The following is a 288,358-nucleotide window of genomic DNA, read 5'->3' on the forward strand; positions in this document are numbered from 1 at the left end:
ATTCAATTAATTGTTGATCCAAAGACTGATCCATAAAATCTTCTTCAACAAAATCTTCATTAAGAATCTCCTCATATGTAATCTCGAAGGAAAGATTGATGTTTTCTTGCTCCCCTTCCATTTTTTTGCTGTAAATTGCATAAAAAATAACGATATCAGTAGAGTTAGGGCACTGTTGGGTTTAAGTTCAGACAGGTAGTTCTGATTTTTTAAAAGTGAAGTTAACTTTGGGCAGTGTATGGTAACAGGCAGGAAGTAGAAATATAAAAAAGTTCCTGTGAAGAAGCGTAAGTAAATTCATAATTATAGCAGAGAAGCCTAAGTCAATCCATAAATATAACAGAGGAGCCTATCTCTATGTATAACTATAGCAGAGGGACAGTAAATAACTATCAGAAAACGTTTTTACAAATTAACTTAAAGTGCCCCTTACAAATTATCAACTTACTTTACAGAGAGGTGAAGAAGACAAAATGCGAAAATCCTTTCAAGATGTACCTCAGGTAGTTGTAGTCAAAATGGCCGTGTTTCCCTCTCATTTTTCATTTATATTCATGTACATAACCAATCAAATGTCAGGGGGAAAAAGTAGAAAATGAAAGTACCATTTTAATTGGTTGTAAATTCTAACACTTCAGATGTGTTTTTGTCATGTAATTTACCTCAGGATATTTAGACAATGCTACAGCTGAAATGGCTCAATGGAATTCCACCAAATTTGGGAAAATGGTAGGGATTGGTATGTAGTAGGGCCTATTCTATATTTGGTGAAAGTGTCTCCAGTGGTTTTTATGTAAATGAACTTTTAAAAAATTTTGGGAGCGCTTCCCGGTGCGCGCCCCGGTACGCGCACCGGCAGCGCAACGGGAGTCCTCCATCTTGTGTTTCGGTAGATTTGAGACACAAGATGGAGGACAAACCACGTTGGGAATGGGTAAAAGGGGGCACGGTAGACACTCCCTGACCCCCTAGGTTTTCTGAGGGGGGCTTAGGAGGCCCATATAGGCCGGAAAAAAACAAATGTAATTTTCGCGGGGGGAGCGCCCGGTACGCGCACCGGGAAGCGTACCGGGGAGCGTACTTTGGTGAAAAACAGTGAAAAAAGTTAGAGTAAAATAATCATTTTGAGCGATCAGAGGTAGGGTAGCTCTGAAAAGAGCTTTTGGGTTCTGTGGCTGATTTAGGTACCTACAAGTAGGTTCCAATGCACAATCTTATATTCAGGAGGAATATTCTATTCCCCTCATCTGAGAAGTGCACACCATCTCTTCTGTATATATCTTGCATGTTGTAACGCAAGTTGTTGTTGTATATTGAACCCATTCCATAGTCTCTCATGTAAGCAGAAACAGATTTATTCACATGTTTCCGTGCTTTCTCAAATTGTGGACAAAATTGGTTGGACCACTTCCATTTCTGTCTTTGGCATATATTGGAATATACCAAGGCAGTTTGAGGAAAAAGTGCCATCAATTGCTCAAAGGTGTCCTTTAAAAGCATTTCCAGACCTACCCCAGTCAAAGTGCCTAAGTCATTGACAACACAGTGCAGAATTATGAGGTTAGGGTGTGGCAGATGCAAAAAGGTTTTCACCAATTGTATCAATTGATGACATCTCAATCCTCTTTGGCCAATCCATTTTATGTCTACATGTGGTAAGTCAAGGTTGTGAACATTTCTGGTAGCTGCATACCTTTCAGCCCAGTGGATGTAGCTATGTCCAATAATCCAGACAGAATACATGGTAAGAGGAGGTTCTAGTGCAGTCAGATGAAGTGTGGGAATGAAGTGGCAGTTGGAACAGTATGAGTTTGCAAAAAAAACAAACTGTGGAGTTTCAGTGCTCTTCAATCACAAGCAATGATTGGTGGATTCAGGTAGTTGAAAACTGGAAGTTAGGGTGCATGGTTCTGTTCTGTGAAAGAAGCAATTTGAATGGTTAAGAAAAAGTCATTTAAAGAAAGATTGCAGCGGATAAGCTGGTGTATTGAGAGGTCAAACATCCTTGCTTAGTTAATTTGCAATATTGTAGAATAAACTTTTAACCCTGAGAGCTCAGTGAGGAGGGAGTTGCTATGGTAACAGGTAGAAAAGGCTGAGGGGGGAAGGGTGTTGGTTTGAAAATAGAGAGGGAAGAGTTTTGATTGGTTACCATGTGCAATATGTGTGTAGAATTAGAGGTTCTCTGTGCCATTCATGGTTGCAGAGCCTGGAGTACATACCTTTTGCTCTGCTAAAGAAATATTGGTGGTGTGTCTGACACTGTTCTCAATCTCCTAAAGCATTTGTAAAGGTGAGTAATGATTCATTTAATATACATAGAGACTTGTATACTCTATGGAGAAGATTTGGAAGAAAATTGTGGTTTTTTAATGTTGCTTTGTGTCATGCTTTTTGATAATGCTTGGTAAAAAGTTTTTACTGCATAGAGGAATTGTATTTTGTAAAATTGTGAAGTTTCAGTAGTGACATGGAATTCTTGTACATAGGACCTGTGCTGTGTTTCTTAAATGTGATGTCAAAAACGATTTTGGGGAAAATGAATGGCTTTTACATTTTTGAGAAGCAATAAAGAGTGTCTGCATGCTTAAAGAAAAACATGTGACCCTTTCACAATGATGTTACCTGTGTTAACTCAGAGTAGGAAGCACATTGAGTTTCTTTGCTGTTGGTTTGTGTCATTTTGTTTGATAATGGTTGAATGTCAGTAGTGAAATTGAATGCTTGTACATAGGACCTGTGCTGTGTTTCTTAAATGTGATGTCAAAAACGATTTTGGGGAAAATGAATGGCTTTTACATTTTTGAGTAGTAATAAATAGTGTCTGCATGCTTAAAGAAATAAATGTGACCTTTTCCAATGATGTTACGTGTGTTAACTCAGTGTAGGAAGCACATTGAGTTTGTTTGCATAGAGGAATTGTATTTTGTAAAATTGTGAAGTTTCAGTAGCGACATGGAATGCTTGTACATAGGACCTGCGCTGTGTTTCTTAAATGTGATGTCAAAAACGATTTTGTGAAAAATGAATGGCTTTTATATTTTTGAGAAGGAATAAAGAGTGTCTCCATGCTTAAAGAAATAAATTTGCCCCTTTCACAATGATGTCACCTGTGTTACCTCAGATGAGGTGAGGCATGTCCAGAGGTACAGAGGAGGTGAGGCCTTTGTTCAAGACTGTAGTAGGAGAGAGGGCTTTCCTGGGGAGCATAGGTGGTGAGGCTTGTGTCTAAGAGTGCAGTGAACAAGGCTTCATGAAGCCTATCCCCGACTGCACTCTTAGACACAGGCGTCAATTTGACTCTCATTTTCATTTCAAATATCTTTATTCGGCACTTCAAAGAGTACCATAAACGAGCATAAAATATCAACATACATTCATTATAAAAACGTTGTTTATAAAAACACAAGTTTAAAAAGACAAGTTAAAAAAGAGGTATAAAATATCCCAAAATATCCTAAAAGTGGGGCGACCTTTTCATTAGTGGGGTTTTACTGACGTCTAGGGCTAGAATTTACAGGTTATTAAATGTCCATCGCTTCCCGTGTGTTCCTTATTCTCATTGTCATCTTAATGAAGCTTATTATACATAATAAAGTGTGGGGATCTGAAGCTTCTTGCAGAAAAAGTAGCGCTGCTTTCGCCTGTCCCAGTTTCTTTTTTTTTCAAGATCCCAACTAAAAACTTACGCCTAGGGACTGAATAAAAGGGACAAAGTAAAACAAATTAAGGGTATCCTGCGGAGACCTAGTGTCGCAGCCGCAGGTACCCTTCAACTACACTGATTTTGTAAAGCCCGAGGAAACGGCAAGTAGGTGATGTAGGAGATTTAGTCTGAAGCGAGTCATGTAAAATCTTTCCTGCGCATTATACATCACCGCCAAGTATGGTTCCATTCTGCATGATTTTTTCAGCAAACAATGCGCCATGACAGACAGTTTCCCCTTTTCCTTACGGGCCCTTTTCGCGGATGACCAGTCAGAATACAGTTTTTTAACCTGAGTCTTATTCTGGTTAGTCATGGACTTAGGGTCCGAAAAGTAATTCTAGCAGCCTATTGTTTCCAAGGAGTCTTTTACATACTTTAACCACGGGATCTGTCCCCCTCTGTCCCGGCTCATGCAGTCTTTAATAAGTTGTCGGCTCAAATTTGCCTCTGGGTTCATCCAAATTTTGATCCAAGCCAGAAGCGGTCTGATCTTTATTCTTCAATGTAAGATTCCCCCAATTCATTATGTGTGATATACGAGGATGTACTCTGGGGAACCTTTAAAAGCCTTTTGAAGAACTTATTTTCCTCTGTTTGGATCTGGCACACGTGGTTCGTCTTAAAGCCCCATACTTCCGCCCCATAAGCTACTTTGGAGCAAACAATAGATCGGTACAGGTTGAGAATCTGCTCCGGAGACCATCTTCCAAGTCTCCTCCCATAGGCCATTATGGCACCCGTTGATGCCACCAGTTTAGCTGCGTTTTTTTCGATGAGACCTCTGAAATCCAATTTCTCATCGAAAGAGACTCCTAGGTAGGAAAATGACTTCACCCTTCCCAGCTTATGGGATCCTATCTTGTGTACAAAGGTCCTTTTGGAACTTGTGCCAATTGACATGACATACGATTTTTCCAAGTTTGCTGCATGGTCCAGTGAGTTTATGAAGTTTACAAAACCATCAATCAGTTTTTGAAGTCCCAGTGAGGTGCGGGCCAGCAACACGGCGTTGTCCACGTATAAGAGGACAGGTACCGGGCGCGGCCCTATTTGGGGGCAGTCCACGCTCAACTTCACTAGCTCTTTATCCAAGTTGTTAATGTATAGTGAAAAAAGGAATGGGGCTAATATGCAGCCTCTTTACAATGATGTTACCTGTGTTAACTTAGTGTAGGAAGCACATTGAGTTTGTTTGCATAGAGGAATTGTATTTTGTAAAATAGTGAGGTTTCAGTAATGACATGGAAACTTGTACATAGGACCTGTGCTGTGCTGTGTTTCTTAAATGTGAAGTCAAAAACGATTTTGGGGAAAATGAATGGCTTTTACATTTTTGAGATGGAATAAATAGTGTTTGCATGCTGAAAGAAATAAATTTGACCTTTTCAGAATGATGTTACCTGTGTTAACTCAGTGTAGGAAGCACATTGAGTTTTGTTGCATAGAGGAAATGTATTTTGTAAAATTGTGAAGTTTTATTAGTGACATGGAATGCTTGTACATAGGTGCTGTGCTGTGTTTCCTAAATGTGATGTCAAAAACGATTTTGGGGAAAATTAATGACTTTTAGATTTTTGAGAAGGAATAAATAGTGTTTGCATGATTAAATACATATATTTCATCCTTTCACAATAATGTCACCTGTGTTACCTGAGATTAGGAAGTAGATTGTGCAGATGACGTGAGGAATGTCCATAGGGACAGAGGAGGTGAGGACTGTGTTCAAGACTGTAGTGGGAGAGAGGCCTTTTCTGCAGAGCGTAGGTGGTGAGGCCTGTGTCTAAGAGTGCAGTGGACTAGGCTTTACGAAGCCTGTCCCCCACTGCACTCCTCGACACAGGTCTCACCTTCTTTGTACCCGTGGACAGACCTCTCTTCCACTACGCTCTTCAATACAGGCCTCACCTCTTCTGAACCCCTAGACAATCCTCACCTCATCTGCAACCCTGAATAGACTTTAACTAATCTGTATCCTTAGACAGGCCTCAGCTTATTTACACCCTTGGACATGCGTCACCTCATCTGCACCCAGTTACCATCAAATATACTCAATACATTAAGGCCTGTCACAGATGAGGTAAGGCTTGTCCAAGGGTGAGAGGAGGTCAGTCCTCTCCACTGTACTCATGGACACTGAATGCTTATACATAGGACCTGCAGTGTGTGTCTAAAATGTTATTTAAAAATCGATTTTGGTGCAAATGAATGAGTTTTAGATTTTTGAGAAGGAAAAAATAGTGTCTGCATGATTAAATTCATATATTTCATCCTTTCACAATAATGTCACCTGTGTTACTTCAGATTAGGAAGTAGATTGTGCAGATGAGATGAGGCATGTCCAGAGGGACAGAGGAGGTGAGGCCTATGTTCAAGACTTTAGTGGGAGAGAGGCCTTTCCTGGGAAGCATAGGTGGTGAAGCCTGTGTGTAAGAGTGTAGTGGACTAGACTTCATGAAGCCTATCCCCTACTGTACTCTTAGACACAGGTCTCATCTTCTTTGTACCTGTGGACAGAGCTCTTTTCCACTACACTCTTCAATACAGGCCTCACCTCGTCTGCACCCCTGGAGAATCCTCACCTGATCTGTAACCCTGAATAGACCGTTTGCTTTTTGTCATTGCTTTGTTGTTTGGTAATAGTGGTCTATAATGTGCTATTTTTTTCTTTAACACAGATTGAAATCAAGATTTCAAGAGTAAGGAAAGATGCCCTCAAGGCAAAGGAGAAGAAAACATGATAACCGCAAAAAAAACAAAAACAGCAACGGAATTACAGCACTCTTCCACAACAAATACTTCAAAAACCAGGAACAAAGCTCCTGGTAAGACAACTAAGTCTTTCTTACGGAACATATGTAGATCAAAAAAAAATGTTGGACAGCATGTAGAAAAAGAGAATGAGAGAGTATATTTGAAAAGGAAGGAGAGACCCTAAAAAAATCTTACAACTGGAGCAGGAGAGAATAATATGTATAGGAATAGAAGGCAGAATCAGTTTAGAGACATTCGTAAACGAATGTTTCGCAATAGGGTGGTTTTAAATTTGTTAAAAAACATTAGGAAAGGTAAACAGAGAGCTGCTTTTTATAAGAAAAAGAAAAGTGTAGAGAAGATTGTTGATCAGGCTTTTGAAGTTAAGAAAAAATTATTTATTTTAATAATCAATAGAATTAGGACACTTAACAAGACAATTGATGTTTTCAAATCAAACAGTAGATGGAAAAGAGTAATTAATCTGACTAATTTTTGTAAAGTTTTTTCAGGAGAATGGATGCACAGTTCAAGTTGTGAGCCATTTTTTAATGAGGAGAGTTACTTCCAGGAGAATGATTTAGTGCATGCAGTTGACACCAGTGGTCGAGCATATGAGGTGAAAGACGGTTGTCCGATTGAAAAAGAGAAACTTGTGCCTAGAGAACCAGAAGAGGTGTTAACTGATGAAGTTTTAGGGAGACGTACTAAGGGTCCAGTGTACACTTGGAAGTGTAGTAGTATTTGTAGTGTGCGACAGGAATCAATTGATTTGTTTTGTAATTTCTTACGAACATATAGTAAGAAAAGTCTAAAGCAGAAAATGAAGTTGTTGCAAAACTTAGATCCTTGCAGAGTGAGAGAAACACAGGTTTGCAAGGGCATTCACTGGCTTGTCTTTCTAGAAAAGTCTGTCAGAGTGTTTTTCATCATTTTAGGATGTTAGCAGTGCATCATACCAAAATGAGGAAATTAGTGAGAATGTTGTATTATGCAAAAAGTCCAGCACTTAAGATTAAACAATTAAACAGTGCTCTTTTGCATGGAACTGAATTAGATGTGAAGAAGATTTGTGAAGAAATTGAGATTTGTAATTTTGGTGAAAAAGAGGACAGTGTAGAAATTGAGACAGAAATTCAAGGTAATGTGGAAGACAATGTACAGATTTCAAGTACAGAAAAGTTTGACCAGGAAATTACCAGGTTTAAGGTGAAATCAAGTGAAAGGCCTAATTTTACTTGTGTGTGTTGTCGACGAACTCATTATAAGCATCAAACTAGATTAGTTGATTTATACGTAAAAAGTGAAAAGATAAATAATTATGAGTGGAAGGATTTTGCAACTTATTTGTGGGTGGAGAATTGTTTTGATTTGAGTTCTGATCAGCGTATTTGTAAATATTGTTTTGATAAATTAAATCAAAACAGAATGCCTTCTAGAGCTGTTCATAATAATCTGGAGTTGGTAGACATTCCTCCTGAATTGATGGATTTAAATACATATGAGTCTATTTTGATTCAATCTGTCCATCCTTTTCAGGCTATTGTTCGCATGGAACCTAAGATAGGGAAATTGCCTCCTTCAGATTTACAGAGAGGATTAAAGGGAAGAGTTGTTTATTTGCCTCTAGATTTCAAGAAAAATATTGATACCATTGGTGTAGAGAAAGTGGAAGAGGAACCTCTGGTTATTCTAGTTAATGGGGTTCCGACAAAGAGTAAGAAAATCTGGCAAGATTTAGTGGATGTTAGGAAAGTCAAAAAGGCAACGTTGTATTTGGTAAAAAACAATGAGTACTACAAACATGTATGTGTTGAAGCAGAGGAAACAGCTGCAGATGAAGACAGTGATTGTTCAGCCGGCCAAATTGAAAAAGTTGATGTGTCTAGAAGTGAAGAAATATATGAACATTATACTGTTCATCCTTTGCATTCCAAAGAAGTGATGGGGAATGCAATTGACTTGTTTCAAATGAAAGCAGCAAAGGGAAGTCCCATTAGTGTATGGGAAGAAAGTTTGGAAGCTCGTTGTTTTCCACATTTATTTCCAACAGGTCGAGGTGGACGATATGACGATCGACCACTTCAAATTCCTTCATCTGAATATCGAACTGTAAGATTATATGCTGAAGATCCAAGGTTTCGTCAATGCATTCCTTATTTGTTTCATCTACTGTATGAAAGTGACTTGTCTGGGCTTTCTTATGCAGTAAACCATATACTGAAAAGTGGAGCACATCTGCAAAATGTTTCGGCGAGGGACTTTATGGAGAAAGTGAATCTGCAAGATAATATTTTGGAATCTCATTTAATCAATCTCATTGCATGTCAGCGTGGTACAAACGAGTATTGGTACCGTCGTCATGGGGAATTGAAATGTATGCTAAGAAACTTAGGAACTCCTACATGGTTCCTCACTCTTAGCTGTGCCGAGTATGCATGGGACGACTTACTTCAATTTCTACGAGAGGCAAATACAAATATACAAAATATAGAATTCAAAACACCTGAAGAACTGTGTTCTTTGGATCCAGTGAATGTATGCAGATATTTTAATCATAGATTTGAAGCTATGATGTCTTTTATTACCAACCAAAAAAATCCTCCCCTTGGAGAGGTTTTGGATTTCTTTTGGAGAAAGGAGTATCAAGCGAGAGGTGCTCCTCATATACATATGTTGTTGTGGATTAAAGATGCACCCAAATTTGGAACAGATTTGGATGAGACAGTGATGAGCTTCATTGACGAGTATTCAACATGTGCTGTTCCGAAAACTACCGAAGAAAACAGTTTAAGGCAACGAGTTTTACGCTTTCAATCCCATCGTTGTGGAAAGTACTGTCGTCGAAAATTCAGAAACAAGGACAAGTTCTACACAAAATGTCGTTTCGGCTTTCCACGACCAGTGATTTCTAAAGGAAGAGTCAATAATTTGATGTCTTCTCTACGACATACTGTGACGAGGAAATCACCCAAAAATACATACAATTTAAAAAGAAACGAAGAGTCCAAGTACATCAACGACTACAACCCAGTGATTTTATCCATGTGGAATGCTAACATGGATATTCAATTCGTTGCTGACAACTCTATTGCTGTGGCTCGATATGTGACGTCTTACATCACAAAAAAGAAAAGACAGAACTGAAGGAAATGTGGGAGGACATTTCACATGAAAAGAGTCTAAGCAAGAAATTATACAGTTACAGTCTGAAGATGTTGTCGCATCGAGAAATTGGAGCATATGAATGTTCTGATCGATTGTCATCAGCAAGTCTCTATGCCAAATCTAGAACCATCATTTGGATAAGTCTAGGTCTTGCTGCAACACGAAACCGAGTTTTGAAATCTGTACAAGAGATAGAGTATTTGGCGGAGAAAGAACCAGAAAGTACAGATATTTTGAAGACAAACATGTTGGATACATACTATCCAAATAGAAGTCCTCACCTTAAGAACGCTTGTCTCTATGAAGTTCTTCAAAGCTATATTTATAAGAGAAACATCAGAGAAGATATCAATAATGGAATATATGCTGTCATTGAATGTGAAGGATGTCTAGTGAAACAGAGAAAAGGTCATTTGATTAATCATCGAAAATCCAGACAAAAGAGAATTTTACTATTTGGCTCTTTTGCAACTCTTTAAACCATGGCGTACAGAAGAGGAACTACTTGGAGATTTTCTCTGTTATGAAGACTCTTTTAATGCAACGAAGGATACCATAGAATGTCCTGTTTTTCCAAATTATTTGCAAATGTTGAATGAAGAAATAGAGCAAGAAGCAACAATTGCTGCAGAGATTGCGAGAGACAGTTCTCAAGACAGTCAGAGTTCTGCTTCATTGAGTCAGGATCCACTAGGAGGACCAATTATCCAAAATGGAGCTGCCACTGCCATGGATGAGGTGGAAAGAGCTATGGAGCAAGCTCAAGAGGATGTAATTAATTTAGAAGATTTGGTGAAACAATTAAACCTTGAGCAGAAACAGATATATGACGAAGTCACAGAACAGGTTGAACATGGATTGAGTCATGAGAAGAAAGAGTTCTCATGTACATCATTTAAGCCTGTCCGACTGTATGTGAGTGGAGAAGCGGGAACTGGAAAAAGTTTTCTGATTAAAGCAATTGCAACTTATCTGCAGAAAAGGACTGAATCACCGCTGTCTTGTGTTGTTACCGCTCCAACTGGGCTGGCAGCACATAATATTAAAGGGATTACTTTACATCGTTTACTGATGCTGCCAGTGGAGCATGATAACAAATTGCAATACCACAAGCTATCTGGAGATGAGTGTTCTGAAGTTTCCAGAGTTCTGAAGAAAATGAAACTTCTTATCATTGATGAAGTAAGCATGGTCTCAAATCTAATGCTTGCTTTTGTGCATTTGAGAATGCAAGAAATTCTTATAACAGACTATGATGTCTTATTTGGAGGAAACCACATTATTGTTTTTGGAGATCTACTGCAGTTGACTCCAGTGAAAGGTCAACCAGTGTTTAAAATGGTCACGCATGAAGATACCAGGAAGTGCCTACGAAGCATTGGAAACGTTAATATATGGTTAAATTTCAAATATGCAGGACTACTCCAAAATATGTGGCAGGCAAAGGATGAAGATTATAAAAATATACTACAAGATGTAAGAATCGGAAAAATAAGTCAGCGTGGGAAAGAAGCTTTACATGGACGATTAATTTCAAACTTGTACCCAAATGAAAACATTCTTCCAGAGAATATTTTTAAGAAAATTAACGAGAAGAAATCTGGCATATGTGTGATGCCTACTCTGAAAGAATGTTCCATGTTCAACAACAAAATGTTAAAGTTAGAAAATGAAGCGATAGTGAAACTGGAAGCTATAGATAAAATAGAGCATATGGGAGCAACAATTATTTTGTCAGAAAATTTGAAATCAAAATTGGATTCATTAGCGAAGACTATATCTAAAACTGCTGGTTTTGAAAAGACTCTGAATGTGTGTTTAAATTGTCGTATCATTTTGAGAAGGAATTTAAATGTTGAAAGAGGTCTGGTAAATGGAGCAATGGGTCATGTTGTTGGTTTTGTGAATTACAAAAATAGAGATGGAATTGAAATTTTAAAAATTAAATTTGATGGCATTGACGAAATAGAACAAATTTGTCGTTGTCCAGCTAGATTTTTGCTTGTGAAAGACTTATATGTTCGCCGAAAACAGTTTCCTGTTTGTTTGGCATATGCAGTGACAATTCATAAATCTCAAGGAGTAGATAGTGCTTTGGTGAACATTGGAAGTTCTGTGTTTAAAGAGGGTATGGCATATGTGGCATTATCACGAGTCAGAACTTTATCAGGATTGTACTTGATTGAGTGTGATGAAACAAAGATTTGTGCTGATCTAGATTGTGTTAAAGAATACAATAGGTTAAGAAGAGAGGGTTAAGAAGAGAGTATGCTCCACATTTGCCTCAATATCCTCTGTTTGAAAAACGTGTGGTAGGCAGAAAAAGAAGAAATGAGAATAATTGCAGTGAGGTACTAGCAAAAAGACAAAAAGTAGATGAAACTGTAATTGTAAGGAGAAAGACAAAGTATTCTGTTGAAGATGTTGTTGGATTTCAGTTTGAAAACAGTTCTGGTGTCAACTGCTATGCTAATGTAGTAGTTAATGTTGTTTTTTATCTTCAAAATTTACAAGAACAGATTGTTGAAAATCGGGATCAAACATTCTGCTGTTTATTGAATTCTGTGTTTGAGAAATGTAGCAGTGATAGAGCAAAAATAGAAAGTGTTTCAGAAATTAGAAATCTTCTAGACATATGTTCTGGTCAAAATCAATTTTCACAGATAATTCAGCAGGATTGTCAGGAATTTTTTATGTATATGTTTGATGTATTGGAAGATGAAGGAGTAGATATAAAAAATCTTTTTAACGTTTCTTATCAATGGCAGCATGACTGTGATAACTGTACTTCATCAAGTAGTACTAGAATAGACACTGAAAGATTTATATATTTGTGTTTACCAGACTGCAAATCAGTGCCTTTTAATAATCTCGTTAAGGCAGCTGATCACAATATGGTGTGTACCCAATGTAAGTCTGCAATGCTGTCCACATTATTTCTACAAAGTTATGGTCACTATGTCATTTTAATGTTCCAACGATGTAGACCTGATGGAACGAAATTGACAACTTCTATTAAAAATTTTGTGGCTTCTCAGTTATCAATTTCAGGAAGAACGTTTGCAACTGTACTATTATTTATCATGACGGTCCTTCAACAACATCAGGGCATTACACATGCTATTTAAAAAGTTGTAAAGGTTGGACCCTTTGTAATGACACTCATTTGACTTTAAAACAACGTTTGCCTTTTGACTTAAAAAATTCATATCTAGTGTTTTTACAACCAAAAATTAAGTAAAGGTAATTGGCCTATGAAGACGGGAGCAGTTAATAAAGGTTAGTTTGCTGTTTAAAATTATATTCTGAGTAAAAGTGATCAAGATAATATAAAAAATTGAGTTGTCATATAGGTACTGTAAGTGGATCTCATAGTAAGTGATATCAGTATTATAGGAAAAGATGAACATGAGTGAGTCAGAGATAAAATTACGAAAATTTAAATATTGTGAAAATGTTGTTTGAGTCTTTCTTTCAGAACGTCGGAAAAACGGTAATTTTAGAGTTTGTTTTAAGTAATTTGAAAATATACTGATACATCTGACACTATTTGGCCTTAAGGAATGGTGAAGGAATGAGTAAAGAGGCATGACTGAAAAAAGGAGTATATGAAAATAATGAAAATATTTCAGATGTTCTTGGAGCTTTTCTTCTAGAAAGTCGATGAAATGGATTTTTTAGTGAACAGCAGAGTACTTTTCAACGAGAAAAGGATCTTCATGATATACTATTTGGCCTAAAGGAAAAGTAAGTGAATCAAAGATTAGTGTACATTTGTCATTTGTCAGTATCTAAGGGTTTTTTAAAACACAATCTTTTAGATTGTGGTTTTTTTTCCCGCTGTCATATGATGAGTAATTTGAACTCACTGTTTTAAGTGAAATTCAATATATTCTGAGAACAGCAAAAATAAACTATGTAACATGTTGTACAAGTTATTCTATACTTTGGATTGTGTAAATTAAATTGTATTCCCATTGTCTGACACTTACTTTCCTTTTTCTATCCTATTTCAGCTCTTTTTACTCACTTATAATGTCTTTCTCTCACTCTCTGTAACCCCCGTTCCTTTACTCAACTTCTTTCACAACCCCTCATTCTGATTTCAACTGTCTGCATCCCCTCTCTCTCTTGCATAACTTTTCAGCTTTCAGTCTCTCTGCTTTACTTCCCTTTTCCGTATTTTCCTCCTTTGCTCTTTTAGTAATTCCTCTTTACTCACTCAGCAGTATTGTCGCACTCTATCACTATAAATCACCCACTCTCCCTCGCTTATCTTTGTTTGCTCCTTTCTTTTGACCTCTTCTCTCTATTTTTCGTTCACTACCTCTATGTCCTCAGTGCCTCACTCTCCTTGTGTTATGTTCACTTGTGTTTATCTACCTTCTATCATTTCTTTTATAACAACTTCACTGCTCCTCTCTCATTGTTCTTCATCCCATTTCTTTTAGTCTGGTTCCATTACTATCCCTCATTTCCTTTCTTTCAATGTCCTTCTCTTTACTTTCATCACCAAATTATTTTCTCTCAGTACCACTGTTTTAGTCGTCTTGTCCTCTGTTTCCTTTTTTTGCTCCCTTACTCATTTCCTTTGCTTACTCATTGTACTCCACCTCACTCAGTTTTTCTCTTAGTGTGTCTGTCTACTAACTTCCTCACTCCATTTACCTCAATCATTGTATATTATCCTCTCTCCCTTCATCCCTTCACTCTATGACAGTTCTTCACTTACTCTCAGTTATCTTCTATTCCTCATTCTTCTAAATGCATCCTTTAGATTCTTTTCCGTCTCTGTCATTATCTTTTTACTTACTACTGTTTCCTGACTTAGTTTTGCTAACTCACATTGTTTTAGTATCTTTCTTACCTACAGTTCATTTCTCTGTTCTTCTCTTCCTCCCTGTCAGTGAATCTATATGCCTTACTTTTACTAATTTGCTCTCCTTCTATTTCTTTTTCTCTCTTTTTGTCCTTCTACCTTACTTTATTTCCCTTTCTATGTCCTTCACTCTTACTTTATTTCTAAATACACTGTTATGCTTTTTAACCTCTTCATTTGTATCTTTTAATTTAAAATACTTATTTTACTAATTATAACTTATTTTTTCTTCTCTCTTTCACAGATACAAAGTGTAGTAGAAAATGTAATTGAAGTTACATTTATTATATGGTAAGTGTGACTAAAAAAATGTAGTTTGTCATCACCCTTTGCTTTAAGCTCACTAATATTTTCTCAACCAACCTCACTCCTGTTTCTTTACTCTGCTTCCCTCACTTATTCTTATTCTCCATGTTTACTCCAATTTCCCTATTTCCCCTCTCATATTCAACTTCTTTCAGTCCCTATTCTTTACTTCACTTACCCTCTGTTCCCTTCCTTTGCTTCTTCACTCATTCTGTTTTTCTTAATTATTTACCTTACTCCTACACACACACCTCATCCCCCTCCCAACACATACACACACCTCTAACATACACCCCACACACACACCACACACACACCTCATACACACAAAAAATCCCCTCCACACACTCCTCACACACACACACATTCCATACACACACATACATCCCACACATATACACCCCACACCCATACACCCCTCACACATATTTCACACACCCTCACCTCCACCCACACCGAAACACCCCACACACCCACACCCACAGACACACCTTACACACCCACACCCCGACCTACACACGCTGACTCCCTATAAGTCACACACACTGCATTACTTACCTTTCTTTGCTGTTTCACTCAAACCCATTCAGGCACTGTTTCCTTTACTCTCTTTGTCCTTTCTCTTTGTCACTCCCCATGTCTTATCCTAATTCAATTTTTCACCCTCTTTCACCCCTCTTTACTTACACTAACTGGTCTTTTCTCACCGTCCTTCACCGTTCTTCATTTATCCCGGTTCCGCCACTACCCTTCATTCTCCATTTTTTACTGTCCTTTCTTTTTCTTTCAACACCCACTCACATTCTCCCACTATCTCTACTTTAGTCTTCTTCCTCTCTCTTCCTTTCTTTCGCTCCTTTAGTCATTTTACTTTTCTCACTTTCACCCTATTACACCTTCTCTGTTTTTTACTATGTAATAAACAATCCCTCTGTGTTTCTCCCTGTAGCTTTCTTTCTTTTAACATTACTCTCTTTGTGTTCTTCCCTCATGCTAACTCCTTCATTAATTTTTTTTATTTTTTGGGGGGGCGCGCCCCGGTACGCGTACCCTAAGGAAAAAAAATTAACAGAGATTCTTTAAAAATATAGGTTTATTTTTATAAATTAAAGGTAGTTCTAAAAAGAACAGGTTTTGTCTTTTTTTGAACATTTTGTACTTTTTTTGGCTTTTCTGAACACTTTTATATTTTTTTTGTATTTTTTATGGGGAGAAACAAAAAAAGGGAATTGAAAATGGCTCAACTGGAGCAAAAAACAAAAAACGGAAAAAATTAGGGTTTTTTGGGGCAATTGTGGTGGTCACCAGCAAGGACGATGAGCTTTACGCCCTTTTTTACCGTAGGAGATGAGCTTACCACAATAAATACATGTAATTCGGTAATCCTCAAATCGTTTTTGAATGCAAGGCATCGTCTCCGTTGTCTCTGGTCCCAATGGAGTGGGTTGGTTTCTTTTGGAGGTGGTCCTTGAAGATTGGGGGAGGTTACTGGCCAGTTCCCTCATCTCTGCATGAGAATAGTTGTTCGGATGGTTGCGGGTCATGTGTCTAATCATGGTATTATTACCAAAAGAATACTTCTTGTTAGGGTTGCCCCTTGAAAGTTCCATGCCACAGATTAGGCAAGTCACCTTGGCCGCATTGACTTTTTTCTTGCCCTCTGGGATAGAAAAAAACTCCCATACAATGTGTGGCCTTGGCTGGTATGGGGTATTGTCTTCATGCAGCCATCTTCTCCCCTCCTCCTCCTCCTCTTCCTCCTCTTCCTCTTCTTGACCACCAATGTAATCTTGTAGTGGTCCTCTTGGTGGTGGTGGTGGTGGTGGTGGTGGTGCAGATGCTCCAGCTGCTGCTGCTACTGTAGCCATTTTAAAGTACACAATATTTCTCTCAGTTGTTGAAACAGGTCTTCCTCAGTCAAAGGGCAAAGTCAGAATAAGGAAAAAAGGTGGGGGCTTTCATCATTGGGAAAACAAAACTGTTCTGGACCAATGAAAAGTGTTATTTTCAAGTCACATGATCCGGGCTTTTATCATTTGGAAACCAAAGCTGATCTGCACCAATAAAAAGTGTTATTTTCAGATCACATGACCCGACGCGCTTACGCTACGCGCCCCAGGGCGCGCCCGTAGTCGCGCCCCGGGGCGCACCCGGGGGCGCATAGCGTAAACGTGTCAGGAGGTTTCGCGATCGTATGGGCTCGCGTGCTTCCGGGTGCGCTCACGCAGTGCGTCATATGACGCATCAGGCGGCTACGCGAAACGGCACGATGTTGTTTTCGTTCGCGGCAATAGCGCTAATGGGACGCTCCCCGGTACGCACCCCGGGGAGCGCCGTAACACTGCGCTTACCCGTGCGTTCACCGGTACGCGCCCCGGGAGCGCCCCGGGGCAAAAAAAATAAAAAAAAAAAATTACATAATTATACAATATAAAATTCGTTATAAAAAATATTACTTTTCATACCTATAGAGATTTGCTATTAAAAAAACATTGAAATTCACTGAAAAAACCATAGGTTTCACACCAGTAATAGTTAGGAATTAGCATTTAAAAAACCTATTAAATTCACTGAAAAAACCATAGGTTTCACACCAGTTATAGTTAGCTGGAAATTTTACTGGCATAAAACCAATGAAATTCCCACGTTATAGTTAGTTGGACTCACTATAACTTGCGCGTGCAATGCACTGCTGATGACGTCACATATTACATCACTCATGACATGGTCAGTGACATCACTCATGACATCACTGATGACACCATCCTTGTGACAGAGTGACAGACCTCCTTTCACTGTAATGTAACCCTTGAAACACATATTCAAAAATAGAAACTAACATTTTCAAAAAAATTGAGATACCCATACCATTTACAACAACCAATTCAATAATTCCATCATCTATATACACATCCACTCATTCACCAACAGTTCTATATAGTCACTCATACATATACTCACTCATCATATGTAGTGATACACCTATACATCCTGTTACACACCGACAGTCATCCAAAAGTTACTCACACACATACTCACACATGCAAATAAACTATTGAACATCCATTTATTTGCATATACAGCTATACACACACTACCACTTTACTTCTAAGGAAACTTACACATACTTACTCTTTTAAACAATCACTTATAGAAACACATACTAATTTAAATAGGAACTCTTACAATCTCTTACTCTCAGATATACTCACTTATATACATCAATATTCACATACACTAGAGTAAAACATATGTAGTTACTGATAAAGAAACTAGTGAGACACTCATTCACTCAGTAACACACACATATACACAGTCATCCACCCATAAAGTCCTGCACATATGCTGTCTTCAAAACACATACAAAGAGAGAGTCAGTCATTCATGCATCTATGTGCTAAGTAATACCTCCACCAAACCATACAAACACTCATACTGATACTAAGAAAACATCTAATAACCTACTCACCAACCCATGCAGCCACTTATACAGAAAGTGAAACACTAATCCTTATATTTAAATATTTAAACATTACTCACTAATATATGTATTGCCTAAGATACACTTAATAAGCCAGTTAGCCAATCAATTTTTTTTTTTAAAACATCTAAACACTTATTTAAACATGTATTCTTCCATCAACTTTTACATATACATATATAACACATATTTATTTCTCGGAAAGACACACATTCACTGGATGGTGTCATCAGTGATGTCATGAGTGATGTCACTGACCATGTCATGAGTGATGTAATATGTGACGTCATCAGCAGTGCATTGCACGCGCAAGTTATAGTGAGTCCAACTAACTATAACGTGGGAATTTCATTGGTTTTATGCCAGTAAAATTTCCAGCTAACTATAACTGGTGTGAAACCTATGGTTTTTTCAGTGAATTTAATAGGTTTTTTAAAATTCTAATTCCTAACTATAACTGGTGTGAAACCTATGGTTTTTTTCAGTGAATATATATATATATATATATATATATATGAATAAATAATAATATAAATATTTGGAATGAATAATAATATATATTTAGAATAAATATTATATATGTGTGTATATATATATATATTTCTAATGATGTAAAAACAAAAACTCAAGCCCAACAACTGCAATGTGAGGGAGGGATAATGTTAGCCTCCATGTCTTTAATGAGATTCAGATTCTCTTGCCATTTAATTTTGAGAATCGGTATTTAATAACAAGACCGGAGGCCACCTTTATGCATTTCCGTAGCCCTTCAAAACCACATCCGTCATGTGTTCAATGGGCTTTCAATAATGTTTAGCCAATGTGGAAGCAATGGACCAATCAGCCGTTCTCATAATGTCCTCTTATCTACCACCCTTCCAAAGGGCTAGATTAGCCACAGCACCTCTCATAGAATTTGCACGAAATGTTTGCAAATCAACGTCAGCTTGCTGCATAGTATGTTTCACCCACCTAGCAACCGTTGCTGTGGCTTGAAAGGGTTTTACAGAAGAAATCAGCAATTGTATAACACCATCAGGTCAAAATTAATTGCTTTGATTTTTATATTTATAGAGGGCAACTTATGCCCAGAGGCGGCTTCAAAAGGGGTTGGGGATGGACTGGGCATCTGAACCAATCAAACACTCACACCCAGTCAACAGATCTGGGTTTAATCCATCACCGTTCTTTAGCCCACTCTGCCACCCCATTTCAGACATGGCCATATGCAAATCAGTCTGACGATGTGCCTCATGGTAACAGTCCAGCCCGAACTGCCAAGCCATGCCTTCCCTGGACCGGAAACAAGCTTCCTTGGACCGGTTTCTGGCATTTCAGCAGTCTTCAGCCAGGCTTGCTTGAATCCAGTGGCAAAGTGAGCAAGGGACTATGGCAATCAAAGCGGTACAAAAGGGGGTGGTGATGGACGGAGCATCTGAACCAATCAAACACTCACACCCAGTCAACAGATCTGGTTTTAATCCATCACCGTTCTTTAGCCCACTCTGACACCCCAGTTCAGACATGGCCATATGCAAATCAGCCTCATGGGAACAGTCCAGCCCGAACTGCCAAGCCATGCCTTCCCTGGACTGGAAACAAGCTTCCTAGGACCGGTTTCTGGCATTTCAGCCGTCTTCAGCCAGGCTTGCTTGAATCCAGTGGCAAAGTGAGCAAGGGACTCACGTCTGAGCATACCCTGCCAACTTATGGTGAACAATGCGGTACAAAAGGGGGTGGTGCTCCCCCTTGTGCTCCTTCCCACTGACATAATTTCTATCGCCCGCCTCTCACTGACCTCCCCCTGCCTGCCCCTTTTAGGCTTCATCGAGTGGACATACTGAACCGAACAAGTGCCCTCATTAATTTTCCATCATCCTTTGCCTTTCCCGCCAGAAAGGGGATCCGCTTCTGTGCCACTACCTACCCATAAGTTTTAACTTTCTTTACGCTGCCTTCTATCCTCACATCTTCCTCTCCCACCTATTACTTGCCTCCTCCTGCCTCTCTCGTCCAGGAATTCAATTGGACCTACAAAGTGGATTGTGCGTCCTCAACCCTGCCACATAACACGAACCACTATTGCCCTCAAACCAGAACGGGGCTCCTCATCTGAGCCTTCACCCTCCTGTAAGTACTTTGTTTCAAATGCCCTTCACCTCCTATAATTTTTCTCCCACTCCTCCCTGATTTCCCATCTCCCCCTTACTCCCTAGACTTCCGATCTTGGACCTATATGAGCCCCTTCGACTCTAGCTGGGTTCCCTTCCATCACGAAACCCTAGCGGTTCCTATCCGCATTACCAACACCAGAGACTGCCCAATATCTAGTTGAACTACCTTGCTATTAGGTAAATTGGGTTCCCCGCCCTTTTTTTCTCCCTCTCCTTCCAATTCCCTTCTTACCTTTCCTCCCGCCCCCCCCTTTTTTCTTCTCCCGACCTTCTCGCTCTATCATTCCCCATCTACCCCTTACTTTACCCACACCTCTCCCCTCCCCCTCCCCCTCCTCCTTCCCTTCCTCACTCACATCTCTGTTGTTGAATTTACATGATGTGACCTACCCCTCAACCCGAAGTCAGAAGTACATAGTTAGGCAAGCTCTACGACAGAGGCCTAAAGCAACTTAGTGCCAAATCAGAGAAGGGGGGACATGTAACCCTCAGACAAAGAAGAAAATCCAGATCGATCCCACAAATAGGCAGCAACACCACAATGGTCTCTGGAGATCAGCCCCAGATAAAACATGTGTGCCGCAGTGACGTGCATTCTCAAAAACACCATTAAGTCAGATGCCACAAAGTTAGGAACACACAGTCAATCAGAACACAGTATGCACATTAAACGCAGTGATCACACGCTCTTCATGCCAGACATATGGACATGTATCCACTGGCCCTGCAGTACATTCACAAAAGAACTAGGGCTACCGGCGCTTCTCATCAAAACCCCGATTTATGGCCCTTTGACTAGACCCAAACTTCTGCTGCCTAAAGAATGCATACTTTGTTTTATTGTACTTCATGTAAAGTATAAAATGACAGCCGAAACCAATGTGCTTCGAGACAGTCTTCAGAGCCCGACTCTGTTTCCTGATCTCCCAGCCGCTGCATTTAATTAAACAAGTGTTCGTGTTTTGCCAAACACAATACAGAAACAGTTCTCTTTCTCTTGTCTTTCGATTTTTCAAAGGTAAATTCAAATTTGAGCAACAGACTGGTCAAATGCGGTACATTTGCAAACCATTACTTTAAGCCAGTAAGGCATATGGCAAATAAGGTACTGAAGGGCTTTCAGCATGCATAATAGTAGCCTCCGGTTTTGAAATGAAATGGTGATTCTGCAAGAGAATCAAGATTTCATCAAAGACACGGAGGCTTACATTATCCCACCCGCCTCTACCCTTGGGGAAAAAAACAAAGAAAGAACTGAAGGGTTGTAGGTGGTTAGAAGGAAATTGTTTTATAGAAATGGGAACAAATACTTTGATAGCTTTAATCAATGTTTTTCATTTAAAGCGTTATAGAATATGAGGATAGAGTACATTATTTTGCTGTTTATTTTTTAGAGACGCAATAAGAAAGGATGAGGTGAAGCTTCGCTGAAGAAGAGCTCTTGGAACAAGAGTTTCTCAGATGAAGGAAGTTGTTTGCTGCATTTAAAGAGAACAAATGTTCTGTGAAGTGACTATTTATGAACTACTGTGATCTGATTCTAGTTTGGAATTGTTTGGTTTGAAGATTTTTTAAAGGTGCTGAAGGAGTGGCAATTAAAATGTTGAAGCACTTCCTAAAGGTGAAAGATACAAGCAAGTAGTCAAGAGTACAATGGTGAAATTACCTCAGGTATCCAAAGAGATTTTGAATAGAATAATAGTGGCATGCTTCAACATCGGTGCCTATCCACACCCTGGTATGATGATACCACCAAGGCTGACTCGACTAAAAACTGGAGTTCTTCAATGAAGTATCATACTGGATGGAAGCAGGGATTCACTGTTAAAAATACCTCCTGGTGTACCCAAAGGAAATTCCTTTTATTCTAGTGAACCGAGGGAATGAATATAAACAGTGTTTTTTAAGGGACTTAGTGCCCCAAAAGAAAATTTAATACACTAACATGTTTCGTCCCTCGACCTCAAGTAGACTTTAATAGTAGTTCCTATCCTTCGTCCCTATTCTTTCCCAGCCTAGTTGCCATTGTGTGTTTATAAAGTACCCTTTGCCACACATTTAGAATGATATTACAAGTCACCAAGGTGTTCCATGATAATGTAGAGGAACGAAGTCAAAGGTGGAGTTCCTTAATAAGGTTGTGGAACTGCAAAGTGAATTACAATATCCTTATATTACATGATCGCACAATCACCTTTCACCACAAACCACTTAAATCCTTGGTACTTAGGTTTTTCATATAAAAGAGAGAGGTTTTGCAAACATGAAGAACAAAAATAGAATTTCTGGTCCAAAATTAAACACATCAAAAAAGCTGTGAGATATTTATTGCAAGGAGATATTAGAATCAGTTTATAACATGTCAGTTCAAAAACAAAGGGTGCAGTAGCTCAGAATGTGTAGAACCATCTAAAAGACTCTAACTTTTCTATATTTACACAAGTAGTGAGAAAAATTAACTTGTTGCCATAAATAGCTCTTGTCAGTTTGTCACTGTACAGCTAGAAAAACAGAGCAGAAGAAAGAAAAGCCAAGTTTCCTTTTCCTTCCATATACTGCTTTAATTATGCTCCATGGCCTGACCTGCCTTACCCTCAGCCAATGGTTTTGGTAGCGCACATTGTTAAATCAAAATAAGTTATTACAGTTGACTTCTGATGTAATTTCATTTTAATCGGCAACTGTGTGCGTCACAAGTCACTGATTATAAAGAAATGAAAAACAGGTTTTTATACAGGAATTTCAGAATCCCATGTATTATAAAAGGAATAAAAGACCCCTACTGTACATTAAAAGAATTTCGCAAATCACAGAGGATTTCATTGACGAAACACGAAACAAAGGATTGAATAATTGTCCTTATAATCTATGCCATCCAACATTAAAACTTTGGGCATCTTCTCTTTTTTTAATAAAGAGTTATTTTAGTTGAAAATAATCAAACTAATTGTTGAATCTGAACTGAATGAACAAGCACATCAGTTGTTACTTCTGCAGTTCAATGTAATGCATTGTCAAAGCTACATTTGTGCTTCAGAAAGTGTGATAAACATACAAACGATCCATGTTCCTCTGTACTGAACTCGAACAGTGCAACAATGAGTTTACCATGAGATGTTAATGAGAGTTGATTTTTGGGATAGAAGAAAGGGGTATGAGAAGCTAGTTTTCTTTTATTTATATATTTAAAAAGGGAATATGTGTGCACATCTTAGTGCATTTCTCCTAAGGACTACAGAAGCCCGTTAGTTCTGTCTTCCCATGGCAGTGCTGAATCAGTTTTAGAAAAATAAGCAATACTAAAAAATCTGTTTAAATAGTATAAAAAAGCATACAAAACTTTTATAGAAACATAAGAATATAACACATAGAAAATACCTGTATATGTACTTTAGACATAAATATGATTACATTGCCTGGAGGTTTGAAATCTCCATTCTAAGATGGCTTTGAAGATATACAAAGCCTGCATTGTATGCACGCTTGATGCCTAGTCCTTTCCCCAACTCAGTGGCGGCTCCTCTGCTATGGCGAAGGAGCGTCGCCTTACTGCTTGTAAGCAGTGCAAATAATGGAAACAGAAAGTGAGAATAACTTTGAGTTATCATCATTTTATTTTTCTGTGCTGCTATGCAGGTGGGCGGGGCTGCTCTGCTCTCGGAGCAGGGCAGGGGGGAGTGGTTTTCCCACTCCTAAGTGCACATGACTGTTTGGCCAGCTAACCAATGACTGTTGGTACTGCTCTCCAAAAGAAGGAACAACAGGGGCTAAATGAGAGGAACATTTGGAGCCCTGGGAACAGTGCTGGCAAAGAAGCATATTGCCATCCACTGGCTGCTAAATGCACACCCACTCAGGCATAACAGATGAGAACGAGGTTTGATGGAATGGGCAGCGGTAGAAGAGATTCACATGAGCAAAATAAAAAGGGATATGAAGCTTGAAAAGAATAATACATTACAGAAAAACAGACTTACTAAAATGTAAAGCAAGGTGACACAGAAGGGTAGACAACTAGCGCCAAGCAAGGTATACCATGGAACAGAAAGGGACATTTTATGTGGTTCCACTCCAAAGCGACAGTGAAAAAAGAGTTAATAGTAACGAAGAGAAGGATATTCCTCCAAGTAACAGTTAAACAAAAGAAGCGCAGACAATTGACATCTGCACACAACTCATTTCAACAACATATATTTAGTAGTGGAAACGGTATGACTGAGCAGATTTCTCCATACATAAATGTATTTACCGTGAATATAATACACAAGTTTGCTAATGGAGAAGCTATGCAAATGACAACATTGTAACAATTAACTATGTTTAATGAAATGTGGACCTTAACTTTTCTGTCAACAGAGCCCCTTGTTTGGCTTGGTCTATGGAACACGTCCCGCGATGGCCTGACAGAACAGTGGCAATCGGAGAGTGGAATTACATTGCCTGCCCTATTCAAGGGGAATGGTAGAATGTATTTATTTCTGAACGTTACTGCCAGGAAAACTCACAATGGGCCTAAGACTGGAAGCCCCCAGATGACATGACTGACTCTATCTCAATCGGTTGATGATATTTTCAGCAATATTTTATTCTAGCTGTGGCTAATAATGCCAAAGGCTTACTGCCCACCCCCACCACAAATATGTATCAGCGACATTATTAATGTACATAAAAGGAAACCACAACTGGAGACCAATAAATTACCTCTTTTGGACTCATTTGTAAGGAAGACTATTTTTTTAACAATTTTTATTTGTTTTTAAAGTGCAATTTGTATTGTTCTTAAGCCAAGACAAAATGTCTTATCAACATTTTTCAGCGTTTCCACCCACCACAGTACCTGAGGTCGGCCACCACAATCCTAACCACCTTTCACCCTACCAGATACAGAACATTTTGCAGAAGATGCCTTACCCAGCACAGATCAGAGATGAAGATCTGTTCCACTAACATCAAAAACTCATCTGCACAACTGCCTGCATCCTCTGCAAGTCAAACACCTACAGCCAGCATTGCTAATAACTAGCAGTGAGGCTGTAGCAGGCCCCTCACTAGCAAGATTCATCCCTTTCTGTAACCCACACAAGAGAGTGTAGTTAAAACATTCCTTCATGCACTTGAAGTAACATTCACTGAGAAATACCATCAGCCATGTCAGCCTGCATACCGACATCTTGAACCCATTTTTTTGTTTGAATATCTTTATTAAGTTTTCCATTTATGGTTACAATACCAAGCAATAGATTGAGGAGAATAAAGATAAACATCCTTCCCAGTCACAGCTACTATCATACACAGCAGTAATATTATGCATTACAGTTTGCTTACATTACAGCCAGTGATGTGTAAAGGAGGAACAAGAATACATGAATCAAATAACAGTTCCTCGCTGTACTTGTTGCCGAAGAGTGTTTCCCATCTCCACAGAGCAATAGGTCATCGATGGGATAGAAGATGGCGCCTGGGAACTGAGTCAACGGTACCTGCCACATTGTCATGGCCCTTCATGTGTATCCAGTATGTGCCCAATGGGGTGTCAAAGGGGTAGGTTGTCGCTTGGACCTATTACATATGTAGTGTGTTTCACATGTGGGTGTCATCTGGAACCCATCGTCCTTCATAATTGGCAGTCCCGCTGTCCTCTTGCCACGTCCAGAAGACCCACTACTCAGAGCAGCCCCGCAAGCGTGGGAGCGGGCATTGTCAACCATTTAAGGAACTAACTTATTACTGTCAACGCGGTGGCTTACAAACAGTTTAACTATCGTGTCCTGTAATGGGCTCATTGGGACACATCCAACTTGGTCAACTAGTAGGGAGAACAAATGTACAAATTAAATAATGAAGGGGGTCAAGAATATTAAAAGAGGGGAAAGAAAATAAGAGCATTAATCTGGGGAAGGTCTTAATGGGTGAGTGGGCAGGTAGTGTGTTCATGCGTGTCCACGGACGTACGTTATTGCTCCTAGGTGTGGGGGTGGGTTTATTTTACCGTCAGTGTGGTCATGGCAGAGTATCAGCAGTCGGCTGCGCATGTAGGGGGCGGGTCAGTCCCATCCGTTACGTGTATGCAATTAGTGTCTCGTGTCGTGTGCGTGACATGCTACTACCCTCTGGGGTCAGATCACTTTTCCTGGGTGCGCTACCCACCCCTCGTCTGTTATTCCTAAGTCGCCTAGCAAAGCCGGCGCCTATGTGATGCCCTGTTCAAGACTCGCCTGGTGAAAGGTCTTTAAGATGTCATCCCAAGGCTGCGCCATTGGAATGGCCCTCAGTCTCGCTGTCTCCTCCCTGTGAAGGGTTGTACTTTCCGCTGCCGCCCAATTATTAAAGGAGGTGCACCAGTGTTGTATGTGCGGTGGGTCCCTGCTCTTCCAATGCTTGGTAATAAGTCTCTTGGCGGGGACCAGTCCTAGATCCCAGAACCTGGTGTGAACTTTAGTAGGCTTTGTTCTTTTAAATAAGCCAAGTAAGCATGCCTCCCATGTGTGTGGTAGTTCCACACCAGCCCCCTTCGTCAACAGCGTTGTTATGTTGTGCCAATACGACTGCAGTCTGGGACAGGTCCAAAGCATGTGCAGGATGTCCGCATTTGTCAGTAAGCAGCGCGGGCATGCGGACGTGTCTGTTGCGAAATATTGGTTAATTTTGTCCGGTGACAAATACGCTCTATGTATGATATAGAATTGGATGATCTTGAAACACGAGTTACGCGGAATACTAGTGGGTCCCTCCAATATTCTTTCCCACTCCTTGTCTGTCCATTCTCTGCCTCGATCCACTGCCCATTTGTTTCGCAGTGAGTGGAGGGTGCAAGCCGTATGCGACAATAGTGCTTGTGCCAGCCAATGGATCACAGTTACAATCCCTCCATCTCTGGAAGTGCCCAGCAGGGGGAGTGCCGGGGCATAGGGCGTCACCGCTCACGTGAGTCGCAAGCTGCGTGTATAGCACTTGTGAGCTACTGCTAAATGTATTTGTGTCGGGCGAGGTGTTTTGGCTAGGGGATGAAACAATGTGAGGACCTGCGTGTGGGTCAGGGTTGAGGTGTCGGAGGTCGTGTCAGTTAGGCATTTCCCACTGAGCCATCCAACCACCCACTGTAGTTGTGCTGCCAAGTAGTAGAGTTCCTGGTTGGGCACCGCCAGTCCCCCCGCTGCCACCGGTGTGTAAAGTTTTATTAACGCTACTCGGGGCCTGCCGGCGTTCCACATGAAAGCTCTGACCATAGTTTCCAGTTCTCGAAAGATCGGATTTGGGACGTACACCGGTATGTTGGAATAGTAATATAATAGCCTCGGCAGCACAATCCTTTTTGTTAGGGTTATCCGGCCGGGGACGTTGAGGGGGAGCGTTTTCCAAAAGGCCATTTGTGCCTGCAGGGAAGAGATGGCCCTGATTAGGTTACCCACTAACACATCCGTGGTGGTTCGGTAGATATGAATACCTAAATAGCAAAACGTGGTGGTGTGCAAGTCCAGCTGCACTCCGCCTAGTTGCACTTCGCATGCATGCATATCTGGGCTGAAGGCGTACACCCCGGATTTACCCCAGTTAACTTTTAGCCCTGAAAGTGTTGCAAAGGTGCATAGGGTGTCCGTTGGCGTTTGTGGCACTTGCATGAGGTCTTTGATATATAATAGCAGGTCGTCTGCATACAAAGAGACAGCGTGAATGCCGTCCACCAATGGGATGCCCCAAGCCTCACTCTGCCCCCGCAACAGTTCCGCCAGCGGCTACATTGCCAATAAAAAGAGCAGCGGCGACAGGGGGCAAGCCTGCCTCGTGCCTCTCCGAACTCTAATGGCTGCAGATAATAGGCCACCGGTGCGGACCCGCACTGTGGGTCTCTGATACAGCAAGTTGACCATGTCTATGAAGGCATCTCCCAGCTCGAACTTCTGCAGCACCGCCCTAAGGTAAGGCCACTCCACTGAGTCAAAAGCCTTTTCTAAGTCAAGCACTAAACACCCCGATCTTAGCCATTGTCTCACCGCGTACTCCTGCACTCTGAATAATCGGCGGATATTGTGTGAGGTACTTCGTGTGAGTACAAAACCGTTCTGGTCGGTATGTACTAGCGTGGGCATTAAAGGGGCTAGCCTCTGCGCCAGGGTAGACGCCAACATTTTGTAGTCAGTGTTTAGAAGTGCAAGAGGCCGGTACGAGCCCAATTGTTTTCCATCTCTACCTGGTTTTAGGAGGGAGATGAGGGTGGCCTCATTGAGCGTTGCTGGAAGAGAGGAGTCTTCCATTGCCGATTCATACATCCGGATCAACTCTGGGATCAGCAGATCCAAGTAGGCTTTGTAGAACTCCGCTGGCAGTCCATCTGGCCCAGGGGACCTGCCGTTGGATAGCGCAGCTATAACCACACGAATCTCCTCGGGTGCTAAGGGTGCTGCCAGGTCTCCGCGTTGGGCATCTCGTAGTGCCGGCAGCGGTATGTTCGTGAGATATTCGACAGTGTCCGGAAGGGGAGTTTGCAGTTGGGAGCGATATAGTGCATTATAATGAGCGGTGAAAGCCTCGTGTATCTCGCTTTGCGTGTAGAGCATGTCCCCCCTACCATCCTGTATCGCCGTTATCGGTATTGTTCGGTCTTCTCTGCTGATCAGCCAGGCCAATAACTTGCCAGGCTTGTCACCTGTACTGTGAGTGCAGGCTGAGTGCGCCGCATAGTTGAGGCAACGTAGCCTGTCCAACAATCGCTCGCATTCCGCCGGGCTTCCAGCACGCCCTCCTCTCTGCTCCCAGCCGTCGCCTGCTCTTTGCGTATGAGGTCTACCTCTATCTTCGTCAAATCTATTTCTAGCTGCCTCCGTATGTTAACTTGCGTGCCCAGGCAGTGGCCCCTGACCACAACTTTAAATGCGTCCCATTCTATTTGGGGGGTGGACGCTGTGTCCGTGTTGAGCTCAAAGTAATGAACTATTTGTGCAAATAATGAATCGAGGAATGGGGAGTCAAGGAGCAAATTTGGTTGTAGTCTCCAGGTGGGATGGGAGGATGTGTGTGTGCCCATGCCAGGTCCAGTACATGTGGGTTGTGATCTGAGTGTGTGCGGCCCATATAGTAGGCATCAGTGACGTGCGGGAGCAAGTCGTTAGTCAACATGTATCTATCCAGTCGTACGTGCAAGTCGTTGGCGCCTGAATAGAATGAATATATCCTGACATTGGGGTCGCGACACCGCAATGCGTCACTTAGGTCCCATTGTGTGGCCCAGGTCATGAGGGCTTTCATGGCTCCCAACACAGGTGTACCCGGCAGTGGTGGAAAGGAGCGGTCCAGCGTGGCGTCCAAGACGCAATTATAATCTCCACCCAGCATCCAGGGGAGGCCATGCCAAGGGGATAAGACGGTGGAAAGTTGTGCAAGAAACTCCTGCTGGTCAGTGTTAGGGGCGTATACCGATGCCAGCACCACCTGTCGCCCATCTAGCCTCCCTCTCACCACAACAAATCTACCTTCCTTGCCAATGTGGGAGTGCTCCACCACGAAGGGAGTACCTCATCTCACCCATATCAGTGCGCCGCGGGCGTAGGAGGAGTAACCTGTGGCGTAAAGCTGTCCACGCCATCTACGGCGTAACGTGTGGACCTCTTTTTCATTTAAGTGGGTCTCCTGCAGGAGCGCAATTTGAATTCGGTGTCTCTTCAAGTAAGAATAAAGTTGATATCTGCGCGAGGGCGTATGCATGCCACGCGCGTTCCATGTACAGAGTTTAATAGCTGCCATTACGTTTGTTCTGGTGTTCCCCGCCCTACCCTCCCCGACAGCGCCATGTCAAGTGCAAAAGTGTTACCGCCCAGGTGTCCCCACATTTGTACATTAAAGACACAATCATGATTACCTGCAATGTAAGGATTAGGACACAACAAAATAACAATCGATCCAAATAGCTCAAATAAACCTGAATGACAATCATGGAGAATAATACAAAAAGGTCAGCTGCAAAACGTGCAGACGTCCAAACACTCTATCGAGAAAGTCAACATTAAATTCTTGGGGGGTTGCTGCTTGTCGAGCAAGGTTGGAGTGTCTTAACCAATGAGTAGATGATGGTGTACTTTCTCCCTCCCGGGGGAGTGAGAATCGAGCACTGCCGGCCCTGCAGTGTGACATATGGTGTTGTTTACAGCACGGCTGCCAGCATACATTCCACTCCCAATGTGTGGTAGCCGTTAACATAAGCGATACAGTTCTGGCAGGTCTATAGGGTCAAAGGATTCGCCAGCCAGATCTCGCCAGCCAGAGCAGTTACCTGTCCTTGTCCGCCTTACCTCCCACTGGTAGCCAAGCAGTCGGGATCAGTACTCACTGCGTCTCCCGGTTGGTGGCCCTGTGTCCCAGGGGTGGCATCTCCTCGTGGGGACCCGGCGTCCCCTGTAAGCAGGAGCTTGACACGGCTGGGTGTTGCAACTCTCCCGCTCGGTGCCCCAGGCAGGCACAGAGAGGAGGGAAGGAGGAGGCGATCGGTTCGGTCTCTCAGCCGAACAGGTCTGCCGTTTGCGGCGTGATATCCGGTGGTTCTGAGGAAAGCTGAGAGTCTGTCAGTCCATAAATCACCTGATCATCACTGGGCATGGCCCGAGGGCTGGTGGTCGGGATCGAGTGGGGGGTTTGCCAGTGGCTAAGTTCCGCAACCATACGAAGGGCGTCCTGCTGCTCCTGATGCATCACGTCCTCAGGTGGGCGGGCACCCGCCTGCACTGGGCTCGCAGGGACCGGCCCGACATCTTCAACCTATACCCCTGTTTCTGAAAATTGTACTCTGAGGTGTACAAAAGCAGGGTGCAGAAATTGAAAATATCATAAACAGATAAATACATGGTTCAAATGTGAAAATCGATGTAATGGCAGTATTGGTTAATAGCACTGGTTATTCAACCTTATTCAAAAGTTGTCGCATGTTATGGGAAGAGGCATGTAGGTTCACTTAAACCAAATTGTGCATAAGATCACCATTAGATAGACATTTTCATGAACCCAAATCAAGCATAAAGGTTTTCTTTCTACATTTCAAAAGGAAAGGTATAGTTAACATTCTCTGAAAACTAAGGCTCGTCAAATTTGTACATCTAAGGGAAAAACAAAAGAAAGCCCCAATTTCAATGCACGGCCGAAAAGGTAGTGCTCGCCATTTGATATGTTTTTGAATCTACTCCTGTGAAACCAACATGTGATAATACATTTTCAGCCGAATGGACAGTATGCAATTGAGTAGTTAACCACTGTGATTTTTGCTGATACATGTTTTTCAAATAGATACCTACGCTCCACTTTCTAACATTCTATCAAAGCACCTGAGTGTGTGCTGGTGGAAATTAATGTTACATTTATGCGCCATTTCTTGAAAATACTGATTCATATAGTAGACCATCCTGATTCAAGTCTCCATTCTAATCATATAACTCGGTGGAAAGAATAAATCCTTCATCGAGTGAAGTGTGAATACTTCCTCTGGTCCCCACTGCCCTACAGCTCTTTGCTGCCATGTAGCTAGGTTCACGCTCTTTTACCTGGTATTCACAAACATATTCCAAGGGGCGACAAAGTTTGGTCTGTGATGGGACTGAGAGCCACATTGATGGCAGCAAGTTGGCCGTTGGGGCAGGGGGACACAAAGCGGGATGACAAGGTTGTGGCAAAGTGGGTGCAGGGGAAGCGCAGCATATAAATCTAGTGTCTGAATTGTACAATGTGAAACCAAAAGCTTGGGATTAATCCTGGCTTCTCCAATTAACCAAATTGTGTGATCTAGGCAATTGTTTTATTACACTTTATCTCTTTTTTCTTCATTATCACATACATGGCTTCAGGATGTGCTATAAAACCTTCTGTGTTTGATCTAATAAATTATAATGTTTATGTATAATAGAAACCCAGGCCACCCAAAAAGTTCGCATAACAACCGACTTGCCTCTTAGTTCGCCATTGGCATTGTTGTCAGGGTGGGGGGAAGAATAAATGTTTCTAAATCATGGTTGAATATTATCACTAAAAAAAAATACTTCTCAACGCACTGATATAATCCGATGTACCAAGGTGACATGGTTCTGCATGTCAATGAAATACACTTTTTCAGTTTTGAAAAGATTTTTATCACACTTTTACACTTTTACTGCAAGATGTCATTAAGAATGATGAAGGTATTTCTGAAATGTAGCTGTGCAGGACACCCTAGTTACTTCCTTTCTTTAACTTCAATTAACCTTTAAATAAATTCTTGTCCACTTCTTTAGTATTTTGTTGTTTGTTAATGTTGAGTCAAGCAAACAACAGCCCAAAGCTGCTGTTGACAAGGGAGACACATGTAAAGGTCAGGATGGCTGCATGCGCCCCCAGGCTGTACTCTCAGTATCACTGCTCTAGTACCACCGCATGCATGCATACAACAAATGTTGTTGAAATCTTCTTGAAGAATACAGCCTGCTCCCTATGCATGCACCATCTGAGGAGCGCGACAATTGTGTGAAACCCGCATTGATAGTAAACACCTATATACATACATAAATACATACATACTACGACAACATCCTAGAGTGATGTCAGTCAACATACCAAAAACTTTCGCAGGTTCTGTTTTGTAATACATGAAATGTGTTTGATAAGCAAGGTCCAAGTCCTCTGTTTAAATGTTCCAGTAGGAAAACAAATCATATATTTTAAGACAGAAAGATTCATCTCTTGAAAAAAGAACACATTTTAGCTTGTAATCCTTTTTTCAAATGAAACATGCATGACAAACTCGAGACAAATACAACCGAGCTCAATAAATGATGTATACAAGACACTGTTTAGCACACCACATTGTTTAGAAAACAGGTGCACATTACAATGAGCCGATTCACAAAAAGTTTTTTAACACCCAAGTTCAACTGAGATGTGCAAATACAGTGGATGGCGATTGGGAATTTTAATCTTTGATAATTACTTTTATCTTTGATATATACCTTCTTTGAAGCTGTGTATTTTAAAAAAATTGTGAGTTTTAATTAACTGTACAATAAAGTTACTCTTACTCTTAACTGAGATGTGCAAATAGTGCCTGAGTCGACGCGAATGTCAGATGCTTTATTGAATCAGGATGAACGGGCATTTCTACCCACAGATAAATACAACCACATGGCATGTGCACAGAGTGCAGATCCCACCAGTCCTGAGTGCAGGCCCATGCTAGTGAACACTGGTGATCAAAGAACAGTAAACACGGATGGTCAAGAGAAAGGTAATGAAAACGTACAAAGCTTAACTTTGTGATTCAACGCAGACCTATACAATGGTTTTTCACACCCACATGCATGCCTACACTTAAGTGACAACGAAGACTGGAGTAAGTTTACAAATTATGTGGTCGATTAGGATGGCGGACGGACTTACGTCAGTCCGCCACCCCCGAAGTGGAGGGACCGACCGCAGGGGCAGCGGCGGTCCCTCCGTAGCAATTAGGATGTGACCGCCACCCTGGCGGTCACATCCTGTATATTTTATATTGCGGCGGGTGCTGCTTTGAGCAGCACCCGCCGCAATGTAAAATATGCATGTTTAACTTTGGCATGCACAACTTGGCAGGCACTGTGTGGTGCCTGCCACCTTGTGCATGCCAAAGCAGGGGGGTACCATAGGTACCCCCATGTGCACCCCCCATCCCCCAACACCCTGGGGGCTCGCAACGGGCCCCCAAACACAAAAGACCACATGCTTTTCCACAGCGGAAAAGCCGCCGTGGTAAAGCATGTTTCCACCTGCATCATAATATGGCTGGAGGTGTCTTGCAGACACAGCCACCATATTTGGGTACACACACTGCGGATCAGCGGCGGACGGACTTGCCGTCCGCCGCTGATCCCACCGCCATCCTAATGTGGCTGGTGGTGTTTTCGCAGTCCAAGGCGGTGAATCCGCATCCTCCAGGCAGGCGGTGGCTTCCGCCGACCCGGACGATGTGGATTCACCACCATCCTAATCGGCCCCAAAGTTAATTTAGCAAGATTGGCTGATAGTTTTTTAATTTCTTTGTGTGAAATACAAGTAGGGCCACTGGAATTGTGTGATGCCCCTTCTGGGGCGATTTTCCCATAATTGTGGATTTCCTGCAGTTGCTACAAAATCCACCATCTCTGCAAAATTTGCAGATTTTAACAAAATTGTTTTTCCAGTTCAAACAGATCAAAATGTACATAAGTTACAAAAAAGGAACTACGGCTGGTGCTACACAGTGGTGGAGCCTTTGCTATGGTTAACTGGCCAGCTTATAGTAGCTCTGGTCAGGGGTCAAACTGGTACTAATGAGTTGAAGGTATTCCCCCAGACATCATTTAATGTGTATCAAAATGAAAAAAGAAAGTATTATGTGAAAGAATGTGCTGCATTACGCTACATAATTTGCCTTTTCTTGCTAGATGATTTTTGACATTTTTGCATAATGTGGTCCTCCGTTGTCGCATAATTCCAGTGGTACTGAATATAAGCAAACAATTCGCAAAGTTGCTACCAATAGTTCCATAATGATGCTACCATATTGCATCACGTAAAGCAATATTTTTTACTTGCAGTGTCTATTTTACATTCCAACATCACACGGATAGATTCACACAAATGCAGGCAATTATTAAATTTCTGTCCTCGTGAATTGTTCCTTAAGCACATCAATACATGTCAAATCAGAGTTTGGGGTGGAAGAGATCTTCCAACTAGAGACATTTTCCAAGTGGATGAAAAACAGAAAATAAGTGTTTGAATCTGAACCATAAACTAGAATATTCTCTGCTGGGTGAAAATAATTGAGTTTACAGTTAGGGATCTATACAGAAATGTAAAATGTTCCTAGTTGTAGTTGTACAAACACTTTGGATTTTTTGTGAGTCCTAAATAAAATACCAACAAAAATTCAGGGCTCATTACTTGACTTATAAAGCAATTTTGTTTTGTGAATCAATCCCCGTATGTTTCAAAGAAGAAGAGTGTATCTTGGAAGTTTATAGAGCCAATCTACTTTCAGTTCATTACAGTATCCCTGTCGAGCTGAAGTTTCAAGTTTTTTTAGCTATCAGAATACAGGAATAATGCAATCCAAAAAATACCCAAGTGGAGGAGTAAATCATTATAAATGGGCATACATGCATGTGGAAAAAACCATGAAATATACCAAGTAGAAAATAAATCATTTCATTAATAAAAGTGTTTAATACATGATGTAAATACACCATACACAAACTTACTACATCGTAATTCAAGAATGCTGGAGCTATACATGCACAACCTAAAATACAAGTTAATCACCAGAGTTATTAGGTACCATCTGGCTAGTTTTTTGGTTTTTTTCTCAAGCACTTAAACTGCTTCCGAGATACATTTTAAAACTCTAACAAAGGGACCTTCTAAACCTAATTCCAGAGCATCAGTTAGGACGCAAATTTTGTATTCTTTCAATAACAATTACTCAAAAGCCAGAGGCTTGGGCATATTGTAATGATTTGAATAAAATACTCTACGCAATTGTGCAAAGCCTGCATTTAATGTTAATATTCCTACTACCCCCCTAGGCCGACACAACTTACTTAGGCTAATTTTCTAAAATCTTACCTTCATAAGGGCACTGTGTCTCAAAGGATTTATACAGTTCAACAAATATGGAGGAGTTGACATGCCAAAAGATTCCTAAAACTGCTCCAGATTCAAGTTGATCTCGTGTCTTTACATATTTTCTATAACTCTAAAGACACACGTCCCCTCCCCTTGAGCTTTAAATGCTCACTGGCATCAGTAGCCATAGGTATTGCCGTCTGTAGCACTCAAGGAGTTGTAAAATGCCTGTTTTAGAGGAACCTTGATATTAAAAAGTACTTTCGTAATTAAAAAGGTAAGTGTTTTAGGAGAGCTAATTCTTAATGTGCTGGTGTGCATTATTTAAGCTTTATCGCCACAGTTCCCCCTCGTTATCCACTGAGGAGTAGTGGGTCTAATACAGAAGAATCTGCACAAATGAATACTTTCTATTTTATAAAGCACTGTTGAAGATGCGTTATCAAAAGCCAAGCCGCAATTCAGTAAAATAGGCTCAACCTCAGCTTCGTAGACCTTCGGCATAGTAAACACAGAAATCCTACCATATTGAGTGTTTACATGAGAGGCTCATGAACAAATCCTCTTAGTGCAACCCTTCTTATCAGTGAGTGAGCTTTGCAGGTTAATCTTTCATCAAATATAATGTCAAGATTATTACACTGATGTTGTTTCTAATTGTACCCATTCTGCAAACCAGGGGTAACAAACAAGTGATTTGCTACAATTCAAAACTTGGCCTTTGCGTTATAAATGACCAAAAATGTTTATTTTATTTTGTTAGACCTTACAAAAGTGGTCACTTATCTTTCCACCCTAATAGGTGCTGGGGTCGTTCGCAGAAGCTAACAGTGACTTGCCTCTGAGGTGGACTATGAGAGGAGGCTCCAGGGAGCATCTGCAAGGAAGTCTTATACTGGGGAAGCAAAAGCAGGTGCAGTTATTAAGCTGCTGTTACCTCTGCCAACCAAAGGTTTATTAACCGGTAACAGTGACGTTCACTATCAAATCTGAAAACTAACTCCTGCTTATTATTCCCTTTCAGATGTGGCCTTTTTCAGACTTAGCGCTGGCAACAAGCACACGTTTTTCACGATACATACTCATCAATGGCTTTTGTGACTCGATCGTGAGATCAGGCCGCCTCCCTGCACTTTTCTGTCATAATTTTATTGTGCACCGAGCAGACACCTGACAAACATAACGCCCTGGATTCACGCAGAGGCATAGCCAATGTCGAATGTGTCAGGGTAGTTAGTATAAAAGAAAGCTAGTGGTGCTAAATATGGTTCTGAATACTTCTAGCTGCTTGAAAACCAAAAGTGTGTACAGTTATTACACAAGATCAGATCATGCGCTGCTCTGGTCATAGCACCTGTCTAGCTAATTAAGTACACTGTGTCCAGTCCTGGACAAGTGCATTCTGGGGGTTGTAGTCTTGTTTTGCTCCCAGCAAGAGATTTAGGCTAGCGCTCCTGCGATCAATGATCTGTAGGTGAAAAGTTCTGGAGTGAGTAGGTCACCCTAAGTGCTGTGTCTAGCACAGTGCCTGAAATGGAAGAATAGAAGTGCAGGCACTCTGTATGTTATGTTATGTTATGTTAATAGAATTTACTATAGCGCACGTCTCACCCGGGGGCATCTCGGCGCTGTACCAGAGTACTTGCTTGTGTACCTGCTTGTTTCTGAGAAATGCCGGTTCTCTCTAATTAAAATTAAAGTATTACGTTTCCCTTGAGAAGTGCAGGTACTCTCCTTCTCAAAATAAATAATAAACTACACAGCCGAGCGGATTAGAAGGCTTCTGCGTGACTCTGGAATGTATACACTTTGTGTCATGTACCGAGAGCTAATGCACAGGAGAAGAAAGATGCATGCCAAGTGACAGTCTGCCAATGTGCTGGGGAACAAGAGAGGTACGGGAGAAGAGAAATAAAGTGGCATGAAACGGGAAGGATGAATGAAAGGACTGGAGGATGAAGGGGCGAGAAATTACGGATATTGTAGGCAATAAGAGACATAATGGGGCTTTGCGGGGGGTGGCCGACCGGCCCCCCCTCCCCCCCCGGGATTTTGTGGCCCCGGGAGGAAGGGTGGGGGGAAGTAATTGACGGGGCACAGGAAGGGCTCGAAGCTGGCTGGCAAGGATGAAAGAAGAGATTTTGTAAAGAAGGACGAAAAAAAGAGAGACAGAAAAAGTAAATGGAATAAACAAGGAACAAGAGCAGGGGAACGGGAGCCATGCAAAACATGTAGTCCGAGCATTTAAGAGAGTGACATGAGAGAAAAATTTGAGAAATTGAAGAACTAAAAAATTAATTTTTAAAGCGTTCTTTTACCACAGAGGGTGCGTCCAGCGCTAGAGACGGAGAGGAGGAGGAAGGAACTGGTAGGTGATTTAAAGAAAATGATGAAACACAAGATCATTGGAAAGAGGAATTAGAGCAGCACAAATTCAATTTCAAATGACAGTAGTTAAAAACAAAAATATGCCATTTAGTGTGTGACCATTAGTCTATTAATTTAAAACGGCGACATTGCACTTAGTAACATAGTGCTCGGAGGCACTGAAGTCACTTACCTCCGCTCTTCTGTGAGGCATTCCCTTTTCACAGCTTTCATCGGTCATCATTTTGAGAGACATCCAAGAAAACTTTGTGGCGAGGCCTCTGGGTTGGGAAGAGCGCAAAACCCCTTCCGAAGCATGTGCTTTGGGGACGCAGCCTGGCTGGGCACTGGTGAGCTGCGCGCTCCCGGGCAGTGCCACCTCCTCCCCCCTCCCCCCCCCTCCCCAGAAAGGCGGATTACACCTTGTGTTTAGGAACGTGAAGTGTCTCTGTAGCCAGCCCACGGCCTCCCCTTACTACGGGGTTTGGTAAATAGTTACCTTGGACAACTGGGTCTTAGCGCCCTCCAGCTCCACTTCAAAGGGCCAGTGTGCTTTCATGGCACCTTTATTATCACACAAGGCTTTAAAATATTCGATTGATTAAAAAAGGGATGGAAGAGCCTGAAGAGATGTATTAATAAATGGATGTATGAATGCTTCTTCCCTGAATAATACATTTCACAGTGTATTTTCTAATTGCATTTGATCTGTTTACTCTTTTATTGTCTAAACGAAATATGCGTAGGTCCCTTTACAAAGCGGTGTATAGTACCTAGTTGTTCATAAATGAACAAATAGTATGATTTACCAGAGCAATTTCACGTTTCTAATCCATATAATGTGACTCAACAGAGGTAGATTGATGTAGTCATGGAGTGCTTAATTTGAGCCGGTGGGGGCCACCCCCCCCGCACTCCTTTTGGGGGACCGGCACTTATTTTTCCTCTTCATACATTTCCAGAGAACAAGGGAGAGAAAAGCACACAATGCAGAAAGATGGAAGAAGAGAAAAACGGATAAACTGCCACAAAATAAGAAAGCAGGAGCCCAAAGGAGTGCGATAAAGGGATAGGGAGTGCCTGGCAGTAGAATAAAGAGTATATCCAGATAATAGGAGTCAAGAGGGACATAAAGGACTAGGTCGCCCTCCACTCAGTCAAGCACTAATCACAAATTGACCCAGCCCTAAAGGCAAATAATTAATATAGAACTGTAAACAGCTATAGATTGTCAAATGATCGTTCTAATCATACCTCTAATTATAGAGATTATTACTCTGTTTCAGTCTATTGCCATAAATAAAAGGAAGCCCGTCTCTGATAAACAAGTAACCAGACAACACAGTACAGACATCCACTAGAAGGACAACAATTGAAAAAAGTGTGAATGGCTAGATGACACCTCACGGGCGCACCACCAATGGGACCCCTGGTTGGTACTCACCAGGATGGCCCTGTTCTCATCATCGGTGTCAAATAGCTTAACGTAAACGTGTCCAAAAACCCAAAGGAAAGAGGAAGACAGTGAATGGTGCAGTGTACGCAAAACTTATATGTGACAAGGACTAACAACGTTCAACATATAACACACAAAATACTGCGCAACAAGATACAACAACCTTTTTACTCATATTTTCTTGTTGCTTACAGTAAACATGTAATATTAAAAGGAGGGGTACGAATACTACCTATCGATCCGTACTCAGCTCACAGCCGACATGTTTCATTGCCTTAGGTATTTTATCAGGCAATTTCTTCAGGGCAGACGAAAATTAGGGTGCCACTGCCAGCGATACTGTGCTTTAAATGCTGTAAATCAAAAATAAACATATATATATATATATATGTTAAAGACTGCCGGTGGCTTTACTGCGAAGTTAACACTACATTGTATCCATGCATTGCACCCAGTAATAGACAATAATGCTGATTACCTGGGAGGCACCTTTAGCTTTCATACCGTTACCAATATGGCTATATAAAAATCCTGGACCCACTTCCAAACGGTAAGTATGGTCTTGCCTCCCTTCTATTTTCATCTAACGGAAACAAATGAAGAGAGGAGAGGGCGCCATACGGGCGCACGTTAGAGTCAGCCATTCTAATCTCACCGTATCAAAGTTCTATTGTCCGGGAACAGCGCGTTTACCAGTGGAGGGACTTCATTCGGCGTCTTCTCAGCACCGGAGCGCCGAGTGAATGCCGCGCGGTCTATTTACCTTTACCGGCGTAAATGCCGGTTGGCTCTGATTGGGCCGGACTGTCATGTGTGCAGCTCACTTCTGATTGGTCCCAAAAATCACATGGCTATTCTAGCCATCGAGTGCGGACTTCTACTCATATTTACACTTCGTATTCTATTTACATTTAATTTACAGGCCATCAATGGTTGTGTTTTCTATGTCGGAAGGGGCATGATTAAAATCAAACGTGCTCCTAACGACAAAGGGCATGTACAACACGTGACGGGCATTCCATTGAAAAAAGCGGGCGCCATCTTGGAACGGTACTGCTTAACATTAGTAGGTTATGGCTGTACACAGTGTGGATGTAAACATAATGTCCCTTGATTATAACATATTAATTGTCAACCACCAAGCTCCTTGTATATTTCTCAGTGAGCCGCTGTTTCCATGAGGTGAGCCAAATCATTAAGAGCTATAACCCCTCATGTCAGTTCCAGCTGTTAGTATCTGGTGTGATAGTTTACGCGAACACCTTACAGCATCTGGAATAAGGTAGAGCGTAAACTAGATATTTTCAATATTTTCAATATAATATGTGTGCCTTCGGACTTTAGTTTGTTGAGCCACGGAACAACTATATCATCGTAACTTATTCCATTCCAGTAATTCATTTAGTCCTTGCTGTTCGCTAGATTCCTGGAATATCCAGCGTGCTTCTTTAGTTGCCAGGCGCTTTTCCATAGACTGTGCCTCGCCCACCACTCTTTCCAGAACCACCCAAGTAAAGGAGTGTTTATTGCGATGACAATGTTGCACTAACTTTGTAGTCAGTCTGCCCTGTCGTATCGTACTTAGGTGCTCTTGGATCCGGAGCTTGATTTTACGTTTCGTTAGGCCGATGTACTCAAGGCCGCACTCACAACTCAATCTATAGACTACATTCGTAGTGTTACAATTGCTGAAATGGTTCAGCGTCCAAATCTTTCCGGATTTTAGCAAAATGGTGTTGCATTTGCTCGTAAGATGGCACACCGAACAATTTCCACAGGGATAATGGCCATTTGGTACCGTCGTTGTTTCTAACGTTTTTTTCTCTATCATCCTGGTATGGACCAATTTGTCCTTTAGATTGGGGGCCCTTCGGAAAGCAAAACGGGGTGGCGGCATCTTGTGATCTTGCGTACTCAGGATCGGCCAATGTTTTCTGATAGCTTGTCGAATCTTCGAGGCCAGCGGGTCAAAGGTCATGACCACTGGTAGACACTCTGATTTTTCTTTTCTGTGTGATTCTAAGAGTGCTGTCCTAGGTGTATTCAAAGCCCTTTTATTCGCTTGACGAATTACTTTACATGGATAGTTCTGGGCTTGTAACCTGCTACTTAGATCTTTGGCTTGTTCCTTATAGACCTCAGTCGTAGAGCAATTCCTCCTATACCTCATGAATTGGCCCACTGGGAGATTGTCCCTGAGTGCCCTAGGGTGATAAGATTGATAAGCCAGTAGCGAGTTTCTATCTGTGGGTTTTTGGTGCACACTAGTAGCAAACTTTCCTTCAGAAGCCTCGATATCCAAATCAAGGTACACTGCACTTGTGTGATGGTATTTCCACGTGAAACGCAGACTCCTGTCCTGCGTGTTTAGCCAGTTGAGAAACTGGAGGAGAGAATCTTCTTCTCCTGACCAGATGAGGAGCACGTCATCGATATAACGTCTCCACAGACGTAGATGGTCTTTGAAAGGATTGTTGTCTGATTCGATGACGTGCTCCTCAAACTGCCCCACATAAATACATGCCACACTCGGTGCCATCGTAGCCCCCATTGATGTTCCCGTCACTTGGAGGAAGAGCTCGTTTTTGTAGCCAAAGAAATTTCGTGTAAGGGCCAATTCCACACATTGTAAGATAAAACTCTGTGGCGCATCATAAAACCATTCTTGCTTTCTGAGCGCTTTGGCTGTTGCTACTAGGGCCGCTTCTTGAGGGATACACGAGTATAACGACTCGATGTCTATAGTAACGATATACTCAGTAGCTGGGTTGTAAGTCATGGAGTCTAGGACATTTAAAATATCCGTAGTGTCTTTGACGTAAGAGGCTTGGGTTATTACCGATTCGCGTAGATAGTAGTCTGCGAATTGGGACAAGGGTTCCAGAATTGACTGGATACCCGACACAATCGGCCTGCCAGGGGGAGGCCTGGCAGGCTTATGTATTTTTGGGAGGATATAAAAGGCCGGAGTCCTCGGGTTGGTGTTAATGAGGAACTCCGCCTCTTTTGCACTTATCCATTTCTTTTCCTTCGCGTTGGCGACAAGTTTTGTAATAATATCCTTCAATTCAGGAGTAGGGTCTCTAGCGAGAGGTTGGTAATTAGTTCTGACATCTAGGAGTCTCCGTACCTCCGCTTCGTAGTCGGACGTATTTAAAATCACGATTGCGCCGCCCTTGTCCGCGCTCTTGATGGTTATCTTGTCGTTATTCTGGAGGGATTTAATGGAGTCCCAATTTTCTTTCGTCATGTTTTTGAAACCCATAGATTTGTTCTTGTTTTCTATGTCTCTAATCTCTTCCAAGACTTTAGCTTCAAACACTGCGGTTTCTGGGCCGAGCGTTGCATTAGGGGGGCAGAAAGTGGAGGGTTTTCTTAAGTTGGAATTAAAACCTCTGTTTTCTTCAATTGGTTGCTTACAAAAGAATTTTTTACGTTTAATTCTGCGCATTGTCTCGTGGAACTCGGTTCGGCATTTGAAAGCATCGTGGTTAGGTGTGGGCACAAAGCCTAATCCTTTATTTAGGACCTTCTCTTCCTCGGTAGTCAGATGGTAATCAGATAGATTCACTACGATGCTCTTCATAGTGGTTTCTTCCCTCTGCTCCGCGTCATTCGTGGTGAGGAGGTTTGCCATTGTTGTTGTTGTTGAGGTCGATTGCCCCGACCTCTCCCTCTCCCTTGCTGTTGTTGGAATCCCGGGCCTTTGTTGGATGCTTGGCCCTGTTCTAAAAAATTCCTCAATAGGGTGTTTAAATCGGTGTTCACTGGTGCAGATTGGTTGAATCTCACTCTGCTGGTACTCGGGCCTGGTTCAGGTTCCTCTTCACTTGACGTATTCGCAAACGACCAGTTGGTAGGTGTTCTTTTCTGCTGTTGGTACCTACTTCCCTTACCACTTCTGCTGCCACCAGTATGTGGTTGTTGTTCTTGGGCTGACTGGTAATATGAGTCGTTGGTATATGGGAAAGCCCACTCGTGTGTGTAGCGTTGGAGGTTACGTTGCAGGCCTCTGATTTTCTGTGTCACCATATATTGTTTATATTCCTCCAGATCTGTTTTGATCTTCTCTAGGTGTTCCTTGGCATCAACAAAGCTACTATCACGATTTCTAGTTTCCTCTAATTCAGCAATTTCTTTCAGGACTTCTTCACTTAGGCGTTGCGCTGTACTAATTATGAGAATCAACCAGTCTCTGGTACACTTATTGGCGATATAACTCCAGTCACATCGGAATTGTTTATCGTCCAAAAAGATACGCGGTTCGATTCTAACTATGAGGCTGGCAGGGGAAGCTCCTGCTTGGTAATATTCTGACATAAGAGCTCCATGTAAGGCAATCCTTATGTGCTTCTTTTTTAGGTTACTCAGTTTCTCCCATTCTTCCCTTACTTTATTAGACCCTGCCAAGGGATTGTCGCTAAAAAGGGAGGGACCTGATAGGATGGCTGCTATTTGTGCGTCTGAAAAAGCCAGGCAATTTTTATCCATTACAGACAATAGGTGCAATGCAAAAACGGCAGTATTTAATGATATACCAGCAAGGTTAAAGGTTAAAAGTTAAAAATCAGAGAACACAAGTGAGGCTATTTATAGAGACTCTCACGGCTAAACTGCCGTACTCAATATATCCAGATAATAGGAGTCAAGAGGGACATAAAGGACTAGGTCGCCCTCCACTCAGTCAAGCACTAATCACAAATTGACCCAGCCCTAAAGGCAAATAATTAATATAGAACTGTAAACAGCTATAGATTGTCAAATGATCGTTCTAATCATACCTCTAATTATAGAGATTATTACTCTGTTTCAGTCTATTGCCATAAATAAAAGGAAGCCCGTCTCTGATAAACAAGTAACCAGACAACACAGTACAGACATCCACTAGAAGGACAACAATTGAAAAAAGTGTGAATGGCTAGATGACACCTCACGGGAGCACCACCAATGGGACCCCTGGTTGGTACTCACCAGGATGGCCCTGTTCTCATCATCGGTGTCAAATAGCTTAACGTAAACGTAATAGATGGCAATAGACTGAAACAGAGTAATAATCTCTATAATTAGAGGTATGATTAGAACGATCATTTGACAATCTATAGCTGTTTACAGTTCTATATTAATTATTTGCCTTTAGGGCTGGGTCAATTTGAAACCCTTGTCCCAATTCGCAGACTACTATCTACGCGAATCGGTAATAACCCAAGCCTCTTACGTCAAAGACACTACGGATATTTTAAATGTCCTAGACTTACAACCCAGCTACTGAGTATATCGTTACTATAGACATCGAGTCGTTATACTCGTGTATCCCTCAAGAAGCGGCCCTAGTAGCAACAGCCAAAGCGCTCAGAAAGCAAGAATGGTTTTATGATGCGCCACAGAGTTTTATCTTACAATGTGTGGAATTGGCCCTTACACGAAATTTCTTTGGCTACAAAAACGAGCTCTTCCTCCAAGTGACGGGACCATCAATGGGGGCTACGATGGCACCGAGTGTGGCATGTATTTATGTGGGGCAGTTTGAGGAGCACGTCATCGAATCAGACAACAATCCTTTCAAAGACCATCTACGTCTGTGGAGACGTTATATCGATGACGTGCTCATCTGGTCAGGAGAAGAAGATTCTCTCCTCCAGTTTCTCAACTGGCTAAACACGCAGGACAGGAGTCTGCGTTTCACGTGGAAATACCATCACACAAGTGCAGTGTACCTTGATTTGGATATCGAGGCTTCTGAAGGAAAGTTTGCTACTAGTGTGCACCAAAAACCCACAGATAGAAACTCGCTACTGGCTTATCAATCTTATCACCCTAGGGCACTCAGGGACAATCTCCCAGTGGGCCAATTCATGAGGTATAGGAGGAATTGCTCTACGACTGAGGTCTATAAGGAACAAGCCAAAGATCTAAGTAGCAGGTTACAAGCCCGGAACTATCCATGTAAAGTAATTCGTCAAGCGAATAAAAGGGCTTTGAATACACCTAGGACAGCACTCTTAGAATCACACAGAAAAGAAAAATCAGAGTGTCTACCAGTGGTCATGACCTTTGACCCGCTGGCCTCGAAGATTCGACAAGCTATCAGAAAACATTGGCCGATCCTGAGTACGCAAGATCACAAGATGCCGCCACCCCGTTTTGCTTTCCGAAGGGCCCCCAATCTAAAGGACAAATTGGTCCATACCAGGATGATAGAGAAAAAACCGTTAGAAACAACGACGGTACCAAATGGCCATTATCCCTGTGGAAATTGTTCGGTGTGCCATCTTACGAGCAAATGCAACACCATTTTGCTAAAATCCGGAAAGATTTGGACGCTGAACCATTTCAGCAATTGTAACACTACGAATGTAGTCTATAGATTGAGTTGTGAGTGCGTCCTTGAGTACATCGGCCTAACGACACGTAAAATCAAGCTCCGGATCCAAGAGCACCTAAGTACGATACGACAGGGCAGACTGACTACAAAGTTAGTGCAACATTGTCATCGCAATAAACACTCCTTTACTTGGGTGGTTCTGGAAAGAGTGGTGGGCGAGGCACAGTCTATGGAAAAGCGCCTGGCAACTAAAGAAGCACGCTGGATATTCCAGGAATCTAGCGAACAGCAAGGACTAAATGAATTACTGGAATGGAATAAGTTACGATGATATAGTTGTTCCGTGGCTCAACAAACTAAAGTCCGAAGGCACACATATTATATTGAAAATATTGAAAATATCTAGTTTACGCTCTACCTTATTCCAGATGCTGTAAGGTGTTCGCGTAAACTATCACACCAGATACTAACAGCTGGAACTGACATGAGGGGTTATAGCTCTTAATGATTTGGCTCACCTCATGGAAACAGCGGCTCACTGAGAAATATACAATGAGCTTGGTGGTTGACAATTAATATGTTATAATCAAGGGACATTATGTTTACATCCACACTGTGTACAGCCATAACCTACTAATGTTAAGCAGTACCGTTCCAAGATGGCGCCCGCTTTTTTCAATGGAATGCCCGTCACGTGTTGTACATGCCCTTTGTCGTTAGGAGCACGTTTGATTTTAATCATGCCCCTTCCGACATAGAAAACACAACCATTGATGGCCTGTAAATTAAATGTAAATAGAATACGAAGTGTAAATATGAGTAGAAGTCCGCACTCGATGGCTAGAATAGCCATGTGATTTTTGGGACCAATCAGAAGTGAGCTGCACACATGACAGTCCGGCCCAATCAGAGCCAACCGGCATTTACGCCGGTAAAGGTAAATAGACCGCGCGGCATTCACTCGGCGCTCCGGTGCTGAGAAGACGCCGAATGAAGTCCCTCCACTGGTAAACGCGCTGTTCCCGGACAATAGAACTTTGATACGGTGAGATTAGAATGGCTGACTCTAACGTGCGCCCGTATGGCGCCCTCCCCTCTCTTCATTTTTTTCCGTTAGATGAAAATAGAAGGGAGGCAAGACCATACTTACCGTTTGGAAGTGGGTCCAGGATTTTTATATAGCCATATTGGTAACGGTATGAAAGCTAAAGGTGCCTCCCAGGTAATCAGCATTATTGTCTATTACTGGGTGCAATGCATGGATACAATGTAGTGTTAACTTCGCAGTAAAGCCACCGGCAGTCTTTAACATATATATATATATATGTTTATTTTTGATTTACAGCATTTAAAGCACAGTATCGCTGGCAGTGGCACCCTAATTTTCGTCTGCCCTGAAGAAATTGCCTGATAAAATACCTAAGGCAATGAAACATGTCGGCTGGGTACGGATCGATAGGTAGTATTCGTACCCCTCCTTTTAATATTACATGTTTACTGTAAGCAACAAGAAAATATGAGTAAAAAGGTTGTTGTATCTTGTTGCGCAGTATTTTGTGTGTTATATGTTGAACGTTGTTAGCCCTTGTCACATATAAGTTTTGCGTACACTGCACCATTCACTGTCTTCCTCTTTCCTTTGGGTTTTTGGACACGTTTACGTTAAGCTATTTGACACCGATGATGAGAACAGGGCCATCCTGGTGAGTACCAACCAGGGGTCCCATTGGTGGTGCGCCCGTGAGGTGTCATCTAGCCATTCACACTTTTTTCAATTGTTGTCCTTCTAGTGGATGTCTGTACTGTGTTGTCTGGTTACTTGTTTATCAGAGACGGGCTTCCTTTTATTTATGGCAATAGACTGAAACAGAGTAATAATCTCTATAATTAGAGGTATGATTAGAACGATCATTTGACAATCTATAGCTGTTTACAGTTCTATATTAATTATTTGCCTTTAGGGCTGGGTCAATTTGTGATTAGAGTAGAATAAAGAGACCTGGGGTGGATTCAAGGCTAGATAGATTTGGTATTCGGTGCGTTGACATTTAACGACGCTGGCCGCGGGCTTCTTTTTTAAGTTCAGAAAAATATTTATTGGGAAAAGGAATGAAATAGCATACAATATATAAGAGCAATAAAAATATTAAGAAGTATACAATCTGTATCGGTTGGGGTAAAAGTTATACAAAGGGTAAAAACAAAAAGCAAATTAGGCTGGTGAGACATTCAGAATATCAATAGCATAAATATTGTATAGTAAAGAGAAAAAGGAAAAAAAGAAAGTTAAGAATGCATGAAATATGATAACAACGGAGAATATAGGTTTAACTGTATAATAACATAGAGGAAGTCATGGAGGTTTAGCTACTTCTTGTTGCAGAGGTGTAATAGAAGGGGCGCGTCTAGCACTGGTGTCAATGAATGATATAACCGGTTCCAATAAATCTAAACATTTGGAAGCTAAATGTTGGGGATAAACAAATGTAGTGTTCAATCTATGATTATAACAGACAGCATACCACCATGCTTGATATGAAATTTTGGTAAAATCTTTCCAATTTTTGGTTATTTGCTGAAATGGAACTGCAAGTAGTAGATCAATTATTTTTATGTGCATAGTATCGGGTTTCCAAATGGGAGATAAGCTGCCCAAAAATACATACAAAATAGAAAAGGGATGATTAGAATGAAAAATTGAATTTATTTGGGACCACACCCTTGTCCAAAAGTTCCAAACAAATTTGCAATCAAAAAGCATGTGAAGTAGATCAGCATGCGGTGACGAGCAAGACCAACAATTGTGGGAAATGGTGGAACAATATGTATGAAGGGTAGAAGGAGTAAATAAGAGTCTGTTATATATAAAAAAGAGTGTCTGTGTCGTATTGGCAGCTCTAGATGATTTACAAAGCCTAAGCCATATTTTGTCCCATAATTCCACATTCCAAGAAATATCTAAATCTGTCTCCCAGGACAGCTCTGTTTTAGTTTTAGCTCTTGGATTCAAAGGATAGTGCAACAATTTGTATATCATAGAAGCTTTAGAAGTACGAAGTAACAAAGAACGTAAATTATCTGCATGAGTAGGGAAAGGAGAGATATCAGAGGGGGAAGATACATATTGTGAGAAGGCAGATTCAATGGCACATGTCAAAAGAGAATATTTAGAACCCAAAGGAGATAGGTCTATGAAAACGTGGTTAAGGCTAGACCCTTTATTAAGCATACAACATGAAAATTGCCTCAACCACTCTTACTTGAACGAAAAAACTTTTTCAGGTTAGAAAAATATTTATTACATCCCAACCAGGCATGCTTATTCAATGCCAATTATTTTTACATTTTAGAAGTATATTTTAACATCAATAGACAAAGATAAGGACTGTACATTCAATTTATATACAAATGATTTGATACACATAGAAACAAAACAGTGTCAAAATAATATTTGAACATCCAACATCCTACAAAAAAATTAATACATAACAAAAAACAAATATCACATACATATAGAATCAATGAATGAAAAAATCAAAAGAATGGGGAATAGAGAACAACTGAATGACTCAAAATTGATAATATCTGAACTGGCCAAGCCTATTATTGTTTATTGATAATGCTCTATTCCACCAAAGCTGCTGCCACGTTTCGAGGCCCGGACAAGTGTCCCTGGGCTCTCATCAGGGCTTTTATTCTTTGTGTCTGAAAGATGCAAAGAAAAAAGCGTTTCACCATTTTGTTGAAATGAAAGTCTCAACTTTAAAATGCATTCACTAGTAACATGTACATAAGGAGAGTCTACATACCAAGCTCTTTTTCTGGGAAGGAGAAGGCTACACAGTGGTATCGATACATTGATGACGTCTGGCTCCTGTGGCAGGGGAGCCAGACCAAATTAATGGGATTCCATAGTTGGCTCAATGCAAGACACAGAGATATCCAATTTTCCATCGAGCATAGTACTAATCGCATGACATTCCTTGACGTAGAGCTCATATGTGGCCAAGGTCAATTAAAACATCTTTGTTCAAAAAGCCCACCGACAGGAACACAATTTTACATCACAAAAGCACTCACCCGAGAAATCTCAAATCCAATTTGCCTTATGGCCAACTACTTAGGATCAGAAGAGATTGCTCTGACATCCAAGACTATGACAAACATGCACACAATTTTTGCTCTGCCATGCAAGAAAGAGGCTACCCAAAAAAGCTCCTCAAACACTCTTTGAAAAGAGCTAGATATACGCCTCGGGAATGCCTACTTCAGGTTAAGAAACGTACACCGTTAGACAAACTTGTATGCACGTGCTATCGTCCCTGAAATAGATGGAGTAAAATCTAAACCCAGATACTTAATGGAATGAGGGCTCCACGAAAAACCTGAAACATTAAAGTCAGCACTGAAAGTATACTTTGTCAAGGGCAGAATTTCACATTTGTCTTTGTTTAATTTATAACCAGAAACTGATGCAAAAGCCTCCACCTCCTCCATAAAAGCAGGTAAAGAACTTTGGGGTTGTGATAAGAATATGAGTACGTCATCAGCATACACTGCCATTTTAATGCTAGTCTCTTAGAAGGTGAAGCCATGTGTTTTGTCTAATTCTAAGCAAAAAGGGTTCCAGGGCAATATTAAAGAGAAATGGAGACAAAGGACACCCCTGTCTAACTCCTCTTGCAAGATGAAAGTAGGAAGAGATCCGTCCATTTGCAGTAACAGCAGCTCTCGGGTTAGAATATAGGATAGAAATTAAAGCGATAATTTTAGAGCCGAAACCAAACCATTTGAGTGTATGAAACAGATAGGGCCATTCGACCCTGTCGAATGCCTTTTCTGCATCCAGAGGTATGGCAGCCAAAGGGTGAGAAATGTGAGAGACTTTGGAAAGGATATCAAAAAATAAACGAGTATTATCCGTAATAAGCCTTTCCTTGACAAAACCTGATTGCTCAGTACCTAACAATTCGGGTAGTTGAGACTCTAAACATAGCGCCAAGGCTTTCAAAAAGATTTTATAATCGACGTTGACCAGAGAAATTGTCCTATAATTTTTACAATACTGAGAGTCCTTACCATCTTTAGGAATTAGGCAAATGAGAGCGTCAGAAAAGGAACCAACAGAATTTCCAGATTGCAAGAAGGTTAGTATAAGGGAATGTAATTTGGGAATCAAGAGGGACGCAAAATGAAGAAAAAATTATACTGTAACACCATCTGGTCCTGGAGCCTTATCCCTCTTAAGAGTTGTTAGAGCAGTGTTAAGTTCTTTTTGGGTGATATCAGATTCTAAAGAAGAAAAGTCAGGATGAGAATCAGGTGAAAGGTGGAGTTGGAAGAGGAAATGAGATATAGTGAGATCAGACGACAGAGTTTCAGAGGTATATAATGTTGTGTAAAATTGAAGGAATTCCTGTAAAATCTCTTCATCTTTAAATTTCCATGAATTATCGGAACCAAATACAGATTCTATATTGAGCTTGTTTTGTTTGCTCTTCAGATAATTAGCCAATAACTTCCCGGCTTTGTTTTGACCACTGTAAAATTTTGCACTCGACTTTAATAGATAATTGGATGCATTATTAGTGGTATCTCGGTTAAATTGAAATTTGATCTTCAAAAGTTCAGATAAGCAGTCTTTTGACTTAGAAGAGTAATAGGAATGCTCCAAAACCTTGATTTTGGTGAGTAGAGCATTAGTTTTTTGTCGTGCTGTTTTGCGTCTGTTGGAAACAAAACAAATGATGAAGTCTCTAGCTGTTGCTTTAAATGCATCCCAAACTGTGGGGAAAGAGACATCATCTGTCTGATTAATATTGAAATACTCTTTAAAGAAGGAAGTAAAAGAAGAGGTAAAAGCACTATCCAAAAGGAGAGCATTGTTGAAACGCCTTTTACGGGGCAAATCAGGTTTTTGCAAACATCTAGGGCCCGATGTAGGTAATTAGTATTTACCGATTCGTAAATACCGAATTTAACCGATTCGGTATTTACAAATTGGTAAATGCTATGTAGGTATATTTACCGAATTTTTTACTGAATCTGTAACATTCGGTAATTACAGAATCGGTATTTACCGATTCGGTAATTGCCATTGATTCCTATGGGCCATGAGGCCCATAGGAACCAATGGCAATTACCGAATCGGTAAATACCGATTCTGTAAAATTACCGAATTTACAAGGGGGACAGGGTGTCACTTTGACACCCTGTTGCACCCCTGATTCAGGATTGTGTGCCATGCCCCAGGTGTACATGCACAGATGTGCATGTACACAGAAATTCGTTATTTACCATGCAATAGTATTACATGGTAAATAACGAATTCTTAGGGGCCTGTGGCACTGTTTCCAGTGCCACCTACGTATGGATTGACCCATTTGGTAAATATACCGATTCGGTATTTTACAGAATCGGTAAATTTACCGAATCGGTAAATTTACCGATTCTGTAAAATATTGGCCCCCTACATGTCAATCACCAAATACCGGTCGGTAACGGCCGAATTCGGCCGTTACCGACCGGTATTTGGTGACCTACATCTGGCCCCTAGACATATGGTGACAGGGGCATGATCTGAAATCAGAATAGAGCCAATGTCACCCGCCAGTAGTGATTGAGTAATATTGTGAGAGACAAAAATATAATCTAAACGTGACTGTGTGTGATGTGTTGGAGAGTAAAAGGAATATTCTCTTAGCTCAGAATTACAAAGTCTCCAAGCGTCAATGAGTTTATGATGTTTGATAGTGTTTACAAATGACTTATGAGATCTATGAGGTACAAAGGGGGATAAGGAGTTGCGGTCTAAAAAAGGGATCAAAAATGTAATTGCAATCGCCTGTGAGAATAAAATTATCAGCGTAACAATGAATGATTTGTTGGGTCAATGAGGTCCAAAAGGAGGGGTCTCCAGTTGTAGGGGCATAAATATTTAGTAGAGAAACTGGTATGTTATCCAACATAAAATTAACATATACCCATCTACCTGCTTGATCAATAAAGTGTGACAAAATTTTAATAGATATAGATTTGCGAAAAAGGACAGCGACCCCATTACGCTTACCGTCCCCAGGGGGGAAAAGGATTTCTCCAACCCAACCTTTTTTGAGTTTCATAGATTCATCATTTGTTAAATGAGACTCTTGAATGCATGCAATGTCTGCGTCTAATCTAGCTAGGTGTGACAGTACCCTCTGTCTTTTAATGGGGGAATGCAAACCTCTGACATTCCATGAAACAATCTTTAAAGGCATAGAACATATTTACAGCAAATTGAATGAATCCAATAAAAAGAACATCTTAGGTCAATTGGGAAACAATGTACAACCAACCATCTGTATATAGATTGAGAAATGAAAGTAAGAAAAAAGAGAAAGAGGAGAAAAGAAGAAAGCAAGAAAATAGATTCTGGGAAGAAAGAAGAGGGAATGATGAATTGAGTAGAAAAGAGGATACATTAATCAAGAAAGGAAAGGCAGAGGAATGAAGAAAGATGACAGAAAAAAGAAAAAAAACAATAAGAGAAGAAACTTACGTAAGATCCAGAACATACGAAAGGTGGAGGGGTGTAGGGCCACACGGAACAACAGCAAGTCCAGGAACCACAAGGGAGGGTGGGAGGGAGAACAGAACGAATGAGCCACAAAATGAAGGGAAGGGATAAGATGTGAATACAACCTGGTAGGACAAAAAGACAATACAAAATAAATATTACGTGCAAAAGTAATTCAAAGATAAGCAAAGAGATCAATCATTTCAAAAAGCATATAAAACATTGTTCATGACATGGAGCACAAGCATCTAAGTCAAAGTCTATGGCGGGGCAGTTTCCATGGTATCAGCATGCTGAGTATATAAAAAACTTTTTAGCTTGAGAGGATCTTCGTAAGTGGTGTTTCTATTGTTAATGGTGACTTTGAACAGGCAGGGGTGAAAAAGACCATATCTTGCCCCTATTGAACGTAGTTACGGTCTCAAAGACAGGAACTCTTTATGCCGGTCAGCGGTCGGTTTAGCATAGTCTTGAGAAAAAAACAAAGAATTGCCTGACCATGTAATGCGGGACATTGCTCTGGCTGCTGATAGGATCTTTAGCAAGTAAGTATACTCAAGGAAATACAAGATTACTCCTCTTGGCTTATGTGCCGGTAAAGAGGTGGTTGAACGAGGTGGTGGTCCCAAGCGATGTGCTCTTTGAATGTTCAAAGTAGTGCCCTCAGGTAACTTAAGCAGAGTTGGGAGAAACATTGTGAAGAAAGTAGATGGGTCTGACCCTTCCGTACCTTCAGGAAGGCCATAAATACAGAGGTTATTTCTTCTGTTTCTATTTTCCAAATTCTCGACCTGCTTATGAAGTGTAGAAACTTGTGAAGAAATGGAATCCACTTTGTAAGTTGAAGAGGACAGAGAGTTAAAATTCTGCTCCAAAACTGAGACTCGTTGGTCTATATTTGTCAGAAAGCAGTTGAAGTGTAGATTCAGTTTCCTCTATAAACGGCCGTTAGGCTCTAATTTCTTCCAGTATTAAGTCCATTGTCACTGAAAGAGACTGCTTAGATGGGGAAGGAGGATCCTTTTTCAGTCTCTTCGTGGAAGCTTTGGTGACCACAGAGCTGTGCATACTATGAGATGTTGAGGCATCTTTGGTTGAGGAAACGTCTGAGTGCTCCATGTATAGACAGTTGTGGCAAGAGCTAGTACGTATCTGAAATCTGCAGTGCGTAGGCAGAGGTGATGAGGAAGTTTTAGATAATCGGCCCATAAACCTGAGACAGATATCTCATCAATACACAATAGCAAGAATTACACAATGAGAAATAAAAAGGTCATAACCTAAGCATTAAGAAATAATGAGTCTAAACAAATGAATAAACCAGTATGCCAGAAGAAGGAAACATTCAGTAAGACATCAATATAAGAAGTACGTAAGAACCATTTCATGAGCAATACATGTAATCAAGTTTTGAATATTAATATCATGCAGTAAAAGTCCAGAGAAGTCCAGGCAAGCAGGTTTATTGAGTGGAGAATGACAACCACAAGTGTAAATTGATGCTGCGCAATATCAACCTCCTCAGAAAAAGGGAGGAAAGTCACCAGGTAATGTTGCTCAACAAAGGAAGTAGATAAATTTCATAGAGCAAAAAAGAGATGAGCAATTAAAGTCGTCATGTAAATAAAGAGCCTGTAATGGCAGAGTTCAAAATGGCGGACATTTGATGAGGAGAAATAGTTCAAAATGCAAGCATAATAGTGAAAAGACCGACCAGTAAAGGGACGCCATGAAGATACCTGAAGTGGTTTGGATTCCGCTGGAGGTGTTTTCAATATAGAAGCTGGAAGTGGCAGTGAAATGTCGCTAGGAGAGAAGCTCCGTCCGCGACTCAGGAGAAAAGAAAATGGCGGCTGCAACTCGTCAGAGCCGCGCCACGACTTATAATGCTACAAAACTCTTCACTGCAATGAAAAGAATCACCAAAAAGACGTCCGCTAAGGCACTATGGTCTCCTGCATCGTTTCCATCCGCTTAGAGGCTGTATGCGGGCATGCAAGCGTATCTCATTGCGTTTCTGGCTCCGCCGCCAACGGAGGGTCACACAGGAGCAGCCATCGCCGTCGGGCGCAAACCACACCCTCAACCGCGGGCTTCTAAGTAGAGCTTGGGCACTGGCATTCATTCTTTTACAAATAAAAGGCTGCAGCCATGTATTATTGCACTAGCAGGATGTAATATTACATGGAAGTTAATCTGTTCCAAGGTGAGGAGCACAGGTGCACCTAGCTGGGACTACCCTGCAAAGTAGGTGAACACCCACACACTTGAGAGGTTGTGGCTATTCACAAACCTTTGCAGGGCACATTCTCACTCCAGATACATTTGTAAAATTATGTCAGTCAAGGGCAAGAGTAATGCCTTTCAAGGGTGGCACTGAGAAAAGTACAACCTTGAAACTTTGTAAGGTATAGAGGAGCGGATTTTGATTTGGTAAAAAGGGGACCCCTACTTGAAAACAATAAATCTTGCTAGCTGGAGGGAAAGGTACTAAAAGGGGTAAAGAGAGAGGCTAGACACAAGATATATGATAGTTATCCACAAAATTATGTCAGGCTTAAATCATAACTGGGACTAATAAATAGAAAAATCAGAGTGCATTTATGATAAAAATGTACACATGACTGGAGAAGATTGTTTTTCTTATTATTTCATATTTTTTCTCTCCTTTTTTCCCTTTCTTTTATTTTTTGATATTTTCAATAATCATTATTTCACATATATAGTGTAATTAATACAAAGTCACTAATATATACAAAACATATATATCAACATAAGCACATATGTACAAAAGACATACATTAGATTATAACAGAAGTGACAACTGACACTACTATACAATTTTCTTTTTGAATGTGAGAAAGAGTTGATACACTGGCGAACAATTTAGAGGCTGCGGTCGATGAAAACACGGCGCACATTTCGGCGTGTAAGCCTTCGTCAGGGGAACCGTCTCAACTTTCTCTATAACAAAGTGTAAAATAGACACAATAGAAAATATACAATAGTACTCTGAGCCTGAGACAATGGTCTTGATATAAGTGTGAGCAATACATGCTTCATAAGTATGATATCTGTGCCAATGTTAGCAGAAGAACACACAACTATCTAAACTGATACAAGGTATAAGTAAGTGTTGGAGCACACAGTGCTAGACGTAGTGTGGTTATAATGTGTTGCTACAACCCAAAGAAAAGGAAAGAAGATATAAACCTTATGTCTCCATGAAAAAGATGAGATTACCCGTGTGAAGTGATGATACACAAAAGAGACACATTGAGGGGAAGTGCTTTGGATTTCTACTGTGGATTAGTAGAAGGGGTCCTTATTAAAATGACTATCTTTTATGGTTGAACAACTATATACATAGAGTGTCTCAATGTTGTTAGTAATTCAAAAATGCCACCATAAAGGTGGTGTGTAAACCCATATTCCATAACAGGAACACTGGTCATCGATTTTATGAATCTTTAAATGTGAGGTCACCACACGGGATCTGTCCTTCTATAAGAATGCATAAGAAAGAAGAGGGATTCTAGTTGTTCCGTCATGTGATCAAGGCCGTGCGACGTCTGAAACGCGTCATGGCAGACCAGCTTGGTGGCAGAATAAACCACTTAGAAGCACAAATTGGGTCCACAATCGTTTTTTTCTGAAGGAAACGTACAACGAGGAATCGCAAAAAAAAATGTATATATATATATATATATATATATATATATATATATATATATATATATATATATATATATATATATATATATATATATATATATATATATATATATATATATATTACCTACTGGCGATAGCCAGTAGGTAGATATAGTTAGGATTTTTTACCTATGGGATTTTTGAAAATTCTATGTCGAATAACTTTGGCGTTTGAGGACAGAATTGGCTGAAATGTTCAGGAAAATGGAACATTTTGTTTCTGAGCAGCCCCTGAAAATTTGGGGGGGTTTCGTCAAGGGGGGGCCGAGAAAAAAGGGGGGTCCCAAAACGTGCTTTTCCCATGCAATTTTCAATAGGGCGGTTGGCCTCACTTTTAGCCCGAACGGCTGAATGGATTTACACCAAACTTGGCAAAATTGTAGGGACTGGTAGCCCGATGTGCCTTTGCTATGTCTCAAGATATAGGCTCCAGTGGTTTTTACGAAAATTAACTTTGAAAAACATATATTGGGCTACATTGGGCTATATATATGTTGGAGCCCAAATGTAGCCCAATGTAGCCCAATGTAGCCCAAAGATGGCCACCAGAGACAAAAAAAACAAATGTAGCCCAAATATCAGCCAGATGTAGCCCAACTATAGCCCAATGACAGAATGTCCCAGAGTGTTCTAAAGAATAACTAGAGTGCTAACAGTCCTACTTATTACAAAGGTATGGCACACCTGAAGCCATCTTGATTGGAATAAAGTGGTAACTCTTAAAACATTTAATTTAAAAAGGAACAAAATGAGGGGGTTCATTTTGCCATAGAAAGTATGATTAGCGAATATATGACGAAATCCCGCATACCATCAGTCCGCAAAAAAAATCCTGCATGTACTATTAGGCCGTAAATTAAAATAACGAAAACCTTTAGAACGAATATGCCTTTAGCATACACTAAACAACTAAACTACCCTAAACCCTAAAACACTACTCCCAGCATGACCCTACACTACACAAACAGTACAACACTACCCTAAACCCTAAAGCACTACCCCCAGCATGACCTTACACTACACAAACACTACAACACTACCCTAAACCCTAAAACACTACCCCCAGCATGACCCTACACTACGCAAACACTACAACACTACCCAAAACCCTAAAACACTACACCCCAGCATGACCCTACACTACGCAAACACTACAACACTACCCTAAACCCTAAAACACTACCCCCAGCATGACCCTACACTACACAAACACTACAACACAACCCTAAACCCTAAAACACTACACCCCAGCATGACCCTACACTACGCAAACACTACAACACTACCCTAAACCCTAAAACACTACCCCCAGCATGACCCTACACTACGCAAACACTACAACACTACGCAAAACCCTAAAACACTACACCCCAGCATGACCCTACACTACGCAAACCCTACAACACTACCCTAAACCCTAAAACACTACCCCCAGCATGACCCTACACTACACAAACACTACAACACTACCCTAAACCCTAAAACACTACCCCCAGCATGACCCTACACTACGCAAACACTACAACACTACCCTAAACCCTAAAACACTACCCCCAGCATGACCCTACACTACGCAAACACTACAACACTACCCTAAACCCTAAAACACTATCCCCAGCATGACCCTACACTACGCAAACACTACAACACTACCCAAAACCCTAAAACACTACACCCCAGCATGACCCTACACTACGCAAACACTACAACACTACCCTAAACCCTAAAACACTACCCCCAGCATGACCCTACACTACGCAAACACTACAACACTACCCTAAACCCTAAAACACTACCCCCAGCATGACCCTACACTACGCAAACACTACAACACTACCCTAAACCCTAAAACACAACCCCCAGCATGACCCTACACTACGCAAACACTACAACACTACCCTAAACCCTAAAACACTACCCCCAGCATGACCCTACACTACGCAAACACTACCACACTACCCTAAACCCTAAAACACTACACCCCAGCATGACCCTACACTACGCAAACACTACAACACTACCCTAAACCCTAAAACACTACCCCCAGCATGACCCTACACTACGCAAACACTACAACACTACCCTAAACCCTAAAACACTACACCCAGCATGACCCTACACTACGCAAACACTACAACACTACCCTAAACCCTAAAACACTACCCCCCAGCATGACCCTACACTACGCAAACACTACAACACTACCCAAAACCCTAAATCACTACCCCCAGCATGACCCTACACTACGCAAACACTACAACACTACCCTACACCCTAAAACACTACCCCCAGCATGACCCTACACTACGCAAACACTACAACACTACCCTAAACCCTAAAACACTAGCCCCAGCATGACCCTACACTACGCAAACACTACAACACAACCCTAAACCCTAAAACACTACCCCCAGCATGACCCTACACTAAACAACCACCACAACTCTACACTACACTAACACAACACTACACTACACAACACTACACTACACAATCACTAACCCACGAAAAAATTAACACAAACCCACTTACCTCTCTCGTCATCGTGGTTTTCACAACGCAAATGCATTTACCATACATGCCTTTAAAACGTAATTCTTTGTAAAGGCATGCGCGATAAATGCACATGCGTTTTGAAAAAATGCGGGATAATGGTATGCGAGGTCAATGACCTTGCGGGATAATGGTATGCGGACTGAAAGTCTGCGGGATAAAAAATGCGGGAAAATGGCTGCAAACCATGATTAGCAGCAGACTTCCCTGGTGAGCACTAGCTTTACTACAGTGATCTAATGAGCAACTAGAGTGCTAACATTCAGAATTTATGGCAAATGTGTGACACATCTGAATGCCTTCTTGATAGAACCAAAGTAAACAAGCATTGAAAATGCAATAGATCTCGCCCTCGTTTAAGTTAAAGCCATTCTGTTTGTAATGAGGTGGCTTTTTAGCTTTGCTTTTATTAGTGTTTTTAAAACTTTCATGTAAATAACATGCATATGTATGCATATATGTATATGTATGCATGCATTTATATTTATATAGATATGCAGATTATATATGTTTATATATGTATATTACCTACTGGCGATAGCCAGTGGGTATATATAGTTAGGATTTTTTCTCTATGGGATTTCTGAAAATTCTATGTCTAATAACTTTGGCGTTTGTGGACGGAATTGGCTGAAATGTTCAGGAAAATGGCACATTTTGTTTCTGAGCAGCCCCTGAAAATTTGGGGGGGTTTCGTCAAGGGGGGGCCGAGAAAAAAGGGGGGTCCCAAAACGCGTTTTTCACATTCATTTTTCCATAGGGCGGTTGGACTTTTAGCTCGAACGGCTGAATAGATTTACATGAAACTTGGCAAAATTGTAGATATGGTTTGCCCGACGTGCCTTTGCTATGTCTCAATATATGTGCTCCAGTGGATTTTGAGAAATTAACGTTTAAAAAAATATATATATCTGTGACAGCGCTCCGGTTAGCGCCCCGGTTCGCGTACCTGACGCGTAACGGAACTTCGCGAAGCGAAGCTGATTGGCTCTCCGGTGTCTGTCAACATTCTAAACAGTCCGGAGCGGCCGCCATCTTGTCTCTCGGTAGGATCGAGAGACAAGATGTGGTGAAAAACGAAAGGGGAAATGAAGGAAAGGGGGCAAGGTAGACCCCTCCTGACCCCCTAGGATTGATGAGGGGGATATTAAAGTGCCCCGCGGGGCAAAAAAAAATAAAAAAAATTTTTTTGCGATTTTACGGCGTAGAAGCGCGTCCCGGTACGCGAACCGGGCAGCTTACCGGGCAGCTAACCAGGCAGCTAACCGGCAGCGTAGCTGTCAACATTGTAAACAGTTTGGAGCGGCCGCCATCTTGTCTCTCGGTAGGTTCGAGAGACAAGATGTGGTGAAAAAAGAAGGGGGAAATGAAGGAAAGGGGGCAAGGTAAACCCCTCCTGACCCCCTAGGATTGATGAGGGGGATATTAAAGTCCCCCGCGATTTTTCGCGGTAGAGGCGCTTCCCGGTACGCGAACCGGGCCGCTAACCGGCAGCGTAACGGGAGTCCGCCATCTTGTGTTTTTGGAGCGTCCGGTTCGCGTACCGGGTAGCGTCCCGGTAAGCGTAACAAGGGGAAGAAAACCAAGAGAAACAGTAAAAAAAAATGAAGGGAATAGATTTCCAGCAAACTTGGCAAAATTGTAGGGACTGTTTGTTTGATGTGCCTTTGCAAGGCCTCAAGATATGTGCACGTGTGGATTTTGTCTAATTAAGGTTAAAAAAATATATATATCTGTAAGCGTGCTCCGGCACGCTTACGTTACGGGTTTTGTTTGCGCTGCAGAGCCGATACGTCACGGTTATGCGACGCGTCATGAGGCGTCTCACGTGGCTACGTGATACGTCACGTAATAAAGAATATATTTTACAGCTATAGATATTAGCTTTTAAAAAACCAATGAAATTCACTGAAAAAACCATAGGTTATAGACCATATATAGTTAGGAATTTGCATTTACAAAACCTTGAAAATTCACTGAAAAAACCATAGGTTAGAGACCATATATAGTTAGCTGGACATTTTATTGACATAAAACCAATGAAATTCCATATATAGTTAGTTGCACTAACTATATATCGCGCACCCGCAATCCACTGCTGATGATGTCACATATTACATCATTCATGACATGGTCAGTGACATCACTGATGACATCACTGATGACATCTCAAATGACATCACTGATGACATCACTGATGACATCTCAAACAATATTTTTAGCAAAAAAAATTTTTAAAAAAAATAAAAATCGCGAGGTGCACGCACTTTGCACGCACCCTTGAGGCAGAAGTGAATCAAAAACAAAAGTGGATAACGTGAAAAGAGGGCAGGGTAGAGACTCCCTAACCCCCTAGGCCTTCTCAGGGGGTCCCTGAAGGACAAAAAAACATTTTTTTTTAAAAAGAATTGCGAGGTGCGCGCACGTTGCACGCACCCTTGAGGCAGAAGTGAATCAAAAACAAAAGTGGATAACGTGAAAAGAGGGCAGGGTAGAGACTCCCTAACCCCCTAGGCCTTCTCAGGGGGTCCCCGAAGGACCCCGAAGGTAAAAAAAAACTAATTAAATCTCGAGGTGCCCGCACTTTGTGCGCACGTCGGGAAAAAAATACAAAAAAAATACAGTTAAATAACAAGTTTGAGTGTTTAGATGTTGGTTGGCTCTAAAAAGAGCCATTGTGTTCATTGAGTTTTTTTTGTACCTACAAGTAAGTATCGATGCAGATTCTAAAGTTCAAGAGGAAGACTCTGTTTCCCTCATCTGTGAAATGTACACCGTCTCCTCTATAAATGCCTTGCATGTTGTAACGCAAGTTGTTGTGGTATATAGAACCCATACCATAGTCTCTGAGGAAAGCAGAAACAGACTTATTCACATGTTTCCCTGCTTTCTCAATCTGTGGACAATATTGGTTGGACCAGTTCCATTTTTGCCTAGAATATACAAAGGCAGTTTGTGGAAAAAGTGACATCAATTGCCCAAAGGTGTCCTTTAAAAGCATTTCCAGACCTACCCCAGTCAAAGTACCTAGGTCATTGCCACCACAGTGCACAATTATGAGGTCAGGGTGTGGGAGATGCAAAAAGGATTTTACCAATGGCATCAATTGGTGACATCTCAATCCTCTCTGGCCAATCCACATAATATCCACATTTGGTAAATCAAGATTAAGAAAGCATCTATTTGCTGCATAGCTTTCACTCCAGAAAATATAGCTGTGTCCTACAATCCACACTCTAAGCATCTTGAAGGGAGATGTGGTTGTATTCAGATGGGCTCTGGAAATGAAATGGCAGTTTGAAAAGTAGGAGTTTAGAAACAAATGTGGATGAGATTCAGTGTACTTGTAAAAAAAGAAATGATTTGGTGGTTTCTGAAAATTCAACATTGAAAACTAGTGTGCATGCTACTGTTTTTTAAAAGGAGAAATGCTAATGGTTGAGAAAAAGTCATTGAAAGGAACATTGCACAGGATAAGCTGGTGTATTGAAAAGTCACACCCTTGCTGGTTTGGTTTGCAGATGAACTTTTTATCTGTGTGTTCAGTTAGGTGTTCTATGGAGTGTTACCATGGTAACAGGCAGAGAGAGCAGTGGGGGAAGGTTGAATATTATGTGTGATTAAAAGTGTTGCAATGTAGAACCAATTAAAATGTTAGTTTGGTTTTGAATTTGTGTGGGAAAAAAATTCATTGGTTATCTACAAGAATATGTGTATAAAATGAGAGGGTAGCTATGTCATTCTATGATTCCAGTAACTGGTGCACAATTCAGAGATTCTGCTTAAGAAAATCTGGTGTGTGATTGACACTGTTCTAAAACTACAAAAGCGTTTTTAAAGGTGAGTTGTTAATTTGTAAGGGGATCTATGTTGTGCACTTTAAGTTAATAAGAAAAATGTGTTCTAATGTGGAATCAGGAGTTTATTTGCATAGAGTCTGATTCTGAATTTGTCTGCTTTGGGAAAAATATTGTGATAGTTGCATTTGTATGTTAATGTGTTTGAGGAGATTTTTTTGCAGTACAGTGCTGTTGTTAAAAATGTAGAGTGTGTACATGAAGTGGTCTAACCACATACACCATGACCCCTTATACTGCTTGACCACTACTGCACTGCTCTAAACCCTGAAACACCACTCCCAGCAAGACTCTCTTTCACTTTAGTAATCATTTTACTGAATTGCAAGGCATACTGTCATGTGTCTAAGATCACAGTGTGAGTCAGTCTTCATTTTACAAAAGTGTGGCAGAACAATTTGCTTAGTTGATGTGTTTAAAAATATGGGAATACATGTACTCATGGAGTGAGTCAGGCCTGAGGACATTTAGTGCTACAAAGTCCTATCCAGCATGTGTGTCAGGCCTCTTAATGCTCAAATCGTCTCCATGCTGTGTAATAAAGATCCTGGGTGTGCTGTAGAAATTGCATAGCAACTGTCTCTGTAGCATGTAGTAATCATTTAAGTGAATTCTCATTCCTACATTCTGTGTTTCACCTTGACCCACTACACTGCCTGAACACCACTGCAGTGTCCTAAACCCTGAAACAGCACTCCCAGCAAGACTCTCTTTCACTGTAATAATCATTTTACTGAATTGCAAGGCATACTGTCATGTGGCTAAGATCACAGTGTGAGTTAGTCTTCATTTCACAAAATTGTGGCAGAATAATTTGCTTAGTTGATGTGTTTAAAAATATGGGAATACATGTACTTATGGAGTGAGTCAGGCCTTAGGATATTTAGTGCTACAAAGTCCTATGTAGCATGTGTGCCAGACCTCTGAATGCCCAAATAGTCTCCATGCTGTGTAATAAAGATCCTGGGTGTGCTGTAGAAATTGCATAGCAACTGTCTCTGTAGCATGTAGTAATCATTTCAGTGAATTCTCATTTCTAAATTCTCAGTCTCACCTTGACCCTCTACACTGCCTGAACACCACTGCACTGTCCTAAACCCTGAAACAGCACTCTCAGCAAGACTCTCTTTCACTGTAGCAATCATTTTCCTGAATTGCAAGGCATACTGTCATGTGTCTAAGATCACAGTGTGAGTCAGTCTTCATTTCACAAAATTGTGGCAGAATAATTTGCTTAGTTGATGTGTTTAAAAATATGGGAATACATGTACTCATGGAGTGAGTCAGGCCTTAGGACATTTAGTCCAACAAAGTCCTATGCAGCATGTGTGTCAGGCCTTTGAATGTCCAAATAGTCTCCATGCTGTGTAATAAAGATCCTGGGTGTGTTGTAGAAATTGCATAGCAACTCTCTCTGTAGCATGTAGTAATCATTTCACGGAATTCTAATTTCTACAATCTCAGTCTCACCTTGACCCTCTACACTGCCTGAACACCACTGCACTGTCCTAAACCCTGAAACACCATCCCTAGCAACACATGCTAAACTCTTTCAACACTAATGCACTGCTCTAAACCCTGAAACAGTACTCCCATCAAGACCCCCTTTCACGGTAGTAATCATTTTACTGAATTGCAAGAGATACTGTCATGTGTCTTAGATCACAGTGTGAGTCAGTATTAATTTCAGGAAATTGTGGCAGAATAATTTGCTTAATTGATGTGTTTAAAAATATGGGAATACATGTACTCATGAAGTGAGTCAGGCTTTACGACATGTAGTGCTACAAAATCCTATGCAGCATGTGTGTCAGGCCTCTTATTGATTGTCTTTTTTTTGCCTTCTGTTATATGATGAGTACTATTTAATTTTTTTTAAATGAATACTAACTCACAGTGTGATCTTAGACTCATGACTGTTTCAGGGTTTAGAGCAGTGCTGTAGTGTTGAAAGAGTTTAGCAGGTTTTGCTAGGGATGGTGTTTCAGGGTTTAGGACAGTGCAGTGGTAAACACCCTAAATATCGATTCCAAAATATAGACTGCCCAAAATATCGAATCAAAAATATAGACTGCACAGAATATCGAATTATCAAAATATAGTCAGTCAGAATATCGAATTTGGAGTATGAAATATCAAATTCCATAATATCTAATTTAAAATATCTATTCCCATAATATCGAATTTAAAATATATATTCCCATAATATCGAATTTTTTTAGTGTTATGTATTGTAGTATATGTATTAAAATTATGTATTAATTTTGTAATGTATGTTTATTTTTTTAAAGTTATGAATGTTATGTAATTACATTTTTGCGTAATTGGAACTTGGGAAGATTTACTTCAATTTCTTCGAGAGGCAAATGCAAACATAGAAAATATAGAATACAAGATACCTGGAGAACTGTGCTCTTTGGATCCAGTTAATGTATGCAGGTATTTCAATCATAGATGTGAAGCTATGATGTCTTTTATCACAAACAAAAAAAATCCTCCTCTTGGAGAGGTTCTTTTGGAGAAAGGAGTATCAAACAAGAGGTGCTCCTCACATACATATGCTGCTATGGATCAAAGATGCCCCAAAATTTGGATCAGATTCAGATGACACAGTGATGAGTTTTATTGAACAATATTCTACATGTGCTGTACCAAAAAGTACAGAACAAAATAATTTAAGACATCAAGTCTTACGGTTTCAAACCCATCGTGGAAAATACTGTCGTCTAAAGTATAAATCTATGGATAAATTCTACACAAAATGTCGATTTGCATTTCCACGTCCAGTATTATCAAAAGGAAGAGTGAACAATTTTATGTCATCTTTGCAACATACTGTCACAAGAAAATCACCGAAAAATACCTACAACTTAAGAAGAAATGAAGAGTCAAAATACATAAGTGACTATAACCCAGTCATTTTGTCCATGTGAAATGCTAACATAGATATTCAATATGTTGCAGACAACTCCATTGCTGTGGCTCGATATGTAACGTCTTATATTACTAAATCTGAAAAGACGGAACTAAAGAAAATGTGGGAAGAAATTTCTCATGAAAAGAGCCTAAGTAAGAAATTGTACAGCTACAGTTTGAAGATGTTGTCTCATCGAGAAATCGCAGCGTATGAATGTTCAGATCGCTTATCATCTGCAAGTCTATACTCCAAATCTAGAACAATCATTTGGATGAGTTTAGGTGTTGGAAGAACACGAAACCGAGTTTTGAAATCTGTAGAAGAAATTGAGTATTTAGCAGAGAGAGAACCAGACAGTACAGATATTTTGAAGACAAATATGTTGGATACATACTATCCAAAATAGAAGTAATCATCTTGAGAACGTTTGTCTCTATGAAGTACTGCAAAGCTATACTTTTAAGAGGAATATTACAGAAGATATCAATAAAGGAGTATATGCTGTGATTGGATCCGAAAGTTATTTAGTGAAACAAGGTAAAGGACATTTGATTAATCACCGAAAGCTGAGTTTCGAAACTCCTGATAAAAGGGAACTTTACTATTTAGCTCTTTTGCAACTCTTTAAGCCATGGCGTACAGAACTGGAACTACTTGGAGATTTTGACAGTTATGAAGATTCATTCAACGCAACTAAAAATACTATAGAATATCCTGTTTTTACTAATTAACTGAAAATGTTGAACGACGAAATATAGCAAGAGGCTACAATTGCAGCAGAGATTGCTAGAGACAGTTCTCAAGACAGTAAAAGTTCTGCTTCGTTGAGTCAGGATCCACTAGGAGAACCAATTATTCAAAATGAAGCAGCAACAGCTATGGATGAGGTGGAAACAGCAATGCAACAAGCTCAAGAGGATGTAATAAACTTAGAAGAATTGGAAAAACAACTAAATGTTGAGCAAAAACAAATATACGATCAAGTAACAGAACAGATTGAGCATGGTTTATATCATGGGAAAAAAGAGTGCTTATGTACGTAATTTAAACCTGTCCGACTGTACGTGAGTGGAGAAGCAGGAACTGGAAAAAAAATTCTAATTAAAGGAATTGCAAGTTATCTACATAAAAGAACTGAGTCGTCACTCTCTTGTGTTGTTACTGCTTCAACTGGGTTGGCAGCACATAACATTAAAGCGATTACTTTACATCGTTTATTAATGCTGCCAGTAGAGCATGAAAATAAATTAGAATACCACAAGCTATCTGGAGAAGCTTGTTGTGAAGTTTCTAGAGTCTTTAAAAAAATGAAACTTCTCATTATTGATGAGGTAAGCATGGTATCAAATTTAATGCTTGCCTTTGTGCATTTAAGAATGCAACAAATCCTTAAAACAGAGTATGATGTGTTATTTGGAGTCAAACACATCATAGTTTTTGGAGATCTACTACAACTAACTCCTGTGAAAGGACAGCCAGTATTTAAAACAGTTACACATGAAGACACCAGAAGGTGCCTGGGAAGCATTGGAAACGTTAATATTTGGTCATATGTTGAATATTCAGAACTCATTACAAATATGCGACAGGCAAAGGACGCTGATTATAAAAGTATTCTTGAAGATATAAGAATTGGAAAAGTGAGTGAACACGGCAAAGAAGCTTTACAGGCACGATTACTTACAAATTTGTTTCCAAACGAAAATATTCTTCCAGAAAATATATATAGAAAAATTGCAGAAAAGAAATCAGTGATATGCTTGATGCCAAATCTGCAAGAATGTTCAATATTCAATGAAAAAATGTTAGTTAGAAAATCAAGAAATTATAAAACTGGAAGCTATTGATAGACTAGAGCATGAAGGAGCTACTATTATTTTGTCAGAAAAGCTGAAGTCAAAATTGGATTCTTTAGAGAAATCAATATCTAAAACTGCTGGTTTAGAAAAGAATCTATATGCATGTATAAATTGTCGGATAATTTTATGACGTAATTTACATGTGGAAAGAGGTTTAGCAAATGGAGCAGTGGGTAATGTTGTTGATTTTGTTAATTACCCAAATAGAGATGACATTGAAATTTTGAAAATCAAATATGATGAAATTGAAGAAGTACAACAATTGAGTCGTTGTTCAGCTCGATTTTTGCTTGTAAAAGATTTATATGTCCACCGAAAACAGTTTCCTGTTTGTTTGGCATATGCGGTGACTATTCATAAATCTCAAGGTTTAAGTGTAGATTGTGCTTTGGTGAATATTGGAAGTACTGTGTTTAAAGAGGGTATTGCATATGTTGCTTTATCTCGAGTCAGAACTTTATCTGGATTATACCTGATTGATTTTGATGACACAAAGATTAGTGCAGATGTAAATTGTGTAAAAGAGTATAATAGGTTAAGAAGAGAACATGCTCCCAATTTACCTCAATATCCAGTATTTGAAAAGCATGTGGTAAGTCGAAAAAGAAGATATGAGAAAAATTGTAGCGAGGTTGAAGAGAAAAGAAAAAAACTAGATGAACCAGTGATAGTAACCAAAAAAGAAAAAGGATTTTATTGAAGAGGTTCTTGGTTTTCAGTTTGAAAACAGTTCTGTTGTCAACTGCTATGTTAATGTAGTGGTTAATGTTGTTTTTTTTCTTGAAACTTTACTACAACAAATTGTTGAAAATCGGGACAAAAGATTTTGTTGTTTGTTGAATTCTGTATTTGAGAAATGTAGTAGTGATAAAACTAAAATAGAATATGTTTCTGATATTCGAAATGTTTTAGACATATGTTCTGGTTTAAATCAATTTTCACAGAATATTCAGCAAGATTGTCAGGAATTTCTAATGTATATGCTTGTTGTATTGCAAGATGAAGGTATAGATATTGAAAATCTTTTTTTTTTTTTTTTTTTTTTTTTTAATCCTCATTTGCGTGCATGACTCCAATCTATCAAAGCTAAGAGCTGCCACAGAGCAAAATATTAGGTAGTGTTTGTGTGCTGTCTCAGCGTATAGCTGGCCGGAAATTTATTGGGGAGGGGGGAGACCAATTCCCAGCAACACAATCCACAGGCCATACGAGATCTTGCTTAGGGCTGTTAGATGGTAGATAGTGCCCAAGATACCGAGACCCCTATGGCGCCATGGCGATTTGCCATGGATGCAAGGGTAGGCAATGCACGCATTAATCATAGGGCCTGGGGAAAAAAAAAAACCCAGGCTCATCACTACTACCCTAGCATAGTCCAGAAAGCTCTCCTACTAGGATTCCCTTCCCTGGCCAGGTCAAGTTTGGAAATCTGAAGAAGCGATGACTGCCATGCATGCATAGTGGGCGGTTGAGCATCTTTCCAATGCCTGCATATCTCCCTACATGCCGCCAGGATGGAGTAAAATAGCAGATTAGAAACAGCATTACGGGCTTTACTTCTCAGGCCGAAGATGACAAGAACAAGGTCTATGGAGATGTGTTCCCCTAAAGACAGGGATAGCTTGTTACCAATTGAGTCCCAGAATGTAGAAATGTTTGGACATTCATAAAACATGTGGATGTCAGATGCGGCGGCGAACCCGCACCTTGGGCATAAGACCGGGCCCGTTTGAGAAAACTTTGTCAGCCTCTGTGGGGAATAGTATGCCCTATGTATTGTAAAAAGATGGTTCCTGCGGAGCCACGCAGGTTTAACTAGGTCCCAAAGTGCTACACAAGAGGCTGACCAAAGTTCCTCCACGTCTATGCCTGGCATTGAGTCGGCCCATAATGATGTCGGTAGACAAAAGTTACTATCCATTTCCTCGATGATCTTAGTGTACCAAAGTGATATTTCTTTCTTTGCCGTGGGGCTATCCAACAGGCATGACACCAATTCACTATTACCGCCTATAGGTAAACTGCTAAACCGGGTTGACTGCTCTTTATATGTCTGAGTCCAACTTGAGATCTGGATGTATTTGAATCTCGACAGACTTGGCCCGACTTTGTTAGTTAAGTAGTCCCATGGAAGCAGAGATCCATCCATAAACAGGTCTTCCCAAGTGCTTATTCCGGCTTCTCTTAGTGGCTGTGTAAGTGCATCTGTTGTCCATGCAGGGGGAGCGGGTAGGTCCCATATAGGAGCCTTCCCTGAGTAATACCCCACTTTGATTGCTTGCCTCGCTTCGTACCACGTAGATGCAAACCCCTGTAAAACTTTCAATTTTATTTTTTTAAAGAATTTGGGGTCTCCAAATTTAAACAAAAAACCAACCTGTCCTACTCCTTCACAGTCCAATAAGGTAGAGAACATACGGCCCAATCCTGTCGCTGCTGGTGTTTTAAGTAGCATGCGTGTATGCGAGAGCTGGAACGCCCATGCGTAGACCTGAAGATCAGGTCCAGCTAGTCCTCCCTTCTCTCTGCGACGTCTTATTTTTTTCTAAGAAATTCTTGGACTCTTGTCATTCCAAATAAAACTAGTAATCGTGCTCTGTAGCTTTGAAATTAAGTTAGAATCAAAAGAAAGTGGAATAGAGTTAAACAAAAAAGAGATCTTTGGCAAAATACACATCTTCACCAAATTAACCTTGCCTAGAATGGTAAGCGGCAGGTGTGACCAGTCTCTCATAAGTTTTCGGCACCCTGCTGCTGTTTTGGCAAAGTTTAATGAAGCTATTGAGTTAATGTCTTTAACTATATTTATCCCCAGGTAACGTAATAAAGGTTTTGATGTTTCATTATTAACAGTTGAATTGATGTTCCAGGACATTGACTCTGTCTTAGAGGCATTTACCTCGTAGCTAGAAATTTTTCCAAATTTGAGAGCCAAGTCAATGATCTCTGGATATGCTTCGTCAAAGTTTGTCGTGAAAAACATAATATCGTCAGCATAAAGTGCCACCTTTTTATCCCAGCCACCAAAGGAAAAGGATTTGATAAGTGTGCTGTCTCTTAAGATTTAAGCGAAGGGTTCAATGTATACACCGAAAAGAAGGGGAGACAGGGGACAACCCTGCCTGGTTCCTCTAGTTACCCTAAATGGCTCCGTTAGGCCCCCATTTATCAGAATTGAAGCAGAAGGACTTCGATATAGCAGGGTTATCGCTCTTCGGAATCTATCCCCAACATTAAACTTTCTCAAGGCCTCCGACAGGTACAACCAGTTCACCCTGTCGAAGGCCTTGGTAGCATCCAACGTGAGGACAGACAGAGGCAAAGCCTCTTTTATAGCTACATCTATGGAACCTATTAGTTCGTAAGTAAGCTCGCATAACTGTCTCCCTTTTATAAAGCCTTTTTGATTGGAATATATTATATCAGGTGCTACCTGGCCAAGCCGTTTGGCCAGTATTGTGGCAAAGATTTTATAATCGGCGTTTAAGATGGAGATAGGCCAATATGAGCCACACTCCACGGGAGGTTTTCCTGGCTTCAAAATAAGAGTTATGGAGGCATTATCCCAGGATGCAGGTGGCAATGCACCATCCCTCAAGATTTGATTAAATAAGGTTGCTAAAATTGGGGACACCTCTGCTATCAATTTTTTATATATTTCGCTTGGTAGACCATCAGTGCCTGCCGCCTTTCCCCCTTTTAATCCCCTTATAGCCTTCTCTACTTCAGCAATACTTATTTCCTCTTCCAGGAAGCGACTCTGTTCTAGCGTTAAAGATGGTAGGGAGATATCTTCTAACCAACTCATGATGTCATTATGACTGACATTTTGGTCTTCATGATATATAGATTGAAAGAATGATTTAAAGGTTTCTCTGATTTCTACATCACTGGAAAAGGTGCCCCTCTCTGATGTAACGGAGGCTATGTTGTTTCGGACCCGATCTGATTTAATTTTCCAGGCCAGTAGTTTCCCTGCCCCTTCTCCATACTGGAAATGAGAGAGTTTGCTTGCCTCCCATCTCTGTAAAACACGCTTCTCTAGGATTGATAATAGGCAGTTCTTTAATCTATCCATCTCTGCAAGTTTTAAAATTAAGTCATGGTTATCTACTACCCCATCATTGTCAATGTCAGTCTGAACAGTTGAGATGTTATTCTCAATAGAAGTTACTTCATCCATATACTGCCTTCTTCTATAGGCCACCCTGTTCTTCACGATGCCTCTTAATGTGCACTTAAATGCGTCCCATACAGTGCCTGCTGGGGCTGAGCCCATGTTAGTGATGAAGAAATCACGTGCTTCTGATTGAAGAAATTCTATATCCTCTGTTGATGTGAGTAGTGATCTATCAAAGGACCACAATCTTGTAGGAGGCATTGCGCCCAATTTTAATTCAAGCTTCATTGCGGAATGATCAGAAAGGTGTGACGGGATATAGTTTACTGAGATAATATCATCAACCAGAACTCTACTGGTAAGTATAAAATCTATTCTAGACCTATGTCTATACTTGAAATTTCTAAATGAAAAATCCTGCCTCTGGCCCTCCCTAAGTCTCCAAATATCGACATACCCATATTGGTTCATTAAACCTATAAGACAATTTCTAGATTTAGAAGTAATTTTCTGTCTGCTATTAGGAGATTTATCCAATAGTGGGTTCAGAGTAATGTTGAAATCCCCCGATATGATCACTGGGTCTGGGAATCTCAGCAGATGTTGAAATAGGGATTCCAATGCTGAAGGGTCATCAACATTAGGTCCGTAGTAGCCTACTAATGTTAATTTCATTCCTCCTATCTCTATTGCTGCAATGGCCCATCTTCCTCCAGAGTCTACTTTCTGCTGTATTATTTTAAGACTGATGGATTTCTTGAAGAGAATAGAAACCCCCCGCGTATTTAGTGTTTGTGATGTTGAGATCGAGGATTCTATCCACCTATTCCTTTTAACTAACTCGAGCATTTTGCTTTCTATTAAGTGTGTCTCCTGGAGGATAATGATCCCGGCATCGGCGTCTCGGAGATATTGCATGATTTTATTTGCACAAGGCCTGGTACGGAGACCGTTAACGTTCCAGGATAACATCTTAAGCCTACTCATAGTGCTGAGAGTATAGGTTACTTTGTGAGACTGTCAATTTATGTGTATTTATATTGTTTTGCCAGCATTGAATAAAAACATTTATAGTCAAGAACTTACAGAAATAAAACGATTGGAGCTCATTCAGGAGTGTATATTTTTCCTATTTTTCTTGCGCCCCTCCACCCCCCTCGTGTCCTCCAAACCCCCCCCCCCCTCCCCTGGGAAACCCTTGTACTCACTAACCGGAAGTTTCCGGAAGTAAGTGCCCCTAGCTCTTCCCCGACCCACCTCATGTGCCTCTTAACCTTACGCAATATCTCGCCTTTCAAATATTATTGCATGGTTTGCAAGTGTATATTTTATTCTGAGTACATATATTTGTTTTATTTATTTATTTATTTATATTTATTTTTATTTTATTTATTTTTTTCCCTTATTTTCCCGGTTCCTTGTCACTCATGTTATATTCCCTCATTAGCAGATTGTATTGTTATATCCTCTTCTTATCTTCCTCTGGCAAAGAACTTTTTTTATTAGTTTATTTATTTTTTTTGCCCCATATTATAAGTGTTTAAGTGTTTGAATTATGTGCATATATTTTATTGTGATTAGTCCTTTTTTTTTTTTTTTTCTTCTCTTTTCATTTTTTTTTTTTTTCTAAGCCTGAGCCCATAAGAGTAGTCTACAAAGCAGGAGATTGCAACTAGAAAGAGGCTTTGATAGGTTGAAGAGTTGAAGAGTTAAGTGTAATTTGCAACTACTCTACTCTGCTCAGCTTGCCCCCCTCTCTTTCCTGCTGCCTAAAGACAATAAAAGTTCATCTGCGGCCTGCACTGATCTAATGTTGTACATTTTATTATCCAGCATTATCTTAAGGGATGCGGGGAAACCCATCTGTACAGTTGCACCCATTTTACGAAAGGCATCCATTCTTCGGCCTAGCTCCCACTGTTTGTCTAGGGTAAATCTGGACAAATCTGAGCGAATCTGGAAGTTAAAGCCTTTGCATGTTAATGATTTTTGCTTTAACGCTATGTTTAGGATATGCTCCTTCAAGGAATATGTATGGAAATTGACGAGAATTTTCCTGGGTTTGACCCGCTGTGGGCTGCGCCTGAATGGATCTCTATGGATACGTTGAATGTCAGTCGCTAACTCTTCATTGGAATGCGTGAGATTCAGAGATTCTTTTAGTAAGGCGATAATGTAGCTCTTGATGTCAGTGCCTTCACTGCCTTCAGGAACATTCAAGATGCGTATATTACTTCGTCTTGCATTGTTTTCTAAAACCTCCATTCTCTCCGATAAGGCCTGATCTTCCTTTTTTAATTTCGAGATGTCGTCCTGGGTGCCCTCGGCCCGCATAGAGATTTGTCCCACCGTTTCCTCCAAGGCTTGGGTTCTCACCGACAGGCTACCTATTCTTTCATCCAGAGACTCGCAAAAGCTCCTTATTTCTCTCTGATTGGAGGCTGACTCAGCAAAACCTTGCTTAATCTCCGCCGATAGTGCTGCAAACATCTGTTGTAGCGAGGCTACTGAGATTGGTGCTGAGTTAGAACCTAAGGCGCCATTTACTTCCTGACAGGGGACAAGATTATCGCCCTCAGAATAAGAGGCAGGTTTAGTGATCAAAGGGGGTTCAGAAAATATCCCAACTTCAAAGTTGTCTTCTATATTGTCCGAGATGTTTATACTGAGAGGATGATTGCAGCTGTCTTCTGAAACTAAGGATGGAATTGCTTCCTCTACTCTCAGCACGGTGTCTTCCATGACTAGACCTGCTAGGTTTTTGAAAGGAACTCCAACCCCGTCCAGACACAGATTTTCTACAGGCTGCGGTGTGTCAGTGGAGCCAAGAACTGCAACCGGTGCTGTCGCTAAGGCTGAGCCTTGATCGATTGTGGTCATATCTCCAGACCCTAGATTAAGCTCAATAGTGGAGCTACCCCCCTGCTGATGTTCTTTACCAATTTTCAGGACTTGAGGAATAGCCTTGAAGTATGAGCGCAGAGACGGGGTAATCTTAGGTATAGAGGTAGGAAGAGGTTTCGCCTTTCCGCGTTTTCTCCCCCTTTTTGCTTTAACTTCAGTGGAGAGGTAAGATGAAGTTTCCTGGTCTGAATGCGACTTTGCAAAGTTTTGAGGGCTCTCTTTAAGCTCAGATATCCCCTTCTCAGCTTTCTCCTCTATGGTTTGCAGCGCGCCTTTACCCCTCCTTTTGCGCGATGTGCTAACCCCCACCAAACCCTTGGCTGCGCTCTTACCTTTCTTTTTCCTGTCAGGTTCTACAGCGTTCATGTGAGCCAGGGATAGGTTAGTACTTACAGGATCTCGATCACCTCTGCTAACCTTTACCTCTTTGGTACAATTATCGCCACTGCTGACTGTTTCCACGTCCTCGAGTAAGGCTCCTGTCGGCTGCCAATGGGGGGAATTGACTGAAGAAATTGGCGGCAGAGTGCTAGCACCGAACACTTCCTTATTGTCGTAGCTAACACTGCTCAAGTGGGAGTCCGCGCGGAGGCTCCGAATCTGCCTGTTCCTGCGGAGCTCCAGGGCGGCTTGTTTCCAGCGCAGCAGTACAGGTGTAGGCTTCTTGCAAAAAGGGCGTTCACCGCTACGTTCACTGCTGCTGTTGCTGACCTCGGTCTCGCTGCTCACCTCCCCGGCTCCGTGGTGTACGCCCTCCTGGGCTCCGCGGCGCACGTCCTTCTCAATACACATCAGGCTGCGGCTTTGGTTGTACGATCATAGACCCTCGGTTCTCAATTCCGTGGTAAGCATCTGGAATTCACTAATAAGCACTGTTAAATGTGCATAATATCCTTAGTTGAAAAAACACTCATACTAGCGAGCTGAACACGATGATTTGGCACTTGAGAGCAGGAGACGGAGCGGAGCACTGCAGCAGTCAGCCGACTGCCGCCATGTTTCCCTCAAGCCACAATCTTGAAAATCTTTTTGGCCTTTCTTATAAATGGCAACATGACTGTGACAATTGTTCGTTTTCAAGTAGTACTAAAATAGACACTGAAAGATTTATATATTTGACTTTACCAGACTGCAAATCAGTGTATTTTAATAATCTAGTTAGAGAAGCAAATCAAAACATGGTCTGTACCCAATGTAACTCACAAATGTTATCAACATTATTTATACAAAGATATGGACAGTATGTAATTTTAATGCTGCAACGATGCAGACCTGATGGAAGAAAACTGACAACTTTAATTAAAAAAATTGTGGCTTCTCAACTATCAATATCAGGAAGAACTTTTGTAACTGTAGCAAATATTTTCCATGATGGCCCTTCTACAACATCAGGACATTACACAGCTTATTTAAAATGTACAAAAGGCTGGACTCATTGTAATTGATTTGTAAACAACGTTTGCCTTATGACTTACCAAATTCTTACCTAGTGTTTTTACAACCCAAATTTTAGGGAAAATAATTGGCCTAGGAAAATTACTGCTGTTAAGAAAGGGTAGTCTGGTGTTGAAAAGTACTTTGTGAGTGAGGGTGATCAGGTTCAAACAATTCTTGTAGTTGACGTAGAGGTAGTGTAAGTATATCAGATAGTGGGTGATGTGGCTATCACAGGAGATGTTGATCATCAGTGAGGCAGAGGTGTTTTAGATTTGTTGTAGTTGTTGGAGATGTTGGTGACATTTTTTATTCCCTTGTAAAGGTTTCTTTTAATGGTATACAGCTCCTTGCTAAGATAAACGATGAGCAGAGTGTCATTGGCATACCAGATGATGTTGAGATTCTGATAGCATGCTAGTTGTTTAAGGTTCTATGTACATGATAAATAGCATCGGGTGGAGGTATAACCATTGTTAGATGGTACAAAAGATGTTGGTGCTTTTGATTCAGAAGGTTGGGAAACGGACGCTTAAGAGTACTATTAAGTCTTCCAAACTAAGGATTTCACACATACTATTTGGCCATGAGGAATGGTATTTGAAACAAAAAATGACTATTTTGGGTAAATGTTGTTGGCATATGTTTGTACATAACTTTATTTAGAGTGTATAAAAAAGAAGTAATAATGTTTGGTTACTTTGTGATTGTTGGAGATATCCCATACTTACGTAAAAAATTGCTGTTCGAAAAAAACATTTAAGATATGTTTTTTTCTAAGTTTTTACATTCTTAATGAAAATGTTGAATGTTTTTTTTTTAAAGAAAATATTATTGATTGTCTTTTTTTTTTGCCCGCTGTTATATGATGAGTACTATTGAACTCACTGTTTTCAGTGAAATTCAATATATTCTGAGAACAGCAAAATAAAATACATAACATATTGTACGAATTATTTTGTATTGTGAAATATATATTATCACTCAATTTTTTCTTCTCTTCCACAGACATTATATTTATAAAAAATATATTATTAACTTTTCATTACTTAAAAGGTAAGTATGACAAACAAAAAGTACTTTCTCAACACTCTCTTACTTCTCTTTCCTTTTTTCACTTTCTTCACTCTGTCTCTTACTCCACTTCCTTTGCTCGTCTTACTCTCCTTCCCTCACTCTCTTCACTCCCCTTAATTTACATTTACACTCGTTCTCTCACCATCAGTACCCTTCCCTCACCGTCACTTGCCTTCTCCTGCTCCCTCTTTCCTCTCTGTGACCCTCACTTCTCTTTTCTTTCTTCCTCCATCACTACCCTTCTTTTGCTCTATCCCTCACTCTTTTCTCTCTCCCCCTCACTCTCTTTCCTTCACACCATCCCTCACTCACTTTCAGTCACTCCCCTTCCCTTATTCCCTCACTTCCTTTTGCTCACTCCCCTTCCTTTATTCCCTCCCTCACTCCCCTTTCCTCCATCCGTCTCTAAGTCTCTTCCTCTGTCTCAGTCACTATAACTGCCTCACTCCCTCACAGTCCCTCACTCTCCCTCTCTTTCTCTCTCTCACTGTCTCCCTCTCTCTCCACCAATCTTCCTTTTCTTTCCTCTCTCTTTCCATAAATTCTTCTCTCTCACTCACTACTTTTCCCTCTATCATTATATGCTTCTTTTTCCCTCACTCCCTTTCCCTTACCCTCATATCCCTTCCCTCACTGTCACTTCCCTTCACTCAATCTCACTCCTCTTCCCCTACTTCATAATCTCCTCTCTGTGCATCACTCCCATTCCCTTTCTCCTGCTCCCATTCCCTCACTCCCCCTCACTCTCTTTCCCTCACTCCATCCATCAGTCCCCTTCCCTTACTCCCCTTTCCTCATTCACTTTTGCTAACTCCCATTCCTTTAGTCCCTCACTCCCCTTCACTCCATTTCTCTCTCCCTCTCTCCCTCTGTCTCGCTCAGTCTAACCGCCTCACTCCCTCTCAGTCACTCGCTCTCCCTCTCTTTCTCTCTCACTCTCTCCCTCTCTCTCTCTTCCTCACCCTTCCTGTCTTTCCCTTTCTGTTTCCTTCACTCCTACTTTATCCCTCAGTCCCCTTTCCTCTCTCTTAATCTCCTTCCTTCTCTCTCATTCCCCTTTCGTCACCCTCATACCCCTTCTCTCACTGTTACTGCCTTTCACTCACCCATAGTACTTTTCCCTCACTCACCTTCCCTCACTCCCCTTCCTTCACTCCTCTTTCCTCACTCCCTCACTCCATCTCACTTACTCCCCTTCGTTCACTCACTCCCTCACTTTTTTCATCCATTTTTCTCTCCCTGTCTCCCTCTGTCTCACTCACTCTAACTGCCTCACTCCTTCTCAGTTCCTTGCTCTCCCTCTCTCTCACTCTGTCCCTCTCTCTGTCCCTTACTCTTAATCTCCTTTTCTCTCTCTTTCTATCACTCTTCCTCTCCTCCTTGCTCACTTTCCCTCTCTCTTAATTTTCTTCCTTCTCCCTCATTCACCTTCCCTCACCCTCATACTCCTTCCCTAACTGTCACTGCCCTTCACTCACCGTCACTCCCCTTCCCCCTCTCCACTTCCTCCTATCTGTATCTCTCACCCCTTCTATTTCCCACTCCCTTTTCCTCCCTTTTCCTTACCCACTTTTTCTCATTCTCATACCCCTTCCCTCACCGTCACTCCACTTCCCTTTCCTTCACTCTCCTTACCCTGCTCTACTTCCCCCTCTCTGTCCCTTACTCCCCTTCCGTATCTCCATCCCCCGCTTCCTTTCTCTCACACCCCCTCCCTCACTCTCCTTTCCTTACTGCCATTCCTTTACTCTTTCACTCTCCTTACCTCACTCCCTACCCTTAGTCTTCTTCTTTCAGTCACTCTTTCACTCCCCTTTTCTCACTCACCGTACTCCCATTCCCTCACTCATTCCCTCAGTCTCTTCCTCCCCTTCATTCAGTCATTTCAGTCATTAATTTATATACTACACATTCATTCAAAAAAAAGTACGAGACAGTATATATAAATATAGCTCTTCTTGGAGAAGTGAAGTTAGTTCTTAGAAGAACTGTTATTTTTGTCTTTTTTTGTTTTAATTTTTTTGTGATTTTTTTAACAATTTTATATTTTTGGGGGGGTTTCTGAAACGAAAAAGAAATCAGGTAACCAAAAACTGCTCAACAGGAACAGGAACAAAAATAATAAAAGTTAAAAAATTAACGTCTGGAGCATTTATGCTGCCTGATCTTTGCCACGATTAAGTCTATGCTTTGTCCTCCGTAGCATAATATTTCATTGCAGTAGTTGCAGCATGTGTGAACATCTGCAAAATCCGGCCGGATATCCAAAGCAGTTGCAGATGGTGATGCTCCAGCAGAAGAGGTGCTGGGGACAGAAGCTGGAGGATTGTCTCTAAGGGCTTGAGTTGATGCCCGAACAAAGTTGATTGGATGCAGATTTTTAACATGCCGAATCATTGTGGCAATGCTAAATGAGTAATGCTTTGTGGGATCACCTCTTGAAAGTACGCTTCCACAGATTTTGCATGTAACTTTGGAAGCATTAACCTTCTTCTGCCCCTCAGGATAGGTAAAAAACATCCAAATAAACGATTCTTTGGTCTTCTTTGGAGTAGTCTGCTCAGGAGCAAAGTCCACATCTGAATCAGATGAAAATTCCTGTGGCTGCTGTTGTTCTGCCATTTTCAAATCAAGAAGAAAAGACAGAAGATGCTTCTCTCAAAGAAGTGAAACAGATTGTGAGGGAAGTGGGTGGGGTTTTTGAAGATTTGGAAAAGAAACTACTATAAACCAATCAAAAGTGTTGTTTTCAAGTCACATGACTTTACGTGCGCGCATGGGTGAGCCCATGTTGCGCAACCGTCGCATATGAATGACGTTTTACCCGATTTTCATAAAAGCTTTTAAAAACGTGAAAAGGAGGCAGGGAAGAGACTCCCTGACCCCCTAGGCCTTCTCATGGGGTCCCTGAAGGACCCCGAAGGGCAAAGCGTTTAAAAAAAAAAAAAAAAAAATCGCAAGGTGCACGCGGTAAACAACATTTACAACGCAACTTTTACAACGCACTACCATTACAACGCATTTTTTACAACGCAAAAACTTTTACAACGCATACCATTACAACGCATGTTTTTACAACGCAAGTACTTTTACAACGCATGCCATTACAACGTAAGTATTGGTAAGTATATAATTATATTTAATATTTTATATGTTTGTTTTTTTTTTACGTTTTCAGCTTTTGGGTAAAGGGGTATTTTTAGGGTTTAGGGTCAGTTTTCAGTTTTTGGGTAAAGGGGTATTTTTAGGGTTTAGGGTCAGTTTTCAGTTTTTGGGTAAAGGGGTATTTTTAGGGTTCAGGGTCAGTTTTCAGTTTTTGGGTAAAGGGGTATTTTTAGGGTTCAGGGTCAGTTTTCAGTTTTTGGGTAAAGGGGTATTTTTAGGGTTCAGGGTCAGTTTTCAGTTTTTGGGTAAAGGGGTATTTTTAGGGTTCAGGGTCAGTTTTCAGTTTTTGGGTAAAAGGGTATTTTTAGGGTTCAGGGTCAGTTTTCAGTTTTTGGGTAAAGGGGTATTTTTAGGGTTCAGGGTCAGTTTTCAGTTTTTGGGTACAGGGGTATTTTTAGGGTTCAGGGTTAGTTTTCAGTTTTTGGGTACAGGGGTATTTTTAGGGTTCAGGGACAGTTTTGGGTTTATGAGATACAGGGTTTTTTTTGGGTTCAGGGACAGTTTTGGGTTTTTGGGGTACAGGGGTATTTTTAGGTTTCTGGGTTAATTTGGGTTTTGGGGGTACAGGGGTACAGGGTAAAAAAATTAAATTAAATAAATTAAATTAAATTAAATTATATTAATTACAATTAATTTAAAAAAAATATATTATATACTTACCAATACTTACGTTGTAATGGCATGCGTTGTAAAAGTACTTGCGTTGTAAAAACATGCGTTGTAATGGTATGCGTTGTAAAAGTTTTTGCGTTGAAAAAAATGCGTTGTAACGGTATGCGTTGTAAAAGTATGCGTTGTAACATCATAGATCCGGTGCACGCACGTTGCACGCACCCTCGAGGCACAAATGAGTCAAAAACAAAAGTGGAGAACATGAAAAGGGGGCAGGGTAGAGACTCCCTAACCCCTAAGCCTTCTCAGGGGACCCCTGAAGGACCCCGAAGGGCAAAATTTTTATTTATTTTTTTAAATCACAAGGTGCGCGCAAAAAATACAGTTAAATAACAAGTTTGAGTGTTTATATGTTAGTTGGCTCTAAAAAGAGCCATTGTGTTCATTGAATTCATTGAGTGTTTTTGTACCTACAAGTAAGTACCGATGCAGACTAAAGTTCAAAAGGAAGACTCTGTTCCCCCTCATCTGTGAAATGTACAGCGTCTCCTCTATAAATGCCTTGCAAGTTGTTACGCAAGTTGCTGTGGTATATAGAACCCATACCATAGTCTCTGAAGAAAGCAGAAACAGACATATTCACATGTTTCCTTGCTTTCTCAATCTGTGGACAATATTGGTTGGACCAGTTCCATTTTTGCCTTTGGCATATATTACAATATACAAAGGCAGTTTGTGGAAAAATAAACATATAACAAATATAATAATTGATACATTTTAAAATTAGCATTTTAAAAACCTTTGAAATTCACTTAAAAAACCATAGGTTTCACACACATTATAGTTAGGAATTAACATTTAAAAAACCTTTGAAATTCACTGAAAAAACCATAGTTTTCACACACGTTATAGTTAGGAATTAGCATTTAAAAAACCTTGCAAATTCACTGAAAAAACCATAGGTTTCACACACGTTATAGTTAGGAAGTAGCATTTAAAAAACCTTGCAAATTCACTGAAAAAACCATAGGTTTCACACATGTTATAGTTAGCTGGACATTTCACTCATACAAAACCTTTGAAATTCCCCCGTTATAGTTAGTTCAGCTAACTATAACTGGCGCGACCACAATGCACTGCTGATGACATTACATATTACATCACTCATGTCAGGGTCAGTGACATCACTCATGACATCACTGATGACATCTCAAATGACATCACTGATGACATCACTGATGACATTATCCTTGTGACAGAGTGGCAGACCTCCTCTCAGCGTAAAATAACCTTTGACACACTCATTCAAAAATAGAAACCAACATTTTCTAAAAGATACCAATACCAATTACAACAACCTAATCAGAAATCACTTTCTAAAGAATAGGCACATCAAGTACTAGGAGCATAGTCGCATGATCTTTGAAATGACAGAATACTGTTTAACTGACAAAATTTTTCTGTGTGATGGTATTCTGTATAAACAAACCACAGGAACAGCGATGGGATCTTGCTTTGCTCCCAGTTTTGCCAACCTATTCATGGGCCTCTGGGAGGAGGAGATCTTCTCTGGCAACATTATCATCAGTAACCTGAGCAAGGTACAACTGTGGCTCAGGTATATTTTTGACTTGTTTATTACATGGAAGGGCACACAAACTGAAGCTAATGAGTTCATAGAAGAACTCAAAAGGAATGATCGCAATATACAGCTTACAGGCAACATTAGTGACAGCAGTGTGGAATACCTTGATGTCAGAGTGGAGATCCGACAGAACAGTATACACACTTCCTTATTCCACATAAGCACGGCGGGCAACAGTATTCTTCATGCCCTCAGCAATCACCCTGAATCACTCAAATTGAGTATTCCTTACAGTGAACTGCAGCAGCAGTATTGAGGCATACAGAACAGAGAGTACCATCATGATTGAGAGATTCAAGGCTAGGGATTATCCTACATGGGTACCCCAAAGCCATAGACAGAGCAGAGAGCATAAGCAGAGCAGACACACTCGCTGATAAGGCGCCCATTGAGGAAGAGTCATTGGTAACCAGCACCAGGGTTATCATGACCTACAACTCTGACGCAGACAGTATTAGACGCATCCTAGCACGCAACTGGGAAACACTCAAAAGCGGCAACTGCATAGGTTACACTATCTCTGAGAGACCTAACATCACCTTAAGACAGGGTAGGAACATAAGAGATATGTTGGTACACAGTGACATCACCCCAAAGCAGGATGTGGGAGTAAATGATCTCAAAGGGTTCTTTCCTTGCGGACGTTGCAAGGCCTGTTTGACCCGCAATTTTTCGTAATGAATTTACTCATGGAACCGGTAAAAAGACCATAACTCAGTTTCTGACTTGCAGCACCACATTTGTGGTTTATGTGATCAAGTGTCCCTGTAAGCTCAATTATATAAGGAGCACCACGCTGATGGTGAAAAAAAGAATCCTAGAGCACAAACGTGCCATCACTAATAAAGATCCTAAATATCCAGAGGCATGTCACTATCAGGACAAACATTTCTTGAACTCCTCATTGATGAAGTACTTTATACTCTAACAGATCCGGCTGGATCGCAGAGGAGGAAACAGGGTTCTCAGGCTTAGGCAGAGAGAGTTGAAATACATTGTGGACTTACAGACTAGGGCGCCATGGGGTCTGAACCAATATGAGTAACTCGTAATACACCTCAGAAAAGAATTGATTATCTCTCTATATCCATAGACATATTCCGTACTACCATCCATATGTCTTCCATATGTTTCCAAATTGTCTTCCTGACTTTTGTCACTTACCAATGTTACTTCAACATTTCCATGTGACACTGTCACTCAGGTATCTCTGCTATGTTTCATTTGAACAATGTTGTCTCACTGCATTACCTGAGTAAATTAGATGTCCTGCCATGTACCTCCTCCTTCTTAGAACTATGCATGAGAAACTCTTGTGTTACGGAGTGACATTGTTGCACTGTATTTTAACTCTTATTTTGTTTCTTTTGCAGGAGGCAAGGAAGGGACCTAACCACTTACATGGGTCACCTAACCTTTTTTTCTAAATCATTTTTGGGGATTACACCTTTTGGATACGTTAGCACCGGATGGGGGATTGCAACACGGCAGAATTGCACTATGACTTGTCTGTGTTTCTAGTCAGATTTCTGAAGTCACCTTCTACAGGCTCTAGTGAAAAGGTACTGTGGTGCGTTTAGTAGTGTCACACACACACTGTGCGTCGTATTCTGGCACCAACACCTGAGGATCCAATGCAGCGCTTACCACGTGACATGCTGTAGTGTAGTTCCTATTATCCCAATAGGCTCTGCGCATTGGAATAATATCTTCAATAGTATAGACGTAGGACAGAGGTTAACTAGGTCTTCTACTGACGATATTAGACTTAAGTTTTGTGTGCCAGCTAGCTCAGAGTTCACTAGAAACTTTCTCGAATAGACGAGGAGGAGTTTAACCTCCCTGGATAGACAAGAAGGGATTTAGTTTCTGACAACCGTAGAAAATGACAACTTTGCTCTCCCTAATCAAGAGTATATCTCCAGAGTCGTGTGAAAACAAAAGACAACTATTTTACTCAGTCAGTACGTGCATACTTAGTTCCACCAGATTGTAGAGAAAGAGGAGATGGGCGTGTTCAATAAAAAGGTGTTATTTATTGATCAGTCTCTTTTTCTCATACAAGAGAAATGAATCGCTACAGTTGCAATACTTAAGGTTAAGTAAAGTGCATACAGTAAAAGCAGGATTATAAAATAATACTGTAAAAGCATTGATATGGTTTCTTAGCCATATGATACTTTAAAATGGATAAAAGATATACATACATATATACATTGACTAATCGTACTCAACTGGTGCTTCTAACTACGCCTACCCCGGTGTACCTGACCTAAGCCTAATACGTGGGAGGGAGTAAGTAAGTAGCAGTTTAAGTTAAGTTTGTTTTGCCAAGAATCTGACTCAGGAATTCTCTGTAAGGGGTTAGTCAGTTCAGTACCTGGGATTTAGAAGTCAGGAGGGATGGTATCTCTGTCTCAGGACTCGGTATCCCAGTCACGCGCAAGGGCAAGTTGGAAACGCTTGAAGCTGGATTTCTCGGCAGGAGAAAAGGCAGCGTCTCTCTCAGCGCGTCAAGAGGGAGGGGCAGCGTCCGTGGGCTTCCTGCATCAGCTGGGCTCTCCGGCAAGTAGTCACTGCTCCAAGCTCATCACCACCGTGTCTTTACTTAGGGTAGTGTCGGTATATTTATACCTGAGAGGTGCCGGGTTTGACGTAAGGATGGACATAAGACGTCAATTAAAGATGTCATTAAGAACTGGTCGTTCTTACATTGTTTACAGGAGTTCTCAAACAAAATCAAAACAATAGCAGCGGGGATTTCCCAGGTTTGCTGGAGGCTTGGTTTGTTTAGAGAACTCGGTGTGCTTTCTAGGGGGCTGGAGGAATAGTGCTTGCTTAATGTGACAGCATGCGCTATGACTGATTTATGAAACGGGTTTCTGTGCCGTTGTATGGATATTAGTGATTTATAACCGGACAAGGGTCAGAAATTGGAGTATCGATACAGGTCCCTATATAAACACACTACAATGCCACACTGAGTCACACATGCACTGTGTCCCTACTACTGTAGAGCACCATGCAAACTATGTCCCTTACCCTAGCAAAGCGCAAGTTAACACGCACTGTGGTGCTTATAGCAGTGTTACACGCACCATACGTTGACCTCTGGCACCAACACTCTAGGATAGAGTGCAGCGCTTCCCGCGTGACAAGCCGCAGTGAGCCACACATGCACTTTGCGTTCCAATTGTTTAGAGCACCATGCAAACTTCACCCTAGCAGAACTTCACCCTAGCAACACGCGCACATAGGCTGCCAGGGGCCAAGTCTATGTACTCATAGACGTGCTCACCATGGCACGTCTGAGGAGTATATGATCACCCATGGGATTAGGCGCTGCCAGGCATAACGGGATTCCCAGACATATTGCAGCGCTCACCTATGACTCCAGCATTTGAGCTTACCCGCTGCTGGGGTGATGCAATGACAGTACCATCTCACATTTAAGAAGCTTACAACTACCTGTAACTGAGCAGGGGACATACCTATTTGCTAGACATAACACTGTGTGTCCTCCTTTTCACGGACCAGCCACACATTTTGTGTTTTATCTCTGTTCGTTAGAGTCAACATTGATGCACAAGCCTAGCGCTCCTTTACCTATGCACTTGCATTGTTATGTATCCGCTACACATCAACTTAACCATGAGATTGTGTGGACCTTTCCACGTATTCATGCATTTGGGTTATTTGGTGCATCATTAGTCATTAGTACTGTGGCTTGCATTCACCACTGTAACATGGCTGCCAAATGCAAAATATGATGTCCTTTGTTTAGGTTGCTGATTTCACGTCTGGTGTTAAAAGACGTTTTACTTTTGTGCACGTATTACACAGGATCAAGGCTGCGGATGCAGTTGAAGCACGTTGTGGTGGAATGAACCTGGTTGTAAACTAAAAAAAAAAAAACAGTGGTGGAATAAACATGGTTGCAAACTAACTTGGATTGCGGATTCTTGATCCTGAGAGTGCACGTATTTTTTACTATCCTGTGTGGATTCTACTGCCAGCGCACTCCGCTGGCGTGTGCGCCACCTTCCACAGGTGTTCGTTGTCCGGAAAGAGCAATGTTGGGTGATATCTATATATATATATATATACATATATATATATGTACGATACAAGAGAAAATAATGTAACTGAAATTTGAATTCATTGAAAATACTGGTATTGGAACAGTGTAATCTTCTGTAACATGTTACTAATAGTTGAAATTATTATTTTATTAATTTGAACCATTTTTATTAGTATCTGAGGTACATGCCTGAAAGCATTTACGCCAAGTACGTACCCTGATGCACAAAAATGAGCACTTGTCTCACAGAAACTAAATATAATCCGGGCTAACCTTGGTCTATTGGCACTCAGCCATACTACTCATACAATTTAGCTGAAAACATGTATAAAAAATGTAAATCATTAAATTAACATGCATCTCAGCTATTATACCACTCAGGTATTAAACAAGTGACGAAGGGGGGGGAAAAGCGTAATGTCGACAGGCAATGCCACAGATAATTGTGAAAGTTAACTACAGAGCCCACAATGCATCATAATGGCAAAAGTGGAGTCTCATATAAATAATTAAAAAGTAACAAGGGAATTGCAAAGCTACCGTGAACAGGAACTGTTTAAGTTTGAAACGCGTAGGAGTGCGAGATGTAAAGGATCAATAAACCTGCTTTTGAAAAACTAATCAGGAAGAGTGCGGCGTACATTATTGTTATTGCTTGGACATATATATTACCTACTGGCGGTCGCCAGTAGGTATATATAGTTAGGATTTTTTCTCTATGGGTTTTTTGAAAATTCTATGTCTAATAACTTTGGCGTTTGTGGACGGAATTGGCTGAAATTTTCAGGAAAATGGCACATTTTGTTTCTGAGCAGCCCTTGAAAATTTGGGGGGGGTTCGTCAAGGGGGGGCCGAGAAAAAAGGGGGGTCCCAAAACGTGTTTTTAACATTGAGTTTTCCATAGGGCGGTTGGCCTCACTTTTAGCCCGAACGGCTGAATGGATTTGCACGAAACTTGGCAAAATTGTAGGGACTGGTAGCCCGATGTGCCTTTTGTAGGTCTCAATATATGTGCTCCAGTGGATTTTGAGAAATTAACGTTTAAAAAAAGATATATATCTGTAACAGCGGACCTGGCAGCGTCCCAGGACGCGTACTTTACGCGCAACGGAGCTTTGTGAAGCGAAGCTGATTGGTTCTCCGGCGTCTGTCAACATTCCAAAAAGTCCGTAGCGGCCGCCATCTTGTCTCTCGGTAGGATCGAGAGACAAGAGGAGGTCAAAACAAAGGGGGAAATAACTATAAGGGGGCATAGTAGATCCTCGCTGACCCCCTAGGTTTGATGTGGAGGTTTTAAAAGGGCCCCGCGGGGCAAAAAAAAACCAAAATAATAATAATCGAACGGCTGAATGGATTTGCACGAAACTTGGCAAAATATTAGGGACTGGTAGCCCGATGTGCCTTTGCTAGGTCTCAATATATGTGCTCCAGTGGATTTTGAGAAATTAACGTTCAAAAAAAGATATATATCTGTAACAGCGCTCCGCTTCGCGTACTTTTCGCGTTACGGAGCTTTGCGAAGCTGATTGGTTCTCCGGCGTCTGTCAACATTCCAAACAGTCCGTAGCGGCCGCCATCTTGTCCCTCGGTAGGATTGAGAGACAAGAGGAGGCCAAAGCGAAGGGGGAAATGACCATAAGGGGGCATAGTAGATCCTTCCTGACCTCTTAGGTTTGATGTACCATTTTGCCAAGTTTGGTGTAATTCCGTTCAGCCATTCAGGCTGTAGACGTATGTAAATGTCCTATGGAAAATTGCATGGGGAAAACACATTTGAAAGTGTTGAAATTTAGAACCAATTAAAATGTTACTTTGGTTTTGTATTTGTGTGTGATGAAAGTTAATTGGTTATGTATATATGTCAAATGAGAGGAAACCACAGCCATTTTGTGATACTACTGTCTGAGGTACATTTGTGAGGAATTTTTGGTGGTGAATTTCTGGTGTTTGATTTACACAGTACTAACACTTCTGCTACTTTTAAAAAGGTGAGTTGTTAATTTGTAAGGGAAACTATGTTGTACACTTGAAGATAATTTGAAAAATGTTTTCTGTTATTTATTTGCAGTCCTTCTGTTATACTAAATACTTGATAAAGTTAGTTTTATATTATGTATTACTAAAAACGATAAATGAAAGTGATTATTTTTTTCTGCAATTTACAGCAAGCAATTTCAAAATAAAATGGCTCACAATGAAGAGACCGTGGCAATTTCTTTTGAATTGTCCAACACATTGATTGAAATTGAGAGCACCAATAATGAAATATTGTCACAAGGAGGACATGACTTGTATGATTCCATTAGATTGATTGAAATGGACAGCACCAAGAATGAAATATTGTCACAAGGAGATGACTTGAATGATTCCACTACATTGATTGAAATTGAGAGCACCAATAATGAAATATTGTCACAAGGAGGAGATGGCTTGTATGATTCCATTAGATTGATTGAAATGGACAGCACCAATAATGAAATATTGTCACAAGGAGGAGATGACTTGAATGATTCCACTACATTGATTGAAATTGAGAGCACCAATAATGAAATATTGTCACGAGGAGATGACTTGAATGATTCCACTACATTGATTGAAATTGACAGCACCAATAATGAAATATTGTCACAAGGAGGAGATGACTTGAATGATTTTTTTGATCAATCTCTTGATGGCGAATTTATCGAGTGTTTGGAGACCATAGAGTTACAAGAATCATCATTGGAGACTTTTAATGAGGACATTGCTGATGAGGACATGTTACTAGTTCTTTCAAATTTAGAAAATTCTGAAGAATAAATTTATATTTAGAAATCAAAAATTGTTTGAGACATTATTCATTTTTATTTTTAATTTATGAGGTTGTAGCGAAGTGATTGTAGTATAAAATGAGACTTATAGTATAGAGTGCAACATTTTTATGTTACATGGTAAGTTTACTCATATTTACTTCCCTTCTGCCACTATATTATCTCCAATGTGTATTTGACATGTCTTCTTCATCTCCGGCCTCCTTTCTCTCACTGTGTGTCTCCGATGCATCTTATCGCTGCTATTTTGTGTAATTACAGAAGAGAGTAAAATAAAATAGTTCGGAACGTGAAAAGGGGGCAAAGTAGAGTACTCCTCACCCCCTAGGCCTTTTTAGGCGGTCCCAAAAGGATCAGTTTCTGCTTTCCTGAGAGATTATGGTATGAGTTCCATATACCACAATAACTTGCATTACAACATGCAAGATATCTATCTCCTATTACCAACTTTTGGAGATATTCGCGCTAAGCGCGAATATCTCCAAAAAGTAACACCTGCCCTGAGCAGTTCTTAGCCATGTTATCCAATGGGAGGTGGATAACATGGCTAAGAGCATTAGCTCGGTAATGCATGAATATCGCTGAGTTTTTAGCGATATTCATGCATTGCGGCCGTTTATTATCGCATTTGCGATAAACCTTGATAATAGTAAGGTTTATCTTCGATAATTTCTGACGATGCTTAGTGGTAAAAAATTGGTTGGTAAGCATCGTTAGCGATAAATATCGCTTAACTTTGGTAATATGCCCCAACGTCTGTTAACGTTCGATTCGAAGGAAATGAGGAAGTGTTGAAAAACATTGTCTGCGCCATCTTGCCTTTTTTGAAATGCCACACTTTTGTCGTGCACGGCAGCCATTTTAGATGTCTTGACCAGACCCACTCTCTGCACGCTGTCGATTCGTAGCATGGCTCCTCACCCACGCAAGCATCTTCCCTAGGCACTGGTCACCACCGCTCTCTGTCTTATGCATGGGCAATAAACCTCCCCCCATCTGCGCTGCTCTTCCCTGAGAATCACACTCTGTGCCCGCCCGACACCTCCCTTTCGCCCTATTCACTACCGCACCCTCTGACACTCCTCTTTCTCTGTGTCCGATTGTCCAGGCTATCAGCTAGCCCTGCAGATGTAGTTTATGGCCCCAGCTGTAAAGAATCACCCCTCTTCAAAGGAGTTATAGTAGATCAAGGCCCACACCCGATGAGATCCGTCACACCACACGTGTTCCTACTATCTGAAAACCATCCTGTATTGTGATTGGGGAGGGGACCGAGCCTGAAGCGGAAGATTCCAGGAATGACTCTTTGTACATCAAAGTTTTTACAATTATGTGTCACATTAAAAATATATAGCACTCCAACAAAGTAGTAGGAATATAAAACTTTAATAACATATAAATATATACAACAAAACAAAAACAGTAAAAACATTTAAACAACGAAGAGACCGTGGCAATTTCTTTTTAATTATCCAATAGATTTATTGAAATTGACAGCACCAATAATGAAATATTCTTGTCAGTAGCGGTCTGTTGTGCGAATAGTTCCAAGGCAGCAGAACGCGCTGAAATCTAGATGGCACGAAAGTGATGTCTAGTAAGTTGCCGCCCAGCAAAAAACGGCGTGGGGCGCCGCGGGGGTGAGTGAGTCCAGTAGGCACCACAGTTATTCTTACCGGCATTGCAGAATTACTGCTGGGGACAATGCCTGTGCTGTAGCAGGGTCACAGCAGAAACAAAAAGGATTCTGTTGAAGATGTTGTTGGTTTTCAATTTGAAAACAGTTCTGGTGTCAACTGCTATGCTAATGTAGTGGTTAATGTTTTGTTTTCTCTAGAAAATGTAAAAGAGGGGGAGGCAGTCCAAAGTTCCGTTAAAAGGGCAAAGGAAAGGATCGGTGGTTTGAACTATCAGTCAAAAAGGGGAGGGGGTGCAATAATTTTTCCTACCGGGTCACACTGTGCTTTCACCGGAAGTGAGGTCTGCAGGATTCTAGTAATTCAAAGTGAGGCTGGCGCCAGCATGGGAGCGCCGACGTCCCGCGGATACAGTTTCGTCACTCCACGGGCGATCATGGCAGTCATTCCCCATCGGGGGTCGGAGACTCCCGCGGCTCCTCTAGAATCTTCAAGGTCGTGGAGGACTACGGTGGTGGAGTCAACCAGTGACCGGGCCATTTCTTTATGCTGGGCCCGCTCTTGCCAGGTCGACCGCCATTTTGAGAGTTCGGCAGCTACCGGCGATCGCGGGGTCACATGAGCGGACGGGCTCCACCCTGCCGGGCGAGACGTTGCAGCATGGCCACAGTGGAAGAACCGTTTTCCGGGCGCCTGGAGCGCTGAGGGTGCAGCTGGGAAGTCTCCACCTGGGGAGGCGGGAGAGGCCTGTTCGCACCGTCTCTCCCTCCCAGTGCACCCCACGGCGTCTCGCTTGAGATTTGTTATGGCCGGACCAGGCGATGAGGACGAGGGGGGGGGTCGGAGGCATGTGCAAGACATCCCCCCCCAGTGTTGTCGCAGCCATTATAAAAGAAAGAAGTGTCCCGTCCGTCTTCGGGCCGGGCTTCCGGTGGATGTCGGCCGGACGCCCCTGGCTCTGGCCCCATGAACGGGTTTCTTGGTTTATCGGCTGCAGCCGGATCCCGTCGGCCTCGGCCCCCCGACCGTTGGTGGTCGGACCGGAAGAGCATGTGGCGGGACTACCTGCAACTCTCAAGGGCCACCGCGGCCGGACTGGGAGAGAGAGGGGAGGGTCGAGGAGACATTCCCCCCCCTGCAACTGTTCAGCGTTGTAAAGGCAATCCCCTGGCCGGGTCCCGCTGGCCTCGGCCTCTCCTTCGGCTACACCCTACGTTAGGATCTCCTGGCCGAGGCGTGGCAGCAGGACCTGCCTTATATGGGCTGCTCCCGGCTGGGCGTAGCCGGAACCCTGCCCCACCTTGGAAGTTTCCAGAGTGGGGGTGGATGTTCTACTGACTTGCATTTTCCCTAGTCTATCGATTTTTTTGGCGTGGCAGGCGGTGGGACAGCGAGGGGTGATTTGGTTTCTCTTACTGTTTTTCTGGTCTCTCACCACTGGCATATTTTAACGTTTTCTTGTTTCTAGGACATTAATAGGTTTTATCATTACGTTATGTTATCGTTTCTTTGTTCGTTGTTTAATAAAAGTTCATGTTCATCAGTGGCCTACTGATTTTCGTTTTCCTATTTTTTTCTTTCCAGGTTGTTTCATGGTAAAGTTTCTGTTAACAGGATACAGTGATCACTTCGTTATTATTGCATATGTCCTTTTCACTAGGGGTGCTCTCTGGTCGGGCCAGATGACGTATCTCTAGTAAATGGTCCGGGTGAAAAAGGTGCATCAATCAGTGGGGAGTAGATAGGCATGACAGATTACAACGGGGGAGAACGGTCCGCATTACGTACCCTTTCACTACTTGCAAAGATTTTCCTACGTTTATTTGCAAACAGGGAATACCTCCAAAAAGAACTAATTCCCAAACAGTCAATGTTCGGACAATCAATCAATCAATGAGGAATGAAATAGGTACGACGTGTTAAAGGCTTGCGTTACCTACCCTTCACTATCTGCAAAGGGAGATAGAATATTCCTATTCTTCCTCGTTTGCAGGTAGAGAAGATCCTTAAGAGAATTAACTTCGAACAATTCAATGCTCGATTGAAACAATCAACAAGGGGTACTGTGAACACAAATGAACGGCGCTTATATACATACGCATTGCTATTTTCAACAGGTTGTTCCTAATGTTTCTATTTTAGCGAGGTCAAAAGAGATCCCATTAGTGGCCTACTGATTTTGCTCGATTCCTTTTGTTTTTTTACACGATTTTTCGCTATCTGCAAAGACTAAACAGAGTATTGCGACTCTGTGCTTGTTTGTAAATAGAGAATGAACCAAAGAGAACAATCAATCAAATGGAGAGAGAAGCAGGCACGACGGATTACAAAGGGGGCAAAGGGCTGCGTTAACTACCCTTCACTATCTGCAAAGAGAGAGTACTCCTAATAGAAATGAGGGGTGGGGGGCAGCAATCAAAGCAGATCAGTGTGCATAAACACGAAAATGTTTTTACTTACCACGTACTTGACATTCGACAGCTTATGATATTTGCTATTAAAAAACCATTGAAATTCACTGAAAAAACCATAGGTTATAGACCATATATAGTTAGGAATTAGCATTTACAAAACCTTGAAAATTCACTGAAAAAACCATAGGTTATAGACCATATATAGTTAGGAATTAGCATTTACAAAACCTTGAAAATTCACTGAAAAAACCATAGGTTATAGACCATATATAGTTAGGAATTAGCATTTAAAAAACCTTATTTTACTCACACAAAACCATTGAAATTCCATATATAGTTAGTTGCACTAACTATATATCGCGCACCCGCAATCCACTGCTGATGATGTCACATATTACATCATTCATGACATGGTCAGTGACATCACTGATGACATCACTGATGACATCTCAAATGACATCACTGATGACATCACTGATGACATCTCATTTGACATCAATGACCACATCACTGATGATATCATTCATGTGACAATACAATGCATCTCCTCACACTTTAATATAACCTCTGTTACACCCAGTGTTAAATAGAGAGTATCATTTTTGAAACCATTGACACACCAATACTAGTTACTACATACGCACTCACTGATTCCTATGTCTACACACACATTCACTCATACAATCATTCATACATACAATCACTCATCTTTACAACACTATCATATGCACTCATACACCTATACAGACACTCACACTCTGCCACTCATCCATGGAGTTACTCACACACCTAGTCAGTCCTGTAAAGAATCAATCACACTTCCATTTTCTAATCTATACAGTTAAACATAGAGCACCTTACATTTTGAAACATATACTAACACATAATTACTCTCTTATACAATCATTGATACAAGTACACATTGATCTGCACAGAGTCACACACCTCCCAGCCAGCCACACACACACTCAGTCTCCCATACAAATACTTGGGCAATCAATCAATAACCCATATAGTTACTCATATAGCTACTGATCAACACATGCAGCAGTTTACAGAACAACAGACATAATGATGCACAAATTAAGACAGTTTAGTCACTAACCCATGCACTCAGTGAGACACATTTAATCACTCACTCATACAGTCAGTCACGCACCTACTAAATCCTTCATCCAGACACTTCTACATCTACTCATTCTTCAATATGTAAAACATATTTAAACTTTACAGAAACACACAGTCACTGGATGATGTCATCAGTGATGTCATCAGTGATGTCATTTGAGATGTCATCAGTGATGTCATCAGTGATGTCACTGACCATGTCATGAATGATGTAATATGTGACATCATCAGCAGTGGATTGCGGGTGCGCGATATATAGTTAGTGCAACTAACTATATATGGAATTTCAATGGTTTTGTGTGAGTAAAATAAGGTTTTTTAAATGCTAATTCCTAACTATATATGGTCTATAACCTATGGTTTTTTCAGTGAATATATATATACATACAGATAGATAGATAGATAGATAGATAGATAGATAGATAGATAGATAGATAGATAGATAGATAGATAGATAGATTGATTAGATATATATATATATATTATAAATATATATTCATACAAGCTTGTCCAGAAAAAACAAAGTAGCACTTACGTCAAACTCTGCTAATAAGACAGAAGAAATTGCTGGAACCGGCATTCTTGCCTAACACGTTTTGGATTTCCATATCCTTGATCGCAGGCTGCCAGCTAAGCAAGTGCAACTCAAAACCAAACCACAATGCTGTTTTGCTTCTTCCTTTTATTGGCCCCACATTAGTAAGCATCAGGTTGCATTATTGGACATGTGGTTTCAGTCTCAAAATTAAAGCCCTAATCGGTGTCACACTTCCAAAACATTATTAAAATTAGTTCCAAAACCCCCAGTGAGGCTATAGCTTCTGTCAAAAACACATTTTCAAAAAACCCCTTTGACACTCCGTTTCAGTCTTGAAGCGCCATGACATACGGACCCACTGTTCTCTTCTTAGCAGCCGTGCAACTTCATGGTTTGGACGACCGTTTATAATCATACAAGCTTGTCCAGCAAAAGCGAAGTAGCACTCATGTCAAACTCAGGGAAAAAGACAGAAGGCAGAAATTGCTGGAACTGGCATTATTGCCTAACGCGTTTTGGATTTCCATATGCTTGATCACAGGCTGCCAGCTAAGCAAGTGCATCCTAACCCACAAATATTGAAAGACTGGGCAGAAAATACCACAGAGTGAGCTAAAGGTATGGATATAATTCAGTGCGCATGGAGTGACCAAGTGAAATCATTAGAGGAGATTAAAAGATTGGAAGACATGATAGAAAAGGATAAAGATATTAAACAGAGTGATGAATTAAAAACTGCTGTGAAGAAAAGGCTATGGATTACGACAGCTCAATTAGACGTTGCAAACAAACCAAATTCCAGCGATATGAAAAACATTATGAATCAGGTCGGATTCCAACCGTTGCAAGGAAATTTGTCACGCCTAGAAAACAACTGAATCAACAAAGAGGCAACAGTATGGTGTCACGTAGGGAGACCTCTGAATCAGAAATTAAAACTTCAGAAGGTGAACAAACAACACACATGACTGGAAATACCGAAAATATTAATGAACCTACCTATTTTCGGGGATACAAACTGATCAGGGAGTGCCTACAAAGACCAGCCCTCCCCTCCTACCCATACCCCAGGTCGACAAAACGACAAACAAGAAGGGGCAAGAAAGGAAGGGGGAGAATCCCGCACACCCAGGGTGACCCACAGCAAGGGGAAAAGGGGAAGAGCCTGAGAAGAGAAAACGATTATTAACCTGTCGGACAACGAGCTAAACTCTGAAGCACCACAAGTATTGAAATTATGGCTGACGTTCTGTCCCACCTCAGAGCTTAACTATACTCAAGCTCGAATTGACCTTTTCCAATATGGGAGAAAACTCAATTTGCTAAAAATTAATCTTTTACATCCTACAAAGAAGCCTTGGGGAAGCTGCCAGGATGGAAGACACTGACCTCTTAACTTGAAAGGACCTTGAAGCCTTAATAGCTATACAGCCTTAGAATACTCACAAAACAGCAGAGACAATGAAGGAAATGAAAATAGTACAGTATACCTTTCACGAGCTGGCATCGCACAATCTAGTGGGAAAATTGAACTTAAGAGGTCGTCTACATTTATTCTGCAGATTCAGCATGATGCCATTGATGTTTTCAATGAAGCTGTCATTCAAGATGTGTAGACATTTAATATCAAACGAGAATGTCGGAGAAAAACTAACATTCCAGCCAAACAATGGAGAGCAATACAGGATTTGAAAAACGATGACTCATTGGTTATCAAACCTTCGTACAAAGGGGGGAACACTGTTATGTTCAATAAGGAACAATATTAGAATGAAGCTATAAGGCAATTGAGAGATTAACAATGCTACCTACCTATCCAGAGAACTGTGTATGAGAACCGCATGAGAGCGTTTCATAATCTGGAGAGACCAAGGCATATTAAATCAAGTGAATATTAATTTTTACATTGTGAACATCCAGTCCTTCCTACTTTTTACCATTTACTGAAGATACATAAAGAAATGTTGAATTCTCCTGAAGACCCATAATGGCATCACAAAACAGCCTATTGGAGAACACGTCTGTGTACATTGGTGTGTTTTTATCATCTTGGGTGAAGGACTTAAGTTTCTATGGCAAGGACACTCAAGATTTTTTTAGGCTGATTGAGGGCATTGAATGGGAGGATGATATGTTGTTAATAACTCTTGACATAACCTGTCTCTATACTTGTATAGATTATGAAAAAGGCATAGATGTCGTAAAATGGTTCCTAAATAAGAGAGCATTAAAATATCAAGAACACAATGACATGTTATTTTTGATGATAAGATTCTGCCTGGAGAACAATATTATTATATTTGCAGTTCAATTGTACTACCAACAATGAGGGAATGAGATGGGCCTGTGCTTCGCCACCAGTTATGCAAACTTGTTCGTAGGCTGGTGGGAGAAGCACATGGCCTGGGTGGGAAACAACCTTTACAACGCATTCATTAGAACGCAATACCGTTACAATGTGGTTGCTACAATGACCGCATTGTTAGAACGCGATGCCATTACTATGCAAGTCATTACATCAACTTGCAGTAGATGGCGCTCTAACATAAGGAGTAGTATAATTTACTATTCCAACACCTTGGAGAAGTGTGGCTCACTGGTTAGAGGAGGCACACCTGGAAGCAGAGGTCAGCCCGGGACCAGGGTTCAATTCCCGGCTCGGTGGGGTCTTGAGTCCTAAAATGTCCTTGGACTCGACAATTCTCGCTCCGGTCCCTACTCGATTCACGGGTTCACACTCTGCGACTCTGGGCAATAGCTTGCTTAATCTCCACAACGGCCCCTCGCGGCGGGATGCCTGGCTTTCACCTTGTGGATACCCTGCCGGGGTTATCTCACAGGGGAATACCAGGACGGGTTCCCTAAGCAAGCGCTTAGAAACCGCTTGGTGATTTGCGCTATATAAATTCATTTACATTTACATTTACATTTACATTTACCTTCCCTACTGTTGCGTAGGCTCGAGTTGGAATAGTAAATTATACTATTCCTAACGTTAGAGCGACATCTTCTGCAAGGCGATGTAATAACTTACATTTTAATGGCATCGCGTTCTAACAACGCAGTCGTTGTAACAACCGCATTGTTAAGGAACGCGATGTAATTGCATGCGTTGTGGCATGCTATATTCGGCCTGGGCAGAAGGACCTGAGCATTGGGTCAACAATGTAGACCTGTGTGCCCAATATATAGACGATTTATTTATCGTCTGGAAAAGAACGCGCTTATCGGCAGAAACTTACATAGCAGCCCTGAACCAGAATGAATTACATTTGTTTTTTTCTGAGAGTATCAGTAACAAAAGTGTGCTTTATTTAGATCTGGAAGTATACGTAGAGAAAAATACATTATTAACCGGACTATATCGAAAGCCGACGGCTTGCAATTTGGTATTACACGCAGGTAGCCATCAGCCCAGAAGCCAAATAAAGAACATTCCTTATGGCAAACTCTTACGTATTAAGTGAAATTGTACCAGTGAAGATGAATATCAGAAAGCCAAAGTAGGTGCCTTAGAGAGATTTGGGACACGGGGATATACCAAAGGTATTCTTAGTGAAGCTGTGTAAAGGACAGAAACTGTGAGGAGATCTGAACTCTTAGTAAATATGACTCTCATTAACTCCAGCAGTAATAAATAAAAAGGAATGATTAGGATGATTACCAATTTCAGCAAAAGTTCTCATCAAGTGGAACAGATCTTTTAGAAAAACTGGCATATCCTTTAAACTGATAATATAATTTGTAGGGTACTCCATAACCCCAGATCACTTATAGATGGAGTTCATTGATAAAAGATAATTTAGTACATAGTCATTATTGGTCTACTCTGACTAAGAAAGAGACAATCACAAAAAAGAATCTTGGAACATATGCAGGCAATCACTAAGAAAGATCAGAGCTATCCTGTGGTCCTCCATTTTGAATTGAAAAATAACAGTAATCACGAACTACTAAAATTCTTTTGCATCGACCAGGTGCATAAAGATGTGAGAGTAGGGGGGCAGGGTTAAAAAAATTACATATTTCGGAATTGAAATATATAATTGAGCTACAAATCAAATCAAAGTCCCGGAAGGTCTGAGTTGGAAAGAGGAGTTATGAGTTCACTTGGGACAGGGACATATTAATCTGATGAGACAGGGGCCCCCACTGTGAATGAGTCTTATTTCTTCTTCTCTTTTAATTAATCTAGGAGATGATCTTCTGGAGTCATTATTTGTTTCATGCATTAATGTATAACAACATATTAGAGATTACACACCTTGTGGGGCTCCACTAGTGAGTAAGCACATTCAGGACGCTATTGAAGAGGACTTTAGGAATATTATCCCAACTGTGTTTCTTATTCGAAGATGTGACTCAAGTAGGGTGATGATATTTAGGAGAGGATATTAGGATTATTGTAATCCATGAATTTGCTCTCTCCCTCATTTCTTTGTTCGTTCTTTTCATAAATGTAACATGTGAGTTAGCCCATTCAGGGAATAATTGAGGAGGAGTTTATGAATAGTATCACAATTGAGTTTCTTATTTCAAGAAATGATTGAAATAGGGGTATGATATTTATGAGATGATAATAGGATGATTGTACCCTATTTTTTTGTCTCCCCCATATTCCCTCGTCTGTTGGTTTTAATAATTGCAGCCTACTATGTTCATAAATAATGAACTTAAATCGTTTATATGTTGGGACATGCAGTAACATCAGAGCTATTCAACATGTTCCAAGACGGCCGACATCATGATACAGTACTCAATAGAACTGTTCGGCTATCATCGATTTTAATGAAATGTTACAGTGATGTACATGACGTATTTTGTTTGCTTTAAAATGGCATTGATTTATTGTTTATTCTGACATTGAAGAATGTGTCATGCCGAAACGCATCTGTCAGTGCTTTTGTGACTTGCCCATTAAAGCATTTTAGGAAAATCTACCCAAGAGTGCACCTGTGATTGGCTATGGGATTGGAGTGCTGGAGTTGATGCTTGTGTAGCAGCTCACCACTGCGAGAGTTGCACCCGAGACGTGCGGTGCAGCGGAAGATGAAGAAAGATAATTGATATATATATATATATATATATATATATATATATATATATATATATATGTATACACACACACACACATATATATATTCACTGAAACAAACATAGGTTTCAGACATGCTATAGTTAGCAATTAGTATGTAAAAAACCTTAGAAATTCACTGAAAAAACCATAGGTTTTAGGGGTGTTATAGTTAGCTGGACATTTCACTCGTACAAAACCATTGAAATGCCTCTGTTATAGTTAGTTGTACTAAATATAACTCGCGCGCCCGCAATCCACTGCTGATGATGTCACATATTACATCACTCATATAATTCCTAACTTTAACATGTCTGAAACCTATGGTTTTTTCAGTGAGTTTCGAAGGTTTTTTAAATGCTAATTCCTAACTGTAACATGTCTGAAACCTATGGTTTTTTCAGTGAATTTCAAAGGTTTTTTAAATGACAATTTTTAAATGTATTCATTGTTATATTTATTTTTCTTATACTGATTTACTACATTTTTTAAAACTATATATTTTTAGATATTTTATTTTTCAAATTCATTATAATTACATTATACATTACATTACAAAATATACGTTCCCAGAATGAATTACTTTAGTTTAAATACTTTGCAAATAGGCAATAGACTTTTAAGTACAGTAGTTACAGTTGTTGCAATGGGCAACACGATTTCAAACACAATCCAACATTTAGTTCAATAGAAATTTCTAGTTCAATGCAATTAGTTAACTTTATGGATTATTTTTCTAACCACACTACTGGATCATAGATTCAGTCCAGGGACATCTCCTGTAAACAGTTGAGTAAAAGCGTTTTGGTTACAGTAGTGATTTTTAAGGAATATTATTGTATTTTAAAAGTTGACACTTTGAAACTTTTTCACATAGAATCACCAATGTTATCCTATGGGAGGAAATTCACTTAGCAGGTAAGTAGTGTTATCGTTACTTTTTCTTACTCAGTGGTGGATCCTGGATCCAGCACTGGTGCATCTCCTGTAAACAGTTGAAAGAATGCGTTTAAGTCATACTGGCGATTTTTAAGGAATATTTGTAGTTTGTGAAAATAGACACAGAAACTTTTCTGGTGAAAACCAGACAATGGATTCCTATGGAAGGAAATACCAGTTACTGGTAAGTACGGTTAGAATAACTTTTCAGGGTCAGTGCTGGGCTGAAAGATGCAGCACTGAGGTCTCTCCTGATAACAGGTGAGTAAATCGGAATTCGTAGTACGGCTGATTTTAGAGGAATATTTTAAAGTTCCAAAACTTCACACTTAGAAGAATTTCCAAGTGAAACCAGTTAATGTTAGCCTATGGAAGGAAATTCAAGTTACTGGTAAGTATGGTTAGAATTACTTTCCAGGATCAGTACTGGGCTCAAAGATGCAGCACTGACGTCTCTTCTGATAATAGGTGAGTAAATTGGAATTCCTAGTTCGTCTGATTTTAGAGGAATATTTTAAAGTTCCAAAACTCCACACTTAGAAGAATTTCCAAGTGAAACCAGTCAATGTTAGCCTATCGAAGGAAATTCAAGTTACTGGTAAGTACGGTTAGAAATACTTTTCAGGATCAGTACTGCGCTAAAAAATGCAGCACTGAGGTTTCTCCTGATAACAGGTGAGTAAATAGGAATTCGTAGTTCGGCTGATTTTACTTCGGTCCAGTATATATAGAGCCACTTTCTTACACCATCCCCTCCCTTCACCACTGCGCAAACACGCCCTGTGGCACATTTTAAGTTGGGGAAAAAATTCCCTTTCAATCCTGAGGGTCCCTAGAGTCCAACTAGCCCACTAGGTACACCCAGTAAGCGCCACAGAACTGCGTAGCAGAGAGATGTAAAAAGGGGCACGGCCTAGACCACCTCTCTGCAACGCAGTGCAGTGGCGCTTACTGGAAGCACCCGGTGGGCTAGGGGAAGTTTGTCCCCAAATTAAATTATGCCACAGTGCGTGTTTGCACATGTCACCTCAGGCCCCGTCCCCGACCTTCACCACTGTGTAAACGCGCCCTGTGGCCGTTCTAAGTCGGGAGATTAAGCCCCCTTGAATCTTGAGGGTTCCTAGCGTCCAACTAGCCCACTAGTTACCTCCAGTAAGCGCCACAGAGCTGCATTGCAGAGAGGTGTAAAAAGGGGCGTGGCCTCTGAACACCTCTCTGCAACACAGCTCCCTGACGCATACTGGAGGTACCTGGTGGGCTAGTTGGCCCCCAGGGACCCTCAAGATTGAAGAGGAATTAATTCCTCAACTTAAAACGCACCACAGGGCACGTTTGCACAATGGTGAAGGAAGGGGGCGGGGCCTGAGGTGACATGTCTGCAACCATGCCCTGTGGCGCGGTTCCCGATAAAGTAGAAATCGGGAAGGGGGCCGCATTTCCCTCCTCCTGAGCCCATCATTTTCCCCAGGGACCCCATCCCCGGGGGCATGGCCCTTTCGTGTTATTCTTATTATTTAGGAGGGGGACTGCCTTGCCCCCCTCCTGTGGCCACTTATGGCCCCGGGGACCCAATCCCCAGGGGCCGGCCTTTTAATTTTTTTTTTTTCAATTTGTGGAAGGGGCCACATGGCCCCCCTCCCGGGCCACTAATAGCCACGGGGACCCCATCCCCCAGGGCTGGCCCTCTCCGTTGTGGGCCGTGGGGGGTCCCCAATCCCCGCACAGTCCCAGACGGCTCCTCGCGTCCTGGAGGAGCCGACATTGCTTTTCCACATGGGAAGCAGCTAACATGCGCCTCCCCCTGTGGAAAAGCAATCTGCTTTGCTATTTGTAAGAGAGAGCAGGTGTCCTTCTCTCTCTTCCAAATAGCACATCAGTTTGCAATGACAGGGTGGGAGCCGCGAGGTTCCCGCCCTGTCATTGCAAACTACAGTGTCCCAGGGGTGGGCACCCCAGGACACTGCAGGAGCTGGCCCTGGGGGGTGGCAGTCCCCAGGGCCCTCGAGGGCTCCTGGAGGGGGCAGTCCTCCCACCTTTTTCAAAGCCCGGGAGGTGGTGGTCCCGGGGGCTGGGGGTCTGTCACGAACCTCAAAATTTACATATTTAGAGCCCCGGGGAGGTGGCGGACTCTTGGGCATGTGGGGGGGCTTGAGCCCTCCCACACAGGGTACTTTATTGAAAAAATCCCCTGGGGTGGCGGTCCCCGGGGCTGCGGGGGGGCGTGAGCTCCCGCCATTCTTTTTGAATAAGCCCTGGGGGGTGGCGGTCCCTGGGGCTGGGGTGCCCTGAGAGCCCCCACAACAAATTTAAAGAAGCCCAGGGGTTGGCGGTCTCTGGGGCTGGGGGGGCTGAGAGCCCCCCACCTAATTTCAAGAAGCCCCGGGGGTGGCGGTCCTCTGGGCTGGGGGGGCCTGAGAGCCCCCCACACAATTGAAAGAAGCCCCGGGGGTGGTGGTCCCCGGGGCTGGGGGCCTGAGAGCCCCCGCTGGGCCCCCTTTACATAAGCATTGCCCCCGGATTTTGCCCCCACACCCCCCCCCTGGGCCAATTACCAAAGAAGCGCGGGAGTCCCCGCTTCGTTTTTTTTATCTACAAGATTCTATTTTTGTTTTGGCCTTGGAGGTCCTTGTGGGAACCCCTAAACCCTAAACAGGCCTAGAGGGTCAGGGTATTTCTACCCTGCCCCCGTTTTGCGTTTTGCACGTTTTTTTATTTAGGTTTCTTGTGCCTTGCATTAATTGTAAAACACCATGCCCTCAGGCGAGGTAGCACACGAGCGGCATTGCAATCCAGCAAGTAGAAGAGAGATCAGTGTGTCGGTGTCAGCTCTCAGTCGTTCTTCGACTGACGCGTTTCTGAAATGTTTGGTCGTCACCAGAGGCTCGACTGTCCTTGGCGCTCAACACTCCCACTGTTAATTCAAGAAAACTCAAATGAGTGTGAACGCTGCATTGTGGGATTTGTAGTAAGTGTTGATTCCCTGGATGGGGGCGCCACAGCTGAAAAATATACAGCCCTGTATGGGCCACAGAATACCATGTGTCCATTAATCCCTTGGTACTGCTTCACATCAGGCTTCGGTGATTCAAAGTCCCATGACCCCCAGCACTCTGGGTGGTGCATGCCTCTGCGGCAGGGCCGCCGCGCATTAATTGTAAAACACCATGCCCTCAGGCGAGGCAGCACACGAGCGGCATTGCAATCCAGCGGGTAGAAGACAGATCAGTGTGCCGGTGTCAGCTCTCGGTCGTTCTTCGCCTGACACATTTCTGAGCGGTTTGCTCGTCATCAGAGGCTCGACTGCCTCATTGATATTCGTGACACGTGTAGATGCTGTGAATAGAGCTGAGAGCTCATTTCAAGATACTGTTAGGATGCCCATAAACAACATGATTGAGCACACCCTGAAACACATTGGAGGACTTGCTGGAAGGATCAGTCTCCTGTGGCTGATAAGTTCATGAGCTGACTTTAAAGAATGGAGTAGAGGTAACATGAGACTAACGTAGTGGTCTTTGTTTATGGCAGTATCAGGTGGTCATAAATATAGTAATGGACAGGACACACAGGAGGCATGCTTCAGTTGGTACACTATTCGCTGCAGATTATGAGATTGTAAACGAATTGATCTAAACATGCGGAAACAAGTATTTGTATCTGTGGCACAATAACGTAGTAATCTTTAGAAATTGAGATTTAATAAAGTTTTCAGGTACGGGGAGGCATCAAGCTTGCAGAAATGTCTCACTGTTGGCAGAATCTCCATATGCCTCAGGATTTTCATAATCCCATCACTCGAGAGTGCAAATCCCAGGCTGTTACAAGAATGGGCACAGAATTCAGTAGGGAGCTTTGAAGGCATGATTTACAAAACGAGGCTGAGGCTGCTAATTTCGACTTATCACCCCTAGTGGACTTGTTTACAATGCAAATAATTGGTGCACAGATCTGAAAGATCTGCCCCTTATACTCCATACGATGATCTGCACCCGCCATAATCATGAAGGCTAAATATGAATCACAAAGGGTTTAGATTACCTAGTAAAGAGACACCATTGAATTTTTCTTAAAAGGGTTTTCTTTATTCAAATATTCGTGTTCATTTTTGTGTTTTTAAACCGTTTCTTCTTTAACACTCAATGTAGCCAATGTGTTTCGTCTATTAACAGAGACTTCTCAGGAATACAAAATATAGACAATACAAACACAATTTTAAAAATCATTTCACAAAATCCTTACACACTAAGGGGCCGATTATGATGGAGGATTACACACCGCCGGCCCGGAGGATGCGGAAAATCCTTTGCGGACCCACCAAAGACCCACCGCCACGCAGCTTTTCCGCTGCGGTTGGCTTACAACCGCGGCGGAAAAGCTCTAATATGGTGACGGTGTCTCTCAGACACCGTCAACCATATTAGGATGGGCTGTGAAAAATGCTTTTCTGCGGCGGGTTTTCCGCCGTGGAAAAGCATGTGTAACTTCACTGCGGGGGCCCGTTGCGGGCCCCCTGGGTGAAGGGTGGGTGGGGGGTGCACATGGGGGGTACCTATGGTGCCCCCCTGCATTTGTTTGCAGAAATCGGGAGGCACCACACGGTGCCTGCCGCTTTCTGCATACAAATGCAATGTATGCATTTTTACCATTGCGGCGGATGCAGCTTGAAGCTGCACCCGCCGCAATGGTAAAAATAGAGGATGTGACCGCCAGGGTGGCGGTCACATCCTAATTACACAGGAGGGAACTCCGCAGGGTATGCGGAGATTCCCTCCTACTCTATGGTGGCGGACGGACTCAGGTCCGTCCGCCATCATAATAGGCCCCTTAATGTCAACAACATATATATATGGTGCCAATATTTAAAACATTGAAAACCAAAAGGGGATAGGTCCATAAACACGTAGTGGGGGCTAGACCTTATATTTAAATTGCAAAAACACAGAGTGCCCACACCACAATTACTCATTCAATATTCTAGAAGCGTAAGAAACCAGTTTATTGTAACCACCCTTAGACAGCATTACTTTGTGTCTATCATTTTATACTTTTTTGCAATTTTTCAAAAAATCATAACAGAATAAAGGACTACGTATTGAAATATTTACAGGACTAAATACACTTTGTACATACATCAAAAGACAAACATTATTTACACACTAAAAAACGTTTCTGCATCAAACATTACAAAAAATTATAATTACATCACAACCAACAAATATTACAATGAAAAACATGAAGAAAAATGATTTCCAGGGGGATATAAGCAACTTAATAGCTTGTACACGCTTAAATACTGGACTAGCCGGTGCTAGTGTCGTAAATGTGACAAATGATTCCACCCAAGAAAGACTGCCGACGCGTTTTAAGAACCAGGCACAAAGTCACTGGTCTATCATCAGGGCTGTTTATTCTTTGTATCTGAAAAGATGCAAAGACATTGTTTTACTTTAACAGGCCAATTCATAGTGAGTGCCTTTCTCCAACCGTGGTACAAAAGGGGGTGGTGATGGACGGAGCATCAGAACCAATCAAACACTCACACCCAGTCAAAAGATCTGGGTTTGATCCATCACCGTTCTTTAGCACACTCTGCCACCCCAGTTCAGACATGGCTATATGCAAATCAGTCTGACCCTGTGCCTCATGGGAAGAGTCCAGCCCGAACAGCCAAGCCATGCCTTCCCTGGACCGGAAACAAGCTTCCGAGAACCGGTTTCTGGCATTCCAGCCGTCTTCAGCCCGGCTTGCTTGAATCCAGTGGCAAAGTGAGCAAGGGACTCACGTCTGAGCATACCCTGCCACACTTATGGCGGCCAAAAGCGGTAAAAAAGGGGGTGGTGATGGACGGGGCATTTGAATCAATCAAACACTCACACCCAGTCAAAAGATCTGGGATATGGGACTGATTTGCATATAGCCATGTCTGAACTGGGGTGGCAGAGTGGGCTAAAGAACGGTGATGGATTAAACCCAGAACGTTTGACTGGGTGTGAGTGTTTGATTGATTCAAATGCCCCGTCCATCACCACCCCCTTTTGTACCGCTTTTGGCCGCCATAAGTGTGGCAGGGTATTCTCAGACGTGAGTCCCTTGCTCATTTTGCCACTGGATTCAAGCAAGCCGGGCTGAAGACGGTTTGGAATGCCGGAAACCGGTCCTCGGAAGCTTGTTTCCGGTCCAGGGAAGACATGGCTTGGCAGTTCGGGCTGGACTGTTCCCATGAGGCACAGGGTCAGACTGATTTGCATATAGCCATGTCTGAACTGGGGTGGCAGAGTGGGCTAAAGAACGGTGATGGATTAAACCCAGATCTTTTGACTGGGTGTGAGTGTTTGATTGATTCAAATGCCCCGTCCATCACCAACCCCTTTTGTACCGCTTTTGGCCGCCATAAGTGTGGTAGGGTATTGTCAGACGTGAGTCCCTTGCTCATTTTGCCACTGGATTCAAGCAAGCCGGGCTGAAGACGGCTGGAATGCCAGAAACCGGTCCTCGGAAGCTTGTTTCCGGTCCAGGGAAGACATGGCTTGGCAGTTCGTGCTGGACTGTTCCCATGAGGCACAGGGTCAGACTGATTTGCATATAGCCATGTCTGAACTGGGGTGGCAGAGTGGGCTAAAGAACGGTGATGGATTAAACCCAGATCTTTTGACTGGGTGTGAGTGTTTGATTGATTCAAATGCCCGTCCATCACCACCCCCTTTTTTACCGCTTTTGGCCGCCATAAGTGTGGCAGGGTATTCTCAGACGTGAGTCCCTTGCTCATTTTGCCACTGGATTCAAGCAAGCCGGGCTGAAGACGGCTGGAATGCCAGAAACCGGTCCTCGGAAGCTTGTTTCCGGTCCAGGGAAGACATGGCTTGGCAGTTCGGGCTGGACTGTTCCCATGAGGCACAGGGTCAGACTGATTTGCATATAGCCATGTCTGAACTGGGGTGGCAGAGTGGGCTAAAGAACGGTGATGGATTAAACCCAGATCTTTTGACTGGGTGTGAGTGTTTGATTGATTCAAATGCCCCGTCCATCACCACCCCCTTTTGTACCGCTTTTGGCTGCCATAAGTGTGGCAGGGTATTCTCAGACGTGAGTCCCTTGCTCATTTTGCCACTGGATTCAAGCAAGCCGGGCTGAAGACGGCTGGAATGCCAGAAACCAGTCCTCGGAAGCTTGTTTGCGGTCCAGGGAAGACATGGCTTGGCAGTTCGGGCTGGACTGTTCCCATGAGGCACAGGGTCAGACTGATTTGCATATAGCCATGTCTGAACTGGGGTGCCAGAGTGGGCTAAAGAACGGTGATGGATTAAACCCAGATCTTTTGACTGGGTGTGAGTGTTTGATTGATTCAAATGCCCCGTCCATCACCACCCCCTTTTGTACTGCTTTTGGCCGCCATAAGTGTGGCAGGGTATTCTCAGACGTGAGTCCCTTGCTCATTTTGCCACTGGATTCAAGCAAGCCGGGCTGAAGACGGCTGGAATGCCAGAAACCGGTCCTCGGAAGCTTGTTTCCGGTCCAGGGAAGACATGGCTTGGCAGTTCGGGCTGGACTGTTCCCATGAGGCACAGGGTCAGACTGATTTGCAAATAGCCATGTCTGAACTGGGGTGGCAGAGTGGGCTAAAGAACGGTGATGGATTAAACCCAGATCTTTTGACTGGGTGTGAGTGTTTGATTGATTCAAATGCCCCGTCCATCACTAACCCCTTTTGTACCGCTTTTGGCCGCCATAAGTGTGGCAGGGTATTCTCAGACGTGAGTCCCTTGCTCATTTTGCCACTGGATTCAAGCAAGCCGGGCTGAAGACGGCTGGAACGCCAGAAACCGGTCCTCGGAAGCTTGTTTCCGGTCCAGGGAAGACATGGCTTGGCAGTTCGGGCTGGACTGTTCCCATGAGGCACAGGGTCAGACTGATTTGCATATAGCCATGTCTGAACTGGGGTGGCAGAGTGGGCTAAAGAACGGTGATGGATTAAACCCAGATCTTTTGACTGGGTGTGAGTGTTTGATTGATTCAAATGCCTCGTCCGTCACCACACCCTTTTGTACCCTTTCTCCAACCGTGGGCAACGAGTGATAATGAAGGATAGCTACATACCAAAATTGTTTTAAAGAGGGGCGTGATGGTTAATCTTCTTGTGGTCCAACTCGCTAGTTATTGTGGCGGCCAGACAGAGATGTCTAAAAAAGATGGGAAATTGGTTTTACCCACTCGGGTCTTTTAATTATCAAGCTCTAGTCAAAAATATGAAAGGGGGATTAAACAAGCGTACCTTATTTTATGTGAACTGCCGTAGCACGGCGAATTTGGCTTGTGCGACGTCACCATCAAAGTGTGATTCTACAACAATAATGGTATAAGTTTCAATCATGTGGTTTTTTACAAAACATTCTAGGTGAGTGGATATAGCTCACAAGAGAATTAGCCTACCTTACTGGAGTATCTTGTTCCTAAAGGTTTAAAATGAGAAACCGCAGTCACCGTCCTGTAATAGAACGAAACGTCAATTTCAAACATAGATCTCTCAAAATTGCTGCATGAATGCTCAGACCGCGTTAAGGCGGTGTTTGTAAATACCTGCTCCTCTGCCACAGCACGCCCGCACTCGGATCTGCTTTCTTTCATTAAAGATGGCCGCCGCACTTTTCTGTTTGTTTTATACTTCCTGGTGCAAAATTGCATTATGGGACTTGTAGTCGCATTTATTCAAATCGCATATTTTAGGCGCCATAAAGACACATATATATGCGACATGTTTACCTATCAATTTTAACGTGCTAATGTTATCAAACTAATGACATTTTTGGTGTGTGCGCTGATGAATTATGAAACGCATTGGTACTATGCCCCATGCTGAGTATCCGTCTCACAATTTGAAGTGTATTACAGCTTGAGCATCATGCGATGTTATCCTCAACACATCTCAAGGCCATGGAGCACAATTTTTTGAAAAAATCGAAATAGATCGAAAGGACCACAGGTCAAACCAGGGATGTCAAACCGGTGTGAGTCAGCTCTAATTAATTTTATCAGACAATTATTATATATGCGCTATCTCAGACAGGCTATTGAGGCAGTCTGTGCGCTGTTGAACTTTAGAATAAGATATGCTTCTTTTTGTAATAAAACTCGCTCGACGTCATGGCATTTAGACTTGGGATTCATGGTGTACAGTACAGACCATTGGAGTTGTTGTTCGTTGTGGCCCTTTTCGCAGAAATGTTCTACCATTGGAGCAGACATTACCTGCTTCTTGATCCGGGATCGGTGCTGGCTGATTCGTTGATTCACTTGTTGGCTGGTTTTTCCTATATAAAGGAGCTTGCACGGACATAATACCATGTAGACAACATTCTTAGTTCTGCAATTGGAGAAATCCTTGTGTCTCCACTTTGTGCCTCGGTGAACAAACTCGTCACCTTCAATTGTACTGGAACAGGCGACGCAATTTCCACACTTATGGTGGCCTTCAATCGGCTTAAGGTTCCATTGCGCAAGTAGATCGCTTTTGGGCTTTGGAATAGCAATATCCGCCCTAATGAGTTCTTCACCAATACTGCGATTTTTTCTGTAGGCAGAAATGGGTTTGGGAAAAGGGCAATTCAACCCCTCCAATAAATGCCAGTTCTTTAACACCGCTTGTCGTAGTTTGTGTGTGTCCGGACAGAAAGTTGTCATGCACACGAGTTTATTCAACGGTGTGCGTTGTTTGGGTTGCAAAAGACATTCCCTAGGCGTGTACAAATCATATTTGCGCGATACGACTGATTTCTTGCTCAAAGTGGAAGGTACCAGCTTCGACCCCAAATCGCAAATCATGGTGACAATGGACGTTACGTCCTTATACACCCAAATTCCCCAAGAGGAAGCCCTAGAAGTCATGCAATTATATCTGGACCAAAGAGAAAGACCACATCGAGTCCCTACTGGTTTCATTTTGGAACTTGCGGCAATAGCATTGAAGAGAAACTATTTTACCTTCAATGGCCAGTATTATATGCAAGTGAAGGGCACCGCCATGGGATGTCCTTACGCCCCAGAAATGGCGGTGCTCTTCATGGCGCAGTACGAGGAGAAGTTCGTTGATACCAATAACCCTTTCAGGCAACAAATTATACAGAGGTACCGGTACATTGACGACGTCTGGCTCCTGTGGCAGGGGAGCCAGACCGAGTTAATGTCTTTTCACGGATGGCTTAACACAAGGCACAGAGACATTAAGTTTTCAATAGAAAATAGTGCCAGTCGTATGACATTTTTGGATATCGAGCTAAGATGTGAGGACGGACGGTTAATAACATCATTACATAAGAAAGACACTGATAGGAATACTATCTTGCACCATAGGAGCTCACATCCGCGCAGCTTAAAAGCTAATCTGCCCTATGGACAGCTACTTAGAATCAGGCGTAATTGCTCAGATGTGCAGGAGTATGAGCATCATGCACGAGCTTCTTGTTCCGATATGCAAGAGAGAGGCTACCCTAGGAAGCTCCTCAAGCATTCGCTCAAACGTGCCAAGTACACGCCTAGGGAATGTCTTTTGCAACCCAAACAACGCACACCGTTGAATAAACTCGTGTGCGTGACAACTTTCTGTCCGGACACACACAAACTACGACAAGCGGTGTTAAAGAATTGGCATTTATTGGAGGGGTTGAATTGCCCTTTTCCCAAACCCATTTTTGCCTACAGAAAAAAATCGCAGTATTGGTGAAAAACTCACTAGGGTGGATATTGCAATTCCAAAGCCCAAAAGCGATCTACTTGCGCAATGGAACCTTAAGCCGATTGAAGGCCACCATAAGTGTGGAAATTGCGCCGCCTGTTCCAGTACAATTGAAGGTGACGAGTTTGTTCACCGAGGCACAAAGTGGAGACACAAGGATTTCTCCAGTTGCAGAACTAAGAATGTTGTCTACATGGTATTATGTCCGTGCCAGCTCCTTTATATAGGAAAAACCAGCCAACAAGTGAATCAAAGAATCAGCCAGCACCGATCCCGGATCAAGAAGCAAGTAATGTCTGCTCCAATGGTAGAACATTTCTGCGAAAAGGGCCACAACGAACAACAACTCCAATGGTCTGTACTGTACACCATGAATCCCAAGTCTAAATGCCATGACGTCGAGCGAGTTCTATTGCAAAAAGAAGCATATCTTATTCTAAAGTTCAACAGCGCACAGACTGGCCTCAAAAGCCTGTCTGAGATAGCGCATATATAATAATTGTCTGATAAAATTCATTAGAGCTGACTTACACCGGTTTGACATCCCTGGTTTGACCTGTGGTCCTTTCGATCTATTTTGATTTTTTCAAAAAATTGTGGTCCATGGCCTTGAGATGTGTTGAGAATCACATCGCATGATGCTCAAGCTGTAATACACTTCAAATTGTGAGAAGGATCCTCAGCATGGGGCATAGTACCAATGCGTTTCATAATTCATCAGCGCACACACCAAAAATGTCATTAGTTTAATAACATTATCACGTTAAAATGGTTAGGTAAATATGTCGCATATATATGTGTCTTTATGGCGCCTAAAATATGCGATTTGAATAAATGCGACTACAAGTCCCATAATGCAATTTTGCACCAGGAAGTATAAAACAAACAGAAAAGTGCGGCGGCCATCTTTATTGAAAGAAAGCAGATCCGAGTGCGGGCGTGCTGTGGCAGAGGAGCAGGTATTTACAAACACCGCCTTAACGCGGTCTGAGCATTCATGCAACAATTTTGAGAGATCTATGTTTGAAATCGACGTTTCGTTCTATTACAGGACGGTGACTGCGGTTTCTCATTTTAAACCTTTAGGAACAAGATACTCCAGTAAGGTAGGCTAATTCTCTTGTGAGCTATATCCACTCACCTAGAATGTTTTGTAAAAAACCACATGATTGAAACTTATACCATTATTGTTGTAGTATCACACTTTGATGGTGACGTCGCACAAGCCAAATTCGCCGTGCTACGGCAGTTCACATAAAATAAGGTACGCTTGTTTTACCCCCCTTTCACATTTTTGACTAGAGCTTGATAATTAAAAGACCCGAGTGGGTAAAACCAATTTCCCATCTTTTTTAGACATCTCTGTCTGGCCGCCACAATAACTAGCGAGTTGGACCACAAGAAGATTAACCATCACGCCCCTCTTTAAAACAATTTTTGTATGTAGCTATCCTCCATTATCACTCTTTGCCCACGGTTGGAGAAAGGCACTCACTATGAATTGGCCTGTTAAAGTAAAACAATGTCTTTGCATCTTTTCAGATACAAAGAATAAACAGCCCTGATGATAGACCAGTGACTTTGTGCCTGGTTCTTGAAATGCGTCGGCAGTCTTTCTTGGGTGGAATAATTTGTCAACTTCACGACACTAGGACCGGCTGGTCCAGTATTTAAGCGCGTACAAGCTATTAAGTTGCTTATATCCCGCTGGAAATCATTTTTCTTCATGTTTTTCATTGTAATATTTGTTGGTTGTGATGTAATTATAATTTTTTGTAATGTTTGATGCAGAAACGTTTTTTAGTTTGTAAATAATGTTTGTCTTTTGATGTATGTACAAAGTGTATTTAGTCCTGTAAATATTTCAATACGTAGTCCTTTATTCTGTTATGATTTTTTGAAAAATTGAAAAAAAGTATAAAATGATAGACACAGAGTAATGCTGTCTAAGGGTGGTTACAATAAACTGGTTTCTTACCCTTTTAGAATATTGAATGAGTAATATTTAAAAGATGACATGCATATATTGTGTAAAGGCACATTTCCCAATTCTATGGCAGGACCGGAGGCTCCAGATTATGCTTTTTAACCTTTCTTCGCTTTATTTAACATTTAAACACAGCAGCCAGAAATATAAAACACATTTTTTCCCATGGACACAAAAAAAACTACAACTCCCTACAACCAGGGACACGGTACAGTCCATAATCCTTCCACCATGTTTGGCACAACGGGTACTAAGACCCCTGCTTGTCCTTCTTCGTCCTCTTTCTTCGCTGCTTATCCGGCCAGTTAAGTGCTCTCTGATTTTTTTCCTTCATTTTGTCATTGCCGTTTATGGTGTTCATACCTTTTTACTTTATTATTACTACGTCTTGGGTGTTATTGTGTTGTGCTAACTAGAGTTTGCTGTTTCAGATCCCCAGCCACGGGAGCGTTCGTTCTGCTCCTTACGCGGCTGCCCTCCTGCTGTTGCGGTGCTTGAAGCGGACCGCTAGAAGGACTCGGCCCTCTCATTGCTCTTGCGGCATTGCTCCTCATTCTGGAGACGCGCGGCACGAGCAACGAGTCAGAGCCTGTCCCTGCTGCCGCACCGTGACCCCCGTTCGGGCTGTATTTTCCCTGCTGCTTGTTCTAAACGCGTTTGTACGCGCTTTCAAGACACGCTCGGTGGAACGTTGTACAGGCACTTAGCCCGCTGGTTTCTTTTGGCGCGTGGTCGCGCCCTACTAAACCTCACGCACCTCGCGGAATGCGCGTTGGGAGGCAGTAGACCGGGTCAGCTTCTGCTGAGGGTCGTGCGCGTTCGGGGTGAGTGCTTCCCTTATCGTAATCCTTTGGGTTACCCACAAATTTCAGCAGCTAACCAGTCTGCCCATATTGGAAGGGTTTTGGGGACCTTATTGACCTCTGTGCTACACTCTTGGTGTGGGGTTTTTTCTGTTGTACGTTCTTATGTGCAGGTTTTGTAGCTAATCATGGCAGACCATTCTGGTTATTATGATGAGGAGTCACATGGTTACTTACCTTGGGACAATGAGTTTTTTGAGGCGGTGGATACCTCCATTTATAGGGTGGTCAATGAGGTGGTTGGTCCGATGGAGCAGCGCCTGTCGGAGAAAATAGTCCAGGAATGCGCGAAGCTTGCGGCGGCGCGGACGGATCCTCCTGTGGGGTCTGGCCAGCAGTCCGGGGAGAACCCTCCGCCAGAAAGAAACAGCGCCCTGAGGGGGTGGATGTGAAGGAATTTGCACGCCTTAAGTCTGTGTTTATGGATTCATGGGCTTCCTCTGTTCCCCCTCCCCCACAGGAGGATGCCCTGCCCGAACCCCTGGATCCCCCTTCCCCTGCGACCGATAATGACGGCACACAAGGGGATACCGATGACGAGGCGGGGTCTTCACGGCCTTGGCTCCCGTCAGCAACTCCGACGCTACCGCACAGGAGGATGCTGACATGCTCAACCCCGACGAGATCATGCACCCTCGTTCGGCGGCTTGGGTCCCTGGTGATAAGGTGGCCAGGTTTGTGGCTAATAGGTTACGGAAACCTTTGGAGAAGGAAGCTTGTGGTGGTCTGCGGGCTGAGTGCCCCAGGCCTTCTTTGGAGAATAAGATTGCCTGTACCCCGGAGCTAGATCCGAAGATGGCCACATTTATGGCAAAGTATACGAAGGATCCCAGGAAAGGCATTGATAGATCCTGGCGATCCTGTCAGTATAAGTTGCTTGATGCCATCGGCCCTATGACAAAAATTCTCGACATGGCCGAGGAGGCGAAAGTCTCGGGGACTCCGATTTCCCCAGAGGTGCTCTCTAATTGGGCCCAACAGGCTATTATTTTTATGGGCAATGCGAATTGTGCATTGTCCACAGAGCATAGGAGATCTCTGCTGATTAATCTGGACCCAAAATTGGGAGATCTAGCCTCCTCGGAAGCGGGGGCCGTGGCGCAGGGAGGCCTTTTCGGCGACCCCTTCATAAAGGAATTGGGGAAGTTTGTGGCAACTTTCACTTCCCTGGACAAGGCCCAGTCCAGTATAAAAAAGGTCTTTAACCAGCGGGTTTTCAATGGGGCCGGGCGAGGCAGGAGCTGCTCTCCCGGCCGCGGATCACAACAAACCTCAGGCAGGGGAAAAGGCTCTGGCCGCAGGCAATACAATACGTCTGCGAACTTCAACAACTTCTACCCCACACGTGGACAAAGATTCCGAGGACGTGGAGGATTTAGAACCAACTCTGGTGGCAGCTCCAATGGTAAGTCTCTTACAGACGATCCCTGTGTGCATTGGGGGGCGTTTAGCGGCCTTTCAAGATGCTTGGGAGGAAGTAACTTCAGATGTGTGGGTCCTCCAAACCGTTCAAGGTTTTCATATAGAGTTTCGCGGGGACCCTCGACAGGAAGTTCGCCCGCGCCTGATTTCTTTTAGCGCTCACGATTCTCTGTTGATCGACGAAGAGGTTTCCGAATTGCTTCGCAAGGGGGTCATTCGTCGATCAACACTTCATCCCCGTGGATTCCTAAGCAATATTTTCTTGGTGGACAAGACCGACGGTGGCCGACATCCTGTTATCAATCTCAAGGACTTCAACGGTTGGTTGGTGTATCGTCATTTCAAAATGGAGGGGATTTACCTCCTCTGCGTCATTCTCCTCCCAGCTGATTGGATGGTGCGCCTCAACTTGAAGGACGCTTATCAGGTTGTGCCTATACATCCGCCGCATCGTCGATTTTTGCAGTTCTGCTGGAAGGACTTGGTGTTCGAGTTCACCGCTCTTCCGTTTGGTTTGTCCACAGCTCCGTGGTGTTTCACCAAGGTGCTGCACCCAGCGGTGGAGTTCCTCAGAGCTCAGGGCATTCGGATGATCGTGTATTTGGACGATCTATTGCTCTTGGCGCAATGTGCTCGGGTTTTGGCCTCTCACCTCCAGCAGAGTCTGTTGCAGGGTCTGGGGTTTCTGATCAATGGGCCCAAATCGGTTGTGCAACCTTCTCAGTCGATCACTTGCCTGGGGTTCGTGATAGACTCTGTCCAAGTGACCCTGAGCCTTCCCTCTCGCAAAATGGTAACGATTCGCCACTAACTGCGCCAAACACTTTCGAGGTCCCACATTTCTCTACGCCATCTGGCCCGTGTGGGGGGGGCCTGCTCTCTTCTTCAATTCAGGCGATCTTCCCGGGCCCTCTTCATTACTGGGCACTCCAACGCCTCAAGGCGTTGCATCTACGACAAGGGAGATCGTACGACCACATGGTTCCTCTGTCGGAAGAAGCCAGAGAGGAAATTACATGGTGGTTGTCTCACATGGAGGCCTGGAACGGGCGGGCGATTTTCGGCTCGGTTCCAGATCTGATCATAGAGTCCGACGCCAGTCGTTCAGGCTGGGGCGCTCGGTGCGGAGACTTTTCCACCGGTGGAGTGTGGTCTGCGGACGAGCAGAGTCTCCACATCAACTGTCTAGAGCTCTTAGCGGGTTCCTTCGCGGTCCGTTGCTGGACCAAGGAGAGGGTGCAGTCTTGTGTCCTGCTCAAAATGGACAACGTTTCCGCTGTCCGGTACGTCAATCGTTTGGGAGGTACCGTTCGCGAGCTCTAGCAAACCTGGCGAAAGACTTCTGGACCTTTTGTCTAGCTCACCACATTTCAGTCACAGCGGAATATCTTCCGGGGCAGACCAATCAGGTCGCGGATTGGCATTCACGCAATTTGTAGGATTCCAGTTTATGGAAGTTGGACCTCAGGTTTTTCGGTGGATCCAATCCCGGTGGGGTCCGTTCTCGGTAGACCTCTTTGCCTCCCGCCTGGACAATCAGGTGCCCAGGTTCTTCAGTTGGAGGCCGGATCCGATGGCAGTGGCCACGGATGCTTTCCTGCAGGATTGGACCACAGAAGTCGGGTACGCGTTTCCCCCTTTCTCGATGATCACAAGGGCGGCAGCCCAGATCCACCGACAGGGGGCCCAGGTGGTCATGGTGACACCTTGTTGGAGGTCTCAAGTTTGGTTTCTGATTCTTCTGGAACTTTCTTGGGATTTTCCAATCCTACTCCCCCAGTTTCCTCATCTCCTTCTGAATCCAGAAAATGATGTGTCACCACCTGACCGCCCAGGGTCAGTTACGCCTCATGGTGTGGCGGCTTTCCGGCTACGTTGGTCGCTACCAGGCCTTTCGGAAGAAGCTGCGTCTCTCTTATCCAAGGCTTGGGCAGACAGCACCATGAAGCAGTATAGGTCCGCTTAGACACAGTGGCTTTGTTGGTGTGTTCAAAGGGATTTGGATCCCGTGGTCGCGGATGTTGTTCACATCCTGAATTTTCTGGCAGAATTGGCTTCTGATGGCTTTGCTTACCGCTCTAGTAATGCAGTTCGGTAAGCAATTTCTGCGGGTCAATCCCCGCTCGATGGGAAGCCAGTTGGGGAGCATCCTTTGGTCTGTAGACTCTTATGTGGTATCCGGTTGTCGTTACCCCCGGAACCTCGGTATTCGGCCCTTTGAGATGTCAACTTGGTTTTAAACCTCTTTTTATCTTGACAGCTGAATAGATACCTCTCTTTAAAGGAATTATCGGGGAAGTTGGCTATGCTTCTATGTTTGATCTCCTGCAGGAGAGTTTCTGATGCCCGTGCGTTGGACATTTCGGCTAGGACCTTCTCGCCAGAGGGCGTGGTCTTTACGATTGGACGCTGAACTAAGTCAAACACTCGCATGGTGTCGTATCCGACTTTTCGGGATACTCCCAAGTTATGTGTGTTGGATTGTCTTAAAGCCTACGAAGACTTGACCCTAAAACTTCGTCCTCCGGGCGAACAACAACTTTTCATAGCACTCAGGAAACCGCACAAAGCGGTGTCGTCGCCTACAATTGTGAGATGGGTGTGTTGGGTCATGAATGAAGCGGGCATTGATACGAAGCAGTTTGGTGCTCATTCTACTAGAGGAGCCATGGCCGCTAAGGCATTTGCGTTGGGAGCGCGCCTAGAGGATTTGATGCGTGCAGCAGATTGGTCTTCGGATTCCTCTTTTAAACTGTTTTATTTTAAACCGGTGGTGGATGTGGCTCAGTTGGTGGTGAGTAAGCTTTAAACTAGCATAATCTGAAGTCTCTGGTCCTGCCATAGAATCGGAATTTGCCTAGCAGGGTGACAGTAAGTTCCAATTCCATTAAGGACACGGAGGCGAAGATTATCCCACCCGGAGCGCGATGGTGCGAACCTACCCGTATTGCAGTAAGTAACTTCTTTTGTGTTTTTTTGGGTGGGTTACATCGTACCTCGGTAAGTAAGCATCTTTGTGGTTTGCTACTGTTGGATTGAGATGGTTTTCCTACCTTAGGACTGAGATTATTGTTGTGATTACTGGACAAGTCCTTTGTGTTTTCTTTATTTTCTGATCATGTTTTGTTCTTTTTAGGGAATGATGGTTCCAAACAGTACCAGTGAGGGTTGAGCGTATTTTGCGCGAAGAAAGAGGACGAAGAAGGACAAGCAGGAGTCTTAGTACCCGGTGTGCCAAACATAGTGGAAGGACTATGGACTGTACCGTCTCCCTTGTTGTAGGGAGTTGTATTTTTTTCTGTGTCCATGGGAAAAAAATGTGTTTTATATTACTGGCTACTGTGTTTAAGTGTTAACTAAAGCGAAGAAAGGTTAAAAAGCATAATCTTCGCCTCCGTGTCCTTAATAGAATTGGAACTTACCGTCATCCTGCTTAGCAAATTCCGATTCATGTCCAGGAATGGCATATTCACCATGCACTTAATGTTTTCTACAAATTTCATTTGTCAAAACTCAAAGACATATCGTTACACAAATCAAGAACTATGGCAATATTGCCCTACAACTCTATAGACTTTAACATGAGGCAACACTCAGAGAACCTAGACATCTTAGGAGGAAGAGCTTTACTTCAAATAAAAGTAGTTGCCCTCTAAGGTACTAAAAGACCTATATCAAGAAACAAAGGTAATCATTAAACCCTCCGATAAGAGCAGGAATATTGTGGTGTGGGACATGAAAAAACTATATGAAAGAGGCACAAAGACAATTGGGTGACAACAATTGCTACACCACAGTTGATAAGAACTACCATAAGGAGAAAGTTAGAAGACACCGTGAACTGCTCTTGGAATAGGAAAAAATATGCTTTGATAGAATATGAAGAGTACTAGTTTCTTGGAACATATAACCTGAAAATAGAAACACTTTATCTGCTCCCCAAAGTAGATAAAGACCATTTGAATACAGCAGGGAGACCGAATGCCTCCCCGAAAGTCAGCCTTACCGTTAGAACTTTAATGTATGTGAATCATTTTCTTTTCCCATTTGTATAGACTCTACCAACATATCTCAGGGACAGTTCTCATTTCTTTCAGAAAATCAACGATATTTCTTTGGATACAAACTACTGTATAAAGTGCATTTTTCAAAGAAATTGCAAATTACCACCTACTTGAAGTTGGTGGTAATTTGCGATTTCTTTTTTTTGTTGATAATCAGTTTTATTCATTTTAAAATGAGTACTTATGCAGCAATGAGAACACAGCCAACTTTTGCACAGTGAGCAGTAAACAAGAGCGACAAATAAAATGGGGGGAGTAAGTCCCCCACACACATAAGTCCGACTGGGAATAAAAAGCGACAATGTACACAAGCATGTCTGTAAGGAAGCTTCAAGAAGTTCAGTCTTCTATCACCCGACCCATTTACCCCACACCCTTCGAAACTTTTTAGGGCAGCATACATGGGGCGTTCCTGTGCTGCACACCAATCTACCCCTCTGCGCCACCGTGTAATGAAAGGGGCCAACAGATCCAGCCAAAGGGCTGCAATATCTTGTTTAGCTACCTTCAGAGCCGTGGTGAGACAAAGCTTCTCTGCCCTGTTCCCGTCCAGACCATTGGTAACTCCCAAGAGTATGTTCATCGGGTTCATCGGGATCTCCCAGCTCAGGACCTCAGTAAGATCGGCGGTCACTAGCTCCCAGTAATGCGCAAGTTGGCACAGAGCTATACCATGTGATAAAAATCTGCTCGGGGCCAGTGACAGCGGGGACAGGAAGCATCAAGTTGGAGCCCAGAGTGATGAGGCGCGACGGCGTGAGGTAGGCCGCGTGCAAATAGTATACTTGAACCAATCGGAGCCGCGCAGAAGTATGGAGTGCATGGCGCAACTGAAGATAGCGGTAGAACTGAGAGGCATGGAGGGAGAACTGGGTCTGTAATTCTGAGAATCCGCGAATGTGGCTCCTGCGCCAGACATCTCCCAGTTGGGAAATTCCAATAAGGTCCCAGGGTCTAAACCCAGAGAGAGTGGCGACGTCTTTGAGCTGTGTTCCGCACCACAAGGGGATATATTGGGTGAATCTGCCCGACCAGCGGATGTGAGGCAGGGCGGCTCGCCATGCCAAAAACACCCCAAGAGTAACTTCCTGAAGAGTGTGGGGATAGCAGTTCCATAGAGCATCCCTTGAATACCAGAGAAACCCAGCGCATGCAGTTCCAGGCGGTAAGCCGGATCCGCCCAAACACCATTGAACCAGTCATGTATGGTTAGAAGCCTGGTCGCCAGATAATAGAGATGTAGGTTCGTCATTCTTAACCCCCCATCAAAGGGTGGAATCCTGCACTGATTGAGGGCCAATCTCGGCCTTCGACCCCCCTACAGGAATTTAGTGGCCAAGCCATCCATCTCAAGGAACCAGGACCGCGAGAAGATGAGCGGCATGTTTTGGAGCATATAGAGGAAACGGGGCAGGACCATCATCTTGAAAAGAGTGATCCTGCCCATGAGGTTCAGTGGCAATGTATGCCATTAAAGGAGATCAGCAGGAACCCGCTTCACCAGAGGGCTGACGTTGAGAGACCACGGGAGATCAGGGAGGAGCGTCACCCAGATGCCTAAGTACTTGAACGGCTGCCGCCAGAGAGGGATCGAGGACTGCCAATCGAAACACTCTCTCGACAGATGAAGAGGGACCAGAACCGACTTGGCCACGTTCAATCTGAGACCAGAGATCCACTCGAAAAGGTGGTGGTCTCAGAGACATCAAGGCCCTGAGCAGGCTGGGTCCAACAGAAAGATCAGGACGTCATCAGCATAAAGGGCAATCTTATCTTCCCCCAGACCAGGCCATTGCCACCCCGTGAGGAGCAGGTCCATGTGGATGAGAGAAGCAAAGGGCTCCATCGCTAACGCAAAAAGGAGGGGCGAGAGGGGGCAACCTTGCTTTGTACCTCTCCCAATGGGGAAGGGGGCGAAAGGGATCCATTAACCATCACCTGGGCCCGCAGCTTGCAGTAAAGGGTCTTGACCAGATTGCGAAAGGGGGGCCCAAAGCCCATGTCCGACAACACCGCCTCCAGATACCGCCAGTCCACGGATTAAAATGCTTTCTTGAAATCCACGAGGATCAACAAGCGATAAGGAGTCAGTTGTTGTCGGTGTGCCAGAGCACGGTAGAGCCGTCTAAGGCAGTGCCTAGTACCTCGGGCGGGCATAAAGCCGCATTGGTCCAAGTGGACCAAAGTGCTCAGGTGAGGGCGTATGTGCAGCGCCAAGGCCGAAGCAAAGAATTTGAGCTCGAAAGTGATAAAGGAGATAGGGCGGTAATCAGAGCAGTGGGCAGAGGGGGGCTGAGACTTAGGAATCACCACAATGGTGGCCAGATCTGTTTCAGGACAGAAGGAACCGCGGTCTGCCACCTCATGAGATGGGGGAACAACGTGTCCCGGTAAGACGCGTAGAACTCCTGTGGGAGGCCATCTGGTCCCGGCGTCTTAACTGCCACCATGCAGGAGATAGCATCATTGATTTATTCCGGAGTAATTGGGAGATCAAGGTTTTCTGCTTCAGTATCAGTGAGCCGCGGGAGGGAGAATCTTTCACTCCGAAGGAGCTCCGAGAGAGCGAGGTCCGGAGGTTGGGCAGAGTGCAAAGAAGCATAGTGTGAAGCAAAACATTGGGCCACCTCCGTGGGGGCCTTATGGGTCTTCCCATGGGAATCCATCACCTCAGAATAATACGGTTAGCCATTGGATAAGTGGCTAAGCGGTGGAGGAGCTTCCCATTTCTATCTCCCCACCCATACACTCGCGCCATGGAGGACCTCCACAAAAGCTTTGTGGACTCCATGGAGGCCTGTCTGAGCTCATCCCTTAGAAATGTGAGTCTCCGATCCTAAGCCTCCGTTCGTTCTCCAGGCGGACGGGCCTCCAGCCGGGCAGCTTGGGCTTCCAGGAACGTGAGCCGGGCCTCCTGTTCCGTACGTTGAATTTGAAGTTGGCCTTTGGCAGACCCGCGAATAGTTGCCTTGGTGGCTTCCCAGAAGGTACAAGGGGACAAAACCGAGCCATGATTAGCGGCGAAGTAGTGACACAGTGCAAGCCCTACGTGCTACCGGAAGTCTTTGTCCTGGAGAAACCAGGTATTAAGCCGCCAGACCGGGCGTGAAGAAGCCGGGAGACTACCCTGGCGCATCGAAACTGGGGAGTGACCCGATATGGCTCTGGGAAGGATAGTGATTTCCTGGATCGACCGACAGTCCAGGGCTGGAAGAAACAGGTCTAACCTGGCCTGTGTCTGGTGGACAGCTGATGTGTGCGTGAACATACGAGTAGCCGGGTACCAGAGTCGCCAAGTGTCTCCCAGACCCAGAGTCGCGCCCAGTTCGAAAGATACACACTAAAAGATTACCTGTACTCACCCTCTGGTAGCTTGGCACAGAGCAGCACACTCACACAATAACACAATAAAACGAGTCCACGCAGGTTTAGAATAATAGACTGTCATGTTCTGAACAAAACAAGACCAAAACAACAGAAATCCAATGTATGGAAATGGAAATGGAGATACTGAATTTTCAATGAATAAATCTAGTAAAGCGCTTAGAAGCATGTAGAGCTAAAAAGGTTACTGTATGTCACACTGTACTGAGACAAAGTCAAAGATTGGGCCGACCATGATGGAGTTCTACAGGACCCATGCAGGCCCTGGTGAGTGAAGTACCTTTTTCTGGCCAGAAACAGCAAGATACATCGATGTTGAGTCTCACAGGTGCCAGATGCGTAGATCTTTTCACAAGGTGAGTCCGTTTCGAAGACAGGTGTCGGAGTCAAGAGGCGTCAAGCAATGCACCTGATTTTGCCATGCAGTCAAAGGGATGTGTCTTTCTCACTAAGCTGCAGTGACAGCGATACACTGTCCAATGCGTTGATCTCTGGAGGCAAAGGGCTGGTTCCAAGGCAATGTTACTGCCGCAACCGGGTTGAAACGCCGATTCTGATGAACGCAAAATGAAGATGTGTTGAAATCCATGTTGCAAGTACCAGGACCACTTCCAGTGACCCATATACAGGAACAAGATTAGAGACTTTGATATCCCTGAGTCTTAAGCAACAGAAGGCACGCCAACAAGCCCTTGGAAATCACTTTGAGTGAAGGCAGAGTCCAGTTCTCCTTCAGCAGAGAGAGAGAGCAGCAGGCAGCAGGGCAACAGACAGAAAAACAGGCCTTCCAGATAGGAATCCAGGTGAGTCCTTTAAGCAGCACAACAGTTGTTCTGGCAGGGTTTCAGTTACAAGTCCATTAGTGCCTGAATTTAGGGGGGGGGTCAGAGACCCAGTACTTATACCCCAAAGTTCCTTTGATGTGGGAGTGACTTCAAAGCAGCTCTCTGAAGTGCATAGGCATCTCTTTTAACCCAGTCCTGACTGCCAAGCTTTCTATGGGGGTAATCAGTCCTTTGTGTGGAGACATGATAACCACCTATTCAAGTGAAGTGTTAGCCCCTCCATTCCATCCTGCCCAGGCAAGGCCATCAGAATGCAGATGTATGAAGATGGGTACTCAGACACACCTATCCTTCCTGTGTAGAGGGTGTCTAGAGGAAGTGCTCAAAGTGTGGCTGTCATCCACCCCAGAAAAGTATCGGAGACAGGCTGTCTGGCACACAGAGCATTAAGTGCAGAGAAATATCCACATTTTACAAGTGGCATTTCTAAAACAGTAATGTTAAATCCAGCTTAACCCGTGAGGAGGATTTATTATCATTACTATTTCTAAAATATGAAACATGAAAAAGCTACTCCTCTTTGATTAAGATTTACAGCTTACATTTTTTTTGAGGAGTTATCAATGCTAACCTATGAGAGGAGCAAGCCTCACAGTAGTGAAAAACACATTTAGCTGGCTGGTTATTACTACCAGGGCATGCAAAACATGCAAGCATGCAAAACATAAAAGTACATGGCCTACCTTTTACAGCACTCTGCCATTCGGGCTAGCTAGGGCCTACCTTAGGGGTGACTTATGTGTAATAAAACAGGAGTTTAAGACTTGGCAAGTAGTAAACTGCTCACACATGCCCTGTAATGCCAGGACTGAGACATGGCAAAGGGGCTACTTGTGTGGGTTGCACAATCATTGCTGCAGGCCCACTAGTAGCATTTAATCTACAGGCCCTGGGTACATGGAATACCACTTTAAAAAGGGCTTACAAGTAAATTAGATGGGCCAAACAGGTGTAAACCAATTATACCATGTTTAGCGAAGAGAGCACATGCACTTTAGTACTGGTTAGCAGTGGTAAAGTGCTCAGAGTGCTGAAGCCAACAAAAACAAGGTCAGAAAAAAGGAGGAGGAGAAAGGCAAAATATTTGTGGTGACCCTCCTGAGAGGGCTGTTTTTCAACAAAAAAGAATTGTAGTGTGAAACTTTGAAAGAGGTAAAAAGCATGTATGACAGTCAGATTCAAGATTATCAGCCATCCACCACGGATACTGAGAACTACTGTACAGAAAATCAATACAGCCTTTAGGGAGAGCTACTGTATAAAACTAAAAATCAGAGCTCCACCACTAAGAAAGAACCTGATACTAGAATTGTGACTACTTTCAACAACCAATCCTGTGAGGTTAGGAACATTTTCACACAATAAACTGGCAAATACTGAAAAATGAGAGCTCAAGCTGTACTTTTTTGGGTGAATCTCTTACCTTTATTTTCCAGATAAACAGAAACATACCCCATCACACTCTACGCCACTCCACTGTACAACACTCCGCTCTACTCCACTCCACTGTACGTTACTACACTGTTCTATGATAATACACTGTATGCAACACCTCTTCAGTGTATGACACTGCACTGTATGCCAATCCCTTATACACTACTCTAGCTTTTCCACTCTATGGCATCCCACGGTATGGCACTCCACTCTGTGCCACTCCACTCTATGGTACCCCAATGTACGCTACTCCAGTGTATGCCATTCCACTCTACCCCACTACATTCTACGCTATTCCATTGGAAGGCACTCAACTGTACGCCACTCCACTGTATCCTACGACACTCTACCCCATTCCAGTGTATACAACTCCAGTGTATACCACTTCCACTGTACACCACTACATTGTAAGCTATACCACTATACGCTATTACACTTTATGCCACTCTACTGTATGCCACTCCAGTCTATGCTACTCAACCCTATACCATTGTACTTTAGGTCATTTCACTGTACGCTACTCCAATCTAAGCCACTCCAGTGTACTCTCCTCCACTCTATATAACTCCATTGTACAAAACTCTGCTACACTCCTCTACTCCACTCTATCCCTGTACGCTCCACTTTCCAAATTTGCACTCGACTCTATGCCCGTACACTCTATTTTACAACACTCTGCTCCACTCTACAACTGTTTCCAACACTGTAAGACACAGCACTCCTCTCTACTGTATGAGACGTTACTCCAATTTTTAACAGTTTACTTGACTCTACGCTATGTCACTTCAATATATGCCACCCACTCAACACTGATCCATTGTACCCTACCCCACTCTACACCACTCAACTGTGCACCACTCAACTCTAAGCTATTCCACTCTATGCCACTCCACTCTTCTGCATTCCACTGTACAGTCTTCCACTGTATGCTCTTTCACTGTATGCTACTCCATCTTATGGTAAACCACTCTACGCCACTACAGTGTATGCCACTCAACTCTACACCACTTCATTGTAGGACACTCTATATAACTCTACTCTATAAAAGTCTGCCACACTTTATGGCACTCTATGACATTCTGCTCCATACTATCCGTACGCTCCTCTGTCCAACTCTATTATGCACTTTATGCCTGGACATTCCAATGTACAACACTCTATTCCACTAAAGAACACGTTTCTTTAGGACATAGCACTCCACTCTACTGTACAAGACCCCTCTCCAATGTATAAGTTTACTACCTACGCTATGCCAGTACACTCCACTCCATGCCACTCTACTCTCCGGCACACCAATATACTGTATTGTACTTTACTCCACACTATTTCACTCGACCCTACTCCTCCTCTGTACAAGACTTTACCTCACTCTACGTTACTACATAACAATCCACTCTACACAGCTCCAGTTTCACACACTACTGTACTCTATGCAATTTAATTCTACAACACTCGACTACACGGTACGCGGCTCACCAACACTTTACTCCTGTCTATACCCCTTCACTCCACATACAACACTGTACTACACTATATGCCACTGGACAACACTCCACTCTACACCACACCACTGTCTGACACTCTACTTCAGTGTATGCAACTCCACTATACAACGCTGTACATCACTCTATGGCACTCTACTCCACCCTATGCCCATCCACTCTATGCCATTGTACTGCACTGTATGACACTTGACTACACGCCACTCTACTCCATTATATGACATGGAACACCTCTCTACAACAGCCTTCTCCACTGCACTCTACGACACTCCACTTGACAATACGCCACTGTACGGCAATCTACTTCACCCTAATCCACTCTAAAACAATCTACTCCAATCTATGACAGTCTACAATGTCTTACTTTGCTGTTCAACCTTCTATTCAACAGTACAACTTGCTGCTCCAGTCAATAATACTATATGAGACACAATGCCACTACAATATATAACACTTTACTATACTGTACGATTCACTACTACACTCTACTCTACTCCACTCAATTACAGTCTACACTACTCCAATCTATGACAATAGACTTTACAACACTCTCCTCCACTGTATTGTATGACACTCCACATACCAGCTCTCAACTTACAATACTGGACTGTATGATTTGCAATACATTTTATTAAACTTTGTTTTAAAAAATTGAAATTTAATGAAAAAAACAAAGGTTAAAGCTTAGTTATAGTTAGGGAAACTTACGTCCCCTGTACAAACCAAATTTAAACTGCACACAATTTTGAAATTCTAAAGTTATAGTTATATCTTTCATTTACAATTTAGACACCACCTTTAAATTATTATAAGTAGTGGACCTCATTAAACACTTTTTTAGCTTGTTGACCAGACAACATTAACTATAACTTGCCACTCTACCATGCACTGTGTTCTCACAAAAAATGTACAACGTTACACTGTACTAGACTCTCCTCCACTCTACTGCACGACACTACACTCAACACCACTAAACTATACAACACTCTACTGCACTCTGCCACTGTCACCACTCGGTCGTGCGGCTCTTTTCAAGATGATGTCGCTGCCTCGATTTTTGTATGCACTTCAGAATTCATTTGACCCAGTTCCTTCGGGTTATTTCCGTGAAGTGGAGAGCCTACAGAGACGACTGGTCTGGAACGGGCGCGTGCGCATTGGTCTTTCCAAACTCACGCTTCCGTGGTATGACGGTGGCATTGCCCTCCCAGACATCAAGCGTTATTATTGGGCTTCTCAGTTGAGTGCGGTCAACCACGCGAGTTACGCTCCCGGCCCTGCCCCGGCTTTCGCTATGGATAAATATCTTTTGCCAGGAGGGAATTTCAATAGGGCGCTGTATTCCAAGGGGCTCTATAGAACACTGACCGGTCCCACTAAAATTACTGTACGGGTGTGGCAGGACGCGAATGCGGCATTGGGGTGGTGTGGTAGATTTACCCGCGCGACCCCTTTGTATGATTCTGAAGGTTTGGGACATTTGTGGAGAACGAAAGGCTTTGATAAATGGGATATGATTGGTATAAGCAAGGTAGGTGATCTATGGTCTAAGGGTAACGTTAAGTCCTTCGATGTGCTGAAGGCGGAGTACGAGCTCGGTGACACGGAATTCTTTAGGTATGCTCAGGTCCGTCATGCACTATAGTCAGTTTTTGCTGTGGGTGATGATATTCCTGAGTCCTCCCCTCTTGAGGACCGCATCCTAGACGGCCATGTGCCCAACAGCACAATTTCACTGACCTATAAGAAACTGATCAATAATAGAGCTGATTTGCTTGTGCACCTCAGGGCGTTGTGGAGTGCTGACGGACTAGAACTGGATGACGAGGACTGGCAATTTGCTCTGTCCTCGCCTAAGGAAGTTGCCATACCTGCTCGCCTTAGGTTTGTCCAGCTTAAGATCCTCCATCGTGTGTATGTTACTGGTCCGAGTCTGGTTCGTATGGGTTATTCTTTAGACGGGTTGTGTAAGCGTGGTTGCGGTATGACTGGCACCTTCCTCCACATTCTATGGGAATGTCCGGAGGTGGTTGAGTTTTGGTCCCGAATACATGTGGTGATGGAAAGGGTTACTGGTGTGTCGCTGCTGCCCGAAGCCAGGCGTTGTCTGCTGAATGTCTGGGAACCTAACGATTACAACACGGCGCAGATTAATTGGGCGACCCTTGGTAATATGGTTGCGAAGAGAGATATCGCTCAGCTCTGGGGCTCCCACAGGCCACCCACTGTATCAAAATGGAAGGAGAACATGGATTGGTGCATGTTTACGGGAGAAAACTATGTATTTGTCAAGGGGCAGGCCCAAGAAATGGGGCAAGATCTGGTCACAATGGAACGCATATCGTGGAAATGTATGTACTCCCCCACATGATTCATCTCCCGATGCCTCCTTGTCCCCCTAACGGGCATTCCGATTTCTATCATTTACTGTATTACTGCTTGTTTCCTTGCTGCTCCCCTCCCCCCCCCACGAATATTGATTGTATTATATGTACTGTACGCTGGAGCTCGGCCTACGTGGACTCATGATCATGCTTCACTGTATTCTTGCCTTGTGAGTTTTGTTAATTTGTATATTTGAATAATTTCAATAAAAACTTTTTTAAAAAAACAAAAAAAAACACTCTACTGCACTCAACTCCACTCTATGCCACTACACTCTACACTCTACAACACTCTCCTACACTCTATGCCACCCTACAACACTCTACTCGATGACACTGCACTCCACCCTTCCATTTCATGGCACTCCAGTCGACAACACTCCACTGTACAATACTCAGCTCTACTGTTTGATGCGCCACTACACTCTACAATATGCCACTCCACTGTACGATTTACTACGATATGCTACACCACGCCACTCCACTCCACTGCATAACACTTTACTCCACTGTAGGCTCCGTCACTCACTTCTACTCAACTCCACTCTATTCTACTCTACAATACTCCTCTCTACAACCCTAGACTCTGCAACACTCTCCTTCCCCATACTGTACTCCACTCCACTTTAGGAAACTCCAATCAATGACACTCCACACTGTGATTTGAAACACTTTTTTATTAAAGAATAAAAACCATTAACATGCAATGAAAAAAAAGGTTGAGGATAATGTATAGTTAGAAAAACATACGTATTGTTTCTATGCAAACCCAACTAAAAGTAAAAATTGTAAAGGTATAATTACACCTTCTGTTAGAACTGGGGGTCACTAGTTGGCTGAGGTAGGTACTTTAGACCAAATAGAGACCCTTGCTTCCACGTCAGGGAAAGGAAGAACACCTTCTCAGATAGCCCCTGCTCACCCCCTCGGAGCTTGGCACGAGCAGCCAGGCTTATCTTCAAGGCAAGTGTATAAAGTATTTGCAACCACGCTCTCAGCAACTCAATGATGACACCACAAATGGACTCCACACGAGTTTCATATATAATATATACGATGAGACCACACATCATAAATCCAACATACGCGTATTTGAAATATTCTCCCTAGCCCTTGTAGGTTTGGGCAATATTAACGAGCAATTCTAAATGATCCACTGCAGTCCTAATGCAATGCTATACAGTTTGTAATGCAAGAATCAGGCACTTCGCTATGTAAAATAATGCAATTTGTTATGCAACGATCAAGCAGTTCGTAAGGCCAAAATAATGCAATGCGTAACGCAACAATCAGGCAGTTCATTATGCAAAGTAATGCAATGCGTAATGCAACAATCAGGTAGTTTGTTATGCAAAAATAGTGCAATGCGTAATGCAACAATCAGGCAGTACGTAATGCAGAAATAATGCAATGCGTAATGCAACTATCAGGTAGTTCGTAATGCAGAAATAATGCAATGCGTAATGCAACAATCAGGTAGTTCGTCATGCAGAAATAATGCGCTCCAGCACCGATCACGGTGCTTTAGACGGTCTCTCCGCCACTCGTACTGACTCGTGGTCAGCTTCCCCCAACAGATGCCCCCAACACGGGTATGGTGTAAACCAAAGTACAGCTCCGCGACCCCGGTACTGCCAATCCTTGGCAAGTACGGGCTACGATACGAGCTAAAACGGAGGCTCGTGCTGCAAGAATGGGAGAGGCCAAAAGCGTCTCTCTCCCAGCCCGCACCCCGCCCCAGGCGGCGACATACGTTACCTGGGGGTGCGACCTTGCTCTCCTCCTCTTGTGACTTGGACCTCCGATGCGAATTTTTGGATTCTGGGCAGTGGGACTCAGTCCCTTCCCCAACGGGGTTGGTTCGAGGTACCGCTCTGGCAATGGCGGACTCCAGCCGGTGGCACAGCTAGTCTGGGGATGCCAGTCCAGGCCACTGGCGATAATGAAGATATCAGGCTGCAACAGGGCACACGCACACAGCATCGCTAAGACTCACTTGAGCTTCTGGTGTGTACGATCACAGGGCAATCCTTACGTAGGTCTCAGTCTGCATGAAGCACAAGCACACAGCATCGCTGAGACTCACTTGAGTTCCGGGTGCACACGATCACAGAGTAATCCTCACAAAGGTCTCAGGCTGCAAGAAGCACACGCACACAGGGTCACTGAGACACACCTAGAAACCTTTGTGTTCCTGAGTTTCCACAACAGGGTGTCAGCTCTCCTCTGGCCCTTGGGGATAAGTTACATCAGGACACAGCACACAGCAAAGTCCTTTTAAGCAGGAGGACACAGCACACAGCAAAGTCCCTTAGTTTCTCCTTGGTTAAATCAGAAAACTGCAGGTCAGCCCTAGAACACACAGCAAGTGACAGTCCGTTCCTTCAGTCTCTTCAGCTGTTGCTTCCTTGGCAGAGGTTCCTCTTGCCCATGAAGTAGTTTCAATACTTTTCAGTCTTGAGCAATCCAACTTTCTGGGGTTTCAGCTCTCAAAGTTATACTAAGTCTATAAAGTCTTTGTATTCAGCGGGGCACTGACCCCTGTCCAAACCAGTTCTGGGTGTCACCCTGCCAGTGACACCTTCTTCCTTTGATAGTGAGGGTCTGGATCCTTAATCACTCAGCAGGAGATGGAGCCATTATTTTATGGCAGCAAACCAGGCATCTTCACATCCAGGGGCTACTCCTCCACCCTACACTCCAGATGCAGGTCAGCCTGTTATTGTCTCACCTCCTCCCCTGAGTCAAAACCTTCCCCAGATCCTATCACTTTCAGATCCAGGCAGTCAATCAACAAGCAGGCAGAGACATACAGAAATGTTAGAGCACAAAAACCCAGCCACTTCTAAAAGAGTGGTTTCTAAACAGACAATGCAAAAACCACCTTCACAAAAAGATGTGTTATTGAATTGTGAGTTCAGGCAAGCTAAACTTCACCTTTCCATCTTAAGCCTTTGAGAAGATAGGCTGGAAACATATAACACGGTACAAAAGGGGGTGGTGATGGACGGAGCATCTGAACCAATCAAACACTCACACCCAGTCAAAAGATCTGGGTTTGATCCATCACCGTTCTTTAGCCCACTCTGCCACCCCAGTTCAGACATGGCTATATGCAAATCAGCCTGACCCTGTGCCTCATGGGAACAGTCGAGCCCGAACAGCCAAGCCATGCCTTCCCTGGACCGGAAACAAGCTTCCGAGGACCGGTTTCTGGCATTACAGCCGTCTTCAGCAGGGCTTGCTTGAATCCAGTGGCAAAGTGAGCAAGGGACTCATGTCTGAGCATACCCTGCCACACTTATGGCGCCCAAAGCGGTACAAAAGGGGGTGGTGATGGACGGAGCATCTGAACCAATCAAACACTCACACCCAGTCAAAAGATCTGGGTTTGATTCATCACCGTTCTTTAGCCCACTCTGCCACCCCAGTTCAGACATGTCTATATGCAAATCAGTCTGACCCTGGGCCTCATGGGAACAGTCCAGCCCGAACTGCCAAGCCATGCCTTCCCTGGACCGAAAACAAGCTTCCGAGGACCGGTTTCTGGCATTACAGCCGTCTTCAGCCCGGCTTGCTTCAATCCAGTGGCAAAGTGAGAAAGGGACTCACGTCTGAGCATACCCTGCCACACTTATGGCGGCCAAAGCGGTACAAAAGGGGGTGGTGATGGACGGAGCATCTGAACCAATCAAACACTCACACCCAGTCAAAAGTTCTGGGTTTGATCCATCACCGTTCTTTAGCCCACTCTGCCACCCCAGTTCAGACATGGCTATATGCAAATCAGTCTGACCCTGTGCCTCATGGGAACAGTCCAGCCCGAACTGCCAAGCCATGCCTTCCCTTGACCGGACACAAGCTTCCGAGGACCGGTTTCTGGCATTACAGCCGTCTTCAGCCCGGCTTGCTTGAATCCAGTGGCAAAATGAGCAAGGGACTCACATCTGAGCATACCCTGCCACACTTATGGCGGCCAAAGCGGTACAAAAGGGGGTGGTGATGTACGGAGCATCTGAACCAATCAAACACTCACACCCAGTCAAAAGATCTGGGTTTGATCCATCACCGTTCTTTAGCCCACTCTGCCACCCCAGTTCAGACATGGCTATATGCAAATCAGTCTGACCCTGTGCCTCATGGGAACAGTCCAGCCCGAACTGCCAAGCCATGCCTTCCCTGGACCGGAAACAAGCTCCCGAGGACCGGTTTCTGGCATTACAGCCATCTTCAGCCCCGCTTGCTTGAATCCAGTGGCAAAGTGAGCAAGGGACTCACGTCTGAGCATACCCTGCCACACTTATGGCGGCCAAAGCGGTACAAAAGGGGGTGGTGATGGACGGAGCATCTGAACCAATCAAACACTCACATCCAGTCAAACGATCTGGGTTTGATCCATCACCGTTCTTTAGCCCACTCTGCAACCCCAGTTCAGACATGTCTATATGCAAATCAGTCTGACCCTGTGCCATATGGGAACAGTCCAGCCCGAACTGCCAAGCCATGCCTTCCCTGGACCAGAAACAAGCATCCGAGGACTGGTTTCTAGCATTACAGCCGTCTTCAGCCCGGCTTGCTTGAATCCAGTGGCAAAGTGAGCATGGGACTCACGTCTGAGCCTACCCTGCCACACTTATGGCGGCCAAAGCGGTACAAAAGGGGGTGGTGATGGACGGAGCATCTGAACCAATCAAACACTCACACCCAGTCAAAAGATCTGGGATTGATCCAACACCGTTCTTTAGCCCACTCTGCCACCCCAATTCAGACATGGCTATATGCAAATCAGTCTGACCCTGTGCATCCCCATTCTATCCTATGGGCAAGATGGCCTTTCAACAGTGAAAAACGAAATGGAGAGTATTTCACTGTCAGGATATGGTACAGACCTCAGTACATGTCCTACCTTTCACATACACTGCACCCTGCCCAGGGGGTACCTTGGACCTACCATGGGGTGGCTGATGTGCATAGAAAGGAAAGGGTAAGGCCTGGAAAGTGTGTGCACTTGTCAGGACAACATGGCAGTTTAACAAACTGCACATAGGCACTGTAGTGGCAGACCTGAGTTCTCTCTTAGGCTACTTGTGTGGGTGGCACAATTAGTGATGCAGACCCACTAGTAGCATTTGCATTATAAGCCCTGGCACACATAGTGCACTTTACCCATAAGGCAAACATACCAATCATGGACAACCAATTACCATTACACTTTACATAGGGAGCACTTGCACTTTGACACTGATCAGCAGTGGCAAAGTGCCCAAAGCATCTAACTTGGCAACACCATGTCAGAAAAAAGGTCTAGGGGGAAATCAAAAAGTTTAGGGAACTTTAGTCAAAAAGAGCCTAGTCCAACACCTTCTATTTACAATTTACACACCGCTTTCAAATTACTATAAGTTGCGCACCCCCGAACACAGGCTGGTCACCTCACCCGCCACACTACATTAACTATAGCTCATGCCTTTCCCATGCACTGTTTATACCCTTGCATACCACATCACTTATAGCATGTGAAATCCTAACATTCATTACAACACTTATAAATTCTCAAATTACATTATTTGTCACAACATAGTGCATGATAGAGTGGAGAGTAATAGTTAATGCTATCTGGTTAGCGAGCAGAAAAGTGTGTGCAACAAGGTCAGTTACTTATAATAAGTTGAAGTTGGTGGGTAAATTGTAAATTACATTTGTAACTAGAACTTTTGAATGTTTAAAGTTTGTGTAGTTTATACTTGGTTTGTATAGGGAATATGTTTTCAAACTATAAATAAGCTTTAAACTTACTTTATAAAGTAACCTGGCATTTAGCCCTATTCCCTTGTTCCCCTGTATGGTTACAGAACTCATCTGTGACTTACAATAATATCCAATAATCTTGTACAACAGGGGATTCATCTCTATCTATCTGTCTATCTATCTACCATATATACATATACATGTATATCTGTATATATACATGTATATATTCAATTAAAAAACAAAGTGAATATATATATATATATATATATATATATATATATATATATATATATATATATATATATATCCATACAGGGGACAAATTAATAGGGCCAAATGCCAGGCTACTTTATGAGGACAAAGTGACTATCAAAATCCGTTTAATATACAGCATGGGGTATTTTATTAATGATAATTCAAGGTCGCACTACCACCACCCTTCCCGCAAACCACTTCAAACATTGCTGTCTTGCTTTAACATATGAAAGAGATAGTATGGTTGAAGACATGAAATATCTGTGGAGTGAAATTACACACATTACACACACCGAAAAGCAGTTAGTCATTTGTTGGAAAAAAGATATTTGAATCACTTTATTGTTTGTCTGATAAATAATACTTTGTCTCAGAATGTGTAGCATCATACAGAGATGGTCTACTACAGCATGAATAAATAAACATGTTGCCACAAATATCTCCTTTAGGCTGACCACTCTTCATTTTAGAAAAATATATCAAAAGAAGACTGGTGAATCAGATGGACCCATTGTTCAGTAAAAACCTTTATTGTATCCAAACAACAACAAGAGAGAAAGGGTTCGAGTAGACACTCCTATACCCCGTAACTCGTATCTTTTAAACAACTAAGGAGTGACTTTAGAATAAATTAATTATATTAATTTTATTTTGAACTCACGGTTTTCATCCGTGGAGGCTCACTGGAGCCTCCACGGATGAAAACCGTGAGTTCAAAATAAAATTGTTCAAACTTTTTCACATTTAGAGCCTCACGGAGGGTGTGCCTTAGCGAGCACATACCACCGGTGGCCTTAGTAATCACTTTTTAGGTCCTGACGAATGCTGAGCGAATACGCATACAGAACAGCAGAAACATGTTGACCGTTAATTATTAGGACACAGGTTTTCCTAAATTGGAACCTTGTTGGTCCGCTTTCACTGTTTTTAATAATACGGGTTGACCCACATTAAAGTTTTTTTTGGGTCTAACCGAGTATTTTTTAACTTGCACTCACAGTTAAAATCACAACTCACTTAGAGCACTGTTGCACTCAACACATCCAGCTCCGCTGTAACTCAGGCGTTGTAGCACGCTGGGGGGGCATTCGGCCACCCCAGCGGGGACCCAATGATGAAGCATGTCACCAACTAGTGGTGAGTGAGGGTCCTTTTATATGAGAATTTCCTTTTTTTACAAAAAGGGCACTGTTGGTTGATGGGGGTGTTATGATTTCTATGTAGTCAATATTTGGCTCGGTCACATTAATTTATTCTAAAGTCACTCCTTAGTTGTTTAAAAAAAAAAAAAAAAAACCTTTATTGTAACCTGGAAGCCCATCTGGAAGCCAGGCAAGAACTGAATGCCTAGAACACTCTGGAATACTGCAGGTTCCAAATGCAATGTAGAAACGAATGTAATACATGCACAACATATGCTATAATAAAAGAATATTCAAAGTGTTTTATAGCAACAGGTACAACACCACCTTACCATCCCCTTTTCAAATAAACAAGGAAACAAACCGAAATTGTAAATCAATGCACAATAATTACAATAAATTGACCAAAATTAGAGGGAAATCTTGAAGAACGACCAGGCTGCATATGTATGGATGCCTCAGCTGATGAAGCACAAGAATATTCACTTATGTTCAACCACAGTTGCAGATGCTTGACCATTATTTATACTTGCCTCATGAGATGTGGCCATAAATAACCCTACAGATGAATTGTCAAATCCCCTTTCAGACAAACCTTCCACCAGATTGAACAATCACAGTCCTCATCACCTTCAGACATGCCGTCACCAATCATAACCTCAGCATGTTTCTGGGAAACAGTGATCACAGCACTGCTGTACCACCATCCCATGGCTTTGGTCAAAACGGCTGACTTAGTTATAAATCTAGCCAACTTGAAAAGTGAAGTGAATTTGGACTATCCTTTGGTAACCCAGCAAAGAATCCTGATAAGGAAAATGGGCTGCATTTAGAAAAAAAACTGCTTTATTTAAAAAGCAGTCACAGACATGGTGATCTGCTGACCCCAGCAGACCACCATCCCTGGCAGCAGGGCCGGACTGGCTACCGGGCATTTTGGTGTGCTGCCGAGCTGGGGGCCAATTTCGTTGATGGGGACCTGCGAGTGCTGAACAAAGTTTGTTTTGCTTTTTTTACTTCAAAAGGCACGCAAGTCCCCATCAACGAAAACAGCCCCACAGCAGAGTAATTAGCCCCCAGCTTTGCAGCACACAAAAACGCCCGGTAGCCAGTCCGGCCCTGCCTGACAGTGCTAGCAATTCCTAATGGGGTCGCAAATAGCACCTGCCTCATGAATATTAATGAGGCAGGCAATTTGCCACCTCATTAGGATCGCCAGCAGAGTCTGAGACACTGTTGTAAATTACAAGCGACGCAATTTGCGACTAGCTAATTGTAAGGGTTTTACATCTGGCCCATAGTCAATATTCTATGTTTGTCTTGGGGGTTGTGTGCGGATAGACTGCTTCCATCTGGTTGGTCATTTGTGCAATCCAGAAGGCAATTTCATCATGCTTCAGAGGCATCTTTCCCATGATAACGGTTATTGTCTGTGGACTGATTATACTTGTCGCTGTACTAGTGGTATAGCCACTAGAGCTGGTCTAGAGCTGGTCAAGTAGCAAGCGATGCTGTAGGTTTGTAAGCCTAATATTGCCCTGAGGTAGCATTGATAGCCTCTAACTCCACCCATGAGTAAAACATCTTAAAGGCATATGCAGCATGAGAAGCTTTTACAAATGTAACTGCCCCACTTCATCAGGGACACCTCTAATCTTGAGATGGTGAGTAACTGCCTCCCTGTAATTTACTCCAATCGCAACAGGAGCTCCCATTTCCATCAAATGGATTTAAGTACATTGGATTAAAAAAGCAGGCAAACCCGCAGCTGGGGAATAACTTTCAAAATTCAAGCACTTGACAAACCTATGGCAATGGGTCCTCACTTATTCCCTGTAGGGGTACCCATGATGACATGACTACTAAAGACATCTCCGTAATGATGTAATGATGATTTACTTGTGTGTGACTATTGAAACAAACTACTCAAGGGCCCAACCAAAAACCCATGTACCAAGTTGGGTGCCAATGTAGCATAAAGTTTAAACTATGACTCTGGCTTCATTCTACAAGGGTTGCCTTCACATCCTGTCAGTAAAGTTTCCCCTTTGGGTGAACTTTTAAATAAACCACAGTTTACCACTAAGTATACATAAACTTCATACATTCACATAAACTAGGAGCAGATAATGATCAACATGAAACAGTCATACAAAAAATTTACATTTTATTTTGGTACATTTTAAAAAAGAAATGTTAAAAACATTTGTAGCACATCAAATTATCATACTACAAAACAAGGGACAACACACACGGAAAATGATTCCAATTAAAATATGAGGAAGAAATCACTAGAACAAGTTGATTGGTAATTCCTGCTCCAAATTATACACTCGATTTCATAGTTACAGGAGTGTCATTCCATAATGGCTTAGTGTTTCTCCACCCAAATAATTGCATCGACGGGTTTCGGTTAAGGCATATTAATGTTCAAAGCCAAAAACCTTCTTCAGGATTAAAATAATAATGTCCCAATAATACACAATCTTCTTGATCAGCAAATGGATATTTTCAACGGTACTGTTGGACAGCGGAGTGAACAGGACACAGAACCCCACGTTGCGGCTCACAAGTCCATACGAGCAGGCTACGGGCGGTCTGGCTCAGATGAGAACAGAAGATCCTTCTGGCCATAACCACGAAGAACGGGATCTAGCCGCCTTTGATGATAGAGTGCAGTATATTTTTATACGCACATCGGAAACGTATTTTTGAGGTACTTTTCGAAGGTAGCTGACTCTAGCAGTACCGTTGAAAATATCCATTGAGTATTGGGCTGGTCAAAATGGAGTCGGGTCTTAGGGACTTTACGTCAGATAAATAATCTGGGCTTCATATTCAATTCTGCTTTACTATTACCTGGATAAATGAACTTAGTCTTCCCATCAAATTTAAAGAGATGAAGATCATCTTACAGTTTCTTGTTCTCAAGGGCAGAAGAGCAGTTGTCTCAGCCACAAATGGGTCACAACTCTATTTAGGTAAAGAGCTATTTTTAGGCATTTCATCCTATATAAACAAAGGTCCTCAGCCACTCAGAAAGTAGCAGCCAGATCCACCTTCGTAAGCACTAGATTTAACCACTCTACTCCCCTGATGATGTTTCTTTATATTGGCTTACTCTGAAAGCCAGGATACCTTCTGTGCACCTTTTTCCCATGATTGTGTCAATCAGTTGGTCAAAAACATTCTTGCTACTCTTCATTTTCCAATGATATGAAATGTCTTCAGGTTCATAATAATTGAAGATAGGATTTGGTTAGTGTGGCTTTTTCTCTACTTACTCTGACACTCTGAAAGGCTTTGGAATGTTCTTCCTTCCTCTTTCCTCTTCCTTCCTCTGTTCACAAATCCATTAAGACATAGCTTTTCTCGTAACACCTAGCAATATAGTCTCCCTTACATGGATCATTTACTCATTCTTCACAGGATTGTGAAATCACTTGGGGTCTCAGCAATCTCTGTAAGAGTGGTTAACGTGACATATGAGCACAGCCTTTAAAGAATAAAATAGTTTGGCACAGTGTGAACTTTGTTTTACCTTTTTTAAGCTTCTAATATGTTTGAAATAGGACTTGCGCTAACAAAAACCTAAAGTTTGCTGTCTTCCATTTTGGAAAGGCGTTGAAATACGCCACATGATCAATGTGGTTGTTGTTGTCTTTGCTCTAATAAAGAATTGAGAGCTTTACATGGAAAGACTGGAGGTTTTCCAGTCTTTGGGACTAAGATGTAGCTAACCAAGGACAACCTAGCTGTCCCAGAGCGCTGTATATACAGTGTTACAAATCACACCCCCTGAATAGAATCTGAGAACCTCTAAATCCATTGTAATAGCATTATGAGAGAATTCCCAAATGTATTTTATAGTAAAATGTTTCTTGTTGCCTGTTCCTCATTGGTGCATATCCTTGGATCCAGTTACTTGTGTAGTACTGAGTGAAATCCATTGTCTAAATTCCTATAAAAGGACCAGCTTTTGCTCTGTTAACCACCATCCCCTTTTTCCACTCTTAAAAAGGCGAATCTATGGAAGATTTACTATTGAACTTTACTGAGTTCTTTGTACTTATGGTCTGTATGTTTTGATGCTAACTTTACTGATGGTATATGTCATGTATTCTGCCTCACTAATTTTATATGAATCCTTAAACTTTGGTCCATGTCTGTCAGTCTTATTGAGAATGTTAATATCTTATGCCTATACTAGAGTCTACATGTATTAGAAACTGTCCCAATCGAGGAGCACCAAGGTCCATATAGGGAATACACAACTACCGGTCGAGCCGTTGGTATGCTCTGAGTAGTCAGCAGAGAAGCCAAAGCAGAAGGTTTGAAAATCTATAAGCAAGCATACACTCTCCTTTCATAGGGTCCTATTTAGAGTTTGGCAGATGCGCAACTCCATCACAAATGTGAGGGGTATCCAGCAGCCTTATTGTAGTGTCTTGGGTTAAAGGATGACAGACACTAACTTCATTTATCAAGAGCTTTATTAACATGCTCCTTACTGGTCCCTGTCCCTACTCTAACTAACCTCTTTCCTGTGCTGGCCCCTCCTCTTCCTCCAACCCCATAACTCCTCCCATCCCAACAACTAGACTGTTCACATTATCACATCTCCCCCTTTGTTAACAAATAAACGAACTGACTTGATTATAGTTCCTCAATCAGTCTTTTGGGCTTGTGTATGTCTCTTCTAGGTCGGAGACTCATTCCAGTGTCTGCAGGCGCAGCAGCTGTCTGATGATCATGTCTCTGTGGTGTGCTAAGTTGGCTAGATCTGTCTGTCTCTGGTTGGTCCGTGTCTCTGCCAAGGACCTCTTTCATGGCCGGTGTACATTTATGGAAATGAGACACATTTCGGGTGATCCGCCTGTTCTCAGACTGGGCGGTAATCATGGTACCCTTCTGTTGAGTGATAGTCAAGGGTTCATCTTTGAATCTACAGTCTGTCTTCTTTGACTGCTCTTGTTTGACCACCACACAGTCTCCGGTATGAAGGGATGGAGATTTGGCTCTCCTGCGAACGTCCACATATGATTTCATTTTGCTCTTGCCAGCGTGATCAGCCACCGCCAGCTCTCGATGGACACGTGTCGGAGACACCGGTTGTAGAGCTCCTTCCCATGTCGGGATGCGTGTTCTGATAGGTCGCCCTAGCATGAGGGTAGCAGGACACTTTCCGGTCGTGGCATGTGGGGTTGTTCTATAAGCTCTCAGAACTTCATTGAGAGCCACTAGCAGGTCTCGTTTTTCCAAGGTGGCTTGTTGAAATGTCTTCTTCAAGGTGGCCATGAATCGTTTAATGGTGCCATTGGCTTGAGGCCACAAAGGCGTGACCTTACGATGTCGAAAGTTGAGATGCTTTGCGAAATCACTGAACTCATGTCCGTTGAAGGGGAGACCATTATCTGTTTTAAGTTCTTTGGGGACACCCCAGGCAGCAAACACTTCGTCAAGTATGGCGATCGTGCTGGAGGCATTGGTTGAGGACACGAACTGTGCTATAGGGAATCTCGAGTATTCATCCATGATAGCCAATACGTACTTGCCTGACTGTAGGGGTCCATAAAAGTCCATGGCCAGTTCTTGTCATACCCCACTGGGTAGTTTGGTCATTTGAAGGGGAGCTGGGGGATCGCCAGGCTTCACCAGTTGACACTGGGGGCAGTCCTTGAGGGTGAGCTCCACCATTTGGTCAAGTAGCGGGAACCATACTCGCTCCCGAAGAGCTCTCTTTGTTGCGCCGACTCCCCGATGACCCTCATGGGCAAGGTTAATCACACCTTGACGTACCTGCCTCGGGATGACGATCCGATGATCTCTCAGCAGGAGCCCCTCAACTCATAACTGACATGTCGGAAGGCTTGCATTTCTTGACTGATTTGAGGATCACTCCCTTCCTCCTCACTGTCGTGTCTCCAGCGGTGTGTGCGCAGTCGGCGCACTACTTTCTGAAGAACGTTGTCTTGCGCAGTGGCTTCCTGTATCACTTCCAAGGGGACTGCCGGTGGACGGGCTAAGCTTACCACAAAGTGTATGTACTCTTCGGCTATTGAAGGAGGTGAGGCCTGAGACGCTTGAGGGTGTCGGGACATGTAGTCCACCGGGTTCTCCGCCTTTCCGGGTTTATGTACGATTGTGTATGTGTACTCTTGTAAACGTAGACCCCATCTTTCAATGCGAGGTGGCATCTTGGCCTTGGGATTACCAAAGATGGTGACAAGCGCTTGGTGGTCTGTAATCATGGTGAAGTGTTTGCCATAAATGAATACGTGAAAGTGCCCGCAAGCCCATACAACTGCGAGACTCTCCTTCTCGGGCTGAGAGTAAGCCTTCTCGGCATCTGATAGGCTGCGACTGGCATAAGCCACAATGTGACGTCGATCAGTGTCATTATCATATTGAGCTAGGATGGCACCTAACCCCACTGGACTGGCATCCACCGTTATCTCGGTCTTCCTCTTGGGGTTAAAGTAGGCTAAATTGTCTGCTGACTCTACCGCCTGTTTGATTTCTTGGAATGCTCTCTCACACTGAGGGCTCCACACAAAGGGTTGTCCTTGTTTAGTGAGGACGCGGAGGGGGTGGCTTATGGTGGCATAGTCTTTTATATACCTGGCGCAATAGCTCGCCATGACCAGGAACGATCGGATGTCACTCACATCTTGAGGGCTCTTGGTTGTATTAAGCGCTGTCACTTTCTCAGGATCAGGCTTCATCCCTGCCCCTGAGAACACATGTCCGAAGAATTTGAGAGTGGATTGATGAAACTCACACTTGTCCTTATTGAGAGTTAGGTTAGCTTCGAGGAGAGCATGGCACACTCGATCCAAAGCTTTGTCATCTTCCTGGGTGTTCGCTCCGTACACCAGAATGTCATCACAATAGTTTAGTGAGTTTGGTATGTGCCTGATGGTCTGACGTATGACCTCTTGGATTATTTCCGCCGCAGAGGAGATGCCGAAACTCAGCCGTTTGTATCGAAACAAACCCAGATGAGTGGCAAATGTCGTTATGTATCTTGATTTTTCGTGAAGTTCCAGCTAATGGTATCCCTTATTTATAATACCCTGGCTCCGATCAATGCTGATATCATATCGCTCAGGTGCGGTCCTGGGTGACGCTCTCTTTCTATGGCTGTATTGGGAAGACGCATGTCCACATACAAACGTACCTTTTCAGGGGTGCCCGTCTTTGGAACAATGACAACTAGTGACACCCATGGTGTGGGACCATCCGTTTTTTCGATAATGTCAGCCTGTAATAGTTCCTGGATTTCATCCTCTACTGCCTGCTGAAGATGAAAAGGCACTCGCCTGGGATGTTGAGCTACAGGGCGCCCTTGATCATTGATGTGCAGACGAATCAGACATTTGTTCATCTTTCCGAGCCCAGTGAACAATTTGGGAAACTTACGAACAATGTCTGGATTGTCACTGACCCGGTACAGAATCTCAACTAGTCTGAGGCGCTCCGCTGTAGGCAGACTAAGGAGACAATCAGCCTCTGGACCCTCAATGACGTGGATATATGCTGACACAGAGTTATTTTCATGTTTCAGGGTTGTTGTGAATTTGCCCAGGCATGGTAGTGGTTGTCTCGCCATCCAGGTGAACACCCTGACATGTGCTGGACTCAAAGGGGGTGGTGGCTTCATCTTGTTATATTCGGTCACGGGCATGTAGTTCAATGATGCCCCACTATCTAGCACAAATTTGGCCGCATGCGCTCCCACTTTGATATCCAACGGTGGATACTTCTTTAGCTGGTCCGGGTCTGCTACCATGCAGATATATTCATCTGTATATACTGACTCCTGAGATGTCGATCTCGATTCCCTGGACGATGACCGTCTCGAGGACCTTCTTGTCCACTGGGATTTGCGTGACTCCCTGCTGGAGTGCGACGAACCAGAAGAGGATATTGCTCTGTCCTGAACAGCCTTGAAATGATGTCACTTGGCATCTGGGCGAAACGACTTTGTTGTTTCACTCCTTTCTTTGCTGTAGATTCCGCACATTGCCTCAAAAAGATTTTTCCGTCCACATTTTCGGCGTTGCTGCCCCATCGCGGGACACACGTCTATATGGGGAAAGTCATATCCGCATCGATAGCAATTCCGTGAACGCTCCGTCCTTCTGACATGGTCTGGTTTCTTGTCTTTTCTCCTCGAGTCATAGCGTCGGCGACCTTTATGTTGGTGACGGGACGCGGGTCTGGACCTTCTCTGTCGCTCACTTGATTTTCTGCGAGTGCTGTTTGTTTGCATCCAGTATGCTTGCTCTCTTCTCTCACTACGCCCGGTCTCCATGCTCTTGGCATGCTCCTCCGCTTGGTCATTTCCTCTATTTCGTCGGGGTCATGACTTTTCCTTAGTAATCGCCTTCGGAGCGCTTCGGAATAACAGCCCTCAATGACTCTTAGCCGGATTGCATCCTCCGTCGAGAATGTGTCAAAATTGCAATACTGAGACAACCAGCGCAGTCTATGAATGTGCTCATCATTTCTTCCTTGTCTTGACGGGCTTGATGAAATACATATCTCTCATAGTCCACATTCCTTTTATGCACAAACTTTCTGTTCAACGCATCTCGCACTTTGTCGTAGGTTCCTTTCTCATCGGTCGGCAGTTCTTTGATCAACTTGCAAATCTCTTTGCCTACCAGATTGCGCAGTGCAATTAATTTGTCTCTATCCCCCGTGACTTTCGAGCCTTCAATGTAGTCTTCGAAATCCTCGAGCCACTCCTGCCATCTGGGGCCCATGCTTCCGCCCGCCACCAGGGTCAGTGATTCTGGTGGGCACAGGTGCGATACTCCAGTTGCAGCTGGGACCGCTGCCGCTGCCGCTGCCGCTGTACTTGCCATCGCCGCACCTCCGCCATTTCGGCTCGCTGAGTTTGACATACCTGGACTGGCGTGCAAGAGTTACTCTTCACTTGCGAGTGCTCGATTGCTTTTATCGGTACTTGTTTTGTACTTGTCAACGCTTGTCTTTGCACTTATCAAATGCTTGTTTTGCAATTTCCAATGCTTGTTTTGCAACTATCAATGCTTGTTTTGCAATTATCAATGCTTGTTTTGCAATTTCCAATGCTTGCTTTTGCAACTGTCAATGCTTGTTTTTGCAATTTCCAATGCTTGTTTTTTTGCAATTGTCAATGCTTGTTTTGCAATTATCAATGCTTATTTGCTTAGGCCTTGTGCTGCCTGACTTAAAAATGGCCGCCAGTACTTTGCACATGGAGGTTGTCCTGAAGGTTGCCTGACTTTAAGATGGCCGCCGTTCTTGAACTCTCAGTTCACACGAGACTTCATTCTCAGTCATTCCTTCGAGGAATACTCGTTCTCCAGGACTCACCGGCAGTTGCTTTCAGCATGCAGTCGCGTTTTTTTAATACCTCGACGTGTCTGGACCCTCAAAAGCATCCAGGTACGATCAGGGAAACTCCTCGCTGCAGCTCGTCACTGGCATGCCATTCCTCACGCATCGGGGGTGAGCTGGTTACTTTCGCGCGCACCGGCGCTCCTCGTCAGGACACTTCCACTCGTCCTGGGCAGCACCACAGACGCTCCTTGGGCACCGGAGCAGTGGAGCAGGATCGGGGTGGGCACCCGACTTCTCCTCATTCAGCGCGTGCCGATTTGCACGCATCGGGGGTGAGCCGCAATTTGGCGCGAACCGGCGCCCGGCTTTAAAACACCCCGGCGCTCGACGGCGTCTTCTTCCTCTGGGCTCTACGCGACTAGCATGTCGCGGAGCAGGGGTAGCTACCGCTGGCCTCTTGATCTGGGCGGCGGACTTACTTCAGACACACGTGTGTCGACAGCGTTTTCTTCTTTCACTCTGTAAGGGACAGGAACGTTTCTTTGTGGGTTTCTGTGGGTGGCAAACTGCACAATCCCACCCTCGTCACCAGCTGTAGTGTCTTGGGTTAAAGGATGACAGACACTAACTTCATTTATCAAGAGCTTTATTAACATGCTCCTTACTGGTCCCTGTCCCTACTCTAACTAACCTCTTTCCTGTGCTGGCCCCTCCTCTTCCTCCAACCCCATAACTCCTCCCATCCCAACAACTAGACTGTTCACATTATCACACTTATAACAAGTGATATAGGTGATAATGCACTTATAATAATATGGCTGGGACATCGGCCATGTTTGTGATGGAGTTACCCATCTGCAAAACTCTAATTCTGGCCCATAGAGCTGAAAGTCTTTAATTGATAGGAAGAAGTAATAATCTAACAGAAGGCCAAGGTAGCCAAGGAAAGTACTATTTGCCTGCACTTAGTGGCAAGCCTGGAATGGAAGTTCAAAAAGTCCTGGTATAGACAAAAAAAAGTGATTCACCAGCACAAGTTTTACAAAATTAGAGAAGTAACAGCAAGCCCACAGGCAACCTGGAAAACTGACTGGTGATGAAAATCAAAAGCTGTTGTTGCTGTTGTGACCTGGTTATTTTAATCCCCGTCCTACAATGTCCAAATGATACCTGTTGGCCACAATGAAAAAGAATTATGATGGTAACCAGATAAATGATGTAATTTGCAGTTGATCTTTCGACACTGCAGATCACTGGCCCCTGACCCTATTCATTATATCTGCTGTGCCCATCTTTTCCTATGTCCATCTACTTTATATGTGCATTCTTCCCTAGAACTTAGTCATCACTGCCACCTGTATTTGTCTCTCTCCATCACTGCCCCATGTCTCCCTCCCTGCCTTCTCTATTCTCACTCTTTTATGCCCATTGGTACTCCTGTGTGCCAATTGCATCCCTGTTCTGGTGTTTATGTCTGTTATCGGTGTCCATTACACCCCCATATACCTGTTTGCACACTGTGTCCATCATAACCTCTTATGCCGACCAAAGCTCCATGAGTTCATAACTGGCCTTTATGTTGAAGACTGCACCTTTTGTCAAAGGCTGGGTAAGTCAATGGGAGACAGTTAAGTCTTATAGGAAAACTTCAAGAGGAGATTGCCATCGCAATATTATTATCAAGTGTTCTAACAGATCCATCTGCTCATCTCCTTTGTATGGGGATGCACAGTGTGCTTGTGTGCATGAGGGATGGCCTGGGGGGGATTTCAAGTATCCTCTCTGGGTATCATTTGTTCCACTGTGTACAGTGCCCTCAGCTCCCACCATCCTGCGGTTGTGAAGCTCTAAACAGCCAAGGCAACCATTAAATCATCACCCAGGCAACTTGGTTCTGAAGCCATGCCACCACAGAAGGTATGGTCTTCTGTGGGTGGATTCCGTTTCTTCGTTGCTCAGGGAGACACAATAGGAGATGTGTAGGTTACCTCTATTTTTATCATTTTTATCATTTTTAACTCTGATATATCTGACTACTGTGTCAATAGTTGAAAGCAACATATCCCTATTTCATATTGAACTGTCATGGCATCCCCCAACAGTGCTGCAATAACCGTCTGTAGTGTGACCAACAGTATATGGTTACATCTGGTGTTATGTTACGTCTGTCATGATGTTATGTGCCAATCCCATAGGTTAAGTCTATTTAAAGTTTGGCACTTTGGCATCTTTTTAGGGAGAAAGATTTTTTAAGAGGGTAATTATGTCAACTTTCATATGACTTTAGTATGAGTTGATCTCACCCAGAAAGGGATGCCTGCTGCCTACCTAAAGCTCAACCTGACTGAGACAGAAAAAATCCTCCTCCCAGATGGGACCAAATAATCAGTAGTGGCTCCTGGAGGGAGTTCTGTGGGGCGGGTAGGGGAAGGGTGGGGGGTAGTAAACTCTGGCATACGGCCGAACAGAGGTAAGTACATACATAATTAAATAAAACGAACTACATTGCGCAGGCTGCAATGCCAAATGACGATGCAGCGTGCGCAATGTAATTCATTTTATTTCATTATTTATGTACTTACCTCGGTTCACTAACCCCCACCCTGCCCCTCCCCTGCCCTACCACACCACCCGCAGCACTCCCTCCAGGAGCCGCTACTGCAAATAATCACAAGTTTAAGCTTAGCTAGCCAAAATGTACCTGGATGACTTCAACAATCAACAGTAAATGCAACTGTCACTGCCACTGTTGTTCCTTCAAAAAACACATTACCATGCCTACGAAAACAGCACAATACCAGCTCTCCCTCCTGAAAAAAGTGACGCCTTTCCTACCTGAACAACAGTCTAAGCTTCAGTCTTCAGGCTAAAGACCTCCTCCCGTTTGAGGATCTTCACTTGGACTTTGATTTACTGCCAGGGCACTTTCTGCTCCACACAGCGGTGACCGCAACATTTCAGAAACATTGGGGTGCGGGCATGTCAGAATCGCCCCCCGACAAGTGTTACCAATACATAGTCACCTCCTCAGGTCCTTTAAAGCGGTTTCCTGTATATATAATACAAAGCTTCAGTCTTCTCTCTCCTGGGTGAAGACAACACCATGCTCAATGATCCACCAACACCACACTGGCCACCTTAGAAAAGAAAACATCCTATAAACTAGAGCACCTCTTAGCAAAGTCCTGCAGAAGTTTGACCATATTGCCTCATCATGAAAGAATTACATTAGGTTCCTCTCCAAATCCACATCATCTTCAAGAACAGGTGCATCACATACAAGGCCACAAAAACAGAACACCTGCATACATAACCAAGATAGCAAGCATCCCAGGTGAAAAGTGCCTCACCAGGGATACTGACAGATTGGAAACAAAACAATGCAAAACAAAGTTACAACCAGAAGACAGGACTTCTGTATGTAGTCATCCAGGAACTGGAACAACCGCCCAATCAACATAAGAACTGCTCCGGCCATCCTGCAACTCAGGAAGGAGCTCAAGGCTCAGTACTTCAGAGAGCATTACCTTCCCGCATGATAGAAAGCAATCACTCTTTAATGTTCCATCTTAATTTAAACGAACTTAGGGGCATATTATCAAGGGATTTATCTCCGCTTTTTTGGCTTTAAAAGCCAAGAAATCGGAGATAAAATGATCTCCCTATTACCTAGCTGTCGCTAACACCAGTTAGCGACAGCTAGTAGGATATAGCGACCATCTTGGGCCCCGCTTTGCATGTCAGAGAAATGTATCACTAATGACATGCAAAGTGGGCGTGCCAAGATGTTAGCGACTGGAAACAGTCGCTAACATCGCTATCTCCTATTACCAACTTTTGGAGATATTCGCGCTAAGCGCAAATATCTCCAAAAGCTAACACCTGCCCAGAGCAGTTCTTAGCCATGTTATCCAATGGGAGGTGGATAACATGGCTAAGAGCATTTGCTCGGTAATGCATGAATATCGCTGACTTTTCAGCAATATTCATGCATTTCGGCCAATTTTTATCGCTTAGGAGATAAACCTTGATAATATCAAGGCTCCTAAGCGATAAAAATCATCGCTACACGGCGATATAATTTTAGCCGCTAAGCCAACATAGCGATAATTATCGCTAGTTGTTGGTAATATGCCCCTAATCGTAGCCATCTTCTCCTTAGCTAGGTTTCAGCTTTACATACACCAAACGTTACCTACATAAGTATCACTGAGTTGTGTAAAAATAATCATCCTTGTCTGACCTTCTCGAGGGTAAACGTGCACTCTATGAATAGGCATGCATGCTATATTACAATATTTTATGTATGTTATACATACATACATCTGATACCTATGTTAGTATAGACCTCTTTAGATGCAATCGCCTGCTGTTTCACTTACTTTTCTGACTCGATTTTCTGATAAGCCCGCACAAAAAACAATCTGTGACAAAATAGTGTCTCACTTATTGAATCCTGTTTTATATTACACAAGTTAAGACAACAAAATACGATGCGAAAAAGGAAAAAGACAGCACTCAATTCAAAATATTTGAAGAATTCGTCGAAAGCATGTGGAAGTTGTCAGTTTAATACTGTATTGTTTCTGTGGTTTGCATATAAACTTCTGAATCCAAGCCTTTACAGTGCCATCTCTGTTTCCCATCAGTCGAATCATCAGCGTTACTAGGTTGTATTCAGTCACTTGACCTGTGGTTGCTCCATACACCAGCGAGGATGACAAGGGACTCTAACATTTTATCGATAAATATTAGCCTGAGGTTTCACTGTGATATACAACATGGTCCTGACATCAAAGTAGAGCATCGAGACACTCAGCCCTGTCGAGACATTCAGCCCCTTACCTTCAATCCAGGATGTAACTTATTATTACTAATAATAACAGTGCTCTGAGAAGAGCTCCTTCGGGGGAGGTACGCCTACTGCACGCTGCGGTTTTACCCCCTGACTGTTTCTTACATGGGGCAGTTTTACTGAGTGCTGACCTCCTTATTAGTCCTGGCCCCATGATATGCCTCCCTAAAAACATTATTGTCCAGGGATTTTCATTTTTGATTTGTGTTTTTGTATCATTAGAGAAGTAATTTAGCTTAGTAGACGTTGCTAATCCAGGCCGAATTTTTCTGGCCGACATTTTAAACAAGCATTGGTAATGCATCGGTTATGTACTGATGCTGGGTTGGTGACGGTTGGCGACAGATATTATAAGAATGTTCTTACCCCCTGTGCAGAATTGGTAGCCAGTTCTGGGATATCACCTGGCAAATTCTTCACCTATGAAGCCTTGGTACACATGTTCAATGACCTTTGGGGCACAAGCCGTGAGGAACCAAAGACACATGCAGTACTCCAATATCTGCTTACTCTGGGCCCGGATAGACACTTAGTGAAATGTTTTTATGGCTCGCTGTCAGAGATGAGCAGTAGGCCACTGGTAAAATTGCACCAGAAATGGGGAGAGATCTTAAATCTCGAGCTCCCAGACTCTGACTGGAAAAAGATCATAGCTTATCCCAAGAAAGTTTCAAGGAACACAAGGCAAAAATATGCACAATTCGACTATCTCCATATGACTTAAATGACCCACCATAGGCTTCAGGTAGTTTATGGCGATGAACCACGCCACTGCCCTTGCTGCCATCATGCAGGCACACATTTTATACATATGGCATGGGAATGTACCACAGTACATCCCTTCTGGGAGGCAGTCATGGCGACACCGGGAACCACGTTGGAATGTGCTTTTGACACGTTAGTGGTGGTCTGTCTGCTGGGACTTTTTCCACGCCCCCTAAACGGAAAGTGGGAACTAAGTTTTTTTTTGGCCTGGCACTAATGTTGGCCAAAAGGAGGATTGCTATGACCTGGAAGTCCGGAGATGGGCCTGTGGTGCGGGCCTGAAGGTATGTGGGACGGGTCAGGCCGTGGGCATGACATTCATTGTAACTTAAAATGTTAGTGGTGAGCGTTGCGACTTGCTTAATTGCTGGCCCCTGTGCACCCTCATTGATATTTAGGGACTACAAATCATATCTGGGCAATGGGAACTGGCTGTGAGTAAGCACCACTCCGCGCGCCTGTCACACACAGATCATCCCCTGATACTTATGCACCCACAATCCCTGCATTTTATTTCAAAGTTTAAACAGTTTGGGATTTCGTAGTAGGCTCTACTTTAAACATTCTTCATTAAGTGAGGCTAACACCTCTTATTAATATGGATGCATGTAGGTCAGATGATGTAATCAAGTGGTATATATAACTTAGATATCCTTGTTAGCATGCAGTACTTGAATGAATGCCGAAATAACATCTGCGCCTACATTATTTGACACCGGTAGCAATGTGTGGTAATATCGCAGAGATAATAAATAAGTGTAAGGCACACACTAATATGTAAAAAGTAAGCCTTTAGCTTTATTGAGAAAGCTCGGTACAAACGTGCATGCAGCTCAGTGGGGAACTGCTGGTAAAGTGAATCATAACATTCTTATATTACAATTGCCTGTTAGACATTCTTATTACATCCTTAGAATTCTACTATGGAATACCTTAAAGAGAAATGCCTATTACTACACACTGCTATGACTGATGTATGACACCCACTACATGCAGTTATGTGTGTGTTATTTCAGAACCCAAGCATGGCGACATGTGTGTCACTACAGGCAGGTATGTTGAACCGTTATAAATATCAAAATGGCAATAAAAATATGTAAAAAAAAGACTTTAGTACCATGGCCATTTTAGGCACAAAATTCATTTAGCATATTGAAAGTTTCCCGGTCTAAGGTGGGGGGGTCTACTTCTTTTTCTCCTTTCATGTCACATCTTGTTCCTGCATTATATAAAGGGGTCTATTTTAAGGTCATGTTACATTGCAATTGTGCCTTGCCCGATTGCTTGCTTACTGGACTCGTCCTGAGTTCCATGTTCCTGTTATCCTGACTAGCTTCTCTCCTTGCTGCTTTGCCAGGATAGTAGGTAGGTTTTTTGTGTATTCAATTTTTCCCCATCCTGCTGTGAATTATTTCAAAAGTAATTTCAGACTACCTGGAGTGTGACATTGATGCTGGAGATAAAAGGCCATTTCTATGCAAGAAAGTCCTTCACCCTTCGCCAAGAAGACCTGCTCATGACACCAGGTGTCTATGGGACATCCAAAGGAAGAAGACTAGGAGAGTGATCTAGGGATTCTGTTGTATGTGGACCCTTAGTTCTCTGCTGTTCTTTTGGATGGGAAGCTTGAAGATTGTGATCACAATGGCCCAGTTAGGGCATGCTCCCGAGTAAGAATCTGGTCTGCACACGGCTTCTTCCCCATCAGATGATTTGCATGTGCATAGAAGAGCAACCCGTGCATGGTCGTATCACTAACAGAGGATCCGCAATAGGCATGGCTGTTCTGCTGACAGAAAGTGGCATGCGCGTGGCTGCACCACAAGCAGTCTATTGGCTTAAGACTGGCCACGCCAAGTCCAGAAATTCATCCCAGGTGGGGCATCACTGAGCCCGGGATGCAAACTCATGTGGGGCTCACTTGTTTACATCATGATCAAGCCTTCATCTGGGAAAGATGCTCTCGTCTGTTCCACAACCACAGAAGATCACCAAGGAATACACGAAACAGGACTGCTGAATATGCCAAGCTGGTGCCTATTCGGGTTGGATATTCATTTTTGTGCTTTTGTGTGATGATTGAGCTACGAGCTTGAGCATGTCCATCCTACCTTCCTAGTCCTGTGACTACTTACAATTGCTACTACTGAGAGGCAAGTGCTGAAGGGGTTGTATTTGGCTGTTTCCAGAGTCATAGAAAGATAGATACCAGGACATCAGAGGCAAACCACTCTTACCCTCACGGGTGAGCCCCACTGCTTGCACCTTGGCCCCTCAAATGGGGCCTGACAGAGGGCCAGAAAATCCTCTAGAAATATAGCAACGCCAAAAAAACTTGAACATCTAGAAACGTGAATACACATGCATTGGGAGCAAACCAGCCATAAAATACAGGAGAAAGTAATTCTCTGGAAAGTTTAGACTAGTTAGATTATTCTTTTTCTAAAGAAGATCACATGAAACTACTCTGTTATCCCCTTCAAATAAGTAGCATTGGACTAATAAAAGCTCAGTAATGTGTACCTCATTGAAGATGTCTTACTTAATGGCCTCTAGTTTCTGGTACACTCATTATAAACCTTGGATTGGCTACAAAGATTTAAGAAAATGCTTCACATCAAGACAAATTGGTCAGTGCAATGAGGCATCTACTTGGAGCCAATTTCGATAGGCAAGCACAGGAATAACTGTACATCCTTCGACTCCTTTCGAAGCACAGCTTGGATGTGGATATGTGATACATGAATACAAAACCACCACAATACCACAATAAAAAGTCAGGTAGAAGTGCAGTCGATACATCATAGGCCAATGTCAGACTGATTGTTGGTGTAGAGAATGTGTCCCCATCTCCTCTCATATTGGTTAAGCAGCATCCACAGCGCTGTCATTTCCAGCCTTTTTGGCATAGAGAGTGGGGGTTGTGTACGTCTTGAAGACTTTGCATTACGGCTGATAGATATGGTGAGCTGGAGGCAAGAAAAACAAGGTTGAATATCAGCATGCATGAGTAAAGCAACTATTGCATTCACAACAACTGGAAGGTTGGGAGGTAGGTGACAAACAGAAACACCCGGACTTCAACAAGAAGCCTCAATCTCTTCCACTCAAGACTAAGGATTAGGTTATAAACAAATAATCCTTAACAAACAGGTGGAATGTGGCGAAAGCGGAAATATTACAGGTGCACAGCAAAAATTCTACAAATATAATGTCTATGTATAGAATTTATAAAGCGTATCTGATACTCCGAGGAGTGTCCTGGCGCTACAGCATAAGGATCATCAGTAGGATGAAGAGGACAGGTCTTGGGGCAGGAAAAGAGCCAGGTCTTAAGTTCTTTTTCGAAACGCAGGTGTCGCCTTAATACATCTGCTGAGAAAGGATAATCCCCCCTTGTTTTTTATATTACTCATGTCAGGTGGAATACTATCCTCTGGATCTGATTATTCTGCCGGTTGTACTTATTCCACCAAAAAGAAACATTTATTGTGTTTCACTTCGCAGAATAAAGTTAAAACGCCAGTCAAGAGTCTGAAATAAACAGAATAGACCAGTTCATACATCACAAGGAGGTAAAAATAAATGCCAATAACTTACATGTAGGTGACATTACATGTGAAGGTCCCACATTAAAGTATGTCCTTCCCTTATCTTAATACAGGTACCCAACTAATAAGCCCTGAAGAAAAGTCCGATAAATGAAATACGGGCTTGGAAACGCGTCGGGTTTGGTACATTCGTCGTAAAAACGAATGCTTTTTCTGCAAAAGGCCCCACAATATTTCCATGAATGTAATGGATCAAAAATTGCATATTATGTTTTGAGCCTTTGCGTGATCAGGTTTAAACTAAAAACAAATGTCTAATATATAAACCTGGTATAATCATTTGATAAATGTATTGTGTAATGGTGAAATGTCTTCAATGTCTTTTGTATTGTAAAAAGTGTTTATAGTAAATGTAAATATATGTCCAGTGCACGGCCACGAACAAACCTCAGACTTGGTTAAAAAATTGTTGAAATTTGTATTATCCTTTAAAAAAAGTATATAAAAGCACCCAAGGATTAATTACCTTCGGGTGAGATTCTGCTTAAAATAAAAAAGTGGCAGATCAAAACAGTGACCGGGTCCTTCTTTTTTCATAAAGTTGTACTTATTCTGGCAAGCGAGAATGCATTTGCTCTCAGTTGTAAATAAAAAGAAGTTAGTTCACACACGAAAAAATACAACCATCATTAAGGGCACAAAACTAATATGAGACCTCACACATTCATAGAATGAAAACCAGACATATTACACAATGTCTGGCATTATGTGTGAACTAACTTTTCTTTTTATTTAAAGCTGAGAGCAAACGCATTCTCACATGTTCGAATGAATACAACCGGCGGAATAATCAGTTCCAGGGGATAGTATTACACCTAACACGAGTAATAAGAAAAACAAGGGGGGGGGTATCTTTTCTCCCCTTAAAATGGCCCTAATGAAAGCCATCGAACCGGCAAGGGTGCATGTCGGCTGAAACATGTAGACCATTTTTTTTACCTTTTTGAAAATGTGAAGGACACATTTCAGGTTCTATATTTCACATCCACCTTTGTTTTTAACCTTACCCTCATCATTGTTTTGAATACATTTAAGTCTATGATAAAGAGATAATTTCAATCCACATTTTTACAAAGTAGATCTCAACTATTTTCTTGGCATCATCTCCTCCTTTTTGATTCCGTGTAATATTTTCGGAAGCTGAGTAGTACCCCATACTGTTTCTACTACCCTCCTACAATAGGTTGTTGAATTAAAATCTATGTCATTTTTGCTCAGTGAACTGTTTTTTTTTTGTGTTGCTCGTGAATCTTTCAACCATTCCATTTACTTGTGGCCAAATGGGTGTGATCTGCCTATGGGTTAATCCTAAATACTGCATAAACTGTTTAAATACTTTTCAATTAAATGAGGGTCCATTATCTGTCTTGAGTGTAGTCGGTATGCCACACTCTGCAAATAACTCACCTAGACAGGAAGTAAGGATGTTGATGCTGTAGAGGTTGCCTGTCATATAAGGGATAGCTTGAATACTCATCTATCACAAGTTGATATTTTCCAGAATTCATTGGACCATAAAAATAAACAACTACTGAGTTCCTATACAGGACCAAGAAGCTTAGACGTAAATACCTTTTTTAGCAGATGGATGTTTCCCAGTACACTGTCACAGATGACATGATTGAACAATGTTTTCCATGAGCACATCTAAACCAGGAAACCAGACCTTATCTTTTAAACATCTTTTTGTTATTACTACACCCCACCCATGTGACTTTCATGTGATGTCTCAACAATTTTTTTCCACAGCGAATGTGGGACTATAATTCGAGTACCTCTGAGCAGTAGCCCACTTACAGATATTGATAGTTCATTTTGGATCTTTTTAAATGCTATAATAGATTTTACTATAACATCTTTTGTAAATGTGTTTTTGAATCGTTTCTTGAAGTGTGTAATTTTCCATAGTTGCTTTTACAAGTTCAGATTCAGAGATTCTTTCTGAAGTCACATGCTCAATTATAAAGTTGATATGAGTTTATGCCATTGTTATGTTGCTTCCTGTTGTTGGGAGTAGATGGTGAGATATAGAACAAGCTGGGTTATGGTCTTAATCTGGCTTGTGCACAATTTTGTAGTCCTTTTCCATGTGATGGATTTCCCATCCTTTCTATCCTCGGAGGTATCTTTGCCCTAGGATTCCCAAATATAGTCAGGGAGCTTGTCTGTTGTAAATGGTTTTTCGAATAAATACAAACATCTGATAGGGTTCACAGTTTCATACAACAGCAAGAATTTATCTTTCTGGTTGAGGATATGCTTGTTTGATTGCAGTTAGGCTTCGGCTGGCATAGGACACCACATGTCTCAATTAATCTTTTCCTGGTTTGTGTTGAGCTAAAATTGCTCCTAATCCAACAGGGCTCACATATACAGTCAATTCAGTGCGTACATTTGAATCAAAATAGCCATGTTTTCTGCTGATGTCACTCTTTCTTTAATTTTGTTGAAAGTATCTTCCCACTCTTGTGGCCACCTAAAGCTTTGTCCCTTTTTTTTGTTAGCTCCCTTGTGTGTGCTTTGATTGTTAAAAATTGAGGTAAACACTGTGAACAGTAGTTTGCCATACCTAAAAAGGATCTTACTTCTGAAACATCAGTTGGGATTTGAAGATTACATATTGAATCTATTTTTGATGGATGAATACTCATTCCTTGCTTTGTCCAAAATGACTACTAAGATTACATTAAGTGTTTGATCATGTTCCTTCTGTGCCATACACAAGAATGTCATCACTGTAATTAAAACTGTTTTTCATTTGATTTCTTGAAAAATTTCTGCAGTTGAAGATATCTCAAAGTTTTGTATTTCTTATTGAAATATTCCTATGTGTACTGAGAACGTAGTAGTATAGCAAGATTGTTGGTCTAATTCAAACTGATGAACACACTTGCATAAATCTAATTTCGAGAATATTATAGCTCCATTAAAATAACTGATTATGTTTCCTAAAATTGGACGTGGGTGCCGTTCTTGTTCTATAGCTAAATTCGGTTGACACATATCTACATGGATGCAAATTTTGTTTGTTCCCTTTTTGAACCACTATAGTTGACAGAACGGTGATGGATTAAACCCAGATCTTTTGACTGGGTGTGAGTGTTTGATTGGTTCAGATGCTCCCTCCATCACCACCACCTTTTGTACCGCTTTGTTCTCCATAAGTTGGCAGGGTATGCTCAGACGTGAGTCCCTTGCTCACTTTGCAACTGGATTCAAGCAAGCCTGGCTGAAGACGGCTGAAATGCCAAAAACCAGTCCTGGGAAGCTAGTTTACGGTCCAGGGAAGGCATGGCTTGGCAGTTCGGGCTGGACTGTTCCCATGAGGCACAGGGTCAGACAGATTTGCATATGGCAATGTCTGAACTGGGGTGGCAGAGTGGGCTAAAGAACGGTGATGGATTAAACCCAGATCTTTTGACTGGGTGTGAGTGTTTGATTGGTTCAGATGCTCCGTCCATCACCACCCCCTTTTGTACCGCTTTGTTTGCCATAAGTTGGCAGGGTATGCTCAGATGTGAGTCCCTTGCTCACTTTGCCACTGGATTCAAGCAAGCCTGGCTGAAGACGGCTGAAATGCCAGAAACCGGTCTTAGGAAGCTTGTTTCCAGTCCAGGGAAGGCATGGCTTGGTAGTTCGGGCTGGACTGTTCCCATGAGGCACAAGGTCAGACTGATTTGCATATGGCCATATCTGAACTGGGGTGGCAGAGTGGGCTAAAGAACGGTGATGGATTAAACCCAGATCTTTTGACTGGGTGTGTGTGTTTGATTGGTTCAGATGCTCCGTCCATCACTACCCCCTTTTGTACCTCAAGTTATGTGCAAGCATATTGCTTCTTCATTACTAAATTTGTGGTAATCACAATGTGCTGGTAATTTTCTTAGTCAAGTTACAAATTCATCCATGGTTTTGTCTGCTTCTTGTCATGTAATGTAAAAGTGTACCTTTCAAAATCAATATTTCTTTGTGAGTCAAAGTATTAATTTAACATTTTTTTATTTCTTCTTATGTTTCAATTCGTTCTGGTGAGTAAGTTGTCAGCAACTCTTCCACATCATCTCCTATTAAGTCAATTAGGAGAAATCTTACATGTTCATCAGTTTGTTTTTTGCGCAGCACTTAAAAAAAATGCTCAAACCGCCAGCGGCAGATCCTCCATTAAGGTGGAGTAGCATCGCCCCTACAGCCAGCAGCCTCAAAACTTTAAAAATAAAATGATAATAAAACAGGATTGCCATTTTATTTTTATTTTATGGCTGAGTATTGGGGGCAGGAGCATCGTAATGACAACCACGGACGGTGAGTGGTGGGCACTGCTGTTAGTGCGCCTGTCGGTTGAGCCGGCCATCCTGGGATGGCCAAACTGACATGTGCACTGAGATGTCTCCAACCCGAGCTTTGTTGCCGGGTTGGAGACAGCAGCAATGGTTACCAGTCTCTCCAGGAGGGTAAATCCAGGCTGCTAAGGCTAATCCCTGTGCTTCTCTCATGCTGCCAGCAGCATGAGAGCAGCGTCTCGATTAGCCGTAGGGGAGTCTGGGAGCCTGTGATGCAGTGTAGCAGCTAACCGTGGGCGCCTGCACTACTTGCACGGACATCGTTCCGCTCCATTCGCGGATCTATCAACTGAAGGACCGCCTCCTATTCAGAGGACCATTGTGCCCTTATCCCTGTACAAACCCTAAGAACCAATTCGGAAACATCGAAGCAACCTTGACTTCACCTGCAATCCGGCTCCCAAATAAATTGGTTGCGCTCTCAAGAAAGACCAGGCCAGCTCGCCAGTCGTTTCCCTATCTTACCGGGAATCACCTTGAACATACCCCTTCCGCCCCCACCCCAGAGGCGCATCATTGTTCTAACCAGGCATTGTAAATTAATTAAGTCCTGATGATGATCCCTATGTAATTTAGAGCGCGGGATCGAAACGTCGACCTTTTTAAAGTAGCCATACAGTTTTAAGATTTCTTTGTATTACTGACTGTATGCACTACTCTGGTACACACTTGCAATCTTGATTTAAAAAGTGCACCAGTCTGCTCTACCTCTCTTTGCCTGAAAACTTCCTTTCTACCCACTATATCTCTCTTCTACTCTCTGTCATGAGTTTAGCACAGGACTGTGCCCGTCATTTTTGAAACCCGGTTTTCAAATTGAAATGTTATCTCCTGTTTATTGTATATTAATAAATTCCTTGTCCGGCTGGACATGGACAATCTAACAGCAGCCTACTATGGTCTGTCTAGCATCTAATGTCTATCTATGAAATTGCTCTGGACCTTATGTTTCTCTTACACGCCAGCAGCATGAGAGCAGCGTCTCGATTAGCCGTAGGGGAGTCTGGGAGCCTGTGATGCAGTGAAGACAAAAAGGAGCAGAAGAGCAGCAATGCGGCGGGTGGCAGGTAAGTTCCTTTTTGTTTTTGTTCCTTTCGTCATTTACCCCCTCCCCCTTTACTTTGCTACTCCTGCAAACCACCTGCGCCATTCCTTCCATCGTGACCCTATATTTTGTGAATCTGACATGTCAAAAGGGTGTTATTTTCTAAAATTCCATGCTTGTAATAGTGTCCTCTATGCTGTTCTCTGCCGTAAGTTGACCAGACACAGACACTGTCATATTGTGCTTGTTGACATCTTGATTATGTTTCTTTTATATTTGTGGATATATATATATATATATATATATATATATATATATATATATATATATATATATATATATATATATATATATATATATGTGAGTGTGTGTGCGCGTGTGTATATGTATATAAATATATGGCTCCGAGGTTACTGGCAAGTGGCTTTATTGATTTTGTTAGGCGCGTGGTGCTAATAATCCCTGAAACGCTCAGGCATACGCGTTTCAAGCCTCCAATGGCTCTCATCAGTGCCGGTTCCACAAACTCCATGCTCGCTCTGGGGGTCAGATGACATACAGGTGGTAAATAGACAGCTCCCATGATGGTGTCATCAAGCTCCTCCTCCAATGTAGGATGTACTCGCCCCTCACTCTCTTCCTGTCGAGTAGATGCATGCTGGTAGGTGTAGTCCTCAGGTGATGTACCAACTGGCTGGTTATGGGCCACACTCCAGCTCATATTTCCAGCAGGATAAAACAAAGCCTTTTGCCGAACCTCTTGATCAGGCGATCAGTATCGCCTCCCCTCTCCCCTTGCCGCACCTCAGACCATAATGGAAATCCAAACAGCTGGGGGGGCACCGTGTTTTGCAGTTTCGCTACAAAGTTCCACAAGGCGCTGGTCTCAACACAGTGCACCTGATCGAAAGGGTGTGTCGCAAAGTCAGCGACCTGCTTGCTGACATAACATGGGTCCAACGCCTGCTCCCAGGAAAGGAAAAGGCACGACACAACTCCGAGGTAACTGGCAAGTGGCTTTATTGATTTTGTTTGGCGCGTGGTGCTAATAGTCCCTGAAAAGCTCAGTCATACGCGTTTCAAGCCTCCAATGGCTCTCATCAGTGCCGGTTCCATGAACTCCATGCTCGCTCTGGGGGTCAGAAGACATACAGGTGGTAAATAGACCGCTCCCATGATGGTGTCATCGAGTTCCTCCTCCAATGTAGGATGTACTCGCCCCTCACGTTCTTCCTGTCGAGCCGATGCATGCTGGTAGGTGTAGTCCATAAGAGTGTCTGTACAGTGACATATGTATATATGACCCAGTTGGCAAAAAGACATTGGGTTATTACAGACTGAACTTATTATTACTGATAGCAGACCGTACAAAATATAACAGCAAATATATATATAGATATATGTATAAATATATATATGTGTGTGTGTGTATATATATATATATATTTATATTTGCTTTTATATTTTGTACTGTCTGCTCTCAGTAATAATAATTTTAATCAGTAATAACCCAATGTCTTTTTGCCCACTGGGTCATTTATGTGCTCTTTTATGATGTTTCATTTATATAAAATTTATTATATTATGTTGCCTTTTTCCCCCAGTAGATGGCAGTATAGGACACGATTCAAAAAAAGTAAGTGTACTCTCTGCTTCTATGATGCCAATTGCCTAGAATTCACGGATGTAAGACATGCATTCTTTTAATTTTACATGACAATGATTGATGTACTTGCACTTTGAGTGATGTCTTGTTTTATGGCATACACACCCTAAGTGTTCTCATGCGCGCCCACGGGAGGGTTTAGGGGGGCACTTGCCCCCCCTGGATCGCAGGTGCGGGCCCAGTCAGGGCCGGCCCTAGGCTTGGGCAGTGTGGGCAGCTGACCAGGGCCCCCGGCTGTCTAACTAGGATGGGCCCCTCCCACGAGTCCATGATGCTTTTGAAATGGTGCGATTGTTCCAGGTGGCAGCCCCCTCCATTCGGGTTCGCAGACTTGGTGGACAGTGAAAGACACAAGGCCTTCTCCTGGGCCCGGCTGCCAAGGGCTGAAACGGCAGCAAGACACCGCATCCCTTTGAGGTGCTGCAGACTGGGCAGGGCAGGGTATGTGGCCGTGATTAGCTTTCCCTGCATCTCTTTCTCTTAGCTTAATCACTGCATCTGCATGATAACAGCATTAGGCAGACACTTGAACTGGTGTGAGGTGTGAAGTGAGCCCTGCTCCTGCATGAATGAAACGCGGAGCATCCTGAAGGGCTCACAACAAAAAAACAGAGTGACCTCCCATAACAATGGGTTCTGCTCACTTCTAATGAAGGGAAAGGGAGAAGAGCAGAAAACGGAGAAAGAGAGGTGGTTATTCCTATTTATTTTTTTACAATTCTTTTTTGTTGTTTTATTTTAGAAACAAGCATGTGCATGCAAAAGTAACATGAACAGAGTCAAACATAAATAGTAACTGCAGTCGAGTATAATCGCTTACTGTTTTTATTTTCATGTAATTTACATGAAACAAAGGAATATTGAACAATTGGGTCTGTAAAAGAATAGTAGAGATGACACATTGATTTGGTAGGAGGGAAGGAGGGCTGACCCCACATCCATTCTTACCACCCTGAGGTGAGTGCAAAGAACCGTCTAAGATACACCCAAGCTAATAAACACATCAAACCACACACCATTCCTTGTTTTGCACATCTGAAAAGGTAGCACTACTACCCGGCATCATGTTTGATCACACCTGAAATCTTAATTCCTATGTTCCAGAGTACATCTAAGGAGGTCTGGTGTTCTTTTTAGGTTTTAATAGAAGTATTGAGGGAGAGGCACATCTAAAAGGGGTTAGACAAACAAAAGAAAGTAAGTGGTGAGGGAGATGACAGAGTACAGCAGAGAGCTGAAAATATGGGGCAAAACAGCTATATAGAACAAGACGCTTAAGGAAAGGGAGATGGGGAAGGAGTGGTGTGTATGTAATGGCGTGAATCGATGAGACGGGAAGAATGTTGGTTAGACAAAAGGAATAGCATGCAAAAAAAGAAATGTAACAGGCTTGGGGAGAGTGAGAGGGTGGAAGACGAGAAAATATTGTAAGTTACATAAGAGCAGTGGTGTAACACAAAATAATAGGGTCCCTCTCTGCAGAATGTGATAATGGGCCCCTGATTCTCCCACATCTCACAGATATTCATTGGCCCTGGGCTGAATGGGAGTCCCTGATGGGTTGGGGGCCCTCAGAAATGTTGTGGGCCCATCTGTGCTGCAGGGGCCTGTATTGCGTCCTGGCACAAGAGGTGAAGCAAGGTAAGAGGCCGAGGAGAAGAGTGGTGAGTAGCAGTTCATGTAGGGGGAAGCAGAAGCTACAGGGGCAGAAACAGCGAATGGAGATAAGAGGTGAGAGAGAGAGATAAAACATGAATAGTTGAGCATGAAGGGGAGAGGTGGACATGAAGGGGGCAGAATCAGTGAATAAAGCTAATGCTGGAGAGAAAGATGAAAGGTGAAAGGCAGTGCTTGGATAGGAGAAGTAGTTATAAGAGAACCGGAACCATTAGGATAACTTGAGTGTCATGGAGAGGGAATGGTGAGTGTTAAATGTAACAGGCAACACAACCAAGATTGGGTACGAGGCTGGGAGAGAGAGGCAGGGAGAGGTAGATTTTAGAGCAGTAGAACCAGTGAGAGAAGGTTAGAGACTGCAGATAGATGAGAGGTGAAGGGTTCAGCAGGTAGGTAAGAGGTGGGCATAATAGAGGCAGAATTAGTGAGAAATGTAAGAGACCATAGTAGAGATAAAGTGAAGTGTAGAACATGGAAGAGATACATGGATATAAGAGGCAGAAACAGTGAGACAAGGTGAGAGGCAGGGGATTCAAAGAGGAGAGGTGGATGTAAAGGGTGACAGACCAGCAAAGAAAATATTAGGAGGCTGGAAGAAGAAATGAGAGGTGAAGGGCAGTACATGCATGGGGTATATAGATGTAAGAGAGGCAGAACAATCAAGACACCTTACACAAATAAGAGAGTGGGAATGGAGAGAGGTGGATGTAGAAGGCCAGAATTGGTGAGAAAGGTAAGAGGCAGGGGAAGAGATTAGGCATACAGCATGGAGGAGAAAGGTGGATATAAGAAGGACATAACGAGAAATAGAAGCGTCAAAGCTGGGGATAGCAGAGCGATTGATGTAAAGGGGTGCTGTGAGAGGCTGGCTCAGTATATGGTGCTCACTTATGTAAGTGTAGCACCATTCACTAATCCAGACAACCCGTAAGGTGATTTTAGTGGTCTTAGACAACCTTAGAAAGCTCTCTAAGTGGTAGCTATGGAGAGCTGCCTTCAGGCTTAGTCCAGAAGGAGTGTAAAGCAGCTTGTTTTTACCAGTACTTAATCTTATGGTATAGGTTAGGTGAAAAAGAATCACAGTGCAGTTATAAAAATAGGTATTTTATAACAAACACTCATTAACACAATGTATTATCTCCTACCCGGAGATATAAACACAATACACACAATACTTAGGAAATAGAGCACCTAGGTAGCACAAATACACAGTGGTCCCAGGGGGAGACCAAACCATATACTAAAATAGTAGAATGCAAACCATGACCTAAGTTGAGAATGAACCCAGAAGATGTAGAAGAGCCGAGAACCCAAGGAACCACCCTAGGTGAGTTTCTAGAAGCCCCACAGAGGTCATGTGCTGAGTGGGAACGTGACAGCGTGCTCAGTGTTAGTCAATAGGTAAGACGCAGTTGCAATTTTTTACGAAGGACCCTTCCCAGTGGACCCTGAAGAAACCCTGTTGAAGATGGAAGGTAGGAGAGTAACCCCACCCATGGATACTCGAGGAACCAGGATACCCACATCAGGGAAGCCGGGTACATAGGTGTCAAGTAACATCGGAAACCGTTGTAAGCCACAACGGAGGACTTCAGGAAAGGTGCCACTGTAGAGAAGAAGACGAAGGAGTCCGGTGGAACCCAAAGGTGTATTCAAGATGAGGTCTTGGCTGCAAGAGTTGTTTGAGGTTGGAGCTTCTTGGAGCCCGAAGATCTCTGTTGGAAAGAGCCAACATGCCTTGGCAACAGCAAGTCAATGCGGTGCACAGTGGTTTTGTTCAAGCGGTCCCGACGAGTGATATTGGCCTCAAACTTGGTATGTCGACAGTCAGGCCTCAAGTGAGTTGCAGAACTACTACCTGTGTTGCTGAGGCTTTCGGAGTCAGTGGGAGCCCAGGATCAGCAGACTGGTCAGCTGTGGTGCGGTTCCTGCAGATGTAGGGCAGTGACTCCTTCACTCCAAGGGAGATTCCTTCGGGTGTCGTGGATGTCCACAGGCCTGGTTAAGAACCTGTATGGAGCACGGGCACAGCCGTTGCAAAAGACCAGCAGGACGACGAGGCCAGGAGCAGCAGGAATCTTACCCATTGAAGTCTTTGTTCCCAAAACAAAGTCCAGAGTGTCCAGACGGTCAAAGTTGAAGTGGTGTATGATTTGATTATTTTCCCATGACGAATCTAGGGATCCACCCACAGGTAAGCCCTTAAGTACTCTTAGGAAAGGGTTGGGATGATTCAGGGGTCCCGAGGGGCTGGACCGTGGGGGATACTCCCATGTCCTTTGTCCAGTTTTGCGCCAGAGCGGTGAGACAACGGCTCCCTGAACTGGTTTGAACTGGAGTTTGCAAGGAAGGCACCTATTGTGCCCTTCAAGCCATCTCAGTGGGGCTGGCCAGTGCCCCCACCCTGCCCCAATACAATAAACCCTTTCTGGGAAGTGTTCACACCTCCCTGTGACAGGATAACTTTTTTATGCCTGCCCCTGCTCGAGCTTGGCTCAGCAGCAGGAGGGCAGAAACATGTCTCTGGTCGACAGCAGCCTTAGCTTGCTGTTCGGTTCTGGGAAAATGGTATCGGGAGAACTAAGGGCCTCCCGGATGAGCTTTACAGTGCATGGAATCATACCTCCCACACCATTTATGGTATGGTATGATCCCAACATGTTTGATACCAAACATGACAAGGTTCGTTACAGCCAGTTTAGAGATGGTCATCGCGTAATGACTCATGGCCAGTCTAAATGTTATAATGGCGGATGCACTTACAACCCAGGAGAATGGACTCCGAAGGTTGCACATGTGCCCCACTCATGAGGGGCACGCTCACACTTAGGACCCAGCATCTTGCCTTTAGGATTGAAAGGCCTGCCTTAGGGGTGATTTATAGGTTTTAAGTGTAGTGACCTCAGATATATCTGCCTTAGGTGGTGCTAGCACCAGCTTACACAGGCTGCAATGGCAGGCCTACAGTCACAATTTGAGTGGTCTCTCATGGGTGGCATAATAAGAGCTTCAGCCCATGAGTTAACACGGGTGTACTTATGTCCTGGGTACCTCAGTAACATATACTAGGGACTTATAAGGGTACCCCAGTAGCCAATCTGGAGTGTACCTAAGTACTGACCATGTCCAGTTTAGAGATAGGATTATAATCTGAGGCTGCCCTAGATTCTGTAGCATTACCATTCATCTTTCTGCTTATTCCAGCTACCAAATGATCTATCCATTTGCCATTGTGCACTGCATAAAAGGGTCCGCTCATTATTCAGCACTATAGTATTCCTTATGTTTATTTCAGAATCCTACGCTCTGTAACAGCCATGCTACTATGCCATCCTTAAATTAAGAGGAAACATATTGGAGGTAGATTCTTCTCCTTTCTAGCTGTACAGGACTGGACATGTCTCAGTCTTGAGCTATGGTGCCTCTTAAATATTTTGGGGAAAAAAGTAAACCTGGCCTTTCCATACATTAGTATAGCCTGTACATTTTCCTTGGAAATCCCTTAGCGCCAGGATACCCTCTTGGTGTGGTCTTTCAATAGAACAATAACTAAAGAAATTTACATTATCTGCCTTATTTGGTGATATGTAACAAAACACCCTGAGGAAAGGGTAAGGTGAAGAAGTTGAAATATCTTGTAAAAGTAGTCGAAGGCCTATTAGGTATCTACTCCAGCGTGTTTTAAAGTTTATAATTTGTCACTTACTGTCCACGTAACTAGAGCCACGCATGCTACACACTAGTTATCCTGTCCCAAATTGTATTAAAATACATGTAGCAGGCTGCTGCACAGGGTCTGTCTGGTCATGTTCCCAAAAACAGCCCGATCACCATCAAGTGCAGAATGACAATGGCCCGGCCTGGGCAAGCACAAGATGATGTGCGCCTCTTACCACAACAAATGATTCCAAACCTCAAGGAGTGAGATGAGGCCTGGGTGAAATTGCTGCTTTTCAGCAGTACAGTTTTAATTACCCTTGCTTTGGAGGTGAGAAGAAGGGGTGGTGTACAGGAAAAGGGGGCTGAAGAGAGGGGCTGACTGAGGAGTGAGTGCCTCATTCCATAGAGTACATTATCACATATGGAATGATTAGCCAGTCACTGAGCCTAGGTAAGTGGGTGGCTAGTAGTTCTGGGAAGGCAAATCTTGTATTGATGATTGGAAGGACCCAAAGTGTTTGATTAGGTAGTAATTTATGAATGATGGACATGGTCTTTCAAGGGTCTTGCATTCATGTATCTCTAACCAAGCTCCAGTGGATTTACCTGATGGTAGCTGCAATTTGGTCATTACTTCTTAGGCTAAATTTTAGTCAAGCGACGTGTCTGGACCCTTCGCAATTCGGCAAGTGTCTGCTCAGCTTTTAAGGCTATGTGACTTCAAATGTGACTTCAAATCTTCAAAAATGCAAATCTAAGGGATACTCAGGGAGTATGAGAGATTAATTTCCTTGTAAGGGAAAACTGCACTGAGTCTGCTACAATAAATCCCTCTTGTTTTGTTGCTTTAATTTACTGCTTGTCTGTTGAGTTTCTGGTTCCCATTGTAGATTTGACAGGGTTTTCCCTTGTTACACATTCTTGTTTGTCCCTATTTAGCCATCTCATCTTTATATCTTTAACTTAGTTCAGCTCTTTTCATATCTTAAAAATGAAGTTTGAGAGTAGTTTCTGGGTTTAGGCATTCAGTTTGAGGGAATGGTCTAGCTTTTGGTGCTCCTGCCACCCAATCTATGTATGTTATATGTGTAATCGCATCCTCTTCTTTGTGCTTTCTGTTAAATATTGGAGCAATTGCATGTCACTCACCCAAACCAGCATGGATCCCTTTGTGTTGAGGCCCATGCCTGCTAAAACCAAACGCCTTAACCGTGAACTTCACTGGTGCAACTGGAGTATTGGGGAATCACCTGAAGATCCACTGTATAGCTATGCGGCAGTCTGTCTTAGAATTTTAATAATGCACTTATCTGGAAACATTGGTTTTGGGTAGATATGGGCCTAGCTTTTAAACCCAGTTTGACATGTTGTATATCCACATAATAGAGCTTTAAAAAAGTTGCACTTATTTTCTTAGTGCTATTATTTGTATTTGTAGCTGTCTCAGTGATATTCACATTCTAGAAGTAGCTTCTTGCAAAGCTACTTCAACAGCGCCGTAAAATGTTTGGTCAGTTGACACTTCCAATGATGTCACTTGCTGTGATTCTACATCTTATGCAAATTAGAGGGGACTCGCATGTTTCTATCCTGCCCGGGCCCACACAAATCCTAGGACCGGCCCTGGGCCCAGTGACAATGTGGTATTATCACTCAGGCAGCGCATGATGCTTTTGTGGACAACCATGTGTTCTGAGCAGGGAGGCAACCAAACACCTCCCTCCACTTGAGACGAACACCACCCGAGCTCCATCACCCTCATCTCTCAAGGGTCATCGCATCCTCTGAGCCACCAGCGCTCCACCTCACTTTCAATTCAACTTTATCTTAATTTTAAATCAAAGACTTATTTTAGCCTACATAAAAACACTACTGAACATAACATTAGTGAAACATTTATAATACACACACATAAAACATACAACATGCAGAGTACTTACTATCAACGTCGAAAGCTCCCTGCTGCTAGAATACCAATATGCATTTTAATTTATCCTTTAGCAGCATTGATCCATGTATGTATCACAACTTTACAGTAAGTAGGCCGGGCAGCCAGTTTCTCTGCTTGTCCCTGCTTAGATTGTTGAGGGTGTGGTGCGAGTGCAAAGATTTGAAGGCAGGGAGTTAAACTGTTTCCTCAGCGCCTGAAAAACACGGATCATGCTTGCATGGTCCGAACATGGAAACTTCCAGAATCAATTAGCAACAAGTGGCTTCATTAGCACTTGGATGAGTGCAAGGCTGTGTGCTGAGCTTTGGAATTGAATTTAATTTAATTTTGATATTCGAATGGAGCTGGCTAAGACCAGTAAGGGCTGAGATATGGTGGTCAAACTTGCAGCTGCCTGTGAGAAGTTAAAAGCTCTTGAGCAGTACCGCTCTTTTTTAACTAGATTTTTTTTATCAAACACCATACCTCACATTCAGACAAATATAAAAGTTATTTTTAAAAAATCCCGTTTGTTCAGTGGGGCCTGCTTCAGCTTTCATACTCCCCGTCTGATAGTTGCTGAACGAGCCCCATCGTTAGGTCCAGCTATAATCTGTTGCAATATTGCGTGCTTTGCTGCCATTTCACTGCAAGTTGTTGAGTGTCCCAGCCCTTCTTGAACTTTTGGGGCAGAACCCTACATCTGTATTTTACCTGGCCTACACTTCACTCATGATATTTGCTGCACAGCACATCCACCACATACCCTAACGTTTTGCTCTTTTCTGTGTGCGCTTAGGGGGCTATTTCTGAGGAGCGTCTCTTCGGGGAGTTGCAGCTAAAGTCACTTGTGTCGGCTACGTCTCTGGGAGTACTATGCTGGTATTAAATACTCCATTGTTATTTTACCATTTTGCCGGGGGTCGATATTAATGTTGTTTGGACGAAATAAGTATTGGTGTGAGGCTCGCCCTTTATGTGGGTCTTTGTTTGCGTGAACTGCAGAGCTTTGGTGACATTGTGGTGGTTGGGCACTGTCTGCAAATATACATTTTGCGGGGCAGCGTCAGTCATATGTATAGAATGACCAAATGACTCTCACAAGGGCACAACTTTTCCAGTGTTGATTTCCCATACCAGTGCATTCTGGGGGCTGCAGTATAGATTAATTTTAGTTCAACCAATTGGTCGAACACACTAGCTAATAATGTAAAAGCAAAGCCTTGGTCTGGAAAAGTCATTCTCCCTGTAACTTGCAGGCATCTTGTCACCTTACATATGTAGCACCAACGGGCAGTGTCTCAGAAAGGAATAACTCTTCCTTGTTGTATTTGAGAGATGTAGTTCTTTTGAAGAAGTGTCTGTGAAGCGCTATGCTTCTGTTGGGATCTGTGTGAGGTGTCACTATTTTGAACAAAAAGTAATCTGCAGCTCCATAGGGGCATTGTCGGTGTGAAGTGTAGCTCTTTAGGCAGAAATGGGTGTGGAGACTACGTATGTGTGTGTATGCAACGGTGTCAACATGGGGTGTGCATATTTGAAGCCACTTCTCTTGCTCAGGCGCCTGGAGAAGTATGATCAAACTAATTGGCTTGTCATTGAAGGACGAAAAGAAGCAATGAAATCAGCACAGACAAACTATAAAGTTGAATAAAGTTTGTGTTGTTATTGAGGCAAGAAAAAACTAAAAATAATTCCCCACTCCTTTAGTTTTTAAATTAATAGAACGGTCAACGAAAACGAATACATCATACCATTACCATCTACTATGCAATAACCTAGCCTGTATGTGACTCTCAGCTATCTCTCTCACCACTCCACTTTACTTAGTTCTTTGGGTTCTAGACCCTGTCCACTTTGCATTGGCATATTCGTTTCCTCTTAGGCCTACCCGACACCTTCTTCACACTGATCTTTAGTCCTTTCTCAAACTTACCGGTATCAGGCCAGCACTGCCATATCTCAGTGATTACAGGTATAATGTCTGACCCGGACTCTCTAGACAAATTAAGAGGTAGAATGTTCACTTGACTGGCTACCCCCCCTTTTTAGGTCTCGCCTATGCAGCGCGCATGCGCTGCATAGGAAAGAGACCTTTAGTAATGGGCACAGCTTTCCCGGCAAAAACGTGCATGCGTTGCATTGCTACCAATGGCAACGCGTGCACGTCCGGCGATTCACTTGCGGGAGCGAGCAGCTGGTGCCATATGTTATCAATGAACGTGCCTTGCTGTTCACTCCCGCAAGGGAATCGCACATGCCCCTTCCTCTCTCCCCTCCCCCTGCTGCCGCGCGAGGCACGCGCGCTTGTGATGGTTTCTGGCACATTACTGTTTTTGCATGTTTACAAAATGTCGCTTTACTTTCTCCTTCCAAGAAGAAATTTTGGGAATCCATTAGTACAGAAGACGCCACATTTCAGATGTAAAACAACTGCGATATATAATCATGCACAGTCTTGTTTTATTGTTGACCGTCACTGTGGTTCCCGAGCCATGCATTTAAGTCGTGCAAGTAACAATAACTTTGCCATTAAAAGGGGCTATGCTGCAAGCACAGCCATGCAAATATAAACTACCCTATTGAAGGAAGAGAATAAAATGGCTGTTATGTTACAGAAGTGTTGTTTACCAGCAGGGCTTCTGGGATTACGCTCCAAGCAGACTTCAGGGCTAGGGAAAGAAATTAATCTGCAGCATTTTAAATTGATTTTTGTTTGATACCTGGTTGGCGTTGTTTTGTTGTTGGTGTCTTAAATATATAACACCAGGCACAGTGTGAGCCAGATCTATTTTCTCTGGGGAACGTCAACATTAGCGTCTGTTTATTTAACCACATGTTGTACCTATTATGTTTGAAAAACTGCGAAACATACAGAAAAATGGTGCAATCTTATTTATATTCATTGAATAAGATTCTCAAATATACAGAATGCCTGACAAGCGGCCCATGTTAACACTTTCACCGAAAGCTTGAAGCAGAAATCCATGGTCACTAATCACTTCTCTTTGGCTAATCACAACCTAACTAAACACACACCAGATTGCTGCCGAGTATGAGGAAATTAGTTCCGGCCTCTCTGCTCACTAACTGAGGTAACAGACGCTATCATGTTTGAATTAGGTTGTCTTTTCCCCACTTTATTGGAATAGCTACAGGGGTGAGGTTTCTCTCGAAATATGTGTGTGCTCGTTTCCGGTCCAACTGCTACATTTGTTTGGTTGGGAGATGAAAACGCACAGAACGGTGTTATGTGCGAAAGCATAGCTCCTGTCAGCATTGCCCACCATGCCCAGCTCTGAGCTAGAAGCCCAGAGTGACAGAAACAAAGAGGGCTGAAATCTCTTGGCGAAGCATCGAAGGGGGTGCTGGCAAGAACTTTGGCTGCGCTGAAGGACGGATGTTTAAGAGCGGATGTTTGTACTGCTAAGCGGGGAAAGTATCAGTCACTGTTTGGGTGATACAATAACAAAGCGGATTTGCAGGGAGACGACAGAGACAAGCTTTCATTTGGTACTTCTGCCGTGGCTTGTCTTTAAAAAAAGGGCAGAGCGTTTGTTATGTTCACAATGCACACGGGACGTTTTAAAGCCTCTCATTGGAGGAGTCGTTCTGTGGGAAAAAAAAGACAGGGAGCAAAGAATTGTGAATAAGTCATAGAATAATATACCCTAAACAGTAGGCGGTGTGTAGTAGACGGTACATTAAATGGTGCATTACAAGTAGTGAGGAGGTATGTGAACATAGGGGATCACTGGGCTGAAGGTCAATGCCATTTTAAGGGGCCACAAATTCAGTTCATGGATGAACATGAACAAGGCGGGTTTTAGCCTTGCTAGCACAGGGTACGAGTCTGGTTAAGATCTAGGCTATGACCTAACTAAGGTTCACACAACTGGAGCTTGTCTACCTACCTACAGGAGCATGAGAGGGACTTGCAGGGTGAAACTTTGATCACATCTTGACCTACTTTGGTCAAGGAAAGGTAGATGCAATCTGGGCCTCTTTAAGGTTTTGTACTTTCTGCTCAGGTTGCCAACTTTGATTTCTGTTCCACTTCTTGCCTTGCTTCTGCGGCGTAACAGTCCTGCATTACTAAACCTGACATACCTTGTTTGCTTAACATTGGTTCCAGGGGTTGTGCCTTTGTTTGCTTCTTGGTGGACAATGCTAAGTGTATGTGCCCTGGTTGTGTCACTGCATATTCTAGCCCAGTCCTACATGGTTATTTACCACTGCCCCCAAGATTTGAGTCTCTGTCATTTCTGAGTATACTTCATAACACAACCCATAGTGCAATCCAGCAGTCCACTTGCAATGCACTCTGTAGGATACGGAGTACTCTGAAAAAGGTAGATATGGGTGATTGTGTATATACTTGCACTTCAAAGTCCAGAGTTATTGGATGGATAAGGTCAGTGCAAGAACCCCCTTAGGACAGACCTGACCTGCAGTGCCTAACAAACCAAAACCAAGACACCTTGCTGGCTGGAGATGGCATACATAGAAGCTGATTCATGAGGTGTCTGGAACAGGAAAAGACTCCTCGATGCAGCAGCCTTTGGACACTACAGTTTTGATAGAGGTGACAGTAAAATTATTGAGGATGCACAAGTGGGAAGGAGCTAGGATTTGAATTTTGAATTTTGAATTTTTTGAATTCTTAGCAATTTGTAAAGCGCACATTCACTAGGCAGTTTCTTGGCGCTGTAGGATTTCAGAGCTGAGGAAGATATCGGGGGCTAGAGGCTAAAAGCTTGCTGGAACAGAAAAGTCTTGAGGGCTTTATGAAACTCAGTGTAGGAGGGGGAGGATCTAACGGGGGGGGGGAAGGGAGTTCCAGAAAGTGGGCGCAAGTACTGAAAATTTCTGGCCACCAGATCGTTTTTTCTTAAACCGGGGGATGACTAACAAAGATTTGGTGGAGGAGCGTAAGTCTCTGGCAGGGCTATAGTGGGTGATGGCAGAGTTAATGAAGGCGGGGGCGGTGCCCGCCCGGGCTTGGAAAGTAAGGCAGCCAAGTTTGAAAAGGGCTCTTTGTTTAATTGGTAGCCAGTGGAGGGCCATGAGAAGGGGGGAAGAGTGATGATGTTTCGATAGGCCATGCACCAGGCGAGCTGCCTGGTTCTGCACCAGCTGAAGGCGTTGAAGTGCATAAGCGGGAGCACCATTATAAATGATGTTCCCGTAGTCGATCTTAGATAAGACCATGGCCATTACAATCAATTTGAGTGCAGAGGGAGAGAAAAACCGGGAAACTTTCCTAATAATGTGTAAAGTAAGGAAGCAAGAAGAGACGACAGAACTAATGTGAGTGTGAAGTGTCAAGTGATGATTGAGTATGATGCCAATGGTCTTAACTGAGTGAGAAGGAGTGGGAGGAAGACCAAAGGAAGAGGGCCCAAAAGAAGACGACCAGGGATTACCACTGCCTCCAGTCAGAATCAGCTCTGTTTTATCCGGGTTGAGTTTAAGATGGTTTGCATTCATCCAATCCCGGATAAACAGCAAGACGGACTGGAAGCTAGTGGTGCCTAGTGAAGAGGAGGACACATTAAAAACAAGTTAGAGGTCATCAGCATAGCTGTAGACTGTGTGAGGAGAGGGGAGATATGAATGAATGTTCACTTACAGAGACATATATAAAAGTTCTTTCTTTCAAGAATCACAAATCGGAGAAGAGCTGAGCTAAGATTGAAAAATGATGTCCTAGCAACTCTGTGTGAAGCTCCTGCTCTAGCCAAACCGATAAGATCAAGGTTGGTTTCCTAGTATCACACTGTTTCTTTTTTATCCAGTTGTGTCTTACCTTATCAAAAACAAGCATTGGCATAGCCAATAGGTCTCACCTGAAGGACCCTATAAGTGTTTAGCCATGCAACAGTTAATGTTGCTGCACCAAGGATATTGTGCTGGATAACTAAACACTTATAAGGTCCCAAAGGCGAGACCTATTGGCTATGCCAATGCTTGTTGTTAAAGCTAGAAGCAACTGTATTCGTCCCTCTGCACCTTTTGGTCATCCCTCATCAATCCCCAGCAAGTCTTACTTGATATGATTTATTGCTTCCGGCCCTGCCTCTTTAGCAGATTACTTTTCTCCTAAAAGTATCTGTTAGCCCTGGGAATCTGTGCCCTAGCTTTCGCAACACCAGAAAGAGCTGGGGCTACCTCATAACCCCCCCACTCCATCTACAGTACTTTTTTACTATCACCACATTACCTTTTTATTAAGTGACCTCAAAACACGGTTTCTTCCCTAGAATGGGCAAGGCCCCTGAATAACGTAAAATACGGCCTCAAGCTCGTCCTCCATTTTCTTGCCCCCCTACTCCTAGCTGAATGAAACTCTCAAGTCTCTCAGAACTCCATCTCACCAAACCCATGAAGTCCATTCTGTTCATCCCCATTGTTTGCCTTTTGGTCTCTGCCTCTGTTCTAAAGAGGTGTGCATTGGAGGACATGTAGCCGTGCCACTTCCATGTTCAATGACTTGCAGAGTACACCTAAAACCTACCCATTTATCAGTCCCCTGCTTTCCTTGTTTCAGTTTTCCTGCACCTGGCCTTTACTTCTGCACTGAGATTTCCCTCTCTTGCTTTTCCACTGACTCTAAAGAGGAGGTAGGCATTCTTCTGTCTATGTTGAAACCTGGCTTCCCCAATGACTTGTGCTGTGTGAGAATATTACAAGGAATATCTACTGCCAGTGCCTAGGAAGTTGCCAATATTATCAATGCATTGTTCACAGCTGGACTTATCCCCAAAGTTTGAAAATCCAGTGTTGTTAGCCCTCTGCCTTCAAAAGGTGGTTTGTATGTTCCAAATGTTTATAACTCTGATCCCATGGGGCTGTTACCCCCTTTGGAAAAAACAGACAAAGCAAATAATGTCTGAGCAACTCACCGACCATCTTGAAGAATTCAATGCTCTGTACACTCTGTGAGTTTCTCTCCTAGTAGATAGATGGAATCAGTCATGGCTTTGGTATTTAATGAGGTGCTTCATTAATATTGTTTGATACGTTGTGGCTTAGCGAGGCTGTTCCTACTAGCTCTTGAATTTGACATAATCGTCCACTGTACCATCATTGAAAGGTTTGCTGATGTGGATCTCTCTAGAACCACATCAACCTGATTTAGAATTATTTTCTTCTTTTTTTCCGGCCATTTTTAGTTGTTCCCTCATTGTAGTTGCCAGGTCGTCTGCTGTGGCACCTCACAAGATTTTTCTCTTCCCCCTATGGGTTTCTTTGTTTATTTAGGCTCTTTGACTTATTAGATTTTTTTTAAATGTATTTAGTACTTTTGTTCAATCATGTGGGAGGATGGTGATGAAGTTAAAAATGTGTCCCCCATGCAAACATTTCTGCGCATGCCCATGCAACTGATAACAAAAATGTGCCCATCGTGCATCTTTCATCAATGTTGCACATAGTATCATTCTTCAATAGAGCCTGCAAATTATGCTTTACTATATTTTGTCCACAGTGGAGTAAAACAGCATAACAGTAAAGTACTCACCGTATGTATAGATCTGTGTGTGTAAGAAAAGAAAATTAAAGAACTCTAACTAAAACTCAACAATACTACTGGGTGAAACACATCCAGATTGGGGACCAGGAGAAGTACATTTGCATCACATAAATAAGTGTTGCAAGCACCCTAGCCACACCGCTGGGTTTTGCAAAGTACAAGGGGCAGGGAGGTTCAATCGGTGTGCAAATACCCTCCCTATCATGCATCTCAGCCTTCCGGGAGGTAAAGGGCAGCTCTCGGTCATCCATCTCAACTTCCTCAGCTATTATAACCCTGCCAGTCTCAAGGCGACATCCAGCTGTTTGATGTCCTTCCTGGTCACTTTCACAATGCCCTTTCCTCACATTCTATGTTTTTTAGTTCAGTGTACAATTTTCAAGCTTCTAGGTCTGTCGCACTCTTCCATCTTCTGGATACTAGCCCTTTGGCTAGGGTGAGAACTAGGTTGGCCAATCTACTTGTCACTTGGCTTAACAGACATGCCTGTGGAGTATTTGGAATAGTCCTGACCATGACTTCCATTGTGAAATGCATCACTACTCCCCCCCGTATGCAGTCCGCACTGCACAACTCCACACCATATGAAAGAAGTCCGCTCTAACTGTCGGACATTTAGCATGTTCTGCCTGTTCCTCAGGGTTCCTCAGGGTTCATACAGTAAATCCATTTGGGGTTTGTTACACCCTATGCACTGTATACTGTATAAGTAGTAGTACTGTATAAGTTTGAACTGTGGGTTACAAGATAAATTAGAGGCCAAGCTGAGTACCTTTAGCAAATCATCATCGCCTAATGTGGAGCCCGGGACCTCCCTCATTTGTTACGCAGTGCATTCAGGACTGTTTTGGATTGTATTATAAGGGACTGGTATAATATCGTTATTGCTCTATGTCCGCCATCATTGGAGTAAAGTCTGTCTAGACAGTCATGTTGCATAGCATCCAGCATTCCAGTGCCCTACCATTTATGGATAATGGCAACAACCTCCCACAGAGCAAAAAGTGGCCATCCAAGATTTCGTAGACATCCCTTCACTCCAAAACCCTCCACATATAGGGGCCCAACTATGGTAAACACACTCTCCTCCCACTCTTGCAGGCAAACCCAAAACCCCCTGATGCAGGGACATTCTCATTGCCTTTAGAGGCAGTTCCCTTGTATATGGTAGTCTGGTTCAAGTTCTTTGTAGAGCCTTGGTCCACACATAACGTCTTATGCCAACTAGTAGATCTTCAGAACATTTTTGCTGCTGCATGGCAGAATTCACCAACAAACTAGGGAAGATCAACCTCGGGTGGCCTCGGGCCCCTAGTGCTGGCAGCACCCAAGAGCTTCCCCTTCTACCTGGCCACTCACTGCAACTCAGCAGCTGGGTAGTATAACTCGAAATCTGGCGCAGCAAGACCACCTTCATCTGTGGAGATTCTCAGTTTTTTAAATGATATTCTGCACCTTTTGTCACCCCAGATCAGTCCTGTAAGCATCCTATCTATCTCCAAGAATATCATACTGGGTATTTCGATGGGTAGTGCTAGGATGCAGTACAGTAGTATAGGTAGCATAACCCTTTTAGAAATCAATATGCGCCCCATACCTGAGGACTGTCTGAGGAAAGTCAGTGTGGTCTGTATATTGCCCTACATGAGACACTCTTCAGTATAGATATATTTGGACCCCCAAATATATACGGTGATGGATTCCCACTGCAATCTGTCTCCGGGTTCCTGAGGTCTATCATCAATATGGGTTTCGTGCGCCAGATACCCACTCGATTTGTTCCAATTCATTTCTAGTCCCAACAACTTTCCAAAGGTATCTAAGATAGATATTGCTCCCATAGGTCTCTCTCCTCACCCTGTGCGTACAGGAGCATATCATAAGCATATTGCAAGACATGGAGTTTGCCCGACACGGATGCCCCGATAGCACCTGATTTGCTGAATAGTGTGAGGCAGAGGCTCCATCGCAATGGCAAACAGGACAGGGTAACAAGACTAATCTTGCCTCATGCCCTTCTCTATTCTCAATAGTGGAAGCATCAGATATGAGACCCCCTGTCCTAATTCAGGCCTGCAGAGTAGTGCAAAGAAATTTGATCCAATTGAGGAATCCATGGCCCAGACCCAAATCCCTCATTACCACATAAAGGTACTCCACAGAGGGAATCAAAGGTCTTTTCAATATCAACAGCGAGCACCAGTGTTGTAAGGCAATTCGGAAGCTTCAGGTGTAACACTTGGATAACTCTCTGGATGTTGGGCATTGTACTTCACTTTGGGAAGAATCCAGTCTGATCTGGATGAATCAAGTCACTTGTATTGGGTAGGAGCCTATTCGCCAGGCTCTTGCTCAATATCTTGTAATCAACATTGACAGCAGCCTATATAAGGAGACTAATGTGGGGTCTTTCCCCGTTTTAAGTAGGGGGACACAAATTGCCTCTCTCATAGTAGGGTGTAGAAATCGAAAACAATTTCTGCTAGTATTAGCTGAAGCCATCTGGTCTGTGGCATCCATTTTGCTAGCTATGTAATTCTTCTGTCTTCACTGTTGCTTGCCCTTCCATTCTGCTTGAGTCATCAGCTTTAGTTAACTCCTTCTGTACTGGGCCAAAGCAATCTTTGTGCTGAGCAAAGGCCTGTAGCTGCTGAAATGCACCTAGTTAAAGATGTAACTGTTGACTATGTGTGGCTGCTGTAAGCAGTTCTTTTACCCCTCCCACTATGCTGACTAAGTGATTACTCATCTGCCCATGTCTGGCTGTAACTATTTCTGTGTATGCTTGTACCTTCTATGTGTAACTACATGCTTACCAGTGCAGGAAACTCTGTATATAAGCACCATGGTCTATTTATTCAAGCCACTACCTCCTGGAACACTTGAGGGTGTTGTATGGACGTGGTCTCACTCATGAGTGAATAAACTTGTTCTTTTGAATTCCAGCTTCAGTGCCAATCTCTATTGTGTTGGTCTATGGACCAGTGGACAAGATAAGGGTGAACCCTGCACCGGTGTGCCCATTAAAAGGCACATTTCCACAGTTGGGGCCCACCGTGGGACCACATCGGAGATGCGGCTGTCCAAAGGAGTGGTCTTGACAGAAGAGTGGAATTTTGCTGAGGAGACGTCCTGCATAAGGAGACCCTTGTCTTTGCAGCCAAAGAGATTATTCCGGTTTCCTCAATTTGACCCTCCAGGTGGTGGCCGGTCCTGACTGCGGTTTTAATTTGGCGTACATTTTTGCAGTGACCATTAGGTTGAGAAAGAGATTGGCAGTTGGAAGTTGGAGACTCTTGTTTGATAAGGTCGCTGAAGTGGCACTCTTGATTTGCTTGGCCAAGATTCTGGTTTTCTTTGGTTGATTTATTTTTTGGTAATGTGGAGATTTCTCTCTACTTTTGAATATTTTAGGAAAAGTAATATTTTACAAAAACTTGGTAGCATGCCTGTTTCCAGCACACTCCGTAGGCTGTGTTGCTGTCTTGGAGGTACCAAAATGGACATGCAAATTATGATACAATGCACGTTGTGCATTTGCATATATAAAGTGTCTAGCTCCGCTTGGTGCCTGCCACATTGTGTATGCAAATGCAGGGGGGTACCACAGGTACCCCCCATGTGCACCCCCCACCTCGCCTTCACCATGGGGGCCTGCAATGGGCCCCCAAAGTAAAGACCGCATGCTTTGCCGCCATGGAGAAGCATCGGACTGCCCTCATCCTAATGCCACCATAGAAAAGCACTTTTGCCGCTGGTCGACTACGCGATCAGCGGAAATGCGGCGGACGGACTTTCCATCCGCGGCGGACCCCCCAGCCATCCTAATGTGGCGGGGGGTCATTTTGTTGAGGATGGTGGGCGGATTTTCCCCTCCGGGTCGGCGTTAGCTAACACCGGCCCGGCGGGGGCAATCCGCCCGCCTTCCTAATGGGGCCCTAAATATGGTATTTCTTCCATAATGTATATATAATGTGGAGCAAGTATACGAAAAAGGATCCTGATCTCCAATGGCCAGTAAATGGGTCCTTTGATTTTAAAAAGGTTCAATATGTAGAGTAGCGTTTATTTGAAAGAAAAAATAGACAGGATATATTTGATTGTGTACGAATGTGGGAGAAAGAAGTGAAAGAGAGAGTGAGGAAAGAAGAATCTATAGCAGAAAAAGAACAGCATAAAACAATATATCAAAAAGCATTGGAATTTTTTAAAAAAGAGATGAAGGAAATAAAAGAAAAAGAGGAAAGGGAGTGTTGTTCACAGGTAACTGGCCAGTACCCTACTAGGCGCCCAATTTATCCCATACTTAATAAACCTGAGAATGATGTCATCTTGTTAGACCAACCTGCGCCCCGCATAAATTTCCCTCTTCCCCTGAGGATGATCTTTCGATGAAGAACATCTTTCTTCAGATAATAAAGATATAGATAAGCTAGATCGGTAGCAGACTCGCTCTACTTTGACTGTTGATGTCAGATCCACTGTTCGCAAAGAAGCTCATGGGACTACTTCTGCCCCAGACCTTGTAGCGATGGTTCAGCAGTGGAAGGATTTAGAGTAGTTATATTTTGCAGAGAAGGTTACCTGGGAGGTAATACTTGGTATTATTCACCATTGTTGGTGCAGCCAGTGCTGGGTATCTCTAGAAACATGTTTCAGGATTGTTGTCCTTCTACAGTAGAGAGCAGCAGGTGAAATGTGGGGGTGTTTGCAATGCTGCCCACAGTTTTCTAATGTATAGTACCACTCCCACAGAACGGATGCATCCCCGAGCTCATCACCCCAATGATCCAGCAAAGAACCAATCACAAAAGGAGGAGGGAGCGCACTGCCTGGCATACAAGCACACAGTTAGTCCAGATGTTTTGTAGGAAATGCACTGCATGATACCACTTACTTCAGTTAAAAGTCTTTAGTATTCTCCATTCTTGTTACCTCTAAACACGTTTTTCAGGATCGTTCTCCAGTAAAGAATAAAAAGTGAAATTTGGGAGTGCTTGCAATGCTGCTTACCGTCTTCTCAGGTTTAGTACCTCTCCTAGAGCACAGGTGCATCCCAGAGTTCGTCCGCCGAATAACTCAGCAAGGAGCCAATCACAAAAGGAGAAGCGAGCACACTGCCTGGCATACCAGCACACATTTAGCCCAGATGCATTGTGGTAAATTAAGTGCATGATAACACCAAAATTATTTAAATGTATTTAACTGAATCATTAAACTTCATTCAGCCAGAATGACAGAAAGGGCAAGATGTATCTCCTCACAGATAAGCAAACAATTTTTCTCTCACATGGGCTACACTTACAGCCAAGACAGCACTGAGAATGTTAATTTGAAACCTAGAAAAATACTACTCTAATGCATGTTATTGTAGGCCTACCACAAAACATGATGTTGTTATTAACGTGAAAGAACACAACCACCCCACGAATGTCAAAATCGAAGTAAGTGATGCACTTCAAAATATAAAAGAGGGAAGCAATTGTTCCCAAGAGCCCACTATTAAAATTCTAATAGATATACTCCCTAAAGTATTCGAACACATCACAGCACATCTACCAGCTATACCCACTTAGAAATTATTAATAACATGCACTAAGAAGATACAAAGTCATTCACATTCTTAAAAACTTAATCACCACACAAAATGACAAATCTTTCCTCCTACATGACAGACGAAATAATGAAAACAACATTATTATTTTTGCTACAGAAGATAATTTTTAGAGACTAAGCCGATGTCAAACATGAATGATGGAAGGAACATTCAAAATGTTCCCTAAACCATTCACTCAGATATGCATCATATATGGTGAAATCAAAAAACGAATGTACCCCTCATATATGCTTTGCTACCTCAAAAACAAAGTAGCATTTACTACAAACTACTAAACCACATTCAAATTAATATTAACTACTCCCCACATATAATAATAATATTAAACAATTTATTTTTATGAAATCATTTAAAAAAATGCATAAATAACGTAGAAAAGAAGATTGATAACTAAAAATAATATGTTTAATAGTTAATTATAAATCAGGAAATCAGCAATCAGAGCACAACCGGAAATAAGAGCACCCTTTTACCACCTCCTCTAGGAATACCCTCAAATTATCAAATGTTGAAATCTTTGATATGCTGACTGGAGTGTTCGGAAGTTCAATAAACCTATCTCCCATTTTGGGGATCTTGGGTATCACATACTGGTTTGCTGGCAGGGTTGGGGAACGCACCTTAGTGTGGGTCAGAATGGTTTTGGCAAAGCGAGACATTGCCAAATTCTGGAGGACTGCCTCTCCACCACCCATGGTCATTTGGGAGAAGGGGATGGACTAGTGCATGAGGCAAGAGGAGTCCATGTATCTGTCGGGCTGCCCGGAAAAACACAGCACTAAATTATATGATTTTGTCAAAGGGTTCTTATTGGCTTATTGTGCATGGCTGTGTAATGTTTGGGCTGTTTCTCAAAACAAGAAGATTCAGTTTATTAAAAAAAATATATAAAAATGTAAAACATTTTAAATAATATAAATTGCTACATAATAAAATAAATCAATACATTTGTAAATATAAGGTGTGAAAGACATTCACACAGGAATGGTAGACCATTACACTAGGCTGTACGCAACCCGCAGGAAGGAAACGGTCAAAGTGTGGTGTCAAGCCTTGACACAGTGGAGCTGCCCACGCTAACGGTTGATCCGTTCCTTGCCCTGGAATCCTCATTGACGGAGGATGAAAGAAGGGATGCACTGCGGTCCCTGGCTTCCGGCAGGACACCGGGTCTTGACGGACTCCTGACATAGTTCTTTAAGACGTATGTGGAAAGAGTAGTACCACGTCTACACTTGCTATACACTGCAGCAATCACTGACAGGACCCTGCCTCCGACCATGCATACAGTCAACGTGGTTTCTCTGTTGAAACCCTGCAAGGACCCTACGTCCCCTGGTTCCTATCGACCGATTGCAATCCTAAACACAGACTATAAAATCCTGGCCAAAATTTAGGCCAATAGGTTGGCTCCACTTTTCCCCGGCTCGGTGCATTGCAACCAAAACGGGTTTGTTACCCACCGTAATATAATATTTGAACATACGGCGCTACTTCCGGATGGCATAGTATGCCCCTCATGATTGAACTCGTTTGGGTTGCATAGTTTTGGACCTCGAGAAGGCCTTTGATTCGCTGGCTTGGAATTTCTTTTTCGCCGTCCTGGCCCGCTTTGGATTGGGACCATATTTTATTTGCATGATACAACTATTATACCGCAGCCCGACGGTCCGGGCTAGAACGGGCCCTATATTTCAGATTCTATTCAGGTGCGATGGGGGGCCCGACAGGAATGCCCGCTGTCTCCTCTCTTGTACACGGTAGCAGTGGAGCCGCTGGCGGCACATGTCGGCGCCCACATCCATGGGTATTACTCTGGGAGAGGGCACACACTATTTCATTATACGCGGACAACCTGTTGTTGTATGTCCGGGACCTACACAGCATTCCGCCCTCCCTTGATCAGGCCTTACGACACTTCTCACAAGCCTCAGGACTGCAGGTCAACGCAGCGAAATCTATTCTTTCAACATTCCTACAGGAGACTCCTGACCCGGGTTATGCCCATGGGGGAACCCCAGTAACATTTATTTATTTGGAGTTTTATATAGCGCATAGTTACCCTAAGGCATCCCAGCGCTTGTCCAGGCGCCAACGATTAATACGAGGCTGGTTCAGCAACGTCAAGCAGGAAACAGATGAGTTTTGAGAAGTTTACGAAACCGAAGAGTACAAGTCTCTGAGCGCAACCTCAGAGGAAGCGCGTTCCACAGGATGGCTGTATTGACCGAGAATCTTCTCCCGCCGGTACGGGCCCTTTTCACTCTGGGAATTTGGAGCAGATGTTTCTGGTCAGAGCGCAACGCTCTATTAGCCTTGTAGGGCACTGCTAAATTCCTCAGGATAGGAGGTCCCTTCCCCTGAAGAATTTTATGTGCTGTGCAAAGAGCCTTCAATTTGACCCTTTCCCGCACCGGAAGCCAGTGCAGTGACTTCAAAGCCGGTTTAGCAGACTGCATCCTTGGCACATTCGTAAGCAGCCTTGCAGCAGCATTTTGGACCTGCTGAAGTTTATTAAACGTTGCTTCAGGGGCACCTAGATAAATAGCATTGCTATAGTCTAGTCTTGATACAATAAGCCCCTGAATAAGCAACTTCCTGGATATCGGAGGGAGAAGAGGCAGGACTTTGCGAACTGAACGGAGAAGACCAAAACAGACTCCTGACGTTTTTTTCGCCTGGATCCTAAAAGAGAGGACTTGCTCTAACCAGACCCCCAAGCTCTTAATCTCCTCATTAGGACTCGGGAGCTCTCCCAGACAGCTAGGCCAGATAGTCGGAGGGAGTGAGGGAATCTTATGCCCTAGCAACATTATTTCGGTCTTAGAACCGTTCAACTTTAGACCTGATTCACACATCCAGGTGTGAACTTTGGACATACAGGAGTGCAGCGAATCAGGATTATCCACTAGTTGGGATAGAGCGACCACCAGCTGAGTATCGTCAGCATAACTGACGATTTTGGTGCCAAATGGGGCCACCACGTCCTCCAGGGGGGCCATATATACATTAAACATTGTAGGGCTAAGGGAAGAGCCCTGTGGCACACCACACTGGAGGGGGATAGATGCTGACCGTTCACTGCATTCCCAAACCTGGTAAGTCCGCCCGCAGAGAAATGACCGAAGCCACTTCAGAGCCACACCTGTAACCCCTACATCGGACAGCCGTTGGATCAACACTTGGTGGTTCACAGTGTCGAAAGCCGCACTGAGGTCCAAGAGGATCACTGCCACTGACCCTCCTGAATCCAGAATGCTCCTGGCTTCCTCAACGACTGCCAGAAGAGCGGTGTCGGTGCCCTGACCTGGCCGGAATCCAGTTTGTGAGTCTCGCAGCAGGCCATTGGACTCCAGGAAGCCTGACAACTGGCGGTTCACCAACCTTTCGGCGATCTTGCAGAGTCCAGGAAGCAGGGAGATGGGCCTGAAATTTGCCAAATCCGAAGGATCCAGATTTGGTTTCTTCAGGAGAGCCTTTACCACTGCTCTCTTCCAGCTCGGTGGCACCAAGCCCTGGGCAAAGGATGCATTAATTAGGTCCGTAACACGGACCGCAATAGTGGTTGCTACCTGTTTCAGGAACCTCATAGGGGCCGGATCCCTAGGGGAACCGCTCTTCATGGAACCCAATACCTTAAGGACTTCAACCACTGATACTGGCCCAAAGGTGTCCAGATGGGCAAGAGCTCCTCCTGGCTGACTACCCGTATCTATTCTCTGGACAACCTGGGGCAAGGCGCTTAGAATGTTCTCTATTTTCATATGAAAATAGTCCGCCAGCTCCTTGCACTTCTCAACTGGGTTGTCATGAGTTACCAGGGGCTCGGGTACTTTAAGAAGTTCCTTTACCACTCTAAAAGTCTCTCTAGAAGAGTTAAAGGAACTTTTTATTCTCTCCTCGAAGAATTGGGCCTTAGCACAACAAAGAGCGGCTTTATACGCCCTAATTGCTGAGCGATACTCCTCTCGACTGGCTACCCCCCATTCTTTTCTCCAGGCCCTCTCCAACTTCTTACATCCCTTCCTAAGGATTCGTAACTCTGGAGTATACCATGGGGCAGAACCCATTCTCTTCTCCCTCTTTAACACTCTCTTTTTAGGGAGAATGGCATCAAGGGAGCTGGTCAGCCACTGATCGAGGTTTGCATCTGCCATTACCGGGTCCAATGCTAGGGGAGGACACGTACATTCCAGGTTAGTAATCCAGTTATCCACCGATAGCCTGGACCAGGCTCTTTCCAAAGAATGGACCCTGGGGAAAGGAGTGGCAAACGAATCAGCTTGCCAAGTTATAGGGACCAAGAAGTGGTCTGACCACGGGAGAAGATAAGAGGGCCTGTCCCTAAGACGGGGAATGTTTGTAAAAATTGGGTCAAGCAGATGGCCCTTATTGTGCGTAGCCCCCGCATTGATTAAACTCATCTCGTAAGCTTTCAAATCACACTGCAGGTCTAACGCCACTAAATCTGCCGGGTCATTAAAGTGGAGGTTAAAATCTCCCAGCACCATAAAGTTGGTTGTGGAAGAGGCCAAGAGCGTGACTGTTTCCATTAGGGAGCTGACAAAATTGCCCACACAACCCGGTGGGCGATATACCAGAACGCCTGACACCGACACCGTAGGAGACGTCCGCAGGGAGAACTGGCAGCTCTCGCAGTCCGGCACCCCACCATTCTGAGCCCTGCACACAAACGTGTCCCTGTATAAAATGGCAATACCGCCCCCTCGCCCCACAGGTCTATCCAGATGGTATATTAGAAAGCCTGGGGGGAGGGCTCGCACTAAATCCACCCCAGAGCTGGATGTAATCCATGTTTCCGTCAAAAACAGAATGTCTAGGTCATGATCTTGTATAAGGAAATTAATTTCTAATGCGCGGCTCGGGAGGGATCTACAATTCAACAGAGCAATCGACAGGGCATTCTTTCCCTTATCTTGTTGGATCAACTGACATATCCTGCAGCCAGTGAAAGCCAGTGCTTAGATCCTTTCAGATACTTGGTTGTCCATGTCTACCGCACGAGGGCAGATTTATTCGAAGGGAACATAGTCAGAGCCACCACAGCCATTCAGTCACAAATGAGTTTCTGGAAAACCCTTCCGCTAGCAATTTCGGGGAGGATTGCTCTTATTAAAATGTTAGCCCTTCCCAGCCTCCTTTTCTATTTCACCACTCTACCTATTATTATCTCCCCTCCATTCTTCCGTCAATGGGAAAAGGTTGTGAGGGACTTTATATGGGGGACGTCGAGGCATAGGGTGTCTATGGGGAAACTATATCTGCCTGTTGAGCTGGGAGGACTGGCGGTGTCTAATTTCGAGCACTATTACTTAGCCTCCCAGCTGCAGTGGGTTGCTAGGTGGCTTTCATCTCGATATTTGGTGGACACAGCTTCATTACAGCCCCCAATAGCGCATCATGTCTTGCTACATCTTTTTCACCCATACGCGAAGCCCAGACCCCCAGACACACTCCTACTCACCATAGCCTATAAATGCTTCCATAGGAGCCTTCCTCACCAGAGCCACCATCCCATATGCACCCGTTATCCCACTGCTAGGAACACCACTGGGAGACACTCCCACCACATCAGCCGAGCTACGGCATTGGACCTCGGAGGGCATGCAAAACTTGGGAGAGCTTTTCTAGGATGGCTCACTCATCCCATATCAGGACCTCATAGCGGAAGGGAACTTATGCCCAGGACAGTTTTTATTGCATCGGGCAATTATCACCTTGTTGTCGTCTAAGTGGGGTACACTAGCTCAGGAACCACCTACACATCAAACATTGCAATATCTTCACGTGAATCGGGAGACACCTGACACGATGGTTCGTGTCCTACCTTTGTCGGCACATGGAGTCCAGCCTAACCCATCTGAGGCCCCACTGGGAGGGTGCCCTAGGGAGGGCATTCACAGCTAGGGAGTCTATTGCTGCCCGGGGCAGTCAAACGTGCACCCCGCGTAATCAGCGGTTTAAACAAATCCAATTCTTGTCTTACACTGGGTTAACGCCCCCCCAGCTCAAATTAATAAGTACTACCTCCGCACGGATGTGGCCTGCCTTGATGCCGTCAGTTAGATGTAGACATCCTCCATATGCTGTGGCAATGCCCTGTCCTAGAAGAATATTGGAGTAATGTGACAACCACACTGGCCACTTGCACATCTCGCGGAATAAAAAACATAGGGCTACTACCCGTTTTCTAGATCTGGGTGTAATAGTAGCAAAACGCTTGCTTACTAAGCGATGGAAAACCCCTCTGGCACCTCACGCATTAGCATGGCGCCGGTCCCTACTTAACTGGGCTAAGGGGGAGGGAGTAGTTCTGCGCAGGGAAGACTTGTTTGGTATCCTTATGTTCCCCCTGGCGTCTGAATGGGCCACTATGGTCTTGAAGTTACAGGACATAGTTACTAACACTGGAGAACCCCGGAATGATACCAGGACTTCCACCTAGTGCTCGCCCTCCTTCGGTACAGGGGTAGAGTAGTGCTGACTTCCAGAGATGTATGGCCTCCTTCATAATTCCACTGTCACTGAGCCCAGATAAAGCTGGCACACTCTGCTATACAAGACACTGCAGGGGGTCTCATGCGTCTCCCTCACCCCTCCTTGGATTAAGTTATCCTCATTTTGTTTTACACTATGTCTACAGTTTGGCCTAAGATGCACCATGTCTGAAACGCCTACAAGATGTCCAGTGGTCAGACTCTTGGGCAATGCTACACCCTATACACAGACGCTCTCAGTACACTGTTGGAAAACTCATCCGTCTTTTTATAGTCGGGTGCCAGATATCATGGCATTTGCAAGCAACTATACATGGTTTCTATGCATTGTTCTTGTTGTATGCTAAAAATTTGAAAAATGTTAATAAAAAAAGATTTAAACAAAAACATAAAATTGTAAATATAAAGTTTCTAACATAAAATATTAAACATTTCACTCACAAAAAATTGGAAAAATGAAAAAAATAAAACACTTAAAATGATTTATAATATTTTTGCTAAATTATATATCACATTTATAAAAATAAATAATAGGAAAAAAGGCCAACATAACACCAAAAAATAAATGTTATTTAAAAAACGTAAAAATATTTCAAAATGTATTTTGTCATAAGATAGCAAATATTCCATTTTAAAAAAACAAATTAAATTAAATTAAAACCAAATTCATATAACTGATATACCAAATTTTACATATAAATGATACAAGCACATCTTTAAAAATCTGCCCACACTTTTCCCTTATAAACCCAATATCCACTTCTATAACATTATAACATTTAAAAAAATACAACATTTCTGTAAATAATACTTAAAAATGTATTATATTATTTACAAATTACATTGAATAAATAAGAAATGAAAGTAATTGGCATACAACACTAATTAAATACTACAAAAAATCATAATAAAATAACCATAAAAACTTTAATAGATACAATAATTTGAAAAACAATGCTTTTTACAACAATATTAAAATCAAGACCTAAAACAATATTCTTACCTTTGATATTTTGTCCATAATATTCCTGACATCATGATATTCTAGACACAATATTTTAGTTTAAAAATATATTTAATTCAATATTTTGTCCAAACACCCACACGGATGTTGTTCCTCTGTGTGTGCCCCTCTTGGTCCTCAACTCTTGTCCCTAACTCTTTGTATCAGGTCCATTGTACCAGTAAGGCTTTTTTGAGCACTAATATCTCTGCTAGTTCTGACACAGTGGTTGTGCATGCAGTCACTAATTTTCCTATGCTCTTCCTATAAAATTCCAAGATCAACAGTTAAAGTGTAAGTCACGGGTGGGGCAAATTGACACCAGGTTGGCATCCAGCTTACCAGAGTCTGGGTTCCCAAAAGCAGAAGAAGTACTCCTATGGTTTTCAAGTTCAGCAGTGACATACCTCCTACAGGCTGTCCATGGGTCGCAAATCAAATCAAATCAAATGTATTTAATGTTTGATTAATTGAAGTCATTGCATAAGACGAAACAGATACATTCATTCCTCCCACATCCCTTTCCAAATGTCCTCCTTGGAGGCCTATGTTGTTCCCCGTCTATCATGCAGAATTTTTCAAAGTGCTTAGTGCACAATTCTAATATGTTGAGGATTTAATAGGGCTTAAAACATGTCCCTTATTGCACTTAATTCTCCTTTGCATCCATAGGAGAATATTCCCCTGAGTACACAAAAGTCGTATCGCACATTTTCCCTTGCTACTATCCATTATGTTGAGATCGACCCGAAACTCAAAGTGCTTAGTGCCTGGTTATTATAAAGTTAAAGCCTTGCGTGCGCAGGACAGTCGGGAGCGGTCCTGCGCCACAGTGCTTGTGTGTACAGGAGGTGTGCATCCTCGCACATGGCACTTGAAATCCCTCTGGTGTGGGCACCAGAGGGATTTCTTTTACCGCCCAACAGCCTCTGGAGCTGCCCCAGCTTCCGAGGCTGTTTGTGTGGATTCCCTGAAATGACAATCAGCGAAACCGGAACAAAATGAGCCCATAGGCCCATTTCAGTTTCACTTTCTACATGCTATGGGGGCTATCTCAGTCCCCTGAGCAAGTTGAAAGTCAGGAGGGGTATTGTTGGAAAGGGGAGAATCCTAGTGGTTCCCTTCTTGGGCAAGGGCCTTTGCTCCCCACCAAATTAATTGGGGAAAACCAGTCTTTCTGTCCCCCCCCCAGGTGGCAGATGGGGCAGTATCCCCAATATGCCCCCCACTAGAAGCCAGGGATTTTTTTACTTGATTTAGGATTAGGGGATGCCCAAAATAGGCATGACAATGCCCCCACCCCCCCAAGAAAAACGTCCACAGTCTTTCTGCCCCCACGGAGGCAGATGGGGGCAATAGCCTCTGATCTGCCCCATGGGGTGGGGGGCAGAAAGCCCACAGGCACCAGGGATTTTTATATGCAGGGGTGGGGTCTGTCCACAATGGCTAAGCCAATGCCCCCACCCCTCCCAAGAAAATTCCTTAGCCTTTCTGCCTCCCCTGGGAGGCAGATGGGGGCAATAGCCCCCGATCTGCCCCTGGGTGGACAGAAAGCACACTAGGCACCAGTTTCCTGTTATGCATATAGGTGTGGGGGCTGCCCAAAATGGGCATGCCAATGCCCCCCAAAAATCCCACATTCTTTCAGCCTCCCCAGGTGGCAGATGGGGCAATAGTCACTAATCTGCCCCCAGGGGTGGCAGAAAGCCCACTAGGCACCTGAGATTGGGGTTTATTTTATACATAGGGGTGAAGGCTGCTGAGAATGGGCTGCTAATGCCCCCACTGCCAAAAAAGGCTTTCTGCCCCCCTGGAAGGCAATAGCCCCTTATCTGTCCCCAGCATGGGGCAAAAAGCCTACTATGCACCAGGGATATTTTTATGGGCATGCCAGTGAGAAGCCCCATAGGCAAGGGACGATCCCTTTTTTTTAGACACACGTTTTGGCTGTTTCAGTGATGTTTTTATTCTAATCTGCACCCAACCGGGGGCAGAAAACCTCTAGTAACCAAGCACATTTTGTGTGTGTTTAAATTGGAGTTTAGCTGAAGGTCTGCGTGTATTGACCTTCGGCTGGCATTTTGCTGGCAGTGTGTGTGGACCTGCACTCGGCTAACGGTGTGGGTGGACTCACGCTTGATGACGGTGTTTGTAGATTGGCGGTTGCCTGGTGGTGTGCATGGAGTGGTGCTTGGCTGGTGGTGTACGTGGACTGGGGTTATGCTGGCTGCATGCATGGATGGTTCTTGGCTGCAGGTCCGGACTGGCCATAGCAGGCACCGGACGTTAACTCGGAGGACTGAATGGGTGTGGGCCATTTTTATGGCCGTTGGGGCAGTTTTGTCACTGGGAGCCGGTTTTGCAGCAATGCTGCAATATCGGGCCCAAGTAACAAAAGCGGGAGCAGTGCTTCATACTAGCACCCTGGCGCTTGGCTGGCGGTGTGCGTAGACAGCGCTTGGCTGGTGGTGTGTGTGGATGGTGGTGTGCATGTACTGACTCTTGACTGGTGGTGTGGCTTGCATGGACCCCCCCAGCATTTTCCTACCCAGAATCCCCGGCAAACCTCAAATTTGTCTGAAAAAATCATATTTTTCACTATTATCTGTGTGGGATAGTTGTTGGATCATGAGGCTGACACAAATGTCCTACCACCCAGCATTCCGCCAGGTCTCCCAATACAAATGGTACCTCACTCGTGTGGATGGTCCAAATACCTGCGACAGGCAAGGGCCCAAACAGGATTGTAGAGACATTAAAATTACCTATCAGAAAACAACGTGGTTTTGCAAGGGGGGGCACCTGGGGTTTTGGCCTCGGGCTGGGTAGGAAAACATTGAGGGATCCACACAAGCCATACTTCCCTGGACTCACTAGGGTGTCAGCTTTTCAGAAATGTATGGGTTTGAAAGGTTTCCCTAGATGGCCGCCGAACCTGAAGCCAAAAACCCATCGCCCCCGTGCAAAACCAGGTCATTTTGTGATAGGTAATTTCGATGTCTACACAATACGTTTTGGGCCCTTTCCTGTCTCGGCTACTTGGCCCACCCACACGAGTGAGGTTCCATTTTTATCGGGAGACCTGGGGGAATGCTGGGTGGTAGGAAATTTGTGTCAGCCCAGTGATCTAATAACTTTCCCATCCAGAAATTTGAATAAAAATTGATTTATTCAGCTAAATCTGAGGTTTTCAGGGGATTCTGGGTTGGTAAACTTTGGGGGATCCATGCAAGCCATACCTCCTTGTATTTCTGAGGGTGTCTAGTTTTCAGACATGTGTGGGTTTGGTAGGTTTCCCTAGATGGCCGCCGAGCACGTGGCCAAAAACCCAGGTGCCCCCCTTGCAAAACCAGGTTGTTATATGATAGGTAATTTTTATGTCTCCACAATATGTTTTAGGCCCTTTGCTGCTTCTGGCACTTGGCCCACCCACAAGAGTGAGGTACCATTTTTATCGGGAGACTCTGAAGAATGTGAAGTGGGTGGAAGTTTGTGGATCCACGCAGAATACAGAACTTTTCATCACAGAAATGTGAGGAAAATGTGTTTTTTTGGCAAAGTTTGAGGTTTGCAAGGGATTCTGGGTAACAGAACCTGGTGAGAGCCACACAAGTCACCCCATCCTGGATTACCCTTGGTGTCTGTTTTTCAAAAATGTATAGGTTTTCTAGGTTTCCCTAGATGCCTGCTGAGCTACGGTTCAAAATCCACAGCTAGGCATTTAGCAAACTGGTCAGTTTTCCCTATAAAAATGTGGTGTATCCACATTGCGTTTTGCCCCGTTTCCTGTCGGGCGCACTGGGCCTACCCACACAAGTGAGGTACCATTTCTATCGGGAGACTTTGGGGAATGCGGGGTGCGTGAAATTTTGTGGATCCAGAACTTCCCATCACAGAAATGTGAGGAAAACGTGTTTTCTTTTTACAAAGTTTGAGGTTTGCAAGGGATTCTGGGTGACAGAACATAGTGAGAGCCACACAAGTAACCCCATCCTGGATTTGCCTGGTTGTCTAGTTTTAAAAAAATGTATATTTTTGCTAGGTTTCCCTAGGTGCCAGCAGAGCTAGAGTTCAAAATCGACAGGTAGGCACTTTGCAAAAAAAGGGTCAGTTTTCACTATAAAAATGTGGTGTGTCCACGTTGCATTGTGGCACGTTTCTTGTTGTGGGCTCTAGGCCTACCCACACAAGTTAGGTGCCATTTTTATCGGGAGACTTTGGGGAACACAGAATTGTAGAGTAACTGTTATTACCTATTGACTTTCAATGCATTTCTGCCTTCCAAATGTAAGGCAATGTGCAAAAAAGAAGTCACTTTGAAAATGTCCTATAATTCACATGCTAGTATGGGTACTCAAAATTTCAGAGATGTGCAAATAGCTACTGCTTCTAAACTCTATATTCTGTTCCCATTATGGAAATACATAGGTGTTCTTGATACCTATTTTCCACTTTTTATATTTTACCAAATGATCTGCTATATACCCAGTACACAAACCATTGCAAGATGCAGTTCAGTTATTGGCTTTGGGTTCTTCCGGTTCTTGGTGAACCTACAAGTCCTAAATATCCCCACAACCAGAAGGGTCAAGGGTATATTGCTTTAAAAAGTTTGCCATACTTAGAAGAAGTTACAGGTGAAAACATTGGCACAAATGGCTGCTTTTTCCAACTCATTTTTAGTTTTTCTTATTTTCAACTGTTAGTTACTATAAAAAAAATCTTGAAGGATCTACACAAATGACCCCTTGCTGAATTCGGAGTTTTGTCCACTTTTCAGAAATGTACACCTTACCGGGATCCATTATTGCTTTCACAACCTTTTTACCACTAACTGAAAGGAGGTTGAAAGCACAAAAAGGAACAAAAATAGGCTATGTCCCAGTAAAATACCAAAACTGTGAAAAGATTTTTTGTTTTCTGACAAAAGTCTGCCTGTCCCTGAAAGCTAGGAAGATGGTGATTTCAGCACCACAAACCTGTTGTTGATACCATTTACAGCCCTTTTTCGCCAATTTTTCAAAAAAGAAATAATTCATTTTGGTTCATTTCTGGGTTCCCTACAGGGGAATCCACAAATCCTGGGTAGCTTTAGAATCCTCAGCATGTTGGAAGAAATGAACGCAAATTTGGCTTGGATACCTTATGTGGACAAAAAGTTACAGGGGCCTAATCACTAACTACCCCAAATAGCAAAAACAAGGGTTAGGACAGGGGGGGGGGGAGGCCTAACAGCGAAATGGTAAAATGAGATTTGATGTTTCTAGGAAAGTTCCAATTTCGACATTTCTCTTAATCCTCTCCTACCTGGAGAAAATCTATCATTACATACCTGATTTTGTTGCATTTAGCTATTCTTCTACAACCACTTTCATGAATCTTAAGAAACACCTTGAAAGCTTGGATATTCTCATAGGTTTGTATTTTGCGTGATTAGGGAGATGCATGCTCAGGTACTCCGGCAGGGCGCCCGGAGTGTAGAGATCTACTGTCCACCTATTGGCCTTCATCTTTTGGTCCCTTAAGTCTTGGTCAGCTGATAACGATTTTGCGTTCTTCATCAGCAGCTTTGCTCTCACTTTGCTGGGGAGGTTTACACTAGTGCTCCATCACACAGCTGCTAACCAGGCACTGCAAACCCCCAGCTCTCATTTGCCATGTGTTGCGCCGGGTAGCTGCGCCGAGGACTTAAGCAGCCAGTCCTCTAGCTCTGCAGTAGGGGGACTGCAGACTCTCACTGATCACCGCAGAGGCCACCCAGTCTCCTTCCGGCCCCAGTACACCTCGCTGAGGGTTCACCAATCCCCCAGTGGGTGCAGCTGTCTCTTGCTACACCTCGAGCTGCTTACCACCATCATAGTTTTCAGCCGCTTGGCATACCCAACTCATAGTGCTCAGCACTGCTCGGAGCCCGGTCTGGCAGCAGCACAGTGTCAGGGTTTTTAAGTGAGCCACTAATTACATTCTCCCCTAATCGGAGGTCTAGCATCTAGCAGCCGGATCCAGGTATCAGGATGACATCAATCCATCAATCGATTAAGGTTTTATAACACACACAGCTACTACAAGAGAGTCCAAGAGGTGAAGGACCCTTCAACTAAGCCCTTGCACAATAAGTTAACCCTAAAAGACTGACTTGATTAAACAGGTTTTAAGAGCACGCCTAACACAGTTTTCTTCCCTTGAAGCTCGCAGGCGTAGAAGAAGGGCACTCCATACCTGTGCACCAAGATTAATTTAATTTTCGGTGCGAGGGCCGCCACAGCTTTAGAGGAATGGAGGGTTCTAGCTGGTGGGGAACAGTCATCGCGGCTGTTACCCCACATGCCATTACAATGCAAGCGTTACAACCAGGGCACAAGTCATAAAAAAGAAGTGGGGGGACGGTGTCACCGGAAGTGACATCACGACAGGAAGTGATGTCACGAAAGGTGGCTTGCACCATCGGGCTCATTGCCTCCCCTCGCTCACCCCTAAACCAGCGCATGTGCAGTGTGCTGTGAGCTCCGATCTCGTCCCAGAGAGGCCAAAGAGTGAAGTACAGCTGTTTGGCAGGGGGGACGGCGTCCACCTGGTAAAATAAGTGGGGGGACGCCGTCCACCGGTGTGGTACCCCGACTCGAGACCTAGTTACAACGCATGCGTTGTTGCAACGCATGACCATCACAATGCAATTTTTTTTAAACACATGGGCCTTTACAACGCATGTCTTTACAACAAATTTTGTTGTAAAGGCATGAATGGTATAGGGAAATGCATTTCAAATATACGTTTTAGGTAAGTATGGGTTTTGGGGTAGTATGGGTTTTGGGGTGGCATGGGTAACTTCAGGGATTAGGGTGGGTATGGTTTTTTTGTGTGGCATGGGTAATTTCAGGATTTAGGTGGGTATGGGTTTTGGGGTGGCATGGGTAAATTTAGGGTTTAGGGTGGCTGTGGGTTTTGGGGTGGCAAGGGTAACTTTAGGGATTAGGGTGGATATGGGTTTTGGGGTGGCAAGGGTCATTTTTGGGTTGTGGGTAGGCATGGATTTTGGGGGGAAGGGTAATTTTAGGGTTTAGGGGTGGCAAGGGTAATTTGAGGGTTTAGGGTGGGTATGGATTTTTCAGGAGGCAAGGGTAATTTTAGGTTTTTAGGGTGGGTATGGGTTTTGGGGTGGAATGGGTAATTGTAGGGTTTAGGGTGGCTGTGGGTTTTGGGGTGGCAAGGGTAATTTTAGGGTTTTGGGTGGGTATGGGCTTTGGGGTGGCATGGGTAATTTAAAGGTTTTGGGTGGGTATGGGTTTTGGGGTGTCATAGATAATTTTAGGGTTTAGGGTGGGTGTGGGTTTTGGGGTGGAATGGGTAATTTTAGGGTTTAGGGTAGGTAGGAGTTTTGGGGTGGCAAAAGTAGTTCTAGGGTGGGTAGGGGTTTTGGGGTGGCAAGGGTATTTTTAGGGTTTAGGGTGGGTAGGGGGTTTTGGGTGTAAAGGATAATTTTAAGGTTTAGGGTGCGTAGGGGCTTTGGGGTGGCAAGTATAATTTTAAGGTGAGTCGGGGTTGAAGTGTTGGATTTATATATATGATTGTAAATAATTCAACAGACATCATTGTGTGTGGAATATATAAAAAACATATATAAAAGTAAGTACATTAGTTTTGTTTTACATATATTTTTATGTATTACCATGCATACCATTGCTAAGAAATTATAAGTATTTAACAGGGTAATATAAAGCTACATTGTACACATATAAAGCATTTATATTTACCTGTAAAATAGTTATATTTTCAATCATAACTTTAACCCCGCATATGTGTTTACAAAACATGTTTTTACAACAAAATTCATTGTAAAGGTATATGCGATGTTAAAGTTTGCGTTGTAATGGTAACACGTTGTAACAACACTTGCGTTGTTACAACTGCGTTGTAAAGGAATGCAATGTAATGGCATGCGTTGTGGAGTCATACAACCCTGGGGGGTTTTAGTGAATAATCCTTGCAGAACGGTAGCTTGGGCCCGACCAATAGAAAGCTCTGTGGGCCAGAATTAAAGTTTTGAACTTAATTCGCTCCTTATTAGGGTGCCAGTGTAGCTCATTTAAATAAGGAAGAATAGATGTCTGTCCAGGAATTTTTACTAGTGTCCTCGCCACCGCATTTTGGACTATCTGTACTCTTCAGCAGGTAGGCTGGGAGGCCCCAATGGACAGCTTTAGCATAGTCCAATCGCGAGGTCATAAGTGCATGTCTCATTGTTTTTTGCACTTGACGAGGGTGCAGACACAGAAGTTTCCTTGCAGACTTCAAGGGCTAGATGTGCAACCATGGCATTTTGCGACGTACAAATTGCGCTCAATTACGAGTCGCGATTTGCGAGGCAAAATGCAATCTACAACATTGTCTGAGACACTGTTCGCATTTCCCAATAAGGTCGCAAATTGCATGCCTCATCAATATTCATGAGGCACTCGCAATTTGCGACTCCATTGGGAATGACTGGCCCTCCCAGGTATGGTGACCTGCTGGTCTCAGCAAACCTAAATGTCTGGGACTGCTTTTAAATAAAGCAGGCTTTTTTTCAAATGCAGCCCGTTTTCCTTAAAGGAAAGGGGATGCATTTAAAAAAAGAAAAATGAAACGTTTTCATTTAATTTTTTAAGTGCAGGTAGTGGTCTCTGTGACCACTGCCTGCCCCTAAAAATATTTTCCCCTGCATTCACAAAGGGGTAGGGGTCCCCTGGGAACCCCTTCCCTTTTGCGAGTGCTTTACCACCCTCTTAAAGAGGGTGGTAAATTGAGAGTGTTTTGCGATCGCAATAGTGGTTGCAAAACATTCTTACATAGGGTAGCGAGTAGCTATTAGGCAGGGACGCCCTCGGAACGCCCCTTCCTAATAGCGAGTCGCAAATCCTATTTAGCGAGTCACAAATAAATTGCTACTCACTAAATAGGGTTTGCACATGGCCCAATAGGATTTTGCATGCGCAAACAGATCGTAAACCCGTTTGCGCATGCAAAATAGGGTTGTACATCTGGCCCTAAGAGCTCAAAGCAGGAATCGACCAAGGCCTCCACCTGAGAACCTAAAGATAGCTGTCAGTCAACGTTTACCTCTAGGTTTCAGGCTACCATGCAGCAATGCAATTGCTCAAGAAAAATGCAACATTACACATGAACCTGTTCTCCTCTAACCATATGTGGTAAAAATGCACATTGTTATAAGGCAATCCTCACTGTGTCGTGCATGAGGTGAATTTACCGTGAAAAATTGTCAATTTAAGAATAGCTAAACATAATTCAACAAGCATGTTAAATCCATTCACTCGTGCGGAAAAGTCAGAGTCAATGTTGGAAAACGGGTAGATAGAGGAGCTCAGGAAGGGACGGTGGCATTGCAAAAATATGTGATCGCTCACACTTTCTGAACATCGTAAATATTACAAAAACCGTCGTATGATGTTTCCCATCCTGAAAAGACGTAAGTAAACATTCCGATAAAAAGGGTTTCACTACAGAGAAGACCAGTTTGCCTGGGGGAAAAAATATAGGATCTGTTAAAAAAAAAAAGGTGTAGGGAAGAGGGTTTACGAGTAGGAATGCACACAATTCAAAGATTTCCAAACATTTGCGTTTGGAATATTGTGATTTCTAAATTAAGACTAAGGGCCATATCATAAGAGAGACCCGAGGGCAGCAATTCCTTGAGTTGAAGGATGAGATTTTCAATATAATTGTATTGCCTTATTTAGTGGGGCCCGGGAATAGGAGGGAGGTGGGTGGTGGACGGTAGGAGGTGATGGCTATTCGGATGTGACATGCTTATTATGTTTTTGTTTTTCCTTTTGTTTTGAAAATGTAATAAAAATAACTTTAAATAAAAATAAAAAAAAGACTAAAGGCCATATGTAGGTAATCTCTATTTACCGATTCTTAAATACCGAATTTTACCGATTCGGTATTTAAGAATCGGTAAATAGTATGTAGTTAAAAATTCGGTACATTTTACCAAATCGGTAATATTCGGTATTACCGATTCGGTATTTACCGATTCGGTAATTCCCATTCATTCCTATGGGCCTGGAGGCCCATAAGAATGGATGGGAAGCCATTCACTATTACCGAATCGGTAAATACCAAATCGGTAATAGGGGGAACATATTCAAGGGTGGCAGGGTGTCACATTGACACCCTGTTGCACCCCTGAATTGTGCATGGGGCATGTATGTCTGCCACATGGCACTTTTAAAAAAGCACAAAATTGCTATATTAAAGGTTTTCGATATTTACCACCAACTTGTAGTTAGTGGTAAATAACGAATCCTTAAATCAAAAATGCACTCACTTGAGTGCTCCCTACATAGGATTTAAGGATTCGGTAATTTACCGCTTCGGAATTTTAAGGATTCAGTAATTTACCGATTCCTTAAGTCCAGCCACCTACATTGGAAAAAGCTAAATACCAGTCGGTAATGGCAAATTTACTGATTTTCAGCCGTTACTGACCGGTATCAAGCTACCTACATATGGCCCTAAATATCAGAAATAGGAGACATATTCCTACGCTCCTCCTTTACTGCACCTCATGCTTTTATACAGGTCCAGTTCTATAGGGTGGGCCGAGACCACCCAAGGCCGTTCAGAATAACAAAAATAGAATTTTTTCTTTCGTCCCTAATGCTTCACATGGGGCCTGAAGCTCCAAAGGCTCTGCCTAATTGTTAATTTTAATTAATAACACCATTACCTTGGGCTACTTTCACGTCTGGGGACAGGTTTGAAGAAAAGTTTGAAGTCAGCAGAAATGGTAGCTGCTATCATACGTAAATGAACAAGACTCCTGAACACTTTCACTGTAACAAAAGAGGCTGCAGGGCCCAATCCAAGGTACTTAGGAGACAAAATCAGCTTTATGACAGATATGCTCTGCAAATGATTTTGCCTTTCCTAAGAATTTCCTGCTATGAGGCCATTCCTTAGTTGCAACATCAGCAGTGATAGAAAACTGCTTTGTGGAGTGGCCTATGTTTAACCCGTAGGTCATCTGTTTGATTCTCAGCAGGGTGATCTCAGGATTTCATAATTCTGAGGCAGATACAATTAGTGACACTTGAACAACCTATAAGAACACTTGTTGCTTGCAGTGCTACAAAATGGCAAATTATGCAGCAACAGCTTCTACATTACAAAAATTGGCGAAACCGATAGGTCTCGCCTATGCCATGTTGTTCAGCAGCATGGCTGTGTAGCATGGCTAAAAATTAGAAAAAAAGCACATGGCTAAACATTGTAGTGTCTTTTGTCTTTTTTCTAACTTTTACCCATGCTGCACAGCCACGCTGCAGTACAACATGGCTTAAAGACATTGTCGAAGCCAAAAGCTCTTGCTTAGGCAAGACCTATAGGCTTTGCCAATACTACTCCCCATGAAGGGAACCTGCGGCGGAAACTGAGAAAATGTCCATATTATTGGAAAACATATCAGCCAGCCTGGTGGGCAGCTTAGCTCTTGTTAAAAGTGTTCACCTTGTTTGTAGACTGTAGCAATAATGGCACTGTGTTTGGAGTTGACTGGCCTTCAATCTTCTGAAGAGTAGTGCTGGCTTGGGTAGAGTCAGTAGAGTGTCTGCCAGTCAGCCAATATAGAATTCCCCACTTGGCCTGTCTGCTACTAGCTTCTCACCCCCACTTCCATTTCCAGGTGACCAGTCATAATAGGTTTCTACAGGATCCATTAGTAGGTACATTTATATTTAGTTGATACTTGTTTGTTAGAAAATGGCATCTCTGAAGGGTCACCCAAACATTTTGCCTTCTTTTTCAGACCTCGGTTTTACTGCCTTTAGTCAGTGCTGAAGTGCATGTGCTCTCTCCCTAAAATATGGTAACATTGGCTCACACCCAAATGGCATATTTTATTTACTTATAAGTCCCTGGAAAAGTGCCCCACATGTGCCCCAGGATTGTAAATTATATGCTTCTTGTGGGCCTGCAAAACGGTTGTGCCACCCACATAAATAGCCCTCTATCCTTGTCTCAGGCCTTCCACTGCAGTGGCTGGGTGTGCAGTTTACTGCAACTTTGACTTGACATCTAAAATGACTTGCCAAGCCGTAAATTCCCCTTTTATTACATATACGTCACCCCTAAGAAGGGCCCTTGGTAGCTCAAAAGGCAGGGTACTATGTAAGTAAAAGGTAGTGCCTGTATTTTTATGTTTTACATGTCCTGATGGTGAAAACCAGCCTATTTTGCGTTTCACTACTGTGAAACATACTCTCCTCATATGCTAAGCATTGGGAATTCCCTTATATGCTTCTAACTAAAAATCCCTGATCCCAGTGGAGTAGGTTTATCGTGTTTGATATGAGTGGTATAGTGGTGATAAATGCACATTGCTGGCATGGTTGGATTTAACACTACTAGTGCAGAAATGCTGCTTTTAGAGAGTGAGCATTTTTCTGCCCTTAACTTTGCTGTCTGTGCCCTAGCCTGTCTCCAATACTCATCTTGATGGAGTGACAGTTCACGTTCCTGCATCCCACACCAGGAGATCAAGGAGTAATACCCAGACCCTACACAAATGGCTGGGGATCCCTGTAGATAACCTGGCAGACAGGACTATTTTGAAAGGGTTACCCGTGCACTTCAAAACAACTCATCGAAGTTTCCCCAATTTCGAAGGCACATTTGGATCTTTGACCCTCCCAAATCACACTACTGGACCTACACCGAATCTCTGTCAGAAGAACTATGATGCTTTACAAAGGACTCAACTGGAGTGTTTTTCTGGAAGGCCTGTTTTTCTGCTTGTTGCCTTGAAGACTGCTTCTCTTTGACTTTGCTGGGATGAGAGCTGGACTCTCCCTTCCCTCCAAAGTGCTCTCCAAGGGCTTGTTAGCTGGCCTCCTGTTTCTGAAGCCTCAGGGTCACATAAGACTTCCAGCAGTTCTGCTGGTGCTGCCTGACCCAGCGTCCTGTGAGTCCTACCTCTGCTTAAGGTGCCTACCTCAAGTTCTGGGCCTCAGAAGTTGGTTCTGCAGCTGAGTTTCTGCCAGCTCCAATGCCAAGCAGTGCGAAGCCCACAAGCCCTCGCCACACAGCCAACAGCTCTTTGAACCGTTGCCAGACGATGGAAAGTCTCGCAAAGTTTTGCCGCACAGCCTCTCGGAATTGACGCCGGACAACGCAAAGCCTCGCTGCGCAGACTGCCCCTCAGGATCCAAGATACTGTAGTCAGCAGGCCCAAGTGGGTCCCTGTAGCCAGCCTGCACTCAATCACGGTCAGCCTGAACTTTGGATTTGCAATTGACCTGAAGTAACATTTTTAATGCTACCTGCTTCTAAGCGCTTTATTTCATTTGTGTGTTTCAACATTTCATAACTGGACTTCTACTTGATTCATTTTTATTGTTTTTGGACTTGTTTTACTCAGGTAAATGTTCCCTATTTTTCTAACCCCCTGTGGAGTCTTTTTGTGGTTTCTTTACTGTATTTTTGTATGAGTTATTGCACAAACACTTTACACATTACCTTCTAACTTAAGCCTGCCTGCTAAGTGCCAGGCTACCAGGGAGTGAGCACAGGATAATTTGGGATTGTGTTATGAGTTACCCGGACTAGGATTGTGATCCCTACTTGGACAGTGTGTATACCTCGGCCAGCTAGAGGCCCTACTTTTAAAAAATATCTTTACACCTAAGTACCTTTGTGAATTGGGCCCACAGTTTGACTTTGGCCAATAATGTTTTATTAACAAATATTTCCTCATGTAAATGGACACGTCGACTGATGTACACCAAATCGTCCCTTACAGGGCTGGACTGACTTCCGTGCGTTTTGGAATGCAGTCAAGCTGGGGGCTGATTTTACTGAGGTGGGGGCTGATTTCGTTGCTGGAGACCTGCGTGTGCTGAATGAAATTTGTTTTGCTTTGTTTATTTCAAAGCACACGCAGGTCCCCATCAACTAAATCAGCCCCCAGCTCAGCAGCATTCCAAAACTCCCGGTAGCCAGTCCAGTCTGGCCCTGGCCTTTAGAACTAAACTTATGAAATGAGCATACCCGTTGATGATGGCAGGTCGCCGCAAAGCAAAACACAGGCACGATTTCAAAGACATATAAATAATAATGGAAAAATGACTAGCTGGACAAAGTGGCCAGTAACTGCACAATTAAAACCAGCTCAAGTAGTACAATTTTTCCCACCAAGCTGTACTGTGGGAGAAAATAAACACAATACAGGGGAAGATATGAAAACGTGGCGCTAGAGGGCACTCTAGCCACGTAACTGGAATGTTCACAGCATAAATGTCGACCAGTATGTATTGAAAAAGTATCTTGTGTTAGTCCCTTCATAGGTTTACGTATTAATTAATACTTTTATACCAAACTGATATATGGAAGCACATAGCATAGGGTATCATGTACAAAACACTACTGCTGTCGCAAAGCCTACAAGTTCCAAAGAAGCATTGGCAAATCGATTCGGTCTGGCCTATTTTAGGCATTTGTTGCTTTTTTGTAAGCACAGCAGTAACAGTTGCTGCAATTATTCTGCATACTGCAGGTCTCCCTGCATCAAAGGGTCTGCAAACTGGTATTAGTGGCCACACATGGTGCTTGCATCAATGGGCTTAGAGAAGGTGGTGTCACAGGCCCTACGCAAAAAGTGCATGAAGAGCCTAGTAAACCGCATCAGTGGCAGCACAGTGGAAGCATCAGCTGAACAACTGACCGTGGCTACATGACTGCTGTATAATTTTACAACTTCTGTGAAATTACTCCCATACGAATACTGAACAAAAAATGGATTTTCTATGCCCCTAATCAGTTACTCCGATAGACATGCACTCACTAATCCACACAACCATTAGCTAATTCATCGATTCCCTTCTACACATAACAAACTTGCCAATCAAAGAAGAACTTTGCACAGGCTTCATTGTTTATTTTTTAGTCGTTGCCTGGTGCTGTGAGCTCCGAAACGCGATGCACCAATAGCCCCACAGCAGAGAAACACGCCATGAACCAGCAGAGCAGTGCATGGCCATTAGGACAGGGCCCTGTGACAAATAATCACCTGGCCTCACAGCCAGTTACATGTTAAATGTGAGGTCATTTCTCCCTCAAACGAGTCAGCTGCAACACATTGCATCAGATCATGCGCATGGAGGCTTGAAGAAGTGGATTTCGGGACATGGAGTTTCTCCAGTCTTCTTTCAGCAATCTCTAAGAGACCTGAGCATTCACCCGTGTTGAAGGGCCTCTTTCTGTAAGAATAAGTTGTGTCTTCCTTGTCAATGACAACACATGTTCTTCAAAGACCAGCTGCTATTCCAAACCTCGACGCAGATGCTGGCGGTGCTAACCCCCTTTCGCTGTCAGCCATGAGCGCTGAAGAAGTATTCCCCCAGCCCTAAACAAGATCTTCACTCCAAGAGGCTCTATGATGAATCAGACTCATTTAGTTAAATCAGTTTAAATAACAACAAGCTATTTGAATAATGAAGCAGAAAAAAAGTGTCGTAACATAATAGAACAATGCTTGATCTAAAACACACATACCGCAGGTCTTAAAATCATATAAATATGTATTCTGCCCTGGCACTTTTGTATAGCAGGTCATATGATAAGCTGCATGCATTTGGAGTCCAGATGTCTCGTTCCCATTCGTTACTGCACAAAGACAATCAATCTGGTAGTGTAGTCTTATATCCCACACATGGATGTTATTGGTTGCAAACGCTAACCAGTTTGCGGGCATGGAGGACGCAATGCACCAGGCCTCAATGGGCAACCCAGAGCCACACCTTACTCCATGCAGGAAGATATCAACTGCATAAAGGGAAGACAGCAAGGGCAACAAGGCGCCAGTGAAGAGCTCAATACCAGGAGGTAGACTCCTATTCCTGCCCCTGTCATCCTATAAAAACTCGCAGGCAAATACAACAAAGGATAAAGTATGCCAAGATAAAAGAAGGAGAAAATGGCAAGCAGACATCATGAAATAATGTTGCTGGTTCAACAGCATGTAAGTTGCATTAAAAGCCCACTGCAAGTGAGAACATTATTTATTTCAAAAGTATTATGGTCTGAAAGTGAAGTGCCTCTATGCGCTTTGGGGAAATCAGGGTATGTGTGCTTAATGCATATGGAAGATGTCTGAGTTAAAGGCCTGGTTCACGATATTCTCTCCAAAAATATGAACTGCTCTCACCTGGTCGCAATAGGTCGGAACGTGCACAGATGTGTGCATTTCAGTCCCTGTGCTCATGGAAAATCATTGTTGGTTTACAAACTTGGTAAAGTGGCGTGGGGGTGTACATAATTGGGATATTGACAGGACAGCAGTGGACAAGTAAATGTAGTGGTGATAAGCTCATAAATGTCAATATAATTTTTGTACCCGCAATAGATGCTAAATCTGTCCCTTGGCACTAAAATGAGCATGCGGCAGCATTCTGAGTTCGCAGCAAGTACTTAGAAATGAGTAACAGGAGAACAAAAACAATGAAGCTCCCTGAAGACTGAGTAATGACACACATGGGAGTATCGATATTGTTAACAGAGAGAAGGAGCACAAACAGGGGAAACTTGCTCATTAAAATCCAAATGTCAACTGCTCCCTTCAAAGTAACTTGGAATGAAAATGTAGTGGAGCTAAGAGCACTGCATTCACAGCAGATGGCTGGAGTAACAGAACAACGTAGTACAGCACAGAGAGTACTCAGCTACATCAATGTAAATAGTGCCCTGAACAAGGGTCATAAGGCCATGGGTAACCATGGCGCAGGTATGGATGGAGTAGTTAACTGACTCCAGCATTTTCTGTAGTTTTTGTATAAGGCATCATGGTTTTCAGAGGTAAAGTGTGTTGGCAAAGTCCAGTTGCATCAGTGCCACAGTGAGAGGGTCTCGACTTTCTAGAAAAGGGAACATTCATCATGTTCAGATGGTGACCATGGTACTTCTGGAAAGTTTTTCAGTACAACTTTGTTTTTAATTGCGTTTTGTATTCCAAAAGAACAAACAACAGCATGTAATCTTATATACTGAGAGGCTACAGTATGGTGAAATAAACCTTCATAGTTGTATCAGCATTTTGATTGTAGCTCTATGAATATATGTGTATCCTGAGCATAAGATCAGAGAGCAGCGACAGCCCCTCCATTAGATCGAAGGAGCAGTGCCCCCTCCCCACCACCCTCACATAAAATGATAATAAAAGGGTTTTAAATCCATTTAATTAGCGTTTTATTTTAATCCCCTGCACCTGCCCCCAGGACTCATGGGGTTGGGTATAGGGGGATGACACTGCCGGTGGGGGAGGGGTAGTGCACTCCCTTCACTGCACATGATGGTCTGTCTGGCCGGCCAAACCCTCACGCGCAGTGACGCTCTCTCCAGCTGCATTACTGGGGCTGGAGAAAGCAGGCACAGGCTCCCGGTCTGCCTGGGAGCGCAAGTTGCCAGCGCTCAGGCCAATCCTGATGCTGCTTTCATGCAGCGTCAGGATTGGCAACAGTGCAGTCCAGGAGCCTGTGCCCAGATTAAGGAAGAGCGCGATGTGGCGGGCGGGGTTGGCGGAAGCAGGGTTCAGCGAAGTCTTTTTTCATCTATATTTTTTTGTTCCCGAACCTCCCTCCCCACCTCCCTCCTCCTGCCCACCCCCCACTTTGGCAGGGGACGGGACGCTACTGTCAGAGAGCAAAGAAAAGTGAGTAAAATTGAGTACCTCAAATAACACGATACCTGTACAACTTTTTTAAACTCGTGGGACCATGAGCACTCCCTATTTCTTACTTGAATTGATGTCAGAGGGGGCCAAGTTCCTACGGTCAAACGGTTCTCTCATTTTGTTTCGGTAAGGATCTACGTTATGATTGAATTGAGTTCCTAACCATTGGTCATCATCCACTGGGCCGCCGCTCTAAGCGAATGATCTGTGCCACAGATGTTTATGTGGATGGTATTTTCTAGCTTGAGGGTGATGTAGGTGTTCCAGCAGTTTATATTGAAGGACTTGATGAAGTAGGGTCACAGTCTGAGTTATGCAGTGACAAGAACCGCACCACTGAATCCCTTCAAAATGGAGTTGGGTGCTTCAGTGGGAGTGAGATGATGCTAGATCTGTTGGAATCCTGGAAGTTTTCTTGAATGATCAAATCTCAGGCCTTGGTAGTAAAGTGGAGTGGTGGAACATATCACAGGTGGCAGGCAAGTCCTCAAGTAATAGGGCAGCAACTCCATTTATATTGACTTTGGTCTTCAGGCTCTCACAGATGGCGATCAGAGCGTAGTCAGTTCATCTACTTGCTACACTGTCATGGCGTCTTCGTTACATCGGGTATTGGTATATTTCTCTTGGTCCCACGCTAATACAGGTATACCAATTCACCATCTGGAGCAGGGAAAAAGTACAAGTGTAAACAAATAAGATAGCCCAGCACACTTTGTACACACAATATAGCAATTTGAATAATCAAAAGATGCAGAATTATTTCAATGATGAGTCGATGTTATGTTCCAGTTCATTCTTTATTTTTCATCATAAAAACTTTTGAAACCGCCAACGCGTTTCGTCCCATCCAGGGACTTCTTCAGGGATTGTGGTAAGTATAGAAAAAAGTCTGGTATGACAGTTCCTCATGTATTAGAATTGGGTAATTTCCATTCGAGTCAATTTGCACGCTTCCCCATAGTTTGATATTTCAAGTAGCTACCTGACTTTGACGAGGATTGTCGCTACTGGAATTCTACTATTCGGGACATTGTTTCCATTAAAAAAGAAAGAGAGAAAAAAGGCATTTATCTAAACTACTTGGAATATCAAACTATGGGGAAGCGTGCAAATTGACTCGAATGGAAATTACCCAATTCTAATACATGAGGAACTGTCATACCAGACTTCTTTCTGAAGAATGAAGTGGAACATAACATCGACTCGTCATTGAAATAATTCTGCATCTTTTGATTATTCAAATTGCTATCTTGTGCGTACAAAGTGTGCTGGGCTATCTTATTTGTTTACATTTGGGTTAGCGGTCTTGACTAGCTTCCTAAACCTTTGGGGGTATAGGGAATTGTGCCTCCAGCCCGTGTTTGCACCTTTTTTGTTTCTTTGCCATTGAAAAGGGGTTTTAGGACTTGTGCGGGTTTTCAATGCTTTTGATTCCCATTCGTGTGTATTCAAAAAGTACAGGTGTCCTGTGAACCTCTCCCATAACTTGCCTGGGAAAGGACTTAGTTTGAGAGCGGACAACACCTGACAGACAGCAGGTGCTCCATTTGGCTCTCCTCACCCTTTTCCGAGAGACAGTACACCCATGCAAGAAGTCTCGAGTATCATTAGAGGTTTTTATTAGAAGCCAAAGTAGCTTAGAACACATGGAGGATTACAGTAATAAACACCACACATTCTGTAACAAAAGAGATGGAACAGAAGTTGAATAATATCAAAAGAGGTATGGCATGGGGGCGTGGCCAAGATGGCGGCTTGAAAGGACGCGAATTGCGAGGCTCCCCGGCCCGGTGTCCCTCACGCACGATTTCCTGGCTGCCACCCCCTTGTGCCCCTGCCCAAATTCGGCTCACGCCGACCTCACCCCCCTGTGGGACCACTGGCCGAGTTTCATGAGCCGGCGACCGCTGAAACCCCGCTTTTCCCGTTGCTGTCCAACCCGGTGCGCCGGCGACGAAGGTTAGAGCCCTTCCGCCGCACACCCACGCATCGGCGGCTGCGGTCGCTGACCGAAGCTCCACATCCGCGGACGGCGGAGCACAGAGAGGCGACCTGAGCGACCTACGGCGGAGAGCCCGATCAACTGGTAATCCCGGCCACCCCCGGACGGCCTGTGCCCAGCCGCCAGCCAGCCGCCGACTCCAGGCCCCGGCGCGGGCCTGCAGGTGACCACCCGCGCCTTTTCTTGTAGGGCCTGTGGGGACCTGCCCTGCACGGAAGACGGGCTGCCGGCCCAGCGCGCCTTCACCAGCCCCCCCCCACCTCATCGGCTGCCTCCGGAGGGGCCGCTCCAGCTCCGGCGGCTGCACCCTCTCGGGGCCTTGAACGGCCCTCTGCAAATTTAGGCCCCGGCGTGGGCCTACAGGGCGGCGACGCAGGCTCAACCCCGCCGCCCCCCAGAGCTACAAACCGGGCGGAACTTTGGCCGCTTGCCCTCCAAGTATCTCCGGACCCCCCTCGCACCTCTGACCTCTGGCGGCGGGGACCCACCCGGGCTGTGGCCTACCCCTCCCTCCTGGCCTCTCCGAATCCCATGAGGAATCTGACCTCCCTCGCCCCGGTGTGGGCCTGCTGGGCGTCCGGAAGAGTCGCAGTCCATTGCGCCGGCGGCTGCACCCTCTCGGGGCCTTGAACGGCCCTCTACAAATTTAGGCCCCGGCGTGGGCCTACAGGGCGGTGACACAGGCTCAACCCCGCCGCCCCCCAGAGCTACAAACCGGGCGGAACTTTGGTCGCTTGCCCTCCACGGACCTCCGGACCCCCCTCGCACCTCTGACCTCCGGCGGGGGGGACCCACCTGTGCCGCGGCCTACCCCTCCCCCCTGGCCTCTCCGAAACCTACGAGGAATCTGGCCTCCCTCGCCCCGGTGTGGGCCTGCTGGGCGACCGGAAGTGTCGCAGTCCATTGCGCCACACACGGCGGTCACTCAACGAGGCAGCACCAGCCTTCAGAACACTTTAGGTCCCGGCGTGGGCCTACCGGGCGGTGACGCAGGGCCCTTCCACTAGCTGCCAGGCGTGGGCCTGCTGGACGGCCAGAGGGCCCACCATCCACCGCGCCATCTGCTGCGGTCATCACACGAGGAGACATCGGCCCGCCGCCTGCGCCCTGCGGCCTCCCCGCCCCCTGGCCTGCCGGTGGAGGAGCACTCCGACGGCGTGAGACACCACCCAGCTGCAGTGACCCTCTGGACGGGAGATATACGGTGAGCTGCGCACTGCGACCTGAACTACCAGCCTTCCCCTCCCCCGGACCCTGCGTTCCTGTGTAGTGGCCCTCGGCTGCTGTGGTCGACATCGCGGACTTGTTGGGAGGGGCCGTTGGCTCCAGCTGCTTACCGGCTGCCTGCCGCCCACCATCCACCGGGACCCCCGCGCAGTCCGTGGATCCCTCTGCGACATCCAATTCACGAGCCTCACGAGACTCTCTTCTTGCTAATGCCGGGGCTCAGTTCTCCTGCCTGATGCCCAGACGCTCCTACTGGGCCCGCACTGCTCCTCCACCGGCCACATATAACCCCGCTTGGTGCATTGCCCTAACCCGGACACTCTAGTTACCCCTACCATCAATCTCTTTCTGGCTACTACGCACTCTGAGCGCTGCCCCTGCGACTCCCTCGCGACGGACAGCGGTCCCCGGACCAGCCCGCGGACCCCCCTGCTGAATCTCTGCGCTTGACCTCTCGCATAACCTAGGGCCGGCTTCGCATCACCTGCTGACCCTAACGGTTGGCCTCGCCTCGGTGGCTGGGCGATCACTCGGCGGCTCCGACGAAGCCCGCTGGCCGAGCCCCTCACCCCGCCTGGGACATCATGACACAATCTACTCGCAAAGGTGGCCGGAATGTTGTGGACCTCATGCATAAGGCAGCGGCGAAGGGAGATAAGACCCAGCCACAGTCGTCCCCGAAGCCCCCTACGAGCCCTCAGACACCGGACGAGGACTCCGCTCCCATCACGAAGGCATTCCTGGCCTCCCTTTTCAACACATTGCGAGAGGACTTCCAGACTTTGAAACAGGACATTGCCGGGGAACAGCGCGAACTCCGTCGTGACATTGATGGTCTGGGTGAGCGGGTTGCCTCTCTGGAGGACGCTGATCGGTCCCGCAGCGGGGAGGTGGAGAGACTCCAGCAGGAAATCCTGCGACTTCAGGAACAGCAGGTGGATTTGCAGTCGCACTCTGAAGATTTGGAGAACCGCTCCAGGCGGAATAACATACGGGTCAGGGGTGTTCCGTTGAAGGCTGAAAAAGACAATGTGACCAGCTATCTCCAAGACCTATTCAGGGACATCCTGGGCGAGCCGAGCGACTTTGAAATCCGAATCGACCGGGCTCACAGGGTAGGCATGGCACGCAGAGCACCTGCACCACCTCCGGACATCCTGGCGTTCCTCCCGGACTTTCCTCTGAAGGAACGCATCCTTAGAGAAGCCAGGAAAGCACAGCCCATTAGATTTCGAGACGACCCTGTAGCCCTCTTTCAGGACCTTTCCAACATCACCTTACAAAAGCGTAAGTCCTTCCGGCCCGTGACGACCTTCCTGCGAGATGCCGAGATACCCTACTCCTGGGGTCACCCGTTCCGCCTGATCTTCAAATGGGACGGCTCCCTTCATCAACTCAGATCACTGCGTGACGCCTGCTCCCTCCTAGGGATAGACATGCCGGAAGGTTCCAACTCCAGAGACGCCTCTCCGTCCCGGTCACAGGAGGACCCATCTCGCCCTGCGAGAGACGGCTGGCAGACAGTCCGCAGGAGGAGGACGCCGAGACCCATCCCAAAGCCGGACCCAATCACGGTCGCCCTAGAACGTGAAGCTGCAGTACAGGAGGTGGCGGATAACACAGCACCCGATCAGTAGAACTTTGACCTTGTCGGGGGTGCGCTTTCACTCGCACGTAGCTTAACTGAGGGTTGGGCCGGGGAGCCGCCAATTGGGCTGCAGCCATGGTACCCCTTTCTTTGACTTTCTGCGGACCTGTGCCCTGCACGACTAGGCCCGAGACTTCTACCAGTTGTTGTTGGGGGGGTTGTTCTGGGAGGGGGAGGGGGGTTTGGGGGACAAGGGTTCCATACTTGGAGGGGGTTGGGAGGGTCCACTCTGTTGGGGTTAGGGTGGCTGAGGGAGGGAGGGAGTTATGGGAGGGATCCAGTACGCCATGGGGCCTTTACACACACCACGGGCTCCCTATGTTTTACGTCGCTGCGCAGCGCCTTGCACTCATAATCCAGCTTGTTCCCTTATGCCGTGGTGATGCCTGATACGATTAAAATCCTATCTCTTAACGTCAAGGGCCTTAACAATCCGATAAAGCGTAGAGCTATCATCTCTTACTTGGAGAACTCTGAAGCCGACATCTGCTTACTACAGGAAACCCACCTCTTAGCTAAAGATTGGCATCGGTTGCGCTCCCGCGCCTTCCCGCAACAATTTTTCTCCTCTCTCCCATCTAAGAAAGCCGGGGTGGCTGTCCTCATATCTCGGCGCTTCAAGGGCAAGGTGGGGGCCAAGGTAGGGGAAATCAAAGGACGCCTCCTAGCCCACACTTTCCTAATAGGCGACGCTGCATACACAATAGGATCCATCTACTCCCCCAACACAGGTCAAGAGCCCTTCTTAATCTCCGCGATCTCTGAAGCGCTTCAAGCTCCTCACACCCATATGCTACTCGGGGGGGACCTCAACCTCGTCATGGATACTGACAGAGATAGATCGGGGCGCCGATACGGGGACACCGGGGCGCTTTCGCAAAAAGGCGTCACCTGGCTGCATGATAGAGACATCTCAGACCTTTGGAGGCATACGCACCCCCTCACAACGCAGTACACATTTTATTCACACGTACACCACACCTACGCGCGCATAGACCACTTCCTAGGATCATCAGGCCTCATTCCTCACATCGCCGCAGCGTCAATTGTCCCGGCAGCCCTCTCCGACCATGCGGCATTGGAATTGTCACTCGACGTGCCCAGGTCGCCACGCACCCCGGGGTCGTGGAGGCTTAATGAAACCCTCCTGCAGAAGCCGGCGGTGGCCCACCAGCTTCATAAATGCATATCAGATTACTTAGCCACCAACGACACCCCTGATATATCGGTGTCGTCTTTGTGGGGGGCCTTGAAAGCTGTCGTCCGAGGGGAGTTGATAGCCATATCGGCCGCGGACGCTAAACTTCGCAGAGAGAAGAGAGGTGACCTCTCCGATAAGGTCGCGGAGCTGGAGAGAGCGCACAGCCGCACAGGCGCCCCACGAATCTGGCGCCAGCTTAAGGCCGCCCGGGCTCAACTAGCCAGCCTCGACACCGACCGAGCGGAATTTGCCGCTCTCCGCCTTCGCCACACATATTATGTGGGGGGCAACCGTACCGGCCGGCTTCTGGCCAGCGCCTTGAAAGCCAAGCTTCAACGCTCCAAAATCACGACACTACTGGACGACGCCGGCGACGCCGTTACGGAGGACGTACAGATTGCTTCAACCTTTCGGTCCTTCTACGCCTCTCTGTACAGCGCGGACAGGACATCACCGGCAGACATAGATACATATCTGCAATCTGCTGATATCACGCCGCTATGCCCGGCAAGCACGGAAGCCCTAGATGCCCCTATCCGTGCCGACGAGATCCTCGCTGCTATTGCGCGCCTGCGCCCGCTTAAATCCCCGGGCCCCGACGGCTTCTCGGCAGGCTTTTATAAGTCCTTCGGCCAGGTCCTGGCGCCTGTCCTCGCCAGGCTGTTTAACTCCTTTGAAGGCCCGAGTTCCATCCCACCCGATATGCTGGCAGCCGATATCGTGGTCCTGCCTAAGCCGGGTAAACCCCCGACGCATTGCTCTGCGTTCCGCCCCATCTCCCTGCTCAATCTGGATCTGAAGCTGTTTACAGGGGTGCTCGCGGCTCGTTTAGGTCCATGCCTCCCGGGCATCCTCGAACCGGACCAATCGGGCTTTGTCCCGAATCGCCAGTGCAGCGACAACACAAAAAGGTTCCTGCATCTCGTGGACAAGGCTCACTTTCAGGTATCGGATTCTGCCCTACTAGCAATCGATGCAGAGAAGGCCTTCGACCGCGTCGATTGGACCTACCTGCGGGCTGTGCTGCGACGCTACCGCCTGGGCGACCGGTTTCAGGCCTGGATTGCGAGCTGCTATCACCGTCCCTTGGCCCGTGTCCGGTTGGGTGGCCTCAAATCAGAACCCTTCGAGATACAGAGGGGTACCCGCCAAGGATGCCCTCTCTCGCCCCTACTATTCGCCCTGTACGCGGAACCCTTGGCGCAAAAAATTCGGGACAACCCTCACATTGCAGGGATGTCTTTCGGCAACGAACCCCACGTGGTGGGACTGTATGCGGACGACATAATCGCCGCATTGGACCGTCCGTCCAGCTCCATACCGGCGTTCCTGGCGGAGCTGAAGCAATTCGGCGCGGTGTCCGGTTTCAAAGTTAACCAGGGGAAATCCTTGATCCTACCCCTGGGACGCCATGCCCTTCCCAACAGCCCGCCACCTACCTTCGGCTGCAAATTACGGTCCACTGCTCGGCTTCCGTACCTGGGGATCACCCTGACCTCTTCCACGACCTCGACGGTCAATCATAACTATTCTTCTTTAACATCCCAGATCCGGGCCGACTTCGCGCGCTGGTCGAAGCAACCCCTCTCCCTGCTTGGCAGGATCGCGGCAGTGAAGATGTCGGTCCTGCCCAAGATATTGTACATCTTTCAGACCCTCCCAATATCCCCGCCTCCGGGAATGCTAGCTGACCTCCAGCACGACATTCACCAGTTTGTGTGGGAGAAGAAACGCGCCAGACTACATAGACGAGTTGCGCACAGGACCGTGGACGAGGGTGGCCTTGGGATCCCGAATCTCTTGCAATATTTCCAGGCCTCGCAAATTCGATACCTGGTAGAATGGTATCGACCCGAGTCAGAGAAGAGATGGCTTTTTCAGGATAGGGCAATGGCTCAGACCTCTTTGTGGAAGGTACCATTTCTTGCTCGCCAGCACAGACCGCGCCACCTCCTCCGCTCCCCTATTACTCGGACCACTATGGCAACCTGGGACATGGTGGCGGTCAAACGGGGCCTCACGACCTTCCCGTCTCCACTTACCCCTCTCTTTGATAATCCCGCATTCCCACCTGGCACGGACGCTCGAGCTTTCCTGCAATGGCGCGATACGCCTTGCCGATCGGCCGGCCACCTCTTTGATCTGGAGGGATTTCTCTCTCTCGCTGACGTTTCGCAAGCCTATGGGGTGGATAAGCCACGCATGTTCCAATATTTCCAAATTCGCCACTGGCTCTTGCACCCAGAAGTCGCCCCCTTGGTCGGCCGGCAAATGACACCGTTCGAACGATGGCTTGTGTCCAAAGACTCAGATAAACATCTTATCTCAGACCTTTATCGGATGCTCACCCCTGCTGCCGACCCTGCTAAAACTGCTGGCCAGCGACGATGGGAAACCGAACTCGGGAGAACTCTTTCCTCATTAGAATGGAACCACATACACTACAGAGCCGCCCACACCACCCGCAATACCAAAGCTAGGGAATCGGCGATAAAACTGGCGATCTATTGGCACTTAACCCCAGCGAGACTCAACCAGGGTAACCCTACCCGAAGCGCGCTGTGTTGGAGGGGCTGTGGCGGCCGGGGCACGCTGACTCACCTCCTGTGGGAATGTCCCGCCCTGCAGGAATATTGGAAGGTCGTCCTGGACGACATTGATTCCACATTCGACACTGAAATCCCACGCTTCCCTGCTTACACAATCCTAGGGCTCCCCAATGCGCTTATGTTCCCCTTGAGATCAGCCCGCGGCAGACAAATGGGCATCGCTATGCAGGCGGCGTCCCAACACATCCTGTCGCTCTGGGGTTCCACCACCTCTCCCACCCACACAGGCTGGCTGCATAAGTTGTGGTTCACGTTAGGCATGGAACGGATTCAGGCCACGCTCACACACACGCCTGACTCATTCCGAACCACTTGGCAACCGCTCCTGGCGTTACTCTCCAGGGAATTCCATGAAATCACTTGCCCAAAGTACCTTCGCATTCTACGCCTCACGGAGTGCATGGTGGACCGCGAGCGACCGCAGGCACCCTGATACACTTGGACTGATTATCACGCATATGATCACTACGGAAGACTGGCGTACTGGTAGGGGCGGGGGGAGGGTGTTTGAGTTGGATGTTGGGGGGGGGGGGCGGGGTTTTTGTGTTTTTTAAGGCTGGCCTTTTTGATTACTGCTCCACTTAGGGGCTCTTCTCGATCCCCGGGCAGCGCCTCGCCATCTGGGCATGTTCACCCTGCTTACTTAATGCTTCTAAGAGAAGACGTGTTTGTCTGTCTCGCTTGCCTTCCTTGCCTGCTGATTGTCTATTGCCATGCCATGCCTGTTTCTTCTGTTACAAAACTCAATAAACATACTTTGACACTAAAAGAGGTAAGGCATTTTAATTCCTCTTCCTACAGAGTCTCTGTTGATTAGAAGTAGCATCTAAAAGTTCTGCCGTTGTGAGAGGTGGATACATCATTGCATACCTTTGTGGTAAAGGCAGGCTGCCCACTGCTGGCTGCTCCACGGTCAGTTTGTGAGAACCCAGCTGGGTTAGCAGCAACTATTCTTTGTAGAACAAACTCCTTGAGAACAAACATTTGCACCGACTTTGATAAGGCATCCATTATGCTACCTGATGCAGACTGTGAAGAATCACCTGGGAATTCTTACAGTCTTACATGGGAATGTATATGAGAAAAATCTTAAATGAAACAGTACAGTTTATACAGAATATGAATATATGAGTACATGAGCAAGAGGCACACTTTCATTCTGTATGAAACAGAAGAACGGATGTATGACGTTACAACGCAGGCTATTACAACGCCTGCCTTTACAATGCGGTTTTTACATCGCAGTCCATTACAACGCATAGTGCTTTTGGGTGTTGGATAGTGAATAGTTTAATTTACTATTCCAACTCCAGTCCCCGTGGACACTAGGGAAGGTTATTGGATAGTAAATTAACCTATTCCCTATCCTAGAGCGCCCCCCAGTGCAATGCGTTGTAATAGTTTACGTTGTAATGACCGCGTTGTAATGGTAGTGCGTTGTAAAAGTTTCGTTGTAAAGGTTGTTTACCCCCAAGAACCATAGGCTATACATTGTTATGACTAGCGTAATGCAATAGAGGAACACACATTGCAATTGAATAACTTTGGGCCCTTACAACACAGGCTAACAGAGGGCAGGTGAATGGTGGAGAGCTTTGTACAAACGTATAGACACACAACATGCTATGATAGAATTACATTTGTTGGTTAAAGATCAATTTGCTTTTTCCTTCCGGAAGTTGGAAATCTTAGAGAATGTTGCTCTTTCAATGTGTGTACTTAAAAACGGAACACTGGGGATTGCCCGTTAGCTGGCTGGGTCTGACGAATGAAGGTTGTGCTTCTTCAAGACAACTTATGTAGTAGGTCAATGGGAAAGATACTTGGGAAGATTGCAAACCCCTTCCCAAACCATTCTATTGTGCTTGTTTCATTGCTACTTAGCCCTAACTCTTTCAGAGTGTTAATATAGGTCATCTCCCCTGGCAAAGATGTGCTGGCCCCACGTGAACTTACTTTCCAACTAAATATTTTAGACTCATAGGTTGATTTGAAGAGTTAGGATAGGACAACTGACATTTTGAACTGGAAATTTGTGTACAATTCTGCTAGTCATATCTAACATTTTACATTCTGTTTTCATCAGATATTAATTGTTTTGCAGCAGTGACCCGCCAAAATATTCCATTAGTAAAATGTATTTGAACAAATTATGAAATTACGCTCCGCACTTTTAAAATGAGTGCAAAATGCTGCTAAGGCTCTTCGACATTAGGAACTTATTTGTATTCATAAAGGGCAAATTCCTTCTCCCTCACACACATTCTGACTCAGTCATTTATCCCTTACCTCTATCCCCCCACAGCTGAATGCACAAGATGAGGATTAGGAGGAGGAGGGACAATCAACTTACCCATTAGTCTGTGGACCCTTTGCCCAACCCTATGACAACGCAGCAACCTCATTCACCAACTTCTCCCTTCCCCAGGGGCTGAGGCTAAGCACGGGCTGAGACAGTGATGGTGGCCTTGAGTGCAGTTTAGGGGGCAGACTTATTTAAGAAAACTGTTCAAATTCAAGCACCTCCCATATGAATACATGAAAGCAGACCTTCTTGAATGCAGTTCATAAATATATAGAAGTCGCCACATATATCTGTATTTGTTTTTTTCATGACAATTAAGTAGCACTGTAAATAATATTTGTTATTATTACTCGAAACAGTAGACTGATTAGTTACCATACATCACAGGGATATAGGTAAGGAAATTACACAGCCCAATACCAATCACTAGAGCAAACGAGGCCCATACCACAAGGCAAGACTGGCGACGGCCTGCAATGCGAGGGGGGGGGAGTTGGGGAGGGAAGACGGGGAAGTTGGGGGGGAGGGGTGTGCATGAATATTATAGCTTAGGGTGTCAATAATGCAAGCGGTACCCAGTTTAACTGAATATAACTAAATGATTGTTAGCCATGAAACACGGGACATGTAAAATTCACTGATGATAAAATATGTAAAAAATAATAATTATTACTCCAAACAGTGGCACACATTTTACTCATAAATTATAGAGATGAAAAGCAAGAGATACCAATCCAAGCTGCTGACCCATGTACACAAGACCCTACACAACCAAGGGCCCACCTACATCAACCACGCCTGAACTTTCACTACCCCTCTGGAAGATTACGCTCTGCCTCCCTTTCAGTTGCGCACACTTCCCGCATCTGCCAAAAAAGAGGTGGACGACACTCCTTCTCCTACATTACAGCAAAGACCTGGCACATCCTCGCCATGCAGCTCCTGAGCATCTCTTCACTTCTGGAATTCCCCCAGGACCTGCAAGCACCTGGGTACCCTTCCGGGTGATTAGCTGCACTTTATAAATCCTGATTGGTTGATTGAACTGCATTGGCTACAATGAGATTTGAACCAATAACTTCAAGTTGACTACAGGGTTCTACCATAGGAACATTAATCCAGTAATCTGCCTTACCTCTTACATTTGCTGGCAAAGATGTTTAGCTGGTAAAATAGCTCATGTAATTAACACGTATGTATCACAGCTATGGTACAATGACATGAGGATACCAAGGCCAATCCCTCCTCCCCCTATGAATTCAAACACCCCGTTAGGAATCTGTCATGGTTTGTGAAGAGGATCCACACACAGGAAAAGTGGTTGACGGGAGACAGATCAACCTCCTGCAGGTTGGCTGCCAGAAAGTTGGTCCAGGGTAAATAAGGAACAGCGTCTCCCAGCAGAAGTAGGGGCCAAGCATTCCACCTATTGATGAGAAAACACAAGTCAGTGAAGGAGACAAAACAATAGTGAGATGAAGGTATATACAATGTAATCAAAGTTTACCCAGTGCAAGCAGTTGGCAGGCTGTGTCTAGTCCTCAGGCATACCAGGAGCTTGCTAAACTAGGATGGAATCTCACTGCAGCACCAGGACGGAGGGAGCCTCTGGGAAGAGAGACAAACTGACAAACGAGCAACAGGGCAGGTTTCAAGAACACAACATACTCAGGAAACAAAGGAACAGAGGGGACCAAGGAGGAATAAAACAAGAAAGGTGGTGGAGTGGAATAAACCAGGTGCGAACGACCGCTGAAGGCAAGAGAGTCCAAAGAACTGATGTTGCCAGTTCCCTACAGCACTGGTTGGCTCTTGCATACTCTTTCTGCACCTAATGACCCGGAAGTGTTCCAGTTAGGGCTGACCAGGTTGTGGCTGCTGCAGGATAACTGACCCTTAGAGCGTGCATTCTAATGGTGTAGTTCTGTATTTTCTGTATTTTCTGTTCCCTGTGCTTCACGTCCTCCGTACGTTGTGCTTTTGAGGTCTCGCACTGTCCTAACCTAACCAGAATATTCTCCTCATAGCATTGTGTCACAGGTTTCAATCCTAGTAAGAAACCTTAGTTGACTCAGGGCTAACTTACAAGTCACAAGTTACAATAATAGTACACTAGCTCATTTTGTTTTGCACCCCATGCCGAGACTTACTTTAATGTGCATTGTATATATTTGAATCCCGGCAGGGCTATTACAAACTATCATTCTTCTGAAGGCTCTGAAAGGAGAACCTTTGAGTTGAGTGGTGAATAACACATATTATTAAGTAACAGGTTGCGCTTATGTGCAGTATCCTGTATATACTGTCATAATTGGTATTAATATTATTGTAGACATAGAATAAATTAAATGTATTTAACATTCAGAAAGAATAGTATCTCTCTTGCATGACCTGAACACAGGATAAAGCACAGCTACTGCAATTTCTGCTAGTTCTGGTTGGTCTATACACATTTCTTTGCAACATTTCAAGAATGTTTGTGAAAAAGGACATTTTATATCTCAGTTCAGCTTTTAGCAGACTTGTGAATTGAGACATTGTATCTGTAAGAGGGGTTATGTTCTACCTCCAGGCTCTCATCGAACCAGTCAGAGTTCTTAATTGCCTAAAATGAAACTAAATTGTCATCAGTCAGCATTTACACAGTTGGGTCCAAGTCGTTCTTTTTTCAATCACTTTTTTATGCCATTCTTTTTTTCAATTCATTTTATTTTGTGGAGTAATTCTGAACTACATACAACATTAAGTTGAACGGAAAAGGGAAATTGGCAGAGTATTCGAGGGTCTGACAGGGCTCCATTGCCAAACAATATGTTTACATTCTGCTGGAGCCCACCAGGGATTGAGCTTTAGGTGGGAGCCACTGTGAGGTGATCTGGCCCCCAGAGTCACAAGGAGAGCTGCTTCGTGAAGGAGAATTGAGTGCAGGCAGCGGGCCCCATACATGATTCCCCATTAGTTGGTTCATTCTCACTTTTCGCATGCACATGAATGACCCACTGACTGCATACCATATATGAAGGCCCCAATAGGTGGCTTATTGTCCCTCTTTGTATAAAAATGAATGACCCACTGGTGCATGCCGCCTCTGAGGCACTACCAGTCTGAACATAAAGGACAGGTCTGACCAGGCAGGTGAGCCACCATCCAAATACCTGGTAAGTGATAAAAATAAACCAATAGTGAGGAGCAGGATCACCAGGAAGACAAGAACCAGGAGGACCAGGTTGACTACGATCAATAGTACCAAACAGCCATGAAGACTGGGACCACCAGAGCACGAGAGACAAGAGCTGGAGGACCAAAAGGAGTAGGAAGAGGAGAAGGGGAGCCAGAAGTAGGAAAGAGAGAACATGGAGGAACAATAGGAATATCATGAGGAGAACTCAAGTATTACCAGAGGACATGACTGAGACCAGTTGAAGGACTGAAACCTTGATGACCAACACCAGTAGGACCAAGGCAAGAAGGACCAGGGTTAGGTGGAAGACCAAGACTGGTGAACCAGATCCAGGGGTGACAGGGTGAGCAGAACCAGAAGTAGGAGCATGGCTAAAATAACTAAGAATAGGGACACAATGAGGAGAAATGGGAGGACGAGGCCATCAGGGGTGGGATCTCAGGGCCAGAACCAACAAAAGAATCAAGAGCAGAAGGACCAGTGCCAAGAAGACATGACCAGGAGAACCATGAAGATAAGGACCAGGAGTGCCATACAAACAGCACCAGTAAGGAGAGGCAGGCCGGCAGAATTAATGCCAGAAGGACAAGGTAAATCAGGAAGAAAACAACTATCAGGACCAATAGCACGAGGAGAACTACGAACAACAGCATCATGACCATCACAAACATGAAAAATATAACCAGGACCAAAACTAGAAGAGCTAGGACACAGAGGTATGAGAAGATGAGGCCCAAAATTATGAAGAGGAGAAAGACTAGGAAGACCAAGAGGAGAACAAGGAGGAATTCAAATGAAAGGAACCAGGTAAAAATGACACAAACCATAACAAGCACTGACATCATTATGACCAAAATCAGAAGGACCAACACTAGGAGAACCTGGACAAGGATTATGAAGATTAGGACCACCAAGAAGACAAAGTGTTACCAGGAGGACCACGATCAGGGGTGCCAAAACCAGAAAGGCCAGAAGGGACATAAGGGAAGAATGAGGTTGGGAAAACCTGCAGGATGTCCAAATATACCCAGTCCAGAGCAACTAGCAGGATCAGAACCACCAAGAAGACTAGGATCACTGGGACCAGAACCACTAAGAGAACAAAGTCCAAGTGGACTGGCATCAAGAAGACCAGAGTCCTGAGGAGTGCATGGATAGAGGCCAAGTGGCACATGACCTAGAAACACAAGGGCAGGTTGAACAGAATCATGACCACAACATGGACGAGGACCGGGAGGACCAAGGCCAGAATGAGGAAGACTAGGAGGAAGGAGTAGCACCACAATGCAGTAAAAAGACAAATTGATTGCAAGAGGACAAGGATCACCATGACCACTGAAAGAACCAGCAGGAGGGGGAGGATGTGGAAAATGAAGATGAAGACGGACCAAGAGAAAACCCACAAAGGAGAGGCAAAGCAACAAGAAAAGCAGACCTAGGAGGAGGATTCGGAGGCAGAAGAAAAGGACAATGATGACTAAGAACACCAGAAACACAAGAATGCCAAAGGCCAGAAGTGTGTCAAGGACCAGAAAGACAAGGGTCAGGCATATGAATAGAAGGAGAAGGAGGAGAAGGGCATAGAGAACTATAAACACCAGGGCCACCAGGAGGCAAAGACCAGAGCACCAGAATGGGGAAACATCCTTTACAACGCAACCTTTACCACGCAGTGCCTTTACGACGCAACTTTTACAATGCAAACCATTACAACGCATTGCGCTGGGGGGCGCTCTAGGATAGGGAATAAGTTTAATTTACTGTCCAACACCTTCCCTAGTGTCCACGGGGACTGGAGTTGGAATAGTAAATAAACTATTCACTATCCAGCACCCCAAAGCGCTATGCGTTGTAAAGGTATGCGATGTAAAAACCGCGTTGTAAAGGCATGCGATGTAAAAGTATGTGTTGTAACGTCATACATCCACCAGAATGACCTGGACTGTGACGACCAGTACGGTCAGATATACCGGGACTAGGAGAAAAAGATAAGAAGAACCAGAAGCAAGGGTAGAAGCAAAGTCAGCAGGGCAACTAAGACCTGAAGGACCAGGATGTGGAGGACCAGGACTAGAAGATTTTAGGAGGCATACTAGGGAGAAGAGCATGAAGAGCAAGAGAAACAGAAGGAGGAGTGCCAACAGGAGGCATAGATTAGTGGAAGTGCTAGGAGAACCAAGATGACCCAGTCAGGAAGACCAGTGCCAAGAGGCTGAACACCATCAGGACAAGAACTACATGGAGGACTAGGAAAACAAGGAGGAGGCCGCCTAGGAAAAAAAGAACCACCTGGAGGACCACGACTACTACAACCACTAAAACTTTAGAACCATGACTAGGGTCAAGAACACTGGAACCAGTAAACCAGATGGGAAACTAAATGGAGGGCCAGGCCTGAAAGAAAGACCAGAAACAAGAAAAACAGAACCAGTCAGATCTAAAACAAGAAAAACAAAACTGGCAAGATATGGCTAAAATGAGAAAGATAAGAACCAGGAGTAGGAGGCCAAGAAGGTACAAAGTGGATGAGGGCTAAGGCCACCAGGATGACGAGGCAGAGGAGGAGGAGGTGTAAGAGGATGAGGAAATGTACAAGGAGAAGGAGCAGGAGCAGGAAGGCCAGTAAGAAAAGTAGGACCACAAGCAGTAGGTGGGCAGCTAAATCCATCAGAAAGGCAAGGAATACAAGGTTCACTAGAAGTATGAGGGTCAGGAGGCCCAGCAGGACCATCAGGAAGACTATAAGGGCCAGGAAGAGAAGAAAATGAGGAAGACTGGAAGACGAAGAAATACCGGAACAAATCAAGAATGTGGTCTGACATCAATAGGAGGATTAGGACCAATCAGGCAGAAGGAGAAACGCTAAGAGGGGAGGTAGGAGAGTCAGCAGGAGGATTAAAACTAGGTAGACCAGGGCATGTTGTGAAAAGGCAATGGTGACCAACACCAGGAGGAGGAGGAGGAGGACCAAGAAGAGGAGGGTGTGATGACCCAGGTTCTGATATCATGAAGGATGTTGAGGCCAGTCCCTTGTCCTGTCCTAAGGGACCTGCCTCCCACCTGTGGTAATCTCAATGTCTGTGAAGAGGGTCTAAAGGTAGGTTGGTTTTGGAAAACCCGGATTAATAGGCTATGGCACAGAGTCTTTGACCAAGGTTCAAAAGGTCTGCAAAACTCCGTCTAGGGGAGAGGTAGCACAAGTCAGTGAAGGTACAGACGAAAGGGATACAAATAGAGATAGCACATGTATAACCTCTTTGCTTACATGCTGCAGTGGTCAGACAGACTGTAACTAGCCCCTAAGTTTACCTGGAGTCCCGCTCAAAAACCAAAGTAAGATGGAAAGAGGGAGCCTGTGAGTATGAGACAAAACTAACAAACATAGGATATTGGCAAGTCACAGTAACAATAAAAGCTAAGGAACAGAGGGAATCAAGAAGGGCAGAAACAGTCAAAACAAACAGGCTGAGTGCCAACAGATTGCATCTGCACCAGGTAGGTCTTTATACCATCTCTACCCCTCCTGACCTGGAGGTGCTACTGCTAGAACTGGTCCTAATGTGGCTGCTGCAGCGTAACTGATCTCCCTGATTAAGGAAGCACTGGCTCTTACTGTGTAGGTCTGTATTTTCCATTGCCTGCTCTCTGACATACCCAGGTTTTAAGATGTTGAGGTCTTTATGGCCTACTGTGTTTGATGACCTGACAGAGGGCAAACACAGGACCAAGTCTAAGATACAAATAAAGCCAACTTGTGACTAAGACTTACACTATGACTTACCCAGTAGAACAGCACAGCTACCTTTATACTTCATAGTTGTAAGCTAGAAACAACAAAGTTAAGGAGCATCGCATTTCAAAACTTGACTATTTTCTGTGATAAATGGATGTCTCCAAAAGTATATTTGTAGTCCATATGTAATGGGTTTTTTTTTCATTACAAAGCTTATTGTCTCAAAATATGAACATGTTACCCCATGTTATGCATGATACCTAAAATTTCATTAGGGCAATAAATATCAATAAACAGAGGCACACTTGTTCCCCCTTACATGTGAACAATCAGTTCAGAAACCAACTTTTCCTCCCCATCATCATTTATTTAATGATTTGACAACATATAGTATAATAATTATTCCTGTTAATCTAGAATGGGCATGAAAAGCCTTTGTCTGCATTTAATATGAAAGGAAATGTCCTTCCGAAACTCAAGTCTCATAAAGAGACCTGGCACAAACTGAATACATAATAACCTATCATGGGCTATGAGATGGACCAAAATTGGGCCTGGCGGCAATCAATGTATTGCCACATTGTAGTTGAGCACCTGGAAGGTTTGCTTTGACCTGTTTATGCACCAACGACTTATCACTTTCTCTATGGGCAACCTCTACGAAACATAGTGGACCTACTCACACCAGTCGTGGATTAGCCATTAATAATGTGTTTGGGTGCCGTCAAGGACACTAAACATTACAGTCTTTGAAAAAGCAGATATCCATGAAACAAGTGTCACAAGCTCAAGATATACGAATACACACAGACGGGTGTGCACCTATGGTATGTACTCCTTTAACTACAATGATCTAAAAAGTGGTGCTTTTTAAAAAAAATTGGATTGTAACATATTGCATTGGTCAGTTGCGGAAACTGGTCAGATCTCCCCTGTGGTGGCATTAGCCCTTTTCTTGCCGACGCCCACCCCCAATTGTGTGTGCACATATTAGGATACAATCTGAGCTACAGAGACAAAGCCTTCAATAAGCATTTGCTAGTGTTTCTTATTATGCAGTGTCCATCTAAGAAGCCTCCATTTTATCAGCCCCCTTAAAGCATTGGTGGAAGTAATTCTTTAGAGACGTTGAAGGTTTACTGATGATCCAATCATGACTACCTGCCTGTGGACAAACCTTTTTATTTACACTTGGACACCAAACGCGGCATCACAAGTGCAGGTGATCATTTGCGTGAGAGTGCTTGTGCATGGACAAGAGAGTGTGGACATGCTGCACATGAGACAAGCCAGGCAGGAAAGAAATGACAAGGTGAGCAAAGATCATAGCAAACACAAAGAGATGATGGACGGAGTACTGAAACTTTTCAGACACTCACCCCCAGTCACAGATCTAGGTTGAATTCATCATCAGTCTTTAGCTCACTTCGCCACCCCAGTTCAGACACAATTATATGCAAATCAGTCTTGACCCTGTCCCTCAGGGGAACGGTCCAGCCGAACTGCCAAGCCATGTCTTCTCTGGACCGGAAACAAGCATCCTCGGACCGGTTTCGGGCTAACAACCCTCATCAGGCAGGCTAGCTGGAATCCAGTGGCAAAATGAGCAAGGGACCCACGTCTGGGCATACCCTGCCAATTTAGAGTGAACAAAGCAAACACAGGGAGATGATGGACGGAGCGCTGAAACTTTTCAGACACTCACCCCCAGTCACAGATCTGGGTTGAATCCATCATCGTTCTTTAATTTCAGACACTCAACCCAAGTCACAGATCTGGGTTGAATCCATCATCATTCTTTAGCTCACATCGCCACCCCAGTTCAGACATAGCTATATGCAAAACAGTCTTGACCCTGTGCCTCATGGGAACAGTCCAGCCTGAACTGCCAAGCCATGTCTTCCCTGGACCAGAAACAAGCATCCTGGGATCGGTTTCGGGCTAACTGCCCTCATCAGCAGGCAAGCTTGAATCCAGTGGCAAAGTGATCAAGGGGCCCACGGCTGGGCATATCCTGCCAACTTAGGGTGAACAAAGCAAACACAAGGAGATGAGGGACGGAGTGCTGAAACTTTTCAGACACTCTTCCACAGTCACAGATCTGGGTTGAATCCATCATCATCGTTCTTTAGCTCACTTCGCTACCCCAGTTCAGACACAGCTATATGCAAATCAGTCTTGACCCTGACAGGTAAAGGGAAGACATGGCTTGGTAGATTAGGCTGGACACTTCCCAAGAGGCACAGGGTCAAGACTAATTTGCATAGAGCTGTGTCTGAACTGGGGTGGCGAAGTGAGCTAAAGAATGATGATGGATTAAACCCAGATCTGTGAATGGGAGTAAGTGTTTGAAAAGTTTCAGCACTCCATCCATCATCTCCATGTGTTTGCTTTTAGCAAAGGTCATAGACATGGGAACAAGCTGAGTCTAAAAACAATACCCTAATTTACAAAATGTAAGGAAATGCCTCTTTTACATGATCACCCCTCTGGTTTTGGGACTGATGCTACTGGTTTTCAGGCTCTGAAAGAGCATTGAGTCCTGCTGAACAGGCAGTGGCGGCTCCTCTGCTAAGTGTCCGGGCGAGGCGGGGCAGCTTGCCGCAAAGGGAGCAGGAGGGGTTTGTACTCCCTCCCTACATGTGTATGACACTGTGACTGGCCACCTAGGGCCGGCCAAACAGTCATGCGTAGTTGACATGTTCTCCATTGGACTGTGCTACACAGCCCAGTGGAGAACATGCCCAGCCTCCCCAGGCGCTGCCTGAGTGGCCAAACAGGTCACTCAGACTAATCACGACGATTGGCTGGCAGAGTCCGGAAGCTTGGGTGCTTACAGTGCAGACTGCAGGCAGCAGCCAGAAAGAAAACAAGAAGAAGGAGGAGAGGTGTGCGGTGGAGGCAGCAGCAATGCAGGTACGTTTATTTGAAATATTTTCATCTTTTTATCCCTCCCCCTGCCCCCGATCAGAGGCAGCCGACCCTGCAAACAGCCACAGTGTCAGTGAATTCATTCTTAAAAATGTATATGTCTAATTGGCTCACTGACAATTGGCATAAGTTTAATTACTTAGTATATAGTTCCAGGGCAAGTTAAGTATCCCTCATAGATTGCAGCACTTATTGCACCAGTATGAGTTTAATAGAACAAAGCATGACTCCCAGCATGCTGTTTGCGACTGGAAGAGCAGTTTTTAGGTCTCGCCTACGCAGTGTGCATGCGCTGCATAGGCAAAAAGACCATTTTCAATTGCTTTGGCTATTCAGCCAAAAACGTGCACACATTCCATTGCCTTCAATGGGAACGCGTGCACGTGTGGCGATTCACTTGCGGGAGCGTGCGGTGCCATATGGTAGCAATTATCGCTCCTGGCGCTGCTTGCTCTCGCAAGTAAAACGCTTTCACTTGCCCCCTCCTCTCGCCCCTCCCCCTGCTGACTCCACTTAGCGCGAGGAACGTGCTTGTTGCACTTTCTACTTCCGCCAGTGAGCGGGATCTAGTAACGTAAGCAAAGAGCTGCTGGCTTTACACTCGCGGAGGAGAGCAGGGTTTACTTGGTTCTGTCTTCACTGGACTCCGTCCCATAACAGCTTCAATGACTCTGTCTTCTGCCGCCAATCACCCGGTCTATACATTTTTTGAGATGCCTCACCTCCTGCTGCCTGCCTCTGCTCCTCCCTCCTGGACACCTCGGTTTCCCATCCAGTTCCCACTGTCTCCTGATGCTGCTGCGATGGGGAGCCCCTCATGCGCACGGTCTCAGGCCGATGGACATCCGCTACTCCCTCCTTGGAAGCTCCTACTTTAGCTTTATTTTTGTCCAGCGCTACCTCTTGGAGCCGCTTCGAGTTTGGTGAGTGTGACGTGTGGCTGTCAGCTGTCCGAGGTACTGCCCACGCAATTACAGGAGGACAGAGGTGCAACAATAGCTGTCAGTTGGCCCACGTTATATGGTGACTGAATGATTCGCATATTGCGATTGGACTACAAGTCCCAGTATGCCCCTTTTACACGGTTAAACAGGATTGGATGAGAGCTACTCTCCTGCAAGGCTGGCAGATGACTCCAGAAACTGGCTTTATTTTCTGGTATTTCAAGTATGTTATTTTCATTGGCTTAGTTTAAGTGAGCCAAGAATGCATCTCCAGACTTCTAGAATTCCCTAGGTTGTTGGTTGTTTGTTAAACGTGTCTTTGTGACAGTCAACACTCATGAAGATTCAGACCTGTGAACAACTGTTCTTAAATTCATCTGAGTGAGAGCTGAACCTACTGAGATATTCACTCAGCACCACCGCAGCATCACTCAGGGTCACCACAGCATCACTCAGGGTCATCACAGCATCACTCAGGGTCACCACAGCATTACTCAGCACCACCACAGCATTACTCAGGGCTACCACAGCATTACTCAGGGCTACCACAGCATTACTCAGGGCCACCACAGCATCACTCAGCGCCACCACAGCATCACTCAGCGCCACCACAGCATCACTCAGCACCATACAGCATCACTCAGCACCACCACAGTATCACTCAGGGGCCACCACAGTATCACTCAGCACCACCACAGTATCACTCAGCGCCACCACAGGATCACTCAGGGCCACCACAGCATCACTCAGGGCCACCACAGCATTACTCTGGGCCACCACAGCATCACTCAGGGCCACCACAGCATCACTCAGGGCCACCACAGCATCACTCAGGGCCACCACAGCATCACTCAGCACCACCACAGCATCACTCAGCACCACCACAGTATCACTTAGGGGCCACCACAGTATCACTCAGCGCCACCACAGTATCACTCAGCGCCACCACAGGATCACTCAGGGCCACCACAGCATCACTCAGGGCCACCACAGCATCACTCAGCACCACCACAGCATCACTCAGCACCACCACAGCATCACTCAGCACCACCACAGCATCACTCAGCGCAACAGCAGCATCACTCAGCACCACCACAGCATCACTCAGCACCACATCAGTATCACTCAGCATCGCCTTTGCACTAGTACACCACCACATCATCATCACTCAGCAAGACCTGAGTATCATTCAGCATCACCTCAGCATCGTCTCCGCACCAGTCACCACCACCACTACCACCTCAGCATCCCTCAGCACCACCTCAGCCTGCTCTCGGAATCTGGCATTTGTTGATTCTCCCCTAGCATCTGGCCGTTGCTAGTGTTATAATACAATTACTAGGTCACAACCTTCACCCTCCGATTGTTTATGCCCCCTCAAAAAAAAAGCTTTAACAAACAACCATTAGAATAGGCAGAAACAAGTTGCCAGCATTGCAAGAACAAAAGAAAACTGAGGAAATGTTTTATTGTAAATACTTTTTTTTATATAGTAGTTCAGTTGTACATAATACCTTCTTGGTCATATATAAGGTAACTAAAATTAAAAGTAAAAGTCAATAGCTCTGGCTAAACACATATAAGGCCCGAAAGGCGAGACCTATTGGTTAAGCCATTGCTTGTTAAACTTCTTACTCAACTTTGCCATTTAAACCAATGGTAAAGACCAGTTTGTAAGTCACTCCTAAGGCAGGGCATCAGAGCCCTACAGGCATGGTGCATTATATTAAAAAGATTAACATTTTTTACTAACTTTGCATGTCCTAACAGTAAAAAACCTGCATTGTCGCTTTTACTGTGGAAAGGCTAGAAGCCCCATTAGATTCTGAAAAATCAGCAGTGCTAATTTCCAAATGGGACACTACTAAATATGATCCTTCAAGGTATCAATCGAATTGTTGCATTAAACTGAATATGTTGCTCTAATCGATTTTTAAGGTAGCATTTGCACATATGGCAACTTAAGAAAGTTACTACTTTCCAGTAAAGTTACTAGTTTCCAGTAGCCGTTCATGGCTGCACACAAACTTCTGTCCTCAAGACAGACTTCTGCCTTCCTGGGGAAGAGTGAGAATGACTCTTAGGAAGCCAAACAAAGGACCTGCTGTGAGGAGAGGTGTGACCTCCTCTTGGCAGGATGGCCAGAGTGGGTGTGGGCCCAAAAGGTGAGCTTCAAAGAGAAAGCCTCCTTTGAAGGGTAAATGGTAGCCAGACAAGGAAGGGGCTGCTCAGTTGCTTAGGCAGTCAGGTTCTCATCTCAGACAGAGAAGGAGAAGCTATTGTCAAACTGTTTTTCAAGGGGAGTGAACCCTCAGGTAGACACACCTCTGGGTTGGGCAAGGAAGCTCTACATACTAAGAAAATGGTTCTGTTGTGTTGGGAGGGGGCAGAATATTCCATTCTGGGCTAACCAGATGCCACACTTTGCAGGAAGGTGTCACTAGGTGGGAGAAGACTTGGTAACCCGTTAGCTAATAGTTACCACAGTCTTCAAAGGCTTGTAAGGAGCATAAAAGTGACCACCCTGGCACCAAGACCTCAGATCATGTCTGAACTGAAAAGAGGACCAAAGGAGGACTGCCCTGCTGCTACTTAGAACCAACAAAGAGAGGCTGCACCAAAGACTGGACTGCACCTACTGTACCTTGGGCTAGCAAAGAAAGGACTGCGCCTGTTGCGCCCCGCTTGGGAAAAGTCACCCCCAGACAGAGAAGGTGATTTCAAGAGTCAGTTGGCTGACTCCATGTTACTGTCACAGGCCCACAAAAGCTGAAAAACCTACACCCTTGTGAGCCCAGCACTAAAATACCTGATTGCCACTGAATCCCGAAGTGTAGCTTGGGATACCAAGTCCCAAAGCTCCAAAGTGGCACCCAAGTATGCTGGACCCAGGAGAGTCATCAGAGTGAAGTTCGGTCAACCAGCACAGAAGTTACTGCAAGTGAACAAGAATCACCAGTTTTGCTGTAGGCAGAGACCAGTAGACCAGTGGCAATTCATTTTGCTCTGGACCCCTTCTGGAATTCATGGGACACCAATCCCTGAGACCAATGTCGCCCTCCTTGTTCGAGGACTAATCGGGCGGTCACAAGAAGATCCCCGATACTACCTCAGCATATTCAGCATCCTTGCATCAGATCCATTCCATTGACTACTATGGAGGTTCGCCCATAGGACCTGGATAAGGACTGGAGACTGCTTAACATGCAAGGCAACTGTCAGAGTTAGCACCCAAAAGAGTGCCCTTACAACCGTTTTCTAGTCACTTGCCCTGGCTAACCCTAAACCACAAGTTGTGGTAGATTACAATGATTTATTCCATTACTGACAAGCTGTGATTCAGGGCTAGATGTAGGTAATTTCATTTTACCACTTCCTAAATACCGAATTTTACTGATTCGGTATTTAAGAAGTGGTAAAATGGAGGGGGGGGGGGTGATGTAGGTAACACAGAATCGGTAAATACCGAATCGTTAAGATTCGGTATTTACAGATTCTGTAAATACCGATTCGGAAATGCTCATTGATTCCTATGGGCATTGAAGCCCATAGGAATCAATGGGCATTACCGAATCGGTATTTACCTATTCGGTAAATACCGATTTCAGCAAGGGTGCAGGGGGTGTCACTTTGACACCCTCTAACACCCCAAAAACAGGCATGTGCGCCATGTGGCACACAGACATGCCATGCCCTAAGGGCATGTCTGTCTGTCACATGGCATAGGTGTGCATGCACAGATGTGCATGCACACCTGAATTCAGTATTTTACCACACAATAGGATTGTGTGGTAAAATACCGAATTCTGAAGGCCTGTAGCACTGTAAACAGTGCTACCTACATCTTGGATTTACCGAATCGGTAAAATTACCGATTCGGTATTTTACAGATTCGGTAAATTTACCGATTCGGTAAATTTACCGAATCTGTAAAATGATACCCCTACATCCCAAAAACCCATTTACCAGTCGGTAACGGCCGAAATCGGCCGTTACCGGCCGGTAAATGGCCACCTACATCTGGCCCTTATTGTTTCTTTGAGAATTCATAACTCTCCAACCCTCCAGTGGAGTTATGTCACAGACATGTCTATTTAAAGACAAAAATATAAATTACTGTCAGATTTGTATTGTGTGGCAGGGTTTTTCTCATTTAACTTTTTTAGTACTTCTTAATGCTTTGCACTTGTTCTTTGATAAAGCCTGACTTCTCTGAGCCACATTTACCCGTGCTAAGCTAAGGTTTTTGATTCTGATATGGGATTGCACCGTTATTACACCATGAGGTCGCACAACCTCAAAATTGCACAACCTCACAATATACAAGCCACGTTCCCACAGAAAGTGAAAACCAAAATCTCATGACATGGGAGAACCAAGAAAACAGATGACCTCTAAATGATGTCAAAGCTTCTAAAACAGCAGAGGTCACAGAAATATAAAACCATAGAATTACAAACACCATGTGGAAATTTTCAGTAGACGGTTCCAAATGCTTAAACTCCAGGTGAGAGAGAAGTCTCTACATTTAAAAGGATCAATTTCAACATGGATAAAGGCCCCGAATCTAATTGAGCTATAGTATTCTGATATGTGTGATAAGTTCAGTTACAGCACATATCGGAATTTCAAGCCCCACTGCAATGACCACACCAACTGAATTTTTCTTCTAGAACATTTTGGCAGGTATAACCTGCTGAAAGTAGAGATATGCAGTACAAAACAATACATATAGAATTCAGTAGTAAACACAGAATTTCGCATGCAATTTCCCATTTTCCAAGACCTGGTAAATACCTCTAACTCCTCCAACAGCCCCCAGTGTTGGTATTTAACAAAACCACCCCACATGGATTCTGTATCTGTTGGACTTGGCCCTTTTTGGCTAAAGTTCCCTAAACTTTTTGCTTTTCCCCTAGACCTTTTATCTGACATAGTATTGCCAACTTAGATGCTTTGGGCACTTTGCCACTGCTGATCAGTCTCAAAGTGCATGTGCTCCCTGTCTAAAGTGTAATGGTAATTGGTTGTCCATGATTGGTATGTTTGCCTTACTAGTAAAGTCCCTAGTAATGTGCACTATGTGTGCCAGGGCTAGTAATACAAATGCTACTAGTGGGCCTGCAGGACTAATTGTGCCACGCACACAAGTAGCCTTAAATAGAGAACTCAGGCTTGCCATTGCAGTGCCTGAGCGCAGTTTGTTAAACTGCCAGGTTGTCCTGACAAGTGCACTTACTTGCCAGGCCTTACCCTTCCCTTTCTATGCACATCAGACACCCCTATGATAGGTCCAAGGTATCTCCTGGGCAGGGTGCAGTGAATGTGAAAGGTAGAACATGTCCTGAGGTGTGTACCATGTCCTGACAGTGAAATACTCTCCATTTCGTTTTTCACTGTTGAAAGGCCATCTTGCCCATACGACAGAATGAGGAGGCTGCGTAATATCTTTTCCAGCCTATCTTCCCAAAGGCTTAAGATGCTGAGGTGAAGCTTAGTGTGCCTGAAATCACAATTCACTAACACATCTTTTTGTAACTGTATTGTTTGCATTGTGTGTTTAGAAACCACTCTTTTAGAAGTGGCTGGGTTTTTGTGCTCTAACATTTCTGTGTGTCTCTGCCTGGTTGTGGATTGACTGCCTGGATTAGAAAGTGATAGGATCTGGGGAATTTCTTGACCAAGGGGGTGAGATGAGACAACAATATGCTGACCTGTATCTGGAGTATAGGGGGGAAGAGTAGCCCCTGGAGGTGAAGAGGCCTGGGTTGCTACCATAAAACAATGGTCCCATCTCCTGCTGAGTGATTGAGAATCCAGACCCCCACTAATCAAAGGAAGGTGTTTTCACTGGCAGGGAGGAACCCAGAAGTGGTTTGAACAGGGGTCAGTGCCCCCTGAACACAAAGACTTCACAGACATTTAGGGGTATAACTATGAGAGCTGAAGCCCCTGAACTTTGGAGAAATGGAGTGATCAATACTGAAAAGGATTGAACCTACTTCGTGGTCAAGAGGAACCTCTGCCAAGGAAGAAACAGCTGAAGAGACTGATAGAAAGGACTGACCCTTGCTGGGTGTTCTGGGACTGGCCTGCAGTTTGCTGCTTTAACCAAGGAGAAGTTAAAGGGACTTTGCTGTGTGCTGGGTCCCCCTGCTTGAAAGGACTTTGCTGTGTGCTGTGTACGGAAGTAACTTATCTCCAAGGGCCCATGGTGAGCTGGCTGACTGTTGCGGAAACTCAGGAAACCAAAAGTTTCCAGGAGAGTCTCAGCAACAATGTGTGTGTGGGCTTTTTGCAGCCTGAGACCCTCGTAAGAATTACCCTGTGATCGTGGGCACCTGGAGTACAAGCGAGTCTCAGCGACGCTGTGTGCGTGTGCTTTGTGCAGCCTGAGACCTTCGTGCGGATTGTCCTGTGATTGTGCACACCCGGAGTCCGAGTGAGTCTCAGCGATGCTTTGTGCGTGAACTTTGTGCAGCCTGAGACCTTCGTGAGGATTGCCCTGTTATCGTGCACACCCGTTTTCCAAGTGAATCTAAGTGACGCTGTGTGCGTGTGCTTTGTGCAGCCTGAGACCTTCATGAGGATTGCCTTGTTGGCGTGCACCCGGAAACCAAGTGAGTCTCAGCGACGCTGTGTGCTTGTGCTTTGTGCAGCCTGAGACTTTCGTGAGGATTGCCCTGTTATCGTGCACCCCGAACTCAAGTGAGTCTCAGCAACGCTGTGTGCATGTGCTTCGTGCAGCCTGAGACGTTGGTGAGGAGTGCCCTGTGATCGTGTACAACCGAAGCTCAAGTGAGTCTCAGCGACATTTTGTGGGTGTGCCCTGTTGCAGCCTGAGATCTTCGTAGCACTAGTAGCCCAGACCGGCAGCCCCAGAGGATCTATGCTGCCTGCCGAGCCCACCGTTGCCAGAGCGGGACCTCGAACCAACCCGGTCGAGGGAGGGCCCCAGTTCCACTGCCCGGAATCCACAAAGTTACATCAGAGGCCCAAGTCGCAGAAAGAGGAGAGCGAGGTTGAACCCCCCAGGTAACGTGTGTCGCCGCCTGGGGTAGGGTGCGGGATCAGAGAGAGATGCTCTCGGCCTTTCCCAATCCTGCAGTGCGAGCCTCTGCTTTGGCTCATATCACGGCCCGTACTTGCCAGAGTGCGGAGTTGCACCTTGGTTTACATCATACCTGTGTGGGGCATCTGTTGAGGGACGCTGACCGCGAGTCAGTACGAGTGGCGGAGAGACCGCCTAGGCACCGTGATCGGTGCTGGAGTGTATTACGCATTGCACTATTTTTGCAAAAAGAACTACCTGATTGTCACATTACGCATTGTGTTCGTTTGCATAACAAACTACCTGATTGTTGTGTTACGCATTGCATTATTTTGGCATTGCAAACTGCTTGATTGTTGCATAACGAACTACATTATTTTCAAATTGCACAGTGCCTGATTCTTGTATTACCATTTACGAACTGCATAGCATTGTATTAGGACTGCAGTGGATCATTTAGAATTGCTCATTAATATCGCCAGTACTTACAAGGGCTGGCTGCCCTAATAACCGTCCAGGAGGAATAATACAAATACGCATATGTTGGATTTATATTGTGTGGTCTCATCTTATATATTTTTATATAAATTTATACTAGTTTTTATGAAACTCGTGTGGAGTCCATTTGTGGTGTCATCATTGGGTTACTGAGAGCGTGGTTGCAAGTGCTTTACACACTTGCCTTGATGACAAGCCTGACTGCTCGCGCCAAGATACCGAGGGGGTGAGCGGGGGCTATCTGAAAAGGTGCCCTACCTTTCCCTGACGTTGAAGCAGGGGTCCCTATTTTGCTTAAGGTACCTCAGCCAACTAGCGACCCCCAGGTCTAACAGTATCAAAGAAGGATAACTTGAGAAATCATCTTGGCAGATGATGAACATTTCCTCTTCCTAGGTCTATGTTGAATAATTGGACTATCTAAGCGTACAGAGATCTATAACCTTAAAAGTAGAATAACAAGACGCTTTCAAACAGTAATGGGATTGCATTTCTTCAACTTCAGAAAATTAGGAATGTATTGTAAAACTACTTTATATGGCACCAGTCTCTGTTTATTTTATTTTTACAAAATAATTTTGAGCACAACAGGGAGGCTACTCACATGAATTCAAACATCACAGTAAGCTGTTCATATTTCACTCACTGAATCCTTCGAGTAACTAATGTACTATATTTTGATAAGTGTTGTATACCTGCCAAGCAGCTGCCTCTCGAGAGAGGGTGATCACAGTAAAGAGAATGGGGGAAACACCTTTTTGCAGAGTGATGTAAGTGTGCACAGATGGTGCCGTAACTGAAGTCTATGGAAACATGATGCATTTTTAGGAAGCTGTGTAAAATTGAAAAGAGCATGTTACCCACCAAATGGAAATGTGTTGCCAGGTATGCTTCATTTTAATAGGCCTTTACTGATTTTCAGTAAGAAACCGGCACAGAGAACACAGCTATTATTGTGATACAGGCAGGATAACAGCATTACAACTCAATCTTTCCTGGATGACTTAGCATACAATTCTCACTTTACAACTTACAGGTCGCACATATTGTTTTCGCCAACTCAACCTAAGGTCAACATACTGTTAAAACATTTGAACTTCAATAACTAAGTATGGTTAGCTCATTACTGGAATGTTTGCCAGTGGACCTATGAATAAATGAGTGATTTGCAACATATCAACAGGGAGAGTGTCGATGTTTTTAGATACATTTGATGTGAGAGGGTCGCCTTCATTTGGGTGGGGGGTTAGGCTTCAGTTCATGTCATGAAACATGTGCGAGGGAGAGAGATGTTGTACATCCGTCTTCTATGTTTTGAGGGGTCATGGTGGCCGATCTATGTCTGTTATGTTGGGGAATGATTGGTTTCATCTGTGGGGGGCAACAATTAGGAGGAATGAGAAGTGTATGTAAGGTTTTACCCTCAACTTCCCTTTTCCTATACAACAATACTTGAGGAGGGTTACCTTATTTTGTTGGATCTTATTACTATCCTTAAGCCAGGATGTTGGTTTGCCACTATCTCACTCAGGTGTAGAATTGTTCATCCAGGTAAATTGGTGAAAATCACTGCGCCCTTATGGGATATATTTTAAGGTCCTCACCTGTGGTACTGAAAATTCTGGACCCGTGTCATAAACATCGTCGTATCATGACGATTTTGATATCAGCAGACCGAGAATGACTAGTAGACTATGCACAAGCATCTTCGTCATGTTCGAGTGACGAAATCACCCTGTAATCATAGTTTTCGTCCTGAACCCTCGGGTTCCATTTTGTGTACGGCAGCCATTTTGTGTGTTGCCCTCACATAGGCTGGTGACTAAGGCCAAAAACGAATCTGAAGGACACGTACACCTTTGCTGACTTCTCTGTGACCTGGGCAAGCTGACTCCACTGCCCAAGGCCAAACCTGTTCGGGCAGTTCCTCTCCCAGTGGCCGACCAAGATTAGTATCAAGGCACATCCTATCATAAATCTTTCATCGCACACAAACCATGCCTAATCTTACACACACCTGTCCCTGTTTCTTTCTTCATGACTTGCTTTACGAGGAGGAGGTGCCCGTTTTTATTGGGGGTCCGCCGATATCTGATGAAAATGTTGGGCCTTGCCGGATAATTGATTGTGGGCTGAACAAACTGAAATATGGGCTTGTCATCACGGCTTTTTCTTTGTAGCGAAAACATTTGAATGGTCAACTGTAAAATAAGGAATGTTTGCCTAAAGCATAATATTTTGTATAAAAAGAGAAGGCTGGCTTTGTAAGAGCAGTCTCCTGAGAACATACACCGTGTTTTACTTCTAGGATACCTGTTATTGGTTGCAGCCAATAAATTCGATCTTTGACTTCACCTAGAAGACTCTGTGTTTCTGTAGTCTGAAACAGGAAGAACTCGAAGTCTTAGGGTGTTGTCCCTGGCACCGCTGGGTTCCGAAAAACCCAGTACTTCAGTTGGTGCCCAACGTGGGGTGATTTCAGCGGTACCGGTCCAAGCCAGAGGTTCGTGAGGAGCTTCGTGTGAAAATTCTGGAGGAAGGCTGCCACTTCATCGACCCCTGCATGTCGACGTGGTCCGAAAGTCTTTGCTGCGAGGTTCTCCGCTTCCCGACGGCTACGAAGGACTGCTGACCTGACTATCGCCCTGTTTTGGACCCTTGATGATTTGTAGACCGAAACGATAGACGAGTCTTCTGGTGACGTCATCGATAGCTCAGTTAAGTATAAGTGGAGCGTCTCCCAGTCCTTAGTTTGGTTCTTAGTTTGGGTATCCCCTTGGGATTTTTGATTTGGAACTTGCAAGTACCAAAGCCGAGGGACTCGTGTATTCACGAGACTATCGTATTCGATAATCCTTTGAAGTTTGAAGCTAGACTAGAGAGCGAAGATGCCTGGTCTTAGCAGACTTGGAAATTTGTTTTGTCTTGGTTGTAATAGGGATTCCCGATTGGAGGACTCGTGTCCGGTTCCTCCGATTGGAACTCCACCCTATGAATTGTATGTGAAACATGGAGTAGGCCCCATCACATACAATGAAGTATGGATCCGATACACCAGAAAAGATGGTGTTTTAAAATGGCCCCAATATGGTAGCTTTGACAAGGAAATTCTGGATAACCTAGAGGTTAGACTCTTTAAAAAGAAAGCCCGGCCGGCGATGTTTGACTCTTTCCGCTTATGGCGAAAGGAAGCCAAACAGAAGGAAATTAAATTAGCGAAGAAAAATATAAGAGAAAAGGGTATCTCGATAATGCAAGCTGCTATACAGTTTAAAGATAACGAAGAAGAACAGATGAGTGAGCAGTTGCATAGGCAACGTAAAATGGTAATCGATAAATGCTACCCTGCTTTGCCGCTTCTCCAGCAAGATGCAGCGAAGGAACTTGAGAAAGATTCTTTAATGGCTCATTTATTGAGTTCGCCACCCCCTTATGCGCAGAGTGCTACAGCACCTCCGCAACCTCTAGTTGTGCAACACCCGGTTGTTGTGCCTCCTGTTCCCCCACAACCACCAGCACCCCTTCAGTTGGCCCCTACTCCTATGGCGCAGCCCCCTCAAGGGCCGCCGACTTTGCTACCTGCTCCATCTGTACTTCCTACTGCCTCTTCTGGTATTCCTTCTGATACTGCCTCTGCGTCTGTCTCTGTTTTTCCGCCTGTTCTTTTGTCGACTTCTCCTTCTGTTCGACAGAGAATGGCTGACACCGTTGTTAATCTTCTATCTCCTTTCTTTGGGGCAGCAAGTATGACCCCTGTTTCAACACGCAAACAGTTGCGTAGTCAATAGCCCGATTCTAGAGAACGGGAGATATTGGATCATTTGGCACATAAATGGGTTACAGACCCGATAAGATATGAGCTAGAATCTGTTATGGATGTCTTCCATCAGTGGGAAACACCGAAACAGAGATATGTTTTTGAGAAAATGTGTGCTTTTCTTTGTGAGGAATTGGAGGAAAATGATTTGGAATCCAATCCGCCTGAGTTGTGTCGTGTACGGTTCGAGTTTGCAAAAGGCACGAATGTAGGTTCTGATGTTCAGAAAGCAGTCGCGACATTGTTGTAGTTTAGAATTGAAGGTATCTCTCAGTCGTTGTTTGAGCCTGATTCCTCTGTTAGAAAGAAGGTCAAACAATATCCCATGAGAGAAGTTCCTCCCGTTTGGAAGGAAGAAATACCTGCTGGTGCAAATAATGTTCCTCCAGCTATACCAGCACATTTTCAGCGTGTTTGGGTACATGTTCCATGGAAAGCGAGCTGAAGTCTTGGCTCTTAAACAGACATTGCCTGATCCCCGTAAAAATCCTGCAGGGTATTACAAGGAACTGTCACAGACCGCAGGCTCATGCATTATGAATTTAGCTGATATAGACATGTTGTTTGGAAATGTGGTTCCACAGCCTTTATGGGGAAAGATTCGTCATACGGATCATGATCAGGAGTTAGGTGACACATGGGCTAATATTAGTGCTGCAGATGTCCGACAAGTTGGTGGTGCTAAACCCGAGCCTTTAGTAGCAGACCTTCCTGGTAGGATCATTAATTACATGAAGACTTTAATGCCTGCGATGCGTGTGAATTGGGACAAATTGTCTGCATGCAAGCAGAAGAAAGAGTAGACCGTATCGGATTTCTTCACCAGGTTTGAAGAGACGTTTGTCGACCACAGTGGTCAAGATATGAGTACAGAAGGTGGTCAACGGTTGTTCGTTGACAAGTTTGTACACAATTTGCTTCCCGAATTGTGTAAGAAATTGAAAGATTCAGAAAGTTCTTGGGCCGTTTCCTCTTCAGCACAAATATTGGCTACTGCACAGTATTATGAAAATCGAGATAAAGATGAAAAGGATAGAGCAGACAAGAAAACTAAAGAGTTAAAAATGAAAGTGCTTTTACAGCAGGCGTATCCGCCACGTGGTGGCCAGAATAACTATCAGCAACCTCAACAGTATCAGAGAAACTCGCAAAGGGCCGAGTTTTCTCAACCGCGTGTCCCTGTAGGTCCCAATCAGTGTTCATATTGTAAAGAAGAGGGTCATTTCAAGTATAGTTGTCCTATTATGTTACAACGTATGAATGGTGCTTCTGGTGCAAGAGGTCGAGGTGTTCAACAAGCTCCTAGAGGTAGAGGACGTGGAAATTTTCCCAGAACGAGCGTCCCTTTCCGCCTCAGAATTCAATGAACAGCTTTGATCAGCAGAATAACGCGTCTGGTAGGACCACTCAGTACTATGCTGATGACTACTATGCAGAAGATGAGAATATGGAAGGTAATGATTGCTAGGACAGCCATAGACAAAGAGAGGGAGTTGTTTCAGTTCCAGTAGATCAGAATGGACCTTACGTTGAGTTGATTACATCAGGTGTGTCAGAGCCTTTTGTGTTGGATACTGGTGCTACAAAGAGTTCTATTATGCACTCTAAACTCCCTGGCGCACCTTTGTCTGGCGAAATGAATGTTTCAGTAGGTTTTTCTGGCGCCCCGGTTAGGAACCCGATTTCTAGTCCTATGTCCCTTTCTGTTGGACCTTGTGAATTCGAAGCACCCCTTATTCTGACGACAGGTTGTGGTGAAAATTTGTTAGGATTGGACCTGTGGAAGAGATTGTACGCGACGTTGTATTGTTCTCCTTCGGGAGTACAACTTACACTAGGCAAGAAAGTGGTCTCTCCAATGTATTTGTCGAAGGATAAGCTCCCGACAGAATTGTCGTTTCTTCCCGATATTCTTTGGGCTACTGGTCCTAATGATGTGGGTCTCCTGGAAATACCGCCATATGTTGTGACCTTGAAAGCCAATGTTAAAATGCCACGCATTCCCCAATATAACATTTCTAGCGAAGGTGAAAAAGCGTTGCTAGCGATCATTTACGACTTGATTGAAAAAGATGTAATTGAAGAAACAAGAGGTAACGTTTGCAATAGTCCTGTTCTGCCTGTTTTGAAGCGTACTGATCCCTCTCAGCCACCTGTTTACAGGTTTGTGATTGATCTTAGAGAAGTGAATAAGATTGTTGTGCCACAGTTTCCAGTCGTTCCTGATATCACTGCCCTGTTGACTATGATTCCGGCTTCTGCAACCTGGTTCTCGGTGATTGACTTGAAGAATGCTTTCTTCAGCATCCCGATTGCCGAGGAAAGTAGGGATATTTTCGGATTCAGTTTGGGAGGCCGAAGCTTCCGCTTCAAACGCGCTCCCCAGGGCTACTGTGAAAGCCCATCGATATATAGTAAGGCTTTAAAGACACAGCTTGATACGATTGTTTTACCTAACGGCGCTACCCTTATTCAGTACGTCGATGATTTGCTCATCGCTGCAGATACTGAGGAAATATGTAAAGAAGCCACGTTGTCATTGCTGCGTCATTTGTCTGATCTACACCACAAAGTGTCTCTTTCCAAATTGCAATATTGTCGACAAGAAGTGACCTACTTAGGTCATCTCTTATCGAAGGAGGAAAGGAAACTGACCCCAGAAAGAATCCAGGCAATTGCGAAATTGAATGTGCCAAGGACACAGAGAGAAGTACGTGCTTTCCTAGGTATTACATCATATTGCAGACAATGGATAACGAATTTTTCTTTGTTGGCCAAACCTTTGGTGGCATTAACTTGTAAAGACACACCGAATCCCCTTCCATGGTCTGAAGAGTGTCAGAAAAGTTTTTCCGAATTGCGCAATGCATTATGTTCGGCTCCTGTGTTGGGTACCCCCGACTACAGTAAGCCTTTCACATTGTACGTCCATGAGAAAGAAGGTTGTGCATTGTCGGTACTGACACAGTCTTTCGGAGACAAGCAGCGTCCATGCGCGTATTTTTCGTCGACTTTGGACCCGGTAGCTAAAGCGTTGCCGAGTTGCTTGAGAGCCACAGCGGCAGCAGCTGTTTCCATTCGGCAGTCTGCTGGTTTAGTGATGAATAATACATTGATTGTGATGGTTCCACATGCAGTAGACACTTTGTTAAACAGGACCAACACACAGCACTTAACTAGTGCTCGATTGTCAGGATATGAGTTGACACTTTTAGCGAGTCATGTACACATAAAAAGATGCAACACGTTGAACCCAGCTACGTTGTTGCCGATTGTAGCAGAGACGGATGCTTCTGAACAGCATGATTGTTTTCTTAGGACAGAAGAAGAAACGAAAGGGAGGATAGATTTGAAGGACACTCCTCTTGTGAAGTGTGATGGTACCTTATGGGTGGATGGTTCGTGCTTCAAGCTTCCGAATGGAGATAAGACTGCAGCATATGCTGTTACGACTTTGCATACAATTGTTGAAGCTGCACGTATCCCACATAATTCAGCTCAAGCAGCAGAGTTGATTGCACTTACGAGAGCATGTGTGTTGTCGAAAGGAATGAAAGTGACCATTTATATTGACAGCCAGTATGCGTTTGGTGTGGCTCACAGTTTTGGACGATTGTGGAAAGAACGTGGGCTTCTGCCGTCTCATGGAGCTAAGATACAGCATGGTCAGTTGGTGAATGAGCTTCTGGAGTCACTTACTTTGCCGTTGCAAGTTGCAATTGTGAAATGCAGTGCGCACAAAAAGGTTACTGACGATGTTGGTCGTGGAAATGCATTTGCTGACGAAGTCGCAAAAGAAACAGCAAGGGATGTGATGAGTCGGATGTATGTTGCAGGCCCTGCAAGATGGGTTGGTGATGTTGGAATGTGTGAAGATACGATAGAGTGTAAAGTCTATTCAAGCTGAAGCTACAGAGAAAGAGTTGAGTGTGTGGAGAGAGAATAAGGGTAAATTGGATGCGAATGGTTGTTGGGTCGAATTGTCAGAGCATCAGCGATGGTTGTTACCCGATGCGTATGTGCTTGCAGTGGTTACAATGGCCCATGGAATGGCTCATATCAGTGTGAAAGGGATTTGTAAGTTGTTGGCTCCAGTATGGCAAAATGCTGGAATTCCTAAGTGTGCAGAGAATGAGGTCAAGAATTGCATGGTGTGTCTGAAATACAATCCTGGTAGGGGAACCCCAACTCCAGCTGGTCATTTTGCGCCTCCTACGTATCCGTTCGAGGTTTTGCAGCTAGATTTCATCCACATGGAAAGGTGCAACAATTTAAAATACGTACTCGTTGTTGTTTGTGCCTTTTCGAGATGGGTAGAAGCATATCCCCTGAAAGACAACACTGCCTTATCCACAGCTAAAGCCCCTGTCAAAGAATTCTTCCCTAGATTTGGAATGCCGAGAATGGTCTGGAGTGACAATGGGAGTGAATTTGTGGGTCAAGTGATGAAGAAAGTATGTGAAGGGCTAGGCATCCAACAGAAATTCCACGCTGCAAATCACCCCCAATCAGCTGGACTAGTAGAATGCTACAATGGCACACTGGCCAAAATTCAAGCGAGCTCAGGACTTAAATGGCCTGACGCTCTGCCTTTAGCACTCCTATCAACCAGAATGACTGTGCATTCGCGAGTGGGACTTAGTCCGTATGAAATAGTGTTCGGCCGTCCGGCCAACATATGGGGAGTGCCAAGGCCGATCAAATTCAGTGAGATCGAACACCCTGTACTGCTTGATTATTTGTACGAATTGACGGCTAAATTGCGTGTTTTACACCAACAGGTTCACGATACTCTGCCTCAGGTCTCTGAAGCTCCAGGACATCCGATCGATCCTGGATCCTGGGTGCTGGTCAAGAATTTCCAGCGAACAAAGAATGACCAGCCCCGTTGGACCGGCCCCCACCTAGTCCTTCTCTCAACGAGATCAGCCATTCGAGTGGAAGGGAAAAAGAACTGGATCCACGGCGTACACTGCAAGAGGGTCCCTTTGTCTCTGCCGTACGACCGGTGGGTCCAGGAGGGTGTCGCTGACTCAGAGACCGAAACTGTGCCTCGTTTCCTGCCTTTCAGCGATGCACGTGTGAAAGGAACAATTTCTGAACGAGAAAGTGACAATCTTTTACAAGAAGCTGTGCCACCGTCAATTCGATTGGACACTACAGAACCTGAACACTTGTTCCAAGACCAGACATTACCTGGGAAAAGACGCTATAACCTGAGGCCGAGAACTATGGACTAATAAAATATTTCCTTTTCCTTGCTATTTTCAAAAGTGCAGCTCTCTCATCTGAGAAACTTTTTTTATTTTTGTTTTTCGAACCACCATCCGGGTTCAGCTGTAGGGTCGCGGTTGCCCAAGTCTTTGGGGTGCAGCCGAAGACGTTAGGTCGACGGTTCTGGTTGGTCTAAGGGAGTTGCCCTGGACTGACAGAAGCATTCCTTAGCATAGAACACCCTACCACCGTGAGCAGCAATTAGAGAGGATGGAGTTTTTCGAGATGGAGAGACCTGCCAAACAGACGAACTTTAAGGCTAAAATTTGCAGAATGATGACCAAGAAACGTTTTTTGATATTGTGCATCTTTATGTTGTTCAGTGTAATGATGTTTTCAATAGGATACGTTTTATATTCTTTTCGAGTGACATTTGCACCCACTACAGAGCCCATACCTCCTCCTACTGTTTCCTCGCATTCTTTCCACCCTTTTTCTGAACATGAGTCTGTTAGGAGGTTAGAGTTTATTAATAACTCCTTTGTTCAGCTTTTGCACCAACACCAATTAGTAATGAACACGACTAACTGTTGGCTGTGTGGTCTTATGCCCCATCCAACGGACAAAGGTATCCCCTATCTGGTCCTGCCTTTCAGCCATAATGGTTCTGTGTGGGCATACAGAACAATGTTCATTTACGCACATGAAGTCTACCCCCTACGTTCTGTGAAAGATAATCCTAAGAATAGTGCTCTAGTTAAGGGTATAGTAGATATGATTAGGGAAGATACTTCCTATGAGACTATCCCGAGAGATGAGACACTAGCATAAATTGGATGGAACGTGACCGGATATGGAGTTACTCTGAGTGAGAAACAGCAAACTAAGAGATCTTCCCCGATTTGGATTGTACCCCACCAGGGTCACCTATGTCTGCAAGGCAATGGCAAAAATCCCAGAGCTCAGCTAGGGAAGAGTATCTGCAATGAGACTTATGTTTTTGCGTCCCAGACTTCCCCTTCGTTCCTAGCAGCTAAGGGTACCTATTTCATCTGTCATGATAGAGCCTATACATGGTTGCCCCCTGACTTCTTGGGCACATGTTTTGTTTCGTTCCTGTTGCCTCCCACCTACACAGCTACGGCAGATTACCATAAGACAAGGATAGTTAGAGGTGTCCTCAGTAAAGAAGACACTGCAGGACAAGAATTTGGAGACTTTGTAAAGGGGTTTCTGCCGTTTTGGGGACCCATGGTTAACAGCAGGAACATTAGGCAATTGACGAGGGTGGTTGAATCCACCGTAGTTGAAACTGCCAGTGCCCTTAGTAACTTGACTGCTGAGCTCCAGTCGGACCGTCTTATGACCCTTCAGAACAGGGTCGCGTTAGACGTCATCCTTGCAGACCGAGGTGGGGTATGTAGAGTGATCCAATCGAGTTGCTGTATTTTCATCCCAGATAACGCTCCAACAGTGTACCAGGCCATCTCCAAACTACATAAGATCTCTGAATCTATTCATGTGGATAAAGGAGATTGGTCGTTACTGGGGTGGTTCTGGGAACTGTATCCGCCTGGGGATGGAAGATTCTGATGGTCATTGGGATGATCTTAGCCATTCTTTTCCTGTTCTGTCTGTGCGTACAGTGTGCTCCAGCAATATGTGGCTTCTGTGCTACATCGTGTATAAGGAAACCTGTATCGAGGGATGAACTAAGTAATAGGATGATGCTACAGCAACATCTCAATGACTTTATGAATGTAGACCTGGACTCAGATTAGCATGAGTATAGGTTATTGCCTATGTAAGGGCAAAAGGAGGGTCTGTGGTACTGAAAATTCTGGACCCGTGTCATAAACAACGTCGTATCATGACGATTTTGATATCAGCAGACCGAGAATGACTAGTAGACTATGCACAAGCATTTTCGTCATGTTCGAGTGACGAAATCACCCTGCAATCATAGTTTTCGTCCTGAACCCTCGGGTTCCATTTTGTGTACGGCAGCCATTTTGTGTGTTGCCCTCACATAGGCTGGTGACTAATGCCAAAAACGAATCTGAAGGAAACGTACACCTTTGCTGACTTCTCTGTGACCTGGGCAAGCTGACTCCACTGCCCAAGGCCAAACCTGTTCGGGCAGTTCCTCTCCCAGTGGCCGACCAAGATTAGTATCAAGGCACATCCTATCATAAACCTTTCATCGCACACAAACCATGCCTAATCTTACACACACCTGTCCCTGTTTCTTTCTTTATGACTTGCTTTACGAGGAGGAGGTGCCCGTTTTTATTGGGGGTCCGCCGATATCTGATAAAAATGTTGGGCCTTGCCGGATAATTGATTGTGGGCTGAACAAACTGAAATATGGGCTTGTCATCATGACTCTGCTTTTTCTTTGTAGCAAAAACATTTGAATGGTCAACTGTAAAATAAGGAATGTTTGCCTAAAGCATAATATTTTGTATAAAAAGAGAAGGCTGGCTTTGTAAGAGAGAGCAGTCTCCTGAGAACATACACCGTGTTGTACTTCTAGGATACCTGTTACTGGCTGCAGCCAATAAATTCGATCTTTGACTTCACCTAGAAGACTCTGTGTTTCTGTAGTCTGAACCAGGAAGAACTCGAAGTCTTAGGGTGTTGTCCCTGGCACCGCTGGGTTCCGAAAAACCCAGTACTTCACACCCAGAGGTACCACCTATGGCTTGCTTCATCATTGGACCCTCGTCCTGCTCACCTAGTTGGAGGGGGCTCAACATGTTTGTAAGTGGAGTTCTTTGGCTATGTGGTTTTAGGGATTGTAAGAAGAAATAAAAATTGCCTGCTGGATCCTACTACTTTTATAATGATTGGTCCATTTGCAAAGTTAAAAACAGTGCAATGTCATAGGGAAGTAGTGACCTTATACATCTGAGGTCGACATGTTTCAGTCATTAGAATAGCCCGTCTGGGTCAGTTGGCTTTCTTCAAGACCTTATTTTTGCGCTAATCCCTACAAGTGTAACTGGCGAAAATTACCGTGTATATCTATCTTTTTTTTAATAGTTTTTAAGAAATGTGTGCACGCAAATCATACAAACCAGTATTTTGTACTTTTTGCTTTTTGCATTGGTCTGAGTTGGCCTATTTAGTCAGTAAGGCTTCATAAGGTTAATCTGGGGAGGGGGGCACTCCTTATAGTCACACTTTCGTCAAAGGGCAGTTCCCGCGTCTTTACCTGTTCGTCTGCCCACACCCTGTATCAAGGCTGAAGTTTACTTTCTCAAGTTCGTGCCAAGAGTCCAGTTAGCATTGGAGATGGCAGCAATGAGCAGGGAGAGATTCGCGTAAGACTGTCGGCATAGCACGAAGAGCTGGCCGGAATGTGGATGGACGTTGCTGGAGCCTCTCTTTGGCGATCTCCACAAGCAGTCAATGTTGCAGTGCGAAGAGTCAGACTGATGAGCCTTGCGCTGATTAGCAGTGCGAGTGATGAGGTCTCGGTGTGAGCGGTCGTGAGGAGACCAAAGACTTGATTTCCCCAACCTTGAGGTACACCAAGGGTTTAGGACCTGAGAGGCACCACTTGGGTGTTAGGAACTTGCTGCAGCTGGGCCCAGGGGCTGTTGTAAGATGTTGGGGAGCCATTTAAGTCTCTGAGGCTCAGATCAGGAGGTCAGCAAACTAGTACTCGGGGTCACTCTAGGAGCCCTGGGTTTAAGATGAAGTTGCAGATCCAGTTGTACCTCCCCAGGCAAGAGGGCAGCAGCTAGCTGGTCAGCACATCAAAGCAGCAGCACAGCAAGGCAGGAGTTCAGGAGTATGTATGTATGTATGTATTGCGACTTATATAGCGCACGTATCACCCGAAGGCATCAAGGCGCTTGCCTTGGGAACCCATCCTGGCTTTTCCCTGTGAGATAACCCCTACTGGGTATCCCCAGGGTGAAAGCCAGGCATCCCGCAGCGGGTGGGCCGCCGTAGTGGAGATTAAGCAACTATTGCCCAGAGTTGCAGCGTGGGACCCCATGATTAGAATAGGCACCGAGGCAAGAATAATCGAGTCCGTGGACATTTTGGGCTCAGGACCCTGCCGCGTCGGGAATTGAACCCTGGTCCCGGGCCAGACCTCTGCATTAGGGTCTGCTGCTCTAATCAGTGAGCCACACTCCTCCACTCCTCCAGTAGCAGTCCTTTAACAGCACTGCAGTCCTTCTTCCTGGCAGAGTATTGATAGGTCCAGAAGTGTACTGAAGAGTTGATGTCTGAAGTCCAGTATTTATACCCAGTTGTGCCTTTGAAGTGGAGGAGAAGCGTCTACAGGTTTCTCTTTGACATCCCCTAGGCACCTTGCCTCCCCTGTCCTGACTCCAGAATAATAACGGGGTAGGCATACCCTCTGTGTGAAGGCAGGAGACAGCCTATTCAAGTGTAAGTGGGACTGTGCCCAGCTCCTCCCTCCCATCCTGCCAGTGATAGCCCATCCAGGCACACCTAAGCTTCCTATTGTGTGTGGCTGTCTAGGAGGAATACACAAATCTCAGCTTCACCCAGTCATGTGACCCAGGTACAGGCTACAGGCTATCGGCACAAAATGGCTAAGACAAGAAAATGCCAACTTTCTAAAAGTGGCATTTTAAAAATCAAATTTAAGATTTATTCACTGCCACTACACGAAAAACTTACAAGTATATGTCCTACTTTTTAAATACATTGCAACCTGCTGTCTGAACTATCCAGGGCCTATCCCAGGAGTGTCTTATATATATTAAAAAGGATGGTTTGGGCCTGGCAAAGGGTTAAATTTGCCAGGTCGAAATGGCAGTTAAACTCCATACACAAGGTCTGCAATGGCAGTTCTGAGACATGCTTAAAGGGCTACTTATGTGGGTGGCACGGTCAATGCGGCAGATCCACTAGAAGCAAGTGAATTAAATATGCCAAATGGGTGTAAGTCAATTCTATCATGTTTTAAGGAGACCGCACAAGCACTTTAGCACTGGTTGGCAGTGGTAAAGTGCACAGAATCCTAAGACCAGCAAAAACAAATTCAGTAAAAAGTAAAGGATAAAGGCAAAATGTTTGGGAGTGACCCTCTAGAGAGGGCAAGGTCCAACAAATGCCTTAAAGGATTTATCAGGTTTAAATTTAGATTTTGACTTTCTATCCATAAGTGGGTCTAACAACTGCTTAAAGTCACTAGCTATAATTTGATTGGGAATGTATGCAAGTTTAATAGAATGACAAAAATCAAGGTTAGACTTGACAGGATCATAAACATTAAACAGAGTAAAATACTTGCCATCTAGGATAACATTGATCAATATTCATCTTCCAAAATTATCACATTGTGTAGATAGAACATGTAAATTTAAAGATTTGTGACAAAGAATAGCAATCTGACACTTCAAATCAATTGCTGGAGAAAACAAACTTGAAAATAAACCTGCCTTTTTAACTTAACAGATTCAGAAGCATTGCAGTGTTTTCCTGCAAAAATGCAATTTTTGAATCAAGCCTAGATAAATGAGAAAGTTGTATTTTGAGCTGATGTCTAAGTCCCTGAACATTCCACAAGACAAAATGAAACATAAAGGACACATGGAGGAGCAAAAAAAGACACAGGGGCTGATTACAAGTTTGGCAGTCCATGGGACTGCTAAACTCACGGTAGAGGTGTGGTGGTGGTCAGGGATCACTGCACCAGGGTTCTGACCGCTGTATTACGAGTATGGCAGTCGGACCTCCAGAGAACCACTGCAACCACCAGGGATCCGCGACCCCTGGCGGTGGCGCAGCGATCTAGGGAAGTGTTAGGCCTGGGGTCACTAGTTGGCTGAGGTAGGTACCTTAGGCCAAATAGGGACCCTTGCTTCCACGTCAGGGAAAGGAAGGACACCTTCTTAGATAGCCCTCGCTCACCCCCTCTGTAGCTTGGCATGAGCATCCAGGCTTACCTTCAAGGCAAGTGTGCAAAGTATTTGCAACCACGCTCTCAGTAACCCAATGATGACACCACAAATGGACTCGACATGGGTTTAATAAAAACAAGTATAAATTTATATAAAAAGATATACGATGAGACCACACGATATAAATACAACATATGCGTATTTGTAATATTCCTCCTGGCCAGTTATTAGGCCAGCCAGCCTTGTAAGTTCTGGCGATATTAATGAGCAATTCTAAATGATCCACTGCAGTCCTAATACAATGCTATGCAGTTCGTAATGCAAGAATCACGCACTTTGCAATGTATAAATAATGCAGTTTGTTATGCAACAATCAAGCAGTTTGTAATGCCAAAATAATGCAATGCGTAACGCAACATTCAAGTATTTCGTTATGCAGAAATAATGCAATGCGTAATACACTAATCAGGTACTTGGTAATGCAGAAAAAATGCAATGTGTAATACGACAATTAGGTGGTTCGTAATTCAGAAATAGAACACTGTGTAATACACTCCAGCACCGATCACGGTGCCTTATCAGCCTCTCCGCCACTCGTACTGACTCGCGGTTAGCTTCCGTCAACTGATGCCCCCACACGGGTATGATGGAAACCAAGGTGCAGCTCCGCACTCCGGCCCCGGTACTGCCACACCTTGGCAAGTAAAGGCCGCAATACAAGCCGAAGCAGAGGCTCGCGCTGCAGGAATGGGAGAGGCCGAGAGCGTCTCTCTCCGAGCCCGCACCCCACCCCAGGCGGCGACACATGTTACCTGGGGGGGGGGTGCAACCTCGCTCTCCTCTCCTCTTCCCGCGACTTGGGCCTCCAATGCAACTTTGTGGATTCTGGCCAGTGGAACTCGGGCCCTACCTCGACTGGGTTGGTTCGAGGTCCCGCTCTAGCAACGGCGGGTTCGGGCCAGCGGCTCAGCTCCTCTGGGGCTGCCAGTTCAGGCCGCTGGTGCTACGAACATCTCAGGCTGCTACAGGGGACACGCACACAGTGTCGCTGAGACTCACTTGAGCTTCGGTTGTGCACGATCACAGGGCACTCCTCATGACGGTCTCACGCTGCACGAAGCACATGCACACAGCATCGCTGAGACTCATTTGAGTTCCGGGTGCACGATAACAGGGCAATCCTCATGAAGGTCCCAGGCTGCACAAAGCACACGCACACCACTTTGCTGAGACTCACTTGGACTCCGGGTGTGCATGATAACAGGGCAATCCTCACGACGGTCTCAGGCTGCACAAAGCACATGCACACAGCGTGGCTGAGATTCACTTGGACTCCAGGTGCCCATGATCATAGGCCACATCTTACGAGGGTCTCAGGCTGCAAAAAGCACATGCACACAGAGTCGCTGAGACTCTCTTGGAAACTTTTGTGTTCCTGAGTACCGCAACAGGGAGCCAGCTCACCTCGGGCTCTTGGGGATAAGTTACTTCTGGACCAGGCATACAGGAAAGTCCTTTCAAGCTGGGGGACACAGCACACAGCAAAGTCCCTTTAGCCTCTCCTTGGTTAAATCAGCAAACTGCAGGCCAGTCCCAGAACACACAGCAAGGGTCAGTCCTTTCATCCAGTCTCTTCAGCTGTTTCTTCCTTGGCAGAGGTTCCTCTTAACCACGAAGTAGGCTAAATCCTTTTCAGTCTTGATCAATCCATTTCTCCAAAGTTCAGGGGCTTCACCTCTCATAGTTATACCTCTAAATGTCTTTGACGTATTTGTGTTCAGGGGGGCACTGACCCCTGTTCAAATCAGTTCTGGGTGCCTCCCTGCCAGTGACACCTTCTTCCTTTGATTAGTGGGGGTCTGGATTCACAATCACTCAGCTGGAGATGGGACCATTGTTTTATGGCAGCAATCCTGGTCTCTTCACCTCCAGGGGCTACTCCTCCCCCCTACACTCCAGATGCAGGTTAGCCTGTTGCTGTCTCACCTCATCCCCTGGGTAAAGAGATTCCCCAGATCCTATTGCTTTCAAATCCAAACAGGCAATCCACAACCAGGCAAAGACACACAAAAATGATAGAGCACAAAAACCTAGCCACTTCTAAAAGAGTGATTTCTAAACTCACAATTCAAAAACCACCTCTATAAAAAAGATGTGTTATTACATTATGAGTTCAGGCACACTACACTTCACCTCTCCAACTGAAGCCTTTGGGAAGATAGGCTGGAAAACATATTTCACAGCCTCCCCATTCTGTCCTATGTGCAAGATGGCCTTTCAACAGTGAAAAACGAAATGGAGAGTATTTCACTGTCAGGACATGGTACACACCTCAGTACATGTCCTACCTTTCACATGCTCTGCACCCTGCCCAGGGGGTACCTTGGACCTACCTGAGGGGTGTATGATGTAAGGGAAGGGTAAGGTCTGACAAGTGGGTGCACTTGTCAGGACAACAAGGCAGTTTAACAAACTGTGCACAGGCACTGCGGTGGCAGGCCTGAGTTCTCTCTTTAAGGCTACTTGTGTGGGTGTCACTATTAGTGCTGCAGGCCCACTGGTAGCATTTGCATTACTAGCCCTGGCACACATAGAGCACTTTACTAGGGACTTTACCAGTAAGGCAAACATACCAATCATGGACAACCAATTACCATTACGCTTTACACAGGGAGCACTTGCACTTTTACAGCATCAAAAATAGAGGAGGTAGAGGCAAAAAGTCAGGGGTAATCTCGCCAAGAAATGCCAGGTCTAACAGGAAGCAATATGCTTGGTGACACTCCCAAGCATATTACGAGTTTCCCCACTGCCAGTAGAAATGCTAGCAGTGGGGAAACAAAGGGGCACCTTTGGGCCCCCCATATTGCCCCTGTGCATAAGGATGTATGCAGGGGGCATATGTTGTGCTCCCCTGTGTGTATGCATCCTTTTTCCTGCATGGCTTGGACTGCACAGTCCATGCCGTGCAGGAACGGCCTTTGACACTCTCATTGCAACGCCTTTCTTATAGGCACCATCGTGGGATGCCTCGCCGTCTGCCCACCAGACCACTAGAAAACTCGTAATTTGTCGGGCGGGAAGGCGGCGGTCGGCTTTGGCAGGATGAGAGCAGGGCGGTGAAATGGCGGACTGCTCCCACTTCGCCAAAGTTGTAATCAGGCCCATAGTGACAATGGCAATATGCAAAATACAGACAATACAATAGGAAGACACCTCAAACAAAACAAAGAACTCAAAGAAAAGGACAAAGAAAAGTAAAAAAAAAAAAAAGGTCAAAATATGTGTATGGGAAAATGGCAGATCAAGGAAAAGAATCTGGATCTGAATAAATGAGCAGTAATAAAAAGAATGAGACATGTCAACAGTTTGACAATAAAAACTGCAGAGTAAAGAAAAATTAAAGAGAGATCAAAAAATCCAATCATAAATGAGGTATAACCAGTATCCTAAGACTGAAGAAGCTTCCATTTCATGTGTGATAATGTTCTGAAGAATGATTTTGTTTGGCAGGATCATAAAAGGATTTAAGAGTGCCCAAATTAGTTGGTTTTTTTTAATACAAGGATAAAGAATTCAATATCTCATGTTCAAGTGTCTCATCTAGGGCCTTAACAACAGAAATTATTTGCACCTGGTATTAATTGCATTTGAAATTTCTTGAGATAGAACAAGTTATGTCCAGACCACATAATTCTCTTGCATGTTCAGAGGGTAATATCCAAAAAAAAGACTGAGTAGGTCTGAAAGAAGTCAAGAAGATTAAGACCATAAACTATTTTTGGTTATCTATATAAATGTAGATTAATGGAACAGCTACTATTTTCAAATCTTCAATGTGAAGCTTTAATTTTGAAATCTGTTGCCAAAGTAGAGGGAGCCACGGAGACACATCTTGAACAGATATGTTGCTCCGTTTCCAGCATCCTGTACCCCATAACAATCTACCTATCTTCAATTTGATGTAATTTCTCAGTAGTAGTGCTCCTGAAGGGCTGTAGGGCCCTCACCTGATCTAAAAATATATATACATAATTGAGTTACTAGGTAGCGCAATAGGTGACAAAGGATCATTTTTGGCCCTCTTAGATTTAGCTCCAGAAGATGAAGCTGTAATCCCAATAAGTGAGTCAGTAGCCATAGTAATATTATGCTGTTTATTGTGAGGCAGATGCTGAACATAAACTAAAAAAGTGCATACAGAGCAGTAGATTCAAATATCTCACAGGTAGAATCAGAATGAGAGATAAGGCAGTCGTAAAATCACCAAATCTGGTAAACTGTGGAAAAGTAAATTTTGTCATGTTCTGTGTCCCTACGCGTCATCCATCATATGTTATCTGTGCATGATTAATATGCATATGTATTCCCTATGTTCGATTAAAGACGCAATTACAGTTGTGTCCACCTCTAGTATGCCAGTTTCCAGTTCTCGTGAATACTACGAATATCAGGCCCATGTGAAGTTACGTTGCCACGTTTCTCAGTGTGCACGTTATTCCATTGTAAAGTCCCCGTTTCTAGGCCTCAGAAGGGCCTGGACACCAGATTCAGCTCCTGTCTCCTGTCTCCTGAAGCCTCGCTGAGGAGCGATACAGCCCCCACCTGTATCCTCGACCCTTCACTTACTTCCTGCCTCGCAGTGCCCGGCTCAGCCTGGCTCTGCCTCTGAGTCTGCCAAGAGTATGTTATGATTCCAGTTATCAGTTCAGTCCTCCTTCTCTGCATTCCTAAAGCTACTGAACTGCATCAATAGTTTCCGTCATTGTCTAGCCTTTACGTCTCCACGTTAGAGAAATACTGCATTTTAATGGTCATTTAATATTCTTCATCACGCACTACATATAGAATAATGCATGCTCCAGTCTTAGAGTCCGTTAGCCTCTCCCCTCCTGACTCTTAGTTCATATCAACATGTTCTCTAAACATCAGATACTAGATACTGCTTAGGTACATGTCGCCCTGACACTCCAGACTTCAGTCTCTGCTCCTAGCACAGAGTTCGAAGCCCCCAGCTTCTCCTAGTAACACGTCATCGCCAGTCTGCGCGCACCATTAGGTCAGAGGTCCCGGCTCCTTAGGTAGCCCCCTCCATGTCTCCGCCCCATTCATGACATATTCTGTTACGTTTGCATCACATGTCTATGTATACGCCTCTGTTACACCTACTTTCACCCTTATCTTTCGCCACTGCTATTGACCACACCCACTGCTACGCCTATTGCAATGTAATGCTATGTGTTTGCGTTATGTATATATGATCGTGCACTGTTATTAAAAAGTTACTCCTGATCCTGCTCCTTGTCCCGATTCTGCCCCAGGCAGCGCTGCCATCCTATTCCTGTGCAGGTTGTCCTGTTCCTGTCCTTTATGCTGTAATAAACCTGCAAACTCCTACTACCTCGAATCTTGACTCTTATTTTATTGAGCTATCTGTTATTCATTTATGCATTCAAAAAGAGAGGTATTATTTATTTATTTACCACATAATGGCGCCCGAATAGGGACTTGCCCTTTCCCCACGCGCCGGTGAAGCCACGCCGGCCCCCTGACCCTCTGCAGCCGTGACGGAACCATACCGTGCACGTGCAGATATTTCTGCTTCAAGTATCCCTCAGGCCCACGGAGGAGACGGAGGAGGCGGTCCAGCATCCAGACGAGGCGGTGGAGGAACGCGGCGAGTCCCGACCAGAGCCCAAGCCGAGAGTCCAAGGTCCGAGGTATCCGGAGGCCCACCCGTAACAGAAGTCCGAAGTTCGTCCGTCCGGCGTCGAAGCAGTCCAGTCCAGTCCGAGGCCTTCCGTTCTTGCTGCCCGGTGAGTACCGTTGCTGGGGTAGTATCTAGACAGGGTCAATCTAATTGACTCTGGTCCGTGGGTTGGTGGTACACAGACCCACAAACGAAGTGTCCACTTCGGTGGATGCGGGTCCTGACGTGTCTCTGTATGAGACCGGTAAGTTTCGTACTGTTTCAGCAGTGCATCTAGTTTCTGTTCTAGTCAGTTCCGTTCTCGAGAAAATTCATGTATTCTGTTTCCCGTATTCCAGGTAGTATTCTGTTCGAACTGTTATTCTGAATGTTATTCATGTATTTTAATGTCGTGGTATGAGTGCGAAGTGATTCTCGTGTTCATTGTGTATTGTATTGTGTCCAGATTATAGTTCAGTCATGCCACTCTTTTCAAAACTGAGTCAGTTAAAAACCAGAAAAAGTCTGCTAGAAGCAGCAGTTCCTGTCCCTCCTAGGGACAGTCCAGGTCATTTTATGTATCAGAAGCATGGCATAAGTGCCATACTATATCTAGATTTATGGGTAGAGTATACCAAACAGTTAGAAGAAAAGAATAGATGGCCCGTATCGGGTACATGGGATGCCGAGTGCATCATGAGAGTAGAAGAAGCATTATGGAAAAAGAAAGCCAGACAGTCACAGAAAGATGCCATTGAGTTATGGCGCAAAGAATCTCATAAAAGAACCGAAAAAGAAATCAGAAAGTCAGAATTAAGTAGAGAATCCTTGGAACGAGCCCAGGAAAGGGAACTAATCGAGATTGGTGAACGAGTTAAAACTGAACAGTCAGACAGACAGAGGCATGCTCTTATTAAGGGTATGTATCCTCTTCTTGCCGAGGGCTTGCCAAAAGCGACCCCGGAGGCATCCAGTAATTTCCCGCCACCATTAGTTCCGACCAAGCTACGTCACAAACCGACCGCAGCTGACATTTTCATTTCGTCCTATTTGGACGACACAGTCCCAGAATATGCAAATCCTGTTCCTGCTCCGCCAGTCCCTGTAAATCAGGCACTTCCCGCTCCTCCAGACACCGGAGTACCTGTTACGGTACCCCCGGTCCAGCCCGCCATACAAGTCCAGCCTGCATTTCCATTTCCCACTCTGCCAGGACGAAGAGCATCAGTAGACGACTCTAGTTTAGGGGCCGCAGGGGGAGGTACTCCTCAAACCCCGCCGCCACACAAGCGTTTAACGTTAGCCGAATTACATGCACAAGCATCACAGCGTACGCCCAGGCATCAGTCTGTTGCAGAAATAAGAAAAGCCCTTAATGAATGTGGCTATGATCCAGTCCCAGGCGAGGATAGTATGGTTTTATATTCATTACGCGTAAGAAAGGTGACCGAGTATCTAGTCACCCTACCAGATATGAAAGAAGATCTAGACAGAATATATCGTTTCATCCGTACCGGGAATGATCCAGAAAGTATTAGTGATGTCATGTGCCAAAGAAAAGCTGAAGTCCAGCTCATGCTATTAAAGTTTCTGATTAATTGTCTAATACGAGAACAAGATTATCCGACCAAAGATCAAGCCGAAATGAGAACCCTGACAAAGTGGAGTGATAATATAGCCGAGGGTAAGCACAGAACCATCAGTAGTATAGAGAGTATGTATAAGAAGATTCGTAAAGAAATAATAAGGATACACGAACAACGTAAAGCAGCACAAGTAAGCGAGAAAGAAAGTAACTCTGATACTGAAGAGGTAGAGGACGAGAATCCCGACAGAATAGCGTATGTAGGAAAATCTAGATTTCCAGATCGCCATTTGCGCCTAGAACACAAGTCAATTTTTCACCATCCAGCACCAGAACAAGGTTCTCTAGAACAAGTATTTCAAGCTACCGATCACATTCTGAAATCACGAATCGGTTATAGTGAGTTAAGTACTATGCATGAACAAGAACTAGTCCGATCAGCAGTCCGATGGACTACTGATTCTACCACTTTTCCAGACGAAATAGTGGCACAAATGTTTCTGAAATTGCCCCCAGCCGAGCAGCGACTGGCGGGTATGTATATGATCCAGCACCTCATTACATTGTATGAGGGTCAACATTCTGATCCAGGTCCGTTACACGATGTCCTGAATGAGTTACTCCAGTATAAATGGAAAGGTTTAAGTACCGATTTGATTAGTGTCATTCTAGAACAGCGCCACAAATATAGAACGTTTTTGAACCCGCATTTTGTTCATGTCTCACCCCCAGAAAGTAAACCCTTTTACATAGACAGACAGAATCCGTTAAGAGAAGTACATCCAGTTAAGACTGACGGTGGTGAAATGCAACGAGTGTTTGTTTACACCCCGATCACAAAGATGGAACTCTTAGAGATGAAAAAATTAATTCCCTGTCATGATAAAGATCCAGCAGGGTTCCACCGAGAATTAAAAGACATGCTCCGTATGGGAGAATACACGTATCCAGATATCATTAAAATGTTAAAAGTCCTGTTGCCCGCAGGGGTATATGAGAAACTCAAAGAAAAAGAATGGGAGGTGGGAGAGAAAAAGATCGATTGGGCAGTTCTAGAAGCTGAAGACAAGGCACGAGTACCAGGTACCGGTCTTGGAGATAAATGTAAAGAATTACCAGAATTGTTAATACAAGTTTTACCCAGATTATTGACAACTAGAAAGGAAGACTGGGATGCAATCTCAGCCTGTAAACAGAAACAAGACGAAGATATTAGTGATTATTATTCCAGATTTGAGAAATGTTTTACCATAAACAGTGGCCTCAAGACGAGTAGCGAGTCATACCCCCATCTTTTTGTTACTAAACTAGTCGAGAATTCAAGTCCGCAAATTAAGAACCGAGTTTTGAAAGTCGAAAGTACCTGGCAAGCTAATACCCCGTCCCAGATGTTACAGATGCTTCAATATCACCAGAATAGAATCAGAGAAGAACAAGAACACGAAAGGAAACGTATGAAAGACACGAAAATGAAAGTACTAGTTGCACAATCTGTTCCTCAAGACAGTCAGAAGAGGGGTCCGAATCAAGCCAGCCATCCTGCAGCTCCCGTTAAAGGAAACTGCAATTATTGTAAACAGCCAGGTCATTTTATAAACGAGTGTGCAGTTCTGAAACACAACATAGCTACCGGTAAGACTAAAGAAAGACCACGTCCGCCTAGACAAGAACAAGTTTCACAGACTCCTCAGCCACAGAATGCACCACAGACAGTTACAGCACCGCAGCCTATCGCTGCAACACAGCATGTTACACAGCAGATGTACCAGTATGCACAGTCTGAGTATCCAGAGTATCAGCCATATTCATGAAACAGCCTAGAGAGGGAGGTAGGCTTGCCTCTCATCGAGATACCTGTAGATCAAGAAGGTCCCTATGTTCATAGTCAAGTACTAGGGAAAGACAGAAAGTTTCTGATTGATACAGGGGCAAGTAGGACCACCATCAGTCACGCCGAAGTTCCAGGGGCTCCGCTCTCAGGCTCTAGAAATGTTTCCCTTGGATTTTCAGGAAAACCTATCGTAAATGAGATATCAAAGCCAGTTACTCTAGAAGTAGGTCCATTGTCCCGCACTACTGATCTGTTACTTACTAAGTCATGTCCAGAGAACCTATTAGGCATTAAGACACTGAAAGAGTTAGGTGCAGTTATATGCTGTTCCCCAGAGGGAATACGATTGTTCCTACGTGACTTCAAGGGTCACTATGTATTACGAGATTTTGATCCAAGATTGTCTAATGTTCCGCAGCATCTATGGGCGCAAGGTCCAACTGATGTCGGCTTTATGCAAATCACACCCCATCGTGTGACTCTCAAGCCAGGTGTAGTCCTGCCACGAATCAGACAGTACAGATTGCCACCTGAGGCTGTAGCAGCCTTATCCAAAATTATTGACGAGCTCATGGCTCAAGGAGTAGTTGTAGAAACTGACTCCAATGTATGTAATTCTCCGATCATTCCAGTCATGAAACGTACTGATCCGAATGCACCTCCAGTATATCGATTAGTGATTGATCTCCGAGAACTTAATAAATGTATTATTCCCCAGTATCCAGTTGTCCCAGATATCTCTTCCCTATTGACAGCCATTGATTCCGAAGCCTCATTTTTTACAGTCATAGACCTCAAGAACGCGTTTTTTAGTGTTCCCATTCATCCAGACAGCCAGTTCCTTTTCGGATTTTGTTTAAATGGAAGGAGCTATATGTTCACACGAGCTCCTCAAGGTTTCACAGAAAGTCCTAGTATTTACAGTCAAGCACTCAAGAGACAACTAGACAACATTCACATGCCAACTGACACTGCCCTGCTCCAGTATGTCGATGATCTACTGATCACAGCCCGTTCTGAATGTGCTTGCGAGCGAGCATCACTTACAGTCTTGTATTTCCTAGCCGAAATGGGACACAAGGTGTCCCCTTCGAAGCTTCAATTCTGTGTCCAGCAAGTGGTCTACTTAGGACACTTACTGTCCAAGAGGGGTAGGCAGTTGACACCAGACCGTATCCAGTTAATAGCGAGTCTTCCTCAGCCCAAGACCCAGAAGGAGGTACGTGCTTTTATCGGCCTTACTTCTTATTGCAGACAATGGATTCCTCAGTATGCATTTCTAGCCAAGCCACTGATACAGTTAACGACACAGGAGGCAGCCGTATCGACTGTCCTCCCTTGGACATCTGAACATACACTCAGTTTCAATGAGTTAAAGAAAGCCCTATGTCAAGCTCCAGTTCTAGCAACACCGAACTACAGTAAGCCTTTTACACTTTTCGTCACTGAACGCGAAGGTACAGCATTATCTGTTCTCACACAAGATCAAGCAGGACAATACAAGCCCTGTGCTTATTTTTCGAGCACATTAGATCCTGTAGCCCAGGCTCTGCCTGCGTGCCTCAAGTCAGTTGCAGCCACAGCACTAGCTATCAGACAAAGTGATTCCATAGTATTAGGACACTCCCTGACAGTACAGGTTCCACACTCCGTGGAAGTTCTTTTAAACCGAACACAAACTCAGCACTTGACAATTGCACGTTTAACAGGTTATGAACTGACACTGTTCCAGCCACACATAGAAATCAGACGCTGCAACGTTTTAAATCCTGCTACACTATTACCATCAGTTACTTCGAATTCTGCCACACACGACTGTGTGGAAATAGTTAACATCATGACCAAGCCAAGACAAGATTTGACAGATATTCCATTTCCAGATCCAGACCTGACACTTTATGTGGATGGTTCATGTATGAGAACAAGTACAGGAGAACTAGTCGCCGCGTATGCAGTGACTACTGACACTGAAGTTATTGAAACACACCGCATTGACACCCTGTCTGCTCAAGCAGCGGAGCTAGTTGCTCTGACACAAGCCTGCATACACGCCAAGAACCTGAAAGTTAATATTTACACCGATTCACGTTACGCATTTGGAGTTGTACACGACTTCGGAGTGCTCTGGCAAGAGAGAGGTTTCATGACTTCTCATGGAACCAAGATTCAGCATGGTCTCCTTATTCAGGCTCTGTTAGATGCCATACATTTACCGACATCCATTGCTATCATGAAGTGCAAAGCACATACGAAAGTTACTGACATTATTTCCCAGGGTAATGATCTTGTGGAAAAGTAAATTTTGCCATGTTCTGTGTCCCTACGTATCATCCATCATATGTTATGTGTGCATGACCAATATGCATATGTTATTCCACATGTCCGATTAATGACGCAATTATAGTTGTGTCCACCTCTAAGTATGCCAGTTTCCAGTTCTCGTGAATACTACGAATATCAGGCCTATGTAAAGTAATGTTGCCACGTTTCTCAGTGTGCACGTTATTCCATTATAAAGTCCCCGTTTCTAGGCCTCAAAAGGGCCTGGACATCAGATTCAGCTCCTGTCTCCTGAAGCCTCGCTGAGGAGCGATACAGCCCCCACCTGTATCCTCGACCTCTCACTTACTTCCTGCCTCGCAGTGCCCGGTGCAGCTTGGCTCTGCCTCTGAGTCTGCCAAAAGTATGTTATAGTTCCAGTTATCAGTTCAGTCCTCCTTCTCTGCATTCCTAAGCTACTGAACTGCATCAATAGTTTCCGTCATTGTCTAGCCTATGCGGCTCCACGTTAGAGAAATACTGCATTTAATGGTCATTTAATATTCTTCATCACGCACTACATGTAGAATAATGCATGGTCCAGTCTTAGAATCAAGTTAGCCTTTCCCCTCCTGACTTCTAGTTTATATCAACATGTTCCCTAAACATCAGATACTAGATAGGGTTTAGGTACATGTCGCTCCGACCCTCCAGACTTTAGTCTCTGCTCCTAGCACAGAGTTCGTAGCCCCCAGCTTCTCCTCGTAACACGTCATTGCCAGTTTGCGCGCACCACCAGGTTAGAGGTCCCGGCTCCTTAGGTAGCCCCCTCCAATGTTTCCGCCCCATTCATGACATATTCTGTTACGTCTGCACCACATGTCTATGTATACGCCCAGTTACACCTACTTTTACTCTTATCTTTCGCGACTGCTACGCGTCACGCCTTCTGCTCCACCCACTGCTACGCCTACTGCAATGTAATGCTATGTGTTTGCGCTATGTATATATGCTCGTGTATTGTTATTAAAAGTTAGCGCGCTCATTCCAGACCCAGCCCCAGCAGCTGCTGGGCCCCTGTTCCTATGCAGGTTGTCCTGTTCCTGTCCTTATGCTGTATTAAACCTGCAAAACTCCTACTACCTCGAATCTTGACTCTTATTTTATTGAGCTATCTGTTATGATATATGTCTAGTCAAAAATAGGGTATTATTTATTTATTTACCACATAATGGCGCCCGAATAGGGACTTGCCCTTTCCCCACGCGTCGGTGAAGCCACGCCGACCCCCTGACCCTCTGCAGCCGTGACGGAACCATACCGGCCACGTGCAGATATTTCTGCTTCAAGTATCCCTCAGGCCCACGGAGGAGACGGAGGAGGCGGTCCAGCATCCAAACGAGACGGTGGAGGAACGCGGCGAGTCCCGACCAGAGCCCAAGCCAAGAGTCCAAGGTCCGAGGTATCCGGAGGCCCACCCGTAACTGAAGTCCGAAGTTCGTCGTCCGTCGTCATAAGCAGCCCAGTCCAGTCCGAGGCTTTCCGTTCTTGCTGCCCGGTGAGTACCATTGCTGGGGTAGTATCTAGACAGGGTCAATCTAAATTGACTCTGGTCCGTGGGTTGGTGGTACCCAGGCCCACTAACGAAGTGTTCACCTAGGTGGATACGGGTCTTGATGCGTCCCTTTATGGGACCGGTATGTTCCGTACTGTTTCAGCAGTGCATCCAGTAACTCTAGTCTGTTCCGTTCTCGAGAAATTCTTGTGTTTCTGTTCTTAGTATTCAAGGTATTATTCTGTCCGAACTGTAATGTTATGATGTTGTTCAATGTATTTCCAATGTCGTGGTATGCCTGAATTGTTTTCCCAATTGTTATTGTTCCTCGTCTATTGTATTGTGTTCCGATTCAAGTTTACAATGTCTCTCTTTTCGAGATTACGTCAGTTAAAAACTAGAAAGGGTTTGTTAGAGGAAGCAGTTCCTGTTCCGCCCAGGGACAGTCCAGGTCACTTTATGTATCAGAAACATGGCATAAGCGCCATATTGTATCTAGATTTATGGGTAGAGTATACCAAACAGTTAGAAGAAAAGTATAGATGGCCCGTATCGGGTACATGGGATGCCGAATGTATCATGCGAGTAGAAGAAGCATTATGGAAAAAGAAAGCCAGACAGTCACAGAAAGATGCCATCGAGTTATGGCGCAAAGAAGCTCATAAGAGAACCGAAAAAGAAATCAGAAAGACAGAACTAAGTAGAGAATCCCAAGAACGAGCCCAAGAAAGAGAATTAATCGAGATAGGTGAACGAGTCAAAGCCGAACAGTCAGACAGACAGAGGCATGCCCTCATTAAGGGTATGTATCCTCTTCTTGCTGAGGGCTTGCCAAAAGCGACCCCAGAGGCATCCAGTAATTTCCCGCCATCATTAGTTCCGACCAAGCTACGTCACAAACCGACCGCAGCTGATATTTTTATTTCGTCCTATCTGGACGACACAGTCCCAGAATATGCAAATCCTGTTCGCACTCCGCCAGTCCCCGTAAATCAGGTAATTCCTGCTCCTCCAGACACCGGGGTGCCCTTAACAGCCCCCCCGAGGCAGCCCGCTATACAAGTCCAGCCCACGTTACAATTACCGACCCTGTCAGGACGAAAAGCATCAGTTGATGATTCCAGTTTAGGGGCCGCAGGGGGAGGTCTTCCTCAAACCCCGCCGCCATACAAGCGTTTATCAGCAGTCGAATTACATGCTCAAGCATCACAGCGTACTCCTAAAAGTAATAAGTCTGTTGCAGAAATCAGGCAAACCCTTGGCGAATGTGTCTATGACCCAGTTCCAGGCGAGTTTAATATGGTTTTATATTCCGTACGCATAAGGAGAGTGACCGAGTATCTAGTCACCCTGCCGAATATGAAAGAAGATCTAGACAGAATATATCGTTTCATCCGTACAGGGGATGATCCAGAAAGTATTAGTGATGCCATGTCTCAAAGGAAAGCCGAGATTCAGCGTATGATATTAAAGTTCTTAATTAATTGTCTAATAAGAGAACAAGATTACCCGTCTAAAGATCCAGCGGAAATGAAAATCCTGACAAAGTGGAGTGATAATATAGCCGAAGGAAAGCACAATACCATTAGTGCCATGGAAAGTATGTACAAGAAAATCCGTAGAGAAATAATAAAGATACACGAACAGCGTAAAGCAGCACAAGTAAGCGAGAAAGAAAGTACCTCTGATCCTGAAGAGGAAGACGACGAGAATACTGCCAGAATAGCGTATGTAGGGAAACCTAGATTTCCAGATCGCCATTTACGTCTAGAACCCAAGTCTATTTTCCATCATTCAGCACCAGAACAAGGTTCCCTAGAACAAGTATTTCAAGCTACCGATCACATTCTGAAATCACGAATCGGTTACAGTGAGTTAAGTACTATGCATGAACAAGAACTAATCCGATCAGCAGTCCGATGGATTACTGATTCTACCACTTTTCCAGACGAAATAGTGGCACAAATGTTTCTGAAATTGCCCCCAGCCGAGCAGCGACTGGTGGGTATGTATATGATTCAGTACCTCATTACTCTGTATGAGGGTCAGCATTCTGATCCAGGTCCGTTACATGATATCCTGAACGAGTTACTCCAGTATAAATGGAGAGGTCTAGGTACCGATTTAATTAGTGTCATTCTAGAACAGCGTCACAAATATAGAACATTCTTGAACCCGCATTTTGTTCATGTCTCACCCCCAGAAAGTAAATCATTCTACATAGACAGACAGAATCCGTTACGAGAAGTCCACCCAGTTAAAGGAACGGGTGGCGAAATGCAGCGAGTGTTTGTATACACTCCAATCACAAAGATGGAACTCCTTGAAATGAAGAAATTAATTCCCTGTCATGACAAAGATCCAGCAGGGTTCCATCGAGAATTAAAAGACATGCTCCGTATGGGAGAATACACTTACCCAGATATCATTAAAATGTTAAAGGTCCTGTTGCCCGCAGGGGTGTATGAAAAGCTAAAGGAAAAAGAATGGGAGGTGGGAGAGAAAAAGATCGATTGGGCAGTTCTAGAAGCTGAAGACAAGGCACGAGTACCAGGTACTGGTCTCGGAGAGAAATGTAAAGAATTACCGGAATTATTAATTCAAGTTTTACCCAGATTATTGACAACTAGAAAAGAAGACTGGGATGCAATCTCAGCCTGTAAACAGAAGCAAGATGAAGATATTAGTGATTTTTATTCTAGATTTGAAAAATGTTTCAGTATCATCAGTGGTCTCAAGACAAGTAGTGAGTCATATCCTCACCTTTTTGTTACTAAATTAGTCGAGAATTCAAGTCCACCAATTAAAAACCGAGTTTTGAAAGTCGAAAGCACCTGGCAAGCTAATACTCCGTCCCAGATGCTCCAGATGCTCCAGTACCACCAGAATAGAATCAGGGAAGAGCAAGAACACGAAAGAAAACGTATGAAAGACACGAAAATGAAAGTGCTAGTCGCACAATCCGTTCCTCAAGACAGTCAGAAGAGGGGTCCGAATCAAGTCAGTCATCCTGCAGCTCCCGTTAAAGGGAACTGCAATTATTGTAAACAGCCAGGTCATTTTATAAATGAGTGTGCAGTTCTGAAACACAACATAGCTACTGGTAAGACTAAAGAAAGACCACGTCCGCCTAGACAAGAACAAGTTTCACAGATTCCTCAGCCACAGAATGCACCACAGACAGTTACAGTACCGCAGCCTATCGCTGCAACACAGCACGTTACATCGCAGATGTACCAGTATGCACAGTCTGAGTATCCAGAGTACCAGCCATATTCATGAAACAGCCTAGAGAGGGAGGTAGGCTTGCCTCTCATCGAGATACCTGTAGATCAAGAAGGTCCCTATGTTCACAGTCAAGTATTAGGGAAAGACAGAAAGTTTTTGATTGATACAGGGGCAAGTAGGACCACAATTAGTCATGCCGAAGTTCCAGGGGCTCCGCTCTCAGGCTCTAGAAATGTTTCCCTTGGATTTTCAGGAAAGCCTATCGTGAATGAGATTTCAAAGCCAGTCACTCTAGAAGTAGGTCCATTGTCCCGCACTACTGATCTGTTACTTACTAAGTCATGTCCAGAAAACCTATTAGGCATTAAAACACTGAAAGAGTTAGGTGCGGTTATTTGTTGTTCCCCGGAGGGAATACGTCTGTTCCTACGTGACTTTAAGGGTCACTATGTATTACGAGATTTTGATTCAAGACTGTCTCAAGTTCCGCAGCATTTATGGGCGCAAGGTCCAACTGATGTAGGTTATATGCAAATCACACCCCATCGTGTGACTCTCAAACCAGGTGTAGTATTACCACGAATCAGACAGTACAGATTGCCGCCCGAGGCTGTAGCAGCCTTATCCAAAATTATTGACGAGCTCATCGCTCAAGGAGTAGTTGTAGAAACTGACTCCAATGTATGTAATTCTCCGATCATTCCAGTCATGAAACGTACTGATCCAAATGCACCCCCAGTATATCGATTAGTGATTGATTTACGAGAACTTAACAAATGTATTATTCCTCAGTACCCAGTTGTCCCAGATATCTCTTCCCTGTTAACAGCCATTGATTCTGAAGCTACGTTCTTTACAGTAATAGACCTCAAGAACGCATTTTTTAGTGTTCCAATTCATCCAGACAGCCAGTTTCTTTTCGGATTTTGTTTAAATGGAAGGAGCTATATGTTCACACGCGCTCCTCAAGGTTTCACAGAAAGCCCTAGTATTTACAGTCAAGCACTTAAGAGACAACTAGACAACATTCACATGCCAACTGACACTGCCCTGCTCCAGTATGTCGATGATCTACTGATCACAGCCCGTTCTGAACGTGATTGCGGGCGAGCGTCACTGACGGTTCTGTATTTCCTAGCCGAGATGGGGCACAAGGTGTCCCCTTCGAAGCTTCAATTCTGTGTCCAGCAAGTGGTATACTTAGGACACTTGCTGTCCAAGAGGGGTAGGCAGTTGACACCAGACCGTATCCAGTTAATAGCGAGTCTTCCCCAGCCCAGAACCCAGAAGGAGGTACGTGCCTTTATCGGCCTTACTTCTTATTGTAGACAATGGATTCCCCAGTATGCATTTCTAGCCAAGCCACTGATACAGTTAACGACACAGGAGGCAGCCGTATCGACTGTTCTCCCTTGGACATCTGAACATACATTTAGTTTCAACGAGTTAAAGAAAGCTTTATGTCAAGCTCCAGTTCTAGCTACACCGAACTACAGTAAGCCTTTTACACTTTTCGTTACTGAACGCGAAGGTACAGCATTATCTGTTCTCACACAAGATCAAGCAGGACAATACAAGCCCTGTGCTTATTTTTCTAGCACACTAGATCCAGTCGCCCAGGCGTTGCCTGCGTGCCTCAAGTCAGTTGCAGCCACAGCACTAGCTATCAGACAAAGTGATTCCATAGTTTTAGGACACTCCTTGACAGTACAAGTCCCACACTCCGTGGAAGTTCTTTTAAACCAAACACAAACTCAGCATTTGACAATTGCACGTTTAACAGGTTATGAATTGACACTGTTCCAGCCACACATAGATATTAGACGCTGCAACGTCCTGAATCCTGCTACACTGTTACCATCAGTTAATTCAAATCCTGCCACACACGACTGTGTGGAAGTAGTCAACATTATGACAAAGCCAAGACAGGACCTGACAGACATTCCGTTACCAGATCCTGACCTGACACTTTATGTGGATGGTTCATGTATGAGAACTAGTACAGGAGAACTAGTCGCCGCGTATGCAGTGACTACTGATACTGAAGTTATTAAGACACACCGTATTGATACCCTGTCCGCTCAAGCAGCAGAGCTAGTTGCTCTGACACAAGCCTGCATACACGCCAAGAACCTGAAAGTTAATGTTTACACAGATTCACGTTACGCATTTGGAGTTGTACACGACTTCGGAGTGCTCTGGCAGGAGAGAGGTTTCATGACTTCTCATGGAACCAAGATTCAGCATGGTCTCCTTATTCAAGCTCTGTTAGATGCCATACACTTACCGACATCTATTGCTATCATGAAATGCAAAGCACATACGAAAGTTACTGACATTATTTCACAAGGTAATGATCTAGCAGATCGCACAGCCAAGCTTACAGCACAGACTCCAGACACTCAAGCTAATCCGACACAGACACATACTCCAGATCTGATTACATGTATGACAGTTAAGGACCCTACACAAGATGTCATAGATATCCAGTTACATGCTACTCCCGATGAAATCAAGAAATGGTTTGAACAAGGAGGGGTCCAGACAGATCAAGGATGGTTAACGAAGGGTAGAGCCACATGGTTTCTCCCCGACTCTATGGTTCAAGTCATCATTAATACCGCACATAGTCCAGCACATTTAGGAGAAAAAGCTATGTTAGACAGTATCCAGAACATTTGGTTCAACAAGCATTTACGAGCTGCAGCCAAGCAGAAAGTCCGTACCTGTATGATATGTTGTCAGTTTAATCCAGGTAAAAGTGTCCCGGTGGAACAAGGTGGTTTCCAGCCTCCTGACCACCCTTTTGAGGTCCTCCAAATGGATTATATTCAGATGGAGCGATGTCGAGGTTTCAAGTATGTCCTTGTAGTTGTATGCGCTTTGTCCAGATGGACAGAAGCATATCCAGTCCCAGATTACACAGCCGCGACCACTGCCAAGCAGTTGGTTCGTGAGTTCTTCCCTCGATATGGACTCCCTAGAGTCGTATATTCTGATAACGGTCAGCCATTCTCATCCGAACTGATGAAGCACGTTTCCCTGTTGTTAGGGTACCAGTGGAAGTTCCATTGTGTACGCCATCCTGAAGCAGCCGGTCTAGTCGAGAGACATAATCAGACTCTGAAAATCCGTATTGCAAAAGTGTGTAAAGATAAGGGTGTGGACTGGCTAGTAGCTCTGCCAGTCGCTTTGTTTTATATGCGCATGGTCGCACATTCCAGATCAGGTCTGTCCCCGTATGAGGTCGTATTCGGCCGCCCCCCTAACATGTGGGGTACTCCTAGACCCCGAAGTATTACTGATGTTTCATGTAATATGCTGACAGATTACCTAGCTTCCTTGATGTCTGCCCTCAACTCATGTAGTTCACAGGTTGCTGCCGCATTTCCAGACAATACCGAGGTGGCACCGCATGAAATCGTTCCAGGTTCCATGGTGATGGTCCGTAACTTTGACAGATCAAGTCCGCTGGAGCCTCGATGGAAAGAGCCCCGTCAGGTCCTCCTCACCACCCGTACAGCCGTGAAGTTGGAAGGCCGAAAAGGATGGATACACCTTTCTCACGTTAAACTTTTTAAAGGACTGAAACCCGTCTTTAAGAACATTTCCCAGGATTTTAAGGACTGCCAAAATATTGCTCTTAAGGACTGTCCCGCAAAAGACATTGATACAACCCCTCCCTTGGTAGAGAAAACTCCGCAGCAGGAGTATAAGCAAAAACTACGGTCTAGTAAAATAAGTCAGTCAGTTTGATTGTCTAAGTCCTCCCCTAGGTGAAACGGTTAGACTGTTTCTGACATGTATAAAATAGACCCCCATAGTGAGAGAGTTAGTAAAAACTCAATTCAATGTATCGTTTTCCTAAGTTTCATATTATTCATCAGCATTATGATTTCCTGCACTAGTTACGCAATTTTCCTGTGTTTCCCAGTTCCTCATGTAAATAAGCCTGCTAATGCTACAGCAGAACACACGTTTAGTGATCTGCCCCCTCACGAATATTCATACCGCCTCGCTATGCGCAATAACTCATTTATCCGCATGTTACATTACTCACACCAGACCAGCAATGCCACTAATTGTTGGGTGTGTGGTCGACTCCCCCCTTTCCAGACACCGAAGGGAGTTCTGCCACTTTTTCCTTATCCGTTTTCACATAATGGTTCGTGTGGGGCATGGTCCACGTTAACGTCATCCTCAACAGATATGTCTTTTCTTAACAGCACATGTTTCCCAGACAAGCAAGGTCTCCCCCACCGAACAGGTTTAGATCTAGAAAATGAAGTGTACAATTTAGGTAACTATTCTTCGAATTTTATGGTCCTGAATGTTCAGTCTGATACTACTCCAGACTCACCTGCTATTTCAGTACTACCAGTCAAAGGCGAATTATGTGTCCGAAATAATGGTTCTGTACACGTAGGATATAGTGATTGTACTACTATTGTCAAGTATAGTGACAGTGGGAAATCTATTTTCAAAGCTTCACGTCATTCTTATTTTGTTTGTGGTCAGACCGCATATGTTCGTCTGCCCCTCGATTGGGAGGGAACCTGTTACATTGCCTTCCTATTACCACCTGTTTTTCTAGCCCCACCTGACTACCATAGGAATTCCTTCCTAGTACATACCAGACACAAGAGAAACCTCCCGATTGTCGATTATACTGAAACTGCTGCCGAACAATTCATTGATATAGATAAAGGTGTGTTCCCTTATTTAGGTACAGTTGTAAACAGTAAGCTAATTCGTAGATTAACAAGAACCCTTGAAGCTGTAGTAGATGAGACTGCCTCTGCTCTAGGTAACTTAACCGAAGAGCAATCCTTTATGAGAATTGTCGTTTTACAGAATCGTCTCGTCCTTGACGTCATACTGGCCGATAGGGGCGGGGCCTGTAGAGTCATCGGATCTAGTTGCTGCATTTTCATTCCAAATAACGCGCCGTCTGTTTATTCAGCTATAACCAGACTCCATAAAATTGCCCATCTGTTACACCAAGATCCAGGCACCTGGACATGGTCCGGTTGGTTCTGGAATATAATTTCCGCATGGGGATGGAAAATATTGTCCTTCCTAGGTATTGCAGTAGCGATCATATTCAGCTGCTGCCTCTGTATACAATGTGGCCCTGCGATTTGTGGCATTTGTGCTACCTCTTGTATTCCTAGTCCCAAGCCCCGTTTTAAATCCCGTTCCAAGACAATTCGAGATGAACAAATGATACTGTATGAAATGATAGATGGTATCATGAATATTGATGTTTCCTGATGGAAACGTAGTGACAAGGAGGGAATGTGGAAAAGTAAATTTTGCCATGTTCTGTGTCCCTACGTATCATCCATCATATGTTATGTGTGCATGACCAATATGCATATGTTATTCCACATGTCCGATTAATGACGCAATTATAGTTGTGTCCACCTCTAAGTATGCCAGTTTCCAGTTCTCGTGAATACTACGAATATCAGGCCTATGTAAAGTAATGTTGCCACGTTTCTCAGTGTGCACGTTATTCCATTATAAAGTCCCCGTTTCTAGGCCTCAAAAGGGCCTGGACATCAGATTCAGCTCCTGTCTCCTGAAGCCTCGCTGAGGAGCGATACAGCCCCCACCTGTATCCTCGACCTCTCACTTACTTCCTGCCTCGCAGTGCCCGGTGCAGCTTGGCTCTGCCTCTGAGTCTGCCAAAAGTATGTTATAGTTCCAGTTATCAGTTCAGTCCTCCTTCTCTGCATTCCTAAGCTACTGAACTGCATCAATAGTTTCCGTCATTGTCTAGCCTATGCGGCTCCACGTTAGAGAAATACTGCATTTAATGGTCATTTAATATTCTTCATCACGCACTACATGTAGAATAATGCATGGTCCAGTCTTAGAATCAAGTTAGCCTTTCCCCTCCTGACTTCTAGTTTATATCAACATGTTCCCTAAACATCAGATACTAGATAGGGTTTAGGTACATGTCGCTCCGACCCTCCAGACTTTAGTCTCTGCTCCTAGCACAGAGTTCGTAGCCCCCAGCTTCTCCTCGTAACACGTCATTGCCAGTTTGCGCGCACCACCAGGTTAGAGGTCCCGGCTCCTTAGGTAGCCCCCTCCAATGTTTCCGCCCCATTCATGACATATTCTGTTACGTCTGCACCACATGTCTATGTATACGCCCAGTTACACCTACTTTTACTCTTATCTTTCGCGACTGCTACGCGTCACGCCTTCTGCTCCACCCACTGCTACGCCTACTGCAATGTAATGCTATGTGTTTGCGCTATGTATATATGCTCGTGTATTGTTATTAAAAGTTAGCGCGCTCATCCCAGACCCAGCCCCAGCAGCTGCTGGGCCCCTGTTCCTATGCAGGTTGTCCTGTTCCTGTCCTTATGCTGTATTAAACCTGCAAAACTCCTACTACCTCGAATCTTGACTCTTATTTTATTGAGCTATCTGTTATGATATATGTCTAGTCAAAAATAGGGTATTATTTATTTATTTACCACAATCTAGCAGATCGCACAGCCAAGCTTACAGCTCAGACACCAGACATTCCAGTAAATAAGACACCGACACACATTCCAGATCCGACTACATGTATGACAGTTAAAGACCCTACTCAAGATGTCATAGATATCCAGTTACATGCTACTCCCGATGAAATCAAGAAATGGTCTGAACAAGGAGGGGTCCAGACAGGTCAGGGATGGGTAACAAAGGGTAGAGCCACATGGTTTCTCCCCGACTCTATGGTTCAAGTCATTATTAATACCGCACATAGTCCAGCACATTTAGGAGAAAAAGCTATGTTAGATAGTATCCAGAACATTTGGTTCAACAAGCATTTACGAGCTGCAGCCAAGCAGAAAGTCCGTACCTGTATGATATGTTGCCAGTTTAATCCAGGTAAAAGTGTCCCGGTGGAACAAGGTGGTTTCCAGCCCCCTGACCACCCTTTTGAAGTCCTCCAGATGGATTACATTCAGATGGAGCGATGTCGAGGTTTCAAGTATGTCCTTGTAGTTGTATGCGCTTTGTCCAGGTGGACGGAGGCATATCCAGTCCCAGATTACACAGCCGCGACCACTGCCAAGCAGTTGGTTCGTGAATTCTTCCCCCGTTATGGACTCCCTAGAGTCGTATATTCTGACAACGGCCAGCCATTCTCATCTGAACTCATGAAGCACGTTTCCCTATTGTTAGGATACCAGTGGAAGTTCCATTGTGTACGCCATCCTGAAGCAGCCGGTCTCGTAGAGAGACATAACCAGACTTTGAAAATCCGTATCGCAAAAGTCTGTCAAGAGAAAGGTGTAGACTGGCTAGTAGCTCTGCCAGTTGCTCTGTTCTACATGCGCATGGTCGCACATTCCAGATCAGGTCTGTCCCCGTATGAGGTCGTATTCGGCCGCCCCCCAAATATGTGGGGTACTCCTAGACCCCGAAGTATTACCGATGTTTCAAGTAATATGCTGACAGATTACCTAGCTTCCTTGATGTCTGCCCTCAACTCTTGTCGTTCACAGGTTGCTGCCGCATTTCCAGACAATACCGAGGTGGCACCGCATGAAATCGTTCCAGGATCCATGGTCCTAGTGCGTAATTTCGACCGCTCAAGTCCACTGGAGCCTCGCTGGAAGGAGCCCCGACAGGTCCTCCTCGCCACCCGTACAGCCGTGAAGTTGGAGGGACGCAAAGGCTGGGTGCATCTTTCGCATATAAAGAAGTTTTATGGATGGAAGCCAGTCTTAAAGAACATTTCCCAGGATTCAAAGGACTGCCAAAGTACTATTCTTAAGGACTGTCCCGCAAAAGACATTGCTACGAACCCTTCCCTGTTAGAGAAAACTCCGCAACAGGAGTATAAACTCAAGTTAAGGTCTAGTAAAATAAGTCAGCCAGTTTGATTGTCTAAGTCCTCCCCTAGGTGAAACGGTTAGACTGTTTCTGACATGTATAAAATAGACCCCCATAGTGAGAGAGTTAGTCAAAACTCAATCCGATGTATCGTTTTTCTATGTTTCGTTTTATTTCTCAGTGTTATGATTTCCTGCACCAGTTATGCATTTTACCTGTATTTTCCAGTTTCTCATGTAAATAAGTCTTCCAATGCTACAGTAGAGCACACGTTTAGTGATCTACCTCCTCATGAACTCTCTTACCGCCTCGCTATGCGTAATAACTCTTTCATCCGCATGTTACATTATTCACACCAGACCAGCAATGCCACAAATTGTTGGGTGTGTGGTCGACTCCCCCCTTTCCAGACACAGAAGGGAGTTCTGCCACTCTTTCCTTATCCATTCTCACATAATGGTTCGTGTGGAGCATGGTCCACGTTAACGTCATCCTCAACAGATATGTCTTTTCTTAACAGTACATGTTTTCCAGACAAGCAAGGTCTTCCCCACAGAACAGGGTTAGATCTAGAAAACGAAGTTTACAACTTAGGTAATTATTCTTCGAATTTCATGGTCCTGAATGTTCAGTCTGATTCCACTCCAGACTTACCTGCTATTTCAGTACTACCAGTCAAAGGCGAATTATGTGTCCGAAATAATGGTTCTGTACATGTAGGACATAGCGATTGTACTACTATTGTCAAATATAGTGACAGCGGGAAATCTATTTTCAAAGCTTCACGCCATTCTTATTTTATTTGTGGTCAAACTGCATATGTTCGTCTTCCCCTCGATTGGGAGGGAACCTGTTACATTGCCTTCCTACTGCCACCAGTTTTCCTAGCCCCATCTGATTATCATAGAAACACACATCTAGTACACCTTAGACATAGAAGGGAGTCCCCCGTTGTCGATTATACTGAAACTGCTCTAGAACAGTATACAGATTTCAATAGAGGTTTCTTCTTCTTTATAGGACCTATCCAGAATAGTAAGCTAATCCGTAGGTTAACCAGAACCCTTGAAGTAGTAGTCAATGAGACTGCCTCTGCTCTAGGTAACTTAACCGAAGAGCAATCTGCTATGAGATTTGTCGTTTTACAGAATCGTCTCGTCCTTGACGTCATATTGGCCGATAGGGGCGGGGCCTGTAGAGTCATCGGATCTAGTTGCTGCATTTTCATTCCAAATAACGCGCCGTCTGTTTATTCAGCTATAACCAGACTCCATAAAATTGCCCATCTGTTACACCAAGATCCAGGCACCTGGACGTGGTCCGGTTGGTTCTGGAACATAGTTTCCGCTTGGGGATGGAAAGTCTTGTCCTTTCTAGGTATTGCAGTAGCGATCATATTCAGCTGCTGCCTCTGTATACAATGTGGCCCTGCGATTTGCGGCATTTGTGCTACCTCTTGTATTCCTAGTCCCAAGCCCCGTTCTAAATCCCGTTCCAGGATAATTCGAGACGAGCAAATGATACTGTATGAAATGATAGATGGTATCATGAATATTGATGTTTCCTGATGGAAACGTAGTGACAAGGAGGGAATGTGGAAAAGTAAATTTTGTCATGTTCTGTGTCCCTACGCGTCATCCATCATATGTTATCTGTGCATGATTAATATGCATATGTATTCCCTATGTTCGATTAAAGACGCAATTACAGTTGTGTCCACCTCTAGTATGCCAGTTTCCAGTTCTCGTGAATACTACGAATATCAAGCCCATGTGAAGTTACGTTGCCACGTTTCTCAGTGTGCACGTTATTCCATTGTAAAGTCCCCGTTTCTAGGCCTCAGAAGGGCCTGGACACCAGATTCAGCTCCTGTCTCCTGTCTCCTGAAGCCTCGCTGAGGAGCGATACAGCCCCCACCTGTATCCTCGACCCTTCACTTACTTCCTGCCTCGCAGTGCCCGGCTCAGCCTGGCTCTGCCTCTGAGTCTGCCAAGAGTATGTTATGATTCCAGTTATCAGTTCAGTCCTCCTTCTCTGCATTCCTAAAGCTACTGAACTGCATCAATAGTTTCCGTCATTGTCTAGCCTTTACGTCTCCACGTTAGAGAAATACTGCATTTTAATGGTCATTTAATATTCTTCATCACGCACTACATATAGAATAATGCATGCTCCAGTCTTAGAGTCCGTTAGCCTCTCCCCTCCTGACTCTTAGTTCATATCAACATGTTCTCTAAACATCAGATACTAGATACTGCTTAGGTACATGTCGCCCTGACACTCCAGACTTCAGTCTCTGCTCCTAGCACAGAGTTCGAAGCCCCCAGCTTCTCCTAGTAACACGTCATCGCCAGTCTGCGCGCACCATTAGGTCAGAGGTCCCGGCTCCTTAGGTAGCCCCCTCCATGTCTCCGCCCCATTCATGACATATTCTGTTACGTTTGCATCACATGTCTATGTATACGCCTCTGTTACACCTACTTTCACCCTTATCTTTCGCGACTGCTATTGACCACACCCACTGCTACGCCTATTGCAATGTAATGCTATGTGTTTGCGTTATGTATATATGATCGTGCACTGTTATTAAAAAGTTACTCCTGATCCTGCTCCTTGTCCCGATTCTGCCCCAGGCAGCGCTGCCATCCTATTCCTGTGCAGGTTGTCCTGTTCCTGTCCTTTATGCTGTAATAAACCTGCAAACTCCTACTACCTCGAATCTTGACTCTTATTTTATTGAGCTATCTGTTATTCATTTATGCATTCAAAAAGAGAGGTATTATTTATTTATTTACCACAAAACCTTGGTGTTATATAGGGAATACATATTTGTGGCAAGAACGGCATCCACATTCTATAGATATGTGAAAGAAGAGATAATTCAGGTGGCTAATAAAATGAGGCACTGCAGCAACACATGAAAATCAAATACAAAATAGCTTAGCCAATAAACAAAAGGATAAATATCCATGAAATATGGTTCCAAAAAAGCGAGTGAAGGAATAAGCCAGAAGACTTTCTTGAAGAAAAACAAGCAAGCCATTCAAAATGGCGGCCACTCTCACCTGAATCAGAAGAATGGAAGCAAATGAGAAGAAAACTCTTCAATAATAATTTTTAAAAAACTCAACTTCCAGGTGCAGTGACATCTTTGCATCAGACAGGATGAGAAAGGGAACAAATGAGTCCCTGGAAGCAGCTACAGCAATAGAACAAACTATGTGCTACAATGGAGCTCATGGATCAGTCGCCATATTGTCCCTCTGCTCATCTACTTGAGGACAAAGATGGAAGTGGTGTGGCTTAGCAGCTAGATCTTCCAACCAAGGGAACCAATCTCGATTTACGAAGTAAGGGCAACATCCTGTGATTCTGGGTAAATTACCTAATCTCCTTTGTCTAAATGAAATATGTAACATTTGGTTCTCTTATAAAGAGCACTAATGCACTCTGGCCAGGTTTGCTCTATAAAAAACTGGAAAAAATTAAATAATTGCTATATTTCATCGGGGTTCTTGCATTCAATACAACAGTAAGCTAAGAGTCAATTTAGCGACCTTTTGTTATTTTCTTTTCAATGTTATGTTTCGCTTAATTCTTTTCATTATATCATTGATGAATGGTAACATGCAAGCAATGACAGCAGTAGCTGTGTTACATTATTATTGCGTATGTTATAATAAATATGAATTGAATAACTGCACACACATAATTCAACTTCCAACTTAGAGGTTACAACACCCTTCTCACTCATACATGCTTGGCTTCCCAGGGCGACATTAGAGATAGAAAAGAGCTATATAAATGACAACGTAGTGTATGACCTCTAAGGCAGGGTGACCATGGGCCAGATGTAGGTAATCCCCGATTACCGATTCTTAAATACCGAATCATACCGATTCGGTATTTAAGAACAGGCAAATGGGATGTAGGTAATTTTTCTTAAAAAATTACCGAATCGGTAAGTTTCGGTAATTACCGAATCGGTATTTACCGATTCGGTAAATGGGGGAAACATTGAAGGGTGGCAGGGTGTCACTTAGACACCCTGTTGCACCCCTCAAATGTGTATGGGTGCACATGTTGCAGACATACATGCCCTAAGGGCATGTATGTCTGCAACATGACACTATTGGAAAAACAAAAATAATGCTTTTTCTAAGGTTTTCATTATTTACCACCAACTTCTAGTTGGTGGTAAATAACGAATCCTAAGATAGGAAAAGCACTCATTTGAGTGCTCCCTACATTTCAGATTCTGTAATTTACCAATTCTGTATTTTTAAGAATCTGTAATTTACCGAATTCTTAAATACCGATTCGGTAAATTACCGAATCTGAAATGAAGCCACCTACATATGAAAAGCCTAATTCCGGTCGGTAACGGCCGAAATTCGGGAATTTCGTCCGTTACCGACCGGAATTACGCTTCCTACATCTGGCCCCATATGTCTTATATTTCCTCGTACTATAGCAGTTTTTTTTTTTTTTTAACTTTTCATTAAAGAAAAAGAAATTATACACAAGGCAGTAAATTGTACATTCGGACATGTGTTACAACGGGGGGAAAAACTGCAGTACAATATAATACAGAAATCATTGATGCAAGGGGGGGGCAGTGAGGAAACAAGAGCAGTAATCACATAAGTTACACAAGACATGGAATGTCGGATCAGGGGGAAAGAGGAACCTCTGGAGTCTCAACGAATGGAGGCGTACATATGTTTCCACGGTAAGAGTTCCACTGGCCCCAGATTTTATTCCACTTCCTAGGTCTGCCCCCAGCCACATACACCGTCTTCTCTCTAAACATGCACCAGTCCATGTTCTCCTTCCATACCGATACCGTGGGCGGCCGCTGCGAACCCCACAACTGTGCGATGTCTCTCTTAGCAATCATATTCCCAAGGGTCGCCCACTGCTTCTGTACCACACCATAATCATTCGGCTCCCAGACATTCAACAGGCAGCCCCTGGCCTCGGGCAATAATGCCACTCCCATGACCCTTTCCATCACAATATGGACACGATTCCAATACACCACTGCCTCCGGACACTCCCAAATTATATGGAGGAAGGTTCCGACCAGTCCGAATCCACGCTTACATAACCCATCCAAGGAATAACCCATACAAATCAAGCGCGGGCCAGTGACATATACACGATGTAGGATTTTGAGCTGCATGAGTCGGAGACGGGCCGGAATCGCGACCTCCTTAGGGGAGGATAGCGCAGATTGCCAGTCCTCGTCGTCCAACTCTAAGCCGTCACTGGTCCAAACCTCCCTGAGACGCACCAACAAATCCGACCGATCATTAATCAATTTCTTGTATATCAAAGAAATAGTGCTGTCGGGCACGTAGCCGTCAAGCACCCGATAGTCGAGTGGGGAAGATTCGGGGATGTTAGTGCCCCCAGGAAAAACCGAACTCAATGCGTGGTGAATCTGTGCATAACTAAAGAATTCCCTGTCACTCATCTCATACTCTGTCTTCAATGCCCCGAAGGTCTTGATTTTACCCTTGACCCAAAGATCACTCACCCTACTGATACCAATCATATCCCACTTTTCAAATCCTTTCGTCTTCCAAAGGCATCCCAGTCTTTCAGATGCATACAACGGAGTCGCTCGGGTCAGTCGATCCCTCCATCCCATTGCCGCATTCGCGTCATGCCACACTCGTACCGCAATCTTGGTGGGTCCTGATAGTTCCCTTCCCGCTACTTTGGAATAAAGTGCCCTATTGTAGTTCCCGCCCGGTAACAAATATTTATCCATCTCAAATACCGGGTTAGAGGCTGGCGCGTACGTTCCATGATTAATCGCTCCCAGCTGAGAGGCCCAGTAATATCGCCTGATATCCGGAAGTGCTATACCCCCGTCATACCAGGGGAGTGTAAGCTTAGGAAGGGCAATACGCGGGTGTCCATCCCAGAGCAATTGCCTCTGAAGACTCTCCACCTCTCGAAAGTAACTCGCCGGAATAATATCAAATGTATTCTGGAGAGCGTATAGAAATCGCGGTAGGGACCTCATCTTAAAAAGAGCTGCGCGCCCGCGTGGCAAAAGCGGTAGCTTGCGCCAACCCACAACGTCAAGTTTTAACCTCTGAAGAGGAGGGAGCAGATTACGTTCATAGCGAGCCACTGGATCCAAAGATATAAAAATCCCCAAGTATTTAAATCCGGTTTGCGAGACCTGGACGGGGCACCCGCGCAGCAGGGAGGGGGCACCACCCGAAAGCACATACACACAAGACTTGGCCCAATTGATCACCAGGCCAGAATTTCTACCAAACGAGGTGAGCACATCAATCAAAACATTCAACGATTTTCGAGGGGACGTAAGGTACAACAGAATATCGTCTGCGTAGAGCGATATGCGATCTTCGAATTCCGGGGTCCATTGAATACCCTTCATCGAAGACTTCCATCGCAACCAGGCGGCCAGAGGTTCCAGGGCCAGGGCGAAAAGAAGTGGGGACAACGGACAGCCCTGTCGCGTGCCCCGCCCGAGGACAAAGGGTCTAGACACTCGACCATTCACTACCACCTGAGCCAATGGCTCCTCATACAAAAGTTTCACCCAACCAATGAACCCGGGACCAAAGCCGAATTTCGCAAGAGCGGCCCAGAGATATGGCCATTCCAGTGTATCGAAGGCCATCGTAACGTCCAAGGAAGCCAAAATGGCCGGCCCGCGCAGAAACGCGGCCCTCGCGAGAACACCGTGCAGACGCCTCAGGTTGAGCGCAGTATTGCGGTGTGGGATAAAACCAGACTGATCCGGGTGAATCAAGTCACTAATTACTTTTATCAAGCGGTTTGCCAACAACTTGGCAAGAATCTTTGGTTTGGCGTTTAAAAGCGAAATGGGCCTGTAGGACGCACAGCGATCCCTCGGTTTCCCTTCCTTATGGATCACCACGATGGTAGCGAGACACTGATCATGAGGGAGGGAGCCGATGTCCCGCGACTCTAGAAACATGTCGCGGAGGTACGGCGCCATTGTATCAGGACGCAACTTGTATAGCTCGATGGGCAGACCGTTAGGACCCATGGCTTTGCCCGAACGCACAGAGCGAATAGCAATGGCCACCTCTTCCGCTGAGAGTGCTTCGTCCATTAGGTCCCTGTCCGCTTCAGACAGGCAAGGCAATGCAATGTCACGCAGCAACAGATGAGAGTCTTCCTCAGGTCTATCAGAAACTGGGGAGTATACAGTTTGGAAATGGTCCGCGAAACACTCAACGATCTCAGTCGGATCAGTCACACACACTCCATCAGCTTTCTCAATCACTGGAACCACACGACTCGCCCTCTCTTTTTTGTGTAGCCAGGCAATCAATTTCCCTGCCTTATCTCCCACATCATACAGTCTGCCCTGTTGCTCTCTACTCATGACTTTCGCAGCATCCGTAACCAGGGCTTTGAAGGCAGAGAGAAGGAAATGGCAGCGTCGAGGAGCAGCGTGGGGATTAGCACAGGTTCGGTGCTCACCTCTTGTGGCCGTAAGTATGACCAGCATACTGTAGTCCCCCTTTGGCGGCAGCTAGCCTGTTTAGAATTAGGTCATGCACTCTTACGTCTGTCCCAGCCGGCCCCGCTGGTAGCAGGCATCGATAGGACCTCGGTGGCTCAGCCGGATGGAGTGCAGTCGCCGTCTTGGACAGGCCATGCCGTGTTCTCTGCCTGCTTCACTGCAAGAGGGTGGCTCGTGGAGGGGGAGGGGTGGCGGCACCTTCTCACCAAGTCAGAGGCCTCACGGATGTCACACATCTCGGTTCAGGCAGTGGGGGCACATCTCACCCCCGTCCCCCATGTCCAGGCACCAAACTCACTGACGGAAGGGGGGAGAGGCTCCGGTGTCCCTGCAGCAATATCCTGAACCGGCTCGGATATGGGCCCAGCACTCACCCCTTAAGGCCTCCACACGGCCCCGGTGCTCTCCGCTCGGCGTACAGCCGGATCCTGGCCCTCTGGAGCTCAGCCGTGTATCTCGCGTGGGTCCAGATGGGTCTGGTGCCACAAAGGGCCCTGGCCAGATCTCGTCATTATTATCAAAAGACAGAGACTCCTGCTTTTTGTGGCTCAACGCTCTTACCTTAGTACGGATACCTGCACATAAAATTGATGATTGCACATCTCACGGTTTAGCGAGAAAGTAGGGCACTCTTGCTCCATGGACGCCATCTTGGGTGAGGGATCAGGGGTCTGTGGCACGCTTGGCAACGCCATTTTGGGTCGCGCTACAGTGTTGACTTACAGCATCTGCCGGCCTATTTAAGACTGGCAATGCAAGCGCGCAGCGCGCACGCCGGCAAACCCGACTGGATCAAGCTCAGGGCAGGATAGAGTATTCGAGGGAGAGGCTGCTCAGCATCGGTAAGAGGGGAGAGGAGGGGAACCATCAATACTCAGCTGACATAATGGAGGATAGACAAAAAAATAAAAACTCAAACTGTGGGCTGATCAACTGTACGTCCCTGATTAAACACCACTTGGAGGTCTCTAATATGGTAGAGGATCTGAATTTATATGTTATATCTAAGTGGAACTGGGCCAGAAGGTTATACAATTTTCCATAAACCAAGGGTGGCTGGGAGAGGAGGAGGAGTAGGGGTGCTATATAAGGAAAAATTAGATTTTGCTCCCCTTGAGATAGAGGCAGTTGCTGGGATAGAATTACTGGGGTTCTCACTACAGAAGGCCAAAGGGAGACTAATCACAGGGATGGCCTGTTATGGACCCCCAGGCTCAGACACCCAGTACCAAGCACTGCTTGACACCATCACCGACCTGCCCCTGACCCACTCGAGGATGATCCTATTAGGGGATTTCACCCTATGGGATAATGGGACTCTAGGCACCCACCTGAGAGATCTAACGCAAATGTGTAAAAATCTCAATTTACTCCAACTGGTACAAAAACCCACACACCAAGGAGGGCGCGCTTTAGATCTCATATTTGCCAACCAGGCAGAGACTGAGATAGTGGACATATTGCCTCAAAGTTGGTCAGACCACTCTCTAATCAACCTCCACATAACTATTACACGGCCGGAAGACAACATCAGTCGTAAGACTACTTATCAAAAGGGTAGAGAGTGGACTAAGCTAGTAAAAAATAAGATTGTTCCCCCCCCGCCCAAAACATAGTCTTTTTGTCCCTGCAAGCTCTGTGGATGAAAACTATCAAGTTTACTGTGATTACATAATTAGCTCATTGGATAATAAAATCCCAATAAAGAAAATTAAAAACAGGAAAAAAGCCTCTGCCCCGTGGTATAGTGAAGAGTTAAAATCATTACGAATGGCTTGTAAGAAGGCAGAGAGGAAATGGAGGAGGGCCTACCTGGAAAGAGATAGAAATGAGTTGAAATTGGCCCAGACCAGATACAAGGAGGCGATAGTCAGAGCAAAGGCGAGTTTTTACACTAATTCCATCCTGCTTGCTCCTAACAGCACAAAGGCACTCTTCAATATCATCAGGGATCTCTCCCACCCTACCTGCACCAGCAGCAAGGTGGTCGCATCACAGACACTCTGTGACGTGATTGCCATACATTTTGTAGACAAAATCACTAAAATTGTTGGCAATTTTTGTCCTAGCAACATCGACAATTTGAATGACCCACTTGAGAGGCCAGGGGAAGGACCTGGGATAGATATCTGCCTGGAGCATTTTCAAGCTCCAGCGGAGGATCTCTTCAACACTCTAGCCCATAGTATTACCTCAGGCTCCCCATGGAACCCTCTCCCACATAGAATCTGGAAAACATCTGGGCAGCAATGTCTTCCGTGGCTCCGACTAATTTATAACCAGTCTCTAGAAGAAGGAGTGGTTCCGGAGGCTTGGAAACAAGCAGTAGTCACCCCTCTGCTCAAGAAACCCTCCTTAGATCCCATGGTCCCGGCCAATTTCAGACCTATCTCTTTATTACCATATCCAATCAAAATTCTCGAGAAGTTAGTCAGCAGGACTCTGTCATATGAACTAGAAGACAATCACCCATTAGACAGAGATCAATTTGGCTTTCGCCCGGGCCACAGTACGGAGACTGCTCTGGTCACCGTAATGGACAACTTACGGATGCGTGCCGATAACAGAGATTCTGTTCTAGTGTTACTAGACATGTCGGCCGCATTTGAAACGGTGTGCCACACAATATTGGTGAAAAGATTAGGGCGCTTGGGGGTTAAAGGACGTGCCCTGCAGTGGTTGCAATCTTATCTATCAGGGAGGCAACAGGCTGTGACCATGTCACCATTTGAGTCCAGTAAATCCCCAGTACATCATGGGGTTCCGCAAGGGTCAGCGATAAGCCCCATTCTTTTCAACATCTACTTGCGTAGCCCTTCTCTCCCTAATTAAGTCTTACGGAGTCAATTTGGTTAACTACGCGGATGACACCCAATTGGTGTTCTCCCTGGAAGGGAAACAGGCGGTATCCATGGACACTTTTCAGGAATGCATGCGCCGGACAGTAGCCTGGCTCAGGCAAAATTCCCTACAATTTAATGGGAGAAAACAGAAGTGATACTCTGCCCACCCACAAGTCTGCAGCTATATCCAAAAATGGAGTTCAGGCTTACCCCGGAGTACCATCCCCTGTTCCCCGCCAAAACAGTGCGTAATTTGGGGGTACTAGTGGATGGTAGTCTTCAAATGGAGTCTCAAGCAAATAAAACTGCTAGTGTCTGTTTCTCCCTGATGCGGATGTTGCGACAGATTCTCCCGCTTGAGGTTCCTTAATTTTGACTCCATTTTACATTTGTCATCATTTTATGTTGCCTTTACACAGGCTGCATGATGCACGAAGTGTCTCTGCC

Source organism: Lissotriton helveticus, chromosome 2_1 (genome assembly GCF_964261635.1).
Source record: "Lissotriton helveticus chromosome 2_1, aLisHel1.1, whole genome shotgun sequence".
NCBI lineage: Eukaryota > Metazoa > Chordata > Amphibia > Caudata > Salamandridae > Lissotriton > Lissotriton helveticus.